The sequence below is a fragment of the Prionailurus bengalensis genome, chromosome C1 (assembly GCF_016509475.1).
Source record: "Prionailurus bengalensis isolate Pbe53 chromosome C1, Fcat_Pben_1.1_paternal_pri, whole genome shotgun sequence".
NCBI classification, from domain to species: Eukaryota; Metazoa; Chordata; class Mammalia; order Carnivora; family Felidae; genus Prionailurus; species Prionailurus bengalensis.
The window spans coordinates 102886013-103174370 of record NC_057345.1 but is presented as its reverse complement, the minus strand read 5'-3'; the positions used below and the strand labels follow the sequence as shown (position 1 = coordinate 103174370).

The following is a 288358-nucleotide window of genomic DNA, read 5'->3' as shown; positions in this document are numbered from 1 at the left end:
AACGCCCCTTCTCAAGGACAAGTCTCTCATACTCATTAACCTCTAATACTGTGGATAAGACAGGTGTGTTTTCAAAAGTAAAGGGGCACCCTGCTGGCTCCATTGGTAGAGCATTTGACTTTTGATTGTGGAGTTGTGAGTTCAAGTCCCACGTTGGGGGTGAGGCCTCCTTAAAAAAGAATAAAAAATGAAAGTATGCTACACAGGGGTGCTTGGGTGGCTCAGTTGGCTAAGCATCTGACTTTAGTTCAAGTCATGATCTCATGGTTCATGGGTTCGAGCCCTGCATCTGGCTCTGCAGTGACAGTGTGGAGCCTGCTTGGGATTCTCCCTCTCCCCCTCTCTCTCTGCCCCTCCCCTGCTCGTGCTCTCTCTTTCTCAAATAAATAACTAAACTTAAAAAAAAAAAATGCTGCTCATTCCTAGAGAATTTTTCAATGGGGGTCAGAGTAGCACCAACCTCAGTGAAGTTCCTGACACAGTTTCATTTGGGAATTCCTGAAATGTTAAAAAAAAAAACAAAAACATTTCAAGGCTCCTCGTTACATCAACTAAGATGAATACGGAGATCTGTCAGATGAATAGCCATTAAGGAAATAATTAAAGTGTGCTGTCTATTTAAACAATTAAACCACAATGTAGAGAACCAAATTCTAATTTGGTAACTTTTTGTTACCAAAGACTGTAAAAAAAAAAAAAAAAAAATCACATCTTTATAATAAGTCATGATCCATTTTAAATTTTGCAATAGCATTGCTCTTTTGATGAAAAGCGTTCACCACAGTGTATGAATAAACAGTTAAAAAGACTTTAAATTATAGATATATGTTCAGATTAAAATTTTTTTGTTTCAAGCTTTAAAAAAAAAACCCAAAGTAGTCTGTGAAAACTATTCAACACTGCAGAGATACACATGTTAAAAAAAAAAAAAAAGTAATTGTTTGGGCTAAAATTCCATGGTATAAAAAATCAAATAATGAATACTTTTGCCTTGTTCCTTATTTTTTTTAAGTTTTAATTTTAATTCCAGTTAGTTAACAGACAGTGTTATATTAGTTTTAGGTGTGGCCTCATACTTTCTTAAAAGCAGTAATTTTTTATGGGTATCTTAATAGACATATGATTCCATTAAGCACTGTCAATTGAATGACTTTGACTCAGTTTTCTCACAGTGGGCAGTGTGATGAGTAAATACAACGAAGTGTGAATAAACTAGTTTCCTAATTCACAAATAAAGCATAGTCCTAAACACAGAAAACAGATTCCATTAATATTTCGTTCTGTAATTAATCCTCAAAAGATCCAAATCGTGATTTTATGCATAGGAAATTGAGGCCCAGAGAAACGAAGTTACTTTTTTCATTTCCCAGTTAGTAGACGGCAGCTTAGAGACCAAAGCCACCACTGCCCTGCAGTATGATTTGGGACTCCTGGGTTCCCATAAAAGAGTAAGCTAAAAATGCTAAGGCAAGGAAAGGCTTGTTTCAAAAACGGAGGTAGCACAATCTCTTTTCCAAAACATCGTATGCATGGCAGATTTTTGTCCTGCTGATGCTACATGAAGAAAATGTGGGCCTAATCTGTCCAGTCTTCCATTTCAGCGCAAAGGAAGGGGCTGGGTTAAGTGGAGATTGTCCTGCACGCCTCATCCGGCCAACAGGCATGGCCACAGCTCTGCAGGGGAAGAGAGGTGGCCTAGGAAGAAAGAACCATCACCAACCCCACCGTGCTGTTTGTCTCTTAGATAAATAAAAATTATATAGATACACACATAAAGAGGGTGTGAGAGAAAGCAGCGCGTACTCGCGCGCGTTTCCTGATCTGCTTTTACCTTCCCTAATGCTTCCACCCTGGCATGGCCTTCTGCATCATGTGCTCATCTCTCCATCAACAGACATGGCCTTCAGCCTCATCTCCACCAACAAAACGGGCGTCTACGCATCCAGCAAAGACCTTGGATGGGACAGAGACGCGTTTCCCCAGCTTTAGTCCGGTATAACGCGGAGCCACACCTTGATTTCTAGGCAACTCCCCCACTGGCTTTTCTCCGCTCTGCCCCGCCACCGGCCGCATCAACGCCCCGCAAACCCTCTGCCCGGTGCCCTCCAACCCCTGTCCTAGCTGATGGCCCTCGGCGCCAACCCCTTCAGCCCCCGGGGCCCAGCCCGGGAACGGTCCTCCCGCCCAGCGCGCCGCGCGCCCCCGCTCCCCGCGCGGACCGCAGCCTCCGGGGCTCCCGCGGGGCTCTCACCTCATCCAGGGTGCGGCCGCCGCGGCTGCCTCCTCCTCCTCTTCGGCCGCCGCCGCCCAGCTCCCGGCCGCCTCGGGACGCCGTCGTGCCCGGCCAGGGGAGCGCCGCGAGGGCGGTGGGGCTCGAGCCGCGTCCCCGGGCCAGTAGGGCGCGCGGTGCGCCCGGCGGGACGCGCGGCGGCAGCAGCTGCAGCCGCAGCGGCGGCGGCGGCAGCAGGACCCGCTGTCGGTCCTCTTCATGGATTTCCCGGGCCCGGCCGCGCCCGTCCCGGTGACCGACCCTGCTTGGTTTCCCCACGGTCTTCGCGCGCTGCCAGGGAGCATCCTCCAGGCGCGGATTGCGGCGGAAACCTGGAAGGACCAGGCCTGCTCCGCGGCTGCCTCGGCCACCTGCTCCTCCCAGATTGCTCTTGTCCCTCGCCCACAAACACCCCCCGCGGTCTCTTCACCCTCTATCATCACCCCATCCTCTCTCCACCCACTACCTCAACCTGGAAACCTTTTCATTCCCACATGGCACTCTTTTTCTTCTTCCTATCCACTCCATGGTCACCGACCTCAATTTCCAACCTTAAAAAGTTTCTCCTTTTCACACTCCCTCTCTCCAAATTTTCCCGGGGTTTGTCTTCCTCCTCCCTCCAACTCAGTCATCGTCTTCTATGTTACATCATTCTTTCCTCAGAATCACTACTTCCCCAGGCTGTTGGCGAACCCCTTTTCTCCCACTCTCCCTGTTTTTCCTTCTTAAACTCTTTTATCCCCTCAATTTTCCCTTTAGTTGTTGTAAAAATCTTCTTCCTAAATAACCTCAGTTTTCCTTTCATTTGAGACTTTTGGATTGCCATTTTTCATGCAGAACTCCTAGTAAAGCCTATATAGCTTGGTATCCAATATCCAGTCAAGGGAATGTAGTCATGGTTAAAAAATAAAAAGTTCATAGGTCAAATAAATTCTCCACTTCATGTTCCTTCTGAAAAGCCTTTTCTTATAGTCCACTAAGGAAGGAAGCTAGTGAGACCCTTGCAGAGCAGAATGCTTCTGTGACACTATTTTATGTACACAAGGCTTAGAAGAGCGGGTTTATCTTTGTAGTGGGCACTGTGGATCCCAAAGTTCAGAGGCAAAATGCCTTATGCAATATGCACTATTGATGGATTCCATGTAAACAAAGGAACTCATCCTTAACACATTTTCCTCCCAAATCTGTGTTGTTGTTGTTGTACTCCAACACTATCATCCACCCATTGCCCAAGCCCCAAATTTGGGAGTGGTCAGAGATTTATCTCTCTCTCATTCATCTCATCCAGTCAATTCGACTTCTTGACTGTTTCTTTATTTTAAGGTGCCTCTTATCATGATTCCAAATGCCTCCAGAAAATGACACTACCCAGTATCTCATCATTCTTTCAAACCTCCCAGCTTAATCTATATCTTTACCTCTTTTTTCCCTCCAGTATGTCTTACCTGCCCAATTTACGCTACCACTCCCGTCCCTGCTAGAGATTCTCAATTATCTTTTGTTGTCTTTCTTTTTTTTTTTTTTAAGTTTTATTTATTTATTGAGAGAGAGAGAGAGAGAGAGAGAGAGAGAGAGAGAGAGAGAGAATGAGAGAATGAGCAGGGGAGAGGCAGAGAGAGGGAGAGAGAATCCCAAGCAGGCTCCACACTGTCAGTGGAAAGCCACGTGACGCAGGGCTCGAACTTACAAAGCATGAGGTCATGGCCTGAGTGGAAATCAAGAGTCGCCCTCTTTTGTTGTCTTTATATCTTTGGCCTCGCCTTCTCCATTAGGTCCATCCCACTCCTGTAAAATAAAGTCCTCTCAGGGCACCTGTGTGGCTCAGTCTGTTAAGCTGCTGACTCTGGCTCAGGTTATGCATGATCTCAGGGTTAGGGAGTTTGAATTCCACTTTGGGCTCTATGCTAACAGCTCAGAGCCAGGAGCCTGTTTCAGATTCTGTGTCTCCCTCTCTCTCTGCCCCTCCCCCGCTCACACTCTGTCTCTCTCTGTCTCTCTCTCTCTGAAAAAAAAAAAAAAAGAATAAACGTTAAAAAAAATGTTTTTGAAACAAAAAGGGGCATCTGGACCAGGAGGCAGGTTTCATAGATCTAATCAGTTCCATAGCTTTTATGCATTGGCAGGAATCATTCTGCAAGGGCTGAAAAGGAACCCACACAAGAGAGGATGGAAGTTATGTCACTAAACAGAACCTACATTCAAATCAGCCCCCAGGTACCAGAAGAGGGGCTTCAAAGGGGGAAATGAAAATGAATAGGTTTTGATTTGCTGGTGGAAAATCAAAATCACTAAACTTATTAAACCATGGTTTAATGAGACTAAACTGAGACTGCCAACCTGTAAATTTCTAAATTTTGTAACAACACATGAAGATCTCAAGTGTCCCACCGGAAGAGAGGAAACGATTTCTACAGGTGATTTCCACCTCCACCCACTACATATTAAACACAGTACCATAAACAACTGAAACTATGTTTACAAGTCATAGCTTCAGATAATTGTCCTGAAATGATTGATAAGCAAAAGAGGCTAAAACTGAAAAGGTTTTCTCTTCTTTCTCTATTCAACATTGAATTTCTGCTATGATGTTTGGAAATAGCTATGTGGTTTTGCATTGTCCCAAGAGTTAAACTGGGTTCTGTGATGACATAATTTTGTTTGGGTAGATCTATTGCCTTGGAATTTACTTAAAAAACTTTTTTGGCTTTGTTAATATTAAGTGTCCTATTACATTTTGGGTTGTTTGAAAGTGAGAGACATCAGAAATTTTGATAGAACAATTCAATATAATGATACTGCAGAAAATATCCAGTAAAAACAGGTGAAGCCCTAGCTGATAAAAAAAAAAAAAATCCTGATTCTACCCAGGTTCCTGATTAAGAATTCTGTTGGATGGTGGGATGCCTGGGTGGCTGAGTTGGTTAAGTGTCCGACTTTGGCTCAGGTCATGATCCTGCGGTTCATGAGCTCAAGCCCCACGTCGGGCTCTGTGCTGACAGCTCAGAACCTGAAGCTGCTTCAGATTCTGTGTCTCCTTCTCTCTCTGCTCCTCCCCTGCTCACACTCTGTCTCTGCCTCTCAAAAATAAACATTAAAAAAAAATTAAATGAAGTTCAATTTACTAGTTCTTTGTCTCATGGCTCATATCTGTGTTGTTTCTAAGAAATCATCACCAGAGCTAAGGTCACCTAGATTTTCTCCAATGTTATTTTCTAGGCATTTTCTCCCTTTCTTTTTCTTTCTTTCTTTCTTTCTTTCTTTCTTTCTTTCTTTCTTTCTTTCTTTCTTTCTTTCTTTCTTTCCTTCCTTCCTTCCTTTCTTGCTTTCTTGCTTTCTGTTAAGTTTATTTATTTATTTTCAGAGTGGGGAAGTGGGAGAGAGAGAATCCCAGACAGGCCCCATGCTGTCAGCCCCAGAGCCTGACTCAGGGTCCCATGAATCATGAGATCCTGACCTGAGCTGAATCAAGAGTTGGCTGCTCAACTGACTGAGTTGCCCAGGTGCCCCTCTTCTAGGCATTTTCTAGTTTTGCTTTTACATTTAGGTCTATGATCTACTTTGACTTAATTTTTGTGATAGGTATAAGGTCTGTATCTAGATTCCTTATTTTGCATGTGATGTCCAGTTGTTCCAGCACATAATTTGTTGAAAAAACTATCTTTTCTACATTGATTTGCCTTCTTCCTCTGTAAAAAAATCAGTTGTCCATATTTTGCTGGTCTACTTTTCACTTCTCTTCTGTTCCACTGATCTACTTGCCTAATGTTCTGTCAATGTCACACTGTCTTGATTACTCAGCTAGTGTTAGTTCTCTGACTTTCTCTTTCAGTATTGTGTTGGCTACTGTTGGTCTCTTGCCTCTCCATATAAACTTTAGAATCAGTTTGTTGATACCCACAAAATAACCCGCTGGTATTTTGAATGAGAATGCATTGAATCTTTAGATCAAGTTGGGAAGAAATGGCACCCTGACAATATTGAGTCTTCCTATCCATGAACATGGAGTATCTTTCCATTTTTCCATTTATTTAGTTCTTTGAATGCTTTCATCAGTAGTTTTTTAGTATATTCCCAGGATTGTGCAACCATCACTGCTATCTAATTTTAGAACATTTTGTTCACCCTAGAAAGAAACCCTGTAGCTATTATCAGTCACTCACAATTTCCATCCTCATTACCTACTCTCCCTCTTCCCACTCCTTGGCAAGGGCTAATCTACTTTCTGTCCTTATAGATTTGTTTATTTTAGAGATTTCACATAAATGGAATCATGTAATATGTAGTCCTTTATGTTTGGTTTCTCTCACTTATCATAATGTTTTCAAGGTTTATTCACTCTGTAGCATGTGCCAGGAATTCCTTAATTTTTATTGCCCAAAATATATCACATTGTATGGAAATGCCACATTTTGATTATTCACCAGTTGATAGATAGACATTTGGATTATTTCCATTTTTTGACTATTATGAATAATGCTGCTATGACATTCATGTACACAGTTTTGAGAGGACATGTTTTCAATTCTTTTTGGTAGACACCCAGCAGTGGAATTGCTGGGTCACGTGGTAACTCTATGTCTAAGCTTTAGAGAAACTGCCAAACTATCTTCAAAAGTAGTTGCATGATTTTACATTCCCACGAGCAGTGCATGAGAGTTCCACTTCCTCTATATTCTCACCAACCTTTGTTATTACATGTCTTTTTTTTTTTTTAATTTTTTTAACGTTTTATTTATTTTTGAGACAGAGAGAGACAGAGCATGAACGGGGCAAGGGCAGAGAGAGAGGGAGACACAGAATCGGAAGCAGGCTCCAGGCTCCGAGCCATCAGCCCAGAGCCCGACGCGGGGCTCGAACTCACGGACCGCGAGATCGTGACCTGAGCTGAAGTCGGACGCTTAACCGACTGAGCCACCCAGGCGCCCCATGTTATTACATGTCTTTTTGATTATAGCCATCCTGGTGGATATAAAGTGGTATCTCACTGTGGTTTTGATTTGCATTTCCCTAATGACTAATGATGGTAAGCATCACTTCATATGCTTGTTGGCTATTTGTATATCTTTTTTGGAGAAATACCTATTCAAATTCACCACCTGGGGTGCCTGGATGTCTCAATTGGTAGGTACGGCATGTGAGTCTTGATCTTGGGATTGTCAGTTCAAATCCTACAATGGGTGTCGAGCTTACTTAAAAAAATCCACTACCATTTTTTAAAGTTTATTTTATTTTATTTTGAGAGAGAGAGAGAGCAGGGGAGGGCCAGAGAGAGAGGGAGAGGGATAATCTCAAGCAGGCTCTGTGCTGTCAGTGTGGAGCCCAATGCAGAGCCCAAACCCAATAACTGTGAGATCAAGACTGGAGCTGAAATCAAGACTGAGATGCTTAACCGACTGAGCCATCCAGTCACCCCCACTACCCATTTTTTAATTGGGTTGTTTGCCTTTTTGTTATTGAGTTGTAAGATATATAGAGATATCTATATAATATCTGTTAGATACAATGAATACAATTCCTTTACCTTATATATGATTTGCAAATATTTTGTGGTTTGTCTTTTCACTTTCTTGATTATGTCCTTTGAAGCAAAAAAGTTTTCACTTTTGGTAAAGTCCAATTTATCTTTTTTATCCTCCTACCACACCTTTGGTGTCTTATTTAAGTTAATTACTTAACTACTGCTGGGGGGTGCTGGGTGGCTGAGTTGGTTGAGCATACAACTCTTGATTTGGGCTCAGGTCATGATTTCATGGTTCATGGGGTCAAGCCCCATGTAGGGCTCCACAATCTTAGCATGGAGCTTGCTTGGGATTCTCTCTCCCTCCCTCTGTCTCTCCCTCACTTCCATGCCCACACACACACTCTCTTTCTCAAAATAAATAAACATAAAAAAAAAAGTACTATTGAATCCAAGGTCATAAAGATTCATTCCTATATTTTATTCTAAGTGATATATAGTTTTAGGTCATACATTTAGGTTGATGATCCATTTTGAGGTAATTTTTATATTAGATGTGAGGTAAGGGGGTCCATCTTCAATCTTTTACATGTGAATATCCAGTTGTACCAACATCACTTGTTGAGAAGACTACTCTTTGCTTCACTGAACTATCTTGTCACCCTTGTTAAAAATCAGTTGACAATAGATATATGAGTTTATTCTGTACTCTCCATCCTATTCTATTGATCTGTATGTCTATCCTTATTCCAGTACCACACTGTTTTTATTACTGTTTTTGTAGTAAATTTTGAAGTTGGAAAAGTGTGAGTTCTTTAACTTTGTTAATTTTTTCAAGATTGTTTGCCTCTTCTGGGTCGTATGCATTTCTAGATGAATTCTAGAATGAGCTTGCAGATTTTGAAAACAAAACAAACAAACCAGCTGGGATTGTGATATGGATTGCAATGAACATGTAATTATTGTTATTTTAAAAATTATTTGGGAATTATTGTTATTTAAACCCCATTAAATCTTTCAATCCATGGACATGGGATGTCTTTCCACTTTTTTTAGATTTTCTTTAATTTATTTTAACAATATTTTATAGTTCTCAGTCTATAAATCTTACACTTCTTTTGTTGAATTAACTAAATATTTATTTTTATGCTGTTGTAAATGGACTTGTGTTCCTAATTTTATTTTTGGATTGTTCATTTCTAGTGCATAAAAATACAATTGGGATTTTTGCAAATTGATCTTGTGTCCTACAACTTTGATGAATTCACTTATTAATTCTATTTTTTGTGGATTCTTTAGAATTTTCCATATATCAAGTCATCTGCAAATAGATTTAGTGTTACTTCTTTCTCTCCAATTTCAATGCTCTTATTACATTTTCTTGCCTGATTATTTTGGCTTGAACTTTAAATGTAATGTTGAATAGAAGTGGTGAGAGTGGACATCTTTGTATTGTTCCAAATCTTAGAGGAAAAGCTTTCAATCTCACTTTTAAGTAGTGCTAGCTGTAGGTTTTTCATAGGTGTCATTTATCAGGTTGAGAAAGTCCTCTTCTATTCCTCACTGGTTGACTGTTTTTAATAGGAAAGAGGATAGATATTCTTGAGTGCTTTTTCTGCATTCATTGAGATAATCATGTGTTTTGTCCTTTATTCTATTAATATCATGTATTACATTTATTGATGTTAATATGTTGAAGCAATCTTGATTCCTCAAATAAATTCCACTTGGTCATGATATATAATCCTTTTTTTTTTTTACATTTATTTATTTATTTTGAGAGAGGGAGAGCAAATGTAAGAGGATCAGAGAGACAGGGAGAGAATCTCAAGCAGGCTGTCCACTGTTAGCATGCAGCCCAACATGGGGCTCGATCCTATGAACTGTGAAATCATGACCTGAGCTGAAACCAAGATCTGGTCGCTCAACCAACCGAGCCACCTTTGTGCCCTGATGTATAATCCTTTTTATGTATTGCTGGAAAAAGTTCACTACTATAAGGTATATTGGTCTGTCATTTTCATTTCTTGTGAAGTAATTGACTGGTTTTGGTATTAGAGTAATACTGGTCTCTTAGAATGAGTTGGGAGGTGTTCTCTTATATTTTTTTGGAAGAGTTTGCAAAGCATTAGTGTTCTTTAAACATTTTCTGGAATTCACAAGTTAAGCTTTCTGGACCTGGACTTTTCCTTGTGGGAGGCATTATTGTTATTATTATTATTGCCATTATTATTAATTCATTGTCTTTATTTGTTATAGGTCTATTCAGGTTTTCTATTTCTTCTTGAATCAGTTCAGGTAGCTTGTGTCTTTCTTGGAATTTGTCCATTTCATCTAGTTTGACTAATTTTTTGGCACACAATTAGTCACTGTATTCCCTTATAATCTTTTTTATTTCTATGGATTAGTAGTAATATCCCCTCTTTCATTTGTAATTTGATCCATGTTAAAAAAAAAGTTTGTCTCCCCACCATCACCCCTCACCAAAACAAAACAAAACAAAAATACCTCCATAAAATTCTATTTGAGACAAATCTCAATAGTTACAAAGTTACAACAGTTACAAAGACCAAATTAGGGGAAAAAAAGCAAAACATAAAATGCCTCTGTTGCAATTTGTGGTAAATAGTATTTGAATCCAGTCTAACCTGGATATAAACTATCTTCTTGACTTTTTTCCTTTATTCTTAAAAAAAAAATGGTTTAAAATTACATAAATTTGAGGGCACTTGGGTGGTTAAGTTGGTTAAGCCTCCAACTCTTGGTTTTGGCTTGAGTCATGATCTCACGGTTTGTGAGACTGAGCCCCACATCAGGCTCTACGCTGACAATGAGGAGCCTGCTTGGGGTTGTCTCTCTCTCTTCTCTTTCTGCCCCTCCCCCACTCTCTCTCCCTCTCTCTCAAAATAAATTCAAAAACATTAAAAAAAAATCTTTATACAAATTTTACAAGAGCTTCTGAGAGCACCTGAATATCATGCATGATACATAATGTCTGTTTACCAGCGTCTTGAAGCATTTTAGAGGTTAAATTAGGGCTTTTTATCTTATTAGTATTTTTAAGTTTCCCCAGCAGCATTTCCCATCTTTTTTCATAGAGCATATTGAATAAAAATAAGTAGTAACATAAAACTTGCTAAAAACCCAAACACATTCAGTAATTTAAACTGAGGTTTTGCCACTGGTGGCAACAAAAATGATGGATGCCAACATAAATATACATCCTATCCCCAGAGCAATATAAAAAAAAAATCTAAAAATGTTACTTTTGTGGCAATACTTTGTCATAAACTGAAGTACAACACAGTCACAATGAGGAGGCAGGTAAGAAAGGCATTGTACCATACAAAATTTACAAAAGTCACATCCTCCACTAAAAGCATATTGCGATACAACTTATTCCCAGATGAAGGCTGGAGGAAAGAGAATGGCTGGATGTCTATGAGATCACCAGAGCCGCTTCACTAGTAGGAAACAAAGGTGCTAAGATCATTTTGTCCCCTTGTAGGGCCAAGGTTCCCCTTGGTGTAGGGCCATACTCAGCGACAGGTGAGTATTTTTGAGAAAATTCTGGCCTCAGTGCCAGGATGTGTGTTCTCTGCCATGTAGTAAGGAGCCTGCTGCCTCTTTGGGGAAGGTAGCTGTTTCCCAGCTAGATGGGTAAGTCTGCCTAAATCTGGGGTAGAATGTTAGCAAGACCTTTGGGATCCAAATCCATGTTCCCCATTTAATTTGATCAGTAATAAAAGTAGTAGTAGTATTTCTCTGTCTAGTTTTGTATGTCTATTTCCCAGTTTGATCTCAATTTAGAAGAGGAAGAAAGGATTGTTGTCTTGATCCCCTAAAACCCCAATTCAAAGCTGCCATTGTAATATTCTCAAGAAGCAACAGGTTGCATAAATAGTGAATAAAAAAAGGAAGTTGCTTTTGGGATTTTGGTTCTCATTCACCTAAGGGCTCTGAGGTAGGCCTCCTTAGAGAAATGGCACATTGAACTTTGGGTTTGACTGTCAGATTTCCAGAGCCAGAGGATCATACTCCTTAACAAAGTGGGGAGGAAAAGGTCTCCCATCAGATAGTAATGGAATGAAAGGGTGGGCTAGGGGGCAGGAGAAGGATGCTCCCAAGGGACAGATTAACAAGAATTGTGTCTTTGGTTGATAGAGAATTCGCCATAAGACAAAATTAACAAGTTGTTGTATCCCATTTCATCACATTTAACGTCACATTAGGTTCAGTTTTTAGGCAGGTAGAACTGAATGAATCAAGCTTTCAATTTCCTTTTTTTTTTTTTTTTTTTTAGGTTTCTTTCTTTATTATTTTGAGAGAGAGCATGTGCGCGTGTGGGCAAGTGGGGGAGGGGCAGAGAGAGAGGGAGAGAGAATCCCAAGCAGGCTGCACACTGTCAGTGTGGAGCTCGATGCAGGGCTCAAACTCATGAACCACAAGATCATGACCTGAGCCGAAGTCGGATGCTTAACTGGCTGAGCCACCCAGGTGCCCATCTTTTTTTCTTTTTCTTTTTAAACAAGGAAGGAAAACAAAGACTAGTAAAAACTGAAATATCTGACCCATATGATTGTAAAGAAAAATCACTCAGTGAGAAAGTTGTTCACTAATTTCTGGAACACCAGTATGAGTAGAAAAGGGAGGGTCCAATAGAAGAAGGAGTTGTAGGAGTATGAGAGGGGGAAGCCAAGCCAACAGCGGTGGTTGTTGAGATAACAGTAGCTAAGATCAGGAACTTGTAATGGAAAACTCAGTCCACTTAGACTCCACAGAAAGGGAGTAGGGGTGTAGTTTTGAGGGACAATCTAGGAGGATACTCAGTGTTTAAAAACAAAATCACCATCAAAGGCTTTTATTCTAGACTGAGGGGTGAGAAGCAATGGGGGTAGAGCTGGGGTGGAGGTAATGGGAGAGAGACAGAGCCTGATAGAATGTAACCTCTACCAACAAACATCATGTTTCTTTTGTTCACCTTTGTATAAACCAGTATCTACTATTCCTAGCCCATGGAGACAACAATATTTTTGAATAACTAATTGGAGAAATGAAGGGAATGGTTGATGGATAGGTCTTCCCTTAGTACAGTACAAGCTGTGAATTGTGCTGTATACGACCGATGAAGTGTTGTCCCAATCTATGAGCATGCCATTCATTTGGTCGTTTAGTCAATAAACATTAATTGAGCCTTTGCTAGGTTCCAAGTACAGGATACTAGATTCTGGGGAACAACACATGACTAGTTTTTATGCCCTGAAAGGATTTGATTTAGAGGCTAGTAGAGGAAGAAAGAAATCTGTTAAAAAAAACTTTTTTAATTGAATAAAATATTTTAGATGCTATCAAAGTACCCCAGCTATCCCTCTCATTCCCCCACCCCCCACCCACCCATCCCAAACTCCAAGGGATGGAGCAGCTGGGCCTGCTCTTTGCTAGGCTTTCCTGACAAAGTAGGGAAACCAGACAGATGCGCTGAAAGAAGTCATTTCAGGAGGTAGTTTCTAGAAGGCCTGGGCTGGTTTTGCTAAGGTTTCATATTTGAAGCAGGCTATCTACAGTAGTCATTATTTTAAATAGGGGCCTTCGCATTACTTACAATGCACATTTTGCTCTTTCCTCCACCTTTCTCCCCCCACGTCTTGACTTTCACTTGGATGTCTGGACCGTCTGTGTGGATGACACAGATAAGGTCTGCGAACGAATTCAAGAATAAAAAAGACTGATTCCTGCCTCCACGGAGCTCGCACTGTGAGGTTTAGTGAGGGATGATGACTCAAAATAACCACCAGCACCGACGCAGGCAGGCAGGCAGGGTTCCCTTTCCATCCTAGGCGGGAGATTGCATGGAGGGGCGTGGCCGAAGGGTGGGCGCCAGGCTGGAAGGCGGGACCGTTCTGAATTTCCTGGAGGTAGCCAATGGCCACATGGGAGGCGGAGCTTTTGAACTGACTGGCATATAAAGCGACCAATTAGGACCTAATCCGGATGACCTGCGGAGGGAGAAATGTAAGGGTTTTGGTGCCGCTGAGGGGATGCGGGAAGGAGAGGAGGTGCTGAGATGAGCGGCTGCTTACTAATCCTGTAGGAAAACATTTCAATTTTTAAATAACCAGTTCGGCCATACTAGTGTATATGACTGGATATCAGCCCAGATATAGTGGCTATCTATTCTTGTGTCTGCCAAGAGCATTCCTCTTTTCTTAGAAATGCTTTTGTAATGTATGCAGTCATTCAATTCAAACAGGAGCTGCTCTTTACTTGCAGACCTATTCTCGTAAGCAGCATTGTTTGGTCTGTGGGTAGATACCGGCCACAGGTTGCTAAGACTGTTTTACTCATCATCCTTATCTCACTCGTATCTGGCATATTATTAGGCACTCAATAATCATTTAAGAATAAGTGGACACAAGTCCCATGCTATTGCTTCCTCTGATCTCACTTTTAAAATCTCTGCAACCTTCTGACTCTTTAATGGAAAATCTCACCCGGTTTTAGCAGCTTGATGTAAGTTTAGATATGTGCATTACTTGGTTTCTTCAATAAGTTGTAAGAATTTGTTGGCAGCTCTAAGTATGATATTCAAGACTTCTATTTTTCTTTTTAGTACAATGTTTATAAACTCCAAGATTCTTGTATTTTACCACTTTACAGGGCTGTCAGGTTTCAGGCAGACAAAGAATATATGTAAGCTTTATATATTCTGAAGTACTAAACAAATATTTGTTGATACCCTTTTCCCATTCAATGTCAAAGACTTGACTATGTTCCATGTACTGAGCACAGTGTTCACAATTATTACACAGTCTTGTATTGCCCAAAGGACCAAAGGGCAGGAGCTCAAAGGCAACATTTGTGTGTGAATGATGTGATGCTGATTAAGTCATAAGCAAAAGTCACTGAGATTCAGAGTTCCTGACATCTTAGTGTTGGGAAGTTTCACACAGAGACAAATTCTGGCCTTTTCCTTATAGCTCATCAAACCTAAGAAGACTACTGTCCTCTCTCTGGAATATTAATTTCAGTGTGTCTAAAGGATGTCTGAATCATGTAGTGTATCTAAGAAGAAAAAAGTAAAAGTATGAATGTTGTTTCAAGAAAGGGTTGCCCCAGGGTGATTCTGTGCTCCTCTATTAATTAATTGGTTTTGGGGGTTATAAGTAACAGAAACCAAGCAAAGAAAGGAGGGGGGATTATTATAAAGAAACAATGGGGATTCATAGAATCCATGAGCAGAAATGGTTATGGAACTTGGGAAAAGCCTAAAGCCACGAAATAGAAACTGGGACTCTTGCCCCAAATCTGCTTCCTTGTGCATTCCTGCTATATTCTTCTCTGTTTCTCTCATCCACAAAGCAGTACCCTTCTTTAAGATATTTGTTTAAAAATTTTTTTTAACCTTTATTTATTTTTGAGAGATACAGAGACAGAGTGCCAGCAGGGGAAGGGCAGAGATAGAGGGAGACACAGAATCTGAAGCAGCTCCAGGCTCTGAGCTGTCAGCACAGAGCCCGATGTGGGGCTGGAAACCACCAACCATGAGATCATGACCTCAGCCGAAGTCAAGAGGCTTAACCGACTGAGCCACCCAGGCGCCCCCATTCTTTAAAATATTTGTATTGTGAATTCCTCATTGCTGGATTTATTCCAGCAGAGGATGAATAACCATCATTTGAGACTATGGCAGAAGACATATCCTGGTTAGGTGGGAGAGAGAGAAGTTAGATTAAGTTATATATATGGGCTATTCTAAATGTAATATACTATGATTTTACCAGGTTAGGCTACCATATACACAAGGATTGCCTTCCATTTCACTTTCTCACTGTCTCTGTTAATAGTAACATTGGTTTCTTTGTCTTGTCTATTTCCCAGTCCTTCATCTTTTGTGTGGAGTCAGTCATTAGGTCTCATCGGGTGTACCTCCCAAAAGCCTCTCAAAAAAATAATATTAGTTTTCTCCTAACAGTTGTAGAGCTGTAGGAAAGGTAATGTAAGCATGAGCTATTTCACCTACAGATAAATATTAAGACAGAGTTGCATCACAAAAATAAAAACACAGGCTTTGGAGTTCAGCCTCAGCTCAAATTTTGTTCCCAATTTTACTAGCTGTGTCACCTTGGAAAAGTTACTCTCTGAGGCATTTTCTCCACCTACAAAGGGGGAACCTAATATTAAACAATCTCACTGGGTTATTTGGCTAAATAACTTTTATCTCTAAAGCACTTTCTATTTCTATTAATGCAAACACCAACTGTAAATGCTTAATGAAGAGTAGTTATTAATATAAGTAATAATAAATGCAACACTTGTATAACTTCTTTCTTTAGTTTATGAAACTCATGCACCTACATTTTCTCATGTATTGTTCACAAAAATCCTGAGAGGCAGATAATATCCCCATTTTAGAGATAGGGACACCAAAGAAAAGAGAGATGGTAACACTTCCTCAAGTAGAATTCTGTAGAGATCATTCCAAAAGGGAGTGAATGCCCAGTTACTAGAAGCTCTAGCAAGGCTATCCTGCCACCTATGATAACAGGTGTAGTAGAGATCCCAGCTTTTGGAAGGGTAACTGATTTGGTGATTTCTGAGGTCCCTTAGTTGGTCATCTTTTTTTTTTTCAGATACAATAGATATTTATATTTTACTGGAAACTGGAAACTGGATCTGGGGATACAGCATAAACAAAAACAAGCAAAACAAACAAACAAACAAACAAACACCCCAAGCAGACAAAAATCTCTGCCTAGAAATATACGAATACAGAAAATATTATGTATAAAATATGTAATATATAAAACAGAAAAATATGAAAACATAGAGCTTGATTTTCAAAGTGTTTTCACATATACTCTTCATCTAAGTACCCATAAACTCCCCCCATCTTTCCCAGCCCCCTCCCGCACTTCAGGAACTAGAAAATTCTGTTTTAATTTGTGTGCCATACCCCCTCAAGGGTCAAGGCGTATTCAAGGCCCCTAACCAGAAAAGCGCACGGGGTCTTGGAAGACGGAAGGAGAGACTGCGGAACCAGTGTTCTGGCGGTTGCGGTTCTCGGAGGGAAGTCAATTCCGCGGACCGGTAGTGAAGAGCACCAAAGCTTGTTTCCGGCCACCTCAGCGGGAAGCGGAGACGCAGGCAGCTGGATCTTCGGGAACTCAGATAGAGGTGTAACTGCGGTCGCGGCGGAGGAAGTCGGGACAACGTCTGCGGCCGCCGGGCCAGTGTTGGGTCCCCGAAGCCTGTGAAGATGGTGTTGCTTACGATGATCGCCCGGGTGGCGGACGGGCTCCCGCTGGCCGCCTCGATGCAGGAGGACGAACAGGTGAGCTGTTCTATCCCCGCGCCCCCAAGTCCCTGCCAGAGCTCTGTGCTCTCAGTACCGGATTTCTTCTTAGAACGCAGGCGACCTTTGCGACCTCCCGTGCACTCCCGACCCCTCTGAACTGCTCTTTTTATCTTTTGGCAGTGGAGAAACTACTTGTTAAAAGAAATCTTTCCTGAAGGCGGAGGTATATTTTTGCCTTTCCTGTTTTTTTTGTATAGAAAGACGCTCCGGCGTAGGGATAGGTTCGACTGATTGTGATCACCCAGTGTTGTGTAACTCTTAAGAGACTTCGGTAAAATTCGAGATTTCTGTTTTTCTGCTGCTGTTGAGGCTAACAGGTCCTGGGAGAAATCAGCTCCCAAGTTCTTCAACCTCTTTCACTGTGGCACTTGATCCTTGACCTATCTTGATGACATCTTTTGAAAGTGGGTGAGATAATATTGCCACATATAGACACCTGTTTGAAGTTCAGTACAGTACTTTCTTTCAAGTTTATGTCCAATTCCCACCTCCTCCAGTAAGTTTTACTAAATTCCTACTATTGGGATTATAACTTCTGTGTTATATTTCTGTTAACGCCTTGTACCTTTATTTTGCTACTTTCTTTTGTCTTTCAATAAATTGAGATTCCTATGAGGCAGTCGACAGGTCTTGATGATCTTTGTGCTTCTCATAGCTTTTACGGCAGCAGCTTTATGCTAATAAGTGCTCAAAAAATGTATTGAATTGATTTAAAAACAACAGCTTCAAATATCTTGAAAAGTAAGCTTTGTGCCTTAGAATCACAAGGGAAGGTTCTGGTGTGAGACAGATTTCTGGAGCAAGGTGGGGAGATCTCTGAAGAAGGGAGGCTGAGAATGAAATTTATGTAATTTATTTAAAGTGATCAATTTTAGTTTACTTTCTCGAACAATCTAAGTTTTTTTTTAAAAAAAAACTCAAGGCCTAAAAAAAAGATGAATTCTAGAAAATTATTTTGCACATATCTGTTGGATTTTTCACAAAAAAAACCCCAAAACCCTTATTAAGCACATCAACTGTGTCAAGCATGATGATTATACAGGTTAGAGGACACAGTCCCTACTTTCATGGAGCTTACAGTTTAGTGGAAAAGCCAGAAAACAAATAAGCAATTATAACATAGTATAATTGCTATGAAAGAAGAAGAAGGCTCTGCGGTTGAACATGGAAAAGGTATCTAGGTTGGTTTTGGGAGACCAGGAAAGTCTTCCCAGAAGAAATGACTTCTCAGCTGACAGTGTTGTTTAGTAATAAGGAAAGCTTCTATTTGGTTTTATGCCTTTTTAGGTTTGACTTGGAAATATGTTTATTTTCACTTTTAGGAGAGTAGCAATACAGATCACAAAATTGCAGGTCCTGCTAAGTGAAGTATTTTCAATTTATTGCGCAAGACAAAGTCTAATCATTTATATAAAATTTGAAAAATATGTGCCCTTAATATTCAATTATGAAATATTTTTCTTTTCTCTCAATTTGTTAAGAATTTTCTAGGACCACTCTGCAGAAGGAGTGAAATTGTTAAAATAAATGCAGGAACGTGACTTGAGCAAGGGAGATAGTGTGGAGAAATTTTCCTTAAAGTATATATGTAGTTTGACTGAGAAATGGTTTTTCCCAGGGAGGAGTCTGGTCAGTTTATTGTATTAGATTTCAGTGTGGGCAAAGAATACAAAGTGAATTTGAAAGTCTACTTAATATTAGTAGTTCCTGGGGCGCCTGGGTGGTGCAGTCGGTTAAGCGTCCGACTTCAGCCAGGTCACGATCTCGCGGTCCGGGAGTTCGAGCCCCGCGTCGGGCTCTGGGCTGATGGCTCAGAGCCTGGAGCCTGTTTCCGATTCTGTGTCTCCCTCTCTCTCTGCCCCTCCCCCGTTCATGCTCTGTCTCTCTCTGTCCCAAAAATAAATAAACGTTGAAAAAAAAAATTAAAAAAAAAATATTAGTAGTTCCTTACTCTCTGCCTTGATGCTTTATTGAAAAAGTAATTGATATATTATTGTGTGTTTCTTAATTCCAAATTAGGTGTTGGTCTACCAAGATGGGTTACTTTGTTTAATTGACAAAGAAATTTTCCACAAGAATATTTTTGTGATGGCAATTCCATAATTATTTCCTTTAGGAATTTAGGCTTTGAATGATAAAATCTTTCCCTGATTTTTAATATCTACATTATGAGTCTTAGACTCATTTTTATTATGTTAATAGTAAAAGGAACATTTAAAATTTTTTTTTTCAACGTTTATTTATTTTTGGGACAGAGAGAGACAGAGCATGAACAGGCGAGGGGCAGAGAGAGGGAGACACAGAATCGGAAACAGGCTCCAGGCTCTGAGCCATCAGCCCAGAGCCCGACGCGGGGCTCGAACTCACGGACCGCGAGATCGTGACCTGGCTGAAGTCGGACACTTAACCGACTGCGCCACCCAGGCGCCCCAGTAAAAGGAACATTTATAGAATGCATACTACATGCCAAGCACTGTGCTAAAGCCTGTCAAGTATTTGATTTCATTCAATCTTCATACCAATCATATTAGGATAGTTTAATGGTATTCTTCCCATTTACAGGTAAGGAAGCTCTGAGGCATAGAGACGATAGGTTTTTTTGTATGAGCCACATAGCCAATAAGCAGTAAAATGGAATTTTTCATCAGTTTCTTAATATCAACACTATTGATATATTCGGTCAGATAATTATTTGTTGTGCGAAACAGTCTTGTGCATTGTAGGATGTATGCTAGTAACTCTGGCCTCTGCCTCTTAGATGCCAATAGCACTACCACCACCTCCACACCTCCAATTGAGTAATATTCCTGGACATTGCCAGATGTGATCTGGGGGTGGGAGGGCAGAGTCACCCTGGCTTAAGAGCCACTTAAGCCAGAGTGGCTTAAGAGCCACTGTTTTGGTTTTTTTTTAATGGTTATTTATTTTGAGAGAGAGAGAGAGCAGGGGAGGGGCAGAAAGAGAGAGAGAGAGAGAGAGAGAGAGAGAGAGAGAGAGAGAAAGAATCCTAAGTAGGCTCCGCACCATCAATGCGGAGTCCGATGCGGGGCTCAAACCCATGAAACACAACATCATGACCTGAGCTGAAATCAAGAGTGAGAATGCTTAACCGACTGAGCCACTCAGGCACCTCAAGAACCACTGGTTTTTAATCAGTATTTGTCTGACTTCAGACCAGAGCCTTAGTGCCTAACTGGTACACTTTACAGCCATGTTCTAAGACTTTTTGATAATGTATCTACTTCTTAGGAGTCTAAAATTAACTTTTTAAGAAATGGCTATTTCAGCCAAATAGTTTTTATTTCTTTTTATTTCTTTAAGTGTTTATTTTTAAGAGAGAGAGACCGAGTGCAAGTGGGATAAGGGCAGAGAGAGAGGGAGACACAGAATCCGAAGCACGCTCCAGGCTCTGAGCTGGCACAGAGCCCAGCATGGGGCTCGAACTCAGGAACCGCGAGATCATGACCCCAGCTGAAGTCAGAAGCTTAACCGACTGAGCCACCCAGGCACCCCTCAGCCAAATAGTTCTGTAGTCGAGTACTTTAATTGTTCAGGCCAAGTAATTCAATGTAGTTTTTCAATTATTTACACTGATAACAGATGTCCTATGTTACTAGTGTTAGTCCTGTATAAGCTGCCTTACTACTGGAGGTGAACAGTTATTCAGATAATACAGTGGAGAGTAAAATTCAAAAAATGATGTAGGCAGAGTATCTCATCCACTGTTTCCTCTATGCTCAACTAGAAGTATCAGCCTAGGGCGGTAGAGAGATGAACTTTTCTTTTCAAACCTAGACTCTCTGATATTCTATTTCCTTTCTTTCTACCTTTCTGGCGTGTTTCTACTTTTTGGATGTTTGCATCTCTTCATCTACCTTTGTGTTCTACCTCAAAATGAAGGTGTTCTCTTTCCTTTCATTTTGCCCCAGCTCTGTGGACTTGAAGACAATATTTGATCTAACCAAGTATTCAGCAGGGAGCACCAAAAAAGCAGATAGTCTGTTGTACATTTTAAACTGCATTGCTCCCCCAATTATTGAGGGTTCATTAGTCACCTTAGTGTAATTGCTTTTAGAGGAAAATGGTTGGTTCTTGGTGCTGCTGGCCTTTGACCAGCCAAGTACAACAGGGATTTTAAAATGATAAGAGCTTAGCTAAACATTCTTATAAAGACAAAAGGTGGCATTTGATATAGTTAGTTGTTCAGCAGTCCTAGGTGATAGCAATAAAAAGTCTTGTGGTTGTGTGGGAAATTTCTACCCTGTACCTGTTATATTATATATATATATAGAACCAAATCCTAAATACACTATTGCAGATTAGTTTCAGAAATTGTCCATTCACATCCATTTCATTATCGGATTGCTAACACATCTTTCCATTATACTGTATATAAGCTTCATGAAGTCTGTTGTAGATGAAGTGGAAAACAGAATGAGGACATCTAATCTGTTTTTAGGCAGTCTGGAGGCTGTGGGCCTTTTGTGACTTTAGTCTTGAAAGCAAACTGAGGTTCTGTCTGTACAGTGGTGAATATGTTGTTTTGTGAGGTCTAGATCAGAGCTGCCAGTTCTGATCACAGTTTCCTGAGAATTTCCTATGAATTAGATTTAATATGAAATAGTAAGATCACCCAGAAAGTGGATCTGCTATCACCGAAGCAATTTTAATTGTAGAGGTGCTATCGCATGTTTAGGAACGCAGACTCCAGAGCTAGACTGCCTGGCTTCAGATTCTTACCCCTCCTCTTATTGGCCTTTCGTCCTTGGGCAAGTTTGATTTCTCATACAGAAAATGGGCGTAATGATTCTAATCACCTCATAGGGTAGTTGTAAAGCTTATTAGAGTTAAATTATGTAAAGTGTTTAGAACCAGGGCTGACAGAAAGTGAGTGCTTTCATTTAATTTCATTAATTTGCCTATTTCTGAAAATTTTCTTTCCAGTTCCATTTTGCCTTTCTTTTTTTTTTTTTAAAATTTTTTTTCAACGTTTATTCATTTTTGGGACAGAGAGAGACAGAGCATGAACGGGGGAGGGGCAGAGAGAGAGGGAGACACAGAGTCGGAAACAGGCTCCAGGCTCCGAGCCATCAGCCCAGAGCCCGACGCGGGGCTCGAACTCACAGACCGCGAGATCGTGACCTGGCTGAAGTCGGACGCTTAACCGACTGCGCCACCCAGGCGCCCCAGCCATTTTGCCTTTCTTAAAGTTCAGACTAGAATTGTATGTATTTGTGGGTACAAATATGCAATAAACAGGAATGGGTGAATGAACAATTTTCCCCATTACAAAACTAGCCTGCGCTTATTGTAGAAAATTCAGTAAAAAAGGAAAAACAAAAGGACCAAAATGTTAATGGTAATTATTACCAAAATCTTTACTTAAATTGTATACATTTTAACATAAAACCTTAATCTCTGTATGTGTGTGTATATGTATAAAATTAAATAATGGGTAATGCTGTAAGACTTCCACCTAGTTTTTTTTCACTTAGTGTGTAGCGAGTATCTTCTCATATCATTAAATATTATACAGCATTTTAATGGCTGTATAATATTCCATTGTATAAATATGCCACTGTATAAATATGTTATTTAACCAATTTTCTATCCAATTACTGAACATTTGTTTTTTATTTTTATATACATTTGTAGTTATTTGTTTTAACATATATGATATGTATGTATATTTTCAAAGATACAGAATTGTTGGCTAAAACAATATGTAAAATTTTGTAACTTCTAACACATATTGCAAAAATACCTACCAGAAAGATTGAGCCCGTGTTGTGTTCTCAGGGAACGGTGATGCTGATGGAACCAGCACTGTAAAATGTTGGTTCGTGTGCCACAATCTCTGTGTAATCTCAGTGTCATTATAGATCCCCGAAACTGCAGCATGCTTTCGGCCATAGTTTCTTGTAGTCCATACAGTGGTTAGTCTCTTTCTCTTTGGTTGCAGTGATGTTTACAATGCTTCTTATAAAGTCAAAGGATTTATACCAGTCTTTATTTGACTGATAGTTTTTCTGCCATTTATTTCTTCACCTGGTTCCTTTGTCTTTAGTTGTCAAAAACATTTTTACTTAACATCTGTGGTTGTGGTTATTTTTAAAACACCAATTTCTGAGTTCCACCTCTGAGATACTGATTTAATTGCTTTGGAGGTAGAGATAGGGCTTGATTAGTTTTTGTGCAACCCCCAAGTGATTCTGGTGTAAAGCCAAGGTTGAAAAATCATTGATGTATGTGGATATTATTCCTTGGCACTTTAGTAACATTTCCAACTTTATTTACATCTGTTCTGTCTACTGCTGTGGGGTCAGATCTCTTCCAAATGCCACATATAATGGCATTGGTGAAGCAAACAATTTGGCAAGTACCATTCATTTAGGGAATGCGGGATATTGTGCACTAGTTCAAAGCATATGGTAGTTTTCACTCTCCTTTACTAGCAGATCAGTCATGAAAAAAATATGCGATACTGATTAATATAATAATGTGAATGTATATTATGCTAACTATTGTCTAGTATTGTTAATACATAAGTACATACATATATATTAATATAGAAATATTTCTTTAGAGTAGTATAACAAATCATTGCCATAGGGACAGTGCTAAATAAGATAAAGTGATACTTCTAGTGGACTCTACCTAACTCTCCTCGTTCACTTCATGCTAATTTACTTCCTTATTCATATTTAAATTTCCAGTTTATTATTTAAAAAAAATTTTTTTAATGTTTATTTTTTTTTGAGAGAGAGAGGGGGGTAGGGACAGACAGAGAGGGAGACACGGAATCCAAAGCAGGCTCCAGGCTCTGAGCTGTCAGCACAGAGCCTGACGTGGGGCTCAAACTCACGAACCATGAGATCATGACCTGAGCCAAAGTCAGACGCTTAACCAACTGAGCCACCCAGGCGCCCCTCCAGTTTGTCATTTTACATATGGCTTAGGATCCTGTACTTGTACATTTGCTTATCTGCCACTTTCACAATTTTATCATTGCTTCCTTATTTTTACTGTTAGCTAAGTGTTTCACTATCTAGAATTTTAAGATTTCACTTTGCACTTAAAAAAAATTTTTTTTTTAACGTTTATTTATTTTTGAGACAGAGCATGAAGGGGGGAGGGTCAGAGGGAGGGAGACACAGAATCTGAAACAGGCTCCAGGCTCTGAGCTGTCAGCACAGAGCCTGACGCGGGGCTCGAACTCACGGGCCGTGAGATCATGACCTGAGCTGAAGTCGGCCGCTCAACCGACTGAGCCACCCAGGCGCCCCTGCACTTTTTAAAAGTCAGACCTCAGATCCAGTCCTTGGGAGAACCTCAAATAAATGCTTTTTAAATTTAAGCATTTAGTTATTAAACATCTGTCAAGAAGAGACTGTGTTCTATTGTTTGATCCAAAATAAATAATCCAAAATAAAATAATTCCTTTCTGTCACATGGCAAAAGTGCGCTCCTGCCCCCATATGTGGATGAATAAATAATATATATTTGCTTTCCACTCCATTCTTTGCCTTTTGGATTGAATAGGTGAATGAGGTATGATGTTCTCCTTTTGAAATGACACTGGTATTTCTCAGTAGGCTTTTTTCCTTCCTTTTTTAAAAAATTATTAAACTATTTAAAAATTGTTCAAGAAAATATACCTGTAATTCTACCATCTGAATATTGTTATTTGCATTTTGTATGTATATATCTCTTTCTTTCCAAACTCAGAAACCAAATCTATTCACTCAGTAAAGAATATTTGACTTTTCAATCTTGGTCCTTACTCTTGTTCATTTTTACCTAGTTGGAGTTACAGTCTTCTTAGTAATTTGCAGTGATGGATGCATACATTTATTTTTGCTTAAATGCTCAATACTGTAACACTTAGTGGAAGGTTTTTCTTGATATTCCAGGATAAAAATGAAATTCACCAGTCTGTTGTTCCCAGGATTTTCTCCTGAGTATAGAACATGTTGTGCAGTTGTGTGCCAATAATTGTGCAAGTGAAAGGGGTTAGGAGGACCCATTTTCACTGACCTAACAGTGGAAAGAACACTGGATTGAAAGTTAAGAGTGGCTTAAAGGCAGTTGAGAAGTACAAATAACGTGATTTTCTTGAACAACTAGGGGTTTGATCTTTTTTGCTCTAAAAGTAGGGCATTTAAAAAAAAAAATGAATCTTATTAACCTTTTTTATTTTTCTTTAAAAAAAATTTTTTTTAATGTTTATTTTTGAGAGGGTGGGGGAGGGGCAGAGAGAGAGGGAGACACAGAATCTGAAGCAGGCTCCAGGCTCCAAGCTGTCAGCACAGAGCCCATCGAGGGGATCAAACTTGTGAACTGCAAGATTGTGACCCGGGCTGAAGTCCGATGCTTAACCAACTGAGTCGCCCAGGCGCCCTGGATTTTGTAAATTTTTCTTAAGTATTCTTTATTTAACTAATCTCTATACTCAGTGTGGAGCTCAAACTCAACACCTTGAGATCAAGAGTCGCGTGCTTTTCTGACTGAGCCATCCAGGGGCCCCTGTATTTTATGAACCTTCAATGAAGGACCTTACTTACATAGTGTTCTCATAATATGATGCTTCTCACTAATTGTTATGGCTGTTTTTTTGTGTGGAAAATTCTTAAATGAAGGTGTCTTCTTTCAGTCTGGCCGGGACCTTCAACAGTACCAGAGTCAGGCTAAGCAACTCTTTCGCAAATTGAATGAACAGTCCCCTACCAGATGTACCTTGGAAGCTGGCGCCATGACTTTCCAGTGAGTATAATCCTATTTCTTTGTGATCATTTAAGTATGAAATACAGTAAATTTAAGTAACACCTGAGAACAATGGTAACAATTTTTCAAAAGTAAAGAATATTTTAAAAATATAGTCTCTTCATGGAAGGAACTTCCCTGGCTCTAATTCTGCAAAACTGAAATCTTGGTTTGTTTATTCAATTTGCATACAATAAATTAACTGTTTTATCCTGTGCATGCAGTAAATTAACCTGTTTTATCCTCTGTCTAATGAATGCTATACCCATCGTGCAATAATAGATTAATTTTTTGCTTTAGGAGTTTCTTAGAGCCAGATGTCTGTAGATTAATACTCTTGCTCAAACATTTACTAACAAGACAACCTTGAAAAACCCACATATACCTCTCTAGGGCCTTAGTTTCCTCTATAAAATAGGGGAAATAGTCATAGTTTGTGAGAATAATTAGGGAATCTATTTATATCCCTTAACATCTTGCCTGGCACAGAGAGAATATCAGTAAATGTTAGTTGTTAGAAAAAGGAAAATTATAAAAAATAATTTTAGAGCATCACAATCAGTGGTATTAGTGCATATAACTGAGAAAGGGCTCAAAAGGACTTTAAATTACCTGCAAGTAATTGGTATTAAATGTTTAATACATGTCAAGTTTGAGGGTGATTAAAACAGAAAGGATTAAAAAAAGAGAGGACAGGAAGATCAGAGGAAAATAAAAAAGGATTAGCTAAATAATCCTTGCTATTTTAGGACCTCAGATGCTAAGATAATATAGACCTGGGAAGGACCTGCCTTGTTTAACCTTTTTAAAGGGAGGGGAAAATTTTCCACCCATCAGAAACAAACAAGTATACAAAACTAAAATCGAAACAAAACCCTGGCTTATTGGTTAAGAATGTAGTGGATGTGGGGCGCCTGGGTGGCTCAGTCGGTTAAGCGTCCAACTTTGTCTCAGATTATGATCTCACAGTTCATGAGTTCGAGCCCCGTGTCGGGCTTTGTGCTGACAGCTCAGAGCCTGGAGCCTGCTTCAGATTGTGTGTCTCCCTCTCTCTGCCCCTCCCCTGCTCTCACTCTCTCTCTCTCAAAAATAAGTAAACGTTAAAAAAATAAATAAATAAAAAATAAAAAAGAATGTAGTATATGAAACATTTTCTATAAATCTAATTTTCAACATCAAAAAGTATAGACACTTAATTATATGTATAATTATATATAGTATCTTTATTTCTATCATGGATTAGGAATAAAAGATCTAGAGAATGGAATTGAATTCCTAATGGAATTGAAAAGAGATTTTCTCTTGTTTGGTTCCTTTATAATTTCATCTCATCCTTTATTTCAATCTAAGAGTTATATTTTAAAGATTTATTCTTTACCAGACCATACATTAAGTTCTGCCTTTATCTTATTAGCAGAGAGAAACACATATACAGACAACTAAACTTTAATACCTTAGGGCAAGAAGTGCTGTAATTCATTTATAAATGACATGCTTTGGGAGTAGAGAGAAGGAAGCAATAAATTCCCATTTGTAGGGAGCAAGTTTGGGGAAAGGGGATAGAGGGAGGGAGAATACAGGGAAATATAAGCAGAAATCTATGAGGACTTGAAAGAACCTAAACTTGGAGAGAAGCATGCTGTTTGGCATATTGGATGTATGATGGAATGTGGCCCACACCTGCTTTGGAGGCCACAAATACTATACCAAGGAGTATGATTTTATTTTATAGGTATTAGAGAACCCTGAGAGTTTTTAAGCAGAATAATATGGTTATATTTATATGGTTATATAAAACTTGTAGTTTAGGAAATGGCCTAGAGTAAAGATAAGGAGACCAGTTGATTTAGATGCCCAAACACATCAGTATCATCATCACCACCATCATCATCGTTTTAAGGGGCCTGAGAGGTCCTATAATACCTATATTATAATACCTAAATACCTATAATATAATACCTAAACTATAAACTATGCTCTGTGGGGTCCTAGGATGCCTTAGGAGCCACATAGCAAGGGTAGGTATAGGGGGTATGTGTAATGCTTTGGGCCCTTGAAGTCCTACTTAAACTAATGACCTGATTTTATTTCATGTGCATATTGATCTTCTGAATATAATTATTGCTGAAACAAAGAGTCCTGTGGCTAAAGAGACATTGAAAATCACAGAGTTAACCTAATCTCTTTCTGAGACATCTCAGACATGTTAGCCACATAGCCCCTTCCAGACAGCCAGGGAGCACCTCTCATAGGAGGAAGTCAGCTCTGTTATTGGATAATTTCTTGTATTGGACAGTTGATACAGAGTTCTGGCCTGGAAATTAGGGAATATTATTTATCTTAAGGTCATTATCTGTACCCTGTAAACATTGTGGCATTAACTTCCAACTATGACGTATCCACAAAAGTTTCCATTTCCACTGTTTTTCTTAAAGCTAGAAAGAGTTTAAATATGTATATACTAATTTCCATACGTAATCAAAGGTAGATGGGGCGTCTGGGTGGCTCAGTTGGTTGGGTGTCCTTCTCTTGGTTTCGGCTTAGGTCATGATCTCATGGGTTGTGGGTTTGAGCCCTGCATTGGGCTCCATGCTGACAGTGCAGAGCCTGCTTGAGATTCTCTTTCTCCCTTTCTCTCTGCCCCTCCCTGCCCCTTTCCTGCATGCAGGCACGCACACTCTCTCTCTCAAAAATGGATAAATTTTAAAAAAGGTAGATGGAGTCACAACTCTTGAGTTTTCAAGAAAAAGTCTTAGGTATTATGATATTTTAGCTGGATCATATAATAAACAATTGTAAACATGTTTAAGTACTTCTTTTGGAATATAATTCTCATAATAGGAAGATGTTTGCTTTCTGATTCCAAGGATTTGTGGTTTGCAATTGATTTTCAGATTTAGTTAGCTTCAAAGGGCTTAGGCTAGAATATGTTCAAAAGTCTGTAGGGCACGAAGAGTCTGCTTCAAATTGTTGGAGGTATTGTTATTCTACAGACAACTTTTTCTCTTCTTTTTTTGTGTCTCTCCAGCTACATTATTGAGCAGGGAGTTTGTTATTTGGTTTTGTGTGAAGCTGCCTTTCCTAAGAAATTGGCTTTTGCCTACCTGGAAGATTTGCACTCAGAATTCGATGAACAGCATGGGAAGAAGGTGCCGACTGTGTCTAGGCCCTATTCCTTTATTGAATTTGGTAAGTTTTCTCCTCATCTCTGTATCAAGAGAGCAAACAGTTTGGAGAAGCTGTTTGTTACACTGATTAATTTTGACACATTTTTTTCTGATGTTTACCTACTTAAGTTTTGGGTTCTGTCTTTTCCTTTCCACCTCTGTGCTTTTGAATGAATGAAAGTTGCTTCTCACAAGAATTTTCTGCGGTCTTTTAGTCTTTTCCTTAGAATTTGTTACCCTTTTCCCTTTTTGTGATTTGGATTGATTCTTCGTCAGAGTCAAGAACTGTGCCTAAAGATCTGTTTGGTTGGCATGTAGTAGCTGAGTTCTTTCCCCCAAACCACACACATACGCACAGTCACAGAAAGGTTCGTTTTCTGGAGGTCTGAATATAGAAATCAGAATGACATTTTGTTTCTTTTAATCCTCTAGTTTAAAAAAATTACTGGAAGAGGTATGGCATTGGGGGACAGCATTTACTACCTGCAGAAATAGTGAGCATGGGTGTCCATATTTGTATAGTAATTATAGAAAGACTCATCACTGGTAAAGTATCTGATGGCAATAAATCAACAGAAATGTTTTGGGTACTCTAGAGGAAGTGAGAATAAGTATGATTAGACTATATTACTGATATTTTTAGTTAAAAGAAATTGGTTTTACTGTTTCTGAATTTCTGAAGTATTTCCATTTTGCTAGCTAACTGGCCATCTTACTTTTTAGAAATAAGGAAAATTTTAGGAAAACGCTCCAGTATTTCATAACTACAAACTCTCCAAGTGATAATTTTTATAATGTCTGGTTTTTCAGATTTTGTTTTTGAAGATAATAGAGGTCCAGTAAAACCAAGAAAGCAGTAAGACTGCTACATCAAGGTCACACGAAAAATAGTTGGTACACTCAAATTAGCTTAAAGGATTATATATGAATGGGTTTTAGGTGAACTGCAGGTACAGTAACCTGAGATCAGTTACACAGTAATTGTTTCCATCCCCAGGCCTGAAGGGATAAGAGAAAGGAGCAGTTTCTGAAACTGCAAAGGACAAAATTTATAGAGAAGGCCATCTTGAGAGGAGGAGTTACTCTTGCTGGAGGGATGCTGCCAGCCCAGGGTGACTTCTTGGTGGGGGTTGGGGGGGAGAGGGGTTCGGGAAACAAATCCCCTAACATCACTACCTGCTCTCCTGCCCTACTCTTGGGGCTCCCCCATTGGTCAAACCTAACCTGGAGGCCCCCCCGAACAAGGAGCCCATGATGTAGTCCATGCAGGTCAGCTGCCCAAGGCAAAAAGCATGGTGCAGAAGGGTGGAGAGGAGGTCTAGAGAGGCAAACGAAAGGTATCCAGCACATATCACTTAAGAAAATGCCAAAAGTTGAAAATAAAATCTTTAGTAATAAGTCATTCTTTTTATACTTTTGAGAAATGCAGACATGGTCTAAACATGATAGCTGTAGTTCATAGTGGTATTTTGGGAAACTCCCTGCCACATGTTTGCTTTACCTGAAGTTTAAGAACAGAGTGAAATTAGGAATGTATGTTAAAGAAAATACTTAAACAAATTTTTTTTAATGTTTATTTTTGAGAGAGACAGAGGGAGAGAGAGAGCGAGGAGGGGAGGGGCAGAGAGAGAGGGAGACACAGAATCCGAAACAGGCTCCACACTCTGAGCTGTCAGCACAGAGCCCAACAAACTGTGAGATCATGACTTGAGCCAAAGTTGGAAACTTAACCGACTGAGCCACCCAGGCACCCCATGTTAAAGAAAATACTTTAAGACCATGTTTCCCCCCTACTTTTAATGACAGAACCCGTAGTGATGCTAGATTGTTGTCAGGATCCTTTTCAGGAATATAGAGTTAAGTACTAAAACCCTGAGGATCCTCAGGACATGGTTTGAAAATAATCTGCTTTCAGGAAAGGCTTACTATAGTGGGTCTTACTTTCCATAGGGGCCCTGATAGCAAAGACTTCGAATTTGAAGGTGTGCAGAGGACATTTCTCCTGAATGGTTGGTCATCCGTCTTTACATTTTACAAATGAAAACATCAAAACTCAAACTTTGATGTTCATTCAAGAGCTTGGTTATCCTATCCCTACTCCAGTACGTTGATGGGCAAGGTTGTTAATGGTCACTTTTCTTCATTATTCTAGATACGTACATTCAGAAAACCAAGAAGCTTTACATTGACAGCCGTGCTCGGAGAAACCTAGGCTCCATCAACACTGAACTGCAGGATGTACAGAGGATCATGGTGGCCAATATTGAAGAAGTGTTACAACGGGGAGAAGCACTCTCAGGTATGTAAAACATTAAGAGTCCTATCGGGCGCTTCTCAGTCCACAGGCAACGATAGCTTATTTTGGGTTACCTTTTTCACTGTCACTCTATCTAGTACTGTTAAGAATTCATCTCTCAGAAATAGATTACATTAGGGGTGCCTGGGTGTGGCTTAGTTGGTTAAGCATCTGATTTTGGCTCAGGTCATGGTCTCATGGTTCATGAGTTTGACCCCTGCCTCGGGTGAGCTTGAGCCCCGCCTTGGGATTCATTCATTCATTCATTCTCTCTCTCTCATAAATTAAATAAATAAATAAATAAATAAATAAATATCATCAAGAGACATAGCTTACATTACAAAACTTCGTATATGATATGTTTTTTCCCAGCCTGATTAGTTTTTGTTGAGTTGGGACAGTGTGAAGGTCCTATTCCATATCAGAAGCAATTACTTCTACCAAGGTATTTACAACATTAAGCAAATATTTACAAAAACTCTTAACATAAATTAAGGGAAATGAAAAGAAGAATGAGAGGAAATTGTCAAAGATTTACTGCAGTGGTTTCCTGACTAGCCACTTTGGGAGACTTTATTGCTGCCAGATCAAATGTTATAAAATGCCATTTTCATCAAGGCATTCCTCTGCTGAAAAACTTTTAAAATCTGTGACTACAAGATACGATCTAGTCTGGTTTCAACTTACTTTTTGTTCTTGCTGAGTGCTTGTCATGTGCAAGGCACTGTGTTCTCTGTAACGGAAGATAAGGAGATTGCAGACTTCTTTCATGCTCTCTAGTTCACAAACATTCTGCTTCAGCCAGGTCAGCTTCCTCACCATCCTGGACCTGTTCTTAAGACCTAGGTACGAGCGGAGCCGCCTCTTCAAAGAAGCCTTCCCAGGTCCTGATAGCCCACGTCATGTTAATCTCTTTTGTCCTTTAAACTCCTAAGGCACTTAGCTGTGTATTGGTTCTTTTTTTTTTTCTTTTTTTTTTTAAAGCACATAATGGGTGTGTGTATGTGTGTACTTACTTACCTAATTTGCCTTAAAAAAAAAAGAACCATATATACGATTGTATATATTTACCTAATGTTTCAATGTTACCCATGTATTTAAGGTACTCGTAAAGGTAGTGTTTATATATTTCATATACTTCTTTTATTTCTTTCACAGTAAGGATCACAAATAGATGCCTCCATGAGTATGTCTTGAACTTACCCTATGGCATACATGAGTAAATGGGTTTTCCTTTATTATGAACTGCAGATTGTAACCTTTATGTCAGTAGTCAGCAGTTGTCCCAGCATGTAGTTTCACTCTTTAAGCATCAAATTTTGGGTGAGTGAGACTGTAAATTTTCATCATAACAGGCTTAGTTTCTACCTGGAATAAAATAGACCAGCACAAGAATTTTTCTTAAATCCAAAATTTGTATACTGGTCAGTTTACCAAAAGTGTAAAAGGATCCTCTTGTGCTTTGCTGGTTACTATAAAGCTGATGTGCTGATTGAAAAAGAAGACATTAGACCCTTTGAACAGCGTGGGGGTCAGGGACTCCACATAGAACTTTTGACTTCCCAAAAACTTAACGACTAATAGCCAACTGTTGACTGGAAGCCTTACCCATAATAACATAGACAGTCAATTAACATGTTATTTCGTATGGTACACATATTGCATACTGTATTCTTACAATAATGTAAGTTAGAGAAAAAATGTTATTAAGAAAATCATAAGGATGAGAAAATACATCTACAGTATTCTATAAAAATCCATGTATAAGTGGAACTCGCACAGTTCAAACCCATGTTGTTTAAGGGTCAACTGTACAGTTGTAATCTTTAAAAAAATTTTTTTTAATGTTTATTTTTGAGAGACAAAGAGTAAGTGGGGGAGGGGCAGGAATTCTCTTACTAGTGCTTATTTCATACGACGTGATATTTGTTCCGCTGCCCAGTTATTCTCAGCAGATTTAGATCCGCTGAGCAAATAATTATTGAGCACTGAGTATTGCCAGACCCTGTTCTGGGCGCTGGGGATATAGCAATAGACATAGTAGTTAAAAACCTCGGTCCAGTGAAGTGTCCAGTGTAGTAGACTGGCTGGAAAAATTCCTCGCAGCATTGTCATGGTTATTTCTCATCTCCTAACTGTTTTCTTGTGTGACTAAGTGTTTTTCTTACAGAACAAATTGCTAATTTACAAGTGGCTGTCATGACTGTGTCATTAAGTAATACCACATTTCTCAACCAATTCAGTCTCTGTTAAGCAACTCCAAATATTCCAAAAGTATTCTCTAAAGAACAAACAAATTCGTGTTGCAAAATAGTCTCTTTAAAAAAATTTAAAGAAGTAAAATGACCAAAATTCATTTATGTCACACCAAGAATTTGTTTTTATTATTAAAATATGTCATGTATTTTAGTCCAATCTAGCTTGTGTCCCTCTGGCTGTTTCTCTAAGTGCTCAGCTAACAGTTATAACAGCATTACAAATGTCCTTTTAGAAAAACAAAACTTGGTAAAAGGTTCTAAAAAGCTTAATTTGGTAGGTGTTGGTGGCTTCCTAGCACCTGTGATTATGTTTTAGTTACAAGACAACTTTCCTGTGTCTGTTGAAACATAATTTCTGGTAGAATCATAATAGTCTTTACCAGTGGAGAATCTTGGGAATTTGGGAGTGGTCAACTTTGAGATACAGCTCAGTACTCAGTTTGTGGTTCATTGAGTTTTCTGGTTACTGAGTCTTATCTTACATGGATTATCATTTTTTTCACAATATGAGAGAATAAGATTTAGACCATTAAAAGACGATGAGATGTTTATTATCAGCCAGCATTTATCAGTCTTATCATATACAGGCATCGTGTTCACTTCACAGGCATTCTCATGTACTTACAATCCTGTGATACAGTTAGTGTTGTTATCCTCACTTTATGTAGATGATGAAACTGGGTTTTAGTAGAGGCTCAGTGAATTGACCAATGTCACATGGCTGGTGCAGCTGAGATTTAAACCAAAGACTCTGAGGCCAGAGCCAGCACTCTTAACCACCTCGCTATACAGTCTCAAGAATCTGAACATAATTTGGTCTGATAATTTTTTTTAATCTTTATTTATTTTTGAGAGAGAGACAGAGTGCAAGTGGGGGAGGGGCAGAGAGCGAGAGGGAGACACAGAATCTGAAGCAGGCTCCAGGCTTCAAGCTGTCAACACAGAGCCCGACATGGGGCTCGAACCCATAAACCCTGAGATCATGACCTGAGCTGAAGTTGGACGCCCAACCAACTGAGCCACCCAGGCGCCCCTGGTCTGATAACTTTAAAATGCATTGTGGATTTTACAGTGCATCAGGATCATGGATTAATCAGTATATGCAACCTAACCTTTAAAATAAAAATGAAATAAGCATCGTGGTTGTTTGGCATAGTGCCACTCATTTAAGTTATTTTTATGTCTTAATACATTAGACATAACACTTCAGTGACTAATTAACATTTTCCTTTTTTCCTCTTCAACAGCATTGGATTCAAAGGCTAACAATTTGTCCAGTCTGTCCAAGAAATACCGCCAGGATGCGAAGTACTTGAACATGCGTTCCACTTACGCCAAACTTGCAGCGGTAGCTGTGTTTTTCATCATGTTAATAGTGTATGTGCGATTCTGGTGGCTGTGAAGTAGTGAATCCAGTCACTGGCAAGGGTGAACCTAGAACCCGGCAGGTGTGTGTTTTCAGGAAGCTGAGCTCACAGAGATGTGTATTAGAATTCCAAGTGGAACTTCTGCCTCTAAGGACCTTGCAAGAAAAGACATGTCCTGAAAACGAAATGTTACACCTCATTTAATGAAGCTTACCCCTTTGTAGAAAGTCTCTTTTGGGGGCAGAGGCTTTCTCTGGGTGCTGAGCTGTGTATGCTAGGGAACAGTAGATTGTTTTCTTTTGTTTTTTCCCCTCCCAGTGTTTTTACATTTTTAAAACAGCACTGAGGCGGGGCATTTTCTTTTCTAATGGAGCCATCAGTGAGATCTGGCTTAGCCAACCTGTGCTAGCAACAGTCTGAAATTCCTTCAGAAAAGGCAGCCCTTTGGGAAGTTTTCTGACTCTGTCTGATCAACATTCCTTTTGTTGGTGACATTTGTGACTTTCAGTAATCTTGAGTTTTTGAGGGCCTTGTAAACAAGACTCCACTCTGTGAAGGTTAATTGCTGTGCTGCGAAGATCTTGTCTGTCGGCCCCTGTAGGAAGTTAGCTTTTGTTGTTTCCCTTTTATGATATTTTGCTTATTGCACAACTGCTTTAGGGTTAAACGAATTATATTAAGATGCCTTGATATTATATTATAGCACTCCTTGATTAAGAAGCTAAAATGTTTTCTGTCATTTACTCCTTAAAAGACTTAAATTTAGTTTGGGACATTCTTAATTGTATTTTTCAGCATCTCGTTTATATTAATAGAAGAGTAAATATAACATACGGATAATCAGAAACCCCTGACTTAATGGGAAGAAAGGCCCAGCTCATCACTACAGCTTTGTCCTGCCCCCTTTTTCTCCACTGTAGTTTCTTCCCTCTCATTTCCTCCTGCTGACACTTTAAAAATTCCTCCGCACCCAGTAGTTTTCATGTCCCATAAGCATCCTCTCAGGATATTCTCAAATTTCAAAATGGAAAATGTTCAGCCACGTAGTTCAATTTAAATTTTTTCACAGCAACTACTCAAACAACTAGATACATTCATCTGAGAAAGTCTCTGAGAACACCTCGTACTTTCTTCAGTTTATGTAAATTCTCTGAGAATGTTCTAGAGATAGATAACTCATTTACAGTGGCTTCTATTAACAAATAAAAGTACCTATGATTTTTCCCTTTTTGCTCAGGGATAATGGGGATTTCCTTTTACCTTCTGAGGTAGAATTTTTTAAATGGGGAGAATAGGCCTTTTAAATATTGTCGCAAGGGTCTACAGTATAAACTACAACTTACACATACTGCACATGTTTCTTTCAGTTGTACAGGAAAATGAGCCAACTTCTTTTCTTTACATCTTTGGAGAGAACTTTAACTAGTAAACAGTTTTATAACTAAGGGATCATCAAAGCTACTGTCCTGATTCCTGATAGAGGTAAAAAACAAAACAAAACCCTATTTCCTTAGAACAAGAAGTGGCTTGTAAATTCCTGATAATTTACAGAACTAGAATAAATTTTTTTTTCCATTTTGGACCTAAATCTGCCAATTGGAGTATGTGCATGAAACATGAAGTTACTTTTTATAGAGAATAAGTGCTTTTAAGTCCCTCAAAGGCTTGTCCCTAAAGTAACGATGTTGGTAATAAAAGCCTGACAGTCTGAAAACCCAAGTAGTGGTACCGTAGCATCTGGTTCTTCTATAGGAGTGGAGAGCGGCAGCTCATTGTTGAGAGTTGCATGCAGCAACCAAGTGGTCAGCAATGAAATAAATACTTCTAGAATGTTCCCTGCAGTGTGAAGTTTTGTTATCTAGTTATTTTATGTACACATAGCTCTCTGGGTACATTTCTACCAAAACCCAGGTGGTTAGTTGAAAAATGAGAAGGGGGGCAGAATGATGAAAGGAATGAGAAAGTGGTTTAATGTTACGACGGTTGAAAAATGAGAGAACAAGACTATCATAATAGGGCTTCCGCTTCTGTTCTTTATTGGAGGTAGTGGGAGGATCTGACTAGATGAAGTGTATCAGCAACTAAACAGGCATCTAAAATAGAATGTAATAGGGGCGCCTGGGTGGCGCAGTCGGTTAAGCGTCCGACTTCAGCCAGGTCACGATCTCGCGGTCCGTGAGTTCGAGCCCCGCGTTGGGCTCTGGGCTGATGGCTCAGAGCCTGGAGCCTGTTTCCGATTCTGTGTCTCCCTCTCTCTCTGCCCCTCGCCCATTCATGCTCTGTCTCTCTCTGTCCCAAAAATAAATAAATGTTGAAAAAAAATTAAAAAAAAAAAAGAATGTAATAAGTACTGTCTAGGGCTAGTGGGGGCACATTAAGAAAGGACACCCTACTTTGGGAAGGAGTGTTGTAAGGGAAGAAGAATAAGGTATTCCAGAAAGAGTCAATAGCTTGTGCAAAGTCATAAGTAAAAGAGTGAGGCCCATTTTGGGGATTGTAATTCTGTTGCTTCAACCCAACTCCTTGGGTGAGTTTGGGCACTTGAGCCTTGAGGAAGAACTAGACTGGTCACTGTAATAAAGAGATACATCTACCACGCTTAATGAGTTTATAGTACACTAACGTCAGTGACAAGAGATGGCATCAGATTTAGGGTTTCGGATGATCATTCTGGCCCAAGTACGAGAGAGCTGTTAGGGCTGAGCCTGAAAGTAGGGAGATGAAACTGAGGAGGCAGCAATGGTAGAGTGAGACCTAGGAGACGGGTTTCAAGCCATTTTCAAGAAAAGAGTTATCCCAGGTACCAAATAAGTAATACGGACAATGTTTTCTTACATCTCACATTCACATTTTGAAGCAAGTACTGTTTACACCATATGAATGAAGAAACTTTACAAAGGCTGCTTCTCTGACACACAGAAGAGCTAAGTGATTCGCCCGATGTTGCAAAGCTAGAACGGGACGCGACTGAGATACGAACCTCGTCAGTTTGGCTCCAGACTCCGTGCTTTTCTCCACTCTGCTGTCCCATCAAGAGATCAAAATAAGTTCCAAAAATGTATTTTGTTTTCCGGAAGTAGATGTTGAATTTTAGACTTACGGAACTTTGTCATACAGGCAGAGGTCATTCAGAGGAGTGGGGCAGATGTCAGGTCACAGCAGGTTGAGGGTTGTGCGCCCTAGGGACTGAAGGTGGCGGACTACTTTTACAAAGTAGTAGTTAGGGCACTGAACTTCATAACATGCTTTTATTAGGAAATCTCACAAATGTTAAAGTGTAGTAATATTTGGGGCACATTGTACATCTGTTCATTTAAATGTCTAGTGGTTATTAAGCTTTCTGGGAAATCTTGGAAACCTAATGAAAGGTATGTGCCTTTACCCCAGAGAAGTGTTCACAGTGTATGTGAATTCATGCATTCATACAATAAGTATTCAAGAGCCCCACAAAGCCTGTTGGCGATGTAGTGGTCTATGATTCCCAGTTAAGTACTCAGATACGTAGGAGTGGAATTCAAAGGTAAGTACCCAGAAGCCTTGAAAACTGTCCAGCTATGGTGACTTGGAAGAATTCTACAGTTTGAACTAACTTTGTGAATGAGATGTATTCTTGAAAAATTCTGTAAACCGCCCCCCCCCCAATTCTATCGAATATTTTCCTGTAATGCATTCAGGGATCTGGTTCTATAGAAAATTTTTAAAATTTTGGTCTTAGTTCCTCAAAATCACATTTAAGGATCTCAAATTTTCTGTTTTCTGCCTGTCACTAGGAAGTCTTGCAAAAGCAAATTAAAACAAATGGAGAATCTTTTCTCATACACAGTATTTAAGAATCATGTATAAGAAAACATCTCCTAATTTAAATTCCTATCCTTGGGAGTTTTCATAACTAAGGGCTTGAATGTTGGTGGCCACACAGTTAAGGCTTTTGGTTGGTGTATTTAGCAGAACCGAGAGCCCATCGGGTTGTCTGCAGACAGCTCAGCAAAAAGGCAGAGAGCATGGTTGTACAAAGTGTACTGTAAAGGTACCCAAAGAAAATTTTGGAGCATGTATGACATAGTCTGAAATAGAATGGACAAATTGAGTCAACATCTTGCTCTTACACGGTTGACCCAACAGTATAAAACTGTCTCAAGCAATTTAATCACTCCTAACTAAGTTGATGTCAAGTGCTGTAACTGAATCCATATTTTAGATTAGATTTTTTATTTTTTTTTTAATTTACTTCTCTGTCTCCCTTTACAACATTTTGATATTTCTGGCTCTTGTGTTCTTGTTTGCTTTTTCATCCTTGTTTTTTATACATCTTTATTTGCTCCTTTTTCACTTGATCTCAATGTTAATTTACCATTTTTCTACATCTGATTTACTTAAAGGTCAGCAAAATGATTTTCAAAAAGCAAACCTCCTCTTTTCTTCTATGTGCTTTACCCGTTCTCTGCCTCCCCCTAGTTTCCCCTCGCTTTATATTCCATTTTACTTCACTTCCCTAGATGCTGTTTTTGCTTAGGAGTTAATGTAATGCTCCAACTTTGCTTCTGTAATTGAGAGCTTCAAAATCAACTTCTATTGACTCTATTTTCAGACCTTAGTTTATTTTACCTTTTACTGATTTTTTTAATTTAATTTTTTTTTTATATTTATTTTTGAAGGAGAGAAACATGAGCTGGGGAAGAGCAGAGAGAGAGGGAGACACAGAATCTGAAGCAGTCTCCAGGCTCTGAGCTGTCAGCACAGAGCCTGACGCGGGGCTCAAACTCATGAACCGCGAGATTATGACCTGAGCTGAAGTTGGACGCTTAACTGACTGAGCCACTCAGGCGCCCCGAGTTTTTTATTTTAAGTGTATTTATTTGAGAGAGAGCATGAGTGGTGGAGGGGCAGAGAGAGAGGAGAGAGAATCCCAAGCAGGCTCTGTGCTGTCAGTGCAGAGCCCATTGTGGGGCTCGAACCCATGAATCGTGAGATTGTGACCTGAGCCGAAATCGAGTCGGATGCTTAACTGACTGAGCCACCCAGGTGCCCCCCTTTTACTGATCTTATAATATCTGGTATTCTATTATCAGTCAATACAGATATCCCTTTATAAAACAAACAAACAAAAAACCAATGAAAACTGCAAGAATTTAAGAACAAGCTCCTCTAGTTTGTCTCCTGTATTTTAGGGCTTCAACTGTCACTGTATTACAGCTCTAAGGTACACCTGTGTATCCTCAAACTGAAGGTCCAGCCCCAATATTTGCTGCGTATTGGGTATCTGTGTTTGCATATTCCATATACACTTCAGTGCATCTAGAACATTACCTCCATCCCATTCCTCTCCAAGGTGAAAGCTGACCTCTGCTTCCAACTGTAGATCTGATTTTTTGGCATCACCCGCCACCTCTACAAGTCATGAATTCCATTTGACTCCTGTTTTCTCCTTTCACCTCAACTGTTACCCAAAATCTGTTTTTCGTAACTGCCAAAATACTCCTTATCCATCACTTCCTTTCCTTTTGGCCTTAGATTCAAGTTCTCATTTAACTTGGGCTCTGGCAGTAGACTCCTTACAACTTTCCTTATACATGTTCCTCCTTCGACTCAGTACTACCATGTTAATACCAGAAATTTTTTTAGGAGCTAATTGTACCCCCGTTTCCTTCTGGGTAAGATCACCAGTTTGCTTTCATGGTCTGGCCCGCTGTACCATTCCAGACTCATCCGCCGCCCCCCATCACCTCTTGTTTCACTCACACCAAATTAGCCTTCTCTAAATAGTCAAGCACTTTACCTTTGCCTTGGCTCATTCGTGCCTTCTCTGTAGACTTTTTTTTGTGTATCTTACTCCTAGCCTTTTCACTTTCAACCTACTAAAGTTCAGCTCGCCTTTCAAAGACCCACTTCTTTTTTTTTTTTTCAACGTTTTTTATTTATTTTTGGGACAGAGAGAGACAGAGCATGAACGGGGGAGGGGCAGAGAGAGAGGGAGACACAGAATCGGAAACAGGCTCCAGGCTCTGAGCCATCAGCCCAGAGCCCGACGCGGGGCTCGAACTCACGGACCGCGAGATCGTGACCTGGCTGAAGTCGGACGCTTAACCGACTGCGCCACCCAGGCGCCCCAAAGACCCACTTCTGATGTCTCCTTCGTAAAGCCTTCCTAACATTCTCACGTCCTCCTTCCCACCAACCTGGGAGAGGCTCTTGTCTCCTCCTCACGGCAGCTTGTTCCTGTTTCCAGTGTGGAACCTACAGGCTTAACATGCCCTCGTGTCCTTCACTGTACACTCTGTGATGTCCCTAAGGTAGATACTGGTCATTACTCGTGTGTGTTTCGATCCTTGGCACTCGATCTAATGGCTGACGTGTTGGAGGTACTCAGCAAATATTTGCAGAATGAGTAAACTGACCACAAAAACGTATGTTCAAGTTTTCTGGAAATGAGCTGCTCTGTAAATCATGGATATACATGTATTTTGAGTGAAAGGAGAAAACCAAAATGAGATAAAGTGGTGTAGGCCCAATAAGGGATGGGAAGGGGAAAAGGCATGTGAAAAAGTCAGAACAAAAGAGAGGAACAGGAAGCTTCTAGCAATATATGGTGAGCACATTGGAGAAAAGGGAGGAAGAGAATACAGCAAATGAAATTGATTCTTTAGGGGCAGAAACAATTGGAAGGCAAGAAGGTGGGAGGGGGGGGAGAGGAAACTAAAACATGGAAACAAATTCGACTTGAGAAAAGTGCAGAAGTCACATAGACTGGTCTGGAAATGTTTTCAGCTGGCCACAGAGGCATCATGCTTTAATGTGAGGATAATATTAAGTGAGCCTTTCACATCACTGAACCCCTTTTGTCATCGAAAAAGTGACTCCAGATCAATGATAAATACCTTGAACAACATGCCATCTACAGTAAGATGTATTTTAACATGCTGGTTTAAGACTTAGTTGTGACCAACTGATGGCAGTTTGCATGTGCCAAACTCTCCCAGTGATTCCCTTGCAAGTAGTGTAGGTAGGCAGTGAGGTTTGTTGGGCTGGGTATGCAAGGGCAGGTAGTAAGACCTCTAAAGTCAGGACTGAAGAGGATATCTATTTGTATGCCTCTTGTTTGGCCATTTGCATTAATATGCAGAGTGTGTTATTTGCACACTTAGAACTTTGGAATGAAAGTAATTGGACTCTCAAGCTGGTTCTTCTCGATTGTGTTTCATCTTTACACTGCTTTTTCTTGCCTCTTTCTCAAAACTCAGTTTCCCCCAATAGCAAACAATATTAGAAAACTCTGCTTGCTAAAGACTTAAAAAAAAAAAAAAAAGACACTAAAGAACTTTCGAGCAAAAGTTTAGGAAGTTCCGCTATAACCCATCCACTTGCTTGTGGGATTTATGTATATATGTTTGTTTTTGTCGTTTTGGTTACAATAACAGCATAGCCTTGCTAGAATTAGATACAGAGCAGGATATTTATTTTCATCAGTTAGGTAAACGGTGTAGCATAAAATGGACATTGCTGAAGAAGGATAGAGATTTACATGAAACCACAACAGAGACCAACCACGTCACATGCAGCAGTGGTCTGTGGAGGTGAAAGGGTTGAAAATACTGAACTGAGGGCCAGGAGACTTGGCTTCTAAACCCAGCTTGCCAGTCTTTGGCTGTAAGACTGGAGGCAAGTTACTTTGGCACTGTGTGCCTCAGTTTCCCACGGTTGAAAAATGGGAATGATACCTGCTTCATCTACTTCCCCTGGACTATTCGAGGATGAAAGGAGGTAAAAATGCAATAAGGGTTCTGAAGATTTTATGAAGTGACCTATAAGCATACTGTATCACTATTATAATTACTATTATAACTGTTCCAGGGAAGCATTTGTGACCAGTGCAATTCTGCTCCTTCCTCTGGAAACTAACAACCTAGTTCTAGAATAATTTTCCTGCTGATGGGGCAGTTTCTTGGTTGTGTTGCGGTACTTAGGCACGGGCCCCATGGCGCATTTGTGGGGCCATGAGTTAGTGTCCCCAGTAGAGGGCAGCAACGCTCCAGTCCCAGGAAGGCCGCTGCCTCAAAGCGGCCAATACAGCGGCCGCAACAGGAAAACAGCTAGACCAGAAAGAGCCTTGGAGAAATAATGGCCTTTAGGTCACAGACAAGGCAAATCTCATTATTATAAATACCGTAACAGAAATTCACTCATTTAAAACAACGTTTTGCCTTTTCTCTGTCCTCAGAGGAAAATCATTTGGGCTGTTTCTTTAATGTCACTTTAATGATTTGACCTGTGCAACCAAAATCCTCTAGCCGTGTTTTTCCATGTAACCCCAGATTGTTAGATCTCACCTAGCACCGGTTCTTAAATAATCAAAAAAAGCTTTTTAATGTTTATTTTTGAGAGAGACACAGTGTGAGCAGGGGAGGGCAGAGAGAGGGAGACACAGAATCCGAAGCCTGACTCGGGGCTCGAACTCACGAGCTGCGAGATCATGACCTGAACTGAACTCGGATGCTCAACCGACAGAGCCACCCAGGCGCCCTGTTAAATATTTTTTTTTAAAACAAGAGGAAAGTAAGTCGTTCAGGTCTAATGCTTTCCATTTAAGATGCCCAGCTAAGTCCAAAGAATGATTCCCCATGGTGTCTGAAACACGTCATAAAGTGTGCCTGTGTCATGTGGAGCACGTCATCTGCCTCTAATCTTATTCCTTTGGAATTCAAATTTGTTTCAAAAATATCCTTGTGCTTTTATATCCTGTAAGAACATCACCAACTAACATTCGAACTGTTCTTAAGTAGCATGTAAGGTGCCTTCGTACATGTTTTCATGTAAGTTGATAGCCACTATCCCCATCTTACAGATAAATTTTCTCATCTGTGATCAGAATGGCTGTCCTTCACTTGAAGAGAAAAGTGCAGGCGGATGCCCTTATGGCAAGAGAGTCCTGAAGGGTTGGGTGTTTTCTCTCTCCTGATAGGTGGTACAAGAGCCAATTCTGAATCTGATCCCTTTTTTTGTCTGCTTTACTACAATCAGAGCTGGGGGAGAAAGGCTTTCAGGTATAGTTTTTCCATCCCTTCTGCTTTTGTCAGTTCATTTCTGGCTCTCCGCTTTTGGAAAACAACAACAACAACAACAACAACTGTTTCCCACTCCACTCCCTCTACCACCACCCCCACGTCAGAGTCCCCATCCCAGCTAAACCTCTTCCTGTTCTTAAGAATTGCATCACATTCTTGGCTTAATGTAGACCAACACCCCCACACTGGCACCAGGGAGCATACGGCCCGTCTTTATTGGTTGAAAGTTCTCGTCTAGTGAGCACGGAATAAGTCACCCACTTCCTGACTTCCAGCCCTGGCTGAATTTGCCTCTGGAAAGGAAAATATTCCTTGGATTTTTGTTTGCTTGTTTATAAATACCCTTCACTTCAGCCCTACCCTGGAATGAGCAAGACTTTACCAAGTAGGAACAGTATGGAAGGGCATTTGAGGGACAGGAAATAGTCTGCACACCTTGCTGTTTCTGATTCTTTACTTCTCTCGCTCACTTTTCAACCCGGATTCATCTGGCCTTGACTCCCACTGTACGAAAGGGGCTTTCAATAAGGGCAGTACGCCCCCCCCCCCCCCACCGTCCCGCCCCGCCATTACTAAATGTGGTGGACACATCTCCTGATCTTACCTGACTCTGAGCAGCGTCTGATACCATTAGCCTCCTTGGTAGACTCACTGTCTTCCTGTGTTTTCCACACACTATTTTTTTTTTTCCTACCTTACCCACGGATCTTCCGCATCCAAGCTCTTTTTTCTCTACCAACTCCTTAGGTGTTGGTGTTTCTCAAGACCCTTTCCTATGTCAGCCTGCCTTCCCTCTACACATTCTCTGAGAAATCTCCCATGGCTTTAGCTGAGATTTATATGCCAGTGACTTCCAAATCTCCACCTCCCCTGTACTCCAGACTTACCTAACAGCTGCCTTCTAGAACCTCTCCTATTGCCTATCCCTGAAGCCATATTAATCAGCTCACTTCCTCAAACTACCCCTCTTCTAATGTTCCTTTTCCCAATGGATGCCACAACATCCACCTGGTTGCTATAGCTGGAAACCTAGGATTCATCTTTGATTTCTCTTTTGCTCACCCTCTGCATTCAATCAATAACCCAGTCCAAGTACACTCTACTTCTTTGAATCTACCCAGCTATTCTCATCCCTGGTCTAAGCATTCACCTCTGGATTTTTGCAAGCCTTGGCTACTTTCCTGCCTCTAGTTTTTCTCCTCCCCTTGGATCATTTTCCACCAGCTACCAGAAAGTTTTTTTTTTTTTAATATATATAAACGCAATTCTGAAAACACTCACCTCCTCCATTTCAAATCAGTCGCTTCCCGCTCTCCTTAGGCTAGAGTCCAAACATCCAAACATTATGAGCAGGGCTCGTAACCTGCCTACCTGCCATCAGCCTGCACTCCACTCATGCTGGACTCCAGTATTGCAAACATACCCTACTTTCTCTTGCTTCTGGGCCTTCACAAATGCTCATTCCTTTGCCTGGAGCAAACACTCTGTTCTAGGACCTCAAACATGTCTAGTCTAAGTTCTACCCCCAAAGAGTCATTTGTCTGATTCCTGAATCAGAGCTGAATTTGGATACTTAATTTTTAATTAATTCTTGACTTAAAACCCAAGTTAACCTTATCTTATTTCTTATTTCTTTGAAAAATACCTCCAAGGGTATGGTCAAATGAAAATATACTTGAGCTGATTAACTTAGACCAGGATTGACTTTTACCATAGCTGAATGTGAGCTGGAGCATATTTTTTAAATTACTGGAATGTTTTCTGGACTGTTATTCATCATGACATTCTATCTTTGGAATTTTCTGTCCATTTCCAGCTGGCTTGTACCGCTCTTCCTTTCTTACCTCTCAACCCTCCCTTCCCCTCCGGTTGCCCTCCACTTGCCCCTCGATGGATCCAGTTTGCACGCAGTGGTAGCTGCTGTGGGGCTGCGGTTAAATAGAACTGCTCAGACTGCAACAGGAAAGCACTGAATCGAAAGCAAAGGGGAGGAAGCACAAACCGATACCCACCACAAAGCTGCTGAGTGCCCAGCATGACCCAAGCCGCACCCTCTGATGAGGAGCCTTGTGGAGGAGTAAGAAGCCACAGAGTTTAATAAATCATCAGCACAGCCTGTCCTCCACTTCCCCTGATCTACCCTTCCTGGGTCACCCATGAGTGTCCCAGGTCTGGGCTAAGAAGGTGGGTGATGACAGAAAAGCCACCAGAGAGGTAGAGGCTGGGGGAAAGCCCCTGATATGAATGACTATGGCCCATTCATCTCAGACTCTCCACATGGTCCAGCTCGGTGAGGGATTCTAAGGAGATTTCTACCTGGGACGATCCCCACACGAAGCTCGCATGTTCCCTAAAAATCCTTTTGCCACCTGCCTGAAAAGCTGTCTCTGGTGTGGCCGAAACATGTTTATAAGTGAAGATAAAGTCCTTGTGAGATCCGATTCAAAAATTAAAAAAGAATTTTTTTTAAGGGTTACTTATTTTTGAGAGTGGGGGGAAGGGCAGAGAGAGAGGGGACACAGAATCCCAAGCAGGCTGGAAGGCTCCGAGCTGTCATCCCAGAGCCCGACGCAGGGCTCGAACGCATGAACCGTGAGATCATGACCTGAGCTGAAGGTGGTCGCTTATGAGCCACCCAGGCACCCCCAATTCAAGAATTTTACATTCACATTAATGTATAAATGACTATTTCCAGGTTCTTTCCTGACTTCAGTAGAGAGGGAAGGAGAAAGGAAAGGGCTGGCAACATCAGAGATCTATCTCACCTACATTCTGATTTTGCCCATGGCCTCCCCTGACTATTCGGGCTTATTTCCTTTGTTGTCAAAGGAGATGCTAACTCTTCAGCAGCCTGAATTATAGGGAAGGGGATGAAGAGTGTGGGGAAATGTGTAGTAACTGTGTCTAGATTTTAAACCCTGGCGAGGTTGGATACTCCTCGGAATTACAGTCTCCCGGCGGCTCATCACCTCTGGACCTGGGGAGGTGAGAGCTGGGCCCTGTTTCGCAGCTGGACAGGCAGAGCACCGAGAAGAGGGGCGGCCATCTCGGTCAGAAGGAGAGACTGCGCTGTGTGGCTGAGAGCGGGCACTGTGTCTTCACAGAGTGCCAGACTCACACTCCGCGTAACAGAACAGGAAATACGGTTAGTGCAGCTGGGAGGGGAGTGAGAACTCACTGTGTGCCCAAGACCATGAAGCCACTCACGGGCTGCTTTCACTGCACTTTCCTATCCTGTAAGTGACCAGGACTGCCTCTGGGGAGCGCGGGGTGGGGGGTGGGGGGGAGGGGGCAGGGTAGGTGGAACCTCAGGGACAAACCCCCTTCCCTCCTACATCTCACCCCTGCTAGCATGCTCAGCTTCTGTGGCCTATTCATCCCAGAAAATCTTTCAAGTTCTAGATCACCAGTGAGGTTTAAATGGAGGAATGATAGGGACTTTGATAGGAGGTGAGGGAAACCAGTTCTTCTCTTACGAGGCCAGATCTACAAGTGGGAGAAATGTGGCCTCTGCTGTAGCCACCTCCACAGCAGCGAGTGGGAACGGACCCTGATAAAGGAAAAAGAGAATAGAGTTTGTAGTCAGATGACTTTGTTTTGAAACTCTCCCTCCCTCCCTCTCTTCCTTTCTTTTTCTCTTCTTTCCTTCTTTCCTCCCTTCCTTCCAGACAGGAAGGAGGGGAAGTAGCCATTGAGTGGGAAGCTTCTTGAAGCTCGGAGAAATGCTACAAACTTCCCAAGCCTGACGGCCTGCCCAGAGTTTGCCCGCTGTCTTGAGTGGTCAAGGGCACTCCTCTCCTTAACCCCTCAAGTTGTTTTTAATAATTAGGCTTGACTCAAGCTGTAAGAGCAGGGTGACTGCGCTCCCCAGGTGCAACCTTTCAGCGTGTGACCTGCCTTCGTGCGTCACATTACTTACACAAAGAAGATCGACAACATGAGTGCAAAGACGGGGAGACAGTGAGTGTGAGCTACTTTTGAAAAAGCTGACTTAGGAAGAAGAGAGATAAATTGGCTGGAGGACATGTGAAGAATGGATTTCAGTTTTTTTAGCCTGAAAAAGGCTTAGGTATGTTTGCAGAGGTCTCACTTCATTCCTAACCTTTGATTCTCTCATCTGGGGGGCGGGGGGGGGGGGGAGGAGAGATTTCTATGAAGATTAAAATTAAATTAAAATCGAACGCAAGGCAGTGGCATTTACACTGCAAAGCCCTTTACACATGCTAATTACTATAGCTCTCAACATCTAGCGTCCCTGTGGATGAGTAAGCCCTGGTCACAGCCATTCTGTCTCTGTCTTTTCTGCACTCTATGACAGGCTGTGAGGACACATGGGCTCTTTCTTCAGTAGGCTGGGCCAACACCTACAAGCAATAGGCTGATCGTCGGGTGACTTGTATCTTGCCCTGCTGTGAACTTTTGGGAGATGGTGTGTGTGTCCACACGAGTGTGTGTGTCTTACTAGATTCAGCGAGTTACCACTGTATTGTTTACCTTTGCCCTGTGTTCTTATTTTAAAATCCTGATATAAAAAATGGACACATTTCAGACCGAACATCTCTCTAAAAAGCTTTAATTTGGAGAAAACGGTTTTAGAAATTAAAAATACCCTTTCTGAGATGCAAGAGACCGTACAAATAGGATTATAAACATGAATTTCTGCTGAGACAAAGAAGCGGTCTCCTAAAAGTTACCTAATGTGAATCCACAGCTTTGTAAGAACGGGCAACACTTTATTTTTTCTGGCTATTTGCAGAATCGCATTATAATTTTGCTTTGATACAAACTTGGCAACAGCAACCGTGATTCCTTTTCCCAATTGGCTACAGTGCTCACATACTTTAACCAAGGAATCCCCATCAGCTCTACACAGCATGATATACACAGCGAGTCAGTGAAGTCTTCATTCTCTTAATTACTTGCTTTGCAGTTTGGCTTTGAACTATCCCACCTCCTTTCCTTTAAAGATACCCTGCAAATTCCACTCCCACATCTCCTCTCCCTTGCCCACCTGGCTTTCCAACCTTAAGATGATTTATATCTTCATTTCTGGATGCATCTCTTAGCCTATTCCTTACCAGCCCTCCTCCATTCCTTACTCTGTCCTCCTCTTCCCCTGACCCCTCTCTGCCTCCGGCTTTTATTACTTAGCAACCCTGCAGGCCAATCCCATAGCATGTTCCTTCATGCATTACATGAACAAATTTTTTGAGGGCACTGAACAGAACACTGTGGTGTCATTTTCCTAGAGCAAGCAGCCACTTTTTAAAAATAGCTGTACTGAGCTAAAATGTATATCCTGTAAAGTTCACACGTTTGAAGTATACAATTCAATGGCTTTTAGGATCTAGTGTTGTGCATCTATCACTGTAATTCACTTGCCAACATTTCGTTATCCCACAAAGAAACCTGTACCACTTAACACTGCCCCACGCCCCTCTTTCTGCTCTCCCTAACCACTAATCTACTTTCTGTTTCTATGGATTTGCCTATACGAATCATTTTCTATAAATGAGATCACACAATAGGTGGTCTTCTGTGGCTGGCTTTTTTCACCTAGCATAATGATTTTGGGGTTCAACCATATTGCAGCATGTATCTGTACCTCGTTCCTTTTTCAACGTTTATTTATTTTTGGGACAGAGAGAGACAGAGCATGAATGGGGGAGGGGCAGAGAGAGAGGGAGACACAGAATCAGAAACAGGCTCCAGGCTCTGAGCCATCAGCCCAGAGCCTGACGCGGGGCTCGAACTCCCGGACCGCGAGATCGTGACCTGGCTGAAGTCGGACGCTTAACCGACTGCGCCACCCAGGCGCCCCCCTCGTTCCTTTTTATTACCAAATAGTATCCCATCATATGGCTAGATCACATTTTGTTTATCCATTCATCGGCTGGTGTACATTTGAGTTGTTTCCTTTTTTTTTTTTTTTTTTTTGGTGGCTATTATGTGAATAAAGCTATGAACATTCACATCCGAGTTTTGGGTGGACATATGTTTTCATTTCTCTTTGGTTGATATCAAGGGTTGGAACTGCTAGATCATATGGTAACTCTATTTTTAGCATTTAGAGGGACAGCCAAACCATTTTCCAAAGTGGCTACACCATTTTACTTTCCCATCAGCAGTGTGTGAGGATTTCAATTTCTCCACATCCTCACCAAAAATTACTGTCTGCCTTTTTAATGATAGCCATCCCAGTGAGTAAAACTGCATTTCCCTAATGACTCTCTGTGTGCTTATTAGCCATTTGTAATATTTTCTTTGGAAAAAATGTCTATTGTAATTGCCCATTTTTAAATTAGGCTTTTTATTATGGACTTGTAAGAGTTTTAAATAGTGTAGATACAAGTCCCTTATCAGATTTATGATTTGCAAATATTTTCTCTCACTCTCTGGTCTGTCTTTTCAGTTTTCTTCATGGCGTCCTCTGAATGCAGTAGTTTTTAATTTTGATGAAATTCAACACATCAATCTTTTATCACTAGTGCTATTGGCGTTTTATCTGAGAAATCATTGTCCAACCCAAGGTCACAAAGACTTACTCTGAAGATTTCTTCTAAAAGTCTTAGTCCGAGCTCCTACATTTAGGTCTATGATCCATTCTGAGTTCATTTTTGTGTATGATATTCATTAGAGGTCCAAATTAAATTTTTTGCGTGTGGATATTCAATTATCCCGGCACCACTTGTTAAAAAGGCTATTCTTTTCCTATTGAATTTTCTTGGCTTCTTTGTCAAAAATCAATTGGCCGTAACTGTTAGAATTTTCATTATTTATTAAGTATTCATTATGTACTAAGAGTGGAGGTATTCTTATTTTAGGATCAGCAGGAAAAAAAAAAAAAAACTGGCCCCGAAATCCCTAAGAATGTCTCCACTCTTAGTAAATAACGGGCACATTTTCTTCCACACTTAGAATGAAATTGGAGAGGGACGACTGAACAAGTACATTTTGGAGTTGTGGAAAGCAAGGGGGTCCTTTGACAGGAGAACCAAACTGATGCGGGGAGGGAATAAAGGAGCCAAAAAGTTTGTGAACTTCCCACCCTGGTGAGAGGAATGTTTGTCCAGGGGAAGCAGTTTGATCTAGCACCGGGGGACATTGTGAAAGATAATTGAAATTGTTAAGTCCATTGATCTCCCCAGAAGGAAAAAAAGAGGGTCTCTAAGTAAGCAGTATTGTTAGTTTGTTGATTCTTACAGAAGATTCTCATCTAACCAAGGGAAGCAGCTGGCCCTTTCTCAGGGCTCTAAGACCTTGAGAAAAAAAAAAAAAAATCCCTCCTTGTCTTTTCTTACCTCTGTCCACAGCCAGCAATAAACTTTATCTTTGTTACTCCTCCCCCTTGTGAGTTCCCCAGAAGGAGAGGGAGGAGAGGGAGGAAAAGAAGCAAACCCCAGTGGGAGAGACGGTGAGAGATGCTGGGGACCAGGGGGGAGGAATTCTGGAGCATTTGACCCGGAAGGCCTTGAAAGTACTGCAGGAGTGCTAAGACAGGAAGTCTTTCAGGAGCAGCTGGTGGGGCGTCCTGGGGACTGGGACAGTACGGACCGGGGCGGGGGGCAGAAGGATGATGGTGCTCTTGGATTCAGTAATCCAGCCGCGGTGGCTTATCCCAAGGAGACATGGCACGCCAACACCGAGAGTGGCAATGGCAATGAGAAGAGTGTCTGCGTAGCGCAGCTGGAGCAGCCTGGCCCCCACAACACGTGTCGTATGACATCGGGCAGACACATGGCATGTTGTCATACCGGTTCCGCTGTCAACACACGCCCTCGGTTGCCTCACTCCTCACTGCACCGTCCACCATCCTGGAGCCAGGTCCCCTCATCCATCTACCAGGCTGGGGCCAGGTCCCCTCATCTGTCCACCACCCCTGGGGCCAGGTCCCCTCATCTGTCCACCACCCCCGGGACCAGGTCCCCTCATCCGTCCACCACCCCGGGGCCAGGTCCCCTCATCCGTCCACCACCCCGGGGCCAGGTCCCCTCATCCATCCACCACCCCGGGGCCAGGTCCCCTCATGTGTCCACCACCCCCGGGGACAGGTCCCCTCATGTGTCCACCACCCCCGGGACCAGGTCCCCTCATCCGTCCACCACCCCGGGACCAGGTCCCCTCATCTGTCCACCACCCCGGGGCCAGGTCCCCTCATCCATCCACCACCCCGGGGCCAGGTCCCCTCATGTGTCCACCACCCCCGGGGACAGGTCCCCTCATGTGTCCACCACCCCCGGGACCAGGTCCCCTCATCCGTCCACCACCCCAGGGCCAGGTCCCCTCATGTGTCCACCACCGCCGGGGACAGGTCCCCTCATCTGCCCACTACCCCGGGGCCAGGTCCCCTCATCTGTCCACCACCCCCGGGGCCAGGTCCCCTCATGTGTCCACCACCCCCGGGGCCAGGTCCCCTCATCTGTCCACCACCCCCGGGGCCAAGTCCCCTCATGTGTCCACCACCGCCAGGGACAGGTCCCCTCATGTGTCCACCACCCCCGGGGCCAGGTCCCCTCATCCGTCCACCACCCCGGGGCCAGGTCCCCTCGTCCATCCACCACCCCCGGGGCCAGGTCCCCTTATCCATCTACCACCCCGGAGCCAGGTCCCCTCATGTGTCCACCACCACCGGGGACAGGTCCCCTTATCCGTCCACCACCCCGGGGCCAGGTCCCCTCGTCCATCCACCACCCCCGGGGCCAGGTCCCCTTATCCATCTACCACCCCGGAGCCAGGTCCCCTCATGTGTCCACCACCGCTGGGGACAGGTCCCCTTATCCGTCCACCACCCCGGGGCCAGGTCCCCTCGTCCATCCACCACCCCCGGGGCCAGGTCCCCTTATCCATCCACCACCCCGGGGCCAGGTCCCCTCATGTGTCCACCACCCCCGGGGCCAGGTCCCCTCATCTGTCCACCACCCCCGGGGCCAGGTCCCCTTATCCATCTACCACCCCAGGGCCAGGTCCCCTCATGTGTCCACCACCCCCGGGACCAGGTCCCCTCATCCGTCCACCACCCTGGGGCCAGGTCCCCTCGTCCGTCCACCACCCCCGGGGCCAGGTCCCCTTATCCATTCACCACCCCGGGGCCAGGTCCCCTCGTCCGTCCACCACCCCCGGGGCCAGGTCCCCTTATCCATTCACCACCCCGGGGCCAGGTCCCCTCATGTGTCCACCACCCCCGGGGCCAGGTCCCCTCATCTCTCACCTGAATTATCGCAGTGGCCTCTGGCAGGTCTTTCTGCTTTCACCTTGCTCCCCGGCCCCTCGTCCACTCTCAACACAGGAGTCACAGGGCCCCTTTAGAAAATGAAAAACGTATCAATCCTCTACTCAAAAGCTTCCACAGCTGCCCTCTCATTCAGATGAAAAGCTGATGTTTTTGCTGGTCTCAGGGCCTCCCTCGCCGGCCCCCATCCCCCTCTGACTTCTTCTGCTGCCGCTTTCCTTCCTGCACACTCCACGCTGGCCGTACAGGCCTCCCGACTGGTCTTGAACACACCAGGCCTTCTCCTGCCTCTGTGACTTGGAACTCCCCCTTCCCTCTTCTCCCACAATCCATTTGCTTGTTCCCCCACCACCCTCAGATCCGCTCAAATGTCACAGACGAGGCTTTCCTTCTCTCACCATCCTATTCAAAATTGCTATCTTCAGGACACGCCCCTCAAAGTATTGTTGGGAAAAGTCAACGGAAAAAAAGGGAGTGAAGACCTGCCACCTAGTTGGTGCTTTCTGAACACGGAGTCCCCCTCTCCTCCTGAGGAAGAATACAGAGCCAGTGGATAAAAACAGTGGAAGCATGCAAAAGTGGCAGTGGTTGGTGTGTTAGAGTGCTTAAGAATATTTATAAACAGGGTGCCTGGGGGATCAGTCGGTTAAGCGTCCGACTTCGGCTCAGGTCATGATCTCACAGCTCGTGGGTTTGAGCCCTGCGTCGGGCTCTGTGCTGACAGCTCGGAGCCTGGAACCTGCTTCGGATTCTGTCTCCCTCTCTGCTCCTCTCCTGCTCACACCCTATCTCTCTAAAAATTAAATAAAAACATTAAAAAAATTGTTTTTTAAAAAGACCATTTTCTTTCTGTTTTCTTTCACTCCCAATGCGTGGCTATATGTAAAGAGTGGTGGGTGGGAGCAAGGTTCTTCCAATTGCCTCCTGGGTTCTGGCTTCACCTCTAACACTTTCAAGATGTGATATTAAGCAAATCCTAACCTCTCTCGCCCTGTTTCCTTATCTGTAAAACAAAGACATTAAATTTAGTAACTTTTAGTCCTATAGATGCTTAAAATTCCACAATTCAGATAGGCGGGCCATCCACCTGGCTTTGCCCTGCTTCAGCCCAGCCTGACTCAAATGCCATGGCCAGATGTTTCTAATCTTAGGCATAAAAGACTCTATTCTTTGGTTTTAAGAGTCCAAAAGAAACTGGAAAGTTTAGGAAAAGTTCTAGGCAGACGAGATTTCCTTCTCTCTGACTCTTCAACAGCCACATTCATATCGTTCAAACTTAAGAAAACACGAAAAGCAAAGCAAAGCAAATATGCACCTTTGAGTCTGAATCCACTATGTGAAGCTTTAAGCCATGAAGGAAAGTGTGTGGTTTTTGGTGAATGTGTGCGTGTGTGTGTGTGTGTGTGTGTGTTTTAAAGCAACAACCAGAAAGTAGACATCAGCAGTTCTGGACTTGTAACTGTAACCTTGCACCCGCGTGGCCAGGAGCCGAGCAGGGCCAAGGGAGGGGGGATGGCTGGAGACTCCCCGCTCTGGAAAGCAGGCGGTTTTGTTTTCTTCTGGTGGCCACCCTGAGGCGGAGGAGAGGAGGATGTTTGGGTTTGCAGGCCGCGGGCCACTGTCAGCAAGTTTGCGGCCCTGGCCTCACTTCCCTGAAGCTGGGGTGGGGGGGGAAGCGGGGGGTCAGCTGCCCTGGCCTCCCTCCAACAACCGAGCCGCAGAGGATTCAAATACCCCATCGGTTGCAAGGCTCTGACTTTACCCAGCTGAACACTGAAGATCTCATCTGGGAAGGGTCAGTTAAAAAATGACAGAACTGCCCAAAGTAAACAGAGGGAACAGCCACAACAGAAACTTTCTCTGCGATGTTTCCTTATAATTACCGGCCCGGCCCTCCCGAGCTCTGGCCCGAGTCCCCACCCACCGTCGCTGTTGCCCCCACATGGCCTTGTTTGAGCGAGCCCCCAGCTGACCCCAGCAGTGCCTCCCTGTCCTCTGGCCTCTCCCCGGAGCTGTCCCCAGGGAGCAGGAGGAGTCCAGACTGCAGCGTGTTTTGAGACTGGAGTTTGGGAAGAGTCAACAGCAAGGCCCTGTTGGGCTCATTTATTAGGACCCCTGAGCGATGAGTAAACGCAGCTTAAATGACGTGTCCAAATTCGGAGCGTAAGCGTGGGGTGCAACTGGTCTCCCTATGCTTCACCCAGGGCTCTTTCCAGATTCACACACTGTTGTAGGAGACCCAAGATAAGGTTAACTTGAACGTTCTCTTTCTCCACCTTTTCTTTCCAACCAAATCCTACTTTGTTGACCTTCAGGGCTGTATAGAAAAGCGTATTTTGAATTTAGACTTGAGGATGATGATGAAATCTTACACTAGGTATAATTATACCTTGTGTGTGCCTCAGTTCCTCTTACCTATTTGCCCCCGCCCCCCGCGGCAGCGTTGTGAGGTCAGCAGCGAGCAGAGGGGGTAGGGCATGGGCTTAGTTTCCACACCTGCAAAATGGGAACGACCACAGCACCTGCTTCATCCTGTTGTCAGGAGGATGTCATGAGATGATGCATGCAATACACAGTGAAAAACCCAACAAATGCTAGAAATTGCTAACACCCTAGAAGGCATGTATGATTCCTTTTTACAGATGAGAAAGCTGAGGCTCAGAGCAGCTGAAGGACGGTAGTCATACAATCGGTTGGGAAGAGAGCCGGGATCCAGCTCAGTGGCCTGGCTCCACACCCAGGGCACTTGCTGCTCCACTGTTGACAGTGTAGACAGTTAGAGGTGGCTCTGGGCCGTGTGTCAGACATGTTTGTCCGTAGCATCATGGGATGACGTGTTTTTATTAAGCCCTCACCTGCCTGGGCTGCCGGGAAATGGATGCTTTGGGGGTGATGGAGGCTGTCATGTGCAGCCTGTTTATTGAGGTGTCTTTGCCCGAACGCCAGCCACGGAGCTGAAGCCTGGACTAATCCCTGGCCCAAGCTGGGCTCAGGAGCTGCATCAGAAGCCCTTGAATATTCTCAGCTTTTCTTTCCTTTTGCAATGCTTCTGTGATACGCTGAGAATCCCCTGCTTACTCAGATATCACAGCCCTCTTCACACTCCTTTGTATTGTATCTGTGGATTTTGAGGTGTCTGTCTGGTTCTCCTGTTGGAACAGTGCCCACAGGGGTGCCAAAGATGATATACTGAGGTGTGGGAAGAAAACATGTGAATACCTGTTTTTATTATTCTTTAATCTAAGGTACTAAGACAATTAAGCTTTACCAGTATTTAAAAATGAGTACAATTGGGGCGCCTGGGTGGCGCAGTCGGTTAAGCGTCCGACTTCAGCCAGGTCACGATCTCACCGTCCGTGAGTTCGAGCCCCGCGTCAGGCTCTGAGCTGATGGCTCAGAGCCTGGAGCCTGTTTCCGATTCTGTGTCTCCCTCTCTCTCTGCCCCTCCCCCGTTCATGCTCTGTCTCTCTCTGTCCCAAAAATAAATAAACGTTGAAAAAAAAATTAAAAAAAAATGAGTACAATAGAGTTTAAATAATTTATAATGAATATGCAATTGTTGGGAATGTGTATTTGACTATTATTATTATTATGTTTGATGGAGTGGCATGATGAAAAGAGTTTGGAGCAACTGTTCTAGAAAGTACGCTTCTAGAGGGCAAGAAATATATTTAGTTCTGATTTGTATCCCACCCTCGTCCTCATTATCTAGCGTTAAACGACCATTCCCCAATAAGTGAATTTGGCATCTATATGAACTTGATTGTCTTTGTTTCTTCCCCTCCTATTGTCATCCATCGAATACTATGTCTTATTCAATATTTTGCCAAGAAATGAGCAATAATAAGGCCATGTTTGAGAAGTAAAGAGTACAAATTGCCGTAAGAAGATAGGAAAGTACAACACTGGTAGTCCCAAAAAAGAGTTAATGGAATATCACTCAGCCATAAAAAGAAGGAAATCTCGCCATTTGCAACGACATGGATGGAACTAGAGAGAGTATAATGCTAAGCAAAATACGTCAGGCAGGGAAAAATAAATACCATATGATTTCACTCATATGTAGAATTTAAGAAACAAAACAAAGGCAAAAAAAGAAAAAGAAAAAGAAGAGGCCAACCCAAAAACAGACTCTTAACTATAGTCAATCATCTGACTGCTGGAGGGGAGGTGGGTTGGGGGATGGGTGAAATCGGTGAAGGGGATTAAGGGTGCACTTATCTTGATGAGCACTGGGTGATGTATGGGACTGTTGAATCACTGTATCGTACCCCTGAACCTAACATAGTACTATATGTTAACTACACTGGAATTCACATTTTAAAAAAAGTTAGAGAGAGTCACCATAAGGCATGCAGCGAGCAGAGGAAGACCTCAGGGCAGAACTCCTAGGCACAAAGTCAGGCATGCAGTTCCAGCACTGCTGTCTGAGAAATCAAGTGTGATCTGAACATCTGAACATTTTCAAAGTGAGCACTGCCCTCCATCTTAAAGCTGCAGAGAGCAACACAATGCAACGAGCAAAGGTCTTAGAGAAAACACCCTCCTGTCTTGGTGATCTCGGCAGAAACCTCGAACAACCTCCTTACCCTCACCCCCAGGAAAACAGTTCTTGACCAACAAATGAGGTCAGACTAGGTGATTTCGGAGGTCCTTTCATACTTGGAAGCAGCCCCGAGTGTGGATGAAGTTGGGAGTTTTCAGTGTCGGAGGTTCCAGAAGCGGGGATGGGCATCTGGACGCGGGGTGTCCGCTGTCTCAGCAGCAGTGCCCATGCAGTGTCTTCACACGGCTGCCCTGCAGCATAATTCTGGAAGTTGTTTCCGGTGAGCCTCTAAACCTGGGTCTCCAGTCCTCCTGCAGGGCCTGTGAACTACCCAATATCCCTTAATAAATTCATCTTCTGCTTAAATTAATCAGAGCCTGTCTCCTATATTTAAAAGCTTGTTTGCATTTATTTGCCTGGGAATTCTATAGATTTCCTTTGTCCATTGTTCTCAGTTGGATTTTATCTGTCTTTGGGTATTTTGTAAGAACTCCACATTTTAAGAAAACTCTACCTTTTTCATATTCGCTGCAAATATTTTTTCCCAATTTGTTTCTGGTCTTCTGACATTATTTGATTTCATTTTGTCCTGGGCCTCACAGAAATCTTGAATTTTCATGGAGACAAATTGGTCGCTATTCTGGCTTATGGCGTCTAAACTTGCTCAGAATGGCTTTCACTCAGGAAGCCTCTCGTGGTCTCATTGCTGAAGATACTAATTTAGAAAACGCTTGAGACTTCTGGTTAAAGAGAACAGAATAGACACATGCATTGTGCTCCACTCCCTCCTAGAGCTCAACCCGAGGTTAACATTTGATGAAGTAAATATTCACATGGTTCTAAAGCCAAAAAAAGTGTAAAAAGACACAGAGCAAGACGTTTCCCTCATCCATGTCTACCATCGGCCCCGGCCCGGTCTCCTTCCTGTGCGTTAGTAAGCTTTGTCACCAGTTTGCTGTATGCGTTTCCAGAGTTTCTTTGAGCATATGTAAGCAACCAAGAATGTAAGTAAATGGATTTTTCTTTTTTTAAGGCTAACCCCACAAGGACAAAGAGCATATGAAAAGGACAACAGCAGGATAATTTTAAAGGCTGGAACGTAGATGAATGAGTGGTAACTGAATCCAGAGACCCGAGTGAGCTGAATCCTGAGGCAGCAGACGAGAAAGCTAACACCACCCGTTTCCGAATCCTCCACATGCTCAGAGATTTGCAGCACCAGGTACTTTGGTATTTTGTGAGTAAAGCTCGTAAAACTGTGGCTGCAAACAGTAAGATGAGTCGAAAGTCAGGTCCCCAGGCCCCCCTTCCCCTTGTAGTGTCAGGTAGACTGCCCCTTCCCCATGATGGCGGATGGGGCTTTTTCTTCTGCTGGGAGAGTAAGACAGAGGGAGGGCCAGTCCCAGTTGGGTGAAAGGATAACGTCCGGAAGAGAAAAGGACGTTACTTACAGCCCCCTTGCCCTTTTCCTTCACACGGATCGTAACCCTGAACGTCCTGCCTGGAGATTAGGAAAGCGTTTTCCGAGAGCCTGACATACTGGAGAGAAAGGCCCTAAAGATCTGGAAGTGGCACCACTTCTGAGAGAGAAAGAAAACAAAAAATTATTAATATCCTCAGAGAGATAAAACATGATAGGACATACATGATAAAAACAAAAAGCTATTTTTTTTTTACAGTTTATTCATTTTGCGAGAGGGAGAAAGCACACACACGTGAGTGGGGGAGGGGCAGAGAGAGAGCGAGGGTGAGGGAGAGTCCCAAGCAGGTTCCTCGCTGTCAGCGCAGAGCCCCACGCAGGGCTCAAATCCATGAACTGCAAGATCATGACCTGAGCTGAAATCAAGAATTTGAATGCTCAACCGACTGAGCCACCCAGGTGCCCCCAAATGCCCCCAAATGCCCCCAGAGAACAACAAAAAGATCTTAGGAATTTAAATATGATCCCAGAAAAGAAAACTCACTAGAAGATGTGGAAAGTAGAAAGTATAGCAAAAAGATAAGACACGGAAAATAGAAGTCATAAGAGCAAGAGTAGGGGTGCCTGGGTGGCTTAGTCGGTTAAGCCTCCTACTCTTGATTTTGGCTCGGGTCATGACCTCATGGTTCATAGGATCGAGGCCTGAGTTTAGCTCCATGCTGAGAGCATGGAGCCTGCTTGGAATTCTCTCTCTCTCTCTCTCTCTCTCTCTCTCTCCCCCTCTCCCCTACTCTCTCACTCTCTCTCAAAACAAAGAAACTTAAAAAAAAAAAAAAAGGAGCAAAAGTAGTTTATTTGGGAGATAATCCAGGAAACCCTACAGGGTCAGGGGAAGTGAAACAAGGAAGCTAATATATCCAGCAAGTTACTGCGAACTGGAACTCGATTCCTTTGGGGAACTCTGGGAGACCCGTGTAGAAATCATGCCTTGAAGTTATCCCCACTCAGGGCTGAGTGAGCTGAGGTACTTATTCTGCTAACTCCCATTGGTCATGGGTTAAGAGGTGCTCCCTGGGAGGAGGGGGTTAATTCCCTGACTCGGGAGCATTTAAAAAAAATGTTTATTTATTTTTGAGAGACAGCAAGTGGGGGAGGCATAGAGAGAGAGGGAGACACAGAATCCAAAGCAGGCTCCAGGCTCTGAGCTGTCAGCACTGAGCCCGACCTGGGGCTCAAACCCACAAACTGTGGGATCGCGACCCAAGCCGAAGTCCAACGCTTAACTCACTGAGCCACACAGGTGCTCTGGCAAAGAGACATTTGTACCGGTAACTTAGACTGCATGGATGTGGCAGGTGCCGAGAGAATACGGCAGGGCACTCATGGCATCTATTATATGTTCCCTGCTTTCTTTCTTGGGAAACGCCTGGAGGATGTGCGCCACCAAAACAATGGAGTGAATCAAGAAAGAGGAAGAGGTGGAATTCAAGGAACCAGACTATTTGACACAAGAGATGAAGGGATTCCCCAGGATGTGGTGAAAGGGTGGCGTGGGGGAGCGACTGGTTATTAATGTAGAACTATTCGATTCTGTCAACTATGTGCATATTTAGTTTTGATATAAATAAAAATCAGCATTTTGTCTTTTTTCTTGTGCTGTATGAAAAAGGGAGGAGGTGAGACAGAGAATGTGCATTATTCCTAGCTGATAAGAAAGGGAAAATGAAACTTTCTTGTTTCTTGGGTCCATCACCCCAGCAGGGCCATTGTCTTTCCATCTCCTGTGGAGGCAGGAAGAACAATTATGAATGGTTGGGAAATAAAGACTTAAAATATTTAAAAGAGCTATTGATGCCACACTGACCTGAAATCTGGGGCTGCCCGAGGAGAGCTCGGACCCAAGGAAATGGTCCAAGGTAAATACAAAGAAAGGATGCTATCAAACTAAAAACCAAAACCAAGATTGCATTTAGGGGACTATTAATAGCACTAGAATGCCGTTGGAATAAATTCTTAATTGTATCTGGATATGAATTTCTCGAAATTTTACTTTGAATGCCTATTGCCTTAAAACCTACAATTAAAAAATATGGCTATTTTATAGTTTCAATAAAAATGCCCCCATCTAAAATAAAAATAAACAGGGGCGCCTGGGCGGCTCAGTCAGTTAAGTGTCCAACTGTTGATCTCGGCTCAGGTCATGATCTCTCAGTTCATGAGATGGAACCCCGAGTCTGGCTCTGCACTGACAGCATGGAGCCTGCTTGGGATTCTCTCTCTCTCTCCCTCTCTCTCTCTCTCTCTCCATGTCTTTCCCCCTCTGCCCCTCCCCCACTCATGCCCTCTAGAGAGGCTCGTGTCTCTCTCAAAAATAAATAAACATAAACCTAAAAGAAGTAAAATAAAAATAAACAAAGCCATTCTCCTTTTAGCTCTTGCCCCAGTTTTCTCTTCTCCTTCATCATGATACTTCTGAAAAGAATATATGCTAACTTCCTCCTCTTCCTTACTTCCTCCCTTCATGCTACTTGTTCACCCCAGCTTTCACTCTGTTTTTTACTAGCTTTCACTCTGACCATCTCAGAGGCCTCAGAGGACTTCTTGGCTGCCAAATCCTTTGGTCCTGTCTAGTCCTCATCCTTCTCTCTGCACCCCCCCCCTCCGCCTCTGGCTGGGTCTCTCTTCTTTCTTGGTGTTCCTACCTCTCTCACCCTCTTTCTGACTGCCCTCTCCCCTGTGCCTCCTTGGACAGGACAGGCCTCCACAGAGATCCCTTGACTGTCTACGAGATCCGGTATCTGCCTAGGCCTCCAGCCTGAGGGGTGCCCTGTCCTGCTTGCTCCCCACACTCCCATTACACCCATGTTCCGTTCAGTTCCTCTAAGACATCCGGCTCTTGTTGCCTTGGGGCCTATTCCTGCTACCTGGGACCCTCTTCCTTGCCCCACACCCCAGCCCTCCATCTGGCTATTTGCCACTTGACTTTCAGGTCTCAGCCTACTGTCATTTCCTCAGAGTGCCCCTCCCTAAGCACCTCCCTTCTCATCCCCAGCAAACCAAATCCATTTCCCCCCCCTTCTATCTTAGATATCATTTGTTTTCTCCTTCGAATGAATTACATAGTTCATAATGATAGGCTTTAGCTGTGTGTTTAGTTCCTTAACTATCTACCTTTCTTTCCAGAATGTAAGTTGCATGAGGACAGGAACCATGTGAGCCCTGCTTACCACTGTAGCCTTGGCATCAGCACGGTCCCAGGAACAGCAGAGGGTGTTTGTTGAATGAATGAATGAATGAATGAAGTGCTTTCTTCATGCCCGGCACCATAGCAAGCATTTACACGTCACCTCATTTTTATTCTCACAACCCTGTGAATAGGTACTATTATCAGGTCCATTTTCAGATAAGGAAACTGAAACTTGACTGAGTAATAATGCTCGAGATCTGACAGAAACACGAGAGTCAGAGCTAGAATTTGAAAATACAGTTCTCTGACTCTATGTGAGACTTAAAAAAATTTTTTTTCATGTTTATTTATTTTTGAGAGAGAGAGAGAGAGAGAGAGACGGAGGGAGGGGCAGAGCGAGAGGGAGACACAGAATCTGAAGCAGGCTCCAGGCTCTGAGCTGTCAGAACAGAGCCCGACGTGGGGCTGGAACTCATGAATTGTGAGATAATGACCTGAGCTGAAACCAAGAGTCAGATGCTTAACCAACTGAGCAACTCAGGCTCCCCAAGACTTCTTTTTTTAAAAAATTTTTTTTTCAACGTTTATTTATTTTTGGGACAGAGAGAGACAGAGCATGAACGGGGGAGGGGCAGAGAGAGAGGGAGACACAGAATCGGAAACAGGCTCCAGGCTCTGAGCCATCAGCTCAGAGCCCAACGCGGGGCTCGAACTCACGGACCGCGAGATCGTGACCTGGCTGAAGTCGGACGCTTAACCGACTGTGCCACCCAGGCGCCCCTGACTTCTTTACCATATCATAGCGCTTCCTGGTTGACAAAATTTCTGCGGTCACCGTCCCAAACTTCCCTCACACTTCCTCCCTCTTGTCTGTTTCTGGGCGGCTCTCTTCCAGGCAGCATGATGGTGCACGCATGGGGAACTGACCTTGGAGGGGCTGGGTGGTCCTGGCAGCTTTCCCTTGCTGATACTTGTTTCTGAGAAGTACTCAGAAAACCCAAGACGTAGGTAAACCATGATGATGGTCAATGTTCTCATAGCTCTCCTGCCCTTTCTAGAAGCTCTTTCTATCTCCTGTCTTCCCCCATGTCTTTGGGTTGCTCCCCAGGGGGTGCCCCACTCACGCCTTCCACCCTGCCTACATATGTCCTAGGCATCTTCCAGTTCCTTTCCCTGACAAAAATGTGCCTGTCCCAGAAAATGATCACCACGGAAAGGTAAGAGAGAGAGAGAGAGAAAAAAGATGAAATATTGCATAAATAGTTGTTATGGGTTGAACTGTGTTCTCTCTTGTATGTTTGGGTCCTAACTCCCAGTACCCTGGAATGTGACCTTATTTAGAAATAGTGTCTTTGTAAATGTAATTATTCAAGTAAGATAAGATCACAGTGGAGTAGGGTGGGTCCCTAATCCAATACAACCGTTGTCCTTATAAAAAGAATGTCATGTGGAAGGACAGGGATGCACGCAGAGAGAAAAGCATGAAGGCGGACATTGCAGTGATGCGGCAGAAGCCAAGGAACAACCAAGATGGTCAGAAAAAAACCACCAGAACCTAAGGGAGGGAGCAGACTCTCCCTCACAGCCCTCAGAAGGAACAAATCCTTGCAACACCTGGATCTTAGACTTCTGGCCTCCAGAACTTGAAGAAACAAATTCCTGTTATTTAAGCCACTCGGTGGTACATTATTGTGTTGTGCATCCCTAGCAAACTAATAAAAGTAGCATAATCCCAATTTTGTAATACAAAACAAACCCCATATATGTTAACAATTATTTTCTCTTCCTCTTCCTCTCCCTCTCTCTCTCTCTCTCTCTCTCACACACACACACACACACAATCAAAGGAAGTATATAAAAAAGTTAACAGTTATTCTATTGGGAGGGTGGGTGATGGGTAATTTTGTTTTGTACCTTTCTCCACACCTTTGGGTATTGTCCCAATTCTCTTACAACTCTACAATATTATATATCATTCCATAGGCTTCCGTTTCCTCATCTGTAACTTGGGAATAGGCATACCAATCTTCCAGTCTTAAGGTGCCTGACATGCCTGAGTACTGGTCAGTTGGCATCCCTCAAGGAGGGAGAGCAGCTCCAAAGAAGTAAAGCAGGGCATTGTAGCCTGCGCTCTCCTATTTATCATCAGGGGACCACTCAGCTCTTACAAGAAGACATCGGCGTGGCTGCTAAACAGGGCATGTGGGTGCGGTCAGCATGGGTGTGGAGGGTGAGCTGGCACGAGGGAGCTGGCTGGACACCTTGGGTTTGGGAGGGTCAATGAAGGAAAGCAAGAGAGGTTGGAAGGTTGATGGGAGAAAGATTGATTAAATGAGGACAACTTGGGGTGCCTGGGTGGCTCTGTCAGTTGGGCGTCTAACTCTTGGTTTCAGCTGAGGTCATGATCCTGGGGTTGTGGGGTTGAGCCCTGAGTGGGGCTCCATCTTGAGCAGGGAGCCTCCATGGGATTCTCTCTCTCTCTCTCTCTCTCTCTCTCTCTCTCTTCTACCCCTCTCCCCTGTTCATGGTCTCTTTCTCTCTCTCTCTAAAATAAAACAAGTTTTAAAAATGAGGACAACTTGGGGGCACCTGGGTGGCTCTGTTGGTTGAGCATCTGACTTCAGCTCAGGTCATGATCCCACGGATTGTGAGTTCGAGCCCCATGTCGGGCTCTGTGCTGACGGCTCAGAGCCTGGAGCCTGCTTCAGATTCTGTGTCCCTCTCTTGATCTGCCCCTTTCCTGCTCATGCTCTGTCTGTCTGTCTCTCTCTCTCAAGAATAAGTAAAACATTAAAAAAAAGATTTTGAAAATGAGGACAACTTAATCTGTTTGGGGTAACATTTCTTAGTTTGGGGTGAGGGTCTGATGGAGCAACTGAAGAGGAAAGAGGAACCATGATAAAGTAGAAAACACAGCCAAGGAAGCCAAATGATTCCCTCTGGTAGGAATAATGCCCTGCCTCTTCATTTCTTCCCTGAAAACCCTCCAGGAACAGAGCGGGTGATGTAACTTACTAGAACTTTCCACAGCCCATGGGAACGTGGTCTCTTCTGAGGAGCAGTATTCCCCGAACATCCTTTTCCCTGGCTATAGCTGTGATAAGGTGCTCTTTTCTGGAGACTGTTTAGGCAGGTGCTACCAAAACATTTAGCTCTGCCTGTGACTTATCTCAACAGGAGGGTTGTCTTGAATCTTCAATTGGCCATTTGTGACTTCAAATTAATCCTTGGTCTCCACAAATTCTGGGCTGCTTTGCTTCTTTGTCATCAGTTATTTCTTTTCTATCTGCATTTTATTCATTTTTTTAAATGTTTATTTTTGACAGAGAGAGAGAGAGAGAGAGACAGAGCATAAGCGGGGGAGGGGCAGAGAGGGAGACACAGAATCCGAAGTAGGCTCCAGGCCCTGAGCTGTCAGCACAGAGCCCAACGCGAGGCTCAGACTCACAGACCGCGAGATCATGACCTGAGCCGAAGTCGGACGCTCAACCGACTGAGCCACCCAGGCGCCCCATCTGCATTTTAAATCCCGGTAACTTAGGGAAGAATTGATATCACAAATGATATTCATGATCCATTCATGATCCATTCATGAGAGGTCACTGATAGCTTTTGGCCCTCTTCTTCACCAATCTATATGTCTCTTTCATTTTATATCTGCTAGCTATGTAGCAACATTTAATATAATTGTAAGTAGTGAAAGGAAGAGAATACAAGAATTGCATGTAAATTATGATTCTGGCTATGTAAAAACAAATAAACACACACACACACACACACACAAGTATAAGGAAGAAAAAAACACAAGTAATTAATAATGGTTATGTTATGAGTACTAGGAGTTTGGATTTTTTTTTACTTACTCTCTATTTCCTTAAACATTTTAATATAATGGAAAAATACCTTTATAATTAAGAAACAAACTTACAAAGATAAAGTAAGAGGCAGAACGAGTAATAAAGTTTGGTAAAATAAATAAAACCGGTAAGCTAGTCATAGATAAGGTTTCCTAGAAGTAAATATACGTAGCTCTTAGCTCGGTGTGTGTTAATTGATGGAGAACTATGACCACAGAAGGCTTATGGAAGACATTTAACCACACGTCACCCCTGTCTACTCCAAGAATGACCCAAAGGCAGAACCATATGAGACTTCAAATCTATTGGGCATTTGAGGAGATCTGGGGGAGGGGCTGGAAGTCCAGGCATATTAGAGATTCGGGAGCTTGTAGAAAGACTATGTAGACTTGACTAAACTTGGGGGTTTCCAGGAAGTGCTTCAAGCATGACATGGTGAGGCTCCGATACTGTTTATTTTTAGAAGTCCCGTTGAGAGGAGTATCTTTCACCTCTCACCAAATTAACTACGCTCCTTGGAACCGTGGACATCTTTCTGCTGTAGCAGCAACAGGATCAAAGCACGTGTTTAGAAAGAGAAGTGAAAAACACCAGATGTGAGCAAAACCACAAGGGGAATTTCAGACAGGCAGCACGCACCGGATTACCCAATTTGGAATGTGGCCCAGGTCCCAGGACAGGCGGACCCTCTGAGGATCAGGCTGGAGAGACAGAGGTTATTGGTCCTGATGTCAGCCAAATGCTGCTAACTTGACCTGTGACCTTGCTCAAGCCAGTGACTTCCTCCAAACCACTTTCACCGTCTGTAAGTGGAAGGCGTGGCTCATTTCCTCTCAGGAATAGCTAATGGAAACCATGCTAAAAACTAGAGGCATGATCTTGAAGACTGATGGTAAATTACATATGAGTACATAAATACCATGCCATAGAGACACTTACAGTGTGTAGATACAAATATTTTGTGGGAAGGATATGTGTGAAAAAAAACCCATGAGATTAAAGATTGGGTCACATCAATCCATAGAATAAGTAATTGGAGGGGGTGTGACAGGATAGATATTTTTTTCCTCACCCATAGCTCTTTAGGTCTCCTGGGGTCACCCCAGATCTAGACTAAAGCATACTACCTAGTGTATGGTTAGTGCTGAATAACTATTAGTATAGAATAGAGCTTAAAAAAGGGTAGCGCTTAAGTTTCAAATTTCAGCTTTCTTTTTTTAAAAATTATTTATGTAGTTATTTTTAAAAATTTTTAAAAATGTTTATTAATTTTTGAGACAGAGCATGAACAGGGGAGGGGCAGAGAGACAGGGAGATACAGAATCCGAAGCAGGCTCCAGGCTCCAAGCTGTCACACAGAGCCCGACGCAGGGCTCGAACCCACGGACCGCGAGATCATGACCTGAGCCGAAGTCGGATGCCCAACCGACTGAGCCACCCAGGTGCCCCTGTTTATTTATTTTTGAGAGAGAGAGAGACAGAATGTGAGCAGGGGAAGGGAAGAAAGAAAGAGAGGGAGACACAGAATCAAAACAGGCTTTGGGCTCCGAGCTGTTAGCACAGAACGTGGTGCAGGGCTCGAACCCACGAACTGTGAGATCATGACCTGAGTGGAAGTGGGACACTTAACCAACTGCGCCACCCAGGCACCCCTCAAATTCCAGCTTTCTTGACCACTTAGTTGTATAGAGTATAGTTGTGTAGCCTTGGCTAAGTTACTCCATAGTTTTGCGTCTCAGCTTTCCTTGTATGCAAAGTGAAGATAATGCTCTACCTCGAAGACTTGTGTAGATTCAATAAAGTAATATAACAAAAGAGCTTAGAAGAGGGCTGGGTGGGTAATGTGTGTTATTATTAACTCCCCAAACCTCCAGAATGGACTATAAAGCTCTCTGCATTTCTTCATTTTGTCTCAGTTTTCTCATCCAAATGTTTCCCACATTCTTCCTCCATTTAAGAATATTTCCTGTCTGTCTTATTCATCGATGTAGTTCACTGCTCCCACCAGACTTCAAACCAGCCTTACTCACTCCCCACAGAAGCCATTAATTTATTCTTATTCCTGCCAGCTTTGAGTCAGTCTCTAAGTTGACCCCCCAGTGAGAAATCTGTGAAGCATCACTGAGTCCTCTGCTCTCCCCGTCTTGGGCTTCTTACATAACAAGATGCTTTCTTAACCAGGGGAGATGTCCCACTAGGGATGACAAAGGATGCTTTAGTCCTCTTTAAGAAGAATTTGTCAGCCACGGCCATCGCAGGGCAGAACAGGGAATCACCTTGGAATCACTGAGCATGGCTGTCTTCAGGAGTCATGGGTATAGTGAACCCCCCGAGACTCTTCGGTGAAAAGTCTGAAAAGTCGTCACTGGAGAGGAAGAGGGATGTGGTACTGGGTCCAGGAAGGCAGATGCTGGAATTCATCCTAGTGCCACTCAGGAAGTGACTGCATATGAGAATGGAGAAAAGAAAAAATAACTTGACTAGCGAGGGTTATGATATTTTGGGCCATTAGAAGATGATGGGGGCACTGCTGAGTGGAGTGTTGTGTTGGGGAGTCACTTTCGCTAAAGTGCCGATGTGAATGGCCTCTACTTTGGCACGCACAGAGTGGCAGAGAACTGAGCTACCATAGCCCTTCCCTGGACAATTTTGTCACCAGCTCTAGCATCATTCCTTCCCCAAATTGTCCTTGCCTCCCACCAAAACCAAGTTTGAGTATGCTTTCCCTGCTAATTGTTTTTATCACTGGCACCTTCCAGTCAGCCTTTTTTTAAAAATCCCTCCACCGTATCATTCTCTAGGATGTTTTTACTACATGATCGTAGGGGTCCCTAAAGATGGCTCAATTCTGGAGAAATGTTTGAGCCCCTATTATACAAGGCTAAATGCTAGGGAACACAAAGATAAGTAAAACATGGTTACTGTTCTCAAGGAGCTGCTATCACATGATTTAGGTGGGTTTGCTAAGTGACACTTAATCCAGGGATGGCCCAGGTTGCCCTAATTATCTTCCCTATTGGCCTGCCTTGTCCCTCTTCATTTATTTAACAAATATTTATTGAGCAATGACCATGTGCTAGGCACTGGGCTAGCCTTAGGATGCAGCAACAAATAAAACAAACACCATCCTCACCTCTAGAGAGCAAAACTACAATGTAAAAGAATCAGGCTCAACACCTGGTTGACTACCAAAGGAATAGGTAAGACTTAGGGTTCCCATCTCTCCTCTCCTAGAGTGGGGTGTGCTGGGCCATACTTCCCTCTCCCAGCCAGTATGCAGTGAAGTTACAGTCGAGACATGTTAAGTTCTTATTGGAGTCTGACTTCAGGAACACCTGGAATAAGGGAAGAAGACTAGAGTAGCTGGTTACTCCATGCCCTGGGCTCCTTCCTCACCAGCATTCTCATCATCTCTCTTCTCAGCAAGCAAGTACCTTTCACACTACTTCCTGGTAGATATGGGTTAGAGTCTTCCAAATAGATAAATGTGGGGTATCTTTGGTTTGTTAATGAACAGTCTTCAACAACTGAGGGGAAAGTCGATTGTATAAATACTAAGTTTCCAAGGAAGGATAAGTGAAGGGCTTCCAAGGAAATGTTTTTCTTATTTGAAGAGGCATGTAGAATGAAGGCAAGTATCAAATTGCTCCTGATGGCAATAAAACTACTTCTTATAATCTTAGGAGGGACAGCTAATGTAACAGTGACTGAGTAAGGGATGTAGTAAATCTCTTCAGGGCCTCTGACTCTTCAGAATAAGACCCCGAGGAATGACTCACTGTAATAGACTCAGCCAACTATTGATTAACTGTGCTCACAGAGGAGCGTAATATTAGAATAGAACGGAGCATTATAGATTGTGTTGGATTATCAAGACAAGCACAAAGTTTGGAATCAGATGGTCCTGGGTTCAAATTTCAACTCAGGTTCCTCTTTGCCATCTGGGCCTGAGGCAATTTATTTATTATGTTTGCATAATACAGATAAAAGTTCCTATGGAGTAGTTTTTTTTTTTAAAGGACTAAATAAAGTGGCATAATCGAAGGCACTTGGCACAGAGTAGGCACTCTGTAAATGCTCCCTTTTCTTCTCCTTTTACAGATTAGAAGCCAAAGACTGAAGAACTGACCTAAGTGGCCTGAGCGCCCGCGATTAACCAAGGTCATGCCTAGACGAAAGCCCCCTGGCTTCCTGACTTCTCATCTAGCTGTCTTTCAGTTGCGTTCATAGTGGGAGTTGTGCAAAGATAATTGAAAACATTTATCTCTGGTTTTCTAAAGCTTGAGGGGGATGACATTTTTAAAAAGTAGGTGGGGTGAGAGGTGTAAAAAGCGGATTTACTTTGGTGAGTTTACGTTGCTTGAGCATACACCCCGCGTGGTAGAGGAAAATGAGTATAGCCAACATGGGATTAAAGATTGTGTTACATTAATCCACAAAGTAAAGATTCCACATATTCTTGAGTGAGGGGGGTGTGACAGGGTGTCTTTATTTTTTGTCCTCACCCACATAACCCTTTGGGTCTCCTTCAGGCCACCTCAGATATAGACTAGTTTTCAGAAGGTCCTACATAAACATTTCCTTCAGAGTTCTGAGCTTGCTAATGTGTGGATTTGGCAGACAAGTGCAAATTAAAGTAGTTATGCATGAAAAATCACTTGTAACCTGCAAATTACTTCAGTGTGGGATTGGTGCTCCACATGGTTGAATAGAAAGAGCCCTCAGGGGCGCCTGGGTAGCTCAGTCGGTTGAGCGTCCAACTGTTGGTTTTGGCTCAGGTCATGGTCTAGAGGTTCGTGGGATTGAGCCCTGCGCTGGTTTCTGCACTGGGCTTTGTGCTGGCAGCTCAGAGCCTACTCGGGATTCTCTCTCTCCCTCTGTCTCTACCCCTCCCTCACTCGTGCAGGTGCTCTTTCTCTCACCCTCTCTCTCCAAATAAAGAAATGGACATTAGATAGAAAGAAGGACAGAAAGAAAGACAGAAAGACAGAAGAAAGGAAGAAAGCAAGCCAGCAAGCGAGCAAGCAAGCTCTGGGCCAGGGATGGGATGCCTAGCTTTCCTGCCACTGCCCTCCTAGTCAGGGGGACCCAGGAGGGGAAGCTAACTTCTCTGGGCATCTGTGTTGTCACCTGTAAAATGCCATGAAGTATTGAATGCAAAACACGGACTACATTTTATTTCCCTTTATCCTTACAAGAACGCCATGTGGTAGATAGTACTGTCTCCATGTTATAGGTGAAGAAATAGAGGCATTTTGTGATTTGTCCAATATCATTAAGCTAGTGAGTGGCAGAATCTGATAAAGTTGCATATTTGAACTCAGAATGGGCTTTTAACCTCCAAGACAGACTACCTATATTGAGAAGGGTAAAATGGATACTGAAGCTCAAAGCACTTTAATGAAGTATAAACAAATGTTTATTACAACATTTGGGGGGGGATATGATCCCTAGGCGGTGCCTGTATTCAAGTCATTTTCAGCTCATTGACTTTCTTATTCATTGCTTCTCATCTGATCTGAGAGCATCAAACCACAGTTCTCCTCTCTCACCTCATTTGCTCTGGTGTCAGTTCTCCCTCCCACACTGGCTGCGCTCAGGGGGAGCCTGGCCACTTCTTGCCAAGTGGGGGAGTGTAAGTGTAGGACGCCACTCTCACACACTCAGAAACATGTGCACAGATACCCGCACACAGAAACACACACATAGGTGCACATACCCACATATTCATACTAGTTTGTTATACACATCCATGGTTTCAGAAACCGACAACTTAAGAATCTGTCATTATGATGGCTGTGCAGACACCAGGAATAAACCATTTCCCAGATTTGAGGTTTGGAGTGAGAAAATGGTGTGATAAAGTGATAGAAAGTGGAGACCCACATCCTAAGGAGAACATCAAAAGACTCAGACCCGTTGGCTTCAGTCCCAACCCTGAATTCTGCAATTTCTCTTAGCTCATTCAGCCTGCTGAAAGATGCTTATTCTCAGTGGGCAGTAAAGTTCAACACAAACTTGGTGTCTCTTCATGAACTGATTCTGAGCTTTCACTCAGTTTTCTGTGTATGTGTTCCAGGCAGTGGTGGTCATCAGACTGTAAACCTGGGAGGTTCAGGGTCACATCGATGGAATTCTCCCTTAAGCGGTTTGGCATTACATGCAATTAGCGATTTCATGATGACAACACTTTTCATTCTTGCTACTGCTTTTTGTTTGGTTTGCTCAGGAGACAGATACAAATAAATTTATTTATTTATTGCATATGCACTTATTGAACACCCTGGTGATACTCTCTCTGATTTTTGCATTAACCCTTAATGGTTACAAAGCGTGTTCATGATTAGGATCACACTCAGACTTCCCAAGAATCCTTTGGGATAAAAATATTACCTACTTCATGATGTTTGTGAGGATTAAATGTAACAAACTGCAAAAAGCACTTAGCACTGGGGGCTGGGACACAGTAAACATTATTAAATGTTACTATTCGCATCACTATAGACATTATTAAATATCACTGGCCTATATTACTGATGAGGAACCATAGCCCAGAGAAGCTAAGTCACTTGCTCAGGTTGGAGAATTAGGCAGCAGAATTCAGTTAAGAATCTAAAACTCAAAACAAACAAACAAAAAACCCCCCAAAGAATCCAGATCTCCACTTTCCAAGACCATTTTAGAAAATTATCAGTTGAGATTGCAATCATGGAAGGAAGAAAGCAGGGCCTTAGCATACGTGACAGGTTTTATGGTTGGTGAGTAGGCAGAAGTGTTCAGGGACAAAGCACTGCTCAAGGGGGAGGGGGAGGCCCAGGTCACAGACCACAAGCGGCTGTACGATTCATATTTGCTCCCACAAACGCTGTCTTCCCTCAGTGCCCTCACATATATTGTTCTCCTTCCCTCGCTGTCTTTCCCCTCTCCCCAGTCCTTCACCAGAACGTGGTGAAGTTCATGTTTCAAGGCTCAGCTGAAACGACTCTTCCAGGAGGCTTTCCTGAGCCCGGTCTGGGTTCGCACCTACTGATTTAGTCTTCTAAATCAGCACCCTGTCTCCTTTTAGGAATACTGGTCTAGCATCTGTCTTCCCAGCAAGGATGTAAGCCACGAGAAGTCATCGACTTTATCTTACTTGCTGGCTGATGTATCCTCGGCAGCTTTAAGGTGTATCTGGCAGCTTTGTTACCCGCAGAGCAGGTGCTGGCCAGCACAAAGATGCAGAGGAAGAAGACTAAGTGGAAAGACATGAACATGACCTTGAAATGCTTTTCCATTTTGCCACAGAGTCACTGTGAGTGGTGTTGTTGGGAGAAGCGAGGAAGCCTAGAGCAGACAACTGGAAGAAATGAAGAAGGACTCCAACACACAAGAGAGGCATGGAAATCGTAACAAACGCAGGTGTTCTTCCTGTAAAGCCCAGAGGTAGGCCCAGACTTCTGCAGACAAAGGAAAGGGGGCTGGGAATGAGCCATTTCTCCCAAACTGCCGCCTTTGCTGGCTTTTGCTAGAAAAAAATCAGGAATCCCTGCTCTTCACAGATGACTGAGCAGGGAGTAAGTAGTCTAGGGATTACCGTGATAAACCTGCTGAGGGCAACAGGGAGGGAAGGAGGGTTTCCCCCGGTTGATTGGTTGATCTATTCGTGACTCTGTCATGTTGGCAGCAAAAAACGGCGGTGGGACTTTTGGCAGGAAATGTCCAGCTCCGAGGGAGTCCTGATCATGCTGGGAGGTGGCTCCCCTCCCCCGACACCCCAGAGCCCCAGCCTTTTCCCCTCCGCACCCTCAGCGGCGGTGCCCAGACCATCTCTGGCGCCTCCTCCCGGGTTAGGGCAGCGCGGAGGGAGGATGCGGGGCGCAGCTTCAGCCAGGGCCATTCTGTTTACGTTCCCACCCCTCAGCCCTGGGAAGCCCCGGGTTCCCACACTCATTGAGGCAGGAAGGTCGCTGTGGACACCTCATCTGTCTAACTGCAGATAAGCAGCAGCTGTCGCGAGCACGTTGGGGGTCACCTCCCAGACTGCCCACCCTGGAACCACGCGGGAGGAGACCCCTGCCCGTGGCGCGCACGGCGTCCAGGGCCACCTGCTGCCGCAGAGGCCGCTGCAGAACTGCGGGACCCGGCCGGGAAGACGGGGTCTTGGACGCGCCCAGGCACAACGCAAATCTGCCCAGAGCGGCTGCTGGCCTGACGTTCGGGGAGCCCCGCGGAGTTGCAAGATGATGCTCCGCTGCGTACTGTTCTCACATTGCTCTGACCACCGCCCGTGAAGAACGGAGAGCAGGTGTTTTTGCGTCCATTTTGCAGATGAGTAAACAGCCTCAGGATGTGCGACAGACCCGCCCATGTTCTCACAGCTCGTCAGTGGTAAAGGCCGTCTGTCTGCCTCCGGTTCGGGCGGGTCTTTCTGTTCCTCCCTGCCAACACAGGAGGCCAAGCGGACAAGTGCCAATTTTTATCCCCGAAAGAGAGCTCTTCCTCCCAGGTTTAACCTGGGTTTAATCTGTCTTCCACCCGGGCCTGGGTGTAGTGAGAAACACCGTGGCCTTGGAGTTTGACTCACGATTCCTCTTCTTGCCAGCCAAGCGTCTTAGGATTTTGGACTCGATTGCCCTGAATATTTGCTTCCATACGCATTAAATGGAGATACAGTTGTTCCAATGGTTGACAATAACAGTAAACACTCTTTTCCATGCCCGGGGCTCCGTTCTAAGCACGTTCTAAGTACATTGACTTGTTGAATTCTCAAACGACCTTATGTTATTTCATACATGTTATTTCATATATCCTATGTTATTTCATTTTACAGATAAAGACTCCATGGCAGAGAAGTAAAGAAACTTACCCCAGGTGACACCGCAAACAAACAGCAGAACCAGGATTCCAACCCAGGCTGTCCCACACCAGAGCCAAGTGCTTAATCTCCAAGTTATATTGACTATGCCAATTGTATTTACCATCTCCAGTACGTCCTCAATCAATTGCTGTTACTAGGAATTAGGGCAGGATTGGCTTGATTTATAAGCAACAAATAGTGCTAACCACCTGAACTAATTAGATAAACCAAAAGGCCTGTCCACTCCAAAATATATTCAGTGTAGTTGTGCCATGGTTTCTAACTTTCCACCACTAGAGTCTCTGTTTAAAATTTAATGTAATTTAGGAGAGAAGGGAGTGAGAGGGGGAGATGGAGAGAGAGAGAGAGAGAGAGAGAGAGAGTCTCAAGCAGACTCCAAACTTAGCACAGAGCCCAACGCAGGGCTCGATCCCACCACCCTAGGATCATGACCTGAGCTGAAATCAAGAGTCGCATGCTCAACTGACTGAGCCACTCAGGTGCCCCTAGAATCTCCTTATATAGCAGGAGGGCACTTCAGGGACATTTTGGCAATGTCTGGAGACATTTTTGGCTGTCATAACTGTGGGAGTGCTATGGGTGTCTAATGGGTAAGGCTGCTAAACATTCTATAATGCACAAGATGGTCCTTACAATAAATAATTATCTATTCCCAAATGTCAATATGCGGAGCTTTAGACACTGCTTTACTACTGAGTAGTAAGTAGGTAGTATTGAGTCAAGACTACTTTAGTCTTGGGGCGCCTGAGTGGGCTCAGTTGGTTAAGCATCTGACTCTTTGTTTTGTCTCAGGTCATGATCCCAGGGTTGTGGGATCGAGCCCCGTGTTGGGCTCTGCGCTGAGTGTGGAGCCTTCTTGGGATTCTCTCTCTCTCTCTCTCTCTCTCTCTCCCTCTCCCTCTGCCCCTCCTCCCTTAAAAAAAAAAAAAGACTACTTTAGTCTTGAAGGGCCCTAACAGTCATTTGTCACATAGGACAGCAAAGTAATGCTCTATTTACCATCTATTGATGCGTTAACACAGTTCACTATATGTAATTATTTGTTCTTACCTATTGCTGTCACCACTGTTGTTGCCAGGCAAAGGAGATGTGCCCTAGAAATGGTCAGGCTTATTTGGGGCTTGTGGTAGAGTTAGAAAATTGAAGCTGTTTTTCTGGCAAGTGATGTTACTAACCCGCAGATTGCTGACATTTCTTCCAATATGTTGAAGTAGGTCATAAATAAGCTCACAGCAATGCCATTTCCCTTCAGCACGTAACTCTATGAATTCCTGATATCTCTCAGTTGAGTCAGCTCTTGTTTTTGTCCCCCCTGCAATTTTATAAGCACCAAAAAGATTTTTTTTTTTACAGTCTGATTTTGTTGGCCCCTTTTGGAAACTCCTTTAGCTACTGACATCTTTGAAATGATAAACATTTACTTTACCAATCAGAACTTTGATCAGAAGAAGAATCTTGGTACCTTAAGCGTGTATGAAATATCTGTGATGCTTGGCAGCACATCTAGCTCTCTTATTTTGCTGGAGAACACTGTGCCGCACATCATTATGACTCACTGATTTCCATCTCATTATACATTAGCTCCAAAGACTCTATGAATAATCTGGAAAGGAGTTGTGTCAGTTAGTTTAGGCTAGCTTATGATGCAGTAACAAATGATCCCAATATCCTAACTACAAAAAGATTTCTTTCTTTTTTTTTCCTTTTTTTTAAAATATAAATTTTAGTTACTTAACATATAGTACAATATTGGTTTCAGGAGTAGAATTTGGTGATGCATCACTTACATACAACACCCAGTGCTCATCACAAGTGCGCTCTTTAGTACCCATCACCCATCTAGCCCATCTCCCACCCACATCTCTCCATCAACCTGTAGTTTGTTCTCTATCATTAAGAGTCTCTTGTGGTTTGTTTCCCTCTCTTCTATTCCCCGACCCTTCCCATATGCTCATATATGTTTGTTTCTTAAATTCCACACATGAGTGAAATCATATGGTATTTGTCTTTCTCTGATTGACTTACTTCACATAGCATAATACATTCTAGCTGCATCCAAAAAGATTTATTTCTTGTTCATGTTGCATGTACAACATAAATTGACTGCTGTCAGGGTACCTGGGTGGCTCAGTCGGTTAAGCATCTGACTTTGGCTCATGGTTTGTGAGTTGGAGCCCTGCATCGGGCTCTGTGCATCCATCTCATGGATGATCATGAGATCATCATCTGACATGATCTCATGGTTTGTGAGTTGGAGCCCTGCATCGGGCTCTGTGCTGACAGCTTAGAGCCTGGAGCCTGCTTTAGATTCTGTGTCTCCCTCTCTCTCTGCGCCTCTCCTACTTGTGCTCTGTCTGTCTGTCTCTCTCTTTCAAAAATAAATAAACATTAAATATTTTAAAAAATAAATAAATTGACTGCTGTCCTATTTCCTCTTTTTCATTCATGATTTAGGCTAAAGGAGAAGGCCCTATTTGGGACATGGTGATGTCATAGCAGGGGAAAAGAGCAATGGTAGAACCATCTGATGACTCTTACAGCTTCCACTTACAATTTCTTACAACTACTCTGAACTGGTGTATGTCATATATGCTTACATTCCATAGGCCAATGCAAGTCCATAGTCCAGCCAGATGTCAATGAGGCAGAGATGTATATTTCTCCTATAGGCTCCATAGACAGGGGCAATGAATATTCTCAACTATAATATAATCTACCACAGGAGTCTGTCTTTGCCACAAAGTTATGAACTTCTTCAGAGCCAGGGTCTTGGACTCAAATCACTCCCTTTACAAGAGGTTTCTATTCAATAATTGGAAGAAGAATATGAAGTGAAAGAGTTGAGGCATATAATCTGATAATTTATGATTGACTTGATGAAAATCAGAAGTAGATGGTAAATGTTAAGGAAAAGACAGTGGTCAAAGATGACTTCTAGGATTCCAGCTTGGATAACTGATGAATGATAGTGCCAAAAATTGAGGTAAAAAATAGAGAAGAAGAGGAGGTTTAGAAGGCAAAAGACCAGTGTTGGTTTTGACCCAGAAAACATGAGGTGTCTTTGGCATAACCATGTAGAAATCTATAGTAGACAGCTGGATGTGGCTCCTGAGAGAGTACTGAGCTACAAAGATCGAATATTGAACAGTATGTTTATTGAGCACTTACTATGTCAGGTATCTTGCAAAGAAATTTACATGCATTTTCTTATTTAGTTCTTACAATAGTCCTACAAGCTAGTTGGTATTATTTATCCTCATTATTTAGATAAGGATATTGAGCCTAAATAAGTTTTTTTAAAAAAACCCAAAACTTCACCCAAGCCTCACGGCTAGGTAAAAAAGGACCTAGGTGCTTTGTCTTCACAAACTATTTTCAACAAGTTATGCTTAGCTGGAACAATGATAGCAAATGAGAACATCCAGGTACCATGAAAAGAAAGGGAAGAGAAGGGCAGCAGGTCAAGGGCAGGACCCTGAGGAATATGAATATTTAAGTATCAGAAAGAGGAAGAGCCCTTGAAGAAGGCAGAGAAGGAGCAGGTAGGAGGAGGTCAGAAGATAAGAAGGCCTCAGAAGCCAAGTGTGTAGAGAGTGACAACAGAAAGAGTTTCTAATAGGGACAGCTGAATACTTGAAGAGCTGGACTGGGAAAGGTCCAGTGGTGTTGATCGGTAGGCCTAGTCCCTGACAATATGTCTAACCTCATGCAAGTATCTGTTACCAGCTATATTCCCCATTGGAATGCCAGGAATGAAAAATGAACCACTGTTGGCTAGTCACATGCTGACTTTGGAAACACCAACCTGTCACTGATTCTCTCTCTGTGAACTCTGTCCCAGAGTCTGCCTTGGCCTTTTGACCTGTTTAGGTAGTTCTTTGCTTCTGGGTCTTGGTGACCTGGATTTTGGACTCTGCACCTATGTGTACTTGTCTGAGGTTCTGGGCTGTTCTCTCAGCTTAGAAAACCCAACCTTACACCACATCCCTACTCTTGGTTACTATGTACTCCCATCTTGACAGAGTGAGGTTGAACCACTGTTCCTTAATTCATAAGGCTGTGGCTCCTGCTAATTTTCTGCAACTCGGCTTCCCAGAAGGAAATGAGGGGTTGTGGTCTTAGCTGGTGGCCACTATATCTGCTCTGTAGATATGTATATCTGCTCACTTTGAGATCATAGGTTATTGGTCAAACCTTGCCAAACCTTGCAATACCTGTTGTCAGGGCAGACTTTCTGTCTTAAGGTGAGCTCCCCAGTTGTCATGCTTTTTAATCCAGCTCCAGCTGTTTGTGGAGATATAAGATTTACATGTGGCCACAAGAGGACACTCATTAAATGAGATTTCTCATTTCTGCTTGGAAAACAGGATGCTGGACAACTGTCCAACTATGGCTGTGAGAAAAGTCCCAGTGGCATCCATAGAGTGGCTCTTGTCCTTAATGTTCACAGAGTAGCCAACTACAACATTAGAGTACGTAAGTATCCAAATATGCCTCACTCCCAGTGACTTGAACTGAATGAGCCTCTCCGAGGGGAGGGCGCCCTGAGGGGAGGGCACCAGAATCCTCTAGCATCTCTGCTCTTTGTGTTCACTTGGAGATTGCATATATCCATTACCCTTCCATGACCACACCCCTCAGCAAGTGCTATCAGATTTATTAACTAAAAATACAGGATACCTGGTTAAATTTGAATTTCAGGTAAACAAATACATTTTTAGTATAAGTATATTCTACACAACATAGGGCCTACGTATACTAAGAAATTATTCATTGTTTGTTGGAAATTTAAAGTTAAGTAGGTGTCCTGTATTTTGCTTGGCAACCCTATGGGCACCACAACATCCATCATCTGAGACTCAATAGGAATTCATAGGTCTTGGGATCCAATGGGTCTCCACTTCTCCCAAGAGGTCACTGGGTACTTTGTGAAGAAGAAAAACAGGAAATAGTCTCTGTTAGGACTACTAGGGCCCTGATCCTCTCTGGCTCCCTCATGCTTTTGGGTCAGGGGTCCACGAAATTAGATGTTCTGAGTGCCTATAACCTTTGTTTGCCTCTTATCAGCTGCATTTGGAAAATGGCTTTCTAGAAGTGTCCAGATAGTCTGAAGAGATCATTATGCCCCTTGACCTGTGACAGCACCAAATGATCAGTATCTTGCATGACTTTCTAGAGGAGATTTTTTGCAATTCTTGGACACTATCCTAATACATCCTTAAACATCTCCACACATACCCTGCCCAACTGTGCCTCATATAACCCTCTAGTCCAGCAATCCTGGGTTACCTGAAGCATCAGCATCCCCCAAACAGTCTCTAGACTATTCCAGTTTGGTGTAGCCAGGTGTCTATAATCCTGGGGTAAGAGATTTCCTGGTTACTTGAGGACATCTAGACATCCCAAAGCATGCTTGACAGCATTTTGTTCTTTTTTTTTTTTTTGTGCAACTGACCTACTAACGACCTCCTAAAAAGGAGAAGGAAGTTGGCCTGATGTGCTTAGTGTGGCACTATTTTTTGGACAACTCAAGACTCCTTTCACCTCTGTTCCAGTATAGCACCAGCAGGCACTTAACTATGTGCCAGATATTTATCCAAGGACTTCACTTATATTAACAAATTTAATGCTTATAATAAAAATAACCCTATGAGGTATGTACTGTTATTTTGCTGTTTTAGAGATGAGGAAACCAGGACAGTAATTCCTTTAAGGTCACACGGGTAAAAAAGTGGCTAAGAAGTAGAAGCTGAGATTTGAATGTGGGCAATCCAGCTCCAGAGTCTGTCCTCACTTGTGTGCCAACTCTAGCCAGCCTGGACCCAGCTTGGTTCAACCTTGGTCCTCTGCTGGGACCAGTGCTGCCAACATGATGGAGGGAGCCATCCTGCTGAGGAGGAGTCCTCTATTACCCCCATTTGGGATGGAGAATGGCTTGCTGTCAAGATGTCTTCAAGGCCTAGAGGGTCTAATGAGTGATATAGTCTGTATAGAGCCGAGTCCACAGAAGCCTGGAGAAGCTAGTACAAGCCTAGAAGCTCAGCTCATGCTATGCAAGGCCTATCATATGAGCCTTGGGTGCTCCATCAGCAACACATCCAGCAACAGAACCCCGGTCTATGTCATAAGCCTGGATACATGGTGGCAGCAGAGAGACACAACTGTGGAAGATTCTGGCTTGAATATTTGAATCATTCAATCCAAATTGTCTTTTAGACATCTACCTATGGTCCTAATCCAGATTCAGGGCTTCTTGGGAGCAATTCATAGGGGTGTAACATGCTAGGAAGGCCTCTATATGAGTAGAATGGTGCCCATCCCACAGCAAGGCCTGAACATAGCATCAGCTCAGCCAACTATCCATCCTGCTACTAAAACACAACATCCCTGTCCAACATGTGTCCTGGTACACTCCCACGACAATACCTGGACCTCAAGCAAAGATAACATGGGCTTCCCAAAGAGCAGCTGTTATGGTCACTACCACAGACTTTGCTTTCAGAATTTGTTTCTCTTCTTCCAGAATTGCTTCCCTGTGCAACAATAACTTTCATCCTTACCGTTTTCTTGTGCCCTTCCTTCCTCACACTAGAGAGAAACTAGGAAGGTGTATACCAACTCAAAGGAAACTTGATGAGCATACAAAGTTCTAACTGGCAGCAGAAGTCAAGAGAAGGTTTTCATATAGGATGTCATCTGATTTTCCTCTAGCACGTTCATCTTATCTACCTAATGTGAAGGCTAGAGGATTGCTAATAATCATAACACCAGCAACAACAGCTATCACTTATTGAGCACTTACTCTGGGCCAATACTGTGCTAAATACTTTGCACATATTTCTGACTGAATCCTCACAATAATGCAATGGGGAGGATACTATTTTACCTCCAATTTAGCTGAGAAAATTGCCTTGCCAAAGATCACATAGTGAGTAAGTAGTAGAGCCAAATTTCAAATCCCAGTTAACTGAAATCTTGGGCATTCAGCTGCCTTGTTCTATGTCAGCATCAACTGACTTCCTCCATGCCCAATCTCCCAGCTTCTTCTATTCTTTTCTCTTCTACTAATTCTCCAACCACTACCCTGATGACAAGGGAGGATAAACATGAACTATCCCCAAGAGGGAGTAGACTCATTATGACACCATGACTGACCTCACTGACTGGACCACGGGAAGAAGTGAGGGCATGAAGAATTGCTTTAATTCGGTCCTTTGAAGCAGAGACTCTACCCAAAGTAATAAAGTGTTTGTTATAACTGCTTTCCTGTTTTGTTCACTGATGGATCCCAAACACCTAGAACCATACCTAGCTAATAGTAGGTGGGCGACAAGCATTAACTAAGGGGATTCAGGAAGTTGGGGTTGCCTGATGAAGAGCACGGGAGTCTTCGTAAAGCTGGGTGGCAGGAAAGTAGCTTTTAGTTGAGCCAGATGACAGGATCTTCCTAACACTGGTATACATTTCTCAGCTATTCTTTGCAGGCTTGCTTCCTACTATCCTATTCCAACTAACACATTCTGTTTACCACTCATGTTTTTTTTTTCTTCTACTGCAGGATTGATGCTTATTCATAAATTCCACTTTCTTATCATGCTGTTCTGCTTCCTCATAGATTTGGTTTGTATAACCCTCCACAGCTCTTACTCCATCGTATGACATCCTTTCAACTTCAGCTTAGTTTCCATGACTAATTGCCCTCATTATCTCCATGTTTCCCAATTCAAATCCTACAAGAAGAGAATCTGATAGACCAAATGCATCTTTTCCATTCAAGCCCTGACTTTTGGAGGGACAGCCCTAATGTCAGGGGCCAATCCCTGGTCCAATCAGGAGCCATCCCTGGGTAAAGAACAACCTAGCTCTGCTTCTCAGAGCAGGGGGCTGTGGGTGGGGCAGTTTCATCTCGAAGAGGAAGTTGGGTGTGGCAGGCACTTTGTTGACATATCCAGTATAGGAGTGCTCCTGGGAGCCCATCTCTCATCTCTGAAAGGTGACTTTGTAAGTTAGGACTTTTCATCAGGCCTTACCAGGAAAGCCCAGCCAAATGCAGTGTGACCTGCTGAGTTTGGAATTTCTCTTGGCTGGACACCTTCTTGCACTCTTCCTTCTGGGACTACCTTGGTTTCTCAGCTTATTACCTGTTTGGAGTTGGCTTGTTTCTGGACTCTTTTCTTCACTTAGGTGAGTTGGCTTCCAACCAGATTGCTGGACTCTGGAATATGGTAAGTTTTGGGTTTCAACTTTGGTTCTGGGTCATGCTTTAGCTTGAATGTAAATCAACTCTCTTGCTCTCTTGCCTCCTCCCTTCTACAAAAATTCACTCTTCTTGAAGTTATCACTTACCTGAGGTTGCCTTTCCTTCCCAGCCCACCAACATATTCCTGAGGGAATGACATTAAGAAATAGGTGATGGCTTCAGTGAGAGCAATTTTAGAGGAATGGTTGGGGCAGCAACCAGACAGAAGCAAGTTGAGGAAGTGGAAATAGTGAGTATAAGACTATTCTTCTGAGAAGTTTAGATGAAGAGGAGAGGAAGAAAACAACTAGGTGCCAAGAGGGTTTTTGTTTAATTATTATTAGTTTAAGAATTCTTCTGATTATAGAATACATAATTTTGTAAAACACTTTGAAACATTAAAGTTATAAAGAATAAATTTAGAATTCTCCATAATTTAATAACTGTCTACATAATTATGATAGTTATTCATTTTTGAGCACCTACTACATAGAGGACTTCTGCTAGTCACTTCATAAGTAGTGTTTCTATTTACTGTGCAATACAAAGTCCTAGCTGGGCAAGACTTAAGATGAATATATCTACAATACAGAGTAAGACAATATCCTTTTTCCTAAAGCAATGATTGGTATCCATTGATTTACAAGAGGGCTGAGAAGTTTGCTGAGGGAAAAACTCAAATCCTTCGGTAGGGTTTTAGTAGTGCATGGACATGTCCATGGGGAATTCTCGAGGCAGGCAGATTGCTGGCAGGTATGGTGGGGCCCCCAGTGAGAGCATAGCCTGTTGAGGCAGGAGTCTGCAATGGTAAGTCTGGGCTTTAGTTCTGGAAGGCCATGGCCAGTTTGGCTGTCATGGGGTAGGGCCTAGTTCAGCTTCCCTGTATGTGTCTTCCCAGAAGAAAACAAAGAAGGGCCTCTGTGTAACAGAAAGAGTCATTTTATGAAGCTCTGTAATGCCCTGGGGCCTATCACCCGGTGGGTAACTGTGTGTAGACTCTCCAGGAAGAGAGCTTTTCCTTTCTCACTTTGAAAGACACTGACAGACATCACAGGGGCTATCCAGCCCCAAGTTTCCCACAAAACTAGCATCACAGGGCCAGTCATGGCAGCAGAGGGTTTTCGTCCAATTTACAGTAAGGTACCAGTACCTGACCTCAGCTCCGTAACACTTTACCTTGAGCGTTAATGCTGAAATAAAAAATGGACTCTCTTACTTCCTGTTTTTCAAAGCATCATTGACTAGGGGAACAATGCAGGGCTCTGAAAGAGGCATGCTGTGAGCTTCTAGCTCACTGTGGTACTGCCAGAGCCAGGACCATGGTGTCTGGCTAAGCTGTGACAATAAATGATTCAAGAACATGGGTAACATCTGCCCACTCATGACTCACTCAATGTCTTTGCACAAACACCTTCTTAATAGAGCCACTCTACATAAAACTGAATACCCCCTAACCCCTGCTGTCCCATCCCCTAGAAAGTTGTGATAACTTTCTCTCCACTGCACTCATCATTTTCCATACCATAATTTTTCTTATTTCTTCTTCTTTTTAAAAAATTGCCCCTTTTCCTACCCTAGAATGTAAACTCCACGAAAGTAGTATCCATGTATTTATTGTGTGTCCCCCAGAGCCCAGATCAGTGACTGGCACAGAATCTTCAATGAATATTCATTGAGTTTGTTCACTTTGTGGGTTTCCCAAAAATATTTGGGGAAGGATGAGAACTATTAAGATTTTTAATTAGCATCTAGATTCATAGCATGGGAGAACCTAGGATATTTGCTTACGCTGATAATAACCCTGTAATGTGTATACTATAATATGCCTATTTTACAGATGAATAATGAATTAGAGCAAAAGCAACTTGCCCAGACCTCATAGATAATAAGGGCCAGGGCCTTATTATAAACTGGTATAATAAGTAAGAAGACCGTATAGGAGGTATTCCTATAGCTGAGGCAAGAGTTAACAAAAGCCTTCATCGATATGGTAGAAATGGAATCAGAAAAAAAAAGGGGGGGGGGATGGAAAGGAAAGAAACTGTGCAGATTGATAAGAAACATGGGAGAGAGTATTTAATACATTTTACGGGCTCTGGAAGCAGCCCATAAAAATAAGATGAGCACAAGAAGACTCTTCTAAGAGGGAAGTAACTTCAATTTCTTTCAGAAAGAGAAGATTGGCTAGTTGAAAAACAAGAAAGAAACAGATTGAGTAAATTCAAGTCCTTGCGATGTCGAGCAAATCCATGACAAAATTATCTTAATATGGATTTCATATCTGGATTTTAACTGCAAAACAGATGAGAGTGTAATAACTTACGGCAAAAAGAGTTGAAGTTGAGTCATGACACGGAGAAGATTGTGGCAACAGTGTCCAAGGAATGAGTCAGGAAGCAGTGCAAAGCCTTGGGGAGAGGGGATTCTCAACATTAGGACTTGGGGTTGCTAATTAGCAGGTACCTAGGCAATATGAGAGGCCCTTGAAATAGGCCTTGGTTTAGGGTGAAGGAACTGCAGGGCACAGTAAAGAGTGGGTCAGGCCACCTCTGTCGCAGACTTTGAGTCTGTTGTTCTCTCTTGTTCAGCAAGAGAGCGGATGCAGAATTAAATGTGAGAGAGGCTAATGTCCGGAAGGAGACAAGAGCCGTGAGTAAGGGTCCTTGCTCTGTTTTTATTAAGATCAGAAGGCTTACAGATGTGATGGATGTGCACAAAGAGACAATGAAATAGTGAACACTAACTCATGTGTGAGAGAGAAAGGGGGTTTCAAAGATATGCGGTGTTAGGGGTTTGGATCAATACAAAACAAAATCCCTGCACCCAGCAGATGGTTGTTTATGGCAGGCATGTAGGCAGGCACGCACACACTAGGCGCTGTGTCTGCTTATCTTAACTTGCCTAGGGGATAAGACAGATGGAGCATGCTACCTCAGGGTCAACAAGGCACCTTTCTTTTGCTAATTAGCTCCGGTCAGGGCAATTTCACTCTGCTGCTGTGGTCTATAGCCCTGTTTACCTGTTTACCTATTCTGGACCTTCTGTCCTGTGAAAGCAGCTTTCTGCTTTTGTTCTATGCTGGGGGTGCTTTTGCCCTGTTTAACTGTCCTGGATGCTTTCATCCTAAGCCTTGTTAACCCACTGGTGCAAGCTCAGGCAATTCCTAAACTTACTCCCCACACATCCCCACCATCCCACTCATCTCTGGCCCATCAGCTGGTATTGCAGACTATGCTGTGATCCCGCCAGGGGTTTTGGAAGGGGAATGAGGGTCAGAAGACTGGATCAGAAGGGCCAGCCAGGATGGTCAGTCACACATGGTGAGAAGCAGGTGGGGAAACTGGATTAATGCCTACAGGAAGCCTCAGGAGGATAAATCCATCCCAAGTCACTGGATACTGGTTATGGGGGTGGCAGCCTATTTATTCATTCAATCAATATTTACTGAGTGTTCTTTATATGTTGGGCACTGTGCCAGACATTGGGCTAGGTGCTGGGAATTGAGGTATGAATAAACTATTTCCTGATTTCTTCCCTCTCTTTAGGAGAAAGAACAGTAACAACATCTGGCTCTCATTGGTACAAGGATTGGGCAGGGCTGCGTCTGAAAGAGGCAGACATCGGCTTGGGCAGAGGGGTCAGGTTGGGGACAGCATGGCCTGGCTGATACAATACTTATATTGTACCATGAATTTGTGTTTATTTTCTACACTTCGCTTGGTACTATTTACTTATATTTGATAAGCAAATTGACTACTTTATGTTTTCTTATAAGGAATTTCTAGATACATAGTTATGAGATTGGATGGAGAGAGGGCTTTTGATTTTCAGTCCTCAGAGCAACAGTGTGCCTAAATTGCTGGCCTTGACAATCACCTAAAATAAGTGTATGTCAAATCATTCAGTAGAAGCAGCAGCAAAGAGGGGAAAGGGCATGATCCATCACTCCTTCATCATAAGCTCAAACCATGAATCACAGTGGAGTGTAAGGATTTTATGTCACTGCAAGAGTAGAGGTCAGTGTGCAGATGTCTGGAGAGATGATCCCACCCATAACACTTTAAGACACAACACTCGGGAACCACTGAACTTGTCAGAGCAAGCTGGCAATAGACTTCCCAAGTTGTGTGCATGCCTTATTTTACTCAGTCTGTAAGTAGGCCCATAAGATCAGCCCTGTTTTCCCAGGTAAGACTATCCCTCTCAATTACTGGAAGGTAATGGAAGAAACAGAGCTAGTGTCATCAACAAACCTAGGCCCTTGATTTATTTCATGGAATGGAACGGAATACTCATTTTTTTTTTTGTCATGGTGATATGGGGTTTCCCTAGTAACAATGTTGTACATAATTATAAGATTCCTATAATAGCCTATCTAATTCTGAATACAGTATAGGTATAATATAGTTGACTTCTACACAGCACCTAGCCCAGCATGTGAAAGGGGACAAGAATAGGACAATAAATAAGAGGAGGGGCCCAAATGAAAGTTCATTTAAAAAAAATTTTTTTTTAACGTTTATTTTATTTTTGAAGGAGAGAGAGAGAGACAGAGTGTGAGTGGGGGAGGGGCAGAGAGAGAGGGAGACACAGAATCCGAAACAGGCTCCAGGCTCTGAGTGGTCAGCACAGAGCCCGATGCAGGGCTCAAATTCACAAACTGTGAGATCATGACCTGAGCCGAAGTCGGACACTTAACCGACTGAGACACCCAGGAGCCCTGAAAGTTCACTTTTAAACCGTTTTTTAAATTTTAGCTATATGACTACAGGTTCTAGCTGAAAAGATTTCAATCTTTGCCTTAATGTAAACAGTGAAGATTCCAGGAGACAGGATTTTAGGGTCAATTTAAAAATTTCCTAGATCTGTTGTCTGTATTATTTCGGTCTGAATCCTATACCCCATTTAAAATTTAGGCCATTCATTGCTACAAAGAATTTTAAAGCAGAATCAATCAGTGTACTTCAATCTTAACATTTATTAATTGCTTCCTCCAATCATTTTACATGTATACCAACCCATTCAAGCCACATATCTATGAGATATGTGTCATTATCATTTCCACTTTACAGATGAGGAAATTGAGGCAGACAGTAAGTAATTGACTAAGCTGTCACATCCAGTGAGTGACAGAGTTCATGCCCAGGATCCAGGCAGTGTGACTCTGGAGGGCACACTTGTGGCCACCACGCTACATTGGCTCTGCGTACTTAGTTATTCCAGTAAAACAACTCTTAGATGTTTACGTGTTTGGTACTCTTGTTTTGGATGATTACCTATTACCCATTGAAAGTTGTCAACTTTGTTTCTAAAACTGGCAAGCTTGGTTTTAAAACTCATCTTTTTCTGCCCTCTTTTCCCCAAGAGACAGTTGTATAGTAACCTTTTCAGAAACAAAATAAGTGTAGAGTTACTTTTGTGAGGACAAATGGGGGAGGACCATCCACTCATAAGCTGGGCCAGGGTTCCAGTACCTTGTTTTTAACATGTATCAGTTGCCAGTATGCAAAGGCAGTCTTTTTCAATGAAAACCAGATAAAATGTGTTTATTTCCATGCCTTAAAATCTTCCTATATAACAAAGGATAGCTTTTATTTTTCTTATCTGCCATTTTTCTCATCAGTACATAATTTCCTCTCATTTCTTCCAAGGTTGATGTAAGACTAGCCTTTTCACATTTGATACCCTTAGGAAAATCTAGGAAAGAGAAGTGGATGGGGAAGCATTCAGAAATTATTTATTAACTTAGGATATTTTAACAATTGCAGTAGCTTCTATCACGCTCTTTTCTCCAGCTTCTGGGTCTATGAGGAGGGGGAGAAACTCATCTGCAGTGACATTTCTTCATTCTATTATTACTTCTTGCACAGGGTAGTAGAATTTTTTTTTTTGTAAGCATCTTACTTTGGAGATAAGGAAAGGAACAGTGAGTCCAGCCTGTATATTTTCCTACAGAACATTATTTTGACCTTCTGCATGACATAAAAGATAAGCTAAAATTATACTCTGTTTAATTTTTAGATTAGCATATTTTGGCTCAAAATTTGCTATAAATTTTAGAACTTTCTATTGTGTCACGGTGACCCAGACGGAAGACTTTTTTGATTCGTAAAGACTATTGATCTCATACGTCCAAATATATTTCATATGCAGTTCAACAAATGAAAATTAGGTGTTCTTAATGGGTTTAGGGGTGAATGAGCCAATGAGAACAAGCCCCTTTTTACATGACAGCTTCAGGGAGATGGGCCAGTCAGGGACAGGGAGTGCTGAAGGGTGGAGAAAGGAGCAGTTAAGAAGGCTGGAGCCTAGAGACACTCCATATCTTGTTTGTTGAGATGATGTTCTGAGACCCAAATCCATCCTGTTCACTTATTCTCTAACAACAAGCCAAGCAACTGAACACAGTCCACGCTTAGCTAAGTCAAAGTCCAAGGGGTTACTGGCATCACAGGCCTCCCCCGCCCATCTGGAGCATGAGAGTGTCAGCGAAGGAAGGGAAGGGCGGTGCCACCACTTTGTGTCCCCCAAACTAATAAACACACCTCTTTTCCTCTTCTAAAGGCTTGTCAGAAAGGAGGTGCAACTCAGTTGAAGCATCTCCAAACTCCTGTGGCTGGTTTACAAGCCACTCTGTAAAATTATGGCCCTGGCACCAATTTATTAGCTATGTTTCACAGTAAAAAGAAACTCAGGGTCACTGTTTATTATGAGAATGTGGTCAAAGTGAGAATTTTTTTTCTGTTTTATGAATAGATAGCACATTAAGGAATTAGATAATTTATGTATTTGAGCTTAATTCTAGATAATGCATTATTTCTTAGGAATAGGCCAATAAAACATTAAACTTTAAAATTAAAAAATAAAATCTCTGATAAATTAAATTTAAATAATTTTTTAAAATCTTTATTTATTTATTTAAAAATTTTTTTTAACATTTATTTATTTTTGAGACGGAGAGAGAGCATGAACGGGGGAGGGTCAGAGAGAGAGGGAGACACAGAATCCGAAACAGGCTCCAGGCTCTGAACTGTCAGCACCGAGCCCGATGCGGGGCTCGAACTCACAGACCGCGAGATCATGACCTGAGCTGAAGTCGGACGCTTAACTGACTGAGCCACCCAGGCGCCCCAAAATCTTTATTTATTTTTAAGAGAGAGAGAGACACACACAGTGCGAGCAGGGGAGGAACAGAGAAAGAGGGAGACAGAGGATCCAAAGTGGGCTCTGCACTGACAACAGTGAGCTGAGCCCAGTGTGGGGTTTGAACTCAGAACCATGAAATCATGACCTGAGTTGAAGTTGGATGGTTAACTGACCCAGCCTCCCACAGCCCCTTGTTTTCTAATAAAAACAAAACAAAACAAAACAAAACAAAACAAAACAAAACAAAAAACCTCTGGGTATATGATAGTAAAATCATATCACACACACACACACACACACACACACACACACACACAGATATTTTCTAAGAGACTTGAAGGCTATAGTCTTACCAAGTTAAAAATAAAAGAATATGAAGGCTAAGAGAAACCACTGTGTTTTTGTTTTTTTTGTTGTTGTTGTTGTTGTTGTTTTGTCAGTAGAAATTGACTCTGTTGCTAGGATCCTGAAATTTAAATTACAGAAATCAGTATTATACTGATGAATCAGAAATGTCAGCGCATATTCTACTCAGATATAAAAGATATAAAAAGAGATATAAAAATTATGAAAGGAACATGGAAAATCTGATAGAGCTCTGTGTATTTTGTTGGGCTAATAAATACAGAACTAGTTATTTAAGGTGGATAAAACCTTTGTGGTCTCTCAAGCTTCTAATGTTTTCCAAATGTATTTATCTTATCACTTAAAAGCTTATAGTAATAATAATTTAAGTTCTGGTTGTTTTCCTTAAATAAAGGAATAAACATTTGAGGACACAATTCTGTCCCTCTACAGCAGGAAGAACCCATCATTTTACCGTGTGAATAATTTAACCAGAATTATTGCCCACCAATCAGAGAGTCGTTTATAGAACCTTTGAGTCAACTCGTGCTTTATGGTGCACTAAGCTCTTGACACTCACCTCTATAAACTGGAGACAGATTTGTTATTTGTATTACCAAATATTGACAGCAAACTTTAAAAAAGGGAACCTCCCTTATAGCATTACAGAATATTAGAGCAAAAGAGAACTGAAAGATGATCTTGAGTAAGCCACCATTTTATAGATGAGGAAACTGAAGCACAGAATGACTTGTGATGTCCCACTGAGCTGGGGCACAGTCTGGCCCAGGGCTCAGTTCCCTGGACTCTCAGACCCATGCTGCAGTACCAACACCATGAAGCCTCTCTTGTATCACTTGGCGAATGAGTGTGTTAGGTGCTGGAAAGATAAAAATGAAACAGATACCAAGGAGCTCAAAATCTAAAAGGGGGGAGAAAGCATTATACTGCATTCTGTACATTGTTGCTAGAATGATCTTTCTAAAAATACAAATTGGAACATTTTGTCTGTCCTTGCAGTGGCTCCTCTTTGCCTGTAAGGAAAATCCTCTTTTTTGTTCTCCAACCTCTTGTCTAACTGCATCTACACTGATTTTCAAAATCAGCCATAGAGGACCAATTACTTTTCCCTAAACATGACATGCTGTTTCATCCTGCCAGGCCTTTGCTCATGCTATCCTCTGCCTGCAAAGCCCTTCCCTAATCACCCTCCAGGAGGGTTTTCTCCTTTATAACCTATCTCCTTAGGTCACTCTCCTCCAATCTCCAATCTCACAGGTAGAACTGGCCATTCTCCTTTGTGCATGGTCCACTGTGGGCTGCCCATGCTTCTCCTACAGCAACTGTGCTACTTTGTTAACATTGACTTCTTCAAAATAAATAACGTATTTGCTACTTACACTTGTGTCTTTCCCTGCTAATTGAAGGTAAGCTCTTGATGGTAGGACCATCTTCTTCATACCTTTAGAATACAGCTCAGCATCTGGCTCATAAAAGCTCCACTGAATGAACCGCCATAGAGGGCCTTGCAAAGTACCATGGCAATGCAATGGAAGGAGCAGAGGGGACTTGGAGGAGTCATCCCAGGAGATGAAGCCTGGGTGGCAAGTCTTAGATGATCAGTACCCCATCAAGGCAGAGGGCAGGGGTTGGTTCATACCTCATGGCAAGAATAGAGTGCACAAAGGTACAGAGGCCTGAGAAATGATGGAAAAGATGGCACATTTGATACATGGTGGGTTTTTTGTTGTTGTTGTTAAACTAGATGAGTCTAAAAAAGTCAGGACCTGTGTGTGAAAGTCCTGGTAATCCATTCAAAGAAAGGAATTTTGATTGTACTGCAAAGGCCTAGAGAAGGAAGAGCCGTGAAGGGCAACATTCCAGAGTATGAATGATTGGATTGGCCTGTCAAGAGAAAGGGCAGTGCAGCAACTGAGGAGAGGTGGCTCTGGAAAGGGTAGGACTGGCATCTCTGAGTCCAGGTATGACATTGTTGACCTGAGGGCTCAGAGAACTGAGCCTGGTCCTGGTGAGAAGTGAGAAGGCCTGAAGCAAGACAGTGAAGATGGAGACAAAGACAATGATTGGGCAAGCACAGCAGTGTTGGAACGGTGAGTGGGGACTAGTTGAAGATGAAGAATGAGGGAAAGGGGAGAGTCAAGGATACCTTCAAGCACTTATCTTGGATGTTGAAATGGATGGCAGTGTTCTGATATGGAATGCAGGAAGAAGAGGTTTTTGGAAAATAACATGAAGTTGAGTTTGTGAGATGCTTACATGAAGATGTTGAGAAAGCATTTGGAATCATGAGTCTTAATATTTAGGAAAGACTCTAGTCATGAGGATATCTAGTTGATAACTGAGTCCATAGGAGAGGATGAGATCATGTGGAGATCATGAGAGTGAGGGGAGAAGGTCTTGGATGAGGCCCTTGGGAAAAGGAGGAGAGAGAGAGAGAAGGTGATTTTAAGAACTGAACTGGAAGACCAAGAAGTAGGAACAAATCCAATGTGGAGTCATGGAAGCCATAGACAGAGAGAGCTTATTCACAGGGAAGAAAGAGTTAATGGTGTCAAAACCAAAGAAAGGATGAAGATAATGAGGATTGGAAAAGAGTCCTGGAAGAGCTGTAATAGAAGGCTGTAAACATACTCACTGGGGGCTGGAGGAAGTCCAGCCTAAGCCAGCATCAGCCTTGGCCCAGTGAATCAGACACAAAGGCTCCTTCTATTTCCTAGTCGCATCCAGTTCATAAGCCTGAATTTGGCTTAAAGTAGGAATTATGCTAAATAGCTTCATCTATTTAGGGTTAGTGAAATTGAGGTGGTTGGGCCATTTCATTCAAGAACTTGAGAAGGAACTGAAGAGCTTTCACGTCAATTTTCTTCTTCATATGTATGAGTTGGGATAGATTAAGGAGGTAGCTGATGAAAGAAGTAAAAAAAGAAAAAAAGATGAAAAGGAAGGGGAAATAAGTATTTGCTCTTTAAAAAGGTGATGTGCCAAACAGTAGTAGTCCCAGAACTCTTTATTCACCTGCCTCTACATACTCTACGGTCTATTTCTAGGAAAACTATCATAGTAATGCAATCTCCACATAATTTGTTCCAAATTCCTCAAAGTTGTTTTACTAAGGGATTTAGTAAGTATAGGGATATGAAGTGTGGTCTACAGGGAGTCTTGAAATTGAGAGTACAGAAATCAAAAGGAAGTGCTTAGACATTTTCAGAGAAAATTAAGAATGCTATGACATACAAGCACATCATCAGTGGACTCATGTGACCAAGCAGGGTATAGATAAGCTTGGGTATTGTGGAATTCGCACAAGGAGTCACATGGGGCATGACCTGTGCACTGGTCATGTACAGGAAGACCAGGTATCAGACCGCAACAGTTTAGAAGTTCTTAAGAGATAATCCCCCACCCCCAAAAATGAAAAAATAAACAATCCCCCCAACAACCCACAGATAGTTTGAAAAGCACTATTTTAGATCACAGCCCATTTGTAAGACTTCTCATACTTACTTAGTTTGGGATAAGCTAGTTGACAGCTTGAGCACACACCAAGAAGTTTAGACATAAAGTGAAAGGAAATTAGAAGTCATTGTAGAAGATGTGAATTGCTGCCGGAAATGTCCAAAGTTACCTTCTAAAAAGACCTTCTAGATTAAATGTAGGCTAGTTTATTTTTTACACCATTGTGTTCATTACAATATCCCCAAGGTCTGTAACAGTCCCTGGCATGTGGTAGGCATTGAGCGTCTCTGTTAAATATTGAATTCGTTGTTCTAATGACAACGTACAAAATGGATTGAGGAGGAGAAAGACTAGCATTAGAAAACGTGGCTAGGAGAATTAAATAAAAATTTTTTTTAACATTTATTCACTTTTGAGAGACAGAGAGAGGCAGAGAATGAGGAGGGGAGGTGGGGAAAGAGTGAGACACAGAATCAGAAGCAGGCTCCAGGCTCTGAGCTGTTAGCACAGAGCCCGGCGCAGGGCTCAAATGTATGAACTGTAAGACCATGACCTGAGCTGAAGTCAGACGCTCAACCGACTGAGCCACCCAGGTGCCTCAGACTAGGAGAATTTGAAGACAGTCTAAATATAGGTTGGTGGACTAATCAGCCTACTGGACACAGGAATAAAGAAAACATAAATCTAAGAGATATTGGGAGGGTCCTCCAGCTTTTCTCATCTCAGGAGGCAGCACGGCCATCCACTAAGGTCCAATTCAAAAATCTGGGGTTATTATTGGCTCTTCCATTTGTCTTTGTCCCTAGTATTCTGTCATTCTCTGAGTCTTAAATACCTCTTTTAAAAAAAAAAAAGTTAATTTATTTATTTTGAGAGACAGAGAGAGAGAGAGACAGAGAGAATCCCAAGCAAGCTCTGCACTGTCAGCACAGAGCTCGACTTGGGGCTCAAACCCACAAACTGTGAGCTCATGACCTGAGCAGAAAGCAAGAGTTGGATGCTTAACTGACTGAGCCACCCAGGCACCCCCTTGAATCTCTCTTTATTCTGACTTCTATTCATGCTGCTTTAGTCTGAGTTGTGGCACTTTTCCCAGGACATTTGCAATAGCTTCCTCAATAGTCACCCTGTCCCAGGCTCTTCCCCGTTCAACCTTTCTTTCAAAATGGAAAATCTGGTGTTTTTACTTTTTTGTTTAAAACGCTTGAATGGCTCCTGATTTACCTTCTAAGCTTAAGCACTACCTAAGCTCCATGATAGGGCAGTCCCTTACAAGGCTCTATATCATCTAGCACTTGCCTCACACTCCAGCCTTCTCTTCTGTTCCTTACCTGATGATCCTTGAACCTAAGCAACACTAAACTACTTGCAGCCACTGCTCTTAAGGGTGTTCCTGCTGGTTTGTGCTTCTGTGCCTTTGCTTATGCTATTCCATTTGCCTGGAATGCTCTAAACCCCTACATCCTGCTTACTGCCCCATCTGTGGCAGTGTCCTTTCACTGTTGGAACGATTACCACAAACTCAGTGGCTTAAAAATGACACAAATTTATTATCTTACTTTTTTAGAAATCAAAAGTCTGAAATGAGTCTTGCAGAGCTAAAACCCCGTAAGAGCTGTATATCTACTGGAGGTTCTAGGAAAGAATCTGTTCTTTGCTTTTTCGAGGTTCTAGAGGCTGCCCAAAGTTTTTGGCTGATAGCCATGACATTCCTCTGCTCACATTGTCACATCTTCTCTGGCTTGGACACTCCTGCCTCCCTTTTATATAAGGACACTTGTGATTACTTCAAGTCTACCTAGATAATCTGTAATCTTTCCATCTTCCCCGAATTTAATCACAACTGCAAAGTCCCTGTCACTAAGCAAGGTAACATCTTCACAGGTTTGGGACATTGGGCATCTTTGGGGAGCCGTTATTCTTTCTGCCTACCACACCATCCACCTCTAGTTGATTTCTTAAAGCTCAGCTGTCACTTTTTCTTGGAAGGCATTCTCTGCTAATCCTTCCACTTAGAGCCAGTCACTCTCTATTTTGTATATACACGCTACCAGCACTGCATGGATTAGCTTGTATTGCATATATGAGTTTTTTGAACATGTCTACACTGTCTCTACTATACTTTGAGCTATTGAGGGAGTAGCTTATTTATCTTTGTATCAATAGCACTTAGCACAGTGCATGACATATAATAAATATGAGCTATGTTTGTTTTGTAAAAACGAATGTGCCAGGCATTGTGATGGCCTGGCCCCCACTTTCGCACCTACTTCCTCTCACTTCACATGGAGTTTCTAATTAACCGCTCTTGCGGTTAATACCATGCCTTTCCCATCCCCATCTCTCTATCTGTCATGCCCTTCTTTCAACTTTTGTTTTATGAATGCTTATTCATTCTTCAAGGCACAAATAAAAAAAACAATTCCCCTCTGTGATACCTTTTGTGATCTCTTTAAGACAAAACTAATGTCTCCTCAGTTGGGTTGCTGAAATATTTTGTAAATATCTGTATTTCATATCTCACATTGTGATTTGCTTGGTTATATACACATCTGCTCCCCCACAAGAGTGTGCAAGGGCCCTTTCTTGTTTATGCCAGTGCAAGGTGCATCACAAGGGTCCATTACTGTTTATTAAATGAAATTGCATGTGAGCAAATGAGCATGGAGGGGATGAGCAAGGGAGGCAATAGGAAGGAACCAGAGGTAAAGGATGCCCTCGAGAAAAGGTAAGGAGGAAGGAGGAGACTGAGAAGACACTTGTAAAGAGTGTTCAGAAGACTTAAGAAAGCAGAGTGTGATGAAGACTGGAGTCAGAATGACTGTTCTCTAATTAAAGAGGACAGTGTGAGCAACAGCACCAAATACCACTGAGAAGCTGACCTGGGAAATCAATGAGAAAGGCTGTTGGACTTGACCTTTAAGAGATCTTAAGGGCTTCAGTAGGCACAGCTTGAAGAGGGCTCAGTCAGAGCCCTGGGTCTGCTCCTGCATTTAGGTCAGGAGAGGAAGCATCTCCAGAAGATAAAGGATGAAAAGGAAAACCAGACTTATTATCCAATCACCCTGTCTGAATGTCTGAGGGCATGAACACCACAGCACAATTCCAAGTCAGGTTGAAAAGCTTGGTTCTTTCATCTGATACAGAGGGTTCAAAGTACCGGGAGATGCCAATGGTTCTCAAGGAATACAGGGACCAACTTGACACATTCCCTACAATAACCAGAGATTTTCATCAACAGGGCACAGTCAGCTTGGCAGTCTAAGGACATTTTAGAATTCAAGGCAAATGTCTAGTCTGGCTACAGACTTGAGAGGAATTTCTCTTCCATGGAGATTTTCTGGGTACTGCGATTTCTCTTTGTGAAGCATTCTCTGACCCAGTGGACCAATATTCTCCATGCCTCTGCCTGCCTTGAATCATGTTCTCTTATCTTCCACCTAAACTGCCTTTTCCAACCTATGTCCTCTTTGGCTAACCTTTATGGCCAGCTGTCTGTCCTGATCCAGGCGAAGATTAATTTAGACAAACTCTTATGCCTGTCATCTTCCTGGATTTTTTTTTTTCAAAATTGATTTCATTTAGCATTTAGTTCTGTGATCTGCTTCTGTTGTGTCCTAAATCAATCTACTCTGGTCTGACAGTTTTTGCCTTCTCAACAGGAGTAAGAATGGTTTTTAGGGGATGAGAAACTGTTTTTTAAATTTATAAATTATAGGTATAAACACAGAACATAAACTGATAAAACAATATGTCTCTGGTACCAAATGTCATAGAGGAGGACAATTTAAAAATGTCTGAAAAGGCTCCTTAGGAGGGCAATAATGAAAAAAAAATGTTCAGAAACACCATGTTGGGTAACGAAGCTGAAATTCAAGCTACAAGAGAAACACAAGAGTGAATAGTGAGGAAACAGGCAGTCAAGGTTGGTTACTTGACTGAGTGGATTATGGAGAAGATTCCAACCCAGCAAACAAATTTTGAGCATTTATTATGTGCCATGAGTTCTGTGAAACCCTTCCACGTTTGGTAGCAGAAAGCTTCTCCTTATTTGAGTCTCAACGTATGTTTCTTGCAGGAACAACAGCAACATGTTCCATTGAGACAGTAGTCTACTGACCTCCTCTCTGCTTCATCACCTTTTATGCTAATCACACAGTTGGAGGTAACTCCTCATTCACATTTTGCAACATAAGAAAATGAAAAACACAGCCCAGCTTGTGTTTGTAGAAGCTCCTTTCATGGCAGCCTTTCAACGGGTTGGGCAATTTAAAAGATGCAATTGTAATCATGACTAACTCATTAAGATGCTTGAGGGAAATCTGAACATCCTTAACCTACTTTTGAAAAGAGAGGCAAGGAAAATACAGGATTGGGGATAATCCAAGGAAAACAATTTCAAGTCTTTGAACAATAGACAGACTCTAGACCCTCTTTAGCTGGGCTTGAATAGGCTAGGGCACAGAACAAAGTGTTGCTTAAAGGAAGCCCAGCAATCATTTGTGTCTACTTGCTCTTCTAGAGTATGACCTTTACTTGGTTGGTTGTTTTGGCTTTTAAAGTCCTCTTCTTTGTTCTCTCATAGCATTCATTAGGAATTTACCACTGAGTCTTTGCATTTTATCTTAGTCAGGTTGTCTATGCTGTGTACTCATCTTCTGTACTTGACTCCTGCGTTTTCCTTCTCTTCTGCTTTCCTTCTCTTATCATGAGTGTTGAAGCAGGGATGACACTGTTGGGGTGGAAAGCTGACGGGGTAAGATGGATGAGCCACAGTGTCCACTTAGGATCTAGAGCCAACTCTTGGCAGCTTATCCATGGTAAATCTTGTTTTCAGCTTCTTGTTGACTTTATCACCCACTTTGTGTGCTTAGCTCTCTGATGGATGTTATCATCAGCTCTGTTTATTCACAATGCCAAGAGCACCAGTTGAGCAGGGAAATATTCAGGAGAACCTACTCTTTAAGTGTCAAATTGACCAGCAAAAAAGAAACATCATTGTTTTATTGAATTTGGCATTGTTTTAAACACAAACAATCATTTACACTTTGTCAAATTAGTTGTGCCTATAGTCATGGTCTTATTCCTCCTTTCTGGTCATACTTTGTTCTCCAGAGGGAAAAGAAGAAAGGAAGGAAAGATTTTTAAAACACAGCTTCGAGTGGGAGTTTGAACCACAGGTAAATGTGTGACTTTAGGGGATAGGGAAGCATGTCTGCTTGGGTGCCTGCAACTGAAAAGGACAATTGACTATAAGGAGAACAGAAGCAAGAGACACTGGTGGGTAATTAGACAGCTTTTCCAGAACTGGGTCATTTTCACATCAGAGCCTCAATATATTTTTTGTTTCATAAGTTCTTGAAACATCCAACATACTCATTCAAACAATTCTTTTGATATAGTAGATATTTGTAGGCTGCCCTGAAAATCAGGACACCCTGAACTTAATCCCTACAGTGACACTGACTGACTCTATAACCTGCAGCCTTTTCATTTCTCCAAGATAGCATGAATAATGAAAAACACAGAGACTTTGGAATTATTACAACATGGGTTCATCTGCCCCACCACTTATTTATCCTACCCCTACCACTTATTAGCTTGTTGACCTTGGATAAGTTGTTTAAATTCTTTGAGCCTCAGTATTTGTATTTGTGTGGCTTAACAGAGTTTTTTTGGTTTTTTTTGTTTTTTTTTTTTTTAATTTGAGTGTAGTTGACATGCAATGTTACATCTTCATTTGTTAAATGGAGATAAAGACACCTACCTTGCAGGAATGCTGTGGGGATCTAACAGGGTCATGTATGCAAAATACCTAGCATGTGGAAGTCACTCATAGAGATATCTACACCCAGAGATGGGAAAAAGCTAGGTGACAAAAGGCCTGGGGGTTCTGAGCTCATTAGATGCTTTCTTAACATTATGGTATCGTGAGAGAATGAGAAGAATGCAGGCTGGTCACATAGAAATCCAGGCCTGTTTTATTTCTGGTTACCACAGCAATCAGAATATACAGGGGAAAGGTGAAGAGGGAGGGAGGGAGAAAGGGAGGAGGGTGAGAGAGAGTGAGAACAAGAGAAGAATGGAAAGGATGTGTTCTTCCCAAAGGCAGAGAACTCTAGCGACCTTCTGCAGTAGGCCAGGAATAAAAGGTAAATGGTTGCCTGCTGGTAGTATGCCCACCAAGCCAACCAACCAAAGGGTTTGCTGCTCAGTCTCCACAGATGTTGGTCCTTAGCTTTGGACAAGTCCTTTGGAGACTATTTTGCCAAAAGCAAGAAAGGCAGCTGCCTAACTGCCCAGTCCATGGAGGTGACAAACTGGTATGTCATCAAAGAAAGAGAGAGTCATGGAAAATAAAAGCCTGTGGTTCAACCTCTCAGAGAGTCAGGTGGCTGGGAGGTGGCTCGTTTGACTCTTGGTCATTAACAAAGTTTGCCTTTGTGTCCACCTCCACTTTGCCTACCTACCCGCTGGGTAGTGGTTGGGTTCCACTGGGTAGGCAGTGAGTGCCTACTTAAATCACTAATCAAAATAATCACTGACTGTGGGCCACATACCCAACGTTCATTTAGCACATCTATATTGGATGTTTTATATGAGAATAACAAAAATAATAAATAGACTTTGACTACACACTCAAGAAGGTCCCAATAGCACAGTCATATGTTCAACTAATTGTTAAAAGGCCATTTTCACATCATATACTATGTGCATATACTATGCAGAAACCAGTGGTAGAGGGACTCAGGGAAAGGGACAACAAATCTGAAAAAGAGTTAAGAGGAGATGGCATTTGACCTAGGCCCTGAGCTAGGATTCCATAGACCAAGGGAACGATAGGGTGGAGGAGGGAAGGCAGCAAAGATATCCAAGGCAAAGGAAAGTGCATGTACAGTGGTGAAGAGCACATAGCATGTCTGGAGATGGACTGGCCTATAGTTTGATGTTCTTGAAACATGGGCTGTGTAACACAGGGGCAGGTAGAGGAGGTAAATGTGGCCAGAATGCTAAGAGCTTTCTGCGTCAGCCTATGGAGTCTGGGTTCTAACTACCATAGGTAATGGGAGCCACTGGTGGGTTTTAAGTACAGAGTGATGGGATTATACTTCTATTTTGGACAGTCCTGTGGGTTGCAGTGTAGTGAATGTACAAAGGAAGGTGAGACTGAAATCTGGGAGACCATTAAGAAAATCATCAATTGTGTCAGATGCTGAATATGGTCAAGGAGGATGAGGACTGAGATGAAGTTCATTGGATTTGGCACTTGAAGGTCTTTGGTGACCTCTAAAAGTAATTTCCCTAAAATAATTTGAGCAGAAACCAAATTACTAAGCCAGTGGTTCTCAAAGTGTGGTCTCCAGACCAAAGGCATCAGTATCACCTGGGAACTTGCTAGAAATGCAAATTACCCAGCCTCATCCCATACCCCACCTCAAAACTCTGGGAGCAGGGCACCACAATTTGTATTTTCATGCCCTCTGGTGCACACCAAAGTTGGAGAACTACTGGCCTGAACAAATCTTTCTCCGTCTCTTCTCCAAGCAGGCTGCTTAGAGAACCAGGAACCAACTCTTCCAATAACTGAGCTGAAGCCCTATATACTTGTCAATATCATAGTTTCTCAGCCCTTTGCATAAGTCATTCCCTCTGTCAGTGGTAGGCTCTCCCCAACTCTCTCTCCAAATGTACACATAGATAGTTTCTACCTGGCAATATTGAATGCACTGTTCAAGGCCTAACTCAAAAGCCACCTTCCTAGGAAGTCTTTCCAATTTCCTCCAGGAAGCTCTTCTATGGATCCTGCTGCACATATTTCTACTATGGCATTTATTTTATTGTGTTATTTTGTTTGGTTTACTGTCTTCCCCACTAGCTAGAAGTTCCTCAGGAGCAGGGACTGCCTTGTTCATTTCTATTTCTCCATTGTTTTCACATAGGAGATGCTCAATAAATGTAGAAACAGAAAGCTATAATGGGTTGAGGAAGTAAGAATAGCAAGGGAGAAACTACTCTTTTAAGAGGTTTATGAGTGAAAGGAAAGAGAAATTTGTCTGAGCCAACAATAGAAAGTAATTGTGTGTGTGCACAAGCATGTGCATTAAGGCTGGAAGAAAAGTTCTGGCTGAGAGGATTAAGCCAGTAGATGGCAAGAAATGAATGACAGTGACAGTGGGGGCAGATGGATAATGAATGGCAAGACTGTCTTGGAAAAGTCCAAAGAGGATGAAATTAATGGCCAATGCAGAAGGATTAGCAATGGAATATAGGAAAGACTTTTCTCTGAGATATAAGGGCAGGAAGGAAAGGTGGGAACATAAGAGCTAAGTTGTGAGGTTAAGGGAGAGAGGTTGGGGGAGCGCTTTGATGGTCTGCCAGTACAGAAACGGGGAAGGCTAGGGACAGTTCTACAGGGGAGGGGATATTTGAGCTAAGGGATATCTTTATTGAAGTGGGAAGTGAGGCCTTTTGCTGGGGAGGAAACAGGGAACAGAAAGAGGGAAAGAGGCCTGAGGAGACTGGTAAAGGCCTGCCCATGTCTTAGAGGTGGGGGGTGGGGTAGTGAGGTTAGAGAGCTGCAGTGGGGGTGGTGGGTATTTGGTGCTGATCTATTATAGCTGCTGAAGGGCCCGTCCATTCACTCCACTGTCTTGGGCAAGGGATGCAGTGTGGGTAGACTGTCGGCAGGGGCTATCTCTGCAGAATGATGGACAACTCTGGATACAGATCCCAATACTGACATAGGAAGCATTCGAGCTCTACATTTCATCAATGCTGGAATATAATGCAGATAGTAACAATATTACATATGACAACTCTGTAGCAACACAGGAAAAGATCTATGATCTATATGAATTAGCTGAGAAAGCAGGCTAAAAACTGTATGTGTGTCATGATTACAACTATTTGAAAGGTGCATAGGAAGGAAAGCCTGAATAAAATCTACCAAAATGTTATTGGCAATGGTATTACAGGGGGTTTTCCTTTAATTTTTAATTATGCATATATTAAGTGAAAATATGGAAATAAATAGAATTGGTTCTTTCCCTACTGCCTTTGTCTTTTATTTGGTACGTTTAGAAGACAGCATTTTAAAATAAAAAGTTGTAGTGTGGAATAAACCTGTAGAATTGTCTGAGCTTCTCTCCTCTGAGTGGCAGAGACAGGGAAATGAAGCCCTTGAGTTGTCCCAGGGTGGGAGGCTGACAAGCGAGAGATTGGGCATCCTGCTGTAGGGGAGCACAAAGAAGGTATGTGATCAAGCTCCTCTTTTAATAAACTTGGGAGACCAGGCTTACGATACATGATCAGTGGACAACTTACTCCATGCTCAGGCAAGTTGTCTAAACAATGGGTGGGACTGAAATGCTGTGGCAGAGACCTGTGGGCAGGCAGATGTAATTTGCAGAAGTCATTTGTTGCCACTGGAGGTGGTCAGAAGGACCTGGGCTGTGCCACTGCATAGCAGCTGTGTGCTCTTGGGCAACTTCTGGATTTCGTTTTCTGCCTGTGAAGTGGGAATGATAACATATACTCATAAGCTGGTGGGGACATTACAAATTATAATGCAGGTGAAGTGCTTAATACAGCGCCTCACAGACGTAAGCACTCTGCTAACATTTCCTGCCATTATCATTATTAATGTGGCCAATATTATTATTATCTATAAATATTTATGATAGAGGGAACTGATTTGCATTGGGGGAGCTTTGAATTCTTTGGAGGGAATTCAGGAAGGTGTCCTCAGGGTGGTTGTCTGTCACCTCTAGAGCAAGGCTATGGGTTCACTCCAGGCCTTCAGGAGGGAAGAGGGAAATGTGCAAGGAGGAACTCCATGTTGCTTCTTCTTTTGCTCATGTTTGTGTTACTTCCCCCCCCTTCTAAACAGGTGCATATTACTCCAGAGCACCCTTTCACCTTCCTCTCCCACTGTTCTCTTTTTCTTCTTTTCAACTCTTCATACTTCTCTTTTCTCCTCAAAACCCCAGGCAGAGGACACATAAGGAACTATACTACTTTTTGCATGTTCCAAGTTTGTTTTTTGAAACTTGAAGGTTGTCTCTTCGTTGCAGCACTTGGAGTTTACATGAGCCAGTCCGTGTTCCTGCTGTCCGTTCCTCCCCTTACTTAAGAAAGATCTACGCCCCCAACTGCTGCCTTTAGTAAATGCTTTTAAACGATAGTCATCGGTAGACAGGCAGTATTCCAGACCATAAGAGTTCAATTAAGGAAGGTTCTTTTAAGGTAACTATATCTTGCAAAAGAAGCCAACAGAGGTGTGAACTGTCCACAGGGCCCTTCTAGGCAATGAGGTGTATTTTCCCAGACTCAGATGTAAATCTTAATGTGGGAACCATTCTCTGTCTTGCTAGCATCTGTTCTTTTTTTTTCTTGCTTAGATGTTTAGTAAGTAGGGTAAAAGGGAAAAAGTCAAAGTTTTGAAAGAAAAATGCTTAGACCAGTGGTCTGAGCCAGAGCAGAGTGGTCCTATTACGTTATTCTTAACAAAAACCAGAATGACTAAAAACCAAGTTGGTGTCCAGATCAAGTACAACCACCACTCACCTTCCGAATTCCAATTTTACATTCTGTCCTGCATTCATGAGTAATAATGATGTACTTTCAGCTTTGTTGGAAACCCTATTTGTATATTTTACAAGGTCATTACCTTCAGCAACAGATACCTGGTCTGAGCCCAGCAATTACCACCTCTGTCTCTGCACACATTAGCACACATACACACCACTGATTTGTACTTTCCTATAAAATTACTCTTTCCCTTTTTAATTAGAATGTTTTCAGAAGCAAACCCTATCGTTAAGGCCATGTACGCTTCCATTATAAATACCTGTTGCCAGCCATTAATTATCTCCTGATGAATTACTTTAGAAGATCTTTTTTAATGCTCACTTTTAAAAGTGAGATTTCTTTTCCTTACTTGTGATGCCCCCATCCTCATACTTAGTTAACCGCTTTGAATTCCACATAATAAGAAAATGTTCCCCTTTCTTTTGCTTCAGGGGAGTTCGATGTGATCTGTACTCAGAATGAAGATTTTTTTCATTTTTTAAGGTGGAAACTTTCTGTGTGCCTGGACCTCACTGCTCAAGAATTTCTTGGCTAGGGGCGCCTGGGTGGCGCAGTCGGTTAAGCGTCCGACTTCAGCCAGGTCACGATCTCGCGGTCCGTGGGTTCGAGCCCCGCGTCGGGCTCTGGGCTGATGGCTCAGAGCCTGGAGCCTGTTTCCGATTCTGTGTCTCCCTCTCTCTGACCCTCCCCCGTTCATGCTCTGTTTCTCTCTGTCCCAAAAATAAATAAACGTTGAAAAAAAAAAAAAAAAAAAATTTAAAAAAAAAAAGAATTTCTTGGCTAAATGTGAGGGAAGAATATAAGAATGTTGGTAGAAACAATTGAATAGTCTCTGGGAACAAACACCTTAACATTTCATAAATATCTACGGTTGCATAACCATTTTAGTGACAGAAGCACTGTGAGTTATCCAATAATATTGTGGTTTGATAATTACACAGTTGTGGATTTATGCTGCTTTTGAATTGGGGAGATGTCCTGGTGCATACAGGTCAATCCTTTTTGTGTCATTATATATAAAATATGTACATCCACTTAGTAATTGAACTATAATACCTCCCAGCATAAAGTACTTAAAAGAAAATTTTAAGTTAAGTAATGCTAAAGTGAGCATTCCTGTACTAACTTAGCTGCTTACCTCATGGATAGCGGAGAATTTGGGATTCCTAGTTACGGTACCATTCATCATGTAGTACATACATATGAACATTTCATTATACAAGGACAACCTTAAATTTTCCTCTTCTTGACATCAATTAAAAATTTTTTAAATGTTTATATATTTATTTATTTTTGAGAGAGAGAAAGAGAGAGAGAGAGAGACAGAGCACAAGGAGGGGAGGGTCAGAGAGAGACACACACACAGAATCTCCAGGCTCCGAGCTGTCAGCACAGAGCCCAATGTGGGGCTCGAACTCACAAGCAGTGAGATCATAACCTGAGCTGAAGTCAGATGCTTAACTGACTGAGCCACCCAGGCACCCCTTGACATCAATTAAATTGAGATACTCATATTCCTAAAAGGGTAAAGATATGTCAAGAAGCCCAGGTTACAGTTTCTTATATTATTTATACCCTTAATCAGAGCAGAGACAATTAGCTGAAGATTCTGATTGGCTCCTAATTCTTAGAGCTAGTTTGAATCCTTCTGGAACCTGTTCTCTGTTTGACTGAACGTGGTGGACCTCTCAGAATGTAGGTCTTCATTGTGCACTTACTCCATGCTCCCTGCAAGACAAGAACCGACTACTGTGGGGTTTACAAACAAGAATAAGAGATGCTTCCTGTGCTCACACTGTTTACAGTCCAGCTGTATAGGCCACCTCAGTTCATTCATATCTTGTAGGCTGGGGACAGGATGAAATGAAAGTGGCCTTAGAAATAATCACAGTGCTCTCTACTTTCCCACAGCCCCATGCTTCATTTCTGCTGTAGTTATGTTGTGTGTTGGCCTTCCTCGATGCATTGTAATGTCCAGAGAACAGGGGCTGGTTCTGATGCACATCTGTATCACCACAGAGTCAAGGATGTGCTTTGCAGAGGGTAGGCTCTCAAAAGATGTGTTTAAACCAAAGAATGTACTCGCTTGCTTAGGCTTCCTAATTACAATGAGTCAGCTTGTTTTGTCCCATTATGGTGGACTTCACTAATATGGTGAAGCTGTTGGCCCTCTGCCCAGAGGTACCCAAACTAAAGATGGTCTTGGATGTGCTTCATAACTGGTGTTATGTTTTAGGAAGAGACAGAATGAGACTGAATAAGAAGTCAGAAATAGCAGGGGTTTTGTCTCAGCTGTCATTAATGACTTGACCTCGGGCAAGGCACTTAAACTCTATCTCAGTTTCTTCATCTGTGAAATGGGGGATAATAATGACTGGCTTGACTGTTTCCCATGGTTGCTTTGCGAGTCAAATAAGATAATGTACTTAAAAGTGTTCTGGAAAGCCTAAAGCGCTGCACAAATGCAAGGTATTATTTTGCAGAGATCTTCCTTTTAATTCTTGCTTCCACACACACTTTATCACACAACTCTGGGTTCCTGGGTTATGTGGGGAGATGTGTGGAGTACATGTGTTGAGTAGCTCAACCTAGGCTTGATAAGTTCTCCAGAATCGCTTCTTCAACATCTATAGCGTTTAACTGATTCAGCATATGCTTTTCCAAAAGACCCAGACAATTATGCATCTCTCTCCAATTCATATAGATATATATACCCCTCATGAAGCATTTATTCAATGCATATACTATGAACACTTTATGTGTACTGCTGTGCTAGGAACTGGGGCAAAATGGACAATGTAAGATCCCTGTCTTTGAGTGGTTTCGTACCCTACTGGATCTGAGAGAACAGACCTAAGAATAAATAAGTGCCTAATTCTGTATTTGTTTTGGGAGGCAATTTTTACTTGAGTTTTAATTAGCAAAGACATTTATGCATATTTTTAGTTTTGACTAAAATGAAAACTAGTGCTGGGCCTTATTCATGTTTTTCTACTGCTAATGGTGTGTAGATTTTAATTGAGCCCCGGAGGGTGAGGTTTTTTGTTTGCTTATTTGCTTCAGATGAAAGTGTGTGGCATCCCATTTTTCTTTGATTCAGTGAAGTTGTGAAACTTTAAGAACTAGCACTGGCTCATTACTTATGGGATCACCTGAATATTTTCCTGTCAATTTCTCCTGTCAAGTAGGATTTGCTTTGACTAGAAGTACTGTCCTAGGGAAGGCCATTCCCAAATCCAGCTGAGTAATCAAACTGTTGAGTACATTTAGGGCTGACATCTCCAGGCAAATTCTGGCAGTTTTATGTTCTCGGCTGCTACTGGAGCTTTGAGACAGTACCACGTGACCCCTGGCTCCTGACAGGGATTAGGGAAATAGTCACCTAACTGCACACGGTAGAATTTAGGGTTAGCTTTGGGGGGAGGTCGACCACAGAAAGTGTATTTCAGTGCAATTCCATCCTGCTAATCAGTCAGGGTCCTAAAGCAATTAACATCTGCAGGGCCCCGCTACACCTGAACATGCCTTTCCCCTTTTCAGCAACATTGGTCTTTTGCCCATTTATCTACTCTACGAAACCTCCTTTTCCTTCTCTTATATTTCCTATGCCTGGGAATAGCCCATCATGCCTCAAGATACCTGGGTCATTGCTGATTCCTTGACCTACATTTCCTCTCTCATCTAAACCATTACTAGTCTTGGGAGCCCATCTTTTCTGCACCCCCACAGCTCCTGCCTAAGTTCTTATCTTCCCACTTTAGAGAATAGGTTCAGGTCTTTATTGTTTGCCTGCCTCTATACCTGTTCCCTGTGTCTGAAATAGCCTTAGACTTCTAAACATGAGAACTCTTCTTCTTTACCCGATCAATCTTTTGGTCCTTCAATTCTTAGTCTAGCAGTTGACGTCTTCCCAGAAACCTTCCCTGCCCACTCCTGGGCTGGGACAGGACTCATCGTCCCTTCTCTGTGAACCCACAGCATTCTACATGTCATGTTGGATCTTCATTGTTGGTTACTTGTCTGTCTTTATCCCTCAGCTACTCACACAGGATCTGGCCCGTGGCAATATTCATCAAAATGATACATGATGGGTTGGACTGATTTGTTTTCCTCTCTGTCTTTGCCAACTCCAGTCTTCCCCTTGATTTTCAGCTCCCATTTTGTTTTGTTTTGACTATATCCATAGCTTCTTTCAAAACACGTCTTTTATAACACCTCTTTGGTAATGTCCTTCTCCTACTTTCATTCATAACGTTTATTCTTTATTCCTCTTGTCCTTATGGGAATGTGTGCAATAAGTTTAAAATTATAACAAATCCAGCAAAAGTTATATGTGAACATAATAATTACTTTCCTTAAAACAGTCACCTTGGGGGCCCGGGGTAGCTCAGTCGGTTAAGCGTCCGACTTCAGCTCAGGTCATGATCTCACAGTTCGTGGGTTTGAGCCCCTCATCGGGCTCTGTGCTGACAGCATGGAGCCTGGAGCCTGCTTCGGATTCTGTGTCTCCCCCTCTTCTCTGTCATGAAGATTTGATTTTAGGGGCGCCTGGGTGGCTCAGTCGGTTGAGCGTCCGACTTCAGCTCAGGTCATGATCTCACAGTCGGTGAGTTTGAGCCCTGCTCTGTGCTGACAGCTCAGAGACTGGAGCCTGCTTCGGATTCCATGTCTCCCTCTCTCTCTGTCCCTCCTTGTGCTCTCTCTCTCAAAAATTGAATAAACGTTAAACAACAACAACAACAACAACAACAACAACCAGTCACCTTGGGAAACTGCATACCTTTTTAAAATAATGTCATAGCCTCAGTCATTTCCAGAGCTGCTTTTTGGGGATGAGTACCTTCGCATTTTTCTGAATATATTTTAATAGTGACAAATCTAGTCTATGCAGGTGATGTTTAAAATTTCTATAGAGCCAAGTCACCATGAACTATATTTAATGGGTAAAGAGAATGCTCTAGCTGGTAACACTATGGGTTAACAACTAAAAAGTAGTGTTATTTTCTTTCTGTGAACATATTTGCACAAGGGAAATTCCAAAGCTATTTTGACTAATTATGTTATTTTTGAAAAGAGTTTCTAGCATCCCAAGGTGACTACTTTCAATAACAGTGCTTGCTTATTTATTATAAAGTGCTTATTCAAATTCAGCCTATAATCATACTGACTTGCATTTATTTAGTGTTGTTTTACATTATAGTTCAACATCTATTATGTGATAGACACTGGGAATAAATAAGGCCATGGTCTTTGCCCATAAGGACCTCCTAATTAGTTGAGAAGACAGAAATAGCAGCAGTCCTGTGTAAAAAATAGACATTGCCTGAAAATAAGGAAGCAGTACAGTGGAGAGACTGTCCGTGAGGAGTAAGAATTTGTTACAGTGTCAGCAAAACCTTCTCAGGCCTGAAGGATTAATGATGACTAGAAGTTCACTAAGAGAAGGAGGGAAGGGGATGGCAGGAGTCCTTCCAAGCCCAGGAACAGAAGGTACAGACACCGAAACAAGAAGATATGTTTGGGGGAATGTCAAGTCGTTCAATACTGTTATTGTGTAAAGTTCACAATGGGGGCAGAGAGGGTGAGAGATGGGGCCCAATGAAGTAAAGGCCTTGTATTTTTACCGCCTTTAAAAGTTTGGTGTTTATCCTGTAAGGGACAGGGAGAGGCCCCGTGGGTTGGATTCTCCTTCCCAATGGGATCCTAAATTCCCCCATCCAATTAGTCACATAGTTGCACCCCCTCATTCCCCCCCTCCCCCAAGATTGTCTCAATTCCATCTCTTCCTTTCCATTCTGACGTTCACCTCATTAGTTCAGGCCTTCATCACCCCAGGCCTGGAGTGTTTCACAAACTCCTGACTGGCCCTTGGACTCCAGTTCACCTTTTGCTCCTGACAATCAATTTTGCACAGGATTATCAGAGCAACTTTTCTTTCCACCAAGTCTCACCCCTGTTCAAAAGCCTTCAGTGGTTTTCTATGATCTGAGGGATAACTGGTCCTCCCCCTTTTCAGCTTGTCATTCAAGATCTTACTAACCTGGTCCCAACTCCCCCTTCCCTCCTGGACTCCTGTAAATGCAAATAGTGTCAGAACTCATCTACTTATTCCCTTATTTGTACCTTTACTTTTATGGTGGCTGTCCTCTGGAATGCTACAACCACACAAACCCTTCTGTTTGTTTTGTTTTCAGCTCTTTTCTTACAAATAGTAAGCCCATATGTACCCAATGCTTGGTGACATCCCCCACTGTCCTGCCCTGGGAGTAACCACTATTCTGGTTATAGTCTATATATTCTATAGAATATGTTCTATATTCTATTTATATTATATTCTATATATTACAATTATATATATGGTGTGGTATATTCCATTATACATATAGTATAGTATACCATACAGTAATCTTTATAGTATATATATGTATATAATGTGGTATATTCCATTATATATATATTATAGTATAGTATACTATATAGTATACTTTATAGTATAGTATATATACGTATATAGAGTGTGGTATATTCCATTATATATATATAGTATAGTATAGTATAGTATACTATATAGTATACTTTATAATATAGTATTTATATGTATAGTGTGGTATATTCCATTGTGTATATATATATATATATATATATATATTATAGCATAGTATACTATATAGTAGTATACTTTATAGTATAGTATATATATAGTATATATAGTGTGGTATGCATCTATAAATAATAGATGGCACAGGTCTGAAAAACATTAAATATACGTGAATGATATACTTTATATCTCTTTTTGTACCGAGATTTTCACTGTCATCTTATTCTTGATCTATCCCTGACATACATGAATATAGTCTCTTCGATTGCTGTATTCCATTTCATTTTACAAATATACCATGCATTATTCATCTATTCATCTATGGGTGGGATTTAGGTTGTTTCCAAGTTTTGGCTTTTACGAACAATGTCACAACGAATATCTTTAGCCAAACCTTCCCTGAATCCTGTAGGATTCTCCTCTAAAGTAGTTTGTGCATCCCGCGTCTGTAGGATCATGCCATTGTGTTGAGCACACTGCTACGCCAAGTATGGCGGCTGGGAAATATTTGCTGACTGAATGAATGAATGAACGGTGCAGCACAACCCGGGTGATGGCCACGTTCCTTTTCAGGGGCCTTTGGCGCCTTGGCCCCATTTCCTTTGACAGCGCTTGCCCTTCTCTACCGCATTCCTCCCAGCTAGCCCGAGAGCGTGTGTAAGTGTGGATGTGTGGGGGCGATACCTCTCTCTCACTGGAGGAGGCACGTCTCTCCAGGCAAGTTCACGATCTCGGCAACCCTAGCGTCTGAAGTTCAGGGTCCGATCACCCACCTCCTTGGGTAGAGGCCCGGCCCGGGGAGGCAGTCCAGCGCCGAGGGAGTTAAGGCGCGTCCAGACCCGACGCGGGTCGGAGGAGGCTGGCGGGGCCGTCGGAGGACTCGTAGTAGATCCCTCCGCGCGCAACTCGGGCCGGCGCTTCTTCCTGCGGGAAACCCCTGGGTGCCGAAGGCGGCGGGGCCCGGCCGCGGCGACAGGGGGCGGGGCTTGCGGTGGGAGGAGGCGGCTGAGGCGGAAGGACACACGAGGCTGCTTCTCTACACAGCCGAGAAAGTTTCAGCCAAACTTCGGGCGGCGGCTGAGGCGGCGGCTCAGGAGCGGCAGCTTTGGGGTGCAGGGAGTGGAGGCATTTACGCCCGGGCTTCGGGGCACAGCGCGAGGCCGTGAGGCGCAGAAGCAGGGGGAGGAGGGGAGAGAGAGTGGGGGGGACCCTTGGTGGGGACCCCCTCCCCATGTGGATCTGCGCAGGCGGCGGCGGCGGCGGAGGAGGCGACCGAGAAGATGCCCGCCCTGCTCCCCGCTCCCCTGTGGGCGCTGCTGGCGCTCTGGTTGTGCCGCGCGGCCCCCGCGCGTGGTGAGTATCGGGCCGAGGGGCGCTGTCCTTTGCGCCGGGTCCCGCGCACCGCCGGCCCAGCTCGGCCGGCCACCTGGGGCGACCATTCCATCCGCCTCCACCTCCCCCACCCCGCCCTCCTGCGTCCTCCTCTCTGCGAGAAGGCCGGGTTCCTAGCGGGGCCGCTCGGTTCCCGAAAGTTTGGACCCCGTCAGGGCCCCCCTCCCCCGCGCTCCCCGCCGCCTCCGACACCCCCGCGGCCCCAACACACGCCTCCTCGGCTGAAGGGGGGCCGGGCCGCGAGCCTCAGAAACTCGCTTTCCCAAGCGGTCGTGTACGGAGACTTGGGCTGCGTTGCCCTTCTGGTTCCGCGTTTCCTGGGGTCGAGCGAGAGCCGAGGGCCGGCTGCCCGAGACGAACCCTCGCCGGCCGCGGACCGCAGATGGGCTGAGCGAAGGAATGCCAGATTCCGGCGTGGAGGGAGCGGGGGCAGGGCCTCCGAGCCCAACGGCTTGCACCTTCACGGCCAGACCTCGCTCTGCCCAAGGGAGGCACGCAGGACGGGTGGGCGGCTTTGGGGTGGATGGGGACAGGGCTTCGTGGCGTGCCTGGGTTCGGACACTCGGAATCCGTGGTCCCGAGGAACCCGCGGTGTTTTGCTCGAGCCTTTGAAAGGTGGAGGCAGGAGCAGTAGAGAAACTGGTGTGGCTGCATGAGCCACATGATTTAAAAATCTCGACTGCTGTTATTCTTTCCGAGGCGCTGAGCTCGGGCGCTGTTTCAGAGTCTGTGTCCAGCCCCAGGAATGTGGTGTGACGATCACCAACTCCTCCAACCTGGCAGCGGCGTTTGCTGCTCTTTTGGCATTGTTGGGGGTGGGGCAGGGGCGGGTGAGGAAAAGTGGATACGTTAATTCAAAGTGCTTCCTCGGAAAGCGTCTTTATGGTTGGATATTCGCAACAGTCTTTCTGAACACGGTTGGACCGAGGACGTCGAATCACGTCTTATCCATCCCACCCACAGTCTCAGACTCCGAATTTCTTCAGGCTGTTTAGTGGAAAGAGCTTGGGTTTTGGAGCCCAGCTCTGTAATCCTGGGTTCAAATCCCGCTCTGCTGTGTGAACTCACCAATCAAACTGGGAATGAAATTACCCAGCTAATAGGATTAATTAAGAGAATGTATATTAAACCAGTGGCAGTCAAAAGGTATTCAAAAAGTCCTTTCGGGGCAGGGCTGTGTTTTACTTTTTATGAACCCTGCTTCCAGTGGGATGGCAGCTTGGTGCATGTTTGTGAAACTCATAGGGACCTCTTCTTTTCCTAGCCTAATCTGAAGGAAGATTTTACGTTTACCAAAACAAAAACAAAACCCCCAAAATAACAACAACAACAAAAAAAACCCCAAAACATGAACATGAACAATGTCTTTTTGCAAAGAAAAGGTTAAGAAGATGATGAAAAATTTGCTCTTTGTTCATTGTTAACAGGTAGTTGACAGGCCAATCACAGATGTTTGAAAGAGAACAAGGTTATTTATCCAAGTACTGGATTGTTCAGCACGAGCCAGATCCTGCTTGGAAAGCTCAAATTCCATACACCTCCATGTCCCTAAGAATTTCAGAAGTGGACCAGGAGGCTATGTGATGATGAACCAAAATTGTTGTTTTAGAAGCATTTAACAAAACAGGATAGCATTCTTGCCTTTCCTTTTTTTTTTTGAGCGAAAGCTTTACTGTAAGTGTAGATTTAGGGTAAAAAGGAGTGTAAACGATGGGCTACTCTGAGGATTACAAGCCTTGGTTTCTACCATTGACTTGCGTTAGCAAATAACTTCATCTTCATGATCTGTAGTCTCCTCACCTATGAAAAGAGCCAAATAATCTCCTTTAGAGAGTTGGAGGGAATAGTAAATATGATTGCAAACAGATTTGCAAAATTAAGCGTTAGGTGATAAGACTGATGTCAAAAATAGAATTACTCTGACACATAGGGCTTCTCTCATTCTAGGAACTCAGTCCATAGAATGATACCCTCTTTTATACTTCTGTACTGATGAGGTATTGCTATTACCAGCTAGCTTTTAGGTGGACAAGGTGAGTGTTAAGTCAGTAAGTTCAAGGGACTAAATATGGATATTTTGATTTTCAGATGGGTGTTCTTCAGATGCTAAACTACTGCAATAAATGAGATTATAAAACCTGTTTTTGGGTGCAAATTTTAAATCTTTTCAGAGTCTGGCAGTGAAGGTTTCTTGAGTCTCCATCTATTATCATGGCATTTTTTTGTCATGTCAATTATAATACTCTTCCAAATTTTTGAGTGTTCCTGTATTTGGGATTGTGGCCAATTGTTAATTTAAATGTCACTGAGTTCCTAAGGCGAGAAGCTGTCAACCCATCTGTCTGCTTGTTTAAACAGCTATCCAAGACCACCTCTTGCTCCTTTTCTTTTGCTTTGCAGTGGGAAGTGATTCCCTGGTTTTGGTGCCTGCTAGATAATTTCTTAGCTGAATTCTCTTTAATAAAAATCACAAAGAGCAGTTTTCTTTCAGATGAAGACAAAGTTTATTTTTCTTTTTCTTTTTTCTTGTTCTTTCTATATTATTATTCTTTGGTGGGGGGAGGGGAAAGGAGAGTGATGGTTTCTTATCTTTCTTTTCTTTTTCCTGATGTTTTGATTTTTAAAAATACCCGCATCTCCTTGGCATCCCTCTGCGCTATTCCCATTCTGCTGTCTATTCTGTAGGCTTCCTGTGGTATAGAGAAGTAACTTTTGGTTTACCTGAATTGTATTTGCTGACTTCAGGACTTTTAGAAAAATGTTTAAATTCGGTGGGATATGCTTGGATGCTTCAGAGCAGCTTTACAATACATTTTAAAAATATCACGCCCACAGAAATTCTATTTTGCCCACAAAATTTGCATGAATCTAGTTCCCACTCTGCTGCCATTCCTAGTGGCTTTCCTCCTTCCCCTGTCCACTGTGATAGAAGAAGGAACTCCAAATCCTGGCTCCACATCAAGATCACCTGGGGGGACTCTTAGTGTCAACACCCAGGGATTATGATACAGTAGGTCTGAGAATCTGTAGTTTTCCAGGTTGATAGTAACTTGTTGGAAACACTGATGGTTTATTATTCTGCTTTCAAGTGTGTGTTTGTGTGGTGTGTGTGTGTGTGGGGGGGGGTCTTCCCTTCTTATTTTTAACAATTTCCAGAATTAATCTAACCTTAGCTATTCCAGTGTTTAATCCTCTCAAAGATTTTTAAAATTGCCAGCATAAGAGCTATAGAGCATAATACCATTTCTTCTTGTTCATCTGGACACAGTGGGTCCCCATTGTCCCTTTAGAAGGGCTTTATATATTTGAACGATATAGTATAAATACTCTATCCAACCGTTTTCTTCTCTGTTGTCTTTTATTCCTCAAGCTTCATTCATACATATATAATTTTGGACCCCCTTTATTTGCCCTTAGTGGTTTTAGAGTAAAACATTCTAAGCCATGACTTTAATGAAAATATAATAGGAGAGTTTACATTATCCTTATGTTGTGTTTCCACTCATTTAAGTGCTTCCTTTCTTGACATTTCTATCTGGATGCCAAAACTTGAACCTTTCATTTCCTCTCACTTTTTTCTTTTCTTTTTTTTTTTTTTAATTTTTTTTTCCACATTTTATTTATTTTTGGGACAGAGAGAGACAGAACATGAACGGGGGAGGGGCAGAGAGAGAGGGAGACACAGAATCGGAAACAGGCTCCAGGCTCTGAGCCATCAGCCCAGAGCCCGACACGGGGCTCGAACTCACGGACCGCGAGATTGTGACCTGGCTGAAGTCGGACGCTTAACCGACTGCGCCACCCAGGCGCCCCTCCTCTCACTTTTTTCTAATTCTCCTCCTCTCTTCTTCCCTTTCTCTGCAAATGACTTGGAACCAAAAGGTCTTATTTTCTTCTACTCTTCCTTTTTTATTGGTCTGCTGTACGAATGATATGTTGGAAAGATCAGTAGACTAGGAGCCAGAAGACCAGCATTCTCCTCCAGGTCTGTATTTAATTAGTCTTATAATCTTGTGGGAGGGATTTTGGTCCTCCATTTGCCCAGGTATATTGTCCATAGTCACTGAGCCACTACAGAGTTGAGAGTAGGATTTCTCTCTTCGGGTCCTCAGTCTGGTGCCTCCTCCACTCTCCGCACCATTTTTGTCTTTTGTACAAATGAGCTTATATACACGAAAACACTTAGAACATTCTCAAGTACTTCTGGTTAATGTGTACATCTTGAGGAAGAGAATTGTGTTTTTTCATTTATGCATTTTTTCTAAACTTGGCATCTAACTTTCTGTACTTGGCATTTAATAGACACTCAATAAATATTTGTTCAATTGGACAATTACTTTTAGTCATTTTCTTATTCTGGACTACAATGGTACTCCAAGACAGTTTTTTTTTTTTTTTTAATAGTATTTGCAAGGGTTATTGCTTACCTTACATTTGGGGCAACACCAAATTTTCCCCTTTCCCAGATGTTTTATTTAAACTTGCTATTTTGAATTTGTGTGTGTGTGTGCGCACGTGTGTGTGGTTTCTTCTCTCTTTATTTGATCACTTCTGCAAATCATTAAAAAAATTTTTAATGTTTATTTTTGAGAGAGAGAGAGAGAGAGAGAGAGAGAGAGAGAGAGAGACATACAGTGTGAGCAGGGGAGTGGCAGAGAGAGAGGGAGACACAGAATCTGAAACAGGTTCCAGGCTCTGAGCTGTCAGCACAGAACCCAACGTGGGGCTCGAACCCACGAACCGTGAGATCATGACCTGGGCCAAGTCAGACTCATAACCAACTGAGCCACCCAGGCGCCCCTCATTTTTTTTTTTTTAATGTTTATTTATTTTTGCGAGAGAGAGTGCAAGCAGGGGAGGGGCAGAGAGAGAGGGAGACACAGAATCCGAAGCAGGCTCCAGGCTCTGAGCTGTCAGCCCTGAGCCCAATGCAGGGCTCAAACTCACAAACTGAGATCGTGACCTGAGCCGAAGTTCGGTACTTAACCGACTGAGCCACCCAGGTGCCCCTGATCGCTTCTGCAAATCATAAAGGTCACTTTGACTTTGGAATTTAACCTCAAAGGCGCTGACATCCACCCCCTGCCTCTTACTTGAGCTTCTTCTACTGTTGCCTGTATTACTATATTACTAAACTAGCAATTCTATTATTTTGTTCAGAGTTGCCATATTTTATTGTAATTTTGGTCATTTGGGGGATTATTGGAATAGTGTTTTTAAAATTAGAGTTAACTAAGTTTATGTTTTGATGGTTTTTTTGAGATTTTTCATTATGAGCTGGATATTGCAAACTTCTATTGCAAACTTTATATTTAGTAAAGTTTTTTTTTTTTTTTTACCCCATCAAGAGCGTTCCCTAAAAACCACTACAACCAACAAAAATTCTAAAAATGAGAAATGACAAATAAAACCTTGAGAGAACTGTATAGTGTGTGAGCTACCTCTGCAACATACTTGCTCCTTGAGGGCAGGCACTATGTCACACACATCCCTCCATAAAACTTGTCTGGCATATGTCTGATGTGCAGAGTCAGCCAAGCAGCAGGTCAGCTTTGTCACAGCACCTGTAATTCCTGCTCTGTCCTCCCAACCTTTGGGGTATTTTGGAGGAGAGGCCAAAGGTGAGTCAGGGGTGTGTGTTACGCTCTTTTCTCCTTTGAAGAGAAAAGATCAGTTGAAAGCTGACCCCACCTACAGACTTTTATACTGTCTCTTTTTATTAGTTAATGGGTAGCTGAAATTTTCCTCTTTGTTGACTTATATGTTGGCAGAAACTTTAAAATTTACCTAGTCCTTCTATCCTTTCCATGCTGGATGTGCTCCTCTTACAACATCCTGGTCAATAGGTAGCTTACCTTTTTTGTGCTTGGACAACTCTTATGGTAGGTAGCTCCCTGCCTCTGCAGGCAGCTTAGTTCATCTCTGGACAACTCTGAGTTTTAGAAAGATCTTCTTATATACAGTTGTAGTCTGTCTCCTTGAGAATTGTGCCCATTGGCATCTTCTCAGGCATTTGCCTTATAAAGTTTTAAGCCCTGTGTAAGTGACAGGGATCCAAAAGGGGTACCTTTTATTGAACGGATGCCTACTCTGCCATTAAAGGAGTTAGACCTAGTGAGGAGCATGGAGATGATTCCATCTGGGGTGTTTTCCTGGATATTCTGATTCAGTGGGTCTGAAATAGTATCTGGGAATTTGTATATTGAAGATATAGCCACTTATTTATTTTTTTTTTAATTTTAAAAATGGTTATTTAGTTTTGAGAGTGGAGAGAGAGAGAGCAGGAGAGGGGCAGAGCCCAGTTAATTTTTATATTAGGGAAGTTTGGAATCATTGCAGAGTGAATCTGGGGAAAGTAAGGGTGTTTTGGGTTAGCATTTGTTTGTTTGTTTGTTGTTCTTTGATAGTACTAGAGATAGGTTGCTTTGCCTGGGCCTTGTGGTCATTTTTTCCCCTTGAGAAGAGTTTGATTCTTGCTCACTAGGGAAGCTGCTCTGTATCCCTATAAGACTAATAAAGTGATTTGTTTTATCTTAAAAAAATAATCTACAAACTATTCAGAATATCAGGGCTGGTGTATGTGTGCTGTGTGTGACTTTGGTGGAAGCCTCCTTATCCCTTCAAAGATGCCAGGATACATAGGTGTTCCACTGTCTTTTTGGTGTCCGCTAAGGAATTCTGTTCTAGTCCTTGTGAATGACACTGCCTTTTAGCATGTCTGCTTTGTTAACCCATGAACATATAACTTGTGTCAGGGATTCCCCTCAGATGTGTTAGTGCAAAAAGATACATGAAAGTCACTCATTTCAGGCAGTCCTGCCTTTGGGCTGTCTGGGCTGTGCAGCAAGTGGAATATGGAAGGGAGAATAAAGGAGGAATCAAGGGTCTTTTTTTAAATAAAAATTTTTAGGTTTATTTATTTATTTTTTTGAGAGAGAAAGTGTGAACTTAAGTGGGGGAAGGGTAGAGAGGGGAGAGGAAGGATCCCAAGCAGTGGGATGTGGGGCTCGAACTCATGAACTGTGAGATTGTGACCTGAACTGAAATCAAGAGTTGGACACTTAACCGACTGAGTCACCCAGGTGCCCCAGGAATCAAGGGTCTCTTGAGCAGAACAGAGCATTCTGCAAGAAGGGGCCCGGGAGTGTTCCTCTGACAAGGACTTGATGTTGCTGTCCCTTATAGAAACTAGAAAGTGGCTTCAGATCTGAAAGGATAGGCTCCTGGCCTCTGGATGGGACAAACCTGTAGTGTTATTTGTAGTGGTAGGAGGTTTGCTATAGATCTGTTCTTTCTGTCATCTCCTTTTTGAGGCAGATACCAGCTGTGTGGCAGAAAATACACTCTGATCTTACAAAAAAGAGCAAAACCAAGAAGGGGGGGGGGATGATAAAAGCCATAGCTTGGACTGATAATTACTGTACTAATTTATTTATATGTAAGTATATAAGTTTCTACATAAAACTCTGGTAGGATCCCTAGTTATTGGCTCTAAGGTTTATTATCTTTGTAGCTCTGCTGTCTTAGTGGTGTGTTAGAGAGGATTGTGGTGTCTTGTCATCCTTAATTTGTGTATTTCATCATGTGGCAGACAGTACAGGCTATTCTGCTCTTGTAGATGTGTGGGAATCATTGACCAAGTCAAAGATAGGGCCCTGCCCCCAAGGAGCTGACATCATCATGGAGATAAGACAGATGAGCACACAATTAGGAATATGAAATACAAGTCATTTAGTCACTTATCTACAGTCTCTGAAAGCAGTTTCCTGCAGTCAGAGTGACTAAGAGCTATAGGGTCTGGGGGAGTAAACTTCAGGTCTACTAGGGAATAGTGACCCCCAGCTCACTCCGACTGGGCTTGTCTGCTATTCTCCCCTTTCTCTTTTGTAATTTAGAAGTATCTAAACTTAACTTGGGGGAAAAGATAAAGACCCCTTTGTCTGGTATGGGTCTAAATGTAAGTTTGGCACATGTTATGGTATCTGTTGTGTCTATCACTGGGTTTGTGGCAAGAGAGAGAGGGCTGTTTTCTTAGTCCTTGATGAGAAGCCCGATCTAGGACAAGTTAAGGTGGAAATATCTTCTTTGGAAGACCTAGTTCTCAGTGGCAGTAGCTGAAGGAACTTCTTGTCACAGCCAGGCAATGACTGAGGTACGGTATGGACACACCCAGAGCTGCTGCCTCAGGTGGCATTGATTAATCATACTAACATCTCCCTCACCCTCTGTGCTTGTCTTGGCAAAACCCTGTTCTACCAGCTCCTCAAAGTTTGTGTTTTATTAGATACGATTGAACAAAGTCTTGGGGGTCATTTTACTGTCCCTTGCCACCCTTGAACTGCAGGCTAGTTACCTTGGTCCAGCTCTGGTGTCCTTGGTCTTTGATCATTCAGTGAGGGTCCTGGGTCTTTCTTCCCATTGGACTGAAGCACCTTCCCAGAGACCTGCCTGAGGCAGTTTCTGGTCTTCAAGTCACTTCCTTTCAGAATATTGGCAGCTGGGTAGTGACTCTGGTTCTTTGAATACATCAGCCAGACATCATGCCAAGATGGACTCATTGCTTCACAAAGACACGTTGGGTCTATGGGTGTTGCAGAACCTGTTTCTGGGTTAAGAGTAGCTCCCCCTCCCTTCTATATATTTAATCATATGAAGAAAGCTTGTGTGTATTTTGTGAGGTAAGGAAAACATGACGATAATATTTTGATTGGAGTCAGATATTGCCTCCTTAATAATATGTTGTCTTTTAACAAATAGCATCACTTTAAACTACAATTTTGCTTGCTGAATGAAGTATTGCACAAGAAGCTGTGGTTACATTCTAAAGTATAGTAGCTTGTTCAGAAGCAGGTGCATTTAAAATGGTTGTTGTTTGCTTCTTTTTCATCTCTTTTTATTCTCATCTGTCTTTTGTGAGGAGATTCTGGGAAGCTTTTTTAAGCCTTGAAGATTAAATAGTCTATTTTAACTAGACCCTAAGAAGGAGAGGTTGCTATGCTGACATATTTATCCAACATTCAAATAAGAATAATCGAATAGTGTTTACTCACTAATGTCTTTTGTTAAGTTTCTGAATATAAATAGTCAGAAAACTAGATAGTGCTAATGTGTTAATTCCTCTAAATTGAAATGTGGTAAGCTGCAAAGAAACTGCCATTTAATTCTCTGCTTTCACATGCCTTGGTCCATCCAGAAAGTGTTGAGACTCGTTGAAGTTTGAGGATGTGTATATTTTGATTATTATTTTTAATGTCTTTCTTTGCTCTGAACATGCCTTTATTTATTTGCTAGATCTTTTTTAATTGGAAATGTTAAGGACATTTACTTTATTGCAACATTTAAAACACTTTCTAATCTTTATGAGGATTATTAGAGGAAAAACATACCTTGTGAATCATGCAAGTCCTTGGTAGTATGTTACTATTTAAAGTAAGTGACAATATTTCATGACTCCTGTGACATATACTTCCTAAGAGATTTAAAGAAAATGGTTGTAACTAAAAACAAGCATTGTAATATTTTAAGGTAGGTTTACAAAGTAACAGAGTTATTCTTCGTGTTTACACATAATTAACTCGTATTTATACTTTGTTGATTTTCTCTGGCACCTTTACAAGGTTTTTTTAATTAAAAAAATTAAAAAAAAATTTTTTTTAAATCTTTATTTATTTTTGAGAAAGAGACGAGGGTGAGCAGGGGAGAAGCAGATAGAGAGGGATACACAGAATCCAAAGCAGGCTCCAGGCCCTGAACTGTCAGCACAGAGCCCAACGCGGGGCTTGAACCCACAAACCAGAAGATCATGACCTGAGCCGAAGTTGGACCCTCAACTGACTGAGCCACCCAGGTGCCCCCTAATTAAAATTTTTAAAAATTGTTTACTTATTTTTGAGAGAGAGAGAGCCCGAGTGTGAGTGGGGGAGGGGCAGAGAGCGAGGGAGATACAGAATCCGAAGCAGGCTCCAGGTTCTGAGATGTCAGCACGGAGCCCGACGTGGGGCTGGAATTCATGAATTGGATCGTGACCTGAGCCAAAGTCGGACGCTTAACTGACTGAGCCACCCAGGTGCCCCTACAGGATTTTTTTTGGAGGGGGAGGTTATTTAAAAAGTAATTACATTTAAAAGTAGTTAAGGACATTGAAAAATCTAGAAAACTATGAGAAAAATATTCATAATCATACTATTAATATTTTAGTGTACTCTTGGTTTCTTTTTTCTACCCTTAGTTTTATTTATTTATTTATTTATTTATTTATTTATTTATTTATAAAAAATGTTTATTTATTTAAAAAAAAATTTTTTTTTTCAACGTTTCTTTATTTTTGGGACAGAGAGAGACAGAGCGTGAACGGGGGAGGGGCAGAGAGAGAGGGAGACACAGAATCGGAAACAGGCTCCAGGCTCTGAGCCATCAGCCCAGAGCCTGACGCGGGGCTCGAACTCACGGACCGCGAGATCGTGACCTGGCTGAAGTCGGACGCTTAACCGACTGCGCCACCCAGGCGCCCCAAAAAATGTTTATTTTTGACAGGGGTGGGGGGAAACAGGATCCGAAGCAGGCTCCATCTGACAGCAAAGAGCCTGATGCGGGGCTTAAACTCATGAACTGTGAGATCATGTCTTGAGCCAAAGTCGGACACTTAACTGACTGAGCCACCCAGACACCCCACTACCTTTAGTTTTAAAGAGTTATTGATTAATGATGTATATGCACAGTTTTCTGTACTGCCTTTCTTTGATGGTTATAAATGTTTTTCATATTTTCAAGCATTTTCCATAAATTGATGTTTTTTGGTTAAATAATATTCTTGTTAATGGGGTTATTAGTTTTGACCATTTTTTGATTGGCTATTTAGTTGGTTCCACTTTTTTTTTCTATATAAATGATGCTGATCACCTTCATACATAAAAAAAAAAATTCCTCATTAGGATTTTTCCCCATTAAACTAGATTTGCAGAAGAAAAATTACTGCGTCAAAGAGGGTAATTTTTTAAAATTGGGAAACAATTTAAAAATAAAAAGGAAAGCATAAGAGAAAATTAAAATCTCCAATAAGTCTGTCACTTCCAACCAAAACCCACAGTTAATATTTTGATAGATTCTAGACAGTTTTTTTCTGTCTGTTATTGCAGTTGGCATTTTAGCATATGTATAGTTTTATCATTTGCTTCTGCACTACTAAAGATATTGTGAACATTTTCCTATATGTAAATGTTCTTTAAGAATATTAAAGGGTGTATACTGTTCTATCTTAAGGATCTGTTATATATAATTTAAACTGAAACCAATTCTCAGTTGCCAACTTTCATAATTGTGAATAATGCTATAATGAACATTCGTACATTTAAATCTTGGTAGGAATATTTATTTTGTTAACATAAGCTCTCAGAAGTCAGTATTTTGTATCAGAGTATGGACTTTCCTGTGACTTTGGTACACACACTGCCAAATTCCTTTCCACATAGTTTGACCAAGTTGTATTTCCATTGGCAGAATATGAAACTGTGTTCCCACCTGTGTTCAACCCTAGTTTTTATTTTTAAAACTCTTAACCAATTTGATAAGTGGTAAAGGCTACTTCATCTTAACTTGCCTCCCTGATTATACAGTGATACTGAGTGGTTTTTCATATGGTTGGTGTCCACTTCTTATTTACTTATTTTGATAAATTGTATCTTTTACCCCTCAAGGTATTCATTTTTTGGTTACTGATTTGAAAAAGCTGTTTATATTAAGTGTATTAGTCCTTTGTCTTAAATGTGTTGCAACATGCATGGACAGGTTAAACTGCATAATATCAAATTGCTACCAATATTGATTTCAAAAATTGTTTATCTGATAGGTTTTCAATCCTTTGATTTGCAATGAGCTTCATCAATTTTCTTTTCTTTTTTTTTTTTTTTAATTTTTTTCAACGTTTATTTATTTTTTTTGGGACAGAGAGAGACAGAGCATGAACGGGGGAGGGACAGAGAGAGAGGGAGACACAGAATCGGAAACAGGCTCCAGGCTCTGAGCCATCAGCCCAGAGCCTGACGCGGGGCTTGAACTCACGGACTGCGAGATCGTGACCTGGCTGAAGTCGGACGCTTAACCGACTGTGCCACCCAGGCGCCCCCATCAATTTTCTTTTTAACTGGTAATTTTAATTTTAATCTTGTAATTTTCTTGTTAACTGGTATTTTCTATAGCTACTTTAAAATTCTAATCTGACTGTATCATAAAACAAAAAGCTGTCAGTTGTATGTGCTCAGGAAATGCACATATAACATTTTATAAAAATATACTGGAGGGAAACTGTATATTCTGGAACTAAATATGTGATTTTGGTGGGTTGAGGGTAAGCTGCTTATGTCCTGTTTTCCTGGACATCAAAGATCTTTGAAGTATGTAACATCCCTGAAAGGCAGGACTAATGCACTACTAAATCTGACATTTTGACCTAATTGATAATTGTACTGTGGTTTAGCCAGTCAGTTTGGTCAGACAACAAGATGACTAAGATTCCCTCCCCTCTCTCCTCACCAAATTGATTAGTTGTGGGACAGAACTGACTCAATCAACCTGTTGTTTTGGCACCCTGTGGACACCACCTGTTTCTTCCATTTCTCCCTCCAGCCTCCCACTGCCCTAGTGCAGTGCTGTGTGCACAGTGGGTAGGAGATCAATGTTGTTGCTGAAGAATGTTGCAATAAAGAAGAGTAGACTGCTTTTTTTTTCAAGCTTGTATGTTCTTAAGGTACCCTGCTGCTTTTGACATTAAGAGCTCCAGCTGAACTGTTGTATGTGGAAGCCCTGCAGGTCTTAAGTGTTTGATTCAGAGTAATTTCAGGCAATATGAATGCTTTCTTAAGTATCATTGGAATTTACTGGGCTGGTTGTTTGCCAGCTATTACCATATTTAGCAGGAAGAGACCTGGGGAACAAGGACATTTCTGACCAACCAAAGAAGGAAACCTCTCTGAAGAGGATTGTGACTATTTTTTAGGTGTGGTTAAGAGAATGCCAGTTAGAGAGATTCTGGTTTGTGTCCAGTTGTCTTTGTTTCTATGCCCCATCCACAAAATTAATTTATGGGTGGGAAAAGAGATTTGATAGTGAAGCTCTTTCTCACCCTGAAGTCTAATACTGTTTCTGGGAGGAAATTAGAGAATTCTTACACCTAGACTGTGCATTGAGAGGCTTAATTAACAGGTGAAGCTGCTGATTAAAAACAGGTTGAGGGGTGTTTATTTTCATCTTTCTTTTTGAAGGCTTATTTTCTGCTTTGTCATGGTCTGAATTTATTTTGGCCTAGTCCTTTTCTCCATCCTACTTTTGGAACTGCCAGCCTTCCCTCTATGGCTTAAAATTTCTCTGCCTGTTTTTCCATTTTAAAGATGAAGATACTATTTGGAAGGATCATTCAATATAACTGACATACAACTTATTTTCATAAAGTAAAACAACCCTGACGTTTACATAGCAATGTAGAGTTTACAGAGCCTTCTTATAATTGCCTCGTTTATTCTTCATAAAACCTTAGTGGAAACTGAGCCTCAGAGGGGTTATTTGGCTTGTATACCATTGTTTAACCCTAGATAATAAGTGACAGGGCTGGGGATATAAACTTGTGGTTTGACTTTTTAAACTTCAGCTTTTTTAAAAAAAAAACACAACATTTTGTTGAATTCTTACTATGTGTCTCATTCTGCTAGGGCTTTACGTATATTTCGTCACTTAATTTACATGGCTATCCTTTAGGGTAGACAGTATTTAACTGTTCTACAGACAAGGAAATTGGAACTGAGATTCACAGCTTTGGATGATGGGGTGAATAATGTGGTTAATGAAGAATGGAGACAGAATTCAAGCATCTGTAGTCAACGATGGAGCTTTATGTACGTTCATAAAATGACGCCTACAACAACCCTACAAGATGGGGAATAGGTTAAGGGGGAAACTGAGGGATATACTAAAGGTGCATTTTTTTTTAGAATTTTGTTTTATTTACATGCCATATACATTTTCTTTCTCAAAAAAAATTTTTTATGTTCATTTATTTTTGAGAGAGAGCACAAGCCAGGGAGGGGTAGAGAAAGAGAGACAGAATCCCAAGCAGGCTCCGCACTGTCAGTGCAGAGCCCGATTATAGGTCTTGAACTCATGAACTGTGAGATCATGACCTGAGTTGAGATCAAGAGTCAGGTGCTTTACTGACTGTGCCACCCAGGTGCCCCTAAAGATGCATATTTTTATGATATGTATAACTAAAAATTAATTCATAAGACTGGCAGTTATTTGTTTTTTTTTTAAATTTTTTATGTTTGTTTATTTTTGATAGAGAGAGAGAGAGAGTGAATGAGAGAGTGCAAGCGGGGGGGAGGGGGTGGGCAGAGAGAGAGGGAGACACTGAATCCAAAGCAGGCACCAGGCTCCGAGCTGTCAACACAGAGCCCGACACAGGGCTCGAACTCACAGATTGCGAGATCATGACCTGAGCCAAAATTAGACGGTTAACCAACTGAGCCACCCAGGCACCCCTGGCAGTTTTTTGAATTGTAGAGGTCAGCTATTAGGAATTTTTTTTATCTTCTAATAAACAAGAAATGGATGGACATTAATTGACCAATGGCGCTTGACTTCCTTTAGTTCATTTCTGTCACCAGGAGAAACAAAATGAATTTGGGCTGAGAGGAGGGGAGTTGCCATTAAGGATGAGTCTTTAAGCCAAAATGGGCCACAGCTATGAGATCTTCAGAGGGCTGCCCTTAGCAATGACCTGACTCCTGAGGGCTCTGCTTGGGGACATTCCTGCCTGTGTTTATGGAGACTTCTCTTTGAGAGGGAGTTATTGGCTTATGGGGAGAGAAGATGGGGATACTTTTTAGTCTGGCTCTGAACATACTAGCTCTGTGTCTTTGGGCAAGTTTCTTAAGCACTCTGTGCCTCATATTCATTAGTAATAAAAGGATTATAACAGCATGTAATTGTTAGGGTTATTATGAGAATTAAATAAGTGTATAATGTGATAATAATTCATAATGCAGTGCCTGGCACATACTAAGAGTGAGGTAAATAGCGTTATTTTATGTTGCAGTATGGACTTTTTGTTGCTTTCACTTTAATCAAAAGTGGATGAGTGATTCGGACCTTTGGTGAGAAACAGGAGCTTCATCTTTGCAGCAAGTACATTGTTCACTGCTTTTCAGTGACTGTATACATATTTAGGGGTCTTGTCTTTGAGTTTGTTCCCTTAATGGTGTGTACTTCCAATTTGGAGGAATTTTGTCTATTACACAAATTGCACTGATAGGTGTTAACTCATTTCCCTATTATTTATTAACCAGACATTTGTGCTTGGATGTTATGCATACTACAAAAACTCTGATTTTTTGAAGTGTATCTTTAAGGATAATATCAGATCTATTTCAGTTGTTCCCCAGTTTCATATGATATGACAAACATCATCATGTGCCATTCGGTGTCACCATGTGGAATACTAGTCTAAAGCCAAAATATTCAATGTTTTAATTAGCCTTATAGCACTTAATGGACTACCTCTGTTAGACATTTTGCAATAATAAAAATATCCTATGGTCTGTTAATACGTCTTTAGGGGCTCCTGGAGATTTGGGACTTGAAGGTGGGTGATTACCCATTTAGTCCATCCTTGTTTTACAGATGAGGAAACTAAAGCCCAAAGAAGTGACTGGTGGGGACCCAGCACTAGGTGAAGGTTGGGCCAGAACCCAAGCGCTTGTTTTCTGGCCACGTGATCTTTCCTCAAATGATCTATCAGTACATCAACTGGCTTTTTTTTTTCTTTTTTTTTTTTTTGAGATCTGAAGAAGGAAACAGAGAAGGAGTGGAAAAGTGGGGGAGAAATGTAGCCATATTGGAAATGTCAGTGACAGTGGAGGAAATATTTGCCTGTGAGCCCCCTGCCTGTCCCTTTGGACTTCTCTGTAGTGGTTAAGACAAGCCAGTGGGGCAGTAGCATTAGTGATTCAGAATTGGATAAGCCAGGACTGGTGGAGTTACTTTCTCAGAAAACCATTTTGTATTTTAACATTTGTTTCCCATGACAGTTTGCTTATTCTCAAGTTTTGGCAGCCTTGAGCAAATGGTTGTCAGGTTTTTGTTTTGTTTTAAGGCAAAACTCCACTTCTTATTTTGCTGATTTAGTAAACTGTCTTCTACCTACCACTCCCTTCTGCTCCCTCTATAATTATTTCTAAGACTTTGTTTTTCAGTTGTGGGAATACTATGAAAGGTTTTCTTTTATAGTCTGAGATATTTATAATTATGTGTAAGCACACTGTTTACAGAAAATGTAAGTGGTGCATATAGTAACTCAAATACTCTTAAAACACTTAAAGTATTTTCCAATATTTAAATCTTTCCAAAAAAGCAGCTGAAACCACTTATAGTAAAAGAGAGGAGGTATACACTACGGATAGCAGCATTTGAATGTAATTAATACAGATAAAAGTGAATGTCACTTTGGAGGAACTGGGGATATTTCATGAAAGCTGACCAAGGCATGCCTCCTTAGTAATAGAGTGAACCAAACTGACAAAAATCTCTGTCCTTATGGAGCTTATATGCAGCAACAATAGCCATCATATACTGAGGGTTTATTATGCGACAGATGCTTGACAGTACTTAGTAAAAGTACTTTACCTGTTTCCTTTGGTCCTTACAGTAGGTGTTTTGATTCCTGTTTACTGAAAGTTTAAGGGATGGTCATCTAGGTCAATCAGCTAATCATCGGTATATGCCAACAATTGGTACTCCTCTTGTCCAGCTCCAGAGCTCACACAGTTAACCCATTGTAAGTAATGCCATTTATTTGGTGGAATCCGGTAGTCCCACAGGCAGTGTAACTTTGGATTTAATGATATTTTGTGTACTAAAATGACTTAAGTTTTACCATTCTTAACATCTTACCTCTGAGTGAACATTTGCATTATATAGGAATTATACTTCAAAATTGCAGTTTGAGGATTTGCAGTCCTTTCTAAATCTTTTTTTTTTTTTAAGTGGGAAGAATGGATTTATGTTTGTTGTAATCCAAGGAAAGTTTTTAGCATTTCTTTGCCTTTTATATTTTGATCCTAAAAGAAATTCTTTAGTAGATTAGATCAGGAATGAATGGGTAGCTTTTTTTTTTCTTAATAAAGAACATTTTGGAAGATTGAAAATGGCCATCCAGAATTATATTTGTGGCAGCCTTTTTAGTTACACATAGCTTTTTCTTGACTGTGCACATGCACATGTATTCTTACTTAATTTTGAAAGAGATGTAAGAAACCATGTAAAATGATTGGAATGCCTCAGCACATGAACAATGGACATAGCCAACTACTGAAAGTACCCAGTACTAACCTATCTTGGCCTGGGAAGTTTGAAATTAACTGTGTGCAGCATTTCTACACATGTCATAATAGAAAAAGCACACAGTTTTTCTTCTTTTCTGTGAACTTTTTCCTTATTATTGTCTCCTTTGTTACTGAAAATCAATAGTCATCTGTACCAATAGATAAGAGAATGTGTTTGACATCAACAGATAATCCCAGATAATCCTGTTTTAAAATACAGCCCTTCACATGCATGCTCACACATGTGGGTCCTCTCAAACATGCTGGGCTTTCTCCTTAAGGTTTAGTTGTGTTAGCTGCCACTTGAATGGTGAAGGAGAGAATAGAATGCTCGGGGATATTAAGGGTAATGAAAGAGATAAATGACAGTATAGGTTGATTGTTTATTTTTAATTATCTCTTGGAATGACTTTAGATACCCTTTCCCACTACATTGTGATTTTTTGCTTTAGCACAGCTGTTGAGTTTTGGGAACCAGCTAAACCTGGCTCTGATTCTTAGTTAAGAATATTGGGTAAGCCACTTCTCTAAGTCTCAGTTCCCTTATTTATGTAGTGGGAATAATAGTAATACCTAACTTGCAGGATTATTTGCAGATATTAAAAACATTATATTTAATCGCATGGTCCTGGGGACAAAGTAGGCACTCAAGTGTGGGGGGCTCATAGTTTAAACTTCATTAGCCACATGGTAATTCCCTGCTTTGGAAGATAGGATCTGGACATACTTGTCTGGCCCTTCTTGTTTCAGTTTCTTTCAAGGATTCCCTTTAGACTCTGTTCCATTGCCAAGGCAAGATTATGGATCACTTAAAGAACAGACTAAAAGCACTACCGTCCAGTAATTTCCAATTTGTAAATTAACTGCGTGAATTAAAAGCCTTTCTAACCTTTTGTCTGCGCAAGTTTGCAGTGTCTTGCACCCGTCACCTCAGAAGCAATTGATTCATAGAAAAAAAATTATTTAGTATTTCAAATTAAAGCTGGAGAACTCTTTCAATAAGGAGGATCTACTTGGTACTTATTCCCATCATTCACCCCTGAGTCTTAATGGAAATCAGGTTTGAAATGTTAGAAGCAGTTGGTTTTCAGCACTGGGAAAGCTTATCTAATCAGGCATGTGAAGTGGCCTATGTTGGATTTCTGTGCCAGAGAAGGCTGGGGGAGGCCGAGGAGATTATCGTTCTTGCTTGTAATTCCTGAGCATTGTTGAGGCACTGGGAGAGCAGTGGGGAAATTTTAAAAAATGCCAAAGTTGGTTATACCAGTCCAGCACACATCCCACCCCATTTGGACTGGTCTCGTAACATACGTGTATGTGAGCTCATTTGAATCATGTAATACTTTGTCATTTCTGGGCTAGATGGTGAGGATTTCCTGTTTCACAGGATTTTGGATTGGGAATTTTACATTAAATAGTGCTTTATGGTTTATAGTCACTTTTATCTTTTATTAAAATTATTTTAAAATTATTTTTTAATGTTTATTTTTGAGAGGGAGAGAGAATGCAAGCAGGGGAGGGGCAGAGAGAGAGAGGGAGACACAGAATCTGAAGCAGGCTCCAGGCTCCGCAGAGCCCGATGCGGGGCTGGAACCCACCAACCGTGAGATGGTGACCTGAGCCAAAGTTGGGCGCTTAACTGACCAAGCCACCCAGGCACACCTATAGTCACTTTTATAAACATGATCTCACTTGAGCCATAAATGAAGTCTTCTAAGGAAGGAGGGCTGGTGGTATTATTTTAGTTTTACAGATGAGAATAGTAAGTCTCAGCTCAGAGGAATTCCTCTAGATCACATGGTGAGTGTAGATCACATGGCAAAGCCAGGATTAGAACTCAGGTTCTGATTTCTAGGGCAGTTCTTGTTTACACCACAGTGCTTCCTGCATAATGTAGCTAAATCTGAATTCTGTTCACCAAGATAGGAAAGGATTCTCTTCCTTTCTGTTTGATGAGCTGTGTCAGAGCATGACAACAACGAAGCAGGAGCTGAGAATTCTTTCCCCAGATGGATCAGTTAGGTTTTATTAAAGCTATTCTGTGCCTGCAGTCACCAGTTGGTGCTGTTACCTATACAGGATGTTGATCCAAAGTGAAATAGGCAGGAGAGTGTGGCTGACTCAGCTGAGCCCATCACAACTTCCATATGTTCTGCCAGTGGGTCCATAATGTCATGTTAATTTACATGCATTTCATGTGCTCTGATGGCTGTTTCTCAGTGTTTTTCCTCAGCTGTTTTTAATGTCTCAAGCCTTAGCTCTTCCTGAGTGGCCCGAAGTGACTTTCCTGTTCCTTAAAGTTTCCCTAAATTGTCTCAAGAGCACAAAGCCTGGCCTTCTCAATGTAATTTTATTTCATAGCTCTGGGCAGTTCTTTCCTTAACTTGAGCAGAATGTGAATCGTGAATACAGATAGGTGTGTCAGTATTGCACCGTCACTTATGTAAGTGCCTTTTAGCATTTCTTCTTTCTTTTTAATCAAAATGAGGAAATAGAGAATGTTTTGTTATGGTAGTTTTACACGTACACCCATGAGGAAATGCGTAGTTGGCTTCTGTGGGAAGTGTAACTGATACATTTCAGGGAACAATGCATGATGGCTAAAATTTTTAAGTCTGTCAAATGTTCATAGGGAAGGAAAGAAAAATGATCAAACTCTCATATGGCACTTCAGTTTAGCTTATTAATCTAAGGTTAATAATTTATATGAGTCTCTGCCTTGTTTACATCTCTTAGTATATGAAAGTATACTTGCCTTTCCACAGAATGCGTTTCACAAGTTATGCTTTTTATTGAGGGGAGCCATCTCACCAAATATTCCTTCAGGTGTACAGTGTAGGAAAGCTTTCCACCAAATTGGCCAACTGGTTGAAGGTTTGACACCTCTGTATCAAGAAAATGTCAAGTGGACCATTTTGGCCCAGGAGTCCAGCTTTGGCCATGCCCTGTGGCCAGCTGGGAGCTTCCTTGGTGAAGGCCACTGTCATCTAGCCACATCAGCGCCATGTACCTTTCTCATGAGGAAGAATTTGGCAGTTGTATATCCTGAGACCTAGGATTCCCCATTCTCCTGTCACCTGAGGAGAGCTTTGATAGCACTGATAGCAGTCTTGCTTCTGAGGTACATAGCTTATCCAAAATGCATATAACTTGTTCATAGAAAATTGGGGATTGATTACAGTTTTTCTTCATGACAGTTTGAAATTAATGGACTTGTAATGTTCACTGCAGTAAAGGAACATTCATGGTTTTCGTAAAGTGTTAAATTTCAAATTTGATAGCTTGGAATTTGAATTAAACAAACATCCCTACTGTGTGTGTGTGTGCGCATGTGCGTGTGTGTGCGTGCATGCATGTGTGTGTGCCTTTCAGGAGGGAGAATAGACCTTGGAACTGTTCATAAATTTTTTTTTTTTTTACAATAGGGCCTATTCCCAGTTGGCAAGGAATAGCTATCTAAATGTTGCTCAGGTCTAGTGAGAAGATTTAGGGAAGTTGTAACTAGTTTAATAACCATCTGTGGAGTGACATAGATCGACACACCCAATTACACAAGACCTGAGTCTGAGAACTGTTGATGTGCAATCATCCCATCAGCATCTGCTCGTCATTATCAACAACAATCATGGCTCAACTATTTCTTTGGGGCCACATGAAAAGACAGTGTACCCATAGCAAAGGATAAGTCAAACCTGACAGAAACATAGCCCTCCCTAGCTCTTTGTTCCCAAACTTCTCTTTAAATATATCCTTTTGTGAGCTTTTGGAATATCTTACGTTATTTGTTGTTTGTCATTCATTTTCTGTCTTAAATGGCATGTCTTTCTAGCTCTAATTTTTGCCGAAACCATTAAAGGCCAATGTATGATGGGTCATTTTTCTAACCCATTTCTTTGCATTTGAAAGCCTTCATGTCTCTGGCTTCATGCTACTGTATGTATACAGAAGTGTTCAGTATCTTTTCTAGTTTACATTTTTTGTTACAACTGCTGTCAAACCACTTATGAGCACTTTCTAATATAAATCATTTTGGTGACTGAGTGGGAGGGAAGGAATCGGTTCACAGGAATAAATTTGCATGTTGAGAAGATACTATCTAATAGTTTGCAAAGCACTTTCAAGGGCATCATATCTTTTATAAGACCATGTGTTCATTTCTGGAGGCTGCGACAGAGACTCTCTCTGAGACCTAATCAGTAGCCGCGCTGTCAAGTACCAGGGCTGGCTGGAGCACCAAGGCCAGGTCTTCTTTCTGTCCCGTGTGTATGACTGCATCATCATTTTATTGGCAGAAATATGGAATCTTCCTGATTTTAAAAGGTACTTCCTTGCCTTCGGAAGGTATGTTAGCAGTCCTTTCAGAATGGAAAAAAAATTGTTATGTTTTCCTGCCTTTTGATAAAAATCATTGGTTATCCATAATTCTAATTGTTTCTAACTAGAGTCTGATGGCATTGCAGAGCTTCTGACTAAGGTGGCTTTTGGAAAATTAAGGTTTTATAGAAATTAGTGAGCTTTTCTATGACTTTCTGAAGGAACAGACTCAATCTAGTGATACAGTTGTGTTCTTGGATCTGTTAACATCACAAACTTTAATTTTGGATATTAATATTTGATTATCTTTCTGAAGCATGTGTTTGTGTACAAGATGGATGCTTCACTGGTTCTCATTGATTTTGGCAAGTGGTCAAATGCGAGGTAGGTATTGGTAGGGCAGTGCCGTACAGTTTCAGTGCCAGGGTTGCTGTGTGCAGACTGACTGTGAGGCCTAGCTTACTTCTTGAGAACAAACGTAGATTTTCAGAAAGTGTCCTGAGCCTGTGGCACACAAGTGTTGGTATGGGACAGTGTGAGCCCAGGGAATGTACTTAGCTAAGAGGCCATTTAAGAAATAGGTCTTGTGGGGCACCTGGGTGGCTCAGTCAGTTGTATCCAACTCTTGACTTTGGCTCAGGTCACAATCTCACGGGTGAGATTGAGCCCCATATCGGGCTCCGTGCTGGGGAGCCTGCTTGGGGTGTTCTCTCTCTCTCTGTCTCTTTTTCTACCCCCTCTCCCATCCCATGCTCATGCTCTCTGTCTCTCAAAAAAAAAAAAAAAAAAAAAGTAGGTTTTGTATTCCTTCTAAGAGTTAGGCCTTGTGCTGAATATTAGAGTAGTTGTTCCAAAGGGTTTTTGTTTTTGTTTTGTCCACTTTAGGCTCTAGTGGTGAGCTAAGGAGAAGCAAAAGAGGAGAAGCCATTCTTGGGAACTTCTTGGAGGTTGTAGCTGGCTCTGAAGAGTCTTGGTTGAACTAGATGAGTAACTAGTTCCTATGACTAATGAACTTTGCAGGAGTCCCTTTGGTTGTACATACAGCCCCCTGGGATTGCTGTAAGGTTCCAAGCCATCACTGTTTGGAATCGTGGTTTTCAAACTTGAGTATGCATCAAGTTTGGAGGGCTTATTAGAATACAGATTGCTGGGCCCAGGGCCCATCCCTTGAGTTTCTGATTCTGTAGGCCTGGATTGGGACCTGATAATTCACATTTCTGACAAGTTCCCAGATGCTCCTGCAGTTTTGGAAATTACACTTTGAGAACGACTGGCTTAAAGCAACATTAGGTGTTTTGAGTTTGGGGGCAGAGGGAACTATACAGGCTGGCTGAGATCTTTTCACTGCTCTTCCAGTGCACAGAGGTGAGCTTCCAGATGTATTAATTAATTCATCCAGCAAGTATGTGAGTGTCCACTATGTGCCAACCACTGTTATAGTTGTTAGGGGATACTGTGAAGAAAGCACACAAAAATCCCTTTGTGGAATTTCAATGAGCACAGGCTGGGATTAACTTGATATCAGTTCTGCTGTTTCTTGATGCTTGCAGGTGAACCTGCCCCTTCTCCTAGCTCCCTTCCACTTATTTTACTTTCTTTTGGAATCTTTGAATTTCATAATAATAGCACTGATATTATTAATCATCCCGACAACTTAAAAAAATTTTTTTAATGTTTATTTTTGAGAGAGAGACAAACGACAGAGCGTGAGCTCTGAACAGAGAGAGAGGGAGACACAGAATCCAAAGCAGGCTCCAGGCTCTGAGCTGTCAGCACCGAGCCGGATGTGGGGCTCAAACTCACAAACTGTGAGATCATGACCTGAGCTGAAGTTGGACGCTTAACCGACTGAGCCACCCAGGTGCCCCTCATCACAACTTTTTATTGAGTACTTGTTCTATGTCAGAAATAATGTAGCTAAGTGCTTTACATTTATTATCCCATGTTATAACAACCCTGGTGTTTTCATCTTGATCTAAAAGATGAATTTTGAAGAGGTTGGTGACTTACCCAAGATGATACAGCTAGGTGGAACTAGGTCTGTCTTATTGCAAGTCTGTACTTCAGTGCTCTAGTCCAAGGTTTTTAAACTGCACATTATGACCACTAGTGGGGCATGATTTGGTAGGTCTCAAACAGCACTTTTTGGGGAAAATTGGAACTGAATAGAAAATATCACATAGGGTAAGCATTGTTTCTTGAAATTTTTTTTCCTGTGTATGTGTATGTGTGAATATTGAGTTCTGACTTAAAATATATTTCTTACTGTAGCTAACAGTAAAAAAAAAGTTTGCAAACTACTGCTTCATTGGCTATGGGACCATAGGTCATCTAATCATCATTTTTGAAAAAGAGATTAGAAAATTTAAGCCTTAGAAAAGTAAGTGATTTTTCAAGGGCACAGAATAGTCAGTGGAGTACAAAGACCAGATATCTGAGTTTTTAGCCCCTGGTCCACTGCTTCCTTTCTCACATCATGCTGCTTCCTTAAAAGTGCACTCTATTGCCTGGGAATTGCGTCTTATCTTTTCACGTGATGGAAATATGCCATGGAACCTTTAGAGATGTTGACAAAACCTGAAAAGGGAAGTTGAATGTCCTTCTGTTCTGGGTAGGTGGAAATTGGGCCACGAAACCCCCAAAGCCTGCAGATGAAGATGTAGCATTTGTCCTGTTAGTTTCTGGTATACTTGACGGAATGAGGATAATAATATGAACTAACAGTCCAAGCTCCACACAAGTTGCTTATATTCACTTGTGTGATTACTAATTATTTTGACAGGGTAGCCATGGCTGGGCCATGAACTCGGTGGTTTGGAGTGAGAGGGGGCATCCTACCAGCATGAGTTAACACTTCTCTATGCTGTCCCCAGTTCCTCATTTTGTTCCTGCCGAGTTCAGAGCTATTTTCCTCATAGCCTAGCTTGTCTAGGCATGGTTTCAGATAGCTCTCTTTCTTTTCTTTTCTTTTTTCTTTCCTTTCCTTTCCTTTCCTTTTTTTTTTCCTTTTCTTCCTTTCTTCTCTAGACCATATACCTTCATTATGTGGGTAATTTAGGTTCCTAATGCTTTCCCCCCTAAAATCAGTACATTGCTGATTTGCATGAGGGCAGGCCTGTGGATTCTCGGCATGATCAGGTGGTGATCTATGGTAGGTCCTCCTACAGAATGCTGCCCCAACACTTTATACCAAGGGACTTACAGTCTGTCAGGAGTAATGGGAGACACTTGAAAATAACTTGAGAATGCTTACAGACCCTTCCAGCAAGTGCCTTTTAGCATCCTACTAATGGTTGATGGAAGCCGAGGAAATGCAAAGTCAAGGCCTCATTGGGGAGGGAGGCAGGGATGGAGATTGATGGGGAGGAGAGGCTAATACATAAGGATAGGATGAAAACCTTAACTTGTGAATCATAAAATTTGAGTGAGAAGGAGCCTAAAAAGGCCTGGAGGGGTGAGGTGGTTGGCCTTCAGTCATATGGCTGGATGATAGAGAGCAGAGTACCTAGGTCATCAGTCTGTGGCCCCTTTCATTCTAAGATGTGTTCACCAGAGTTGTCTTCCAAAGCATCTCATTACAGAAAAGAATGACTGTCACTTACTCTAGAGTGAATGAAATAGAGGCACCAAGAACATGTACCAGGTTTATCTGCATTTCCCCTCAAATGCTATGTACCCGCTGGGCTATGTGTGTACTAGTTTGTGAAATGTGGGGGTAAAACAAGAACCTCCAAACTTTCAATAAAATTTATGGCCCGAGAAAAACTTTTTTTTTTTTTTTTTTTTTAGCATGGACCTGCTCCTCCAAGTAGGCAAATAAATATTTTCAAATTATATGTATGTACAGCTATTAAACCATACATGCATATGTTAACTCCTAGTAAAGGTTAATTATATGGGTTTTAGACTGTACATGTGTAGATTAAAGTGCTTATGATGCCCCAAGGGATGGCCTTACACCCCTCCACTTCTGGGATACACATGTCTCAGTTTGCAGACTACTGGTCCAGAATGAAAATTGAAGAGTTTAATGTCAAAGCTATTGGTTCTTTCATTAAGCATATTATTTTTCACTCGCAATATTTCTTATTTTTAAAGTTTATTTATTTATTTTGGGAGAGAGTGTGTTGGAGGGGAAGAGAGAGAGAGAGAGAGAGAGAGAATATGAATGAATCCCAAGCAGGGGGATTAGTCCCCACACGGGACTCAGTCTCATGGACCATTAGATCATGACCTGAGCCAAAATCAAGAGTTGGATGCTTAACCAACTGAACTACTCCCAATATTTCTAATGTCCCTCTGCAAAATAGTTTTTGAATGTAAGTTTTGAATTAAAAAGTGATCTTTCCAGAGTTGATTATGTAAGAATGGAGGATGTATGTGAATTAAGTTGAATCCTTTTTTTGAGAAAAAATGGTGTTTTTGATTTAAGGAAAATGGACCCCCTCCCCCCTCTTGTTTTCAATTAAAAAAGAATTTTTTTTTTTTAAAGTAAACCCTACCCTCAGCCTGGGGCTTGAACTCAGGACTGAGATCAAGAGTCTCATGCTCCATGACTGAGCCAGCCTGGCACCCCACAACTTTCCCTTTCTTGGTCTGTGTTGGTGCAAAACCCTTGTTTGATGTCTTTAAGACTTCTCTCCCGGGGCTCTTGGGTGGCTCAATCGGTTAAGCGTCCGACTTCAGCTCAGGTCATGATCTCACAGTCTGTGAGTTTGAGCCCTGTGTCGGGCTGTGTGCTGACAGCTCAGAGCCTGGGGCCTGCTTTGGATTCTGTGTCTCCCTCCCTCTCTGCCCCTCCCCTGCTCATGCTCTGTCTCTCTCTGTCTCAAAAATAAACACATTAAAAAAAATTTTTTTTTTTAAATAAAAAGACTTCTCTCCCTACCATTGTAGTGATTAACCTCTTAATTCACATTAGGGCTTGTTAACGTTTGCTGATTTTTAAAAAAATTCCTTCAGTCTTAACTGGAGAACAAGTTTATTGCTCTGTTGGCCGCAATAGAATGGACAATATGCCATACTTTGCTATGGAGTGCTGGTGAATGATATTGGTACTATGTGAGGGTTGTTGTGTGGTAGGCCTTCTGCAGTATCCCCCAAAGTTGAGCAAGACTTGCAATCAGAAGTAAAGGAAATGAATTTGGTCATTTCAGAATTTGGAAGCCCAGGACTGTGGGGATTAGCTGAGACAGAGATGTACTGAGTAAATGCAGTGAAAGATTATTTTGGTAATTAGAAGAAGTTCCATTTTCGTAATGAAGTAAAAAGGAGTAACACTGGTCATCATTTGTGGAGAGACTGGAGAGCAAATTAGAGAGGGATAAAACTCACTTTGGCCACACAGCAGAGCCAGACAAACTTAGGGACATGTATTCTATATTTGTAGGTATTTCCAAATATTTTTTTAGTCATAAGGATGAAAATCATTTCAATATAAGAGCAGCTCATTTCATTATTCTTACTGGAAAAACGAGTTAAACCAAGCACATGTCCTATTGAGGGTGAGTCAACAGTGTCATTTTAACATAAGGAGGGACAGTACTTTAAGTGAGTTATTCCAAGTCCTGTGGTTTTCCTCCAGCTGAGCAAAGACAACTCTTATTTCAGAAGTGAGGCTTACATGCAAAAAAAGAAGTTGCCTTTCATTTCTTTTTCAATTATAGCTAGTTTTCCTTTTGCTCAATACTTTTCAAAAATCCATTTTCTCCTTAGATTTGTATCAGATTTTCTGAATTTTGACGGAGTATTTATTTGTGGAAAGTATATTATTCATTGTAGACCAATTGTATTTTAAAGTTTTATTTTGAATTCATCTACCAATTCATGGGTCAGAGTTGGTATATGGTGTCAGATATCCTTTATAAAAAAAGTTATAAGAGAAACAGGAAAGCAGTCTATTTTAACGTGTCATTATTTTTGTAAGTTTTTTAGTGGTGTGGACATGAAGTAGGGTAGTATTTTGTGGAACATTATACCAAACTGTAATGATGAAATTTATCCTTCTGACTTTGGAAGACAACAGTCTGGTGTTTTGAGATGTGTGGAAAAACAGTGCCGCGAGCTGTTTAAGGTTTCCTTAAGTGGGATCCAGTATGATCAAGGGTATGTGTCTGGATAGTTTATTCCTTGGTTTGGGAAGGTGAGTTTTTGTCTTTTTTCCCCTCTCAGTTGATTCCTTTAATTGGAGAGAAGCAGACCAGATGAAGAAAATATTCTGTCTCTTATGGCATTCTCAGTTTGCCACATTAGTTATTACATGCCTTCTCTGACTAGCAGGCCACACTTTTTCTGTTTAAAGGTTCAGTTTCACTAGCTTAACTATAGGTGTGTTCTCTGGAGGAATTTATTTCTGATAAATTGAATTTGGGTAACTTGATTAAATGATGATGGGTTACCTACTTTTAATAGAGTTCCACCCTTCTTAAGAGTAAAATCTTGTCAACATATAAGATGTGATCATTTTTATGATCTGGTTCCATAATTTCCTTTTGCTTCTTGATACTACTCTGTGCTTGAGGAAAGATGGTATGTAGTTACAATTTTACAAAGGAAGAACTCGGTACAATTTCACCCATTCTTTTACCTCATAGGGTAGTTTGTTTTTATGTTTGTCTTGAGAAATAATACATAGCAGTGTATTGAATCCTAGAGTTGGCAAGTTTTCCAAACTGGGGTTCTTTTGTTGTGGAGGTGGGAGTGATACTAATGAATGTATGTCAGTCCTTGTTAGGGCATGTCCATGAAGAGTGGTTCTGAAATAAAGCATTGGTGGCCCCTGTTATCCTAGGAACTTAGTCTTAGTTTTATTTTTGATAAGCATATGGTCATTAGCTGGTCTTTGGCATAAATGTTTTTCATGTACATAGCTGGTATGTGGGTGCTTATCTACATGGGGATGTTATATTATAGAGGTTTGTAGGTTTGGGTAGATATCAGGCTTCACTGACTGCATCTGAACAGATGTAGTGAGTGGAAGGATGCTGGACTGCTAGATAAAAGACTTTTGTTCTGGTGTAGGCTTGGCCATCTTGACTTGAACGACTTTGGTCAAGTTCCTTATTTCTTTGAGTTGCAGTTTTCCTCTTCTGTAAATGGTGCTATTTCCAATTTGCATGCCTTGCAGGGTTGTTGTAGGGATCAAATGAGGTCATTTGTATGAAAATGTTTTGTAAACTAGGAAGGTATTTTTATTGTAGCATTGTCTTAAGTCAGACTTAGCAGGGGCGAGAAAGCAAGAGTTGGGAGCTGACATTCTGATTTGTTTGGCCAGTGTTCACATTGGTCTTAGAATACTTGTAGGTTTGGGTGAGGGAACATGGATGGAAATCAGCTAAAAAATCCCTGCCCTTTGGAAGTTGAGATGTTAATCCTAAATGCATGTTGCCAAGTCAGTACCAACTCCCATCTGTAGGGAGAGCAGATGCTTGTTACTCTCATTTTACTGGAAGGACACTGGCCAGCCAACTAACTTAGGCTATGGCTGGCTACTTTCTGAAATTCACATCATTAGAGTTACATAAGATATTGTATTGTAGGAAATTTGCTGATTTGGGTTTTTTTTGTGTGTGTGTGGTGTTGGAAAGGCACATATAGAAGCCCATTCTGTGCAGATTTATGAACTTTTTCTACTTAATTCAAAAGTCATATCACAAAGAGAGGGAGGATACTCGATTCACTTGACATTTGTTTTTAATATAATATACTGTCAAATTGGTTTCCATACAACACCCAGTGCTCCTCCCAACAAGTGCCCTCCTCAATGCCCATCACCCACTTTCCCCTCTCCCCCACTCACTTGACATTTTTAATATAAAACATAAAGTATTTGAGACTTTCTATGGTAATTTATATTCAGGCTTATAGTCAAAGTGATTACAATGCTTTGGTTTTCATATTCTCGATGAGGTCATGTGTACTTTGGTAGGGAGGAGGAGAAATGTTATTTAATCACTAGCACTACCCTAATAACCACATTTGCTTAAATCCTTTGTCCCTTTGCTTGAACTCAGGGTTACTTGCTTTAATACTGGTTTTCCAAAGGACTTAATCCTGTTAATGTGATGAGGTGGCGGTGGGAAGGACATTCCCACTGGGCCTAGAGTGGTGTAACTGGTAAAACTCCCTTTTTAAATCCCTCTTGTTCTACATGAATATCACTCCCATGTCCCCAAAGTGGAATGAATTTTTACTAAGGAGAGTATTTTAAGAGAGATAAACAAAAGAGATGAAAATATCTCCTCTGCCAGGTCTTCTTGACCTTAGAAAGCTAGAATAAACTATCATTTTGCAGATTTTATTTTTGTCTTCTTTTGTGGGAAATTAGGGACTTGTTTATGTTCTCTTGGAGGGAGATAGAAAACTGGCCTGCTTCTTCAACAGTTTGGCTTTGAAAGCATTTTTCAAACATTTACCATATGCCTAACATCGTAGCTGGGTTGAAACTAGGTAGAACAGACATGGCATGGGTATTGTTGAGTCCAAAATCCATCTTTTCCTGGAACCCCCCTGGGCTGCCAGGCAGGAGAAAGGTGGCAAAGCAGATGGAATGGGTGGTGGGTTAGGACATCTGCCTTTTTTTTTTTTTTTTTTTTTTTAATTCCTCTAGGAAGTTGTGATTCATTCATAGGAGCTGAGGAAGATTGGGCTCCAGAAAGTCAACACCCCTTACAGGATTTATCCCCTCAATTTTAATTTAATATATTGAGGTTTACATTATTTCTGTAGCTCTTTCTGAGAACTCTGGACTAAAGCTGAAACAAGAAAAGTCTCTTGGCCTCTCTAGAACTAAGAAGACCTTCATGAAGGCAACATAAATTTTGGGTTTGCCAAGCCAGGTGTTGCTGCAAATGGAGAAACCTAGGTTTCCTTCCTTTTTAAAAAGTAAACATGGAAATTTCAAGTTCTGGTATGGTCATTTATTAGTGTAGACAAAATTTTCTGCCTTTACTGCCTTTCTTTGGGCATCCACAGCAACAACTGGATGAACAAGAAGGGCCATGTCCATTTGCACACCAGATTGTGACTGTCAGTGTGTGGGGCTGTTTTTACTTCACAGAAACCTAAGTAGTCTTAGAGGTAAATTCTTACACTCACAGTAAAGACAGAATATGAGTAGTTGAAAGGTTTGTGTGTCAGGGGAGAGGGGTTTTAAAGAGGACCTGATTGAACATTGAAATTATCAGCTCTTCATCAAACACCTTTAAGTGTACATTATTGTTACTTTTTTCTGTTGACCCTGGGGCCCAAGTTATGTTGGTGTGAGTTGACATTGATCTGTGTTTGAAGAAACAAGTGAAAAGAAGGGAGCGATTGAAAATAAAACTAAATAAAAATTAAAGTTTGATGCTATATTACATGTTTTTTTCTTCCCTCAGTAGTTAATAAAGATTTGATATTTTCCTAGTGTCTACCTTCCTCCGTTCCAAGGTTGTTGTCCCAGACATGTTCCTGGAAATGGGAATGGTATACATTTACCATCTCCACATTTAGACATTTTCCTCACAATGAAGGTTTCTGTGCTTATCTGGAATATTCTGGGTAGGACCTTTTGAGCTCTTGGGTTTAGACAATTCTCAGTGATATGTGCAGGAGTTTTGAGTTGAATATTGTCCACAGGTGAGTAGTGGTTTTGGATGAAGATGTGGAACCTCTGTCACCCAGATAATAATGTAGAAATAACCTAAGTGTTGCGATCTTAGCTTCTTCAGGCCCTGACTTCAGAACAGTTAGCTTAACACGTAGAGGTGCTTTATGCTGGACTCAGACTTTCTGTCATACGGTGACAGTTTACGGTGTTCTGGTGACTTGATTCTTGGGAGTAGCCTTCATTGCTACAACCAAAGTTGTTTTAAAAAGGCTGCAGAAGAGACACCCATGAAGAAATCTAGGGCGTTCTCTGGATTTACCCCATTTGGTTTTGGGAATTCTCCATGATTTTATAAAATGTAACAATCTCAGGTTTTTTCATTTTTATTTTTAACATAATTTTGTTCTCTACCTCTAAATTAACAAACAATAGAAATTGTCTGCTCCTTTTAAAAAGCTTTCTGAACAATTTAAGCTAAAAGAGCACTTTTGTTTCTCTTGGGTGGGTAGCAAGAAGATTATATATATTTATAAAATTCTTTTCCAGCAAGGGTACTTAAAAGCATGTATTTAAAATTAAGAGCTTTTAAAAAAAAATGAAGCTGTATTTAACAAAATAGTCTTTAAAAAGCTTTAGAAAGGGAGCATTTACTAAAAGCACAGGAAATTGGTGACAGGCTGAGTTTGTTTCTGATAACAGAACAGATATACATCATAGAACAGAGGAGGTAATAGAAGATATAAGACAATGGAATAACTCCTCAGATTGGCCTTTTTTGACCACTATATATCACTATATATATATTTGTATAGAGAATAATTTAACTTCTAGATCTGATACAGCTTCTTCCTCCCTTGGGTTTTATTTTATTTATTTTGTATTTATTAAAAAAAAATTGAACGTTTATTTGTTATTGAGAGACCAAGAGAGAGACACAGAGAGACAGAGCATGAGCATGGGAGGGGCGGAGAGAGGGGGAGACACAGAATCCGAAGCAGGCTGTCAGCACAGAGCCTGACGTGGGGCTCGAACTAAAAAACCGCGAGATCATGACCTGAGCCAAAGTCAGACACTTAACTGAATGAGCCACCCAGGCGCCCTGTGCCCCCTGAACTTGGGTTTTATTATACTGAGATCCTGAATGAACCTTTTGGATACATAAATCCTGTAATTATTTTGATCAGTGTCATTTTCCAAAGGGTTAGATGTTCATAGTGAAGAAATACATCAGGTCTACTTTGGATCAGATTGATGCTTATTTTTCTGTGGATGTGTGTTAGTGAATCTACTTGGGGAAAATGGTACTATATAATGAAAACATATGATCTTAGCTTACCATTCACTTGGAATTTTTATTACTATGTTTTCTGTATTTGCTGTTTAGATGTAAATTACTTTGGCTTTTGTTCAACTCATTTAAATTAATTCATTTTTTTAAAACTTTATTTATTTATTTTTTGGGGGAGGGAGGGGGACACAGAGGGAGAGAGACAGAATCCCAAGCAAGCTCTGCACTGTCAGCACAGAGCCTGACGTGGGGCTTGGCTCACACTCAAGAACCTGTGAGATCATGACCTGAGCTGACACCAAGAGTCGGACGTTCAACTGACTGAGCCACCCAGGCACCCCTTAAATCAAATCTTCACCATAATACACATAGCTTAAGATTCATGGGGAAGAGTGGGGGAAGCTGCATCTTTAATTCATGCAAATGTTAAGGCAGGAACTTCCAAATATGTTTAGTTTTGTGAAGATTAGAAAAATAAGGTTCCACTTCCTCAACTTCTCTTCCCTGTTAAAGGCCAGGAAATTTGCACCATTATTTCCTTCTCATTTTACTTTTCTACTGCTTATACAAAATGATATCAGAATTATTAGGCACAGTCACATTTGGGATCACTATGCTTGTTAAAATTGAGGCCTTAGAACATTTTAAACACAAATTGGGTGTTGACTTGTTGACTTTGTTAATAGGTTTTGTGTTAAAGATAGTTCATTGAATAACTTGAGTATTGACTGTACCTGCTTACGGTTCTAGCACTGGGCTAGGTCCCAGGTAGACAAAGATGAGCTAGTTGTATCCTACGGAATTTGCACAGATGAGGGAGAGAGACAGGTGAGCCAGCACTTAAACAAACAAACAAACAAAAAATCTACCTAGGATGTAATGGGAGCACAGAGGGGGAACATCTAAATCAGACTGGAGGGTCTCTGAGGGCTTCTTAAGGAAGGTATTGTTTTATCTATGATTTGAAATATAGGTAGGAGTAAGCTAGATGGATAAGGAAAAAGGGAGGGGAAGTATTTTTCAAGTGAAAGAATGCACATGTGTGGAGAAGTGATTATTAACAAATTGGCCACATCTGATTTATAAATATATTTTTATAATTATTCATTTTATTTAACTCATAAATGAAAAATTTTCTGCAGTCTTTAAGAAGACAAAAATAGGGGCGCCTGGGTGGCGCAGTCGGTTAAGCGTTCGACTTCAGCCAGGTCACGATCTCGCGGTCCGTGAGTTCAAGCCCCGCGTCAGGCTCTGGGCTGATGGCTCAGAGCCTGGAGCCTGCTTCCAATTCTGTGTCTCCCTCTCTCTCTGCCCCTCCCCCGTTCATGCTCTGTCTCTCTCTGTCCCAAAAATAAATAAACGTTGAAAAAAAAAAAAGAAGACAAAAATAAAAAAGTAAATAACAATGCATAGTATATGTCAATATAGCACAGCAAATATTGATGGATTTTGTTTTTTGCAGTGAATCTAATAGTATAAAATAGACAAAATTGGCATTTTTAAAATAAAAGGTTATTCTAGATTCATCAACTCATTAGGATGGTTATCTTTATAAAATGAATATTACATTAGTAATGTCAAAAACACCCTTATGTAATTTATTTACTTATTTATTTTTATTAAAAAAATTTTTTTTAACATTTATTCATTTTTGAGAGAGAGAGAGACAGACAGAGCATGAGTGGGGAAGGGGCAGAGAGAGAGGGAGATACAGAATCTGAAGCAGGCTCCAGGCTCTGAGTTTTCAGCACAGAGCCGGATGCGGGGCTCAAACTCAGGACGCAAGATCATGACCTGAGCTGAATTCGGATGCTTACCCGACTGAGCCACCCAGGCGTGCCCCCCCCCCCTTATGTAATTTATAACTTCAGTTTCTGTTGGTTATATTTTCTTAAATCAAGGTATACCTCTTTTTGAAAAGTAATGCTATTTTGCTATGAACTCTATAGCCTAAGCCTCAATCTTTATGGGTCTGGTATTAGCATCTCTTAAATAGGAAACACATTTTCTATTAGATGATACCTGTAAAGGACATAGAAATCCTTGTAACACTATCAGGAAAATAAAAAACTGGTATCTTCCTTGTTGTATTTATTTGCCTTTTAATCAAGACGAATTTCAAAGAGGAAGACAGATGTTTCTCTACTTTGTTTTTATTTAAATGCACCACTTGGGATTTGAAGCTTCTGCACTTCTGTTTGTTTGGATTTTTTTTTTTTTTTCATGGCTTGATCCCAAAAAATGGAATAAAAAGTTTAGTGGAAGTTTGTTGTTTGAAATCACAGGGTGCTATGAGAATTATTGCAAATCCCTGATGTCTCTCTGTCTGCCCTCAATTCTCCTACTTTTGGTAATAATGCAAGCAGTCATTTTGGAAAACTTTGCTTTGTTCATTTTACCGGGTCTCTTCCAGACACCATGTGCCTGAAGCAGCAGCAGCAGCTAGCTGTAGCCAAGGTCCTAGGGCATAAACTCAGAGGACTTGTCTCTCAAATGCTGGTACTCAAAATTTGCATAAACGTTAAAGAGAAAATTCAAAAGGCCCTGTATACCTTCTCTTCACATATTTTAGGAACCCCACCCATTTAAGATATTAAAACGGCTTTTGAGTGAGCAGTGGATATAAACACAAACAGATACCACACTGCAGACCAGTGGAGCAGGATATGGAAAAAAAAAAATCATGTGAGATAGACAACAGAGGCTTATTTGAAGAGGCTACAAAGCAACAAGTAATGCCAATTCACAGCGATTACATGTTAATGCAACAAGTGAAACACATTGAAGGCTGCTCAGATTACAACTGGCTGGGGTGCAGACTTAATTACTCATGTTAGAGATTCGTAAAACAAAGGGAAGCTTTTAAACCAATGATATGTAGCTGGCATGATACTGAAAAGCCCTGGAAAACTAGGCAGACGCCTAGACGAAATCTTAAGGAAGATTTCATCAAGTCAGGATACCTTGGGCCCGTCCCTAAATGGGCAGATTCCTGAAGCCCTGGACCTGGTCAAAATCAATGACAGCTTATTCTGTTTTTTTTTTTGTAGTATTTATAGACAAATAAGACCAATAAACTTGAATCGATACTAGAACCTTGTCTGGACTGAGTTACACAGTGCTAAACAACAAGGGTTTGGGTTGTATTTCTTAGCGGCTCTTTTAAGGGTGGTCCTGAGATTGATATGAAGAGGGTTTGCTAAAGATATAAAGACAAGTTTTATTTTGTTTGTATTTATCTCAGACTCATTTGGGTAGATCGCATTCTCTTTGCCCCTACCCCTAACTTCCCTTCATTAGATTGTATGGACTGTGAGGATAGGAAATGTTTCATTTGTTTGATTTCCATGCAATGCCTAGTAAAAGGCCATGCTCACAGTAAGTTCTTCAAACAATAGTAATAGAACCATGTTAAAATTGAAAGACATTTTTGCTCATATATAGTGTGTACCTTTAGTTAGTGGCTTCTTATTCCTGCAGTACTATTGCAGTACTATACCTTTTTTTTTTTTTTTTTTTTTAAGCAGTGACCTCTGCTTTTTTTTCTTTTCTTTTTTTTGGTGGTAGTAGTAGTAGTTCAGTATGTCTTTTATTAGATTGTTATCGATGGCAACTGGGAAGAATTTATTTCACCTAATGATATTACATCCTAAATTGCCTGGGGCTCTTCTATTTTTCTAGATTTCTCAGTATGTTTAAACTAGGGTTTGATTGATATAACAAGTTTCCCTAAAGGCACCATTTATCATGCATTTAGTTACCAAGAATTTAAGTACCTACTATGTGAGCTAGGTTTTTTTTTGAGTTCTTACTTATGTGTCAGGCATTGTTCGAGGCTGTTTAAGTGGTTAATTTATTTATTTCTTACCAGGGTTCTGAGAGATGATTTTATAGGTGAAGAAACTGAAGCACAAAGTGGATACAGAGACAGATAGGAAATGGTGGAGCCAGAATCCAAGCTCAGATGCTGGTGCATTAAACTATATTGCCTCAAATAGAAAAGAAGAAAGGTCTTCTATCCTCTGGGAACTTAAACATGGACAAGCAGAGAGAGAGAAGACCGTATAGAATTAAGGGCTAAACTGTGAGTGAGTTATCAATGTCGTAAGACTCGGAGGCTATGAGGGGGAGGCAGGAGGTGGGCTGGGCCTCCAAAGAGTGAGTAGAGTGTAGATGGTGGAGGGAAGTGGCAGCAGAGGAAGCTGAGAAGTAGGTAGAGGCCTGGAGGGCAGTGGTGATCCGTCCCAGGGAGAGACTGCATTTACTGTGGTGGGAGGGCACTGGGCAGGGAAGGTGGGCTGCAGTCTTGAAGGCGAGCCTGAAGGTGTAGACTGGAAGACGTAAGAAAAGGCCTGTCCCTGGAAGAAGTGTGAACCATGGCATTGTGTGAAGGTACTGCATAGACGTCTCGTCTGGTTCTTCTGAAGCCAAACTGAGAGTAAGTTCTGAGAATTGAGTAGAACTGAAAGTCAATATAGATTATAGAGTGCTGGACCAACACTTTGCAAGTGGGGCTTCTGGGAGATTGGATGAGGTTAGAATAAAATTCTTACCATTTTTGGGGAGCTAAGAGAATGGATATCTTCAACCTATTCTAAAAAGGGAAGACTTGAATAAATTTATATACACATATGTAAAAAAGAAACCTTTCACTCACTGGAACATTTTACAATCGTCCCTGTTTTCAAACACAAATCTGATGGTGTCATTGTCCTTGCTTAAAGCCAAGCAGTACTTACCTTCACACTTAGACCAGAAGTGGGAGTCTAATCCCTGCCTGCCTCTTACCACTCTCTGCCTTGCTAAATAGTCGCTAGCCACGTGCACCTGGAATACCAGTCTCATTCCCATCTCACGGCCTTTACACTTGCTCTCTGTTTGGGATTACTCTTTCCCACATCTTCATGGTTCTTTTTCATTTAAATCTTGGCTCAAAGATACCTTCTGAGAGAGGCCTTTCCTAGTCACCCTGTCCAGCCTTTGTAGTTATTCTGTCTCCCAAATCCAGGTTCTGTTTCCAACAGAATCTATCACTTACCGCTGTCTGAAATGACATTATTTATTTATTCCTTTATAATCTGTCTTTCCCTTTTTACGGGGACAGGGACTTTATTGTTAACCGTGGAATCCCTGAATTTGGGCTAGTACCTCATGGAGTAGATGCTTTGTAAGTGTGTTCTCAGCATTAGAAGCGTAGTCCCCAAATACATTGCCCAGGAAATGTGTGAAAATTAGAAATTGGTGTCTAGATTTTGTATCACATTGCCAAGTGATGGAATGATAAAATTGAAATCTGCTTCTGTTTTCACCCTTTTTTGGCGGGGAGGAAGGCATGCATGCACACACATACAGTATATGAGATTGATTTAAGTCAGCAGTATTTATTGAGTGATCACTGTGGCTTAAGATGAAAATTTTGGAAAAAGTTACCCTTTTTGTGAGTGACTCATTTCTCTGAGTCTACTAAGACATTAGTTTAAGCATCTGTTCTGTAAATGGGGTATGATTGAGCAGTTTGTTTTTTACTCTACAAATACAAAGGTGCTTTCAATTTCACTGTTAAATTTAAATGTTTTACATTGGAAGAAGGGCAAATTGAATTTTGAAATGAGATCTTTCCTGGTCTCACTGCAGTTTTTTCAAATTATCAAAGTTTTAACTTCTCTTTGAATGGCACATAATTACACTATTCATTTACAGATTACCCCTAAGCAAAGTCATGAGTCTCAAATTTTACTTTATTTTTCTTTTGTCTATTCAGGCAACATCTTACTGTCTAGATTACCTGAGACCTCCAGTGGATTGTATAGTCTTAGGGATTCCTTAAAGTTCTCAAAGTATGGTTCCTCAGACTTTAACATCACTATTACCTGGGAACTTGTTAGGAATGCAAGTGCCCAGGCCCCTTCTAGACCTTCTTAATCAGAAACTAGGGGGCTGGGGTCCAGCAGGCCCTCCAGTTGACTCTGATGCACACTTTGAGCACCATGGCTTAGTAAACGTTAAAGGGTCAAGGTAGTGTGATCCTAAAGATTAGCCAGATGGCATTAATTTTTAGCCCTGTAAGCCCACCTCCTTTTTGGTCACTGAATTTGATTGGTTCACTAAGGCTAGGCTGTAAAGTTATTTGCTAGATGGATTGCCACATACTGACTTTGGGTTGTTTGTGTTTCTCTGAACTTGTCACTGTAATGATTTGCCAGGACACTTAATAGGAACAGACTGTAATTTTTTTTTTGCACCCGTGGCTTTCTGAGTCATGGGTGGCTAGGTCCTTAATGTCCTTCTGCATAGATTTCTCCAGGCACCAGGTATGCCATTCACATACTTTTGATGAGGGAGGTGTCACTGTTGGATCGCAGGAGACCTTCAGAAGCATTTAGTCCACGCCAGTGTAGTTTACAGGTAGGGAAATTGAGCCCCCGTGAGGTTGTGCTGTACTTGCAGTAGTACAGCAGGCGAGTGCTGGAGGCAGGATTTCAATCTCCCCTGTGCCAGGACTCCTGCAGGGGGAGGACAGGGCTGCAGCTTAGCCTGCTCCCTGCCTGCAGGACATTCCTTTCCTACTGACAGGTTTCTTTTTTATTTAAAGAAAAAAAGCAAATAGAAAAAAGTCAGGAAGTTCTCATTGAAACTAATAAAAGTGTCTAAAGAGAATGAAAAAAACAGTTTGAGAACTTTGGTATGGAGGAAATAACCTGACATTAACTGTTTTAATTATAGTTGTAGCATTGGCCTTATCAGTGTGGGAAGAGGGAGCATTTGAGCCCTACAGGGAAGTGGGATATGGACAACAAGATGACCCTCTTCCTGAATCTGTCTCTTCAGGCTGCAGCTTAGTGACTGTGTGATCCCAACGGCTGCCATAGAGATGGGGCTGGACTCACTAAGAGACCTGGGTCCCGGGCCCAGCACTGGCACAGCTAGTGTGGTGTGATGCTCCATGAGGAGGTCACCTCACCTCCTTGGCCTCCACTTTCTAGTCAATGGGTCTAATAATACCTGTTCTGCCTATCATGAGAAGAAAACTGCCAGAGGTTGGGAAGCAGTGTATCACAGAAGTTAAGAGCACAGACTCTCTTGTAGGATCTAGACTCCCTAGGTTCAAGTTCTGCCTCTTTAACTCACTGGTGTGGCGGTAGGCAGGTCACTTACCTTTTTTGTGGAACTGTTATAATGAAACTAACTTCTTCATAGGGTTGTAGGGAGCATTGAATTAGTCTGTGCAAAGTGTTTAAAATAGTATCTGATATTTAGTAAGTACAGTGTGTTAGCTGCTATGGTTATTACTATTTTTAAAATATTATTATTTTAAGGGATGAGATTTCTGTAAACATGTCCTCAAATGGTTCCATCCGTTGGTCACAGTACTGGGAAAATAGAGGGTTCTTACTCAGTAATTGTTAATGGAGTTGTTGTAACATGCAGCTTGTGCCTGCCCGGACCCTGAAAAGAAGCTGATTTTGATGCCCAAGCAGGGCAGGCCTACAGCCTCTGATATTGAGCAGTTTATTCAGAGAGTAGTATGGCTGGAGGAAACTCAAAGGTGGAGACTTCTCAACTTTGCTTTCAGGTTTATAACCATCCTAGGAAATGGACATCTTAATAATCTTCCAGAAAAATTAATTAACTTCAATTTTGATTTTTATTGTTTGGCTAGGTTGCTTTCTGTCTTGCCTTTCCAATTGTTATTAGGATTCATGATAAGGATTTTGGGGATGAAAATTCCAACTCTGAAAGCTAAACAATCAAGGTATTGTAGTTAACCAGCAAGTGAGTAGTAGACTTTGGGTAGCCTCCCTTCTCTTCGGACTGAAATCAGTGAAAGTTTCTACTATTACTGTTTATTTCTGAGTAGTCTTTTTTGGGGAGGGATTGTGGTGGTGAAGCGCCTTTTTGTTGCCTTATAAAAGGACTGGAGTTTAAGAATTTGAAAGTTATTGTTTTATCTGCATGTATAAAACTTTAACTTTTTATTTTCTTTACTTTGACCCCCCGCCTCCTCTATAATCTGTATTTGTGGTCTACTCCCCATCTTTGTGTGAGCCCTTTAAGGCTAGAGATTATGTCTTATTCATTTCTTATGTATTCCACTTCCCCTTTCTCTCTGGATCCTAGTACTGTGCCTCATACATACTAGGCTCTCAATTACAGTTTGTTCAATGAGTTTTGTTGATATTTCTGTTACATATTAAAGTGGCCTGTTTTAAAACTTCACTCAAAGCCTTAGGTAATTAATTAATATCATGGTGACCTGATATCTACCCAGGTCTTCCTAAATATTCATTGATGAATCCTTATGTTTCCAAACTTAAAGGTGCTCATGGCATATCATGGATGTTAGAGCTTTAATTTTCTTAGTATCATTGGGAGATAGGGATGCAATAGCTGGAGAGATAGAGGCACAGATAATTAAGGGCATCGTTCAAGACTACAAAACAGTTATTATAGGAAGAGACTCCTAGGATGAGCTTCCATGCTCCTATGACCCCAGAAGCCAAAGGACAAAAACAAAACAAAGCAAGCAAACAAGAAAACCTGATTGAACCTCTAAAGGGAAACCCAGATCAGGTCGGATATAGGAACGGATGTTGACCTAGATTGGGTAACATTTCTTTGCTGTCTGAGGGTTATGATTAGTGACTTATTTCTAATGTGCATTTGTTTTTATTTTTAGCATTGCAGTGTCGGGACAGCTATGAGCCCTGTGTAAATGAAGGAATATGTGTTACCTACCACAATGGTACAGGATACTGCAAGTAAGTTTTTCTCTGTTTGTTTTTTTCCCTGTTTATATATTTTATTTTTCCTCAATAGCACACTGGACAAGATTTGGTCCTACTAATTCTATTTTTTTTTTATTAAAAAAAATTTTTTTAACGTTTATTTTTTAAGGAGCACGAAACAGAGTGAGAGTGGGGGAGGGGCAGAGAGAGAGGGAGACACAGAATCCGAAGCAGGCTCCAGGCTCTGAGCCGTCAGCACAGAGCCTGACGCGGGGCTCAAACTCACAAACTGTGAGATCATTACCTGGGCTGAAGTCAGATGCTTAACCGACTGAGCCACCCGGGCACCCCACTAATTCTATTTTTAATACTTCTGTGAATGTTACTGGTTCTCTAACTTTTCTGGTGTAATTTTGTGAGCAATGAGGATGGAAGGATGTGGATGTCAGATAAATGGTTAACAAGAACTTCTTATCTCATCGTTATCTTCTTCATTATGAAAAAGACTTTTCAGTGAGTGACTAATGTATATTGGGTACATTCCTAGAATCGCTCCTCAACGTTAGTTACGATCTTGTTTTTAAGTCAAACCACAATTGATACTAGCTTTAATTCTGCGTAGTGTAAGTGAATATTATAGCCATGCAAAACTATTTTTTCTGGTGTAAAAAAGTCCAGTTCAGAAAGAGAGACTGTGAGAAGGATGCATACACCTGCAGGGATGGGACAGAAAGCAGGTGCCATGGAGAATGTCACTATAGGGGTTTAAAAGAGTAAGAGTCAGGAACAGTACTAGGGAGTGTAGGCTAGTTTCTTAGGAGCAGTTTTTCTTTTTTCTCCAACGACCTAGTTTATGCTTTTCGTTGATTTGAGGAGGCCTGTGAGATTATCTCATAAATAGCTCCTCTTTTCCATCCAGCTCATTTGAAAATTTTTAACAGGAGAATGTATTCGTTCTATTTATATCATGGAAAATAAGATTTGATAATAGGGCTTTTATTTTCTTTAACACTTGTATGGGCTGTATCTTTGTTCTGTGCTTTGGTAGCAGTACTTGCTTGATAAGCATTTTAAATGACCTTATCCAACATGTTTTTATTTCTTCTCTGGATATTTAATTGAATACCATAAAAATAATAATGACAATTGTTCCAATCAAGTCCATTCTGACCCTCGGATCTAAGTTCTTTAATGTCATAAAAAAAGAATTTTTGCAGGTCAGGAAACATACTCTTCACCTGAGTGACAATATTTTAAGTGGTGATGATGGTAAAGTTTAACCATAGGTTGTTTGGATTGGAATAAAGACAATATTGGAAATGAAATTTTTTATGTAATTGATAATGAGCTGCTCACCTAGTTTTTCTAGCTGGAAAACAAAAAACAAAAACAAAAATGTGATGTAGTCTCCTCTCAGAATGGTGACACAACTAGAGATAATGACGGGGAGGAACTTAATACCTTAGAACTGGCTACCAAAATCTTCAGGCCCTTTTTGGCACCTGGTGTCTCGGTTACTTGCTTTATTTTATTATTCACCCCTCTTGTGGTAGTTACCCCATTACATTATGATCATTTGTGGATGTGTTTGTTTCTCCTACTAGACTGAAGGTCCTTGCCTTGTGCATTTTTGTATAGTTACTGCCTGGTGGAACAGCTGGTAATGCAGCTACAGCTTAACAATGTATTTCGTGAACTAAAATATGCTCAATAGATACCATCGTTCACGTATTTTTTTTTTAATTTTTAAAAAATGTTTATCTTTATTTTTGAGACAGAGAGAGACAGAGCGCAAGCAGGGGAGAGGCAGAGAGGGAGGGAGACTCAGAAGCAGGCTCCAGGCTCTGAGCTGTCAGCACAGAGCCTGACGTGGGGCTTGAACTCGTCAACTGTGAGATCATGACCTGAGCTGAAGTCGGATGCTCAACCGACTGAGCCACCCAGGCGCCCCAACGTTCACATATTTTTTAAATCCATGTCTTAAATAAGAAGATACTGGTCTTCCCCTCTGAGAATTTTATTTGCTTCACACAGCATCCAGGACGGTAGTACTATATTGAGAGGCACTTCAGTTCTATTTGGACATAACTCAACTTGGTGACTTATGTAGGGGGAATTTCAAATAGATTCTAAGTGTTGGCCTATGTATTTGTGGTCTGACATGGGAGAGACTAGTTAGTCTCTGAGCACTTACCAGGAGAGGACACTAAGGGTCACTTTTGGGAGACAGATTTGTGGGCTGTTAGTCTCAAACTCTCCAACCAAGGTGAGAGAGACAAAGTTGCCCCCAGTTTCTAGAAGAAGCACTTCTAGGGAACAGGGAACTCACTTTGTGGTTGACAAAAATGGGGCTGCATACATTCTGCCCCTAGATGCTTGGTAATTGTTGATGGGTTAGGCTGCTCATGGATATAGTTCTGGGGGGTCCCTCAGCTGTCCTCCAACCCTGAGGTTGTGAGGGAAACAAGCCCCCTGAGAAGGGGGAGTAAGAAAAGAAATGGATGAGGCTGTTCTTTTGGGACATGAATATGAACAATAAAACTTGTAAGAAGAGAGTGCTTCTCTACATCGGGAGATATTATAGATAGAGAGTAGAGAGTATTTCTCTACCTTTTGGCGTCATCAGGACTGGCAGTGTCAACGTAAGTGGACATAGGAAAAGCAAGGACATCAGGGAGGCCAAGTCAGGCATCTCTGCAAATGCCACAGAATGATAAGCAACATTTTAAGCAAAAATAACATCCGGGGCACCTGGGTAGCTCAGTTGGTTATGTGTCCAAGTCTTGATTTTGGCTCAGGTCATGACCTCACGGTTCGTGAGTTCAAGCCCTGCATTGGGTTCCATGCTGACAGTGCAGAGCCTGTTTGGGATTCTCTCTCTCTCTCTCCCTCTGCCCCTCCCCTGCTCGTGCATTCTGTCTGTCTCTCTCTGTCTCTCTCTCTCAAAATAAATCAACTTAAAAAAAATAACATCTACTTAGCAGACCTTTCATTGTATCTTCACCAACTTTGCTTTTTTCCTTGGGGAAGGAAGGTAATCTAGCTTGTTCAGTAAATATTATTTTCCCAAAATGGTAAATGGATATTAGAACACTTAGAAGTTCTATAAAAATGACGTCAGACATGCAAGGCATATGATTATCTTTTTATTCATGAGATTGCTTAATGGATTAAGAAAAGAAAGTTGAAGCCAAATTCTTTTTACAAGGGGATGGGGAACGGGAATTAATGGAAATGTTTTAAAGTAGAAGGTATCTGACTATCTGTTTAAAGAGCATAATGCTACTGATTCAGCTAAAATATAATGGTTGTTTATAGAAATTATAGAAATCCTTGATAAGATCACATTGACAGATGAGGATAAGTACTTTTAAAGGTTAGTTTTGTACACAGCTCAACAGTTTTTTTCTCACTGTTAGGAGCCTAAGTACTCTATCATAGTCTATGATGCCAGACAAGGAAAACCTGTGTAATCTTGCATAAAACTCAATTATTGCTCCTAAATAGTTGTTGTCAGATCTTAATAAAGCCCTCTCACTACAGAGAGATAAGACATTTTATTCTCTCCCTTGTCGTACTGGGAGGTATAAATATATAATTAAGTTTGGCTGTCATTAATCACTTTCAACTTGTTTGTCTCAGGCTTTCAAATATAAACCATTCCAAATCCCAATTTGATTGAAAATCATGGGTAACTCAAATTTGCTAGAATGTTGGGGGAGGGTATGGTTATGATTTGTAAAATTTACAAAGTGTGCATTTTTAAAGGCATATTTATCATAGTTATTTGCAGTCCTTATCTGTCAGTTCTTAACATCTGGATTGTCTTTGGGTATGTTTGTATCAACAGCTCTTTCTCTTGACTTTGGGTACAATTTCCCTTTAGTTCTCATTTATGGTAGTATTTGTTATTTACTAGGCATTGTCAGTGATGCACTTTAAAGTTTATCTTCCACCAAAGAGTGGTGAGTTTTGTTTTACCAGGCAGTTACATTACTGGAAGATCACCTTGATCCTATGAAGGCTTGGTTTTAGACCTTGTTTTGCCAGTTCTGTTTTGCCTTTAGTCTGACAGTATAAGTCTTAGTACTGGGATGTGGTCCTTACTCCAAAGGTATGACTCCTCAAGGGGATCAGTGGGAAGTGTGAGGTGCTTGGTAAGCCTAGTGTTTCCCAAACCTTTCTAATTTAGTAGGACTTGAATTCAAGCTTCTGACTCCCCAGAACCAAGCTCAGCCTTTCAGCCTTTCAGCCTTCCAGCTCTTGCTTTCCTTTGGGTTCCTAAGTACCTTGTTCATGCACAGCCAGGAATCATTTAAGGATTTAAGTGGGAGTCGTATGCATATTTTAGGGCTACCCACTCTGTGGTTCTGTCTTTTCCAGGATTTCTCCTCCTCAAATTCTAGTTTCTTAGACAGTTCCAAATAGCTTTGACTCCTCAGCTCAGTAAGACTTCCATTTTCTGCTTGCATTCTGTTCCTCTTGTGCTGTGTGGACTGAGGAATACCTTCAGGGAAAAAGCTATATAAATGTAGGTTTCATATAGTTTGCTTTTCTTCTTTTGAGGCTCATATCCCTTCCAGTTTCTGCCTGCTTTTGATTACTCCCCGGTACCTTTAATATATTGTCCACAGTGTCTAATTATTGTGAGCAAGAGAGTTGATCTGATATAATTACTCTGCCATTATTTTTAATGATAAAAATTATCATTATAAAGGACTCTTTCAAAAATTTCTACATACCACTTAGGAGGTAACTAGCATAGTGTTTATTAAACACTGGAAAGTCACCATGAGTTACATAGGTACCTGTGGATGGGTGATTGCATTTGAGAATCTCTACTTTCTGCCAAAATACCTAACTAGGAACTACATTTTAAAGTAAATCATTATAAATATAAAATGTTATAAAGTACAACTTTGTTTCACAATTTACCTAAAATTGTCTACTAGCTGTAAGAAACATTTCAACATTAACAACTAACAGTTTTCCTTGCCAGGATTAGGGCTAATGGTGTAGACCTCCTAAAGCCGTTCCAGGAAAACTGGAGCCACTGCCTTCTTTGTCCTCTTGATATGTTTCTATGTAGTCAGGAGAGAATAGAGACACTCGGAATCTTCCAGAGCCTGGCTTATAGTAGAGGAGGTGCTATCAACATTTGTGGTGGTGGTGTTCTCCTAGAAAGGCATTTTCACAAGTCATGGCTGACTCAACCTTTTCCCATTTCACTCACCTTGTTAGTGCATTCAGTGCTGTTCAGGGCAACGTCAGATCCAAGAGATACACTGGGAAAAATGTCAACTGGTAAATCACTTTCTCTTTCTTCTCTGCTGAACCCGGTTCTGCCAAGAAGATTCCTTCAAGTGGGATGCCTATTTAGCAGAATATCATATGGACAGTTTTTCTGGCAGATGCTAGCAGAAGCCTGGCCACATTTCTGTAGTTCTTTTGTCTTTACCACGAAATGAAAAATACTGTCTTTTGCTTACTAAATACCTTTCACAGAGTAATATCTTTTCAGTGTGATGCTTAAGGAGCTATTAATTCAAAAATTACTTCTTTATTGTATGCTGTTTATATATATCAGTATAACAGATAACTGAAGCCTGTGGTAGTGGTTGCAAGTAATCGATAGTGTTATCACATTGTTTCACACTCTTTCGGAAGTCATAAAGTAATTATCAATTCATTAACCTGGACTTCTTAAAGAGGTTCACAGTGAGTCTTACTAGCCTGTTGCAAAGTGAATTGTGAAGTGACGGACTGTAATGCCCTTCAGAACAGAAACTGCCAGTGACTGGTAGGGCTAAGGCCAGGGAAAGGTGAGTGAGGGATTCATCTCAGGTATAAAATTAAAGAGGGTATCAGAAAACCCAGTTACCAAGATCAGTAATATTTAATGCAATAATTTAGAATGTCAGCATTAATGCAAACAGTTGTGGGTTCATTTCTGGGCTTCCTATTCTGTTCCATTGATCTACATGTCTATTTTTGTGCCAGTACCATACTGTTTTGATGACTACAGCTTTGTAATATAACTGGAAGTCTGGAATCATGATACCTCCAGGTTTGCTTTTCTTTTTCAAGATTACTTTGGCCATTTGGGGTCTTTTGTGGTTCTATACAAATTTTAGAATTGTTTGTTTTAGTTCTGTAAAAAATGCTGTTGGTATTTTGATAGGGATTGCATTAAATGTGTAGATTGCTTTGGGTAGTATAGACATTTTAACAATATTTGTTCTTCCAGTCCATGAGCATGGGGTGTCTTTCCATGTCTTTGTGTCAACTGCAGTTTCTTTCATCAGTATTTTATAGTTCAGAGTACATTGGTACTCTTTGGTAGGGTTTATTCCTAAGTATTTTATTATTTTTGGTGCAGTTGTAAATGGGATTATTTTTTTCATTTCTCTTTCTGCTGCTTCATTATTGGTGTATAGAAATGCAATAGATTTATGTACATTGATTTCATATCCTGAGACTTTACTGAATTTGTTTATCAGTTCTCACAGTTTTTTTGGTAGAGTCTTTTGGGTTTTCTATATATAGTATCATGTCATCTGCATATAGTCAAAGTTTTACTTCTTCCTTACCAATTTGGATGCCTTTTATTTCCTTTTGTTGTCTCATTGCTGTGGCTGTGACTTTCCAGTACAGTGTTGAATAAAAGTGGTGAGAGTGGGACACCCTTTTCTTGTTACTGAATTTAGGGGAAAAGTTCTCAGTTTTTCCCCCTTACAGATGATGTTAGTTGTGGGTTTTTCTTAGATGACCGTTATTATGTTGAAGTATGTTCGCTCTAAACCGACTTTGTTTAGGACTTTTATCATGAATAGATGCTGTACTTTGTCAAATGCCTTTTCTGCATCTAATGAAATGATCATATGGTTCTTATCCTTTCTCTTATTGATATGATGTATTATATTGATTGATTTGTGGATATTGAGCCATCCTTGCAACCCAGGAATAAATCCCAGTTGATCATGGTAAGTGATTTTTTTAAATGTATTGTTGGATTCGGTTTGTTAGTACAGTATTTTGTTGAGAATTTTTGTACATAATCCTAGAGTATTGTATCTGCTTGTAGCTCTGTGAGTATACATGGGCCAGGCTTGGCTAATGCTGCATTTCTGAGAAGTGGCCTTTGACTTGAAAGCTCAGTGCAGTTGCTGCAGATGAAATAGAAGAAGACAGTGAAGGTGGGGATAGAGGGTAGTATCCATTAAAATGCTCTTTAGTAGAGAAAACTGAATTGAAAAACTTGAAACTTCTCTCTTCTTTTGCCTAATGGAAAATGAACAAGTCCAGATGGATTTTATGCAGCTGTGAAAACGAGACAGGTCAAATTCAACGACTTCTGATAAATGTTACTGCCAGCTCAGAAGTCACAAGTTGTTAAACATAGTGCCTTACATTTGCATAGTGAGTTACAGATGATAGAGGTATGTCCCGTGAGGCTGTCTTTATTTAGGACTTGAGATCTGGACCCTTCAACAGTATCATTCTTAAGTGATTCTTCTTATTAACATTATATGTTTGAAAAATCCTTTAGCAAATATATTAGGTGGCCCTGAAGAATTTTTTATAAAGTAAGTCTTGATTATCAGCTTCTCATAATACAGAACAACAATTCTCATACTCATTTCAACTGATGTTTATTCTTTACGCTGGAACCTTTATAAACTTTGGTGTTAGATAAAGAGGTAAGAGAAGGTGGTTCTTAGACTCTGCCTGTGTCCTTTTGCCTGTCTTGGGTAACTGCCAAAGTTAAATCAACTAATTTTGGCCTACAACCTGGCATGAATAGATGGGAGAGTAGTAGCTAGGCTTCTTTCAGTACAGTTCCTAAGTTGACCATAATCCTCTGTGAAGTTTCTTTCTTATTGTTCCATTGTGTCATGTCAGCACCATTAATTTCATGTAGGAATTCTTTTCTCCCTTTTTTTCTTGTGACTAAGCAGGATGAGAAATATTTTTCCTCCAGGATCTGGAGTAGCTTAATTAAATCCTTCATTTAAAATTTTGGCTGTCTATCTTTCATCGAGGCTAGCAAGATTGAATACAGAGAGGTAGGGATATCAGAGTGTGATAAAAAATTTAATTATCTAAAAATTCCCAAATACTTTTTTCCTCATTGAGCTAGCATAAATGTGTGGGCATGAAGGAGGTTTGCATTTACGTGCCCTTCTCAACATCTTGTAGCTAAGAATAAAATTTGGTGTCTCCTCCACCCCAACTGTCGTGTTTTGTGAGTTTTGTGAGTTTTTTGTTTTCATATTTGTCTTAGTTGTGTTTTACTTTACATTTTGATGTGAGGTAAATTACAGTTTCTCTGGGGGCTTCCCAAAATTTCCTATATTCTGTTTATCCATTGTCAGTAATCTTTACTAGCACTTCATCCTCAGTGTCCAAAAATGTCTTACTGATTTCTATACTGATGCCTTCAGCTTTCCCATATTAATGCAATTACCTTGTGTTTAAAATGGTCCTCTCCTATGCAAATGATTACTTAGATCTTTGTGGAAAGGATTTTATGAAAGAAAAGTGAAAACAAAGACTAATAAAGGCACTATTTCAGTGACAGGTGGTATTACATAGTGAACACATCCAACTAGAGCATCGTACCCCATTTTTTTCTCCACATAAGTATGAGGAGAAAGTAGGTGGTAATGAGAAAATAACCTGATTAGGACTTATGTAGGATAGTAGCATTTAGAGTCCTGAACCTGTATAGATTCAGGCCACTTTCCTGTACCCACTGTATCTATCTATAATCCTGTATCCTGAACACTGAAAATCAGATAGACTGAAGCACTGCAGGATTCTTACTCTTTGTCTCAGTCAGCTCAGGCTCCTGTAACAAACTACCACAGACTGGGTGGCTTAAATAACAGACGTTTATTTTGCACAGTTCTGGAGGCTGAGATGTCTAAGATCAAGGTGCTGACAGACTCTGTTCCCTGTGAGGACCTTCTTCCTGGTTTGCAGATGGCTACCTTCTCTATATTTTCATTTGGTGGGGAAAGAAAGCTCCGGTCCCTTCATCCCCTATGTGGGCACTAACCCCATCACAAGGACCCCACCCTCATGATTTTATCACCTAATAACCTCTCAAAGGCCCCACCTACCAGCCATCATATTGAGGATTAGAGTTTCATTATATGAATTTGGGGAGATGCAAACATTCAGTCCATAGCACTCTTCAAAGAAAAGTTTAATTTTCATCAAACTAGTATTTATTGAGCTGGCTACTCTGACTGAGCACTGTGCTAGGTATTGTGAATAGACATAAAGGTCCAAGAGGCCTGTGTTCTCTGACTTACTTTATAAGTATAAAATATCTTTATACTTTATAAGTATAAAATATCTCAGGAGTGTCTGCTAATGAATGTTATGTTTCTCTCACATAAAACATGGTGGCAGTCCTTGCCATCTTGTTAGGGAGATGAGGCACATATATATGTATAAAATGCAATAGTCTGTAACTGCCCTATGTGTCAGCACAGATTAGAAGAACTATGGAGTTCATACAAGGGAGCAACTACTATAGGACAGAAAATTAAAATCAGAGGATTTTTAGTAGATCACTTAGATTATAAATCTGAGAATATTGATGGTACCTCAGGAGGTGGGTAGTAGAAAGATTAAGTGGAGAAAATGAGGGGACCTGAGGGGTTATTGTTTCTTGGAATAATCGTTACCGATATCTTCATCATTTTGTTCTTTTTAAAAAAAATTTTTTTTAAAGTTTATTTATTTTGAGAGAGAGAGAGCACGAGCAGGTGAGGGGCAGAGAGAGAGGGGGGCAGAGAGAGAATCCCAAGCAGGCTCCATGCTGTCAGCACAGAGCCCGACATAGGGCCCAAACCAACCAACCGTGAGATCATGACCGGAGCCAAAATGAAGAGTTGATGCTTAACTGACTGAGCCTTCCAGGTGCCCCTGAAAGTTTCCTTATTTTAGAGAGAGAGAGAGGGAGAGCTTGAGCAGGGGAGAGGAGCAGAGGGAGGGAAGGGGAGAGAGACAGAGAGAGAGAGAGAGAGAGAAAATGAACGAACCTTAAGTAGGCTCCATGCTCAGCACGGAGCCCAACGTGGGGCTTGGTCCTGTGACACTGGAATCCTGACCTGAGCCAAAATCAAGAGTCGGACGCTCAACCAGTTGAGCTACCAGGCACCCCCATCATTTTGTTCTAATGACATAATTTAAAACTTTTCTACTTCTTGGTTGGTCTTTTCTGTCTATATTTTGTGTGAGGTTTTACCAAACCAGCATGTGGATTCATCTGGTTTCACAGTGACATAACTGATTTAAAAAATCATTCCTTTAACACGTGTTGGCATGAATGCTTGAAGAGTGCCTAGAGTGAGGGGTAGAGGGGAAGACCAGGGGACAGCAATGGAGGGCAGCTGGGAGCAGTCACCTCTCTTCCCCCCTGAACTTTTGGGTCTTGACTTGATTTTTTAGCTGCTTCCAGAACAATCAGGTTAGCTGTTTGTGAACACCATTTGCAAGGAAATTCAGAATCTAAGAATCTCTGAAGCAAGAAAAGTTAGGTGAGTGATAGAAAAGCAGACATTAAGAACAGGATCAGTTTTCCTATATGGCATAGGGCATTCTTCTAGTTGAAACTTCAGATGTCCCAGTGTCAGACCTCTCCTGTCCAGCATATCATCGGCCTGATCTAGTTCATTTCGGGGATCCAGAGTAAGCAAGCATCTGTTAGCCAAATCTTTGGTTAGCCCAAATTAGCTCATGTCCTTTACTGCTTGTTTCTTCTGATTATATAGTACATATCCAAACCCTCAATTATCCAGAATAAACCAGAGCTGCCTATTCTGTGTGGAAAACATTTGACAATGGTTATGATTCTCTTGCCTAGACCATAACCATTTAACTGCCTAGCCCTTTAAGATTTTGAAATGTCTGTTCTTGTGTAAGCCAGATGCATCTCCTTGATGAATTATTTTATTGGGCCCCTCTCGAAACCTCAGTCATCCTGAAAAATACTTCAGGAAATACTTTGACTTTAATTTTTTGTCTTAGTCCTATTTGTATATAATACTTGTGGTATCTGATTCTCTGTTTCATATTGTTAAAACTCATGGCCTTGAATTTCTGGGTCACTCTTAAAAAATGGGCAGAACTTGATTACTAATGAAAAGTTGACTCATTTCCTTCTAGGCGAAGGCTGACACTGACTGTCAGAGTTCATAATTAGTCTCCACAGAAGCAGTCTCTTTAATTATGGGCTATCACTTATTCTTTCTGAAATTTTATAAGAATTAATGAGAGCATCGTGAGCTAGGAAAACGATTAAGATAGGCATTTATGTTGTGTTGAGAGGATATATAAAAACAATATCTGGAAAAGGTCCTACATAAATGTAAGTGGTTTATTCACTACAAGTTTAAATTTGGAGCAGATCTTCCCAGACCATTGTTTATATACACATCAGTCAGTTTTAGCCTTGTTGAATTTATCAGCAGGTCAGATTCCGTAAAGAGACTTGCAATGTCTGCCACCATTCTCGTCTGAAGAAAACAGGCTCTTAGGTTTTGGACACTTGTTTTGGAGAAAATGGTAAGAAGTTCCTTTCCCTTTTAGGTTCAGGATTCTTTATTCTTTGTATCTTGTTTAAATGTATTGTTCTTTGCTTCTCTGCACTTCCTGTGAGGGGTTAGCTGAAAGTGTGAGTTGTGCACCAGTTCACTTACACCAGTGAGTATTGAACCATCCGTATTCTTGGAAGGGTGATTGGTAGGCAGTGGGGAGGATGTAAAAGTCAAAGGCACGACACCTGCACCAGGAGCCCCTGCTCAGAGTGGGTCAGTGGTCAAGACACACACAAGCACTGACTCTACACACTAACTTCAGCAAGGATTGTTACGTCCTTGGGTGGTATTGCTGAGGGAATTCAGAGTCAAAATTGTAGTGTTATCCTAGTTAGGAGGTTAAAAGGATTTTGGCAAGCACCTCTCTATTCACCTTGTTTCATGTGTGAGGAGCCCAGGGCTTAATGTGGCCAAGTGACTTACCCTGGATTACTTAACTGATTAGAATGTAGACTGGGACTAAAAATTGTTTCTCAGACCCCACTAGGCAATCTAAAAAGATTCAGCACTATTCCTTTTCATTCTTGGTACCAGCCCTCAAGGAACTCATGTGGGTAATCATGTATATGTATATGTGTACATATAGGTGTATGCGTGTGTGTGTGTGTGTGTGTGTGTGTGTAGATGTATCTATATCTCTAGACATATGCATATATCTCTCTCTCTATATCTATCTAACTATATAGAGAGAGATAGAAGCAGAATTAAAAACAAAACCTTTAGTACTTTTGTGAGGAAATCTTAAAGACCAAGAATTTTAACTCTAGCTATTCATTATACTTTTTAACACTTCATTAAATGAAACAGTGTGGGAATTCTTTTGAGTTCCTCGTAAGGGAGGTGTAGCCTATATTAATGTCCAAGGGGCTATGGAACTCCTAAAATTGAATCATACAATTTTAGAGCTAAAGGGAATATTAGAGGTTTTTTTGGCCTAGCATCTTGTTTTAATACATGAGGAGGTAGAAGCTCAGAGAAGTTAAGTGACTGACCCAGGTCAATATCTAGTGGCAGAGCCAGAGCTGATGGAGGGGAAAGGTCTATGAGGTGCCATCCTGTCAAGATCTGGGAACATGATAATGTCTTGGGTGAGAGATACATAAAACAATATAATAGTTATATTTTTATTCTTATTCAGATAAATAAGCTCATGACTTCTTATGTACATATGTGATACATATATATTTCATATATATATATTTGCTCAAGCATGCCCTGAATCTCACCTGCCTCTAGACAACGGTTTTTTAAGCTGTGTGATACAGAAGGACGTAGCCATATCGGATATGGCTTTGCCCCGACTCAGTTTAATAATAAAGTGCTTCACCAGAGTTAGTGTGAAAACATGGGTTGTGATTCATTTTATGGTGTCTACTGTAGTGTTTTATTGTTGTTGTTGTTTAGATTTGGTAGATTTTATCGAGAACTTCAGCTTGGTTGCTTAAGTACACATCCAGCCTGGGCTATTTCAGGTTTCATAATGTCTCTTTTGCCTGTTACTCTTATCTTTTTGGGGTAATGCATTTATCTTCAAGTGTAAACTTGAGTGTACACTTTCAGAATGCTTGTTTGATACTCAGTTTCTCTGGTTTGGAAGGTTATAAATCATTGTAATATCAGATTTTTTTTTTTTTTTTTTTATTCCCTGGGCCATGGTCCTCCTAAGGCAAGTGGTGGTTTTTGTCTTGAGTCACCACATTAGGGCTATAGGTCATTTTAGGTAATTTTTTTTCCATGATGTCCATTATTATTTTTATTTTTTAAATAGGCTCCACAGTGGGCGTGGAGCCTGAAGTAGGGCTTGAACTCACAACCCTGAGATCAAGACCTGAGCTGAGACCAAGAGTCGGATGCTTAACCGACTGAGACACCTAGGTGCTCCAATGTCCGTTATTTATTATTATCTTTGGTTCTAATTATGCATAGGTGTGGCAGTTGACAATGATGATCTTTTGACCACTTGACATCCTTTCTGAAGTTAAACATAGTTCATTACAGTGCTTCTAAAGTAACCTGACTTCTAGTAGACAAAATTACCTAAATTTCAAGCATGTATTAAGTGTTTTTGCCTACACTGACTTTAATGCTGTCATGTCCTTAGAGCAGGGATTAGTGAATTTTTCTTAAAGTGCTAGATAGTAAATGTTTTAGGATTTGTTGGCCAAGAGGCAAATTGAAGATATTATGTAGGTACTAGTGTATCCCTTTAAAATGTAACCGGTTAAAAAATGTAAGACCCAGCTCCTGGGCTGGAGGTGTAAAAACAGCTGATCTCCAGGGCAGTATTTGCTTGACCTTTACCTTAGAACATAATAGCCACTTGAAATACTTCATGTCTTCCAAGTGCATGTGGTATAAACTGGAAGAACCATTCTTTGTGGTCAGTTTTTTTTTTTTTTTAATCATACAAAAGAAATTCTTGAAGCAAATGTTGCTGAAGTTAGAACAAAGGATTATATCTGAATTCTTCTGTCAGTTTTTGGTTGATGCTGCTTTTTTAGTTGAAATGGTCGATACTGGAGGTCTGCACAGAAGTGAGATCCTGTTAAATTAATGAGTGGTATTAATAGAATAAATGAAAACATGACATTTTTTTCTTTGACAATAACTGTTCTCTTACTGCCATAAAAGTAATAAATGTTGAGATGTCTTTAACTTCATGAAAGTTATCCTTTGTGTGAGAAAGAGTTTTGGGTGATTATTGTAATGGTGATGGTTTTAATAATTATGTTTGTCCTCAGAAGCTTATAATCTAGAAAAAAACATAAATAAACCAAATCCAGTCCTGGCAGTGTAGTCGGTGGTGGAGTGGAGTATGCTTCCAAGTATAGGTATCAGTGGGCTAGGACGCATGTGCCCAGCTAGTATCATCCATATGAAGAGGGTTTGTGGATTTTGCTCTTGTTTTTGTTGTTACAAGACTGCAAGAATATGTAAGATAATAATAGTGTTGTATTGTTTAAAAAAATGTTTTTTAATGTTTATTTTTGAGAGAAGAGAGACAGAGTGTGAGCTGGGGAGGGACAGAGAGAGAGAGACAGAATCCAAAGCAGTTCCAGGCTCCAAGCTGTCAGCACAGAGACCGACGCAGGGCTCAAACTCGTGAACCGTGAGATCATGACCTGAGCCAAAGTCGGAAGCTCAACCGACTGAGCCACCCAGGCACCCCTAGTGTTGTATTTTTAAAAGAAATAATCTTTATGGTGTCTAGATGTATGTCAGATAAACTTTCTCATTAGACCACTATGTAGCTTTGCAGTTTTTCACTTTGTTCCTATGGAGGCACAGACTTTGATTTCATATAGCAAACCAAGTACAGATGAAGGAATTTCCAAAACTGAGGAACACTATTTTCAAAACACCTGAATTTGATTATATAGTTGACCCTTGAGCAACACAGTTGAAGATCCACATACAACTTTTGACTCCCCAGTAAACTACTAATAGCCTACCATTGGCCAGAGCCTTACTGATAACGTAAACAGTTGATCAACACATACTTTGTATGTTATATGTATTATATATTGTATTCTTATAATAAAGTAGGTTGAAGAAGAGAAAGTGTTGTGAAGAAACTCATAAGGAGAAACTACATTTATAGTACTGCACTGTATTGGAAAAAATCCACACATGTATAAGTGGACCTGTGCAGTTCATCTCATGCTGTTCAAGGATCAAGTGTGTACCAATATAGGCAACATTTGTGGGGAACTTTCTATCCAGTTCAGCCAACATTTATGAGCATTATAAAGTGCCAGATAATAGGGTAAGAATTACTTTATTTGTGCTGTCTCAGAGTTTTTCAGTCTTTTCATCATTACAACTCTGCCCAAAAGGAGCCTTTTTTAGACTTTTTATCCTAATTCCTGCATACTCCCAATACAGTTTTAATACCATAGATATACTGTATATTTATTTATCTACTGTGGCTCTTTGGAAGGTCACAAACAATTGTAATATCTAAGAATGACTCCCAAGAACCAATTTTTTATCCCTTGGGTCATGAACTTAGTTTAAGGAAAGTTTTTGTTGTGAAGTAGGGTTAGACACTGTTAATTTCTTTTCCCATGATGCCCATTATTTTTATTATCTGTGGTTCTAATTAAGGAAATTTAAGTGGGATTTTGCAGTGTTTCAGAGCATTCTGAAATTGTTTTCCAATTATCCATGGAACAGTTTTGCATACTGTGTGATTCCCACCCCCCCTCCTTTTTTTTTGGGAGAATAATTTGTTTAGAACCTACAAAGAAATATTTTTTATCCTTTTAAAGTGTAAAGAAATGCAGATTTTTCTCCAGCCTTCTCTTACATTTGGGTTTGGGTTGATAGGATTTGGGTACAATTATTTTTGAACTAGGAGTCTTTTCACACCAAGCCATACGCTTTTGGATCTATTTCACTTTCAGACATTTTTTGGACTTCAGAACTTTGAAAGCAGTCATCCACTCATGCTGGAGAACAGAAAGCAGGCACCCGTATTCACTTTTCTTTTCCAAAATCTTGTTTAATTTTTACTGCTCAATCTCTTAAGAATCTAGCAGTTCATGCTACTGAGGCTACTTTGTAGGATATTCTATTCCTCAGGACTCCAGGTTCCTAGTGGTTCATATAATCAGTGTTTTCTCAAAGATTAATAAAAGATTTAAAGTGCAAGAGAGAAAAAAAAAGACTGTGTGTATGTGTGTGTGTGTGTGTGCGCACGCATATGCATGTGTTAGTTAACTTCATATTTGGGGGGAAAATGTGATTAAAAAATCCACTCTGTATGGGGTTGGCTAGCCCACTTTGAATGATTTATGGGTAAATAAGGGTTAAGAAGTCCCCTATATATTAGGAATCCTAATTAGGTTTGATAATCCTTTGGATAAATAGTTTAACTTGATGGTTCCCAAACTTTGAGTGTAATTAAAGAACTTTTTTAGGATTCTGTGGATCCTTGCATTTTGTCTTTTTACTTCCATTAAGAATGTGAGCGCTGCATAGTTGAAAGCCTCTATGTACCAGTTACTGTGTTAGTATGGTGGTGAACAATTCTTTGTCTGTTTGAAAGACAAATACTCAAAATAAAGGATAATGAGTGATATGTTAGGGTTATGGGAGTGTGCAATGGGGAAATCAAGACTGTTTCTCAGAGGAAATAACATTTAAGCAGAAGTTTGAAGGAATTTTAGGGCTTAGCCCTGAGAAGAGGGTCAGAAAAAGTGTTTTGGGCTGAGTGACCAGCATGTATAAAGGTCTGGATGTGAGAAGCAGTGCACTGTGGCATGGTCTGGGAACTGAAGGAAGAGTGTAATGCATAAAGGAGAGATGATCTTGAGTTGAAACCATTTTTCTGTCTCTTGTGAAATGCAATGCATAATATCAAAATCCACTAAAAAATCAATAGCTACTTTATAATACCTTTACATTTTAATAATCATAGCAGTATCTACAGTCCATTTAGATATGGACAGGGCATTCTTTAGGAGTCTGGAGAACGCTCTAAGTGTTTGCAGACTCCTTGCAGTAATTGTACAGTGCATAGCTTGGGAACCACTGGCTTAAGTCATTCACTTTTGCCTATTACTGTGGAAGGTGCTTTTTGTAAACTCATGTTTAGAGTATATTTGCCATGTTGTAGTCAGAAGTAGATGTTTTCTGGGGGTCCAGTGCCCCAGAATACGATAGGGTAGTGAGTAGGTACTAGAAGACAGAGGGAAGACCAGCTTCCATTAGAGCAGCAGTGCAAGTCTTTCAACACTGTTTGTGTGCCCTTGCCCAATCTTTCAAGTGATGATTGAAGAGCCTGGGTGCTTGGTTCAGCTTTTGAGTTCTGATAAATGAGCCCCGACTGTAAACTGGAAGATAAGGGTGTTTGCAAATTCTTGTGTAAATAAAGCATGGTTTCTCATTGCAGTGGTTACTGACTTCATAGTCTCTGATGAACGATGATGTGAGTTAACAGCTTTAAAACTAGCACCACTGCAGCTTCTTTTTTGGTTTGGATTTATTAAGATACGCGTGTGTTTATTGTTTTATTTGAATGGGGGAGGGGGTGAAAAACCTGAACACATGGAAACCAAGTGAGGTGGAGTTTGAGAAGATAATTCCCAGCCTCACAATTCCCTGTAAAATTCTTTTCCTGTGGGAAACTTTTAATTTGGAAGCATTCAGCCTAATGTGGGAACCAAGATTAACATTTTCTGAAATACTTCTACAAGAAAAGCAGAAATGTACTGTTCAGGAAGCTGAATTTACATAGTAGAAAAATGGCCTGTCTTGTAGTATTTGGTAGTCTTTGTTTATTAGTTGTGGCAAAAAGTTGTGTGCGTGTGCGTGAGTGTGTGTGTGTATGTGTGTTTGAGAGGGAGAGAGAGAGAGAGAGAGAGAAAGATAGAGATATATTGATTGTGTATTTGTCTTTGTTTCCTTTACATCAAACCAGCAAAGCCCTAGAAAGTGTGTTTTACCACAAACCAGCCCAATACTGGGCTCTAACTATATACAAATAAGTTTTTTTTTGGTTTTTTTTTTTTTTTTTTTTTTTTTTTTTAGCTCTTTGTTTTCTTGCTGAGTAAGCTGTAGTGTTTTCTTTTTCTTTCTTTCTTTCTTTCTTTCTGTTCTAGGGGAGGGGAGTGAGTGTGGGAGTAGGAATGGCAAGAAGTCAACATGACAGAGAGCTTCTTCCCTTTTCTTCCCTCTTGACCAGGAAGTTAACTAGGAGTCTTCATGTGTTTTTTATACCGAGTCAGTAATTACCACAACCCAGTTAGTTATCTTTACACAGAGTTACAGAATTAAAAAGTTGACAGTCTGATGAGCTATCAAACTGGAGTTATGGGAGGAGGGGGGCAGTGAGGTTAGACCAGTGGGATGGTCCTGTTGAATGCCAGTCTGTAGGCTCTGGGGCATCTAGAAGTTTGTAGCTGGAGCCTTGGGAATTAAATGTTATGGAGGAACTTTCACTGGTTACAGTTAGCCTTGGCTGTTAGCAATTATTTTTATCTACTTTAACATGGGGAGAGGGGGAAGGGGCAGGAAACTAAGCTGGCATTATGGTCACAGGAAAGAACAGACTGATTTGGGCCCTTTTCAAACTGCAGACCTTTGTTACTGACCAATGCTTAATTTGGTTTCTGGGTTTTGTTATTTTCTCCCCCTGCCTTTACCTCATTTACCTTAACGACAGCTCCCCCCTCTAGAGCCCAGCGAGGGCAGGCTGCCACTGCGGATTGGGGGGCCGAAAGGTCCAGAGCAAGAAGAAAGTGGGTTGAAAGCAGAGTTCTGTTTAAAGAATTTTCTGCTGGAAACTAGCCCAGAGGGAGTAAAGAGGCGCTTTAATGAGGAGCAGCTGCGGGGCCGACGCAACCCACATGAGACATTTTTTTCCCCTCCATTCCACATTCTGTATAGTTTTTTTTTTTTTAAATCATGATTTTGAAATAGCTGTTTTGTAAAGCATGCCTCTCTTTTTCTTCTTCTTGTATGTGATGGGGTTTTGCTTTGTTGTTTTATTTTTTTAATGACCAAATCCTCACTAAAAAAAGCTAAAGGCAGAGCTGCAGCAAAGCCCTGGATGCAATTTGGGCTCACCCTGCTGATACAGAACATTCGGTGGAGAAAACAAGGAGAGAGAACAGTGGCCTTTATTTGGAAAAGGGGGCTTATTTCCTGCTCAGACTTCAGTCATCTTGGAGCTGACACAAGCTGCTACAGTGTTTTAAGCTTTTCTCTAGACGAGTGGCTATTCACTTAGGAAACTTAAAAGAACAAAATTTTCTGTCCTGTATTACTAGGGAGACCGATGCTGAACGGCAGCCATTGCCAGATAGATTGGAATTGCTATTCAGACCCCAGCTTCGTTGAACTCTGTAAAGTGGCTACATGCAAACGCATCCAGGCTGCTGGTGACATGTGAGAGTTGGGGGTCTGTTTTTCATCTGTTTTATTGAAGGGGGACGACATGGGCATCCTTCCAGTTGGAATGTTTCCTGGTTCCATGAGGAGGAATTCCTTGTTTTGTTTTTTTTTTTTTTCCCTCTTTTCCTCGCCTTCCCCATTCCCCATGTGTGTTCGAACATTAACAGTGGAAGAGTGGACTTCGTGTCAGGATTGGTAGACTTTGTCAGAAAAAAGGCATGCATATATCTGTATGGGCCTGATAAGTTTAGTTCGTGGAATTATTCATATTAGTTCATGGAATTATTTTATAGGGAAAAAGCCCCCAAAACTTTTCCTGTATTCACAGCCTCCTCTTGTGAACTATATTCTTTCAGAGTTCCAAAACTAGAGTCACTGAGAAAACTACTAAAATAAGTGATAAAGTCCCTTCAGGAGGAAGGCATTCATACAGTTTTGGGAACAAGAGGCAGCTGTTAGATTTATTAGGTTATTTTTAAGAAAAATTTTAACACATACCTCTAGTTCAAGATGTAGGCTATTTTCAAAAAATTGTACTGAGGTAATAACATAATAGAACTACAGATTTCTGAGAGAATTTGGACGATTAGCCCATGTTTCTGGCCTCTGACCAAACTCAACTTGAGCCATCTCAAGAAGGGAGCTATTGAAACTCTTATTTTTAGGCAGTGAGTCTTAATTTCCACTCAGGCTAATAGGGTATATGGTATACTTGTATTACAGTTGAACAGGGATTTGCAAAATTGAAAGGTCTCCTGCCTTAGGAAACAGGGCTCCTTTATTTCTGTCTGTCTCACTTACCCATTTATTTACCCCTTTTCTTCCCATGTCCATAATTCTCCTTAGCCTCCTGGGGCATGAGGGATAATCTGTACCTCAGGATGATTATTTGGGTTGATTTGGCCTGTGTTCTACCAGGCAGAATGCAGTGTGGGGTTAGTAGGGGATTTGGGAACCTATTTGGATTGGGAGACTGACTTTATCCATCACATTAAATTTAGCCTTTTTTGGAACCAGTTGCTTAATGGAATATAGGTAGATGTTCATGGTATTCAAGGTACCTGTACCAGTGTCTCAAGACATGCCCTTCCCCACAACAAGATACCAAATTGGAGAGGCACAGGAAGGACGTAACAATGGCTTAAACAAAGTAGTGCCATACTGGTAGAAATAATGTAGTGCTTAACACGGCATTGCATCTGCTGTTGGAGGGACCAGAGATGGGTGAAATGGTGTGGAGGAGGCTTAATGGAAGATCTCTGAAGCAAGGATGGAAGAAAAGAGCAAAAATTAGAGACGTATCAGATGGAAAAGTATTAGAAGATTTTTACACAGGGAGCAGTAGACAAGAGAGTGGAAGTAATTATTTACGAAGGAGTAAGATAGTTGATGATAGGAGTGGGGCAAACAAGTAGGCCATAGATTCTGAGAAACTTGGATTTGAAGGGCTGGATGCTAATGCTAGTTTCTGAGCAGAAAAGTGACATGATCAAAATTATGCTTGAAAAGTATTATTCTTTAAGTAGTGTGCTTAGTTTTAGCAAGGGATTTCCTGGCTATCCTTCGGAGAGGTGTGGATAGGATGCAGGTGCAGCTGAGATGATAGAGTTGACTGAATAGGTGCCAGGGTTAGGGCAAGACCTAGTAGAGTACTTTCAGTTAAGTACTGTTTTATCTTTTGATAAAAGATCTAGGTAAAGGTAGAGATACAGTTGTAGATGGTACAAAACTGGGGAAACAGATTACAGACAGCAAATTTGGGTCAGATCAGAACAATAGGGGTTTTGGACCCGTTGACTTCTGAGATATTGTGTGGTGCTGAAATTCTGCGATTATGTGAATAGAGTGTAAAAGTTATCTCAATCAAAGAAACTTGGAGAGAAGATTCAGCACGGTGAATTTAAAAGGAGCAAATGACAGGTCCAATTATTGGGTTCAAAAGTGTGTTCTACAAGCATAGAGTGACTAGTTCATTTGAAAAAAAAGATCTGGCATTTTAACTGTGTGTTCAGTAGCTCATTCAGTAGTAGTATTTTGTAGCTTCTGAAAAAGTGAACACAGCTTTACGCTGCAATGGTAAAAATACAGTATCCACGTAGTCCAAACTCTGTGCTGTGCTGGTAGGATCATGTGTGTTATGTTTGTTTTTTGTTTTGTTTTGTTTTGTTTTGTTTTCATTTCAGGCCCTGTGTTTTAAAGAGGTTTTTGATGAACTAGAATCATCTAGTAGGAGGAGGCCAGATAGCCCAGTGTTGGGATACATGGGCTCTGGAGTCATATGTGGGTTTGAATCCTGCCTTTGCCATCTCCTAGGTGTGAAATCTTAATCTTTCTAAGCTTCAAGGTCCTCATATACAGGATATGGATCATAATATACCAATACTGTTATACAGAGTAATAAAAGAGATAATAGCTATAAAGTGCTTAGCAAATACATAATACACAGTAAGTGCTTTGAAAATGTTGGTCACTATTATTACTATTATTATCTTAAGTATAGAAGAGCCACTGAAATGGTGAGAAAGTCTGGAAATAATTTTATATTGAGGAATAGTCCAAAGTACTGAATCCTGTAAAAAAGAAAACAAAAGGGTTAGCACAACCATCTTTAAGTTCTTGAATGGCTACATGTTAGAAAAGTAGAAGGCTTGTTCCTTTTTATTCCAGAGAACAGGACAGCCAGTAAGTGGAAATTTTAGGGAGGCCAAAAAAGTTTTTTTAATGAGATATAATATTAAATTTGCCCTTTGAAGTGTACGATTCAGTCGTGTTCAGTGTGTTCACAGATATGTGTAACCATTAACACTATCCAGTTTCAAAAACATTTTTGTTATCCTCCAGCTCCCAAGAAGCTCTCTACTCCTTAGCAGTCACTCTGTTTTCCCCTCTTCCCAGCCCCCTGGCAGCAATAATCTCTTTTCTATCTCTATGGATTTGCCTAGTCTGGACATTTCATAAAAGTGAAATACACTATCTGGCCTTCTGTATCTGGCTTCTTTCACTTAGCATGATGTTTTCAAGGTTCGTCCGTGTCATAGCATGTTTCAGATCTTCATTCCTTTTTATGACCAAATAATATTTCATTGTATGGATATACCACATTTTACTTCTATCTGTTCATCAGCTTATGGACATTTGGGTTGTTTCTACTTTTTGCCATTATAGATAATACTGCTATGAACATTCTTTACAAATTTTGTGTGGACTTATATTTTCACTTATTTTGGATATATATACCAAGAAGGGGAGGCAGAATTTAAGACATCAGAAAGAAGGAGCTTTCTGATCTTGGGATCCACCCACACTGAAGACTGTTCTGTTATTAAAGTAGTGAGCCATTAATTTTATTTTACTTAACAAGTGCATGGTGTTTATGCACCAGATACTGTTCTAAGTGCTTTACAGTTATTAAAAAACCCTATGAGGTAAGCACTATTACTAAATTCATTGTTACAATGAGTTTAGTAACTTGCTCAAGGTCACCTATCGAGTAAATGGGGAGCCAGAATTGAAATCCATGTGGTTTGGTTCTAGGGTCTGTACTCTTTTTTTTTTTTAATTTTTTTTTTTCAAAGTTTATTTATTTTTGGGACAGAGAGAGACAGAGCATGAACGGGGGAGGGGCAGAGAGAGAGAGAGACACAGAATCGGAAACTGGCTCCAGGCTCTGAGCCATCAGCCCAGAGCCTGACGTGGGGCTCGAACTCCCGGACCGCGAGATCGTGACCCGGCTGAAGTCGGACGCTTAACCGACTGCGCCACCCAGGCGCCCCTCTAGGGTCTGTACTCTTAATAGCAAGAACAGTAAGAACTTCAAGCATTTATTAAATTCTTAACTAATACTCAGGCACTGTGTTTAACTGCTTAGATTCAAGTAGAGACTGGTGATCATCTTTTAAGGGTATTTCAGAAAGAACTATCTCATTGGGTAGAAATTGCCTTAGGGTGTCTTAAATCCCAAGATTTATTTTATTCCAAGGGTGGTATCTGGCCTGAGGCTTTTAAGATGATCAGAATTTGTATCAAGAAGGAAACTGTGAGTGTGAATGATAAGTATTAATAGGAATTCAGTTAATAAGACTTGTCAGAACATGGTAATTAGTTATATATAATTTTTTTTTTTAATTTTTTTTTCAACGTTTATTTATTTTTGGGACAGAGGGAGACAGAGCATGAACGGGGGAAGGGCAGAGAGAGAGGGAGACACAGAATCGGAAACAGGCTCCAGGCTCTGAGCCATCAGCCCAGAGCCCGACGCGGGGCTCGAACTCACGGACCGCGAGATCGTGACCTGGTTGAAGTCGGACGCTTAACCGACTGCGCCACCCAGGCGCCCCATATAATTTAAGAGCATTAACTAAAAGTGACTTCTGAGATTATGAGTGGAAACCTTCCTTGGAAAAATTGAAGAATTAAAGTTCCATGGGAAAATGATCCCTCTTTTCAAATGTTCAGTTTCAAGTACTGCAGAGTAGATTAGAGTAAGTAGACGACTTTTAGTGAACTGAGCATATGCAGGTGGAACTGTTTATGGGGGCACATGAAGGTAGTTGTTTAAAATCAGATGAAGAATGACAACAGTAACACATGTACATGAGAGAAAAGAGCAGTGCAGCTCAAACTTAAACTTTAAGCTGTCTGTGATTGATGGGGAGGAAGGAGAAGAGGAGTCAGCAATCTAGACTAAGAATTTACCAAGCTCTGAGATGGAGTCCTAGAAACCAAATGTAAAAGGATTAAAATGATAGAAGGTTTGGTCAGAGACACTTCTACAGGAAAGAGAATTTCTTTATGATGAAATTTCAGATTGAACTTGACAAGGGGAAAGAAAGTCATTGTTCTTAGAGTCTGGACGATAATTGGAATGCAAATTTTGTTACTAAGGGACAAGTAAGAAGTAGATGGAAGAGAAAGGGAAAGTATCTGTGAAATTAGGCCACAGTTAAAGAGGTTTGGTTGTGACTGAAGAAGAATTTGGAAAGGGAAATGGGGCTTAGTGAAAAATGTAGGTTAAGAGAGATTTGTATGTGTTTTAAGGTAAAGAAATAGACTGATATCTAGCCCTCTAGAACATTTTAAATAAGAAATTAAGTCTTTATTAACAGTATGTCTAGTTTCACGTAAAAATAAGATGTAGTTCTATATATGGACTTTAGGAGAGTAAGTCAGTTGTATATCATATTATCTCACCTAGAGTAAAAACCTCAAGCCTTCTTCATGGTGGTCTGCAGGCCCCTCAAGATCTGCCTCCCAGTTAACATTCTCATCTGTTTTCTGCTCCTCTTTTTCTTAATCCCTTTGGTAGAGCCACAGAGGTCTCCTTGCTGTTCCTCAAACATGCCGTGACTGTTTCCTATTTTAGGTCCATTGCATTTGCTGTTCCCTCTGCCTTGAACACACTTCCCTAAGTTACCTGCATGGCTAGTCCCTCACTGCATCAAGGTCTTGACTCAAATGTGCCCTCTAAGTGAGGCCTTCCCCAATTTTCCTATTTAAAACCAAAATACTTTGTTTTATCTACCCCCTACCATTCCCAATTCCATCCCTTCCCATCCCCCTTTCCAATTTTATTATTTTTTTCATAGCACTTAACTTGACTGAACAAATTATGTATTTGTCTTTGTCTTCCCTTTCGAGAATTTAAACTCCACAAGTTCAAGGACTTCCCTAGCATTAAGACAATGTCTGGCATATAATAGGCACTTATAACTGTTTGTTGGATGAATGAATGAGTGCAGTATTTGCAGAAACTGATGTGAAAATATTTTTCTTCGTCATCATTAACATCGTTATTAATAAGCATGTTGGATGCCATATATAGAATTGGGTTTCATACATTTTCTTACCCAGGAGTTGGCAGATTTTCTATAAAGCACCAGATAGTAAATAGTTTTGTGAGCTAAATGGTCTCATCACAGGTGCTTAGCCCAGTTATTGTAATGCAGAAGTAGCCATAGACAATCCATAAATGAATGAATGTGGCTGTGTTCTAATACGGCTTAATTTATGGACACTGAAATTTGAATTCTTGTAATTTTCAAATGTCACAAAATATTAATCTTTTTTTTGACATTTTTCTAGCTATTTAAAAATGTAAAAACTATTTTCAGCTCATAGGCCATACAAAAACAGACAGTGGGCCATAGTAGGCCTGCAAGCTGTATTTGCCAGCCTCTGCTTTCACCGGTTTCTTAGACATATCTTAGTTGAAACTTATTTTTCTGTACTTGCTAGGGAGCAAACAATGCAGATTAAACCCTAGTCTCACATAATTCAGGAATACTCTTGGTTGGCTCCAGAAATGTTCATATTGTTTCATTTTTGTTTTCCTGGGAGCCTTATGTTTTCTTTATATGTTTATGATACTAATATTTAAATGAATTTGCATTCTCTGAGCAGATGCCACATGATAGTGTTGGGGAGGCGGTGGTGGTGCAATAGTCCAGGAACAAAGATGGGTAAAGCCCACCCAGGTTTAACAGTTTTCCATTATTTACGAGGTAAATAATTCCCATATGGGTAAATCAAGAGTTGTCAGCCAGGCATAACGCCCATAGGACTACCATTATGAATGAGAATTGTGTTCCAGTTTTGAACATCATGCATAACAGGCTTCTTAAATAAGTTACAAATGCTTTTAATAATATAGCTCAGGGTTAATTTTAGCTATGCTACATTTGCAGTTTTTGTTCTTCCACTTAAAAAAAATCAGAAAATAACGTATTCTATTATCAAATCAAGCTGTGATTTGCATAAAGCACCATATTTTCCTCAATAAGTACAAAGGGAAAAAAATGGTTTTCATTTGCAAAACTTTTTAACATAACCCATAACCTTAACATTAGGCTTTCACATACTTGATTTTGTAAGTTTCTTACACCAGTCCCGCAATGTGGGTACCCTTTTCAACTATTTAAAATGTGAGAGAACTAATAGTGAAGTTTAGCAACGTGTCCAAGGTCGCCACATCAGGACTCACTCTAAACAGTTCTTCTGACCATATAAAGTGCAGACTCCTTTACAGAAACTTCAGCCAGTCTTTGGTTTTAGTGCTGTGCCCTCCCCTTGCTACCTCTCCATCTCCTAGCTTCACCCGCTCATGATGATGCTCAAAACTCTAGCTGCTTCTGGCTCTGCCCTGCTTACTGTACACAGATCTGGGAAGAGGAGAGGAGGCTGTCACTAGTTACATAACTACCACTGGAGCTACCCACCAGCTCTGTTTCCTCCTCCAGGTGTGTTAGCTACTGCATACTTCTTCTGGGCAGGTTCTGTCTCAGTTCCTTAACATCTGGTCCTCCTCCTTTTCTTAATAACTGGGACCTCTGAAGACCTCACCTTGCCAACTACTGGCTAATGAGACATGTTGGATATGATTGAACAAAGGCAGGAAGGAGGAAAACACAACCCCAGTGCTTCACGTCTGGGCGATAGGGAGAATCAGGACCCAGAATCTGCACATTGTGAGCTGTGTTGGGAGTTGGTTTTGAGGGGGAAGATTTCGAGTTTGGTTTGTTTGCTTACTTATTTTTCCTTAGAGTTTGGTTTAAATGTGTCATCTTTAAGGTTATGATGGAGCAGCCTTGTAGACTTCGTTTTCTATCCTCCAGAAAGTAAAATAATGTAGAAATAGGTTTATTCAAATATCTGGGGCAATGGCCAAATGGTAAAATTTACAGTTAGAATCAAAGTCTTTGTGTTACTTTTAAATGCTTCTTAAAAGCCTGTGTGGCTCAGACCATGTTGGGGAAAGCCTTTTTTAATGCTGTTTAGAGAATGTAGTATTGTCATAAATACTACACACAATTTGGGATGGTTGTATATCTTATGATTCAGTGGGTGGCATATAAAAAGCTCCCTCAACACACCATGTGGAGAATGTTACAGAATGTTATTCTTAAGTTGTTGTGCTTTCTTCACTTTGGTGTTTGTATGGTACCTTAGATATTTTTTGTGTCATTTTAATTATATTTTTTGCTTTTTAAAAAATTTGGTTAAAAAAGCTGCCTCCTGTTTATATCTTAACAGATTTAAGTTAAACAAAGAAAAAAGCCCCTTTGAACCCTTTCCTATTCCTGTACCTCTTTTTTCTTTCTCCATCACAGGGAAATGTAACTCCAGAACATAACCCAGAAATCTAGGTATAGGCCAGTCGATGTCTCAGTGGAAACACGAAAAGAACTTACTATTTCTCAGTACCTAATTGAGAGAAATCACATGGTATTTTATATATTTTGAACTGGAGAGGGTAAGAAAGTCAGTCCATGCATTATCATGTGAATCTTACCTTAATCCTATCAGATGGCTTAGAGTGAGAAAGCTAATGAATTTGAACAGGCAAGAATCAACAGTGGTGCACAAAAAAGTGCTGTTATGCCAATACCAGCCTGTACCTATGTGAAAAAAGCTGTGGCTCATTTTGCCTTTGATAAGGTTTATGCTGACTGGCCATGGCAGACCATGCTGGGTAACCCACCTGGTATTCTGTCACCTACCAAGACTCAAAAGGACGTGAGAGTGTGTGGTTAAGTTCTCTAAGCACTTCTGAAGTAGGGCAGTTTTATAGGTTGTACCTTTAGATCTCTCAATTCATGATCTAGTGTTTCTTGAATGGACTGCACTATCTTGTTAAGCTTTTGGACTTACAAGAAGTCAAGTGTTTTCATGGACTCTTTTCTTTTCCATGCAGATGTCTGGAGGGCTTCTTGGGAGAATATTGTCAACATCGAGACCCCTGTGAGAAGAACCGCTGCCAGAATGGGGGGACGTGTGTGGCCCAGGCCATGTTGGGGAAAGCCACATGCCGATGTGCCCTGGGGTTCACAGGTGATGACTGTCAGTACTCAACTGCTCACCCCTGCTTTGTGTCTCACCCCTGCCTGAATGGAGGCACCTGCCATGTGCGTAGCCGGGACGACTATGAGTGTACCTGCCAAGTTGGTTTTACAGGTAACGATGTGACGTGACCCAGGGCCACGTTTTCCTATTCTCAGCAGATACCTTTCTTTATCATCTTTTAGATCTTGACATGTTGCTCTTAAGGATCCTCTAACTCTGGTGCCTGTTTAACGTTATGGTAAGGAACTCGAGTGTTCCAGACAACTATCTTTAACTTCCTTTTGAGAGTTCTAAGAGGGGAGAAAGAGAAAGTGTCAAATACTCAGAAGTATTTGACTGCCTAAAGTGTATATATGTCACGATGGGGGATCAGAACCGTACTTCACTGTCACTGGAAGAAAAGCCATCTGCACTATTGATTACTTGCTTCTTGAAATCTCTACCTAGACATTCAGGGCACTGGCTTTTCTGGTTTTCCGTGCTCTGTTCCGTTATGATTCTGCATTTCCTTGTCCTCATCCATTAAATTTTTGTGTTCCTTGGAACTCTGTGGTGAGGCCTCTTTTGAGCCATATCACAGCTCCCCCTTCCCGGGAACCTTCCTGTCTCCAGTGGCCTCAGCTGTCTTTGTCTTCATCAGTTGCTGGTGACTCTTATAGTCATCCTTTTCACTCCACCCTCTCCCTGACATTCAGGCTCATACTTCTGACTATCTGTTGCATATTATCCTTGGAAATTTGACAAGGAAATTTGACCTCATACTCAACATGTTGATATAAATGGGTCATAGTCAGATGAGGGACATGTAAAAAAATATTCCAAACTAGACTCCCCCTTTCCCTTATAACACTTAGACTCAGGCACCTGACCCAGTCCTTGAATCACCTCTCACCTGACTACTCCTCTCCATTCCTTCTGCTCTGTAGTTGAGGTCTACCCTGTCCATGTTGGTGATAGGTTAGCTCTCCACTTAGGCTCCTGCAGTCATTTCCTAACTGGTTTCCTTGCCTTTAGTTTCTCCCCATCTTGTTCACCTGTCACATTGCCACATCTTTGACCATAAATGCAAATCTTCTCACAAACTCACCTGCTTACAGTGCCTAATGACTTTTTATCATCCGCAGAATAAACTGCAAACTCTTTTATATGGCTTCCTTAGCCCATCATAGTCTAGACCTTACATCTTTTTTTTTTTTTTTAAGTTTATTTATTTTGAGAGAGAGAAAGAGCACGAGAGCAGGTAAGGGGCAGAGAGAGAGGGAGAGAGAGAATCCCAGGCAGGCTCCCTGCTGTCAGCACAGAGCCAGTGCCGGGCTCAAACTCATGAACTGTTGAGATCATGACCTGAGCCGAAATCAAGAGTTGGATGCTTACCCAACTGAGCCACCCAGGAGCCCCAGCCTTATGTCTTTTTATAGCTTCACTTCCCACAAGCATCTAGCTCTAGTCACACCAACAACATTCTCATCATTTCCTGAAAATGTCGTACTTACTGTTGCTTCTATGCTGTTGCACACCCCTTTGCCAGGAATGCCCTTTTCTGCAGTTGGTGATTGCCCAATGTTGTTTAAAATTCTGTCTTAGTGACTTTTTCCTATTCCTTTAGGCAGTTAGTCTCTATGTTCCATTATTTGATGTGTCACATTTTATTGTAATAATTTTTTTACGTGTCTCTCATCTGCCTAGATCATGAGTTCTCCACAGGTGGGTCTGAGCTTTATTCAAAATGAACTGTAGATATTAATTAAGTTAGATGAGGAAAGCGGAACCATTCACCAGTTTGTCCCCTCCCCCCCGCCCCCCGACACCAGCAATTATGTAAATCTTATAAGCAAAAGTTAAAAACATACTCAGTAAACTAGATTGGGTAGGTTAGTTTGGAATACTTTTTCTACTGATTTGTTATTAAAAGGTGTTGGTAAGGGTAGAGGATAGTTAGGATGATCTGTTATCTTCATCATGACCATGACAGCATCGATGCTATGATTCATTAAAGAGATTTGGTGGTTAAGAGAAAATTTTTTTCCTGATTGTCAGTTTGAAATTGTTTTGCTCTGCAAGCAAAGGGAAGGCATACCTGTTTCAAACATTTTAATCCTCACTAGTGGTAATGGCAGTAATGTCTTCTTAATAATTAAGATGTTAACTCTGAAATGATCCCCAAATTAAAGCTTCTTCTTTTGCCATTAAAAGGATCCTTTCTTGGTGTTCTGCAGGGCTCTGATCATTTTTACACATCTGCCACTTTTGTCTGTCTTCAGGAATCACCACAGGTTAAGTTACCCTTTTCGTTTTGTGGTAGCCCTATACCCCACCTAATCAGACCTTCTTAGCTTATCTGTACTCATAGTTGAAAAAACAGAGGTAGGAACTTAGTGCCTGTAGGTATCATATATGGGAAGCCAGGTTCAAGGACCTTTCTGTTTTAGTTGTAGGCAAATATTCTCATACACACAGTTGCTAGAAGGAACCATTTTTATCTCTTCTCCACTGTAGATGTTTCTCTCAGAGGAATGAAGAAAAAATAGGAAGATAAATTTCAGTTCCTCCTTTTTCTCTCTGCTTAGTACCCTGAGATACATGTGCTATGCCCAAAATTATACTGCACCTCTCCTGTTTGATTTGACATTCCTTGACAGACAGCGAGCACTTCTCTGTGCTTGTGTGTCACCTCCCTCTTCTTTTAGAAAAGCTGTCATGGCTCTTGTTTGTTTTAGTTTTTTGTCTTTTGGTTTATTTTAAATTTAAAAAAAACTTTTTTTTTAATTTTTTTTCAACGTTTATTTATTTTTGGGACAGAGAGAGACAGAGCATGAACGGGGGAGGGGCAGAGAGAGAGGGAGACACAGAATCGGAAACAGGCTCCAGGCTCTGAGCCATCAGCCCAGAGCCCGACGCGGGGCTCGAACTCACGGACCGCGAGATCGTGACCTGGCTGAAGTCGGATGCTTAACCGACTGCGCCACCCAGGCACCCCAAAAAACATTTTGTTTTTATGAGAGAGCACACGAGCACTAGAAGTCTATATGAATACCAAATTTACTAATAGCATGGGAATATTTTTTTTTCTCTGTCTTTCTACCTCAGAGAATTTGCTTTGCTTTCTTGGAGTCATGCCTTAGGATCCAGCATATCAGTCTTCTGACCTCCTCTCATATTTTCCTATTTGAGAGTCCACAAGACTTACCTTTCTAGACCTTTATTCTCACGATAACTTACATCTTTTTTCATATATAAGTAGCTAGAGATTTTTCATCCTCTTCAAACACATCAAGCAAAAATGTAGCAAGACCACAATTAAAATATTTCCCAGAATATGTATGTGGGTTTTATTTAAAGGAAATAGAAGTAGCACTGACTTGGTTCTGTCATATAAGAGATCTGTTTAGTAACTGTGTATTATGGAAAAGATCAATGCATTTTATTCACTCAAAGGACATGATTTGAGAGCCTCCTGTGGGGATCCATCCCCTGCCCGTGTGGAAGGTGATATAGTAAAAGGAAACAGCAAATTTGGGGGGTGTGTATACATGTGCAGATCCGTGTGAGAGAGAGAGAGAGCAATTTAGGGAGCTGAGAAGGGCAATAAGGTAACTTATGAGTAGAGTTGTCAAGTGGGAGTTTACTAGGTGAACGAAAAGGAAGATGGCATTCCAAACAGAGGAGCAGCCTATGCAAAGGCAAGGTGTGAGACAGTAGATAGATCCAGACCCTTCTTTGCCACCAAAGGGACTGATGGGCTCCTATGAGGATGGGCTTCATATGACTAGCCTACAGTCCCCTCCATGTGCTCCGCTGAGGCTTTGTGTCTTGGTTGAGGGCCCGAGGGAGTGCCTGAGTCACATGATCTTGAGGAAGCTCTGATTTGGGCTTCCTGTGAATTTCAAAGAGCTTAGGACATTCTGTACACAATAAATGATGTTGGATGGGTGGGAGATGTGGGATGTTGAGGATGAGACTGGCTCCCACTTCAGTGGGCAGCACTGAGTCTGTTCTGTTTCCTTAGGTAAGCTGTGCCAATGGACCGATGCCTGCCTATCTCATCCCTGTGCAAATGGAAGTACCTGCACCACTGTAGCCAACCAGTTCTCCTGCAGATGCCTCGCAGGCTTCACAGGACAGAAGTGTGAGACTGACGTCAATGAGTGTGACATCCCAGGACAGTGTCAGCATGGTGGCACCTGCCTCAATCTACTGGGTTCCTATCAGTGCCAATGCCCCCAGGGCTTCACAGGCCAGCACTGTGACAGCCCCTATGTGCCCTGTGCACCCTCCCCCTGTGTCAATGGAGGCACCTGCCGGCAGACTGGTGACTTCACATTTGAATGCAACTGTCTTCCAGGTAAGGAGAGCCTCCAGTGTCCTGGGATTGGGGGATACACCTCCAGCACAGAAGGAGGGTGGTGGGTGTGGCTCAGTTGCTGCTTTAGGAAATACCCTTCTCAGCAGGGAAAAGGGGAAATAAGAATTTTGTGTGGAGTGGGTTGCTGGTGAGGGAAGAGTTTTATGGGCCAATGTGGTCCATAAACGGAGTAGGGGGTAATTTAACATGTCAGAGTTTATGATGATGAGTGGCTAGGAAATTGTTTATTGTCCTTTTCGGAGGAACAGTAAGAAATAAAAGAAACAGTTCTGAGAAAGAAATAGATAGGCCTGTGGAATGGAAGGGAACAAATGAGAATTCGATGTTGAAAAATATGTCTGATTAATAAAGTACTGTAAACTGAATTGACAGTAATAGTAGGTGAGCAACTTTCCTATATGCTTTCACTTCTGAAGGAATAATAGATTATTTTCCTACCTACCTAGATGCACCTGCCTATCCTTTTGTAATGTTCCCTGGGCTCCTGGCCCTCTCCATATGCTCTCTGTGACTTGGGGTAACCTTGCCCTGACTTGAAGCTAGAGAATTTTGGAACTGGGGTGGTGCTCTCTTACTCAATGGGCACTTTTTGATGAATGCTGATGAATAAGGTATGGCACAACCATACATAACTCCAAGATAGAAGCCAAAAAAGGAGCAATGTATGGAAGGAAGCTTGGAGCCCAGCGTTCCATAGAGATGGAGAAGGGAGCAAGCCTGGCCAATTCACTAACCCCTTATAAAATGATGAGGAGGCTGAAAACAGAATTTTGATTGGGAACAGAACACAAGCAGCTGGAGCAGATGAGCAACAAAGCTCTGTTGCAACTAAGCAACAAAGATTCTGTTTTTATACAAATATCCTTAGTACAAAAACAAAAGAAGGAAAACTGTAGGGGGGAGTAATGTGCTAAGTAAGCAGAATTGCCTCAAAAAGAAGTTGTTCTAGCCACTCTTTCAGAATGGGAATCTTAGAATCTGGTGTTGTGGATATGGTTCACATATAATGGGATTGTGTGTTTTATCTTTTGGGGATTAAAGGTCATATGTTGGTCCTTGGTACAAAGCCAAATGGCAATTTATTAATTTCATTCAGTAAAAATCTATTAACTGCCCCTGTTTTCTAGGCACTTGTACTGTGTGCTTGGGATAGGGCGATATAAGACACTGTCACATAATAAAAAACTTTATACCGTTTAACTGTAAGCCACAAGAACAAGTTTTTAAATGTATTGCTTTCAGTTTCACTTTCAATGAAAAATAGATAAAGCAGTCATTCTAGACACTAAATAAATTTAATTGATAGAGTATTACTGTCGTCCATATTGTCTTGTAGAAGAAATAACTGAAAGATATCTTTCTCCACTCCCATATTTGTTGGCTCTATTTTAAGGGTTAAAGAAGGAAACAGAAATGTAAACAATTTAACTTTATACATATTTTAATAAATAGTCCAAATGGTTAATAATTGAGGTGAGCACAATTTATTGTTGAAGGCTAAATGTGTTTTTTTCAGTTTCAAGAAAATTACTTTTAATAGTTGCCCAGAACAAAAAGGTTGATTTGGCAGCAGAATACTGACGGGAAGTTAGAGAAGTCAATAAAGGAAGTTTTTAGCTAGGAGAGAGTGATTATTCACTCCCATAGTCTCTGCATTGTTATCCATTAGCCATGATAAGAACCTTAGGGAATTCTGAGAGTGTGTCCAGGAAAGGATCTGTCAAACGAGAATAGTATCTCCTCCTTGAGAAAGGAAATAACCAGGGATTCCACAGCTGAGAGGCTGCCAGGGCTCGTGGGATGGAGTAAGGAGATCTTGGCTATCTTTTATGCTCTGCTTGTAATTTAAAGCAAGACATTTGTTTACTCACTGATGAAGTGTGTGTGTGTGTGTGTGTGTGTGTGTGTGTGTGTGTGTGTGTGTGTGTGGGTTGGGTTTTGGGATGAGGATGCAGGGGCGGGGAGAAGAGTTGGCAAAGAGAAAACTAACATTTATTCAATGCCTTTTATGAGTCAGGCACTGTGCCAGGTACTTCTGCATCCATTAGCTCAATTACACAAAAACCTTGGGGATAGGTATTATTTTCTAGTTTTCCCCGGTGAAATAGCTCAAGTTTGGAGATGTTAAGTCATTTACCCAAAGTTGCACAGCTGACATGTGGTCGGGCTGAGTCCTAAAACCCAGACAGGTTATTTCCAAAGCCTGTGCATTTTACTGAATCACAGTGCACTGCTTGTCTGTCCCTGAAGGTGCTTTGAAAATGTGTGAAACTTTTTGTTAAATGCTTTTGAGATGTTTGGGTTAAAAAAAAAGTAGAAAGTACTTCGAATTATGATCAAATACTTTTTGTTACATTCCAGCCTATGTATGGCACCATGCAGACATTTAAAATAGTTAAGTAGGCTAGTTCTTGCCTTTCAGGGTCCCATGATCCAAAACAGATGACATTAGCTTAGACAATGGATAAAAAGAAATTTAAAAAGAATTCAAAACAATAGATGATGCAGTAACACTGTGAATAAATACGTATTTACACAATTTGTAAGATTTTATGCTCACTGTTTTTATGTCCCAGGTAGAGTTCGGAGAGTATTAACCTTATTTCCATACAGAGAAATAGTGTCTGGAGATTATTTTTTCTTAGCAAGTCCTTTCCATAATGCAATATCATTCTCTTTGCCCCACCTTCCATTATGCTCCACACTATTTGAGAGACTAAAATGTTACTTACTTAAAATAATAATCACTCTCTCGGGGCGCCTGGGTGGCTCAGTCAGTTAAGTGTCCAACTTTAGCTCAGGTCAGATCTCATGGTTTGTGAGTTCGAGCCCCACGTCGGGCTCTGTGCTGACAGCTCAGAGCCTGGAGCCTGCTTTGGATTCTGTCTGTCTGTCTGTCTGTCTCTCTCTCTACCTCTACCCTGCTCGTGCTCTGTCTCTGTCAAAAATAAATAAACATTGGGGAGCCTGGGTGGCGCAGTCGGTTAAGCGTCCGACTTCAGCCAGGTCACGATCTCACAGTCCGTGAGTTCGAGCCCCGCGTCAGGCTCTGGGCTGATGGCTCGGAGCCTGGAGCCTGTTTCCGATTCTGTGTCTCTCTCTCTCTCTGGCCCTCCCCCGTTCATGCTCTGTCTCTCTCTGTCCCAAAAATAAATAAAAAACGTTGAAAAAAATTAATAAAAAAATAAACATTAAAAAATAATAAAAATATAATAATCACTCAATGTAAATAACACCCTTATTTGAGGAGAATCGTTATTTCAAATGAGAAATATTGAATTGAATGGAATGGAATTGAATGGAATTGAATTGAATTGAATTGAATTGAAAATATTCCTTCTTCAAAGGAGAAATCAAGTCAGCAGGAGGGGAAAAGGTTTGATAAGGTATTCTGCAGCTCCTGTGTGCGCTTCCTGCCACATTTCAAGTCTTTGCACTTTTAATTGAGGCCTACCCTGATCACCCTATTTCAGATTGTAACCAACCCCTATCCCCTTAATTATTGGCCCTGGTCTACTTTTTCTTTTCTTTTTCTGTAACACTTATCATCTGCTTAGTATATAATTTGTGCTATATAATTTACCTCATTATGTCTATTGTTTATTGTCTGTCTTCTCTAAATTCTGCTGCTTCTTTCTCTCTTCAGAGTAAAAGCTAGGATCTTTGTTTTGTTCAGTGATGTACCCCAAGCACCCCAAAACAGTGCCAGGTTCATAATAGGCATTCAAATATTTATTGACCAACTGAGTTTTAGTATAATATCATAGTATTTTGTTGTTGTTGTTTCAAGTTTTTATTTAAATTCTAGTTAGTTAACATATAGGGTAATATTGGTTTCAGGAGTAGAATTCAGTGATTCATCAGTTGCGTATGACACCTGGTGCTCATCACAACAAGTGCCCCTCTTAATACCCATCACCTGTTTGGCCCATCCCCCGCCTACCTCCTTCCATCGAAGGAAACAATCAACAAAAATATAGTATTGAGAATGTAATTTTGATCTCCTCATTTTCTTCCTGGAATCATACAGTTCTTTTCCTGCAAAGGACACTATGATTTCTGTGAGTTGATTTTTAAATTTTTATTATTGAAGTATAGTTGACATACAATGTTGTATTTGTTTCAGGTGTACAACATAGTGATTTGACAATTTTGTGCATTACACACTACTCACCGTGGTAAATGTAGTCCCATCTGTTGCCATACAACATTTTGACAGTATCACAGGCTACATTCCCTGTGCTGTACTTTTCACCTCCATGACCTTATTTATTTTATTACTGGAAGTTTGTATGTCTTCATCCCTTTCACCTATTTTGCCCACTCCAACCCCACTTTCTTTCTGGCAATTACCAGTTTGTTCTCTGTATTTAAGAGTCTGTTTTGTTTTTTAGGTCCCACATATAAATGAAATGATATGGTTTTGGTGTTTCTCTGTCTGACTTATTTCACTTAGCGTATACTACCCTCTAGGTCCATCCACGTTGTCACAAATAGCAAGATTTAATTCCCTTTTTATGGTTGAGGAATATGAGTTTAGTATTTTAGTATCATTGTAAGACTCAGAGGGAATTAAAACTGCAAAAACAATTCCTCTTATGTGACAGAGGAAGAAGTGTTTCTCCACAGAGGAAAGAAAAAAGGAATATATTCAAGAGGGAACTAATAGAATCAAACCAAGGAACCATGTTTTCGTCTTCTTGGATGATCAGCTGTTAATAATCCAAATCCTTCATGGGCTACCATTAAGCAAGTCTTTAGCAGAAGCCCCGAGGAGGGGCACTTAGCCAGAATAATTTTAACATAACAACAAAATAGAAAATAAATTATTGAATCATTGATTCCCAATACTTTTGGGTTAGGACCAGTTAGTGGGGAGAGAATGAGTTAGGCTGGTTTTGGGAAGCAGCACAAGTAATCAGAGAACAGTGGGTTGTTTGAATTTATTGGCCATGCCTTGTGAATTTACAGTTGGATTGGCCGGTCCCCAATGTACTTTCCCTTTTTCTTTCTCTCCCACACCTCTCTATTCCTCTATGATTTTTTTAAAAATTTCATAAAAAGCTGTCTGATCTTTCTACTCCAAACAATGGAGGCTTATTCCTTATAAACTACCTCTGGACTGCACAGGGTGATCATATGTGATAGCCCTGTATCATTAAAATAAAGCTTAAACACATTTTGTGGTTTTTGTGTCTTCTTCGTTCTTGCTGAGCTTTAAAACTGTTAGAATTAATTCCCTCTTGCATTCTCATACGCCAGGAGCATGTGACTTTCTCTTGGGTATTATACTAATCGTACTTTGGCAGGTTTCTCTGGAGCAGATGCAGAAATGATCATACCACTTTCCAGGGTGCATTATTTCAGTTCCAGTTTTAGTTGATGTTTCTGGAAGTCTTTCCTATTCTCCTGTGCTCAGTAGTTTGGACCATACTATCTCCTCAGCTTTCTATCACTTTCTTCCCCCTGTCCACCCCACCTTTTATGTAGAACACCTTTTTATATAGAACTCATGATGTGTCAAAGGCACCTATTTCACTGAAATTCTTTCTTTGTTCCCAGTCCCCACAGGGATTAAAGACCTCCCTAAGGTCTTTTGACAATCCATATACCTCTGGCACAGCACTTACCAAACTGATTATTTGTTCATCTTTCCCAGTAGACACTCTCATTTTAACTCTTCCTGCCAGTACCCAACTTATTTGTGCCTGGCACAAAATTGAGACCCAATGAATAGTTTTCAAATGACTGAATTGAATGTGATAGAAGAGAGAATTCTTGTATTCCGGAATTAAAAAAATTAAACATATATACTGAATTTATTTCTCTTGAATTACCTTATTAATTTCTCTGACTTTTTTGGTGATCAAGTTTGAAGAGTGGAGATCATTAGGGAGATATCGAGGGAGGCGTGTTGGACCAGCAGCCTGGGAGGGTGGTGGGGCTGGGGGATCCATGGGCTGGTCATGAGCATCAGCAAGCTCATCTCGGCCCATTCAGAGAACGGAAGATGTGTGCCAAGAAAACCCATTGGACAGAGATGGGACCAGTTTGCTTTTGTGACAGATTTCTTCTTGGGAGGTTGGGGTGGGGGGGGGGGGGAGGTAGCCCTATAGAATTTGCCTTTGTCCAGGTTTAGATATTCCTGGTTTTTTTCCTCACTCTTTCATCCCTATGGACTAAAGCTGTTCCTGCGGACTTTTAGCCTGGTCTGAGAGAATGCTGGTTGTGTCCTCTTCTCTTCTTTGTGCTCTCTTCTTTGTGCCTCTCCACAAGCCTTTCCACCATCACACATCCCGGGCTCTGAAAATGGAAAGATATGGATGCTTTCTTGAGAGATGCTGTTCTCTGTGTGGGATGACAAGTTCAGAAGATTCTTTTCTGCTCCCCACCCTTACTGTCATCATTTATCAGTTACGTGGGCCATGGTTTTATAACAGCACAGTCTTAAAATGTTCCTTCTAAGTTTAATTTGTCTTCTTTTGGCCTTTTAAGGATGTGAATTGGCTTTAAGCAGTAGACTCCTTTTAGTACGGTCATGTGAGCCTCTTTGTAAGTCTGTTACACCCATCCCACCCACAGGTCTGGAGACTTGTCTGTTTCCCTTTCCTTTAAAACTTTAAAATATATTTTTAAGAAGTGATTGCACTGTAACTTATTCATATAAGCCTTTCCACTGCCTCCCCTTCTTGGGTAGACTTTCTTACAAGAATTTGCTAGCTGTTTCCAAAAAGAGGTCTGTATCTCTATTTTTAAAGCATAAATCCTGTCTTAACTCTGAAGGAGAACTAATTTGGCTTGAGTTTTCTCAGACATGGGAACTTTTAACCTTAGGTCAGTTTTTCACATTTTTGTAAGGGAACTCTGGGGTCCCTAGACAGCATACTGATTGAAACTGGTTCAGTACTGACTCCTACCTATTAGGCATGTAAACTTGGATAAGTCAGCCATGTGGCCCTCAACTTCTTCATCTGTAACATAAGAGGATTAGAGTAGGTAAGTTCTAAGGGCTGCTTTGATTCTATACGTACATAGTAGTATTAATGTGTGTAGACTACTTATTATGCATCAAGCACTGTTTTAAGTGCTTTCCACCTAATATAATAGCTTTATTGAGATATAATTTGTATACAATATAATTTACTCTCTAAAAGTGTACAATTGAGTGGTTTTCAGTGTACTCACAGATGTGTAACCATCACCACAAATTTAGAGCATCTTTATCACCCCAAAAGAAACCCTGTACCATTAGCACTCATATTGCACCGGCCCCTGATTCTCCCCCAGCACTGGGCAAGTACTAATCTACTTTGTCTCTATCGATTGGTCTGTTCTAGACATTTCATGTGTGATGATTGCATGGTTGGCTTCTTTCACCTAATGTTTTCATGATGTTTTCAGAGTTCACTCATGTTACAGGAGGTATCAGTACTTCATTCCATTCATGGCTGAAAAATTTTCCATTGTACATACAGATTTACCACATTGTTTCCCACTTCTTAAAAATTGAAGTATAATTAACATACAATGTTGTATTAGTTCAGGTGTAAAGCATTGATTCAACAATTCTACACATTACTCAGTGCTCACCACATTTTATTTATCCATTCATCGGTTAATTGACATTTGGGTGACTTCTGCTTTTTTGACTATTATGAATAAGGCCACTGTGAACATTGTTGTACAAGCTTTTGTGTGGACATGTTTTTATTTCTCTTGGGTCTATACTTGCTGGGTGATACGGTAACTCTGTTTAACCTTTTCAGAAACTGCCAGACTGTTCCAAAGTGGCTGCACTATTTTCCATCCCAACCAGCAGTATATGAGGTTGTTACTGTCTGTCAATAACACTTATTATTGTCTGTCTTTTTATTACAGCCATCCTAGTTGGTGTGAAATGATATCTCGTTGTTTTGACTGGCATTTCTGTGATGGCTGATGATGTTGAGCATCTTTTCATGTGCTCATTGGCCATTTGTGTGTCATATTTGGAGAAATGTCTATTTAGGTCCTTTACCCATTCTATAATGGGCTATTTGCCTTTTTATTATTATATATTATATTCTTATATTCTATTTATTATTATTATTTATTATTATTATTATTTTATTATTATTTTTTATTATCATATTTTTTATTATTATATAACTTATATTGTATTTTTATTATTGCTGTAAGAGTTCTTTATATATCCTGGATACAAGTGTCTTATTAGATACATGATTCACAAATATTCTTTCTCATTCTGTGGTCTGTCTTTTCACTTTCTTGATGGTTTCTGTTGAAGTCCAAATGTTTTTAAAGTTTGGCGAACTCCAAACTTTTTATGTTTTCTTTTGTTGCTTGTGCTTTTAGTCATACTTAAGAAAGCTTTGCCTAGCCTGAGTTATAGAGATTCACTCCTGTGTTTTCTTTTGAGAGTCTTAACAGCTTTAACCCTTAAGAGTTTGAGTTGGTGTGGGAAAGGGGTCCAATTTATTCTTTTGTCTGTAGATATTCAGTTGTCCCTGCACATTTACTGAATTAAGGGCAATATATATCTAACTCGTTTACTCTTTGTAGTAACCCTTTGAGGTAGGTCCTGTTAATTCCCCCAGGGAGGAAAGAAAGGTCACGTATCTTACCCATGTTCACTCACCTATTGCATGGGCAAACTAGGCAGTTTGGCCTCAGAGGCCATGCTCTAATTACAAATTGACTCTCACTAACCTGCCTTCTTACCTACTTACCTTTGACAGGGAAGAATAACCCTGAAAATAGTCATAAAAAAGAAACATTTTATTTCTTATATGTTGTGGTTTACTGAAATGCTTCTGCTTTCTTAACCTGTCTGTGGTTGGTGAATTCAGTTAGTTGTAGCGCTGGCTAATACAAATTCAGGGTCACAGTTTCAATTCCTAATAGTTTGACGACAAGGGCTTTATCACCTCTCTGACACTGTAGTCAACCGTATTAGTCTTAGTCACCAGACAGATCAACTTAGAGGGAGGATAGCCATTACTTGTTCTAGAATACCACTGGGCCACACAGGTTCTAGCAGTGGTGGGCCAGGAGCCCTACTTCCCTCTCATACTCTAAAACTGTATTTTTAAGTTTTCTAAAGAATGTTTCCATTAAGAGCACGAGAGTAGGAGCAAAGACCTCAGGTCTTGTTCAGACACTGCTACTTGGTGGCTCTGCAGACTTGCCCTCACTTTATCTTAATTAGGGGTGGGCTTAAACCAGCATTGTCTGACCTAGTTCATTTGTAGGACTTTCATATGATTAAACAGATGTGAGTAATATGGTAAATTTTTAAAAGTTGGAGTCTATAAAAATTTTCATAGTCTTTCTCAAGCTTGCTTAGTGATTCATCTGCTTGAATGGACTCAGTACCAAGTGCCTGGAGAAATAGAATTCTCTTTAGTCAAGCTTTCAATTATGCCCATCTTCTATGAAGTAATTTCCTTTGGTCCCTCGGTAAAATTTTTTTTTTTTTTTTTTTTTTTTTTTTTTTGCCATTTGGTTTATACCTATTTACATGACTGTCACTTTATTCAGAGAAATCAGCCATGTTGCAGTGTAACAGAACAAATGTCGAATATCACAGTAGCTCGTGGTAGGGATGCATAAAGCAAGATGTGATTGATGTCTGTCCCGCTCACCAGGCTGTAAATAACCCAGAAGCAGGGACACTCTGTCTCTTTTTACTCACAGCTGTATCCCCAGTGCCTAGTTTAAGACCCAATAAGTGTTTTGAGTGAGGAAGAGGAACCTTAAGGGACATTTTGAAGAGGCAAATAGTTAGTCATACTATATTTCAGACAGGAGACTGTTCAGTTGAACATTCAGTTTTAAAGCTGGTAGTCTTCTATTTTAATAGCTAAGGGATTTGGCAGCAAGGAGAAAGAAAAGAAAAAGCTCAATATATAAACTACTACAGAGAAACACACTGTGGGCAGTTAGGATGAAGCTTGGTGTGCTGGTTTCACTTTTCATAAAAGTGAAAAATCAAGAGAAAGGAAATAATGCTGTAAATGTGCAGAGCAGGAGGAAGAATTTGAAAGGCTGGTAAGTTTAACTAGTAATAATGCCATCCCATTTTCGGACAGCTTTTTACATATATAATGTACTCATGATACAACACTCATAACAACCTAGGAAGACAGGTTGCTCAAGTGGAATCAGCCTCATTTTACAGATGAGGAAGCAAATTCAGAGTTTGTAATTTACCGTGTTCAAAAGCTTGTAGGTAGTGAGATTGGAACTTGACCCATATCTTTAGACTGTGAGCTTAGTATTTTCTTATGTTCCTCACCCCAACCTAGTTTTCCTAGGAAAACTTTTTTCCCCAAGAAAAAAGTAACTGAATTTAAATTTAATTAGGTGATCTTTTATCTGTTCTCCCTATTAATCCAGCATGGAGCAGGGGAAAATCTACTCCCCCCCCCCCCCCCCCCCCCCCGCTTTTTAAGAACCAGTGAATAGTTGTCCAAGTAGACATTTATCTTCAGTGGGATTTTATTTCATAAAAATACTTTGAAGTACTTGTGAGGTAACTGTGAAGGCATGTCATGTCGTTGGCATAATGAGTCACTTTAACTGTCTAGCTATTCTTGAGGTAAGAGAAGACAGAAGATTGGGGGATTTTTTGTTTGGTGAGTCTGTATGGTGAGCAGATACATAGTTGGCCAGCTGCGGGCTGTTGAACTGAAATAATGAAGTAGGTCTGTTTTGATGACCGTGTTCTGTGGAAGAGCTGATCACTTCTGCCTGAGAATTCATTATTTTTTCTTGTTCTTCTGTAACCAGGTTTGAAGGGATCACCTGTGAGCGGAATATTGATGACTGCCCTAACCACAAGTGTCAGAATGGAGGAGTTTGTGTGGATGGGGTTAATACTTACAACTGCCGCTGCCCCCCTCAGTGGACAGGTATGCACGCTGTGGTGACTCAGTCAGAAGGGGATGTGGGTTGGTGACCAGAGGCAGGCTGCTAGTGAAGTGAGCATCTTTTACAAGGCTCTCTGTGCTACATCATTGGGTATAGTGCTAACCCCATATGTTCTCTTATTATGTTCATTTAAAGAAAAATCTTTTTACAGGTATTTATTGGGCAGCTGCTCTGAACTCAGCACCATGCTGAGGTGTTCTGGCAGGTATGAGGGAAGAGCATGACTGACAGACTCTGAGGTCTGGGAAAAGCAGCACATTGCCTGGAACATAGCAGATACTTAATAAATATTTGAGAGGATGAGAACATAATTAACTATGAAAATATAAATGTTCTTACCACACTTACAAACAAATGGTTACTATCTGAAGTAATGGATGTGTTAACTCACACATATATCAAATCATCACATTGTATACTCTAAACTTCTACGATGTTATATGTCAACTATATCTCAGTAAAGCTGGGATAAAACCTACAACTTGTTAAGTTTTGGTGTAGTATCAAAGAATAATCATAATTGTATGAAAAAGCTATTGAAATACTCTTCCTTCTTCCAACTAAAAAGTGAAAATAAGTTATACACACTACAAGAGTTCAGAGCTTATTCATGGACAGAAATCTGTTTCATCTTATTGTCATGTCCTGTAATTATTCAAAGGATAATTGCAGGGCAGGTACTGTTGATGACGTTATTATTTAAAAAAAAATTTTTATTTTTAAGCTTATTTATTTTTGACACAGAGAGAGAGTGCAAGCGTGAGCAGGGGAGGGGCAGAGAGAGGGGGAGACACAGAATCCGAAGCAGGCTCCAGGCTCTGAGCTGTCAGCACAGAGCTCGCCGCGGGGCTCGAACTCACGAGCTGTGAGATCATGACCTGAGCCGAAGTCGGACATTTAACCAACTGAGCCACCCAGGCTTGACGACATTATTTTTATGACACCCGTCTACATTTCTAATTTTTTTCCTTTTTTGTAGCCCTGCGTCAGACTCTGTGCTGACAGCTCAGAGCCCGGAACCTGCTTCAGATTCTCTCTCTCTCTGTCTCTCTCTCTCTCTGTCTCTCTCTCTGTCTCTCTCTCTCTCTCTCTCTCTCTGCCCCTCTCCCTCTTTTTGCACATACGATAGATTTTTCTGCCTCTGACATTAGAAGAGTAGTCTTGCTTAATTTTACAGCCTCTTGGAAGTGTCTGATGTTGTCTCAGGCAGATTTTCCACTTATTTTTGAAAGTTAAGTGATTTTATGCAGACATTTGGTTCTAATTTCTGTTTACATCTGTTTATCTAACTGAAAGTGGAAACAATTAAGAGCTGATTAAGTGACTAAGAACTGAGCCCTTTTGAGAGAACTTGATGATTTAATATGGAAACCCAAGAATAAGCTAATGTCATAAGGAAGAAACTCCAGCACCAGGGAGGGATTTTGCCCAGCAAAGAAGTCTTAATGTTGGATTGCCGCCATTACTACCTGGTATTCTTTAGTCTCCAAATTGCTTTCCCTTATCTGTAGCAGCTAATTATTTAGAGTACTCTTTAGAGCTGTACACTATGAATAGAAAAAGATTGAAAGGGTTTAAAACTTTAATAACATGATTTCCTGGAAGGGCACACATTTTTGCTTTTAATCCCCAGATTGTTCTTTCTAATACTTTTCTACTGGGTTTCCCTAGTATTGGACTTCCTCTAGAATTTCTTCTTGGTGTCTTGATCCTAGGACCTCACTCCCAACCCTCTGCTCTTTCTGTCATATTCTCTCTCCTTTTTAGCTTTTGCCATTTCTCTGGTAGGTTTTTTCAGAGGCCATTTTTTTCAATTCAAAAAAATTACTGTGAAGTAATGATAATAATAACTGGAAAGATTAAAAATTTTCTCTTTTTAATGATCCTTACAGTGATATTGGACAGGATGAGATGCTTGTTGGGAATTTCACCCCATTCTAATAATCTCCTTGCCCTGTGGGAGAGTGTCTCTTTGTTGTATTAGGTACTAAGGCTTCTGATGCCAATAAAGATTAAATGCTATCGTGATTTCATTGCTGATTTTTCTTTGATACTACACTCAGTTTTCTGCTTTGATATTAACTAGGAAGGTGCAATCTTGGGGAAAGCTCTGCCAGTGAAATGATATTTTAATACAATTTCATACCCCAGGATTTTTAAGAAGTACCTCTTTATTTGAACATCCTTATAGGATGTTTCTTTCTCCCTGTGTGTGTGCATTTTTTTAGAAAGGTTGGCAGAAATGCTGGATAAGTTCACTGTGGCAATATTTATTTCTTTTGATGTGCTGTCATTTAAAGTGACTCTCAGTCTTCGGTTTCCCACCACAGATTTCCTTCCTCTTTTTTCACTCATGCCAATTCTTTGATTTCTAGTGGCAGCCTTGTTTGTTTTGTTTTGTTTTTTTAAATTTTTTTTAACACTTATTTATTTTTGAGAGACAGAGACAGTGTGAGCAGGAGAGGGGCAGAGAGAGAGAGAGACAGAGAGACAGAGAGACAGAGAGAGACAGAGAGAGAGAGAATCTGAAGCAGGTTCCAGGCTCTGAGCTGTCAGCACAGAGTCTGACGCAGGGCTAGAACTCATGAACCACGAGATCATGACCTGAGCTGAAGTCGGACACTTAACCGACTGAGCCACCCAGGCGCCCCCAGTGGCAGCCTTGTTTGCTATCCCCATCACTGACAGGGTCAAGTCCAAGGTCCTTCCTCTGTTATATGAATTCCTTCCTGGCCCCAGCCCTGTTTGCTTCTCCATTCTTCTCATGCATCCAACAGCGCTTCATACTCCAGCAATAAGAACTGCTTCCAGTTCTCCCACATCTAACCACATCTTATGTCTTCACTCACACAGTTCTTTTTCTACAGCTTTCCCTTCTCTGCTCCTTTCCCTGTAGTCCTCACCAGTTTTGCCTGCCTGGTTTAGGTCAGGTGACTGCCTCCTTCAGGGAATTTTCCATGACCTCCCTCCAGGTTGAGCTAGGTATTCTCTGGGTTCTCTTACTACCCCATACATTCATCGGTGACGGTGCTCACCACATTCGTATTGGCTTTATTAAATGTTGAGGTGAGGAAGACACTGAGTTATGGGGTGACTGAACTGTTGTTGAGGACACCACTTACTAGAACTCTTTACAGACCTTTGTTCTCAGTAGCATACAGCTGAGCTGTTCACCATCCCAGCCCTCACCTCATTCTGAGAAGAATAAAAAGAAAATTGGGCATCACAGTGTTCCTATTTCTATTGATATCAGAACTATAAATTCAGATTAATATTTTCTGTTTCATACAAATTAAAGAAATGAATGGGACTGGGCTGGGAGTTAACTAATGTTTGTTAGTAACCAGATACTGTGCTAATTACAGTGTTCTATTTTGTGTGATCTTTGTGATAACTGTATTAGGGGTAGTGTTTATTAAATATGATGATGGATATTTAGAAGGGTTAAACAGTTTACTCAAGGCACATAGTGGTTGGGTTAGGGTTTGAATCTAGACTTGTTGAACTCCCAAGTCTGTGCTCAAATCTGTGGTCTTTTTTCTATACAAATTGACTCTATGGGTTGTTTTTTAAAATTTTTTAAAGATTTTGAGCCTTTTTATTTTATTTATTTAAAAAAATTTAATGTTTTTATTTAGTTTTGAGAGAGAGACAGACAGACAAACAGACAGAGCGTGAGCAGGGGAGGGGCAGAGAGAGAGGGAGACACAGAATCCAAAGCAGGCTCCAGGCTCTGAGCTGTCAGCACAGAGCCCAACGTGGGGCTCAAACTCATGAACTGTGAGATCATGACCTGAGCCTGAAGTCAGACGCTCAACTGACTGAGCCACCCAGGTGCTCCTGAGTCCGTTTAATAGACTAAGTTCAATTTACAGTTCTATTATTTTAGAAAATGGTGATTTATTCTTTGATTGTTTTCCATTTTAGAAATTTTTCTGGTTATTTTGAAATTAGAAGTCAATATTGAGTTAATATTTTATTCAGTCTGGTGATTTTTTTTTTAACTGTATCCAAGAGCCTTATTGCAGCTTTGTTCAGAACTCCTCCTATAATTTGTAGCTGTAGTCTTGAAGTATGAACTGTTATTTGATCTAGCTTTTGACGCAGTAGTAAAGAAGGGTTGGAGTTATCTACTAGGAGAGGAAATGAAGTTCTAAGTATCTGAAAAAGAATGGATGGGATTAGGGGCGCCTGGGTGGCTCAGTTGTTTATGCATCTGACTCTTGATTTTGGCTCAGGATGAGGTCAGGATCTCATGATTTGTGGGTTTGAGCCCCCGTATCACACTCTGTGCTGACAGTGCAGAGCCTGCTTTGAAATTCTTCCCTGTCCTGCATGGCACTGTCTCTCAAAATAAATAAATAAATAAATAAACTTGAAAAAGAATGGATGGGATTACATAGCTGAAGAAATTAGGTATCACTTTGAAATAAAGGAGATTTGTAAATTTGCCATGTTTTTTTAATTATGTTTTTTATTTTAATTCCAGTGCTGTTAACATACAGCATATTAGTTTAAAAAATTTTTTTAAATGTTTATTTATTTTTGAAATAGAGACAGAGCATGAGCAGGGGAGGGGCAGAGAGAGAGGGAGACACAGAATCCTAAGAAGGCTCCAGGCTCCAAGCTGTCAGCACAGAGCCTGATGCGGGGCTCCAACTCATGAACTGTGAGATCACGACCTGAGCCTAAGTCCGATGCTTAACTGACTGAGCCACCCAGGTGCCCAGCATTATATTAGTTTTTAATGACAGGAGCCCGATAGGTACTGTGTTGTTTTATAACTGCACAGATGCAGAAGGTTTGGTCTTTTGTAGCAAGTTCTGGGCTTCAAGATGACCAGAAATGTTTTCCAAGTCTTTTCATGGTTTGATTTGGGATGAATGAGTCAGCTTCCTTTTCTTCAGAAGGCTTTATTTGCTATCCATGGAGCTAATATCTCTTAGTTACTTTATTGGGGTATTGGGAGAATAAATGGCTCAATGAAAAGCTTTTTGAGCCTTTCATTTATCATGTAAATTAAATTTCATTTAAATGTAATGGTAAATTACAATTACAACTGTGAATTGTACTTTTCATGTAAAAAACATTGTAGATCCATGCTGTTTGATACAGTAATCATTAGCCATATTTTGCTGTTGAGTATCTGAAGTGTAACAGGTTGAATTGAGATGTGCTACAGCTGTAAAATACCTGATTTTGAATTTTTTAAATAGTTTACTTATTTTAGGGAGAGAGACAGAGACAGAGTGTGGGTGGGGGGAGGGGCAGAGAGCTAGGGAGACACAGAATCGGAAGCAGGCTCCAGGCTCTCAGCTGTCAGCACAGAGCCCGACGTGGGGCTTGAACTCATGAACCATGAGATCATGACCTGAACCGAAGTCGGATGGTTAACTGACTGAGCCACCCAGGTGCCCCTAAATACCTGATTTTGAAAACTTAGCATGCAAGATAAATGTAAAATGTCTTGCTAATAATGTTTTAAATATTGGTTAGATACCAAAATGATAGTGTTTGGGATATATTGAACTAGATAAAATAAGATATGAAAGTTGGTTTCATTGGTTTCTTTTTCCTTTTTTTAAGTGCTAGCAGAATATTTTAAATCATATCTGTGTGTTTCATGATACTCCTGTCGGACAGCACTACGTCAGGTGGGAGGGTGTTCTGTAGGCATTACCATTGCTGCTGCTGTGCTGGAGCATCATCTCTGATCCGGGGGAGTAGAAGGATAGACTTGCAACTGTCTGCACGGGGCGGGGGGGGGGGGGGGGGGGGGGGGGGGGGGGGGGGGGGGGGGGGGGGGGGGGGGGGGGGGGGGGGGGGGGGGGGGGGGGGGGGGGGTGGGGTTCGGTTGGCCTCATCAGAAGAAAGCATGTCGGCCTTGTTCTGGTGTGATTTCCACATTAGTTTGGGACAGAACTGTGTTCTGATCTAGTCTTTTCACCTGACATGGCCATCTAGAATAGTATCAGTTTGTACCTTCAAAACCTACCACTCTTCTGGATGAACTAAAGCCCAGGTGAAAGAAAGAAACTGGTGTTGGGGGTTGGGCAAATGGTTTCCTTTTTTATAGGGATTTTATTGTAGAGAGAAGTCTGAGTAGTTGGATATTCCTTTAGGAAATGGAAATAAACCTAAGGATTTGATGAAGCCTGAGCACAAATGTCCTTAGTATTACTGTATTTGGCCCCAAGATATCTTATGAGAGAAGTTCTGCTCTGGCAGATATCCACTTAAGAGAAAACAAAGTTATAAAAGGCCCCCAAATTAATTAAAGCAGTGTAGATTAATGTTTTGTCTACATGGATAGCTATTTGGATTTTCTTTTTAAAGGTTCATTTCCTTCAGAATTAAAGTTGCCTCTAGACTCAACTCACAAATTCCTCTCTGGCAACTCTTGGTTTGGGTTCACTCCTAGGGCAGATGTGATTTATTTTCCTGTGCTTGTTATTAACCCAGAAATGTAATTTCAGCTTGGGCTTGGAATAGTGCTCTGGGACGCTAAGCAGAAGTGAACAATGGAAGTTAGGTGGACATGAGTCAAATAAAACCAACCACATTTTCTCTCCACTCTCCTTTTATAACATGATGAGCCCGAAGAGTTGGTTACAATTCCCTTTATTGTTAGTTGCTCCAATTTCAGTAAAAACTTTTGGCGTGAATCAGCAAGTACATATTGCCAAAGGTGGTGCGTGAGCTCCTGTGTCTGGGAATGGAGTCTTTTCATGGCAGTATTTTGATTTTGAATTAGATGTCTCATTTCAGTCTCACCTCTGGTTGGTGACAAGCTGCTCCCTAGGATGACACTTTTGTCACAACCACTTCTCTGTTTGTTAAATACTGTAGGATTGGAGGGTTTTGGTTGAGAGTGGAAACTATTCATATCTGGGACTACACAAGTGTTCTCATTTGTATTTTGCATGAGGGAACGGGAACATAAATCTCCCGTTTCAATTTCTCTGCTGTGAACTTGATTGTGAGGACTTGATGAAAGCCTGTTTTCTGGAATTCTCTTTCCCCACCCAATTTCAGTTTTCTGTCAGCTGGGCAGACCGTCAGGGTGCTGACCTGAATCACCCTCGTCCCAAAGGTCTCAGAGTTGGTGAGTGGTCATGTTGGTGTGAACAGGGGTGAGTGGTTAGGATAGTCCCCCACAAAATGCAAGAGGCGAGAATGAGGGATTTTTTGTGCCCCGGTGGTCCATGACTCCATGTCCGGCATTGGCTGTCTCCAAGGCTAGATCCATTTTCACTCCATGGCTTTTCAAGCTCCCACAGAATGGTTGTAAGATAGCTTCTATAACATATTTATTGAATATACTGTTATATCCAGTATACTATGCTGGATGCTATAAGAGACACAGAGAAGAAAGAAATCAATTCTTTTAAGAGTGGTCAAATTCACTAGGAAGAAAGAAGAAAGTCTATATGTAACCACAGTAGGAGGTAGAAACTATGAATCAACATGAGTTTGAAAGAAGAGATGGATAGGAATTGGGGGCCATCTAAGTAGTTGGTTGGATGAAGGGGGAAACAGAGCAGAGTTAGCTTCTGTTTTGAATCTGCATAATGGGAGAATGTGGATTCTACTGACAGAGACAGAAATGGACTAGAGATGCTGGTGAGTTTTCCAAGAGAAAAACGCTTAACAGTAAGACCCAGGAGGTCAAAATTAGAGGCAAGGGCTCTAGACTCAGATTTTGAATGTTGCTTTTGTTTGCCCTGGGAACGTTTCAGGTCTGTAAGGGAAGTGTGTGGTGTGAGAACAGAAAGTTTGGATCTAAATTGTGAAAAATGTCCACATTTCAGAAAGTGGAGAAGGAAAGGGATCCAAAGAAGGAAGGTGGGGGAAAGGGGATGTGTGCCTGTTGGGAAAAGCTTTGCCATGACAGCATCCCTGAGCCAGGGGCTGCATTTTAAGACTGTGCCCTTGACTCAGCTCTGCATGCTTCTGTGGTGGCATCTGTGATATTTTACCACTGATACTGGTTTATATGCTTACCTCACCTGAGAGACTCTCAGCCTCTGGAGGATGGGGTGGTCTTACTTATTTTGGCATTCTCAGGACCAATGGTAACAAATAGTAGTTTTTGAATGAATGACCACCAAGACACTGAGATAAGAATGATAACTGCAAAGAGTTAGTAAGCATTTTTGAGGTCATTGGAAATCTTCTAAAATGTAGTTTCAGTATAAAGGAGAGAAGGAAGCCAAATTGCAAGGGGTTAAATTGGGGGGTGGGAAAGGTGGGTGTGGAGGAAGGAGAAAGGGGAAGAGTGGGTATAGATCACTTACTCAAGAGTTTTGTAAGCTAAAAAGGGGAGAAATGCAGGGCAGTAGCTGTAGGGGACAGAAACTTCATTCATTCATTCATTCATTCATTCATTCATTCATTCATGCATTCATATGATAGACCATAGAACCTAGGCTAGACTGAAGTAAGGCAGCTAGAAGGGGGTTGGCTAATGAACTGGGTTATTTAGGAGGGCTTGACTCTTACAAGTGTTAGTAGGGGATAATTAGGTGAAATGGTTGTTGGGAATGGGAAAGGAGGGAAATGGGAAGTTATCATCAGAGTTGAAGTACCAAATTTGAGAACTTAGGGTTGGAACAATGAGTGTCTCATAATTAGATCCAAAATGTGAATGTGCTTGTGATATGGAGCAGATATGGAGGCTGTTGGGTTGAGAAAAGTAAGAACTCTTGGCTTAGATGACCTTATTAGTCCTCAACTCAGGTAGTTAATTTAATGGGAGATGGGAAGGGAAGGAGTAAGATTTTAAGTCACATGTATAAGTCATTCAGGGAGGTGGAGATTGGTCTATGAGGACAACAGAAAAATGTGAGATGATTTAAACTATTAGTATTTAGGGGCACCTGGGTGGCTCAGTCGGTTAAGCTTCCGACTTCAGCTTAGGTCATGATCTCACTGTTCATGGGTTCGAGCCCCACATTGGGCTCTGGGCCTGGAGCCTGCTTCAGATTCTGTGTCTCTCTGTCCCTACCCCCAGGTCATGCTCTGTCTCTCTCTCTCAAAAATAAATAAACATTAAAAAAATTTTAATAAAAATAAATTATTGGTATTAGTTTTTTTAAATATGCCTGTATAGAAAAATTTGCATACGAATCCATCTCTACTTTTTAGTGTCAAAAGTGAAACTTTTGCATATACTAATTGCCTCTTCTGTAAGATGAGGAGTAAGCATACTTTTAGTTTTATTATATCTTTTTTTCATTCTCCAGATTTTGTTTATATGATCTGGGATTTAAAAATTCATACTAGGGGTGCCTGGGTGGCTCAGTTGGTTGAGCGTCCAACTTCCGCTCAGGTCATGATCTCACGGTTCGTGAGTTCGAGGTCCGAGTCAGGCTCTGTGCTGACAGCTCAGAGCCTGGAGTCTGCTTCGGATTCTGTGTCTCCCTCTCTCTCTGCCCCTCCCCTGCTCAAGCTCTGTGTGTGTCTCTCTCTCTCAAAAATAAATAAACATTAGAAAATTTTTTTTTAATTCATACCATAGTATTGCTGTTGAATTTTAAAATCTTATGCCTTTTTTTATTTAAACTCAAATTAGTTAACATATAGTATAGTCTTGGCTTCAGGAGTAGAACCCAGTGATTCATCTCTTACATATGACACCCAGTGCTCATCCCAGAAAGTGCCTTCCTTAATGTCCACCACCCATTTAACTCATCCCCCCACTTACCTTACCTCCTGCAACCCTCAGTTTGTTCTCGGTATTTAAGAGTCTCTTATAGTTTGCTTCCTTCCCTGTTTTTATCTTATTTTTTCTTCAATTAAAAATAGAACTACCCTATGGCCCAGCAATTTCACTACTAGGAATTTATCCAGAGGATACAAAAATGCTGATTTGAAGGGGCACGTGCACCCCAAAGTTTATAGCAGCACTATCAACAATAGCCAAATTATGGAAAGAACCCAAATGTCTATCGACTGATGAATGGATAAAGATGTTGTGTGTGTGTGTGTGTGTGTGTATGTGTGTATATATGTACATACACACACAGATACACACACACACACACACACATATACATACAATGGAATACTACTTGGCAATGAAAAAGAATGAAATCTTGCCATTTGCAACAATGTCGGTGGAGCTAGAGTGTATTATTATGCTAAAGGCAGAGAAACAGATATATGATTTCACTCATATGGAATTTGAGAAACAACAGCTAATCATAGGGTAAGGGAAGGAAAAATAACTTATACATTTTCTTTTAAAATTATTCTTGATATTTACATTGTTTTATAATCTATAATATTTTAGACTTAATTTTATATGTAACTTGTTTTTTGTTAACTACCAGTACATTTATGTAACAGCCTTTTCATTCCTGGATTCTTTATTTTGGTTTATTTTTTCAGTCAAATGAATACATCTTTGAGTAATTTTTTCCAAATGTTGCATGTTGGCATGTCTTCAGAGCTCTTAGATATTTGAAAAATACCTTTTGATTTAGTTGCCTTCATACACAAATGGCATGTATTCTAGATGTTGAATTCTTGGGTCACAAATCAATCTTAACAGGTTCCTAGACATTGTTCCTTTGCGTTTTGCGAACATTATAGGGATGTCCAATGTCAGACAAGTCATTCTCTCTCCCCCCCCCTTTCCCTTTAAAATAAAATCTTTAACCAGCATGGGTCTAGATATACCCCTATTATTTTTTCTCCTAGTACTTTTGCCCTTTGGATCTGCAGACTTAGGGGTATTCTCCCCTCAGAAAAGATTATCTTTTTCATTTTTTTTTCCATTTGTATTGTGTCTTCTATTATCTTTAATTAGGTCTTCATTCTTTCTCGTAGCTATGATCTTCTCTCTTGATATTTTAATTTTCTGTCCATAGCAATTTTAAGAAGCGCATTTTATGAGCGCTTCTTAAGCATTTCCTTCAAACATTAATTTATTTTTCTTCATTGTCAGTTTGTCCTTCATAGCTTCCAACTGTGATATTTATTTGAATTGCATTTTTATATTCTTACAATATTAACTTGTTGTATCTAGGTCTTCTCTATTTCTCCCTTTTTCTCAGCCTGTCCTTCTTCATCAGAGTCCAGTGTCCTGTATTATTTTTCATCTCTTTTTAAAATCTACATTTGTCTACATTTATTGAGAATGTAGAGCCAACTCTTTCTAAGATGTATTAATTTCTGGAAGTGAACTTTTTCACAAATGTGCATCTTCCTCTACATTTACATTCTCCGTCTTTCGGATTGCAGAATGTTTCAATAGGCCCCATGTTGGTTTTTTCCGTTTTAGTCATTCTGCTCACAGTCACTGCTGCCCATAGAGTTGGTTGATTCTCTTTGGAAGCCCTGCTGCAGTGAGGTGAGGGGCTCTTTATATGTAAACTGGTTTAACAGCCCAGCAACCCAAGAAGGTGGTGAGAGAGCTGGAGTGTGGGCCTCCTAGCAGGGGGACTGAAGCTTGGCACCATTCTCCTCTTCTTGTGTGGAGAAGCCTTTGTGCCAGGGGTCAGCTTTCTGAACATCCAGCATTGGCACAGCATCGATTGCTCTCCATACAGGGGCTAACCCTGGGTGCTCTTTGGTGCTGCTGCATCCGGAATTTGCCCCAGATGCACTGCAGACTCTCTCGTTGCTATAGCGGCCACAGGAACCCCAGGACTCCCCAGTGCTTTAAATTGCTATTGACCTGGAGGGGTGAGGTGGAGTTCAGTCCATTCTCCTCACAGCAGCAGAGTGGGCTTTCTGAAACACAAATTGGATCGTGTTGTTTCTTTGCTTAAAATGCTTCAGTGGGTCCTCCTTGTCTTTGGATAGAGCTCCAAGGCTCTGTATGTAGCTCCCTCTCCAGCCATACCTCGCCTGATCCATGCCTTGTAAGTGAACCACACTGACTTTTTTTTCATTCACTCAAATGAGGCATGCTTTCTCTTCTATTCAGACCCATATACATACACTTACTTCTGCCTGAAATACTCCCCACTCTACCCTCTTTCTACACACGCTTCCACACACATTCACACTCACAACCCGGTTAACATATAAAATCTCTTTCTTTCCTGTTAACACAATTTAAAGTTTATTCAACTGTATTGCAAGTGTGACCTTAAGGTAGCATCACATGGCATACTTCTGAGTTTATTCCCGAGATATTCTGTTGTACTTATCTCTGTTTGTTTTATAGATCCATGTAGTCTCTGGAGCTAGGGTCATCTGGGTTTGGGTCACAAAGCAGTGAACAAATGGGTAAAAGAACTTTAGAAATAGTTAAAGCAGGAGATCACTGATCTTCAAATACCAAGAAAACTACTGCCATTGCTGTTAATATTTAGATATAAATTCTTGTTGTAGATGCAACCTTACTTAGGTGGTTCGAAGGGGTAGTTTGTAGGAAAATAGAATGTCAAAAAACATTACACTGCTTTGACATGGGCTGTCATTAAGTCCCACGATTGTAGCTTGCCAATGGAACATACTATCCCCAACTGGACCTTCAAAACATAGTTCTTCTCTATTCTCCTACTTTATGCCCCCAAGGCAACCTCTATCCGTTAGAACATTTAGCACTCTCTATTATAATTGTGTTTGGTTGTAAAACCCCTATTTGCAGGGTAGAAGCCCCAACTGTTTTGTTTACCAGTATAACCTCAGTGTATATAGGGTCAGGGCCTGGCACATGGTATATATGCATTTATTGAATGAATGAATGAATGAATGAATGAATGAACAAGAACATTAAAAATTTCAGTTTTTGTTGGCCCAACCTTATCTTTCCAAATTCAGGGCTGTTACTGGGTTCTGTCAGAACCTCTTCTCCCTACTTCCTGAGATACTTTAGTATTTTTCTTTGGTGTAGACCAGGTCTGTACTACATCTGTGAAACCAGCCTAATTGTATGAGAAGATTACATTTGACAACAATATAAGTATGTATCACAGAATCTGGTACCTAAAAATTACTTAATAAATATATTTTTACTATTTGAAGTCAGTAGCAGCATTAAGGAATAAGGAAAACATGGATTCTTTGTCTACTTACCTTCATGCAGATGGAGGTAATTAGAAGAGGAGGGGGGCATCTACTGAAGAGGGCTGACTGGGGTATGGTCTTTAGGGAAATCTTAGGTTTCAGTTGAAGAGGGAAGGTATCTGCCATAGTGTAGAATTACTTTTGAGACAGTTGAAGGATTAGGATCAAAAGGCAAGATGAATTGGGTGTGTCATAAATGGGATGGAGTTCAGCAAATAAGGAGGGGATAGAATGAGAAGCTTGGGTATTGACTGGTTAATGTCAATACAGGGTAATGGAAACTTTGGGAGTATGAATAAAGGTGCAAGGGAGATGATTGGAAAGATGGTTATTATTTTGGCATTAGAATGACCTAAGTAAAATAAGACAGGTCCAGATAAACTTTTGCTTAACAAATACTTTTGAATACTTCTCAAGAAGTATTATTAGCTGGCCACTATGCTAAGTGATGGGGATTCACTGATGAAGTTAATAGCTACCACCCATTTCTTCAGGGAACTTATAGTCTAGTGAGGAACACAGACATAAATCATATACTTAACTATAAAATTTTGAACTGTAATAAATGCTTTCACAAAAAGCAGGGGTTATTAGGAGAGCATATTAACAGGCAGAACTAGTTGATTTGGGGGTAGCCCTGTAATGTCTTTTTGAGCAGGTGACATTTTAGCTATGGACAGTGAGTAAGAATTAGTCTGGGAAAGGTAGAGATGAGAGTGTTCCAGACATGGGGAACACCATGTGCAAAGACCCTGAGGAAAGACTGATCATTTTGAGAAATGGAAAAAAGCCAGAGTGGCTAGAGCTAGTGGTGTTTCCAAAGGAGAGACTAGAGAGATTGGCAGAAAAAATGGATAGCATTTAGAATTTCATCCTAACTATAATGAAGTCATCAAACCCTTTGTCATCAAAGGATTTGATCAGGCAAATAGTACAATCCATTGTACACATTGAGATCATTCTGGTGATTCTTTAGGAAATGTATTGGTCAGGATACAGGGAAACCAGGCTTTTGAGGAGTCCTAGAAAAGCTGATGGTGTCTAGGATTGGGGCAACATTCACTGAGATTCTTGCATTTATCTGTATGTATATCCCCTCCTCCCACATTATCCCCTTAGCCACTTGCATACCCCCAGGCCTCTTATACACATTCATGTGTTTGTGCATTAGTGCACATGTTTTCTCATTAGGCAGAACCTGTAGATTCCAGAGTTTATACAGAATGTTTCAACCAGCTCTAGACCCAGCCAGGACTAGGACAGTCAAGCTTATCCTCTGATCTTACACTTCTGCAGTGGAATAGAGCATCTGTGCATAGAGAAGTTTCTGTAGGACAAGGTTATGGGTGTGCTCTGCTATGATATGGAAAGATGGAACCTCCACACTTAGGAGCTTGGGTGATCGTTGGCTGGAAGGAGATACTGGAGACTGAATTCTCTTGATTTAACCACAACAGAGGAGGTAGCAGGGCCAGAGCAAGGGCCTGCCAAACTCATTTTTTATATTATTCTTCATGTGCTGATTGTTGTTGCAATGAGAGTTGACCCTTAACAGGGCCACTGATGTGATAAAAGTTTTTCCCACACACTTCACAGTTGAGAGATGACTAGGCAGGGAAAGGACTTTATCCTGAAGTGCTAAGGGTCAGTGATCATTTCTTTTCTGTTTTTCCTTTCCTCTCACTTCACAGTCACTTGTAACTCCAAGTCAGATTGGTGGTTTGTTTGTGGTACCTTGAAAGAGCCATAATGAGCTGTTTGTATCCCAGTGTGTTGCAACTCATAAGTGGTGTCTGTTTAGAGGTCCTGGCTCACTGGGCTAGAGCTTGATGCTGATGAAGCCTCAGTCATGGTTTCCATTTCAGTACAGCCCTCTTGGGTTCACTCTCTTATATTAACTTCCAGAGGCTGTGCCCACAATCTAACTCATTCATCCGTTGATTTTAAGACCATAGGATGAGGCAGTAAGAAACGATCGACATGAAGGAGACCTACTCCAACAAAACTAATGCAGCGGACATATTTTCTGATGGTGGGTTTTTAGTATTGTCTTCCTTAGTAGCACTACTGAAGTGCCTCGCTTTTCCCCTGTGTTTCTCAATCCTGCTCTGTCTCTCAACAGCCAGCTCAGAGTCCCCTTCCTTATTCAGACGACTAACTTGATCTGCTATGACCTCACACCCCCAACTTCCTTTTCAGCACTTGATGATTTCCATTTTTTAATTTTGTCTATTTCTAACATTCCTCCAACTCGTTGTGCAAATGTAGACAAGTCACCGCACCTTTCTGGCCCTAGTTTCCCCGTGCGTAAAATGAGCACATTACATTAAATCTGAAGTCTAAGGTCTGTTTTACCCAGTGCCTGGTAAAGTGCCAGATACATAAACTGAGGGGAATGGCAGCCACAGTTCCTGTCCTCAAGGAGCATATAGTCTAATAGGGGCAGAGAAAAGAATAAATAAATATATGATTTATTCTGTAAAGAATAAATATATGTATGTATTCTGTAAAGGATAAATATATGTATTTATTCTGTAAAGAATAAATAAATCCAAAAGTTCAACTTTTGATGGTGGCAGGATAGAGTGAATTAAATAGATGCATATGGAGAAAATTGGGAAGATGTGAATTTGGATATCTAGTTAAGTTATAAGAGAAGTCAAAGAATGGGAAGTTACTAGCCATATAAATAAGAGGGAGAAGAATATTTTGAGGTGGTGAGAACAGGATATGCAGAGGTTCTGAGGTAAGAAAGAACTTAATGTTTGAGCCAACAGTAAGTCATTGTGTCTGGAGTAAAATATAGCAAGGGAAGGTGTAGATTTGAGATATATTTAAGAGGCAAAAGTGATCAGCCAGAAAATTATCAGGAGCTACGGGTGGCCCTAAGTGTTTAAGGTATCAGCCGAGGATTTGGTACTGTGACATTTCATACCAAGTTAGCCGAGACTCATGGTGGCAGTAGAGAAGGTAGTTGCTAATAACAAGTTACTTCTTTTCTCTTTTGCTGTTGGGAAATGGGAAGGGCCTAGTAGCCCAGTTCCTTAGCCTCAACATTAAATAGCAGTAGCTTGCAATATCTGGCAGGTGGAAATTACTAAGAGGGATAATTGATGCCCTCAAAAACTTGCCTAACAGAGCTTTGTGCAACGTATTTTGGGAGTCACCAGCCAAGTGTGTGTGTTGACACAGATGATATCCATGCTGAGACTTGTTTGAGTGGAACATTTAGTAGCTTGGTAGGGCATGGATACAACATAGCTCTCCCTTTTCACCAGATGCGTTTGTATGCTGGGTAGCTCATAACTTAGTTCTGTCTCCTTCTCTCCCTACTAACAGAGAGCCATTTGTTTTAGTCCCTCCTATATTCTAGACTAATCTTCAAATGCAGTTTTGATCATGTCTTTCCCCATGTGTGAGCCTGTAATAACTCCCCCTTGCTTGTTGTATCACATTCAGAATTCATACTAGAATTCAAAGCCTTAAATGATCTCCAACCTTTCCTCTTTTTAAACCCCAGCCAAGGAATACCCTTCAGTCATTTTGATGTCTTCAGGACCTAGTCCTACCACCCTCAGTGAGCCTTCTGCCTCCAGCTCAGGTTAATGCTTTCTTGCCATGGAGTAGTGGGGAGAGCCAAATGACCTCAGACCATGCACCAACCCCTCCAGATGACCACCATAAACTCTTCCTATTTCAATATTCAGTGACTTTCCGCCTTTATTCTCATCTGTACCAAGGGTGTTCTTTAATTATCACATGCTTCCTGCCTTCTCAGCGTGCTTTATGATCCTAGGATCAGAGATCTAGCCTGCAGATCTTGTTGATTGAAAGCAAGGCTGGAAACTTTGCTGTAGTGAGAAGGGCAGTAGATTTGGAGCCAGACTGATCTGGATTTGAATGGCAGTGCTCTCACTTACTAGTTTATGACCTTTCTGACCCTCATGTTTCTTATTCTTAGGCTTCCGCATTGATTTCCTCCTGTGCCAAGAAGTGGTGGCCTGAAGGAGGGGCAGTACCTTAGCAGGCATTCCAATGGGAATTTTGGAGCAAGCACTTGTAGTGGCCTCCCATCTTACCATTTTCCTCATTCTGGTTTGTAGAATTGGAATGAAGAGTAAAAAAATTCTGGCAGAAATGAGTCTGAGAGGGAATGTTTTTCTGGAGAAATGTTCCTGAATCTTAGAGAAAAATGACCCATTTTGTAGAAAGTAATTTATAAGCCAGTGTGCTTTTGGCTCTCTAGATTTGGTTACTCTGACAAACATTATCTAACAGATAGATATACAGTTCTCAGGTGTTCTAATCTTCAACAACAATCCCATTCAAAAAATAGCAAACTGTACCTAAAAGTACATTTGATTTTTGGATAATAATTTGAGTGTTGAATTTTTCCAGTAAACTGATCACGTGAGTAATGATTTGAGTCCTTCCCATCCTTCTTCACCCTCTTCACTTCCTCGTGCCTTCATGAACTTGGGAAACTGAGGCACACAAAGACGGTTTTGATACGGTCAGACTCACACCTCAAATCTTCATTAAAAGTTTTAGGGGTGCCTGGGTGGCTCAGTCAACTAAGCATCTGACTTCGGCTCAGGTCATGGTCTCATGGTTCCTGAGTTCAAGCCCCGTGTCAGGCTCTGTGCTGACAGCTTGGAGCCTGGAGCCTGCTTCGGATTCTGCATCTCCCTCTCTCTCTCTCTGCCTCTTCCCTGCTTGCACTCTGTCTCTCTCTCAGAAATAAATAATAAACATTAAAAAAAGAAAAGAGTTTTAGAGGTAGGCAGCTCTGGTTTAAATCCTGCTTCCCCTGCTCTCCCTGCCTGACACCAGTTATTTTACCTGAGCCTATTTCCTTGACTCTAAATGAGATAAATTTTGTGACAGCTCAGCACAATGCCTGGTTCAAAGAAACAATGACTCTTGGTTTCCTTTCCCAGGGGTGCCAAATATCCATTCCAAGCATTGTTTTATTTACCTAGTCTGTCTTACTATAATATTTAAGTGTCTGAATATTATGTTATGTAAGAAATACATACGAGATATTTTTAAACGCACAGTATCCTATACTCAGAACTATCACAGAGCCAGTCAAAAAGAAAAAGAACATCCAAATTGCTCAGATTCACCACGTAAGTTTGGTTTGAGGGTACCCTAGATATTTGAGTTAGCTTAAGAGACAAGACTCTCAGTGATTTCCAGGTTACAGTAACTCTTTACCTACTTCTTAGTCATGTTTTCATTTCTAAATCCCACCTGTATCCTAATTACATGTCTGTCTTTACTCTGATGCAGCATTTCTGCCTGTGCTTTCTGCAATAAATGACATCATGTGCCCTGGGGGAAGTGATTGCCGGTGCGTGTATGCAGACTCACTCACTCAGTTTGTATTAGTTAATACTGGGGGGTGCAGTTGACAGATCCCCATCTGAAATTAGGAAAACCTATTGAAAGGGCCATCTCTCATTTGAACATTTGGGCTTCAGGAACAACTGGAACCAACAACTTGAATGCCACCATGATTCTGTTTTTCTCTTCTGTGCACTTCTGATTCACCCCTATCACTTTGTAGACCAGCCACTTTATCCTTTTGGTCCATGTGGCAAAGGGTCCCTAGTCCAAAAATTTAGAAAAGGGACATAGTGATAACAGCTTGTGTCAGATGCCCATCCTGGGTCAGTCAGCTAGATTAGGAGGTCATGATCGTGTAAAGGTATGGTGCCTCCTTCAAGAATTATATGGATGAAGTGGGGTGAGGAGAAGCACACACAATGGGGGTGATGAGCACAGAGTTCCAGAGATGCCCACACACCCATCCTGCCATCCTAGTCAGTGAGATTTTAGCTAGGGATACAAAAAAATATTCCTGAACTGAGGGAGGTTGTTTACAGCCAAGTGATGGGAGATGGATGTAGAATCAAGTAAGTGCAATAGAGTAATGCTAGTTCTTTTTTTTTTTTTTTTTTTTTTTTTTTTTTGAGAGAGAGACAGAATAGGAGTAGGGGAGGGGCAGAGAGAGAGGGAGACAAAGAATCCGAAGCAGGCTCTAGGTCCGAGCTGTTAGCACAGAGCCCAACACAGGGCTCAGGCCCACGAACCATGAGATCACGACCTGAGCTGAAGTCAGTCGCTTAACTGACTGAGCCACCCTCGCGCCTCAGATGGTAGTTCTGTAATAATGGGTGTACAGGTTAGAGTAGGGTAAAGAATAGACAGTCAGGTTAGATCAGATACAACTAACTTCTGTTAACAGTGATGGCTACACAGCTGGGCACATTGAAGGCTTTCTGAAAAGAGCCATTTGAGTTACTGTTAGGAATTCTAGGGACTATGGATAGCCTTGGCATTTTCTGAGTATAAACATCATGTGCTTTTTTATTGAGAGGCCTCTTCACCAGCATGCCTTTTTAAATTATTCATCGAATTCTTTAACAAAGATATAATTCTTTAACAAAGATAACACCTTGAGGGGTTGTTTTTTGTTTTTGTTTTTTTTTTGAGTTTCAGCCACTTGTGTTGTGTTTTGGAGAATTCAGATGATCTGAACATGAGTTCCCTTTGATAGCTGTCTAAACTGATATTCATCAATTTGTTTCATAATCCATGTGGTCTGGCACTAAATTGCTTGTTAATCACAGATTCCTTGCTTGTAAGCTGAAGACATGCTTTTGTTCCTTGTCACAGAGCCCGAGAGCTTTTGTCATAGGCCCCATCCTTTGCTGTTATAGTGACCTGCATTATATCCATAAGTGGTCTTGCATATTGTCCTTCAGTTTGCTCTTTTTCAGACAGATCAAACCAATCCTTTTCCCGTCTTCTATATCACTGGGTCGGTTTTCTGCATCTTATTCCACAAATCCACATCCTTGAAGGGTGGGTGCCACAGGCTGTGCACAGTTTGCTCCAATTTCGTCCGTCATTTTGGTGTTGCCTTTCACCTCTACAGTTTACCAAAGCTTTTCATGTCCTTCATCTCTGCTGCCTACCCTCTCTCATCCTTTCTTTTATTTCTTAATTAAACTTTTCGTTTTGAGATTATCATAGTTTCACATGCAGTTATGAGAATTAATACAGAGAGATACCCTATATTGTTTACCAAGGCTCCCCCAATGATAACATCATCATGCAAATCTGTTGTACAGTATCATAACCAGGATGTTGACATTGATACAATCAGGATATAGAACAACTGCCTTGACATTTTGACATGTAGATTCCTTCTCATCATTCACTCCTGTTTTTTACTCCTTTCCTATACTCTACTTCCCACTTCTTACTTACATATTCATTGCCCCAGGGATTTAACTGAGTTAAGGATGCTGCAAGACTAATTTTTTCTTTAATAGGTTGGCTAAATTCTCACGTCAGAATTTCTAGGAATGGTAGTTTCCATTCCTCTTTATTTGTCTGGAATAGATATCATGTGGATTGTCTATGGTAGCCCTAAAATTCACATGAAGACCTGGTCCGCTGTGAGTTCCGCTTGCCTGAATTTCAGGCAGGTCACATGAGGATGAGGCATGTGCGGGAGCTGGTGTGGTACTAATTATTTGGGACTTCAGAGCCCTAATCAAAGGCACTTTCTTCCCCCAAAGGACAGTTCTGCACAGAGGATGTAGACGAGTGTCTGCTGCAACCTAACGCTTGTCAGAACGGAGGCACCTGCACCAACCGCAACGGGGGCTATGGCTGCGTGTGTGTCAATGGCTGGAGTGGAGACGACTGCAGTGAGAACATCGATGACTGCGCCTTTGCCTCCTGCACTCCCGGCTCCACGTGCATTGACCGCGTGGCCTCCTTCTCTTGCATGTGCCCTGAAGGAAAGGCAGGTGAGGCCAGCAGGACAGAACTGGAGTTCACGGAAGGGGCCGGGGAGCATTCAGGATCTTTTAATGAGCATCTGTAGGAACATGTTAGTCAAGTGTTAATTCTGGAAGTGTAATTGCTAGCTCAAGTGCTATGAAAGTAGTCTTCTTTAGGGCTTTTGGCTCTCATCTTAAATCTGGATACCTCAGTTTTTCATCCCCCTAAAATGAAAGTTAGTAACTATTGCCTTGGGAACTTCTGTTGACCTCCTTAAGATTTGAGGCTGAAAAGCACCTCAGGAATTAAGGTTAATTTCTCAGAAATTAAGACCAAATTACCAAGAAATGGATTTAGGAACTTCATTTTGAGAAGAACTCTTTTACTCAGAAGGAGTTGGGAGGAGAGAAACATTTGAACGCATTCCAACTCTCAGTGTCTATGGAAATATTCCTCTAAGGGAAGAATTTTACTAACTGCAGAGTTAGTTGCTCTAGTCTCTGAAGGTAACAGCTCCCAGTCCTAGGGGTAGATAGCAGTGAAGGGAGGAATGTGACAGAAGAAGATAGCTTAACTGAGAATTTTGTACCCAGCACTTTTGAAATGTTCTCATTTCGGCTTTTGGAAAGGCCCCACCTCTAGCTTTGTAGACGAAGCATTAGTTACCTGTTCTTAAGCTAATTGCAGACTGGAAAATCCAGTTCCCATGTGAATTACATGGAACATGGGACGTAGTAATACCTTTAGAGTCCTGGGGGCACTTGAGCCAGGAATGTTGACACTATTAAAAAGCTACTCTAGTGTAGGCTTATGATGTTCAGCTGTTTTTTGTTTTTGTTTTTGTTTTGTCTTCTGAGGCTAGTCAAATCCTGGTGGCCCCATGATCGTCAGGTAGCAAGCATAATTTTAGGAAAGTAGTTGCTAAATAAAATATAATAAAATATAAGATACATGCAGTATTTGGAATATGTAGTAAAAAATTATTTGTTGTTTATTTGAAATTCAAGTTGAACTGGACATCCTCTATTTTTATTTGCTAATCTGGCAGCCCTCTCAGAAGGCTGTCTCCATTTTCATGTCACCATCCTCTGACCATCTCACTTTATGGCCTAGGATGCCTGTACCCTTGAGGAGAGGTCTCGCTGGGGGCTTAGGGTCAGAGCACGAGGGTTGTCCACAGAGGCTCCTTGCTTGCTGCTGGCTGCAGCATGTCCCTAAGGTAGGATTAGGCAAAGGGGAAGTTGCCTCTAAATCTCCATGTTGGACTTTGGTGAGGTGAGCATAAGATTTTCCCAACTCCATGAAAGAGAAAACTCTTCCTCAAGTAAGGGACATTTTTTCTTTGTTCTCCTTGCCCCACCCTGTGTGACAGGTCTCTTGTGTCATTTGGATGATGCATGCATCAGCAATCCTTGCCATAAGGGGGCACTGTGTGATACCAACCCCCTGAACGGGCAGTATATTTGCACCTGCCCCCAAGGCTACAAAGGCGCTGACTGCACAGAAGATGTGGATGAATGTGCCATGGGTAAGTACACGGAACCTTCCCTATGCCTCATGGTGTCTGTCGAGCTCAGTGAGCATTCAGACAGAAGCACATTTTACTCTAGGAGCATGTTACACCCAAACCTCCGATCTCTCCTGTTACGTGCTTACTGTTTATAACCCCCCAATGTAAACATATATTCTCTTCTAAGAACTGAGTAAATGGGAAGTCTGTACCTGATTCCTAACAGGAAGCCCTACCCAAGTGACAGTTCGGGCAAAAGAACAGAGATGCACAAGAGTTGAAATTGCTTTAGTCTTGCCTTGCCTTGGCTTCTTCCTTTCTTCTTTGTATTTTAAGGAAGAAAATAGTAAATTGAGAACCGGATTATTAAAGGCCTAGCCCTAATGCTGTCATTATGCAGAGTCAGATCCACTTCTGCAATCCATATTTGTGGAAATTCTATCAAAGTACTTTGATTCCAGTAATTGGTGCTTGTGTTTTCTAGCCAATAGCAATCCTTGTGAGCATGCAGGAAAATGTGTGAATACAGATGGTGCCTTCCACTGTGAATGTCTGAGGGGCTATACAGGGCCTCGTTGTGAGTTGGATATCAATGAGTGCCATTCCGACCCCTGCCAGAACGATGCGACCTGTCTGGATAAGATTGGAGGCTTCACGTGTCTGTGCATGCCAGGTACATGGGCCCGTCAGTATGTGGGATCTAGACAAGAGACAGTGCCCTGCAGTTCTCTTAGGCGGAGCACTCAGTACAGGGTGGCAATCCCATGAGCTCTGTCAGCATTTCATTCCCAATAATGACAGGGTTGCTAGCCAAGGGGACCCTTAAGGAGTAAGGCAGTGCTAGAATTCTTAGAGTGATGGACACTAAATTAAACAAGTCCATATATCAACATCAGTTACATGTAAGAGAAAAATTCAGAAGTGATTGTTTTTATGCAAGTATTCTTTGGTTTAACAAAGGATTTACCATAACAGTCCTATAAATAGCAAGGTTTCCTAATCTCTTGATACATTATAAATACCGTACTATTCCATTTATAAAAATTATTTTACCCGTAATTGTTTAGGAACTTGCTATTTATCCGTAGTAATGTGCATATTGTTAGTTGTACTCTTGAATGCTTCTACAGAAACCATTTCTTGAATTCTCAGAGAGCACAGGTAAGTCCAGTTTAAAATGACATTTGAGGGGCGCCTGGGTGGCTCAGTCAGTTGAGTACTGATCCCAGTATTGTGGGATCAAGCCCCTTGTCGGGCTCCACGCTGAGCATGGAGCCTGCTTAAGATTCTGTCTTCCCCTGCCCCTCTGCCCCTCTCCCCCACTCGTGTTCTCTCTCTCTAAAAAAAAATAATAATAATTTAAAAAATGAAAAAATGACATGTGATAGTGGCTGCTTTACTTGATTAAGCCTGCTAGCCAGTCTAGCACTGGAAGGCCCTCCTGACCTTGACTTGTACCCTGAGAGCAACAGGATCTCCAGGTCAGCGGGTCTGTGTGAACATTGATTGGGGACCCTATGGGCCTGGCACTGCTCTGAAAGTGAAGCAGGGCCTGGTCAGAGAATGTAGGAGTGTCTTTGCTGGCATGCTATATTTTACCAGTGTCTTTGGAGGTAACCTTTTCTCCCTCTTCACAGTGACGTGCGTTTCTCACCGTATGCTCCTATCTCACTGACACTTGCAGTGACTATTTCCCATCAGGGGAGACTCCGCTTTGCCTTCTGCAGAAATGTTCATGCTCGTAGAGGATGTAGTCATCTGCAAATTTGTGCTTTCTTGGCTAGAATATGCCTTTCTTTCTAAGCCACTTGTGTGGTCTAATTTGTTCAGGTTTCAAAGGTGTGCATTGTGAATTGGAGATAAACGAATGTCAGAGCAACCCTTGTGTGAACAATGGTCAGTGTGTAGATAAAGTCAATCGCTTCCAGTGTCTGTGTCCGCCTGGTAAGTGCCCACCACCTGCCCCTGTTTTCTTTGAAAGCACAAAGCTGACTGACCACAGGGAAGGGAGGAGGAGAGAATGTGTGTGGGCTGTACATGAGGAAGTCATTAAAGTGAGCACTTCGGAATCGGAGTGTGTACAGAAACGGGGAGTTTGTTTCAGCTAGTGTATCATCCAAATCCTTTGTGGCCAGAAGTCCAAGTCTATTCTGAATGGCCCATGACCTCTCTGTCTGTGTATATATTTCAGAAAGTTCATACCTCACAGAAGCCTTAGTTGTAGGCTATTCAGGGATTTTCCCCCGCCATGGGTCATATTCTTGAAGCCCCTCTATGAGACTTTTGTTGTTAGATATTTCACCCTAGGTCCAGAAACAGACAACACAAGTCAGTTTTTTCCAAAGAATGCTCTGTGTCTCCTTTTGCCCCCCAAAGCTACTGTTGAAGACATGCCAAATTTTCTGCCACAGACAATAGCCTCTCCTTGTTATTTCTCCAGAGAGAAGGTCCCAGTCCTCTGAAGCTACCCTCACTTGTTTGAGGGCTCCATGTATAACCATTCTGTCCCTACTTCAGCTGCAAGTGAAATCTGTACTGGGAATAAACAGAGGTTGAGACACTCACAGTTGTCTCTGATGCCCTGAGCTTCACCCGGTTATCCCAGTTACCTGCTGGGGAGAATAATTTTATGTTTGCTGAGCCACTGGTTTAAGCCCTTTGTAGACCTTAGATGGATAGACATAGGGGAATCCTTTGACTCGTGTCGTCACTCTGCCCTTTTAAGGTTTCACTGGGCCAGTTTGCCAGATTGATATTGATGACTGTTCCAGTACTCCGTGTCTGAATGGGGCAAAGTGTATTGATCACCCAAATGGCTATGAATGCCAGTGTGCCACAGGTAAGATTGTTCTCACTTTCTGTTCACCTGATATGTCTGTCTGAACAAAATAGGAGGCTGTCCTCTACTCGCTGCCCTACCAGGCCAGTCCACTAATGAGCTGCTCTGTGTTTAGAGAGAGCTGCTTCCAGCATAGTTTTTGCTTCTCTCACGGTTTCCTCCTACAACACCTGCCTCCTTCTCCACCACAATAGTGGCCTAGCTTGGACATTTCCATTTGGTGTCCAGGTCTTTCTGGGATAGATTTTGGCAGTGGTGAGTTTCCAGCTGGCTTGACTTACTCCTTTGGGAAAGGGAAGAATTCCAGCTGAAAGCTATTTTTCACTAGGGCTTCTCAGCAGGAGACCTGTCTCTGTGTTTTTTGAGGCAAGTGATTGAACAAAGGCCCAGAAGTCTAAGGGCCATTGTGTGCAAGCGCAGAGGTTTTACGAGTACAAGACTGCCCAGCCCCTGAGAGTCAGGTGTGTTATCTGAATGGGAGAGAGAACTCTGGGAAAGTTTAGGTCCTCTTTCCTGACTTCTGCTACTACAGTGAAAAAGAATCTGTTTACACATATTCTGCATTTCTGATCTGTGGCCACATTTCTCATTTGGGAGTGGATTTGAATAAGTCAAACGTCCCTTATTACACATTTGCTTTTACACAGACCAGTATTATAGAGAAGGACTAGAAATTATTAGAAAAGATGATTTCTCAATTTATTTTTTATGTGACCGCTTAAGGGAAAAAGAAGTTATGAATATAATTCCAGACCTGTTTCTTATTTTGGAAGATTGATTCTTAAAGGATTTTAAACATCATGTGCATGATTTCTTTCTGATGACAGAAAAGCAAACTAAGTCACAAAAATAAACACAGAGAATTAGTGTTTCAGTAGTACTGGAACATTACCATTTACTGGGCCTCCTTAGATTAGGTCCCGTCAGATGAACCAGTTCACTTCTTTCTCTTTTTGCAAACTGTTGCCTTTGGTTGGAGGAGTTCCAGATTTTGTCCTCCTCTGGCCAGATTATCCTCATGGAGAATAACCTCTGGAGAGAGTTTAAAAATCTTGAACTCATGTTTGAAAGGAAGAGAGCCCACCCCACCCCTCGCCTTTCTTTAAAATCCTTTAAAAGGGATTTAAAGTTGAATGAAGTCTTATTTTCCCTTTTTCTTTTAATGCTCATAAACTTTCATTCATTTTAATTAACAGGTACTTACTAAAAACTTAGTATATATGTAAGCACAGTACTCTGGGAGCATTTAAGAGGGATAAAGAAAAGTTCTCTGTATACTAAGGTCAGAATTGGGAAGATAAGATACACGTAACCATTAATACAGTATCTGTATGTTGGGTTTGGGAAGAAAGGGATAGAGAGGTAAAAATATAATGGAAAAATATTGAAAGCTAGTCCCCACTGAAGCCCAGTATGAAATGATGATGCAGTTAAAGTATCTCTGCAGTGAAACCCACTGATCATTTTGAGAAAGGTATTTGAATTCTACAAATTTTATTTGAAAAACTTTGTTTTAAACACAACTCTCTAGGATTGCCTTATAAATGGTTTGTTTCAGCTGCTCGTTGCCTGCGGTAGAAATGTTAGGACATGAGGTCTATAGTGGATGTGGCCACACTTATATTCAGGTGTGGAGTCTGCCTTGGTTTTCAAGCCTTCTTGGTAAAATTCCTTTCAAGGATTCACTGGTGTGTTGTGCGAGGAAAACATCGACAACTGTGACCCTGATCCTTGCCACCATGGCCAGTGTCAGGATGGGATTGATTCCTACACCTGCATCTGCAACCCGGGGTACATGGGTGCCATCTGCAGTGACCAGATAGATGAATGTTACAGCAGCCCTTGCCTGAATGATGGTCGCTGCATTGACCTTGTAAATGGCTACCAGTGCAACTGCCAGCCAGGCACGTCAGGTAAGCCCGCTCTCTTTATGTCTCCTCTGGAGTTTTCACTCTTCCTCAAAAACAATTTGCACAGATATCTCAGACTTTCTTGGCATATGCTTCGATACCTAAAAAGCAGTTCTGATTCTTAAAAGCACAGCCAAAGCTTCAGCCAGAATCATCTCAGTCTCTAGTCAGTGGAGAAATTAGAGATAATAGTTTTGCAAAACTGATGACTGTGTGTGTGTGTGTGTGTGTGTGTGTGTGTGTGTGTGTGTGTGTTTTATTAGAAGAAGACACCCCACCTCAAAAAATAGAAATTATTATTTAAAATTGGAAACCCTCTTGCCTTCGTGTCTTGATTTGATTGTCCTTTTCCCTTGAACTTCCACCCCACTCAGAGTAATGAAGCTGGCCCTTTTCCCTCTCGCTCCCTCCTGTCCTTCCAGTTGTGTTTTTCTCTGTTTCAGAGTCCAGTATCTTTAATGTGACACTTCTCTTCTGCCGTGTTTCGGGTGGACCTTGGGCATTTGGGGGAATTCTCAGGGAGAGCAGAGACTTCACAGCACGGTCCAGTCATTGTAAATTAGAATGCACAGCCACCGTTTCCCACCCCCGAGTTCAGTGCTGTTTCCCCGACTCTGGTTGAGTGACTGCTCGTTAGTTGGGAGGGCATGCTGCTCCTTGCTGGGGGAATGTTGAGTTATTTTCTCAGGCGGCAGCATTTCGCAGGTCTCACTGGAGTCTGTTTTACTTATTTGAGGAATAATTATGGTCACAACTGTGGTTAATGGACAGAGAAGTACTATGTCTCAGATCAAAGAAAATGTATTAGTGGAAGATTAACTAGTGTGTGCCTTTGTTAGAAGGGAACCTGCCAATACAAGAGAGTGATTTATTGAGAACTCATTCTTGATTTAAGGAAAATGGCCTACATAGGGGGCAAAGGTGGGGGAGGTGGTTAACTGCCCTCATTTTATTTTGTTATTTCCAAATCCATTTCTTCAAACTTGTCAAAGGCCCTGGTCTTCGTCCAGGACCTCATACATGCCAAGTTTGAAAACAAAGTCCTTTTTGAGTTGCTCAAGCATACGAAAAACATCCCATGCCTTCACAGTTGAAAGTGCCTTCCCCCTCCCCACGTTTAGATAACTCACTAAAAGGGCTGAATAGATCTTTGTGAAGCCTTCCAAAAGCAATTTGCTTCCGGGCTGGTCCCCAGACATGAGAAATTGCAGTACGAAAAGAAATTTGAGAGATTTACAAGCAATTGAATGGACGCCTTTAGAATGGTGGGGCTGTTTTAGGCTTTGCTATCATTCCCATTATAACAAACATACTAGAAACCTGGGTGAGTGGTGGGTTGGCAAGCACTTTGTTTTCTCTGGGATTATATCATTATGCCAGGATGTATCAGGTGTATTCCCTGGGGAGGACAGAGAAGGCAAGGTGTAAGTAGCTGTCACTGAGAAATGCAAGAAGTAAATATGAGTGGTGTGCAAGCAGCATAGAGTGAAGGCCCCAAGACCTCTCAGAAAACTGCCAAATCCCTTCCTGTGGCTGTTGGGAGAATTAAAGCAAAGAGATGTAGGCGTTATAAAAAAATCTTGGTCTATAATGGGTGGAGAAAGACCTGACATGTACTATGGGCCTAGATGGACGGGTCTATTTTAATTAATCATTCTGAATAGACTTTTGAGTTCTAGAGTGAGAATCCATAACCCATTCATAACATGGTCCTAAGTTGGTAAGTTAGATTTTGGATGAGTATAAACAGAAGGGGTACTTTACCATGTGCTAGTTATAATTGTGGTTTCTCATTTACTGGGTACTTAAAGTGAGATAAATAACCCAGAATCACTTCTGAGGCTTCTTTCACCCATGGTCTTATGATGGGAAACTGTTTTAAGTAAGTTTCTTTAGGTTCTAAGTCACAGAAACCAACCTGACTAGTTTAAGGATTCCTTAGCAAACAAGCAAACGATAACTACAGAATAGACAAAAGATCTAGTGAAAGCACACAGAAGTATCTCACAGATTCCAAGTGAGAATTGATTGGTAAAGCTTTGCAGAGATTATCAGGAAGCAGAGCAATTTATAGACCACAGTTCATATAGTCCCACAGTTCATATTCCAGTGTCCCAATGAGAAAATTACATTGGCTCATCTTGGGCATGGTGTCTGGTCCTACTCAAATAAAATATAGCCTCCTGCGGCCTGCCATGGTTGATTGTAGGTGAATGGGGGTTTTCAGTCAAGGCTAGACACATCTCCTAAAAGTATCCAGGAGTATGGAAACTCTTGCCTCATTTGTGGCTAGTGAGGCAGCATGGCCTCGTTCATCACAGAGTGACCAGTGTGGTGTGGTGAAGCGGACAGAATCCAAAGTGCCTGGTTCACATCCTGGCTGTACTGCCGTAGTTGTGCAAGTCCACGATACAGTGGGTGTATTACAACTTGATGTACCAGTTGAGTGAGAAGACTAAAGAAAACTTATGTGAAGTGGGAGGCAGAGTACTTGCACATAATAATGGCTCAATAAATTTTAACGTAATTATTATTAATAAATATTAATACAAAATATGAGTGAATAAAAATTTTACAACTTTCAATGGAAATTTTGTTAGTTTAAAGCCTAGTTTTACTGGGCTTTAGTTTTAGAATTTTTAAACTACCAAAGTGTTTTTCTATGAGTTGGAAATAAGACATCACTAAATTCATGTTAAGTACATAACAAAGTATCATGAGTATTTTTATAAGATGATAGTAAAAATTATGATTGCTATATCCTTGCTGTTTAGTTACCCATATCTACAATTGCACCTTTATTAATATAGCTCTATCTAGGGTTGGCTGTATACTCTTTAGATTTCTTAACACCTAGCATCACATGCTATTTTTGTGGTAATACTGCATGGTTCCTTTTCTACTTTTTTCTTTGCAGGTGTTAATTGTGAAATCAATTTTGATGACTGTACAAGTAACCCTTGTGTCCACGGAGTCTGTATGGATGGCATTAATCGTTATAGTTGTGTCTGCTCACCGGGATTCACAGGTAACACCTTTTTTGTTGGGAGGACCCTCCTTCAGCCCCATCACTTTGGGAAAGGGGCATATGAAGGAAAATCACTTTTCAAATGTTTCCTATTTCTTTGTCTCTTCGAAGGTTAGAAATGTGTTTCTGTACTTCTCTGGCCTAGTTTTCTACTTATAGGCCTTCCATAAATCATGACATGAAACTTTTCCTCAGTTAGGGTTTTTAGACCACATGTTTTTGGGTGTTTTTTTTTTTTACATTTTATTTATTTTTGAGAGAGAGAGGGAGACAGAGCACAAGTTGGGGAGAGGCAGAGAGAGAGAGGGAGACACAGAATCCGAAGAAGGCTCCAGGCTCTGAGCTGTCAGCACAGAGCCCAATGCGGGGCTTAAACTCACAAGCCGTGAGATCATGACCTGAGCCAAAGTTGGATGCTTAACCGACTGAGCCACCAGGTGCCCCTTTAGACCACATGTTATAGCTACCTGAAAAGCATTTCTAGTCAGACCATGAGTTTCTGTCACTGTGCTTGAGTTATATAGCTTTTACTGCCACCTTTAATTTGCTACACTTAATGAATGCCTTCTACAAAAGTATAGCCAAGATAAAATTCTATGAAAACACTAAATGCTTTTTTCTGAGTACTTCCTCTTATGGGAGATTGTTGGATGAGGCCAGAACTTGGGAGGACCAATGTAATTACTAAAAGTAGCCAGAACATTTACACATGCACGCTTGTGTGCACACACACAAACACAAATCTCTTTCTCTCTTTTTTGTTGTAAGATTGCCTTTATCTTTTACCCTTCCGATCCAAAAATTGCTAGAGGCTATTGAGAAATCTGAGGCACCTTACTGAGACACCTGTTTGTTAATGACATCATCAGAGGGCATATACAGTGCCTATCCTATTCTTTCTAGACGGTCCCACACGCAAGCAGGCACTTACATAATAATGTTACCATTTAATAAGTACCATGTGATCATTTGCAACCAATGTGAGAAATTTCCCTCAGAGCTTTTTAAACTATGACCTCCAAAGGCATTCAGGGCCAAGTGAAGTGAATGTCTGCCTCTTGCTTGCCGGGAACTTACTTTCTGCTGTATTTCACAAACCTTTTTCCTGCTTGGGTATGATCGCAGGTGCTAGGGAGTAATGTTTTCGGCCCACATGGGTCACCGTAATGTCTTCTCAGTGGAAGATCACTCAGAAGACAAGTATGATGACAGCCGTCGTATCTAGTGCCTAGCAGTGCTGGTAGTAGCCAGCTGTACTTCTGGTCCTGAAACTTGATACTGCAAGATGAAGTGACAGCCAACTGAATACACAAAAATTCCTGCTAGGTAGGATAATAGGTGCATTTTTGTTAAATAGGTAAGAAGAGAATAGCTACCATTTATTAAGAGCTTATTTTGAGCTAGGCGTTAGGGACCTAATCTCATTTAATTATCCACAGCTATTATCATTCCTATGGTATTGATGAAAAATCCAGAGCTTGGAGAGGTTAAGTAACATTACCAGTGCACTATGGCCAGGATTCCAGCCCAGGTGGTCCTACTCTAGAGCCTATGCCCGTTCTTACTTCACCGGCAGCCTAAGTGGGTGCCTGTTGTGACTTCTTTTTAGACATGTAAGCCTTACACTGGAACTTTTTTTTTTTTTTTTTCTGAAATGCCAGTAAGTCATATTCTCTCTCTTTTTAACATTCAGCAAACCAAGAAGGTCAAGGAGGGAGGACATAGGCTAAAATATTCTAAAATAAACCTAAGGTGTAGCATGAAATTACATAACCAAGAAGTGGAATGTTTTGGTTACTGGGTGGTACTCTGTTCTTGGAACGATTTTCTATGTCTATTTTTTTTTCAGTTGTTTTTTGCTTTTTTAATCAGCTGCCCAAAATACCACAGACAACTGTGGCATTATATATACATGAGCTTAGATGTGAGATGTTTTATTCTTTCCTTTGTTTTATTTTAACACTAGTACTTTTTTTTTTTTTTACACAATTCTCATAACAGCTTTGACAGATTTAAATGAGTTTTTCTTTTTAAGACTAAATTCTGTATTCTCCGCAGACCTCTTGTTTTTAATGTTTATTTATTTGAGAGAGAGAGCACACATGCGTGTGCATGCATGCACGCAGGGGAGGGGCAGAGAGAGAGAGAGAGAGGGAGAGAGAATCCCAAGCATGCTCTGTGATAACAGCCTGGAAGCCTGATGAGGGACTTGATCTCAGGAACCAGAAGATCATTCTTGAGCCAAAATCAAGAATCGGACGTTAAACCAACTGAGCCACCCAGGATCTCTTTATACTTAACTGATTGAATGGGAAATGTAAGAAATCAAGTGCTACTTCTAGAAGCTACTTCTCAGTTTACAAACTACTTTTTCAGTTTTGCCTTCATATTTATTATTTTGCTGACTTCTCATAACAGTCCATAAAAGCAAATAGGTTGAATAAGAAACCAAAAGCACAGGTAACAAAAACCAAACTAAACAAGCAGGACTCCATTAAACTAAAGTGCTTCTGCACAGCAAGGAACAATAAACTGAAAAGGCAGCCTATAGAGCAGGAGAAAATATTCAGATATAAAACAATATATCTGAAAAAGGGTTAATATCAAAAATATATAAAGAGCTCATACAACTCAATAGCAAGGAAGCAAATAATCCAATTTAAAAATGGGCAAAGAGCAAGAAAAAAAATTTTGAAACTATGTATGTTGATGGATATTAGCTATACTTACCACAGTGATCCTTTTGCAGTATATACAAATATCAAATCATTACGTTGCACACCTGGGACTAATATGTTATATGTCAGTTATAGCTCAATCTTTAAAAAACACAGGCAGAAGTAGCTAAACACAATTTTAGAAACTATTATTGGAAAATTCCCAGGAATTTCCAGATAGAGGATACTGGAAGTATCTACTGTAATTTTCAGAGCTACATGATTTAACCAGAGACTGATTGTATTTTTAAGTTATAAATCATTATTTGTACTTAGAAACCCAACATCATCTGAAACAGGTAAAGTTTTGAAAGCCTCATAGTCTGCCACACCGTAGTGATTTTCAAAAAGCATTTGAAAGGCTAATCATGAGTAACAAGTCTACCAAAATAGCTAATCCTCACTATAATGTCATTATAAAACTAATCACGAAAATACCATAAGAAAACATATATATGAGTTTTGTAATCTCGTCTCTCTCTAAATTTCTTTCTTTTTTTAATTTTTTAATGTTTATTTTATTTTTGAGAGAGAGAGAGTGACAGAGTGAGAGCAGGAGAGGGGCAGAGAGAGAGGGGGACACAGAATCCGAAGCAGGCTCCAGGCTCCAAGCTGTCAGCACAGAGCCCGACGCAGGGCTCGAACTCACGAACCAAACCATGAGATCATGACCTGAGTTGAAGTCGGACGCTTAACCAACTGAGCCACCCAGGCGCCCCTCTAAATTTCTTATAGTAGTTCCTCATCAGTAGTGAAGTGTATAAATGTTTATAAAGTATAAATTTATAATTACGTTTATAAGTTATAAATTATTTAAATATAGAACCACTAGTCTAGATTAAGAGACCCTGAATTGTTTTCCCAGTTACCAGAAGACAATAAAGTTATGCTTAGAATACTCTTCTTTCTGAGGCAGAAAATGGATTAATACAACTCTAAGAATGAAAGCAAAATGGCTTTCTTTTTAACCAATATAATCGTTAAATTAAATTATATATTTATAATTTGTAAACATTGAGCATGCAATTGCTTTTTGGTTCTTTGGCCCTCAGTTAACCTAATAATGTCATATCCTGAACAGGCACACTGCTAAGAACAAGGAGTCTTGCGGTAATACTAAAATCAATTCATACTACTCAGCCACAAAAAAGAATGAAATCTTGCCATTTGAGACAACATGAATGGGCTTTATGCTCAGGGAGATAAGTCAGAGAAAGACAAATACTGTATGATATCTCTTGTATGCAGAATATTAACAAGCAAAACTCATAAAAATAGAAGAAAATGGTGGCTAGGAGGGGCAAGGCTAATTGGGGAGATGTATTTAAGGGTGCAAACTTGAAACTAGTAGGTAAATAAGGTCTGGAGATCTGTTGTACCAGCACAGTGATTATAGTCAGCAATACTGTATAATAAACTTCAAAGTTGCTAAGAGAGTGAGTCTTAATTGTTCTCACCACAAAAAAGAAATGATAATTATGTGACATAATAGAGGTGTTAGGTAACATTAAAGTGGTAATCTATTGCAATATATAAATGTATTAAATCAGTACGCCATATACCTTAAACTTATACAGTGTTATACATCAATTCTATCTCAATCAAAATATTAACAAAACACAAAAAGTAGATAAGGAAGTTTTATTATTCCCATTAAACAACTAAGACAACTGAGAGAGAGAACTTGATGTGTCCATGCAATGTATACAAATATATTTTGTATATTTTGAGCCCCCCAGCTAGTGAGTCATACAGCTAGGATTGTGAGTTCCCAGAAGGCAGGAACCTCCCTAATCATCTTTTTAGCCGGTGTCTAAACACAGTGTCTAGCATGGAAGAAACACTCAATAAATACTTCGGAATGAATGACTAGAACTCAAATATGGGACTTCTGACATCCAACTCCAGACTCTCCAGTCTGGACTATAGCATGTTTTCATTTATTAAACACTAATTTGTTGAGTACCTACAAGGTGAGAAACATTGATTAACTTCTCATTCAGTAGTTCCTGAGTCCAATGAGGCCCATAGCCTTGTGCTGGGCATTTCTGATGCTGGGTGGAAACTCCCTAGGGGTAGGACCTTGATAGTGAAGCAGCGGTCAGTCCACATGGTAGACTGCAAAAGGAGGCACTTAACCCTCCTCATTAAAGATGGCTGGAACATTGATTCTGGGAAGGGTTTTTAAAGCAAATGAGGAAAACGTGAGAAGAGTGGCTTCTGAGAAAATGCTTCCTAAAAAGGATAGAAAAAGAAGGCTTTTTCCTCTTATTTTCCACTGAAGAGCAGGCTAAGGATAGCTGTGTAAAGAGTTCTGGCTCATATCTTGGTGCCAGTGGCAAATGTCTAAAAAAAATTCTGAGGTTGAGGCTAAGAAAATAGTACTTTAAAATAAGTTATTAATAAAACTCTTAAGAGGAAAACAGCAACCACTACCAGATTATGGGACTTTACCACAAGAACCACCAATAATGGTTTAGAGAGCAACAGAGAGTGAAAAAAATGTTAATACCCATACTTTAAAGGGGTGTGGATCTATTTCATTTGGAATTTCCTGTTCTAAATGCAGGGTTACTCTTTCTTAAATAAAAGTGCATGTTTTTATCTGAATCAGAAAATTGTATTCTTCGAAACTTATAAATTCCTTCACAGCAGTTGCTTGTTGCCACTCATTTACAGAATTATGGGTTATTTCAAAATTTTGTATCATTTTGGAATATATAGTTAAATCTCAATTATTCAAAATTTAACAAAGCTAAACTCTTATAAGTGGCACGCTTTCTTCAGCTTAAAGCATCAAACGTCAAGGTTATAGCAGACATCTTTTCCAAGCGCAGTCTTGGGTAGGTTTTAGAGGAAGAATATATTCACTTAATTTCATATATTCTGAGCATTTACATTATTACATGAAGATAAAGTAATAATTGTCTACGTCATAGTTTTTCAAAATGGAATATTTGAACCATCTGCATTATTTAAAATTGGTCTTCTGGACTCCATGCATCATAATCTGTGGTGAGAGGGCCTAAGAATCTCCTTTTAAAACAAGTATTTTAGGGGCACGTGGGTAGCTAAGTCTGTTAAGCATCTGACTTCAGCGCAGGTCATGATCTCACAGTTCGTGAGTTCAAGCCCTGCATCAGGCTCTCAGCTGTCAGCGCAGGGCCTGCCAAATATCCTCTGTCTCCCTCTCTCTCTCTCTCTCTCTCTCTCTGCCCCTCCCCTGCTCACATACGCTCTCTCCCTCTCTCTCTCTCAGAAATAAACAAACATCAAAGAAGAATATAAAATAAAAATAATAAAACAAGTATTTTAAATGATACTTTTTGCACATTAAGGTTGAGAACCACTGGTCTAGATTAAGAGATTGAATTGTTCTCTCAATTATCAGAAGACAATAAAATTATGCTTAGAATACTCTTGTTTCTGAGGTGGGAAATGGATTAATACAACTCTGAGAATGAAAGCAAAATGGCTTTTTATCTACTATAACATTAAATTAAGTTAGTAGCTTATTCACTAAGTATTCCAGGTGATTGAGCTATCCCATATGTGGAAATGTAGGAGGTTGACTAACTGAAAAAATTAATGCACAGTGAACCAGCTGAGAGCAGTGATAAAAGCTTCTTCGAGAGTACTCAGAACAGCAGCAAGAGGAACAGCCAACTTTGGTAACATTTGATGTTCTCTTTTTGAATCCTTGTGGAGTTTCCGTTTCTAAGATGGAGTAAAGAAGAAATACATATCAAAACAGTGCAGTGCTGTTCCAGCATTTCGTTAACTTGGCTGCATTATCAAGACTGTGCTGTTTACTACTTCCTCACATGGTGCTAAGTGCTCTTGGGTGTCTTTTTACTTAAATCCTGACATTTGGTGCCCAAGGCATCTTACAGCCTGTGCAGAGAAAGTTGTCAACACAGCATCTCCCATAGTTCTGGGTCTATTCCCTAAACATTTTGGATTTGACAAATACTGTTTCCGTCCTCTTCAGGGCAGAGATGTAACATCGACATTGATGAGTGTGCCTCCAATCCCTGTCGCAAGGGTGCGACGTGCATCAACGACGTGAATGGTTTCCGCTGTCTATGCCCCGAGGGACCCCATCACCCCAGCTGCTACTCACAGGTGAATGAGTGCCTGAGCAGTCCCTGCATCCATGGGAACTGTACCGGAGGCCTCAGCGGGTAGGTGGCTGCCATGTATGAACAGTTCCTTATTGACTTATGTCAAGCCGGTGGGTTTCGGAATGGGCCATGCCCTGTGGAAGTCTGTCAGGGACCTGAGCTGAGACTGAGTTGCAGATTTTGGTAGTCTCCCTGAGTCTTCCAAACCACCACTTGTGCTCTGCCTTCCATTGCTGAATAGGTAGAAAATAGGGCGGGGCAGGGAGGTAGTCAGTTCATGGGAGAAGTCCAGCGTTATTTTGTGAGCCTTTGGCAATTGTGCTTTTAGTAGTTATTAAAAGATTGAGTTCTGAGGGAGGTTCTATTTGATTTTTCCCCTGCTTAAAAAAAAGCTCCTTTCTGTTCTATCGTGGTACCAACGTGTGCCACTGAAGTGGGGCTGGTCTCACCTGACTTTAGACGTGACCCTGATAAGACATTCATGGTTTGCAAGCCTCTGAGATTGTGTGATGTGTTGATAGGTACTTTTCTAGAAACTCGGAGTGTGATGTTAGGTCACAAGAGATAGATCTATACTCTTGTATGCTGGCCGGAAGATAGGGCTCTGGGCATTGCCATTTGCCATACTTAACAACAGGTAAAAGAACAAAGAGTGTATTTAGAGGTAAAGGAAAATCAAATTATTTCCAGATGAATTACCTCGGTATTCCTGTTTCAGACTATGGTAGCCTGCAAAGCATCCCAACCCATGTACCTTTTTCCTAAAGATCTCCAGACAAGAGAGGCTTTTATTTCCTGGTAACATAGTATAAGTGTTAATAATGTTCAGATTGTGAACAATGTACATATATTTTGCATACCTTCATTTTTGTTCCTTTTCCTGCTCAGTTTACCCTAGGTGCTTTCTGGGGCAGGGTTTCAGGAGAGAACAGCAAAGCATGTCTTGGAAGTCAGACATCCCAGGAGCTCTCAGAGAGGCTTAGAGTCTCTGATACTAACCTACTTCTTGGGTATCTGTTTTGCATTAGAAACAGATGATCCTAAGGTTTGCTTTATTTTAGTTTTATATATAATAAAAGTGCAGATTTATCCATGTTAATATGCCTTTCAGATTGACCCAGTGTATTGTACCAAACACTGTTTACACATGAAAGCTCACTATAATTAATTAATTTCTCCAGCATCTTTGTGAGCTGGGAAGCACCAGAAAAATCTGTTTACTGAGTACAGGTGGGACCACATAATTCATACTGTGTCCATGGCAATCCAAGTATAGGTTCAAAGAAGAGTAGAAATGAGATTAGCTTACCCATGAGCTCCTCTGTCCCTCATTTCTTCACCAAGTCTTGGATTTCATCTAAGACTCAATTGTACATTCGTCCTCCACAGTCAAGAATACTATCTATCTCCTTTCAGATACAAGTGTCTCTGTGATGCAGGCTGGGTTGGCATCAACTGCGAAGTGGACAAAAATGAATGTCTTTCTAACCCGTGCCAGAATGGAGGAACATGTGACAATCTGGTGAACGGATACAGGTGTACTTGCAAGAAGGGCTTTAAAGGTGAAAGCCGTAGTGCATATTTCTATCTCCCTTCATGCAGTTTTCTTATTGCATATTCTTTGATTTACCTCCTCCTTTCCCTTTTTCTATTCCTATTCGCTCATATAGCAAACCTAACTTGAGAAGTTAATATTTATAAGGCACTTGGGGAGTAAAAACATAAAGATATATAGATTCTACTAGCAGAGAGGTGAACTACAGGACTATTTAAGCTGAGCAGCTAGGACTCCACTTATACAACTTTGGAAAGATGTTCTAATTGTAAGCTTCATGGTGCTGGTTTGATTCTGTTGGAATTCACAAGAGATCTGGGGAGTAGCATGAGAATATTGCCTTACTATAATTATGATAGTAATAATTCCATGGAAGAATCCGTGCATTCCAAACTCTTCCAACAAAGTATCTTACACATTGAGATAAAATATATAGCCAACTAGGGCCTTCTGGAAACATGTATTATAATGGGTGTTGTATAAAATCATTTTCTGAGTTGTTATTGTTGTATTTCCACCATAAATTTTTACTTAAAAACTCATGAGAGTGAAATCTGTGGGTAAATCATTTATCTTGTACTCCTCTATCCACTTAGTCATTGATTTCCCCACTCAAAAATTGTGCCAGGCTACCAAGATACATCAGAGTCAATTTACTTATTTGAAAGCTTTCTGAGAGTATATATATTTTAGTCATTAATTTTCTGATATATTACATTTGCAAAGAAATTTAAAATCACTTTTATTTCTTTGTTTCCTTGAGACTTGCTGATCAAGGAACTAAATAAAACTCAAAATGTAAAATCCCAAATTGTACGGCTGGTGAGTAGAAGAGTACAGTTTGAGCCCAGACCTCTGTGCTCCCACACCACCGTTTTTTTACAGTGCTGTAGTTGCTCTATCTTGAGGCTCTGTGTCAGGCTCTATTGAAGATGCAAAGGTGTGTAATATTTGGGTACTGGTCTATCCCATTAATGCTTCCTTGCTTTTGTCTTTTTCACAGTGGGAGTAGATACCATGTCTTGGATCAGGGGAAAACAGTTTTATGGCTTCAGAAAGTACTACCACATCAATGGTAGAGACTGTGCATATGAAAGAGTGGGCATAAATCAGAGGCTTTGATTATGCATTAAAAAAATATTGTCCCTTGATAAATTATACCCCCTTTTTAGGCCCTGACAGCCACTTTGTATAGAAACAGCTGATAGATCAGCAGATTTTTAACCTCAATGAGCTTCTTAGTCCATTGTTGAGAAATTACTTATATTTGGAGGCATATTCAACCTTTCAGCTATTAGAATATACTTACTCCATTCATCCTTTTAACTGTCTTTTACTGACAGACTATATGTCAGGGACTTGTCACTGAAATGAATGAAGAGGTGTTCCAGGAGCCTAAAGAAATTCAATTTCTAAGGTAGTTAATATTTGCCATGAAGAGGATTGCTTAGTAATTGTTAAAAGAATTTTTTTTAATGTGTATTTATTTTTGACAGAGAGAGAGAGACAGAACATGAGTGGGGAGGGGCAGAGAGAGAAGGAGACACAGAATCTGAAGCAGGCTCCAGGCTCTGAGCTGTCAGCACAGAGCCCAACGTGGGGCTCGAACCCACGAACCACGAGATCATGCCCTGAGCCGAAGTCGGACACTCAACCGACTAAGCCACCCAGGCACCCCGCTTAGTAATTTAAATAATGAGGAGGCTAACAGAAAGTTTCACTGTTTTGGGGTTTTCTCCCTTTCTGTCTATAGGCTATAACTGTCAGGTGAATATTGATGAATGTGCTTCAAATCCCTGCCTGAACCAAGGAACCTGCTTTGATGACATAAGTGGCTACACTTGCCACTGTGTGCTGCCATACACAGGTGAGTTCTGCAAATGAAGGGACCAGAGGAGACCTGTGTTCTTGCCTTGTCATTCTAAACCTCTGAGTCTCAGAGACAAAGAGTCTGTGGCCCAGTGATGCCCCTCTGAGGAATCACTCCCTGGTCACCATCCTGCTCTCACCGACTAGATCTTGAGCTCTGAGAAAACACTGTGGCTTCCCTAGATGCAACTGGTAGGCAAACTCACATGCCTTCTTTGTACTTGAGGGTTTAAATGTTTTTTGTTTTGTTTTTTTTAATTTTGTCTGACTGCTGGTTTCATTCATTATTTGACTGGACCCAGTGTTGTCATGGCCTGTGCTCTTAGTCATAGTTCAATAATAACAACAACCACCACTTATTGATAACTTACTATATGCCAGACACTTTGCATATTTTTGATTTCTTAATCCAGTACTCAAAATAATTCTGTTCCTATGACCATTTTATGCTGAGGCAAAGAAAAGTTACTTGCTGAAGGTCACAGAGGTTAAGTGGTAGATCTAGGATTTGCCTCTAAGCCTCTCTCAGTCCAAAGTGTGTCTTCTTAACTGCCCTTCTTCTCCTTACATTCAGTACCACTACCTCTCATTCAGAGAGGTATTGCCCCTTGGATGACGATGGCACACACAGAAGACAAGGGTGTGACTTCATTTCATATCAGGTGTTCTTTGTTTCAGGTGGTATTTTAGGAGTGTGCTTGGACGTTTCTTCTTTGTGTTCTCCTGCCTCATTACTGCCGTCTTGTGATTGGTTGTATTTGTGTGGCTTATTTACCTCCTTATCATCCATTTTCTTCATCTGTGGAGAACAAAACAGAAACATGGATGGTGGCTTTGCATGTTTCTCTAGTATGCAGCATGCAGGCAGGAGCATGGCTGAATTCGTACTCCCATGATGGGCTGTTTGTAGTAGCTGTTACCAGTGACTGCGGCTGTTTAGAGTGACAGAGTGGCCAAAACCAGAACTCTGTTACCTGAAAGACTTGATGCGACGTTGTTACCTTGGCCCCTCTTGGGAAGAAATGTTCATGTAGGCAGATAGCGTTTAGTCAGCCTCATAGATAAAAAATCAAAGTTATTGGAGATCCTTAGCTATTCTCAGACAAAGGAAGTCTAAATGATGCATTTCATAATGACAGTGCTGATCACATTTGCTAACAGTAAGAGCATCTCCCAGCTGTAAAGACTGAGACTTGATGCCTGCAGAGAGATATAAGCAGGTCATATCATTATGCTCAGTCATATCATAGGCTTACCTGAGTGTAATTTAGGTGTTCAGCTCATCTTGAAAATACTTTTTTTATCTTCCTGCTATCCAGATACCTTAAGAATATTTGGCTGTATGCTGGCCGTTGGTTTTTCTTCAGATTAAGATCCCGATAAAAGAATTTACTATGTGCAACTTTGGGAAATTATATTAGACCGAAAGCCTATGCATATTAAAATTTTAGTGCTGAGTGTAGCTAAAGGTTCTATCATTGAGCTTTGCCACTATGAAGGGAACTAAGCAACATTGCCTTCCCTAGTGAGCCACTCTTCTGACCCAGATACCTTAAAAATGGGTTGGGTATGTTGGTGAACATCTGTGGTAATTTTTTTTTCTTCCTGAATATGAAATTTTAGGATAGAATTTTAAATTGAGTTAGCTGTAACTTGACTTTAAAAACACCCTCATCGGGGCGCCTGGGTGGCGCAGTCGGTTAAGCGTCCGACTTCAGCCAAGTCACGATCTCGCGGTCCGTGAGTTCGAGCCCCACGTCAGGCTCTGGGCTGATGGCTCGGAGCCTGGAGCCTGTTTCCGATTCTGTGTCTCCCTCTCTCTCTGCCCCTCCCCCGTTCATGCTCTGTCTCGCTCTGTCCCAAAAAAAAAAAAAAAAAGTCGAAAGAAAAAAAAACAAACAAAAAAACCACCCTCATCTTCTTTTAATAAAAGCATTCCTTTCCTTGTTTGCCTGTGCTGGAAGCTTATATTCCATATGCTAAGGCAGGAAATATTGATGTGCAAATTTCAATGTCATGTTGTTGATGTTGGTATGAGGAGGTATGTTACTAGCTGATCAGAATAACTTCACTGTTTCCTACCCCCCATGGCCTTCTGATCAACTCCATTGCCTCTGGAATAGGCCAGCAGAGGTGGTGAGGAGTAGAAGGCTGTATTGTTGCCTCTTCCTGGCCCACATGAAGGAGGATCTGTGTGGCTGAGCCTCTGAGCCACACAGACTCTTCGCTGTGGAGATGCAGAAAGTATTGCACCAGATGGACACATGTGTCCAAACCCATGTAACCACACATGATAATATGGATGAGAGCAGCCCAGCAGTTGTTGAGTGCTCACTCTATATGCTAGGCTCTGTGCTAGTGAAGACTTCATGAACATTTTGTTTTTCATTTAATCCTCAAAAAGCCTCTGTGAGTTACATACCACCCTATTTCTCATTTTACTTATGTGTAAGGCTCAGAGCAGATTAATAACTTGCCTGTTGTTAATATACCAAGTTAGAGCTAAGACTCAGAAGACCCTAAGTCTCTCAGATTCCAAAGCTCTTAACTGCTACCTTAGTCTTGAGTTCAGAGAGCATCCTTTGGTTTAGACTTTGCAAAATTTCAATTTCCTTGGCTATTTCTCTAAATTCTGTCATTTGCTTTACAGGCAAGAATTGTCAGACTGTGTTGGCTCCCTGTTCCCCAAACCCATGTGAGAATGCTGCTGTTTGCAAAGAGGCACCAAATTTTGAGAGCTACACCTGCCTGTGTGCCCCTGGCTGGCAAGGTAACAATATGGGAGTTAGAGAAACCAGAAGCTTTAAACAAAGTGGTCAGATCATCAGATTAACATGGAAGGCCCAGGTCTTCTGAGGCCTGCTTGTTGTCATGAGCACTGGCTTTGTACAGGAATGACCCAGAAAGCCTTTTCATTTTCATGTCTTTGGGGCCCTCTAGTGGCTGGAAGACTCCAGCCTGAGTCTGAAATCATGATGTTCTCACAGTCCCTGGGCAATAATTTGCCCCACATAATTTTGTGCCAAGGGCACAAAGCCTTATGGGACTTCCCAAAGTGGGAGACAAACCAGAATATCCCCATCTACCCCAGCTGAAGCTTGGATCTCCCCATGCATTTCTGTGGGACTCACTTTCCAAAGACAGGACCATTCATTGCCCCTGTGTTTCTAGGTCAGCGGTGTACAATTGACATTGATGAGTGTGTCTCCAAGCCTTGCATGAACCACGGTCTCTGCCATAACACCCAGGGCAGCTACATGTGTGAGTGTCCTCCAGGCTTCAGCGGTATGGACTGTGAGGAGGACATCGATGACTGCCTTGCCAGTGAGTATGCCGGCCAGCTCCTAAGCCCCCTGAGGCACATAGGGAGCAGAACAGAGCCCAGTCGAGGCAGCTGCCTCTCAGTGCTGAGACTGGCCATCCAAATAGCTTATCACATGTTTTTAATATTAGTATTTTTTATTTTTTTAAATGTTTATTTATTCGGCGGGGGGGGAGCTGCACACATGTGCACATACGTGGGGGAGGGGCAGTGAAAGAGGGGAGAGAGAGAGAGAGAGAGAGAGAGAGACAGACTCCCAAACAGGCTCTGTGCTGTCAGCGCAGAGCCAGATGCGGGGCTCAATTCTGTGAACTGTGAGATCATGACCTGAGCTGAAATCAAGAGTTGTACACTTCACTGACTGAGCCACCCAGGTGCCCCAATATTAGCATTTTTTAAATCTTCTTTGCAAAGCCAGTGGCTTTAGGAGTTGAGGCAGTAGAATCTCTTTAAGAGGTTCCTGACTGATTTTTGTATACTGACAAATTAGGGACAATGCTATGATAGCTTTTTTTTTTTTAAAGCAGGTCCACTGAGGTATAACTAGTATATAGAAGTATACTACCAATATTTTAAATGCACAGTGTTGACATTTGACTAGGAAACCATAAGTAAACATAATGAACATATCCATCCCCCTAAAAATATTTTATTTTGTAATTTCCTTCTTCCCCCTTCCCTGTCCCAGGCAACAAGGGATCTACCTCTGTCATGACAGACTTATTTGCATTTTTAATAATTTTATATAAATGGAATCATCTAATGCAAACTCTTTTTGGGGGAGAGGGAATATGACTTATCATTTAGCATATTATTTGAGACTCATCTATGTTATGTGTATTAGTAATTCATTCTGTTTTATTGCTAAGTCATATTCCATTATTTGGATATACTTGAATTCATTAGTAGGACATTCAGCTTGTTTTTAAGTTTTGAGATACTATAAATAAAGTTATACTCTCTTGAGTAAATATCTAGGAGTGGAATAGCTGAATTATGTAGTAGGTATATGTTTCACTTTTCACCAAATTGTCAAAATGTTCTCCATGGTGGTTCACCATTTTCATTCCCACAAGCACTGTTTGAGAGTTCCAGTTGAACCACATCCTCAAGAACACTTGGGTGTGATTGCCCTGAATTTTAGCCTTTGTAGTGGTTGTATATGGTATTTCACAGTGGTTTTAACTTGAATTTCCCTACGTATTAAAAATTTTGAGCATCTTTTCATGTGCTTCTTGGTCAGCCATATATATTACTTGGTATAGTATCTATTCAAAACTTCTGCCCACTGAAAAATTGTATTATTTGTCTTATTATTGAATTGAAAGAGTTCTTTATATTCTAAATACAAATTCTTTGTCAGATATTTGCCTTACAACTATCTTCTCCCAATTGTACCTTCTGTTTTTTTCTTTTGAAGAGGAAGTTTAATTTTGATGAATTTCAGTATATCCATATTCTTCATTCAGAGTTCATCTTATCTTATTTAACAAACCTTTGCCTAACCCAAGGTCACTGAGGTTTATTTTCTTTGATTTCTTCTAAATGTTTTATACTTTAAGGGGCACCTGGGGGGCTCGATGGGTTAAGTGTCTGACTCTTGATTTTGGTTTAGGTCATGATTTACTGGTTTGTGGATCGAGGTCTGCATCAGGCTCCTCACTGATAGCATGGAGCCTGCTTTGGATTCTCTCTCTCACTCTCTGTCTGCCCCCCTCCCCCACCTCTCCCCCCCAGCTGGCTTACTCTCTGTCTGTCTCTCTCAAAATAAATAAATAAATAAACTTTAAAAAATAAACAATAAAAGTTGTATACTTTTAGCACTGACCTTTAGGTCCACAATCTATTTAGAGTTAATTTTACATGTAGTGTGAGTTTTAAAGATTTTTCTTTTTAGACTTTAAAGAGTAATTTTGTGTTGTAATCTTGCTAACCTCACTTATTAATTCTAGATTAGTTTAGCTTCTAAGTTTAGTTTAGATTTCCGGAATTAAAAAAAAATTTTTTTAAGTTTATTTTTATTTATTTTTAGAGAGAGATAGAGAGCAAGCAGGGGAGGGGCAGAGAGAGAGAGAGGGAGACAGAATCCCAAGCAGACTTCGCATTGTCAGCACAGACCCCGATGTGGGGCTCAAACTCACAAACCATGAGATCATGACCTGAGCGGAGGTCAAGCATCTGATGCTTTAGCAACTGAGCACCCAGGCACCCCAGGAATTTTTTTTTTAACAAATAATCGTGTAATCTCTAAATAAGTATAGCCATTCTACATTTTAATTCTTTTTAAATCTATATACATTTTCTTTTTCGTACATTGTTGTACTGGCTAAGACTTTTAGTAAATGCAAAATAAAAGTAGTAAGAGAAGCAAATCTTTCTTTGTTCTTGATTCTGGTGGGGGAAGCATGTATGTAGTTTCTTGCCACTAAGTATGATGTTACTTTGTTGCCACTAAGTATGATTTTGGGTTTTTTTGTTGTTGTTCTTCTATCAAGTTGAGGATTTTACCATATACTCCTAGTTTGCTGAAAGTTTTTTCTTTTTATGATGAATGAATGTTGATTTTTTTCAAATGATTTTTCTGTATCTGTTGAGGTGGTAATATATTTTTTAATATATAAGTGAATTATGTTAATTAATTTTCAAATGTTAAACCTTAAATTCCTGGGGTAAATTCCGCTTGGTCATGATATATTCTCTCTCTCATATGTTATTGGATATGATTTCCTAAAGTTTTGTTACAAATTTTTGTGGGTATATACATTTATTAGGGGTATTGTTCCCCAATTTCTTGTACTGTATTTGTATGGTTTTGGTACAAAGGCAATGCCAGCCTCAGAACCACTTGGGAATTGTTTCCTTTCTATTTACTGAAAGAGTTTGTATACAATTGGTATTACATCTACTAAACATCTAGGTCTGGAACTTTCTTTCTGGGAAAGTTTTAATTGTAAATTTAATTTCTTTAATAGATATAGTTATTCAGGGTATCTATTTCTTTTTTATTGAGCATTGGTAATTTGTATCTTTCAAAGAATGAGTGTTACTCTAAGTTGTCAGAATTATTGGCATTCATAATATTCCCTTATTGTGTTTTTAATGTCTGTAAGATCTGTGATGATTTCCCTTCACTGATTTCAGATATTGGTAATTTACATCTTCTCTCTTTTCTTTGTGATTGGTACTGGTAGAAGGTTACAGATTTTAGTAATCTTTTCAGTTTCATGATTTTTCTCAATTATTTTACTATTTTCAATTTCATTGATTTCTGCTCTTTATTCTTTCTATTTTGGATCTAGTTTGCCCTTCTTTTCCTAGTTTAAGATGGAAGCTTAGACCATAGACATAGTAGGCATTTAGTGCTTTTTTTTTTCTCAAAACACTGCTTTAGCTGTATTTCACAAATTTTGATATACCATGGGTTTTTTTCCCCCCAACTCAGAAAATACTTTTCTAATTTCCATTTTGATTTGTTTTTTGACTCATAGATTATTTACAAGTGTGTTCTTTAATTCCAAATATCTTTTTAATTAAGTTTTTAATTTTAATTCCAGTATAGTTAACATGAAGCATTCTATTAGTTTCAGGTGTACAATATAGTGATTGAACACTTCCATACATTACTCAGTGCTCATCATGATAAGTGTACTCTTTAATCCCCATCACCTATTTTACCCATCCTCCCACCCACCTCCCCTCTGGTAACCATCAGTTTGTTCTCTGTAGTTAAGAGTCTGGTTCTTGGTTTCTCTCTCTCTTTTTCCTTTGTGCATTTGTTTTCTTAAATTCCACATATGAGTGAAATCATATGGTATTTATCTTTCTTGGACTGACTTATTTTGCTTAGCATTATACTCTAACTCCATCCATGTTGTTGCTAATTCCAAATATCTTTTGTTGCTGATTCCTTCCAGATAGTTTTTGTTATTGACATCTAGTTTAATTCCATTGTGATCAGAGAACATACTTTTTTCATCTATTGATTGGATTATTTAAAACGCATTAAAGCATGTCTTATGGCCTAGTCTTATGGTCTGTTTTGGTAAGTGTTCTGTATGCACTTGAAAAGAATGTTTATTGGGGCGCCTGAGTGGCTCAGTTGGTTAAGGGTCGGACTTCAACTCAGGTCATGATCTCACAGTTCGCGAGTTCAAGCCCCGCATCGGGCTCTGTGCTGACAGCATGGAGCCTGGAGCCTGCTTCAGTATCTGTGTCTCCCCCTCTCTCTGCCCCTCCCCTGCTCATGCTCTGTCTCTCTGTCTCTCAATAATAAATAAATGTTAAAAATTAAAAAAAAAAAAATGTTTATTTTATGGTTTTTTTTTTTTTTTTTTTGGTGGAGTGTTCTATAAATGCTATTAATTCAAATTGGTTAATAGTATTTTTAGGTCTTCCCTGATTTTCTGTCTGCTTATTCTATAAATTATTGACAGAGTGATATTGAAATCTGCCACAATTATTTGTCTATTTCTCCTTGTAATTCTATCAGTTTTTGCTTAATGTATTTTGAAGCCCTGATATTAAGTACGTAAACATTTAAGATTATTATGTCCTCTTGAAGAATTAGTCCTTTGTCATGAAATGACCTTGTTTAACCCTTGTAATTGATATTTTGTACTCTGAAGCCTCCTTTGCCAGATATTAATATACCTACTTAACTTTTCTTTTGTTTATTGTTAGAGTATGCATTTTTTCCATCCTTTTAGTTTTGGCCTATGTGTGTCTTTAAAGTATGGGTTTTTTTTGGAGAGCATATATTGAGTCTTGCTTTTCTCTTCGCTATGATACCCTCTGTCTTCTAAGTGAGGTGTTCATGCCATTTAAATTTAATGGTTGATGGCGATATGACTGAGTTAAATATTTGCCGTCTTACATTTTACTTTATCTTTTTCCTTCTTTTTTGCTTTCTTCCCCCCCCCCCTTTTTTTGGCCTTCTTTTGGAATAATTGAGCATTTTTATAATTGCATTTTATTTCTTCACCGGCATATCTTTTTTTGGGGGGGTGGTTTTGAGGTTGCAGTATGCAACTCTAACTCATTAAAATTTACCTCAACTATACTACTTTGTATAGCACATAAAAGCCTTACAACAGTATACTTAAATTTACACTACTGCCCTCTGTTCTATTGTTGTCATATAATATATATATCATAAACCCCCCAAAATATTATCTTTGCTTCAAATGGTCAATTAATTTTTCAAGAAATTTAAAAAATAAATTAACAGCCCTTATAGTTACAACATATTTACAGCTTCTGGTGTTTTTCATTCTTATGCATCGATATGCATTTCCACCAAGTGTCATTTTCCTTCTGCCTGAAGAAATTCCTTTAATATTTCTGGTAGTGCTTATCTCCTGGTGATTAATTCTTTCTGCTTTTGTGTTTTTGAAAAGGTTTTTATTTTGCCATAGTTTTCAAAAATATTTTCATAGGGAGTAGAGTCCAAGTTGACTTTTCCCTCCAGCACTTGCCAGTCATCCTTCCATTGTTTTCTGCCATGCATTGTTTCTGAGGAGAAATCTGCAATACTTTTTACATTTGTTTTTCTATATGTTATTTTCTCTCCCACAGCTATTTTTAAGATATTTTCTTTCCACTGAGTTTTAGCAATTTGATTATGATTCCCTTCATTAGTCTTCATGTTTCTTTTGTTTGGGGTTCATCGACCTTTTTGGATAGATGGATCCAAATTCAGAAAATATTCAACTACTGTTTTTTCAAGACCTTTTTGCTTCCCCTTTACAACTTTTATATCATACATCTTTTAGGTTGCTTGAAATTGTCTCCCTACTCACCAACACGCTATTTTACTTATTTTTTAGAGTTTTTTCCTCAGTGTTTCATTTTAGATAATTTTATTATTTGAAGATATCATGATCTATCTTCAGGTCGCATAAACATTTCCTCTTTAGTGTTTTGTTTGCTGTTAATCCCATCCAGTATATATTTTTCTCTTCGTTGTATTTTTATCTCTAGAAGTTTGATTTGAGTCTTTCTCATAACTTTCTCTCCTTGTCATGTTCATGCTTTCTTCTTCTTGAACATACAGAGTATATTTATCATAGTTGTTTTATTGTCCCCACACTTATTCTACCATATGGGAAATTCCTGGGTATGTTTCTGTTGTTGATTTTTATCCTCATCATGAATTATGTTTCTTCTTTGCCTGTCTGGTAATTTTTTATTGGATACTAGACTTTAAAGAAATCTTTAGAATATATTGCAGCTTTGTTTAAGGATCATTTGGAAACAGTTTGATCATTTTGGGTCTTTTCTTCAGGATTTGTTAGGTCCAGAACAGCCTTTAGTCTAGGGCTAAAATAACTTGCTACTGAAACGGTACTCTCTGAGGATCCTACTTAGTGCTTAGTTAGGAGGTCTTTTCATTTTGCCTGTCATGGACATGAGCCATTCTCAGCCTAGCATAAACTGTTGGGATTGTTCTGCCTACTTTTTTCTGGTTCTTTCCTCAGCTCTAAGAGTTTCATCCTATGCATGTGATATACTCAGTTACTTATCAGTACTCACTGCTTAATCCTCGCTCAGTTATCTGTGTGGTGATTAAATCATTAAACTTCAAACAAGGTTATCACAGTGAGTTAAGAATAATGGCACCTGGGGCGCCTGGGTGGCTCAGTTGGTTGAGCGTCTGACTTCGGCTCAGGTCATGATCTCACAGTTCGTGAGTTCCAGCCCCATATCTGTGCTGACAGCTCAGAGCCTGGAGCCCGCTTTGGATTCTTTGTCTCCCTCTCTCTACCCTTCCCCGCTCATGCGCTGTCTCTCTCTCTCTCAAAAATGAATAAACGTTAAAAAAAAAAAAAAGAATTTAAAGATTAATGGCACCTAATTCACAGCAAACATAATTTCAGATCATCATATGGATGGCACCAAACTAGGTCCTGGCAGTGCTAAAATAGATAAAAACCCAGTGCTTACATTCATGAAATTCATAGTATATTAGCAAAAAAAAAAAAAAAAAAAAAAAAAGATACATAGACAAATTCAACATTATGTAACAAATAGTGAAGAAAAATAAGTCCACGGCACAGTCGATGGAGAAATTTAAGGGACTGAAATCAAATTATTTGGAACCCTTTTCCACATAATTGTTACATCAGTCAAAACTTTCAGTACTTAAAAATTTTCCTATTTGAAGTAAAACTAGCAATATTTACAGTTAGCTTAAAATAATCCAGTAAATTATGGTGAGTTTCCTGAAAGATGTTACGGAAATTACAGTAGCTGTGTGCTATGTACTGTGGGTAAGAAGGGATAATGTGATTTTTGCGATTTTTCCAGTAAAGATCACAGATGGGCCTTAGAGTAGAATTAGCATAATAGATGAATAAGGTAATAAATATCCCTCGTATAAAAAGGGGCTACATTACCCACCTGATGTTTAGTTCTCCTTTTATGTAAGTGACCTGTCTTTGCAGTTTGATTTTAAAGTCCTCGAGAATAAGATCTACCTCTTATTTTTCTTGTTCTGATTTATATGCCATCTGTATTTCAGAGGACCATGCCATGATAGTAGCTCAAAATTCGTTGATTAATTGCTGTGAATCTAAACTGTTCTAAGATTGAGCTATGTGTTATTTAAAATTTTTTTAATGTTTCCTAATTCTACCTAAATCTAGAAAATAAAACAAGAGAAAGAAGAGAGAAGGAAAGAAAAGGAAAGCTGAAGGGAGGGAAAGAGAGAGGGAAAAGATAGGAAAGAGAGATCAGCACAGGGGGCTGATTAGTATATATCCTGTCCTACCCCACCCACTCCATCACCACATGGACCTTTTGAAAATTTTTACTGATAGTTTTGAGATTCTGTGTATTGGGGGCACATATTTGATTAGCAAGTATGTGGGGGACCAATGTAAGTTTTAGGACTGTTAATTTTGCAAAACTGTTAGTGGTGTATGTTTAGTTCAGTCCAGTTGTCAAACAGGTTAAGAATCTCAGGCAAGTGTTAACTGCATTCATTTTTGTAAATGGAGAAGTCAAGGCAAAATAGATGTAAAGAAAAGTCCGAATAGAGACAAGGCAGAATTGCTACTGTTATTAGTGTGATTCAGTTCAGGTCGCTCATCTTTATAGGTCTAAGATGAAATTGATGCTGTAGTTCACAGCTCTAATTCTTGTGTGTAATGACTTAGATCCTTGCCAGAATGGAGGTTCCTGTGTAGATGGAGTGAATACTTTCTCCTGTCTGTGCCACCCTGGCTTTATTGGGGATAAGTGTCAGACAGACATGAATGAGTGTCTGAGTGAACCGTGTAAGAATGGAGGGACCTGCTCCGACTATGTCAACAGTTACACTTGCAAGTGCCAGGCGGGATTTGATGGAGTCCACTGTGAGAACAACATCGATGAGTGCACTGAGAGGTGAGCAAGCCATATGCTGAGGCACCAGTGTCTTATGGGGAAAAGGGAGAAAGGAGCACAGTAATGGGATTGCAGGGCAGGAATAAGGTGTCCATTTGGGTCCAATTCCATAGTCCTCTCCTGTTGCCCCGTTCCTGATTCCCTTTGGATGTGTAGTTAGCAGGTCAAAGGTCAGAGGTTGAAAAGCTTAGTGGGATGGGTCTTCATTTGTTTCTAATGCTTGGGAACAGAAAGAGTTATAATTCTGTTCCATTCTCCTCTTGGTCTCTTGTTCATTTCAGCTGACAATTTAAAAATTCCTGTTTCTTCGCAGATTTTTCATCACTCTTTAGTAATTTCTGAGTGGTTTCTTTCTTTTTTTATTCCAACAAGTATATTCTGTTTCTCTTTCAGAAAGAAATCTGGAGTCAAGAGCTATTTATGTAGCACTTTTCTTATAAGTTAAATTGACTTGGGGATAAAATGAAATGTGATACATGGAAAACCACAGAAGGACTGGGTAAAACCTGGAAACCTTCGCTTTCTCTAGGAATCTCTAATAAACTCAGCCTTTTAAATACTCTGAGCTTTTTGGTTGTAGAAAGGAAGCCAGGAAGCTGACTGGCACTCGGTGTAATTTGGAAAAAGAAAATTTACTAGATCTAGGAGTTTTAGATGCTTAGGAGCATTGTCCTCTGTAACTTGTTAGCTTCTACGAACCTTACTTTTTAAGGAGCAGGTGTGAGGAACCACATTACATAGCTGGAATTGCTCTCTCTGCTTCTTAGCTCCTGTTTCAATGGTGGCACGTGTGTCGACGGGATTAACTCCTTCTCTTGCTTGTGTCCTGTGGGCTTCACTGGCCCCTTCTGCCTCCATGAGATCAATGAATGCAACTCTCATCCATGCCTAAATGAAGGAGTATGTGTTGATGGCCTGGGTACCTACCGCTGCACCTGCCCCTTGGGCTACACTGGCAAAAACTGTCAGGTAATTACATTTCATCCCACTCTGCTGAATATTACAGTTCTCTTCTAAGCAGAATAAACCCCTCCTAAAAAAGAAAATTCTGTCTTGAGGGATGTCTCTGAGATAAATCTAATAGCTGGTAGATTCCAAAATGGTGACATTGGCAAGATTATACAGATTAACAAGCGTAAGACTGTTGTAACAGGCTAACCAAGAACTACAGAGAAACACACGTGGGAAATAAGCACATAGATGTTTTTTATGTTGGAAATACAAAAAGGGAAGTAAAGAATAATTAAAATAGTCTTTAAAGGTCAGATACAGTTTCTAGGGGGATAATGATAATAATTACCATGTCTTGCAGTGTTATTCTGAAAACCAAGTTAGTCACATGTCTTTTAAATTCAAATATATAAATATACATTTTCATATACTGTTAGGATGGAAGGACCCCTCAGAGCCAACTAGGGCAGCTTTTCATTTCATGGAAGAAGAAACTGAGTCCCCAAGGGTCAAAGTAACCTTTCCAAGGTTACATACCAAACAGCATTATGTTTAATTTTATGCTATTTTTACCTCTTAAACAATGATGGGATGATAGAATAACAGAACTCCAAAGAATTTAGGATTAAGTGGCCAAATTTAACTAGCCTTACAGGGTACGCTTCCATAAGGCTTTGGCTGTATTGGTCATGCAAATAACCACCACTGCATATTAAACAGCTTGGTGCTGATTCTGTGGATCAGAAGGACATTCTTCCTCGGGCTTTTGTTCATTCTCGCGGTGTGAGGTTACATGTGCCAAGAGAACTCTCCACCCATACCCACTGGCACCTTCTTTCATGAACACTCCATGTTGTGAGTGTGACCTTGCTCTGCCCAGGGGTCAGGTCACCACATGTGAGCTAGGGAGAAAGGGACTAGTCTGCTCATATTCTTTGCCTCATTTTTCATAAGCTCAATTTTCTCCCTCCAAGTAAGCTCTGTGGCAGCTTTTAGGTTTAACAGGCTTTAAGTCCTTTTACTCATATCCACCATGGACAGATTTGATTGAGACCCATGTAGATTTGTCCCACAGGATTAGCATAGGTGTCACGGACCTGTCTGATAGCTGTAACTTTCTTTCTTTCTGGCCCTACGCGGAGAGAGGGGGGGTGTCACAGATCTGGACATAATCGTAACATTAGGAAATAACTTAACCTATTAAATATTAGACTCCCTCAAATTCTTAAGCTTCTGTCGTAACAATTTTTTTTAAGTAGAGCCAGAAGAATTAGACTATATAAAATGATGAGATTACCGGGAACACTGGACTATTTTAAGGCTTGGGTGAGGGATATATATATATATATATATATATATATATATATATATATATATATAAATTTTTTTAATTAGTGTGCTTTCCTTTGATTCTTAAAATGCAGTAATGCAGTGTGACATTTTCTTCATTTCTGGTATTTGGATATTGATGTACGTGTATGCTTCCGTTTTCAGACCCTAGTGAACCTCTGTAGTCGGTCTCCATGTAAAAACAAAGGTACTTGCGTTCAGGAAAAAGCAGAGTCCCGGTGTCTGTGTCCGTCTGGATGGGCTGGTGCTTACTGTGATGTGCCCAATGTATCCTGTGAGGTGGCGGCTTTCCACAGAGGTGAGCTCTGCACCCTTGGGCCCTGGGGTCACTCCCTGAAGTATCAGCCAACTAGCAGTGTTTTAGAGCAGGTATTGTTATCATGGGATGAGAGGGAAGAGCAGATAGAGGTGGGTGGGCAAGGCTCTACAGACAGGGTCTGAGACGGAAGGTGAAAGGGCAGAGGCACAAGCTTAGAGGTTTCAAAAAGAAATGTATTTAAAATGAGACAAAGGCGTATTCCACTTTCAGAGCTTATTTATTTTTAATATAAATCTGGTGCTGAGTGTCATAAACTATACAATAGTACAGTTAGTTGGTCTGAACCTGATGTGTTGTGTGCTCTTCTGTGATGTCTGTCCTGTACTGGGCTTCCTAGGGGTGTCCATTGACCACCTGTGCCAGCACTCTGGCATCTGCATCAATGCTGGAAACTCGCATCACTGTCAGTGCCCCCTGGGCTACACCGGGAGCTACTGTGAGGAGCAGCTCGATGAGTGCTCGTCCAACCCCTGCCAGCACGGAGCCACTTGCAGGGACTTCATCGGCGGGTATAGATGTGAGGTAAGTTGCGCTGAGCAGGCAGAGGTCAGAGACCTCCCAAAGATGGCTCAACTATTGTGAGCCCTAGCATACTGAATTTAGCTGCCTATGACTTATTTTTACAGTTTATAATTTTTTTTTAACCGATCATCATTACATTGTTTACTGATCACCATTTCTTTCAGTTCTCTTGTGTAATAAGTTAGCATAGAGGTCTGCGACCGTCTCATTCCACAGAGTTGCCTTAGGATTCAGAGCCAACATTCACTGCCAGAGTGCATTTCACAGGCCAACAGCTCAGTGGCCCCTGGCACTTCCCTGAATAGCAGCTGAGATAGGAAAAGCCACTTTGAGGTGTGTCCCAAGTTGCTTAGCCTGTTCCATGTAGCATCACACTAAGTATTACATGTATATATTTGAGGAAGTGTGTGTCTTAAGGAACATGTCACCATCTTCCTATTGGCTGGGCTGATAATGGTTACAGCAAGATGTTAACAGAACACCAGAGACTTGAATTTGATACCAGTTCAGGCCACCTGGGAACACCAAGAAAAGCGTTACTTCTCATAAATGAACCAAAGATGGCCTCTTTATATTGGCCCTGCAGTTATTTCCTCCCGTTAGTTCAAAAGCCACCAATGCCAAACTCAAATTTTTACACATCCAGTTGTTTTAAAAATAGCCCTAATGAGCAGATTTTTAGCCATTCAGAGCCTTCCTGTTTTGTGTATTCTGCAAAACTGTACCCAACGACCCCCCACCAAGCCAGTGTTGCCCTTCAGAGCTTTCTGACCAGATACTCTGGCTTGGCTGTAGAGTGACATCACCAAACATGTAAGCCCCCTCTCTGTTACCCCCTTCCCTTGGAATTCACTTGCCCTCCTCTCCCTACCCTCCTCCCTGCTCTGGACAGTCTTGTGCTGTGAGGGAAGCCCTCACATGCAAACCTGTCAAAGCACTGCCCAGTAAAGCCACTTCATGGTCAAGGTCTTTTTCCCTCAATCAGCCCTGAAATCGCTCAAACCCCATATTAGCTAGCACTGCACACCCCATCCCTGTCTCAACCAGTTTCTCACACATACATGCGGTTTCCTGAACCTAGAGGTCAATAAATGCAGTGTGTTAACTACATACCATTGGACTGAGTTATAGGGTCCTCATCACATACCAAGGAATGCGTATTTTAAAGATGGAAAAACCTGCACGGAGGAGCAATGAAAGTTTCGTGCAGGGGCAACTCTTGAAATATCCCTCAGAATATTCAGTCCTTGCCTTTGCTATAAAGTGGCCTTTCAGCTGGAAGATGTAAATGCCAGTAAGCTGCAAGTTGGCCTGGCGTAGGATGATTGGTAGGACGTGTGATAGTGCCAGAGAAACGTGTAAGAGCTGGGTGGGGGCCGGGGGTGAGCAAAGATATACAGCAACCTTTGAGATCTCATTTGCTCTGGTGGTCTGTTTCCAACAATGCTCCAGTGTTTCTTCCTTTTTGCTTGTTCCTGTCAGTGTGTCCCAGGATATCAGGGTGTCAATTGTGAGTATGAAGTGGACGAATGCCAGAATCAGCCATGCCAGAACGGAGGCACCTGTGTCGACCTTGTGAACCATTTCAAGTGCTCCTGTCCACCAGGCACTCGAGGTATGAAGTCAGCCCTACCTGTCCTCCATCTAGGACATTTTCTCAAGTTATAAGTCCATTTTTGTGTGGAAGACGTTTTTAAAAATTAACTATTTAGTTCTGGATTCTGGTCATTCAAGCCATTTCCTTCTCTCGTCTCTTGCCTAGTTGTGATCTTCTGACTCATGTTCTCAGTTCTGTCTGGTGGTTGTTGCCATCTTCTCAGTTCTGTCTGGTGGTTGCTGCCATCTGATGTTCCGTGAAACACAGAATGTGGAAATGATACAGTGTTGCAGCAAAATTAGCCTGGTTAGCAGGATTTCTTGGTGCTTCAAGGGAAAATAACTAGTGGTCTCTTGAATAAATAATTCACATTTACTAGTTTATGTATTTGTTTAAACCTGCCAAGTTTTGCCTCCATAAGGTGGGGGAATGAATGAAATGAAAACATTTGCTTATTTCCATAAGCCCAAGGGAGGAAGTTGATGGACTACAGCTACAACTAAGAATTGCAGTCAAGCCTGTGGAGTCCAGCCCTAGACTGAATGATGGAGCATCGCCCCTGCCTCCAAACAGTCTTCTGGAGAGAGCTCGGAATATTGTTTGTTAGAAGAGGTGTACTTATAACCCTACCTGTTCTGAGCAGCCTGTAAAAAAAATTAAAAAAAAAAAAATGCTGAAGCCATCCACAATGGCAAAATTCATTCTCAGTGTCAAAGAGAATAGAATGTCAGGGAAGTATTTACACTTAGACCTTTATGTTCATGAATTTTGACAGTTTACCTTGCTTGAGTTCAGAATTTGGCTAAATTAAAATAGGAGAGCACCCCCACTAATAGGCTAGTCATTGAGCAATGAGGTTAAAGAGGAAGAGAAAACTCAAGAGAAATGGGTTTTTAATATCTGAAATTTGTCCTGTGAAAAGGTGAGTTGTTCTCTGCTCTAGAAATCAGTAGTTCAAAGGGAAGTAGAAGTGATTTTGATTCATTATTAGTTTGTTCCTTTTAGTAATTTTACCGTTTAGGACAAGCTCTGATTCTGGTGGTGGTAGATCAAATCTCAGATCTCATTGGCTTAACACAACAATGTTTTTCGTTTGTTTTTGTTTTTGTTTTTGGTCAAAGTCTGAGTGTGTTGAGCTACCTCCCTCTCTATTTTAGATATGCGGTTGCAAGCCCTTGGCCTCCAGGGCCTGCAGGGCAGAGGAGGAGAGACACTTGTAGGGCCATGCAGCAGCTCTCACTACCTCAGTCTGAAGGTGACGCACATCATTACTGCTCACAGCACACCAGCCAGAATTAGCAAAATGGTCTCCGCCTAACTCCAAGGGAGACTGGGAATGTGGGAGAGCACATGGATATTTGTTGCACACTAAGATTTGTCCTATACCATAATCATTTTACAAATTACAGATGTTAGTCTTAGAATGGACCATTTCATAAAGCAAAAAAGTTCTCACTTCTGTTTGTTAAGGATAGCTTAAACATAGTTTTGCTACTGTTATTGACAATCTGTTTCTTTCCGTACTTTGTATATGTCATCCAACTCCTTTTGACCTCCAGGTTTTTGTTTTTTAATGCGAAATTCTTATTAAGGATCCCTTGTGCGGGGCAAGTTGCTTCTCTCTTGGTACTTTCAGAATCCTGTCTTACGACCTTTTGGTTATGATGTGTGTAGGTATGGATCTCTTTGAGTTTATCATCACAATTCATTGCATTATCATACTATGTATGCTTGCTTAGGTATGTAGACTGGTATTTACTTCTCCCGGCTTGACTTCTCTGTCCATTGGTAAACACTCAGGACCCTGTCAAATCCTAGAAGCTCATTGTGAGAGTTATCACAAAGATTGTGTTTATTTCAGTACTCCTGACCTTTGGATCCTGGCCTGGGGAGCACCTCCAGTTCCAGGTCAAGGGCTGACTATTCTTCCTGTCTCTGCTATTTTGCTCTAGGCGGAGGTTGAGCTCATTGCCACTTGACAGGTCTGTCCACTACTGCTGGTTCCCTCCTGACGGGAGGCATCAGCGTTCATTTTACTAGCAGTCCCTAATTACCAGATAGTCTGTGAGAGTGGAATCACAAACTGGTTTTGTTCTTTACTTTTGTGTTTTTGATTTAGTTTGTAAATAGGCAATATATGCACATGGTCCAAAATTTTATATGTAGATGCACACGCAACAAATATATACACATGTAGCAAAAGCATGAGGTGAAATCTCCTTCTGTTCTCCTTCCCCATACCTAGGTCTTCCTCTCCCACCACCAAGTAACCTCCACTTTATTTTACTTTCTTGTGTATCTTTCTAGAGTTTTTTATGTGTCCTTCAGAATTTCTTTACGTGTGTAGAAGTCAAATACAAAGATATTTTTACTTACCCCACTTCTTACTCTGAAGATAGTGTATTATTAGTTACCCTCTTGCACTTGATTTTTTTTTCTTTACTTAATTGGAGATATTTCCATATCAGTTTGTAGAACTTCCGTAATCTTTTTCATCCTACAGAATTCCCTATTAGCATACCATAATTTATTTAACCAGTGCCCTAGTGACAGGAATTTGGGGTTTCTTGCATGTATACATTTGTAGATAAATCTTCAGAAATGGAATTGCTGAATTAGAGAATATGTGCATTTTGATTCATACTACTGAATTGCAGTGTATCAGCATACTGGCTTCTCCACAGTGTGTGAGGTTGGATGTCTTCTCATCTACAAATCATTTGGTTTTCCTCTTTCAGTGGTTTCTGTTTGTCTCTATATCCTTTTTTCCTGTTACATTATTCATCTTAGTATTTAACAGAGATTATCTATGATACAAAATATTATCAATATGTTATTTTTTGTCTTTGATTTTCTTAATGATTTTTTTCATGCAGAGCTTTTTCTTTTTTCTTTGAAAGATTTTTTTTTTAAGTTTACTTATTGATTTTGAGAGAGAGAGAGAGAGAGAGTGTGTGTGTGTGTGTGTGTGTGTGTGTGTGTGTGAGCAGAGGAGGGCAGAGAGAGGGAGAGAGAGAGAGACTGCCAAGCAGGCTTTGCACTGTCAATGCAGAGCCTGATGTGTGGCTTGATCCCACACACCGTGAGTTCATGACCTGAGCTGAAACCAAGCCTCCCAGGCACCCCCAGAGCTCTTTATTTTTAATCAGATTGGAATTATCAGTCTTTTTTTTATGGCTTCTGGATTTTGAATCCTAATCAGCAACACCTTCTACACTCTAAGACTGTAAAGGAATTCTCCCATGTTTTCTTCAAGTACTAGAATACTGGAGCATTTTTCCATGTGGCTGCTGATTTGTCCCAACACAATTTACTGAATATTTGATCTTTTATACAATAATTTGAGATGGTACCTTTATCAAATTATAAATTCCCATGTGTTTTTGGGGTGTTTTTCTGGACGTTCTTATTTGCTTTATTGTTCCATTAATTTATCAATACCACTCTGGTTTAATTATTAAGGATCTTTGTTTTCAAGGTTTTCCAGGCTATGGTTATAGTTTATTTTTTCATATAATTTTAGAATCAGATTGTCTGTTAAAAAATCCTTATGGCATTTTTTTTATTGTGGTCACATTAAATTTATGAATTTGTGTAGAGAAAAGTGGCATCTTTACAAGGAGGAGTCTTCCTAACCAAATCATAACATCTTTTCATTTATTCAGATCTCTTTTGTGTCTTTCAGGACTATTCTAAAGTTTTCATATAGATGTAGTACATTTCTTTTTAAGATAATTCCTATAATTGGAACGCTCACTCTCAGTCTCTCAAGTAAATATTTGAAAAAAAGAATATTCCTATAATTTGTGTTTTGCTATTGATATTGAAAATGAGGTATTTTCTTCCATTTTTCTTTCTTCTTTTTAATAGTCTTGCTTATATTAGTGTATGCTACAAATGCAAGTGGCGGGAATACAGAACTGTTCTCCTTTATTTTGTAATTTTTTTTTTAAGTTTACTTATATATTTTGAGAGAGAGAGAGTGGGACAGGGTCAGAGGGAGAGAGAGTCCTCAGCAGGTTCCACACTGACTCAAGACTCAATCTCGCAAAACTGTGAGATCACGCCCTGAACTGAGATCAAGAGTCGGACACTTGGGGCACCTGGGTGGCTCAGTCGGTTAGCCGCTGACTTCAGTTCAGGTCATGATCTTGCACTCCGTGATTTCGAGCCCCACGTTGGGCTCTGTGCCGACAGCTCAGAGCCTGGAGCCTGCTTCAGATTCTGTGTCTCCTTCTCTCTCTGCCCCTCTGCCTCTCATGCGCTCTGTCTCTCTCAAAAATAAATAAACATTTTTTAAAAATTAAAAAAAAAGAGAGAGTCGGACACTTAAACTACTGAGCCACCCAGGCACCCCTCTTTTGTAATTTTTTTGAATCATTCATGGAACCAGCTCTAGAATTGTCATTGATTTCTTTTGTAGTTTCTCAAAAATATTTACAGATATTCATACTAGATGGCTCATTTACATCTATAGCACGTTAAATGAGTTCTGTTTTAAATGGAATAACCTTTGAGCTCTCAACAGGATATTTTCCCTATATTTTTTAAAAATAAGAAACTAGTACCATTACTTTATAGAAAAAGTCAGTGGTCTAAAGCTTAATACCTATCACTCCAAAGTTAGTTCCATTCTTACCAATGTTTTTCCATACTTGTAATTTATGTATTTATTGTTATAGTCTCTTTTGAACTGTTTTTATAGTTAGAATCAAAGGAGTAAATTAATGAAAACTCCTGGGTTTCTCTTGAGCTCCAGATTCCTGGTCTCTCAGGTGGGACAAATAATGCCAGCGACCCCACAGGGGACCGCCTGGGTAGGTTGTGGTGGAGAGTATGCATGAAACACCGAGTGTGTTCTTTCCTTCACTCTGGTCACTGGGAGCACGGCAGCTGTCATGGATCAAGCGTGTGCTTCGCCTTGCCCGACCTAAAATGTCCCATCACAGATGGAGCCGTGTAACCTGAATAACTGTAAAGTGCCAACAAGGGTGGCTGTCTTTTTGCTGGAAAGCAGCTTTCCGAGGTTGTCGTCATCCTTTGTCTCTTCCCTTTCCTCCAGGCCTGCTCTGCGAAGAGAACATTGACGACTGTGCCGGCGGTCCCCACTGCCTTAACGGTGGTCAGTGTGTGGATAGGATTGGGGGCTACAGTTGCCGCTGCTTGCCCGGCTTTGCAGGAGAACGGTGTGAGGGGGACATCAACGAGTGCCTCTCCAACCCCTGCAGCTCTGAGGGCAGCCTGGACTGCATACAGCTGACCAACGACTACCTGTGTGTCTGCCGCAGTGCCTTCACTGGTGAGAGCCTCCCCGCCGCCCCCCGTGCTCTGCCTCCGAGGGCCTTTGAGTGAGGAAATTGGGCTCTTAGGTCATGACCTAGACCCAAGTGAAGCTTTTCCTACGTCTGAAAAACTAGACCAGGTTAATTCAGAGGCTCAGTTTTGCCTTAGGTCTGTGCTTCATGGATGTTACAGTCCACCTCTGCCTTTTTTTTTCCCCCTAAGAGATGCTTTCTCTTTTGTTATACATTGATTATATCATACTGTAGCAGAAATATAAAAAAAGAAATAGGATGTTAGGAGTGGTTGAGCAAAAATCCATTTTTTAATTGGGGTAAAAAACACATAACATGAAGTGTATCATCTTCACCATTTTTAAGTGCACAGTTGAGTGCTATTAAATACATTCACGCTGCCATGCTGCCATCACCAGATCCAGCCACAGAACTCTTTCATACGAGGAAAATAACGTCTCGTGTTCAGAAACCTTACATCTACTCTGGTTTCATCATGCTGCCTCCCTTGGCATGTGATGACCTGGGTTACTGGTAGTCACTGCCACAGTGACCTTCCTTCCATCTCTGGAACCCAGAGAGGCTCAGGATCTTCTAGGTCACCTAAGGGGAGTAGGTCCACATGGGGATGTGTTTAAGCACAAATCAGTTCACGAGAGTACGTACTGCAAAGCTTCAGGGAATGATCTGCATAGCCGAGAGCTGACCAGGTCTCTTCTCAGGCTCTTCTCCAGAGAGAAGCCTTCTCAGGCTTCTCCAGGTCTCTTCTCAGGCTTCTTTTCTTCACACATTGTAAAGATGGCCAAGCTCTGCCTCAGAATAGGGGCTTGTCATAGGCACACGTTAGTTACTTCTGAAGATGGGCAGCTTGGTGACTTTGGGGGGACTAAAATAGTTTCTAACCGTGGCAGTGTCACCAGATACTCAGAAGTCTGCCTGGCATTTGTGGAGTCATTCTAAACCTTATGCTGTAGTAGTATTCCTTGGGAGTCGGATAATAGGCTATAGCAGTCTGCTTAGTAATAATTTGGCAAGTTGGACTCTAGTACATTCAGAACCCATCTCTAGACTTTTAATTTTCAAGATATGTTACCTTTAAGAACTTTGGTAATTTATGAAGAATGGAGGGATTTTGCCCGGATGCAATATCAAAAGAGAAACCATCCATTATGAACATCATACGTATTGAGGCAATGCTGGACAGAAGAGTATGAGCAGTCTCTCCACAGCCTCATATTAGCCACGATGTCATTTGGAAGCCAGAGATGCAAAACTGGCTGCTGTTTCTTTCATTGTCTCTGAGGCTTCCTTTATCTGGAAACACTGAAAACACTTACAAAGAAAGGGGAAACAGATAAAGGAAGGACTGGAGACCACCTTGAATGAGGATCCCACAACCAGGAAGTAGGGTTAATGCATTTTCCACACTTGTGATTGAAAAGAATCCCTCAAGCTTATTGCTTGTAATTATTGTGGGATGCTGTTGCTGAGATGAGCACTGAGGGGCCGTCTGTCCCTGAGCCCCATGTCCATGTGATGGCTGCTCTCGGATAATGGGTGCTGCTGTGATTTGAAGAGACAAACACCCGTAATCCTTGCCTCTTAATTCTGGCTGGCCACAATTGTTACTATTTTAATTTCCTTTTATTTATTTTTTTAATGTTTATTCATTTATTTTGAGAGCACACACAGGCATGTGAACAAGGAAGGGAAGAGAGAGAGGGAGAGAGAGAGAGGGAGGGAGGGAGGGAGGGAGGGAGAGAGAGAGAGAGAGAGAGAGGGAGGGAGGGAGGGAGGGAGGGAGGGAGAGAGAGAGAGAGAGAGAGAGAGAGAGGGAGGGAGGGAGGGAGAGAGAGGGAGAGAGAGGGAGAGAGAGAGAGAGAAAATCCCAGGCAGGCTCTGCACTGTCAGCATGGAGCCCTATCTGTAGCTCTACCCCCACGAACCGTGAGATCATGACCTGAGCTGAAATCAAGGGTCAGACGCTTAACTGACCGAGCCACCCAGGTGCCCCTAATTTCCTTTTAGAAGCCCCTCTTTGTAAGTGACTTCAGGCCACATGAGGCCCACCTCCTGCTGGGCCTCCAGGTGTTTCCCCCCCTCCCTTGATTTCAGTTGCTTAGTTCACTTTATCATACAGCAGTGGTCTCGAGATGCCATCTGTTTTAGAACTGTTTCTAGAAGAAATGAACTCTAGAAATATTAAGCTGTATTTTAAAGCAGTGCTGATCAAATTCCAGAAAGGCTAGGAAGTGATTGAAAAGAGATATTATGGATGAAAATTCTCTTAAGCCACAAATCAGCACTTGAATGCATTGGTCTGGTGTAGACTCTTCTGTGAAGTTGACAGTTTTAACAAAATGCAGTGAACAGTTTTGGTAAATATTTCTTTTGGCTTGTGAAAGCTAAAGTTATCTTCAAAGGAAAAAAAAAAAGCTGAGGTGTCCTTTTCTGTTTCTTTTGGTCAGATTAGAGAGATTTTTCACGACTATGCCCATCTTGTTTTGTGAGTCTCTTTGGGAATCTGTGCCTTGTGTACCTATTGTATAGGCAAGACAGAAGGGGTACTGGCCTGAGCCAGGGGTGAGCCAGTCGCGTGGGGGTCCAGGGAGTGTTTCCCTCATCTTCTGTTCCTTTGGCCTTAGGACTGAGCTCACACCTCTTGCCCCATCCCTCACCCTTCGGCTAGCTCCCATCCCAGCAGCACCCTGCTCAGTATATTGCCTTTTAAAACTCCTTTTCATTTTCTGCTTTGAGGTCGTCACTGTGAAACTTTCGTCGATGTGTGTCCGCATATGCCTTGCCTGAATGGGGGGACTTGTGCTGTGGCCAGCAACATGCCCGATGGTTTCATTTGTCGTTGTCCCCCGGTAAGTGCCACGTTGCCTATCGAAGGGGCCTGCTCTCTTTCACACAGTATGGACAAAGCTGAGATTAAACCTGGTTTTTCCAAGCTCCTTCTGGAACTTTCTTGGTGGGGAGATTTCTTAATTTTAGCTCCTTCACCAAAAAGTGCTGGGGTTTCCCGTGTAAAAGCTATTAAGAAACTCCCGGAAACAGTGAACTCCCTGATCTGTGACTCAGTCTTCAGAAGCACTTAGAGAAATCCACAGGAAGCGGTGGAACGTTCCCATGAAAACAAGACTTGTGTCTCTGACCTCTGGGTCCTGTGCTGGGGGGTAGTCTTGCCCCCAGATTGGGGCAGAGTTGGTTGGGAATGCTGCTCCTTAGCAGGGACTATTTGGGAGCAAGCTGCCTATTACACTAGGAGGAAGCCTATTTTTAGCCATTTGCTGTGCAAACTCTTTTGCCACTGCCAGAGGCTGAAACCCTCCCTAAAACAGAGATCACTATGTGTGAGGACAAACCAAAAGGAAACCTGTGCTGTCCCCTTGGCCTCACTGAACAGGAAGTATAGGGACAAAATGGCACAGATAGCCTGTGAGACTCCCCAGATTCCTGAAGTAACTTCTTCCACCATAAAGCCATTATATGAGTGGTCTAATGATGTTAAGGAAGGTGCTTATAGGTACAATGCCACCTCAGTCCCCGCCCCATGCCCAGTGGACTTATTTTCTAGAAGTGAGCTCTTAAAGTGAGAGAAGTCTTCACTCATCCCGTGGGACCTCTTGAAGAGGCCTCTTCCTAGGACGCGGTACAGGAGGCTACATGGAGGGATCTTAGCCGTGTGCCTAGTCTTTATCTTTCTAGAGGTGGGGCAGAGAAGGGATTGGGAGGGAACACCGGGCCTGCTGTCCTCATCTGTTCACTAATCTCAACAGGGATTCTCCGGGGCAAGATGCCAGAGCAGCTGTGGACAAGTGAAGTGCAGGAGAGGGGAGCAGTGTGTGCACACGGCCTCAGGACCCCGCTGCTTCTGCCCCAACCCCCAGGACTGCGAGTCAGGCTGTGCCAGTAGCCCCTGCCAGCATGGGGGTAGCTGCTACCCTCAGCGCCAGCCTCCTTATTACTTCTGCCAGTGTTCTCCACCATTCTGGGGCAGCCACTGTGAGCTTTACACGGCCCCCACCAGCACCCCTCCTGCCACCTGTCTGAGCCAGTATTGTGCTGACAAAGCTCGGGACGGCGTCTGCGATGAGGCATGCAACAGCCATGCCTGCCAGTGGGATGGGGGTGACTGTTCCCTGACCATGGAGAACCCCTGGGCCAACTGCTCTTCCCCACTTCCCTGCTGGGATTACATCAACAACCAGTGTGATGAGCTGTGTAACACGGCCGAGTGCCTTTTTGACAACTTTGAATGCCAAGGGAACAGCAAGACGTGCAAGTAAGGGTCCAGGGGCCCCAGAAGCTGAGGGAGACTGTCACTAACACACCTCGGTTCCTCGTTCTTGCTCCTAACCACTCCAGGGCTTCAGCCCAAGCTGCCTCTGCTTTTCAGACTGGCGCCCCGAGGCCCTCTTCCGGGTGTCAGCCTTGCCCCGTCGCACGCTGCCCTCCCTTGCTGACAGAGGTCCAGGAATGCTCATGCACAGCCACCCTCTCTCTGCCTCTCTCTGCCTTCTCACCTGCTGCTCTCACGACCTCCTAGGGGAAATAACTTTTGGAAGTGGTGTTACCCCACTCTCAGGCAGCCTCTCACATAACCTGCCTGCAGGATGGATGGAAAGGTCTGTACCTCTATCTGTTCACCCCATTCCTTTCCCTCAGACAGAGTTTCCCCTTCTAGACTTATGAGGAAGCATAAGCTAGACCAGGCCACTTAACCCTCCTCGTCGTCTCTGTGGCAGTTACAGGGTGCTTTATGGTTTACATAGCAACTTTCCTTTTAGCAATCCCATTTAATTTAACCCCAGTGAACTCTCAACAACCTTAATGAGGTGTAGGTACTATTAACAGGTCTTTCACAGGTGAGGAAACTGAGACCTGGGAGGTTAGAGAACGTGCCAGAGCACATACAGCTGTTGCTGACTCCCAAGCTCTTTGTTGAGCCAGTGTGGCAGGTGATACCAATGGCATAACCACTATCAAGGGGTGAGAGTGGGGAGGAGAGTGAGGATGAAATAGTTTGTGCATCATTTAGGTCTGGGGACTCGATTTCCTTTTCCCAGTATTTGAAAGAGGCTGTACAGTTTAAATCTGGTATCTTGTCTGGGACACACCTCTCCCCACCTGCCTTCCAGAGCTAGGATTCAGTCTTGTTTGGGGAGGAAATGGGCCATATCGACAGGGTCCTCTGTGGAGCCCTGATGGCTCAGGGCTCTGTACCCGGTTCCTGGAGGCCCCCCTTTTTTTTTTCCCAAAAGCTCATTCTTACCGCAGCAGGGACAGCAGATAAAAAAAAAAAAAAAAAGGAAGCATGCACCTGGTTAATTTGTTTCAGGCATGCAGCTTTGCTTACAAAGCTGACTTACAAAGATTACCAGCTGCCTGGGCGGCTGTAAGCCCGTGCAGCATAGCGAGCACAGTGTTGTTTCTCCTTTGGAGGGTGCTCACATTGAGTGGCATAGATGGGATATGTACTCTGTGCTGTCAGGATGGGAGACTCAATGAGGGGACCTGATCTGGGCTACAGAAGATAGGCGGGAAAAGCCACAGTAGTTCCAGGCAGAAAACCAAATAGCACTGCAGTCTATTCTGAGCCCTTCCCTTGTTCTCCTCCTCTTCTGCCTCCCCCTGCCTAGGTATGACAAATACTGTGCAGACCACTTCAAAGACAACCACTGTGACCAGGGATGCAACAGTGAGGAGTGTGGCTGGGATGGGTTGGACTGTGCTGCTGACCGGCCGGAGAACCTGGCGGAGGGGACCCTGGTTATAGTGGTGCTCATGCCCCCAGAGCAGCTTCTCCAGGATGCCCGCAGCTTTTTGCGGGCACTGGGCACCCTGCTCCGTACCAACCTGCAGATTAAACGGGACTCTCAGGGGGTACTCATGGTCTACCCCTATTATGGTGAGAAGTCGGCTGCCATGAAGAAGCAGAGGATGATACGCAGGTCCCTTCCTGGTGACCAAGAACAGGAGGTGGTTGGGTAGGTTTTTGGTTTCTGAACTTCTTAAAGTTTATAAAGCTAAGTACTCTGATGCACAGAGGAAGTCATAACTGAACCTATAAGAATGCAGAGCTTAGGCAAGTAGAACAGCCACCATGTACAGTAAACCCGTGATGCCAGTACGTATGTTTAAGGGTAAGGTTTTCCTTGGTCTTGGTATCCTGAAAGGCGGGCTGGAGCAAGCAGAAGGTGGGATGTCAGGACGGCCTCCTCAAATGCCAGAATGTGTAACCTTTTGCCAGGGTTGCCTCAAATCCCTTTACTACTGACCATTCTTTTTATGTTAATCATTGCGTTCTGTTCAAGGCCATGCATTTATAACAGAAGGCTCTCTGTAATAGTCTTGAATTGTTCTGTCATTGCACCCCACTATTTGTTGCTGTATCCCACAAGTTTCAACTGTATAGCTACCTCAGATGCAGATGCAGAGACCACGGAGAATAGGGACCCGCTTTACCCAGTGTCCTCCCTTTGACTTGCGTTGCCTAAGTCAGAAGGCGCAAACTCAGCCAGACCAAGGAAGGTGAGACATAGTCCGGTGGGAACTCGTATTTAGGATCTAAAAGGACAGGATCTAATTTCTGAGATCTTTTGATGGCCTCATCACAGAGATAGGAGAGCCCAGTGCTGATGTGAGGAAGGAAGGCTCATGCAGTCCTTTCTAACTTCACTTGCTTGACTGGCACCCTCTGTTTTACTCACCATTTCCCCTTGGCATCCTACAGCTCTAAGGTGTTTCTGGAAATTGACAACCGCCAGTGTGTTCAAGATTCAGACCAGTGTTTCAAGAACACGGATGCAGCAGCAGCTCTTCTGGCCTCTCATGCCATCCAGGGGACCTTGTCCTACCCTCTTGTGTCCGTTGTCAGTGAGTAGCACTGGTGTTAAAGGAAGAGTTTGGGGCAGGGGAGACGTCACTTGGGGCCAGTGAGAAAAGGGCACACTTTTCAGTGTGCAGCTCTGTTTTTCAGTGCCAGTGAGGTCAATCAGTCAATGCCCTCTAAATGAATTTTATGCTAAGATTGAGAGGTTTATTCAGCACATTCCCTGTCTCCCTGCACTTCCAGGTGAATCTCTGACTCCAAAAGGTACTCAGCTTCTCTATCTACTTGCTGTTGCCGTTGTCATTATCCTGTTTATTATCTTGCTGGGAGTTATCATGGCGAAACGAAAGCGTAAGCATGGCTCCCTCTGGCTGCCTGAAGGTTTCACCCTTCGCCGAGACTCCAGCAATCACAAGCGCCGTGAGCCAGTGGGACAGGATGCCGTGGGGCTGAAGTAAGACGGTTTGCCAACACGCCACTATTCACAGTAGTAATAGCAGGGATAGAGGAGAAAGGAAATCTTGTTGAATTATGATTTTAAATTTCGAGCTCTGGCCACGCCACATTGTCACACCTAACCATGATTCTGAGTGCCTGCTGAGCGACTATGAACTAACAGAGTCTGGATGCTTCTATTCTGTATATATTAAAGCAGTGGTGCTTGGCTTATATGTTGAGACACCCTTTTGTTGTAAGCTCTTGATCCACAGGAAAGGAAAAGATGTTTACTCGGGCAGTGGGATGGAAAATACTGCCCATCCTTTGTGGGCCAAGGCTCCTGAAAGTCTTTGAGGATAGCCATGGAAAAAGTATTGAAAACCACTATATGAGTTTATGACATAATCTCTGCTCTTGTTTTTCCCCTTCATAATCTTGTCCTATCAGAAATCTCTCAGTGCAAGTCTCAGAGGCTAACCTAATTGGTTCTGGAACAAGTGAACATTGGGTTGATGATGAAGGGCCCCAGCCAAAGAAAGCCAAGGTAAGCTGGCCATGGTAGATCCACTATTATCAGCCACTATCTGGTCACACCAAATTTCTGTCCTTTGCTATCTAGAGTGTCCTGAATGGGTGAAAAGGGTGATAGTCTTTATGTGCTGCCCAGGCAATGGCTACCCCAGGTTGTCATGAAAGGCAAGAATCATTAGGTCATTGATGGCCTTGGGTTACCTCCATATGTGTTTCAGTAAGAACTCTTTAGAGGCGCCTGCGTGGCTCAGTCAGTTAAGCATCTGACTCTTGATTTCAGCTCAGGTCATGATCTCATGGAGTTTGAGCCCCACATCGGGCTCTATGCTGGCGGTGTGGAGTCTGCTTGGGAGTCTCTCTCTCTCACTTTCTCTCTGCCCCTGCCCCATTTGCATGCGCTCTCTCTCTCTCTCTCTCTCTCTCTCTGTCTCTCTAAATAAAAAAATAAATAAACCTAAAAAAATAACTCTTTATTAAAAATAATAAAACAAACATGATTCCTTCCTTAAGAATCATGCTGATGGTTGGGGCGCCTGGGTGGCGCAGTCGGTTAAGCGTCCGACTTCAGCCAGGTCACGATCTCGCGGTCCGTGAGTTCGAGCCCCGCGTCGGGCTCTGGGCTGATGGCTCGGAGCCTGGAGCCTGTTTCCGATCCTGTGTCTCCCTCTCTCTCTGCCCCTCCCCCATTCATACTCTGTCTCTCTCTGTCCCAAAAATAAATAAACGTTGAAAAAAAAAAATTAAAATTAAAAAAAAAAAAAAAGAATCATGCTGATGGTAGCTGAATAAGGAATGATGTGTGTAAATAGCAGTTTCCTTTATGACTAGCTCTCCCCCTTATCTTCTCTGGATACTCCCCCTTCAGGAAGGAAGAAAGCCAATGACCATTGAGTTTGGAGGTTCTGCATCTTGAGCGCAGGAAACTAGAACCATAAAGTAAGAGGTAGATTGGGCTGAAGCTGATGTGAAAAGGGAGACAATCCATCCATAGCTATACATGGCTGGGATATGCATATATCCATGAGTATTCTAAAGCAGCTTGAGGGGATGAATGCTTGAGGAATATAGACATGCAGTACAGCATGATGGTTCAGAACATTGCTTAGTTACAATCAGAACTGGATTCAAGTCCAAAACTCTGCTACTTAGTAGCTGGAAAACTTAACCTCTTTGTACCTCATTATCCTTATCTGTAAAATAGGGAGTTGTTTCAAAGATTAAATATATATGTGTGAAGCATCTTACCCATTTTCTATCATGTAGTAAATATTCAATAAAAGGTAGCTGCCTTTTAAATTATAGTAATAGTTACTGCCCAGCAAATATTTTCTTGGGTGTTTGCTATGTGCTGGGCATTGTATTAAGTACAGGGAGGTGGTATTGAACAAGGCTTGTTTCCTGTTCTCATGAATCTTACCTTCTCGTGGTAGAGACTGTTATATAGTGCCTTGTGAGCACTTAACACAGAGTCAGTTAAGTAGAGGTAAGCAGAGGGTATTTTCGAACACACAAGAGGAATTAAAGTCCCGTTGTATTTGAAGGGTAGGTAGGAGTTGTTAGTCAGACAAAGAATTGGGAAAAGATATGGCAGGCACAGGGGACAACCCAGGCAGATGTCCAGAAGCAAGGAAATGGTGTTTTGGGGATCTGTATCTAGATAGCGTATTTGGTAGGTGAAATAGATGGTATATTAAGGCTGAAGCCTGGAGTTTGGAATGGGGAGGTCGGGAGAGTGGTACAGATGGCACAGGAGAGGGTGACAGGAATCACATCCGGCAGCAGCAGGAAGGCAGTGTGGATGACACCCTGGCAGGTAGAATAGGAGGAGACTACAACTGCCTCCTTGTCCGCAGCTCCTAATGGTGGGCCAGGTCAACACAGAGCGTTGTTTTCTTGTCAGGCTGAAGATGAGGCTTTGCTCTCAGAAGAAGATGATGCCATTGATCGACGTCCATGGACACAGCAGCACCTTGAGGCCGCAGATATCCGCAGGACGCCATCGCTGGCACTCACTCCTCCACAGGCAGAGCAGGAGGTGGATGTGTTGGATGTGAATGTCCGTGGCCCAGGTCAGCACACACCCGCTTTCCAAACCTGCCCTGCCTGCCCTTGGCTCTGTGATGTGCCTCGGTGATCTGCCCCCTGCCAATTGCACAGACTAAATTAGCATGAGGAAATGAACATTTAGGGAATACAGACATACAGAACATGTAAACTTCTGTAAGAAGAGGGAAGGATTTTATATTGCCTCACCTACAGCATGCTTGGGAATAGATAGGCTGATTACATGGGAAAGAGTTTAATGGGATAGAGAAATAATATCCCAAAGCAGAAGGATAGAAAATTACTTTAATTGATACCTTAGTGCATATTATTGTTAATACTGGATATTTTTAAATGTTGCCCAATTTAAAATAACATAGCACTTAGGAACTCAAACAGGAAGGCTTGTTTAACTTAGAGAAGAGCCCTAGCTTAAAAACACTCTTATTTTCCCATAAAGGGCATTATCTATCAGAGGAAAAACAGGTGGCAAATGTAAAACGAATTGCCCATTACCACAAGAAGCTCAGAGGGTTTTTTCCCCATAAGAATAACTTTATTCAAACAGAACGCTTCCAGCCACTGGGTTCATTGAACATTAATGTCCTTCTCCTCCTTAAATATTTTTTGGAAAATTCCGTTCTTATAGATGGGTGCACCCCACTGATGCTGGCTTCCCTCCGAGGAGGCAGCTCAGATATGAGTGATGAAGATGAAGATGGAGAGGACTCTTCTGCCAACATCATCACAGACTTGGTCTACCAGGGTGCCAGCCTGCAGGCCCAGACAGACCGGACTGGTGAGATGGCTCTGCACCTTGCAGCGCGCTACTCAAGGGCTGATGCTGCCAAGCGTCTCCTGGATGCAGGTGCAGACGCCAACGCCCAGGACAACATGGGCCGCTGCCCTCTCCATGCTGCAGTGGCAGCTGATGCCCAGGGGGTCTTCCAGGTAAAGAACAGAGCTGATTCCCTATAGATCTATAATGGTTTCTCTTTGCTAAGGCACTTAATACCCAATTATGCTCCTTCAGTAATTCTCTGAGAAAATAGGGCGGATGGTGGATCTGGTGGATCCAGGATGGTGGAGTCCTGCTTGTAGGATGGGAAAGCAGGAAAAGAGCAGCAGAAAACTGACCTAACCAGAACAGCCAGATAGCGACAGAGCTTACAGCAGATCCCACCAGTTTTCTGATTCTTCATCACTGTTCATTTTGATGTGCCCAAATGCCTCCCAAATGAATAGAGCAGATGGGAGTGATACCTGTTATGAAGTTTTTGACTAGTATCAGCTTCTCCCTGTAGATTTATCTGGCCATATGGGCTTCTAGCTGCTCCTTGGTGGTTTTTTTGACATGAATTCACTGTGTATTCCTTTTATTTTACCCTTTTGAGGAAACTGGAAGCATTCTGATTAATCTTAAACTATATACACCACAACTGAGGTTATGATATTTTCCCACTTACTCCTTTCTTTAGAAAGCAGAAGACATCACTCTCCATGAGATGGCGTCCCCTAGCACCCTTTGTTCCTTCATTCATTCATGCATTCATTCAGCATTTATTGATTGAGGATGATAGAATCATGGACACAAAGACAACAAGCATTCCCTGCCCTCCAGGAACTTACAGGGTTGCCTCAGCTCTGATGCTCTTGTTTCTTCTTTTAACTTCATTATTTTCTTTTATCTAGTTGACTATCTTTTCTGTACTTTCTCATCTTGTAGATTCTGATCCGCAACCGAGTAACTGATCTGGACGCCAGGATGAACGATGGCACTACACCACTGATCCTGGCCGCCCGCCTGGCTGTGGAGGGAATGGTGGCAGAACTGATCAACTGCCAAGCAGATGTGAATGCAGTAGACGACCATGGTAGGGCTGAGAGGCAGGGAGCCAGATTCTCGCCTGCAAAGCATGCCTCTAAGGGGGAAAATCATGTGATCTTTAAAGAACCATCTCAGATTTGAATCCAATGAAGATTCTATCATTCATTTATTCTTCTTTCAACATTTTAAGTCCAGAGAACTAAGCCAGTGGGAAGTCCATAGGCGAAGATAGGAAGGGATTTTTAGTGAGGGTTTTTGGAACCCAAAGCCAGTCTATGAAAGGCTTGCCTCTGTAGGTTCTACTCGGGATATGAGGACTAGTGAGCTTGTCCTCACTAGGGAGGGATTATGAGCAACATCTTAAATAGACATTCTGGTGTGATAAGTAGATAGATTATTGTCCTCAGTATGGGATTCTACCATGTGGAAGACGTGGGTACCCTAGACAAATGATCTTTTTACCTACATGTCTTTCTAATGCTAGGCAGCCTGTATTAAAGTATTTCTAGAACAGGAAAAGGAAGATAATACTTTGGTTTTTTTCCACAGGCTGTCACTGACAACTGGCTTGCTTCTCTCTGGGAAGTTCAAGGTTTCCTTATATAAGTCATGATGCTTCCTTATACTGGGAAGAGGACATGTTCCTCTACTCTGTCTGCTTATAAAAATGTTTCTCCCTGCAGGAAAATCCGCTCTTCACTGGGCAGCTGCTGTCAATAACGTGGAGGCAACCCTTTTGCTGTTGAAAAACGGGGCCAACCGAGACATGCAAGACAACAAGGTACAGTCTGGGCAGACCTAGCAGTGCCTCAGATTACGAAGCCTTCCCTTTTCTCCTATAGCTCCTCTTGTGATGAGTATAGACAAAGAGGGAGGCAGGGTGGACAACAGCTGGATCCAAAGAGTTTGAGGGGAAGGTATTGGGTTATCCAGGGATGTGTCAGGAGGCGAGTCCTCTGCCTACACAGTACTCAGTCTGGATCAGGCTGTCCTGTAAATAACTTCAGTGTAGCCTTTTCTGCCTTTCTCTTGGACATCATCCTTTCTCCTGTCCTCTGTTCTCTTCATGCTCACTTGCTTTTCTCTTGTTCTTGTTCATTTTCTTTGCTGTGGCTCTTGTTTTCTGTTCTTGGACACCATGGTATTTTCCTGGTTGCTTTTCTTCCTCTGGGTTTTGGGTCATACTTCTCTTCTCTTGTGTATTTCCCCTTTTCTCTAATTTTAATTCTTTCTTAAACATGTTTTGTTTCCTATTGCTTCTGCTTCCCCTTATTTTTCTGCTTTAGGTTCTTGCCCTCCTACTTCTCTTATTTCCAAGAAGTCCTTTTCCTCTTAGAACCCTATTTTGATAAGCTCAGTGCTCTTTTAAGCAAATCTCTGGCTCAGGAGAATGCTTTATTTCACACATTCCCAACTAAAGAGACATCACCCTCAATGGGGCAAAATTGGCTGTTGAGGAAGGGTAGAATGATCTTACTCTTCTTGTGTATAAAACTACAGATATATGGGGCACCTGGGTGGTTCGGTCAGGTAAGCGTCCAACTCTTGGTTTCAGCTCAGGTCATGAACTCACCGTTCATGAGTTTGAGCACTACATTGGGCTCCATGCTGACAGCACACAGCCTGCTTGGGATTCTCTGTCTCCCTCTCTCTCTGCCCTCCCCCCCACCCAATCTTTCAAAATAAATAAATAAATTTTTATTTATTTATATTTTTTTAATTTTCTCTTTTACATTTATTTATTTTTGAGAGACAGAGAGACAGAGCACTAGTCGGGGAGGGATAGAGAGAGGAAGACACAGAATCCTAAGCAGGCTCCAGGCTCTGAGCTGTCAGCACAGAGCCCGACGCAGGGCCCAAACTCACAAACCGTGAGATCATGACCTGAGCCGAAGTCAGACACTTAACTGACTGACCCACTCAGGCGCCCCATAAAAAAAAAAAAATTTTTTTTTAAGCTACAGATATACATTCAGTACCTAGGTAGATAGACATTTTATCTGTGCTAGTAAAATTTCACATGGGGAGGCAGTTAGGGAAATAATGTCTAAGGGGTTGATAATAACAAAAAGTTTGAGAAACACTGACATATGATCAAGGGTGTTACTAATTTTCATGTGCTATATGGGTCTTCTCTGTAGGAAGAGACACCTCTGTTTCTTGCTGCCCGGGAGGGAAGCTACGAAGCAGCCAAGATCCTGTTAGACCATTTTGCCAATCGGGATATCACAGACCACATGGATCGTCTTCCCCGGGATGTGGCTCGGGACCGCATGCACCATGACATCGTGCGCCTCCTAGACGAGTACAATGTGACACCGAGCCCTCCAGGCACTGTGCTGACTTCTGCCCTCTCACCTGTCATCTGTGGGCCCAACAGATCTTTCCTCAGCCTAAAGCACACCCCAATGGGCAAGAAGCCTAGACGGCCCAATACCAAGAGTGCCATGCCCACTAGCCTCCCTAACCTTGCCAAGGAGGCCAAGGATGCCAAGGGTAGTAGGAGGAAGAAGTCTCTGAGTGACAAGGGTCAGCTGTCTGAGAGTTCAGTGACTTTATCCCCAGTTGATTCCTTAGAGTCTCCTCACACATATGTTTCTGACACCACATCTTCTCCAATGATTACATCCCCTGGAATCTTACAGGCCTCACCCAACCCTATGTTGGCCACTGCTGCACCCCCTGCCCCAGTCCATGCACAGCATGCACTGTCCTTCTCTAACCTGCATGAAATGCAGCCTTTGGCTCACGGGGCCAACACTGTGCTTCCCTCAGTGAGCCAGCTGCTATCCCACCACCACATTGTTCCCCCAGGCAGTGGCAGTACGGGGAGCTTGGGCAGGCTCCATCCAGTCACTGTTCCAGCAGATTGGATGAACCGCATGGAGATGAATGAGACCCAGTACAATGAGATGTTTAGTATGGTTCTGGCTCCAGCTGAGGGCACGCACCCTGGCATAGCTCCCCAGAGCAGACCACCTGAAGGGAAGCATATAACTACCCCTCGGGAGCCCTTGCCCCCCATTGTGACTTTCCAGCTAATCCCCAAAGGCAGTATTTCCCAACCAGCAGGGACTCCCCAGCCTCAGTCCAACTGCCCCCCACCTGTTGCAGGCCCTGTGCCCACCATGTACCAGATTCCAGAAATGGCTCGTTTGCCTAATATGGCTTTTCCCACTGCCATGATGCCCCAGCAGGATGGGCAGGTTGCTCAGACCATTCTCCCAGCCTATCATCCTTTCCCAGCCTCCGTGGGCAAGTATCCCACACCACCTTCACAGCATAGTTATGCTTCCTCAAATGCTGCTGAACGAACACCCAGTCACAGTGGTCACCTCCAGGGTGAGCATCCCTACCTGACACCATCCCCAGAGTCTCCTGACCAGTGGTCAAGTTCATCACCCCACTCTGCTTCTGACTGGTCAGATGTGACCACCAGCCCTACCCCTGGGGGTGCTGGAGGAGGTCAGCGGGGACCTGGAACACACATGTCTGAGCCACCGCGCAGCAACATGCAGGTGTATGCATGAAAGAGTCTGCCTCCAGTGTAGGGACAGAACTGCCTATTGTAAATGCTGCTGAGGAACAAATGAAGGTCATCCGGGAGAGAAATGAAGAAATCTCTGGAATCAGCTTCTGGAAGCAGGAGGAAGAAGATGCTTTTATCTTTTAGATAATGCAAGAAGCAATTTTGTCAACTTCACTGGGTATCTGCAGGATTTGGGGTGGGAGGAACATGGTTCCTTTCAGTCTCTTACCCATCAAGCCAAGTTTGTGGAAACTCAAGATGAATACAAGACTTGGGGCCACGTTTACTCTTTTCTCTTTGGAGAAAAGAATGGATGCCTGTTGTAGCCCAGACATTCTTGCAGCCTGGACTGCATTTTAAGCCCTGGGGGCTTCTGCCATATCCATGAGAAGATTTTACGTACAGTCCTGTTGGGAATTGTACCTTGGAATTCTGCCCAAGTTGACTTATCTCATCTTCTCTTACTTGGAAATTCTTCTGACTTCATTTGGTGCTTTAATTTTGCACCTCTCTGTGGTTGTACTCCCCCCACACCCCCAGCATGGTATAGGGCAACGTGCTTTTAATCATTCCTGCTCTGAAAAGCAATTTCAGCCTCCTTTCCCCTCTTCTCCCAGTGTCCCCAGGAATATCACAGGGTTTGCTTCGGTTATGGTTCTCAGCATACACCTTTCAAGTATGTGTCTTTAGAAAACGGATTCATTGCAGTCTCCTACATAATGTCATTCCTAGAAGAGGAAGGGGAGCAAGACATTTTTCTTTGAACCCATTTTGGAGACAGAAGTCCTTTTCAAGAGACTGCACCTTAGTTCTCTTGCCTGCATGCAGGGCTTTACGTAAACCTTACCAGGAAGAAGGATAAGAATTGGTTGTTTTCCCATTTGTGGGCCTAGTCAGTGGGAAGTTTTATCATTGGCAGTGCAGGTACTATGAGCCCCTTAAAACAAATAAACAAACAAGAAACAGACAAAGATGTGGAATGTTGGAATGACCAAGAGATAAGCTAACTCATGTGAGAAGTGGTTATCCACTAACAAGTCCCTTTCCTTCTCTCCCAGCATTCCATTGACGGCCTGTGCAAAACACATTTGTTCCCAGATCTCAGAACCCCTGGCCTACTTCACTCACTCATCCAGCAGGGAAAGCTAGCCTTAGTTGTTGAGACTTTCCTTCCATAGAAGAAAATGTCTCAAACGATGCTTCCTCGCCACTCAGAGCTGAACTCTGTTTGGCTCGAGGGACCCTGTGCCAGCCGGGTTCCTTTTGCGGAGGGATTGCAGTCTCTGCTTCCTGAGGCTGTTTCTGACCGCAGGCCTGCTCACCAGCCCTTCACTGTGCGTGCAGTCTGAGTTATCGGTGCACCCAAGTAGGTTCTCACCGAACGCATGGATTTTTCTGTGTTCAAGTGCAGGAAATAGAAAGCTAACCTAGTTTTCTGGGATCCAAGCCAGCCCCGTACAAAGGTTGGAACTATGAGGCAGCCTTTGCTATTTTTTGCTACCATTCCTTTTGTTTTGAGGCAGTCGTGGCGTTCCCTTTCAGGCAACTAACATAGAAACTTACTGTGGACATTTTCCTTTCCCTGAGTTGCCTTGTAGATAATGATGGACAATTAAAGACTGTCTTTGTCATTCTCATGCTCAGATTATGGTTATATTTTACTTGAGTCGGCTCTCTGTATTTGTGGTCTTGGCACCTTCTGTGGCACTCTGTCAAGGGCAGAAGCATTCTAGTCAACACTAGAAATAGGAATATCATTTTCTTCCTCTTGTCCCTGAGTCATCCAATAGTGGATCCTGTGGCCACACTGTCATCTCTGCCCGGTGCTGTGATGTCATGACACCTGGGAAATTAGTTCTGCTGGGGCATTTTGTAGATAATAACAGGTGAATTGCCTACTCTGTTTGAATGGTAGTCTTCATTACTGCCTTGGCTAGGAGTACCCGTCAGAGCATTCCACTTAACGTGATTTATCTGTGGCCCCGTATGGAACCCCTGAGTGTCTGTTAGCATGGCAGTCTACAATTTTTTTTTTTTTTAGTCCTGCCCAGGCTCATCAACAGAAATAATTAGTACTGCCCCAGCAAACTGTATTCGCTCATGTGGCAACTCTTACCAGCCCTTTCATAGCAGGTAACATTTTATCTTCTGAACAGTGACTCTCTGTCCTTGGGCCCATTTGTTAATTCACAGATGGGGAGAACCTCTCTGTGTGGGCCACTGTGGACCTCACCACATCTGCCCCTGTCATCCTGTTTCATCCCCACTTCCTGAAAGTATCAGCCTCTGACCCAACAGCTTGGATCCTCTATTGCCTCCTCCTTCCCCAACCACAATTTAGGCCTAACTTGCTTCTTTTTCCTTCTTGGGATCCTTTGGGTTTTGGGAAAGGGAATGTGAAAGCTGCCATTACAGACTACGGGCTTCAGTGATGAGGAGGAAAACACTGCCTTTCAAGCATTTATGAATCCCTTAGATTTTAAGAACCCTTCAGTTGTATAGTACCTAATAAAAGTGAAGGTGAGATGGAGAATCACTTTCTTATTTGGGTTCTGAATTAGAGACTTTTATAGGACACGTCTTTTATGCCATGTATAGGTCACCCTCTCCCCAATTTTGGTTTTTATTTTTATACATTTTTCTTTTGACTCCTCTTCTGTCTGCCTTTGGGGATAGATTCTTCTGTTTGTTTCTTCTGTTTTGTGTTAAGCATCATTTTCTGACTTACATGATGGTGAGGGAGAGAAACGTGTAAAAGAGAGTTAAAGACTTTGATGTAAGCAGTCAGCCATGATGCTCAAGCCTGCTATACCATCTTATTACGGTCGCTGGTACACAGTTCTGGCATAGAAAAGAACCAAAGGTATAATATTTTGTGGGCAGGCAGTTTGGATTTTAACCAACACATTGAATGTATGATGACTATTTGAGAGGACACAACTATATGACCTGACGCTCCCACTTGTAACTGGTACTACGGCTCCTTCCTTGTGTACATTTCTCTTAAAAGTGATACTATATGTTTGTATGAGAAACCCAGTAACCAGAAAAATGACTGCATATTCCTAACTATACATAGTAAGGAAAATGCAAACTGTTTTTACTTTCCAAATTTTCATTCTAAAGTAGTTAAGATGAAATTTATATGAAAGCATTTTTATCACAAAATAAAAAAAGATTACATGTCAAGCTCTGTGACATTGCAGTTTTTATTTTCCATTCCAGCGTCCCTGGTCTTGCAGTGACCTCCTTTGTGATGTCATGATAGGCTGAGAATGAAATAACTTTCTCTTCATTCTGAATCCCACAAAGCCAAGCACTAGGCTTCTTTTTTCATTCTCCCAAGCAGATTGCAAATAAATGCTTTTGAGGAAAAACTTCTGTCAAATAGGAAGCACCACAAGACAATCACTTTTCTGTGCACTAGTTAGTGGCAAACAGACACTCACTGAGGACAAGGTACCTTCCAGTGGAAATGGGGAGTGTTTGCTAAGGCCAGAATTGAAAAGTGGGATGTAACTGATAATATTGATAGTGCTGTTACCTAAACCATTAGTTTTCAATATTATTCCTCAAATTAAATTTGTATAGAACTTTGTTGCAGGAAGTATGGCCGGAGTCGCAAAAGATGAGTCCGCAAATAAAATGCAGTTAAGTGAAGGTCCTCATACTTGAGTCGGAATGAGGCCCTGACTCCAGAATGAAGCTTCTTTTTATTAGGATAATTGCTAAAGACTATGTGCATAAAGTCAGCTAAGTAAGTGTGTTAATCAATCTAATGGTTTAGCTTTTCAAGGTTGAATTTCGAGTTAATTGGTTTCTGTAACACTAGGAAGGGTCAGCTGTGAAGGAGGATCCAGCCCTGGACTATGTTAATGGCTCTAGGTGTCCCTTACCAGCCGCAGCCTCATTCAGCTGTGTAAACATGTCCTAAGGCCTTGCACCTTCTCCAGCCCTTCCCTTTTGAAGTCTCTTCCTTGGATGCTTCTCTCCTGCATCTCCCACAGAACTTTATACAATTCTAAAGTAGTATTTTGCCTATAAATATGTTACCAAGTTCCTTTATACATTTACTTGTGAAAGTCCATCAGGGAGACGTTTGAACACAAGTATTTGACATTGGTGATGCTTATGTCATGACCAGTCTTGTGTCAACTTCAGCATTGAGTTTATTTCCATATTCTGTTAGTTTTGCAGAAACTTTTTCTTCTTAAGTATATTTCTTTTTGAGACAGAGAGAGGGAGAGGGAGACACAGAATCCAAAGTAGTCTCCAGGCTCTGACCTGTCAGCACAGAGCCCAAGGCAAGGCCCAACCTCATGAACCGCGAGATCATGACCTGAGCTGAAGTCAGATGCTTAACGGACAGCCACCCAGGCACCCCTGCTTTGCAGAAACTTTGATTCATACATACATAATTCTAAGTGGTAGAAATACTTGCTTAAATGACTGGAAATCTTAGGATATGCTTCAATTGAATAGATGAAGGAGGTTTATTCAAAATCTGCACAAATATATTTTAACACAACTGACAGCACATATTGGTTAGCCTGACAGCTTTCTAATTTCATATAAAACACATCTGAGTCTTCATGTTAGGCTTTGTAATAGCATAACAGGAAAATGAATTTGAGAGCTAAGGAATGATTTGCCTAAGTCTGGTCCTCTGCAGATTGGCATCTCAGAGCTGGACTGGCCTCTTCAGACTATTTAGGAGCTAACTTGCTGGAAACCTGCTTTCTGGATCTGAGCTGCAGGCCACTAGCTTGCTCTCCACATCCTACCACTGCAATCGCAAGCCTAAAAACCTCACCCTTGATTGTGGCAGGGGGATCCAGGGCTCTCCCAACTATGATCTCCAAAGAGGGAGGGCAGGGCTGGAGGCCAAGGCCTGCCACATCACACAGCTAGGACAGTAGACTTGGACACCAGGCCACAGTCAGGCCAGGGGTGAGACTGGTGCTTCCCTCAGTCCCACAGCTAAGAAGCCTCATAGCCGGAGAGGGGGCTGAGTTCCCCTTTCAGAGCATGATGACTACAACAACCATCCTTAATGCCTGCACACAGTCCAGGATGTGATGGGCAATGGGAGAACTGAGCTCCTTTACTGCCTCTGCTTCTGCAAGCTCTCCCAATACACACTGCCCTGGGCCAGCAGGGCTCGATCTCCTCATCTGCCTGACCGTATTTTAAAAATGAAATGACCCCTTTCACGAAGATGGCGCCGAAGGTGAAAAAGGAAGCCCCTGTCCCTCCCAAAGCCAAAGCCAAAGCTTTGAAGGCCAAGAAAGTAGTGCTGAAAGGCGTCCATAGTCATACAAAAAAAGAAGATCCGCACGTCACCTACATTCCGACGGCCCAACGTACTGCATCTCCGAAGGCAGCCCAAATATCCTCAAAAGAGTGCCTCTCGGAGAAACAAGCTTGACCACTATGCCATCATCAAGTTCCCCCTGACTGCAGAGTCAGCCATGAAGAGAACAGGGTTCATTGTGGATGCCAAGGCCAATAAGCACCAGATCAAACAGCCTGTGAAGAAGCTCTATGACATTGACATGACCAAGGTCAACACTCTGATCAGGCCCGATGGAGGAAAGAAAGCATATGTTTGATTGGCTCCTGACTATGATGCTTTGGATGTTGCCAACAAAATCGGGATCATCTAAACTGAGTCCAGCTGGCTAAATCTAAATATAAAAGTTTTCACCATAAAAAAATAAAAAATCATAAATAAAAATAAACATGAAATGTGAATCAGGTGCTTGCAAAAGTCCTGAAGAGGGAGAGGGTGTATGTGAAGTATGTGAGTAGGTGAGGAAGTGTAGGCATGTGAATGTGTCAAACAGAGAAAATACAACTTTTCTTTCTTTGCCTTAGGCTTAGCAAAACACGTCGAGAACAATGACAGCAGTCAAGTCTGCCTGCCAAGTGGGAGCAAACTCAAATGAGGATAACTCAAGAGGGGCTTATTTACAAAAGGACTACTGAGGAAGTGTGCATGTGTGAGGTGTAGGGGAACTCTAAGGAGCGGTGCAGAAAGCACTGGCTAGTCCCAGCAGAGCTATGACTGCTGGATACAAAGGGATGAGACCAGAGGAGGCTACCAGAACCTGGAAAGAGTGTAGAGCAAGTTACCTCAAGAAGAGCTATGCTTCAGTTAGGGAGTCAGTGAGCCCCAAGGCTCCTTGACAACAAGGACGCCAGGGAATGAGTACTCTGACCTCATTCCCCACCCCATTTCTGCCCACACTTCCTTCCTCCCTTCCTTCCTTCCTTCCCTCCTTCCTCCCTCCCTCCCTCCTTCCCTCCCTTCCTTCCTCCTTTCCTTCCTACCTTCCTTCCTTTCCTCCCTCCCTCCCTCCCTCCCTTCCTTCCTTCTTTCCTTTCCTCCCTCCCTCCCTTCCTTCATATCCTCCTTCCCTCCTTTCCTTCATCCCATCCTTTGTTTCCTCCCTCCCTCCCTTCCTTCCTTCTTTCCTTTCCTCCCTCCCTCCCTTCCTTTCCTCCTTCCTCCCTCCCTTCCTTCCTTCTTTCCTTTCCTCCCTCCCTTCCTTTCCTCCTTCCTCCCTCCCTTCCTTCCTTCATTTCCTCCTTCCCTCCCTTCCTTCATCCCTTCCTTCGTTTCCTCCCTCCCTTCCTTCCCTCCCTCCCTCCCTCTCTCCTTTCCTTCCCTCCTTCCTCCCTCCCTCCCTCCCCCTTCCTTTTTTCTCCTTCCTTCTTCTTCCTCCTTCCTTCCTTCTTTCCCTCCTTCCTTCTTTCCCTTCTTCCCTCCTTTCTTCCCTCCTTCCTTCTTTCCTTCCTTTCTTCCCTCCTTCCTTCCTTCCCTCCTTCCTCCCTCTCCCTCTCTCAAGAGTGCACAAGTGGGGTGGGGGCAGAGAGAGAGAGAGAGAGAGAGAGAGAGAGAGAGAGCAAGCCCTAAGGGGCTCCATGCCCAGCACAGAGCCTGACCCAGGGCTCAATTCCATGACTGTGAGATTACAGCCTGAACCAAAAACAAGAATTGGACACCCAACTGACTGAGCCACCCAGGTGCCCCACCACCCAGACTTTCTATCTGCTGGAGCCAAATGGAAGTCTGAAAATACAGGAGGCTGTTGAATTTGATCCATTGATACATGTCAGCTTTCTGGGGTGGGGAAGTTGGTAGAGAAAGGAAGAGAGTACCTGCAGGTGCCAACACATCCTTATCCAAAACATTCTCCCTACAGCTCTAACGTTTCTAAGAAAGTTCTAATGGCAGCCTGCTATTGATGTGTCAAGGCAGGGAACACAAAGTAAAAGGAATTATGTATTGGTAATCCTGACTTAATTTATTTTCCTGATCTACTGGTGTGTTTCTTCACCACCTTGGCTTTGAGCACCCAAAATTAAGACGAGCATCAGCAGTAGGATGGACAATTTATGGTACCTCCTTTCAATGGAATACTACACAGAAATTTTTAAAAAGAAAACCATGCAACAATATGGAGAATTGTTGCTGACATAATGTTGAGGAAATTAAGCCACACAAAAGAATACATTCTGTATGATTCCATTACAGAATTTCACGAAAAATAAACCTGTGGCAAATGGGGATCAGAAGAGTGAATATGTTTCTGGGAGAAGGGTCTTGACTGAGAAGAGGGCAAGAAAAATCTTTCTGGAGTCTTAAAACATCTTGACTTGGGTGGTGATCACATGAACGTATACATATGTAAAATTTTGTTTAGAATATGCTTAAGATTTGTGCATTTTACTTAGATAAATTGTACTTCAATAAAATGTATAATAACTGACAGAAATGTATAAATACCTAATATAAAAGTTATAGCATATAATTGTATATAATTTTATATTATAAAATGTTAATTTTTATCATATTTGTTTCAGATGCTTAAAGATGACAAGATACATATAGCAAAGACTCCTGTATTTCCCTTTCCTTTCACTCCCCTCCCTTTCTTCCTCCCTCCTTCCTTTCCCAGTTACTTGTTTTCATAACTTTGGTTCATGGGGATTATTTTATTCTTAAAAACATTATTTGCAATACTTAACCCATGAAGGAAATATATTTTCAATGCAATTGTATAAAATGTGGGATTGCATAGTTGCAAACCTCACTATTGGCTAGCTGGATAAGCCATCTCCGTCAGGGTCCTGGCTGCCATTTGGCACTATCTGGTGGCACTGGTCTGCCTCAGCACAAGTGTGTTTGAGGTTGATTCTAGGTTCTGTAGTCTGGCTGGGATTTGCAAGAACATCACTGCAAGTCATCCTCTGCTTCATATGCCTACTACAGAAACTTTGGGTCAGCTAAATGCAGAAACTTTGGGTCAGCTAAATGCATGCATAACCACTCTCTCTGTACTCCCAGAGGTTTAAGAACATGGACCTGGCAGAGGCTGGACACCAATCACCAATCCTGTTATATCAGAATCTGTGGTTATTATGGGGTTTTACATATAAGAATTGGAAAGGAGGAAGAGAAGCTGTCTACACCTGAGGTTAGTAAGACAACTTACTGAAAAACTAAACCATTAGGAATTCAGTAAGTCAAACGATGTAAATTTAGTTCATAGAAAAACCTCTGTTATGGGGCGCCTGGGTGGCTCAGTCAGTTAAGCGTCGGACTTTGGCTCAGGTCATGATCTTGTGGTTCGTGGGTTTGAGCCCCACATCAGGCTCTGTGCTGACAGTAGGAACCTGCTTCGGTCTCTGTCTCTCCATCTCTCTCTGTCCCTCCCCAACTCATGCACGTGCTCTCTCTCTCAAAAAAGAATAAACATTAAACAATTTTTTTAAAAAAGAAAAACCTCTGTTATCAACAAACCGACTGACGGATGAAATGGAAGAGAAGATCACATCTACAGTAGCAAACACACACACACACACACACATCAAAAACCTTTTAAAAATTACTAACTGCAAATATTACCAAACATGAGGACTCCTGAAAACTTGAATGACCACTGCCTCTTTATAAGTTGCAGTTTTAGCTCTGCTCTATTCTTCCACCTGCTAGGTAAAAATCATAACTCTATCTGGTCATACCCGCAACTGGGACAAAATTCACGAAGATACTCAATTCTTTCAACCCATCTCAGTATCACCTAACACAAGTCCTAACACCTAACACAAATCCAAATCTATAGTAAACCCACCCACTTCCGGACACACCCACATTTCCCGCCTGTGTGCAGTTTTCCCCGCAGCAAAGAGCAGTGATAAATCCATCTTTGGTTGATTCCCAGGCTTGCCCCTGATGGCCTTGGACTGACAGACATCAACAGAGGCCTGTGTCTCTCCAAGACAGAGACAATCCCATTTTAACACCCTGTTATACACAGAGCGCTGACTGTGACAGTGGGAGTCCATGAATTTATTTTAAGAATATCTGGAACATTCACAAAACTTAAACACAGGTGAAGCCATGTCAAGGTCTCAGAGTTTCAAAGAATCAGTATTGTATAGACAGTTATCTCTGAACACAATAGTTTCAAACTAGAAACAAAATAGGAGCTCCTGGGTGGCTCAGCTGGTTGAGTGTCTGACCCTTGGTTTTGACTCAGGTCATGACCCAAGGGTTGTGGGATCAAGCCCTGTGTTGGGCTCCATGCTGAGCATGGAGCCTGCTTGGGATTCTCTCTTCCTCTCTCTCTCTCTGCCCCTCGCTGCTGCTTGTGTTCTCAAATAAAAAAGATTTTTTTAATTAAAAAAAGAAGGAAAATAAAACTGTAACCAACAGCCCTATGTGTATGAAAAATTAATACAAACATAAGTTAGAAGATATTTAGAAACTGCATAAAAATATTTATCAAATAGTACCACTACTTTTGAAATACCAATTAAAAAAACTTATGGAAAGCAACTAAAGCTTTAAATAGAGAAACTTCAGCCTATATACTTATAGGACAGCAGAAAGGCTGAATCAATAATCTAAGCATTTTATTCAAGAAATTAGACAAAGAACCATAATCTAAATCTAAAGAAATAGAAGGTAGGGAATAAGACAAACAAAAGTTAATGAGCTAACTGGAAAAAAAAAAGTAATAGAGATAATTAAATTAACTAAAATCTGCTTTGCTGAAAGACATAGAATACTCTCTGGCAAGAATCAAGAATATAAAGAAAGCACAATTAACAGTACTAGGGAGATAAAGGATTTGGGGCAGACACAGCAGGTTAAAAATCATGACTATAAACAAATTTATTCTAATATATTTGGGGAAAAATGAGGCCTAGGTTCTATAAGGGGTAATATGTATTGAACCTTTTTTTTTCTACTGAACTTTAAAAGCACAGATAGTCCTTATCATAAACCTTCCAGAGAATTAAAAATAAAATACTCCTCAGCTCATTTTGTGAATCTATTACTTTGATAGTAAAGCCCTACAAAGATGATACAAGTAAGGAAAATTATAGAACTATCTTACCTATAAACATAAGTGCAAAAATTATAAATCAACTATTACCAAACTGAAACAAGCAGTAAATAATATATAAAGCCATCAAGACTAAGAATTTTTTTTCCTCAGGAAAGAAAGGATGGTTAACATTAATAGATGTCACCACATCCAGAAGACAACTTGTGCAACCATTTCAATAGACTAAATAAAGTGTTTGGTCAAATTAAATCTTTAAAAAAAATTTTTGTTTAACATTTATTCATTTTTGAGAGACAGAGAGAAACAGAGCATGAGCAGGGGAGGGGCAGAGAGAGAGGGAGACACAGAATCTGAAGCAGGCTCCAGGCTCCTATCTGTCAGCACAGAGCCTGGTGCGGGGCTTGAACTCACCGACTTGCGAGATCATGACCTGAGCCGAAGTCGGATGCTCAACCTACTGAGCCACCCAGGTGCCCCTAAAATCAAATCTTCATGGCAGAAATTATAAAAGATAACATCAAATTAGAAACCAAGAGGAACTTCCTAAAACTAACAAAAGGTATCTACTACAACCTACAGCTATCACATTTAATGATGGATTTACAGATTTGTTACCTTTGAGGTTAGGTCTACCGCAGATGCCAGCTCTCACATGTTCTATTCAACTCGGTCTGGAAGTCCTTAGTTCTGGCCAGGAACACTGGAAAGTCATTACTTATAGACCATTTCATAAAAAGTCCAAGAAGAAATATAAACTATTAGAACCTGTTGCCATTAAACAGGATGAGAGAGTTGTTAAAAACAAACAAACAAACAAACAAACAAACAAACAACAATCATTTCCTGTTAGTGATTATTGGCTCCAACCAAATGGTAAAACAAATCAGATGCATTCTGGCTGTGGGATACAGGAGTCTATGAAGCCAAGTCAGCTGAGAAAAACTGGGATGTTGGGGACTATGGATTTAGAGGCCTCTATTAACCTCATAGAGAACCCCGGAGAGAAAAAATGGCTCGAGCAATTCCCGTTGTGCCTCAGAATCACCCTGTAAGGAGGTAGCCCTCATTCCTTGTCCCAGCCTCAGACACCTGTGTGACAGCGAAGCGAATGCTGACTAGAATTCTGTAATCTTGCCTCTCCCGACTGGCAGATCTGATTCCTTAGAGCAGACTTGTTGATTTTCAGTTCATCGCCTCTTAGCTCTGAAATCATCCTCACTGCCAACTCTGCCAAAATGGGTCTTGGTCCTCTTAAGTATGTTTGCTTTGCCAGCTGGCACTGTTTAGCTCTATCAGTAGAGGGTGCTGGAGAGATCTAGGTCCTCCTAGATCTTAAATTAATTTAATTTAAGAGGTTTTCCTTCCTGGTTCCAGGCTTCCTTCTGGCGTCACCCTCTCTTCCCTCCCCACCCCCAGCCTTAGTGTAAGTAGCTTCCCAAGTGCCAGGCTCCTAAAGTGCAGGCAGGCAGCTTCTCCAGCACCCAGCATCTGCAGTGTATGGCAGCCAGAGGCAGCCAGCAGCCGGTGGCAATGCCAGGCAGCCTCTGTTCCCAGATGGTTTTGTAGCAGAGTGTATTCAGGTGCCCAGTGAGATGCCTTTTCTTGAACAGCTTTCCCCAAGTGCCCTAGAGTGCCTGAGTGAGACACCTTCCTGTGAACAGCTTCCCCGGTACATTAGAGGTTGGATTTCTGGCAAGATCCACCAGAGTGGATCACTCTGACACCACACTGACTTCTCTGCCATTCAGTGTCCAAGGCTGTGGCATCTGACAATATCTGATCTCAGCCCTAGGAGGAGGATAGCTCCTCCTGGGTGGCCTGTTTCACCCCTAGGGTTGGTACGTATACTACATTATATAATATACATATTATATTTTATTTTAGACCATATCTCATTATATTTCTGCATGTCTGTTTTATTAAGTATTATAGCCACAATTCCAATATTCTTTAGAATTCCCTTTGCAGTTTACCAGCAAATCTCTTATTCCTCCAATTCCCTGTTGAGATTAATCATTCTCTATATTACGTTTCCCTCTTCACCTCTGATATGGATTCTTTCTCCTCACTGAACCCAGACTGATACAAAAAGTAACTTTTGTAGAGAAATAAACATTGCTCTGTGTTGTGCTTAGTTTTATGTTAATGCCAAGTCAGAAGCTCTTTATAAAATTTTTTCTTAATAATTCTCTTCCAAAAGGGACATTATGAATGAATGATGGCCCTCTCAAAACCTTGGGGATATTCTTAAAAAAAAAAAAAACATAGGAAGGGACAAAATACATCAGTGATATAAAATCTTATGATGTAAGTTAAAAAAATATATTGGTCATATTTAATCTACTGGCACTATCCTTTCAACAGTATCTTTATGACTCCAAGCTAATCTGTCAGCCTAAAGATTAAGGATCCCGGGGGTGCCTGGGTGGCGCAGTCGGTTAAGCGTCCGACTTCAGCCAGGTCACGATCTCGCGGTCCGGGAGTTCGAGCCCCGCGTCAGGCTCTGGGCTGATCTCGGAGCCTGGAGCCTGTTTCCGATTCTGTGTCTCCCTCTCTCTCTGCCCCTCCCCCGTTCATGCTCTGTCTCTCTCTGTCCCAAAAGTAAATAAACGTTGAAAAAAAAAAAAAAAAGGATCCCAAAGCATGTTTGTTTCATCTCGGAAAGTAGACACAAATTTCTACATTATTAAAACATTGTTTTCATTGTGAAATATACACAGAAATAAGCATAAATGTTTAGGCACGGTTTAACAAATATGTACAGCAAACCCCAGTGGTCAAGACATACACTACCAACAGGCTAGCACTCTAGAAGCTACCTGAACCACACCGGCCCCTCCCTCATCCACTCCTGAATACAGCCC

At 41.4% G+C, this 288358-nt stretch overlaps 3 protein-coding genes, 1 long non-coding RNA gene and 2 pseudogenes across 21 annotated transcripts in view; 3 read left to right on the top strand and 3 right to left on the bottom strand.

The window, feature by feature from the left end:
- Nucleotides 1-2505, bottom strand: part of LOC122481033 (myomegalin-like) — a 225493-nt gene extending 222988 nt beyond the window's left edge. For all 17 annotated transcript variants that reach the window (XM_043575981.1, XM_043575985.1, XM_043575984.1 and 14 more), the window contains exon 1: nucleotides 2252-2505. In XM_043575981.1, coding sequence (XP_043431916.1) covers nucleotides 2252-2490 — 239 coding nt within the window. In that variant the 5' untranslated portion in view covers nucleotides 2491-2505. The remainder of the gene's footprint in view (nucleotides 1-2251) is intronic.
- Nucleotides 2506-16800: 14295 nt separating this feature from the next.
- On the top strand, nucleotides 16801-36767 carry SEC22B (SEC22 homolog B, vesicle trafficking protein). Its single transcript, XM_043575980.1, has 5 exons — nucleotides 16801-17058; nucleotides 25736-25845; nucleotides 28874-29034; nucleotides 31165-31311; nucleotides 34814-36767. The coding sequence occupies exons 1-5, from the start codon at nucleotides 16984-16986 to the stop codon at nucleotides 34966-34968; spliced, it is 648 nt and encodes a 215-aa protein (XP_043431915.1). The 5' UTR covers nucleotides 16801-16983; the 3' UTR covers nucleotides 34969-36767.
- A 31046-nt stretch (nucleotides 36768-67813) lies between these two features.
- Nucleotides 67814-112436, bottom strand: LOC122481031. 2 transcript variants are annotated; one of them, XR_006296733.1, is made up of 3 exons: nucleotides 112260-112436; nucleotides 103422-103528; nucleotides 67814-68674 (listed from the first exon to the last, which is right to left on the bottom strand). It is a non-coding gene; the product is annotated as an uncharacterized LOC122481031 (long non-coding RNA). The 2 variants fall into 2 exon arrangements; XR_006296734.1 differs by lacking the exon at nucleotides 112260-112436 and adding an exon at nucleotides 103623-105397.
- Nucleotides 112437-112530: 94 nt separating this feature from the next.
- On the top strand, nucleotides 112531-276773 carry NOTCH2 (notch receptor 2). The gene is made up of 34 exons (XM_043575978.1): nucleotides 112531-112839; nucleotides 154113-154194; nucleotides 182362-182621; nucleotides 186517-186854; nucleotides 197666-197786; nucleotides 218424-218657; nucleotides 220004-220159; nucleotides 220626-220814; nucleotides 221972-222085; nucleotides 222867-222980; nucleotides 224660-224893; nucleotides 227808-227918; nucleotides 234627-234819; nucleotides 236176-236321; nucleotides 238068-238181; nucleotides 240834-240953; nucleotides 241355-241507; nucleotides 249662-249890; nucleotides 250658-250859; nucleotides 252336-252489; nucleotides 252848-253032; nucleotides 254515-254647; nucleotides 259692-259928; nucleotides 262681-262793; nucleotides 263706-264211; nucleotides 265569-265916; nucleotides 266663-266805; nucleotides 267005-267215; nucleotides 267647-267743; nucleotides 269631-269799; nucleotides 270423-270724; nucleotides 271500-271647; nucleotides 272285-272382; nucleotides 273743-276773. Exons 1-34 carry the CDS (start codon nucleotides 112767-112769, stop codon nucleotides 275129-275131), a joined length of 7416 nt encoding a protein of 2471 aa, XP_043431913.1. The 5' UTR covers nucleotides 112531-112766; the 3' UTR covers nucleotides 275132-276773.
- LOC122481030 lies at nucleotides 209917-210273 on the bottom strand (annotated as a pseudogene).
- A 1491-nt stretch (nucleotides 276774-278264) lies between the features above and the next one.
- On the top strand, nucleotides 278265-281445 carry LOC122481029 (annotated as a pseudogene).
- The last annotated feature ends 6913 nt before the right edge of the window (nucleotides 281446-288358 follow it).

What these genes read in the sequence shown, in the direction of transcription:
- SEC22B (XM_043575980.1), top strand. Translation starts at nt 16,984, where the DNA reads ATGGTGTTGCTTACGATGATCGCCCGGGTGGCGGACGGGCTCCCGCTG. An exon ending in CTATTCCTTTATTGAATTTG is followed by an intron (nt 29,035 to 31,164) that starts GTAAGTTTTCTC and finishes TCATTATTCTAG; the next exon opens with ATACGTACATTCAGAAAACC. An exon ending in ACGGGGAGAAGCACTCTCAG is followed by an intron (nt 31,312 to 34,813) that starts GTATGTAAAACA and finishes CCTCTTCAACAG; the next exon opens with CATTGGATTCAAAGGCTAAC.
- NOTCH2 (XM_043575978.1), top strand. Translation starts at nt 112,767, where the DNA reads ATGCCCGCCCTGCTCCCCGCTCCCCTGTGGGCGCTGCTGGCGCTCTGG. An exon ending in AATGCAACTGTCTTCCAGGT is followed by an intron (nt 186,855 to 197,665) that starts AAGGAGAGCCTC and finishes TCTGTAACCAGG; the next exon opens with TTTGAAGGGATCACCTGTGA. An exon ending in CTGTGTGCTGCCATACACAG is followed by an intron (nt 238,182 to 240,833) that starts GTGAGTTCTGCA and finishes TTTGCTTTACAG; the next exon opens with GCAAGAATTGTCAGACTGTG.